Source organism: Tenrec ecaudatus, chromosome 15 (genome assembly GCF_050624435.1).
Source record: "Tenrec ecaudatus isolate mTenEca1 chromosome 15, mTenEca1.hap1, whole genome shotgun sequence".
Classification (NCBI taxonomy): Eukaryota; Metazoa; Chordata; class Mammalia; order Afrosoricida; family Tenrecidae; genus Tenrec; species Tenrec ecaudatus.
Window position 1 is genome coordinate 11,402,562 of NC_134544.1, and position 288,358 is coordinate 11,690,919.

Here is a 288,358-nt window from a genome sequence, read left to right on the forward strand (position 1 = left end):
CATACTTGCTCTTTACGTCTTAATACTAATTTTTGCTTTAATGTTTTTTCCCAGGTTAATCTTGGTAGAATTTTTATTAGTTATTGATTAATTTTTCATTTTTAATATTGCTTTTATTAATATTTTAATGCAATTGCTCTCTTATTATTTCTTCCTTTTGTTTGCTTGGACTTGAATATATCTGCTTTTTGTCTTTGAAGATAAAAAAATTTAATTGATTTTGAACTTTTCTTCTTGATATCACTGTTTAGTATAAATGTCATTTGAGCAGTGCTTAGCCCATTCCAAAAATCTTAATGTGCTGTATTTAATTTTTCCCTTCTGATCATTAACCTGGGGTGTGAACAGTTTTCCCATCAGGTAGAGTGCATTAGAAAGTGGATTATCTCTGAACCTTGCCCTAACCAGCCAGGGAGGGGCAGTCCCCTGTAGAGTCTTCATGGGGACTGCCCTACTGGGTTTGCATTGTCATGTGCTATGCCCTGATGGTCTTGGACAGAATGCCTTTGACCAATCTTGTAAAATCTTCTGTCTAGCATAATGAACATGACTCAGTCACAGTCCCCCTCCCACTTCTACAGTTGCACTGTAGCTGTGATAAAATGATCTGCCACAATCATGCTTTTGGAAGAGTTTTCTTGGCCCTCATGTGTCCTTTATCTTTAATCTTATAGAAACCATTATTGTCATGTTCTCATCGTCTTGCCCTAATCCACATGATGTATCTTTGTCCTGTTTAAGACTTAATACATTTTAAATTTTATTTGAGAATTGGCTATCCATGTTTGCCTTACCATAATCATAAGCTGCCTGTCCGTATTTTATTATAAACAAAGTTGCTGTAGTTGATTCTGACTCCCAGTAACTAGTTATGAACAACACATGCCAGGGTTGAACTCTATGCTCCACCCACTTAATTTTCAACTGTTTTGTCTTCAGAAGTAGATAACAAGGCTTTTCTAAAACCTCCAAGAGGTTTAAAGGCTTCTTAATGACAAGTGCTTTTGTAGAATAGCATTGGAGCCTGTGGGACCTTTGCAAACCCAGATATTTACATTTGAGAAAGACAGCACAAACACAATTCTATTTCCACATACCTGTCTGTCAGAATTAAAGCTCAAAGGGAAATTATAGTTCTCCAAGAAGAAGAGAGGCATAGCCGCCTTGAAGCCCTCCCACCAGAAAGCAATGTCTGGATTGCTCATCACTTCTTCACCCGTGAGGAATACAATATGGAGAATCTTCATCTTGTCTTTACTCTATTTCTGAACACCTTATGAAAGGAGGTAAAATAAAATGGAAATAACAGGGAAAAGGAGGAAATTATTGAAAAATATGCTGTGGTGCACAGATATCTGTGCCCCATTAGTGTAGAAGTACAGAATGTGTTCATACACATGTAAGCACCATCACAAAGAAGACACACACTAGCACACTGATTGCAAAGCTTATAAATTTAGACACAGTATGATAACTGGGTACAAAAGCAATCATAAGCACCATCTTTAAGTCATGTGATTATTTTTGGAAAATACAGAAGAACTTAGAAAAATAAAAAATCACCTATACACCAAAAAATTAAATATGTTATTTCATACATGTTTGTGAAAACTGAATTGAAAAAGATAATGTCACTTTCCTACTCACTCGTGAAGAGCCCTTGTATTTCTCTTTTACATGCTCTGCTCTTGTTTCTGTTTCCTGAGTCATGTTCTGGTCCCTCTTTCTTTGCTTATTTATCTCTCCTTTTATCTCTTCTAAAATAAAAGGAAACTCCCTTCCTGAGATCAGGCCTATAATCTGATTGGACTGATCATAACAGATTCTACCAGGAGGAAATGACAACATTGCTTAGCTGCCATATGACACCATCGCATAAATGGCAAACCACTGAGAATCATAACCCCCCAAGTTTTACTGATGTTAGAGGGCACAATTCAATGCAGGACGATGTGTATCCAATAAATATTCATTTACTTTTCATTGACATCTTATGGAATCTATCATTTTGAATATACTGAAGATAGTATGGTAAAATATTTTTGAAGACTTCATATAAATTCAGAAAAAGACACTACTTTATGGCATGGGTTTTTAAATTTTATATAATCATTTCCATATTGGTGGATATTTATTTAATTTCTAAGTTTTATAATATCTAAGTTATGATAATAAAACTGTGTGTATTTCTTAGTGGTTGAGAATTATGAAATTAAATGACTAAGTAACAAAGATATATAAAACTCTTGGAATTTTCTTCCAGGAACACAACAATTCACATTTAATGTATATGAAACTCAGCTTGTGTATTATATTTTAGTAAAATCTTGCCAGTTTCATGAAAAAGCAAGAAAATGTATGCTATGTATTTAAATTATCTTCTCTAAATTATCTGCCTCTGTCTTCTCAGATAGTGTCCACAAAAAACATGAAGAAATTTGGTAAGAAAATAAATTTTAATGATATTTACGCAGGCATTAATACCATCAATACTAAACACTCCCACCTGAGCCAACCCAGAGACATACATTGAGATAATGAGCATAAATCTACTTGTTACATTTATGGCACATAGAAAACCTTATGATAAACTAGTAAACTCCTGTTTTATAGTGCCTCTTCCTGGTCCTTTTTACTATTTTGAATTGGTTAAAAACAGAACGCCAAAAAAACCTTTTTTTAATTTAAATCTCAAGGAACCCCAAAGAAAGATGATAGTTAAAATATTAGAAATCACATTCAGACACAATCTTAACTATTAAATAAAAGAAAAATGTTAAGTGAACACAGCCAAACATTCTTTAAATATATTGGATCAGATCAGGGATTGTGTTAGGCATGGGGATTTGTGAACACTCTGATATATGACCTGTTCTAAGAGCATTATCTGATAGATGAGGCATAGTAACAAGTAAAATACATTTTAAAAATGCACAGAACACATTTGGTCATGAGAGTGAAGCATATTGTCAACAAATAAAACATGTAGTGTGTGTTATAAAAAGCTAACCCAAAAATGTTAGATCCTTGAGTGGAAAGGGTAGGACATTGTACTTATATTGATGCATACAGTTGGATATGTATAGATGCTGGCAAAGCCTGCAAGGACTTTACACAGCTTGTATAAAGGCTTTAAGGAAGAAAATAGTTCTCTGTGTTTGGGAAACTAAAATAAGGTCGGTGTGAACAGCATGCAGTGAGATAGAAGCATATGTGTTTATACTGTGGCTAGACTTAAGTGTCTAAAAATGAAGGGTTTCTTCATGCACATTGAGGTGTTAAGAGTGGATGCTTAAAAAATAAAATAAAGCCAAGTACCCCTATGTGGCAAAAAATATGTTTGAAAATGGAAGGCAAGCAAAAAGACTGATCAGAATGAGAGAAAACAATGAGAATTCATCACTAGATGACCTGCTTAGAAAGACATGTAAGGGACTTATTCATCATGAAGGGAAATTATTCAAGAAGGAGTCTTTGAATGTCAGGAGTAATGGAGGAACAAAAGTAATAATAAATGTCTAGCTAAATGTTGACTTTTTGTGTTAGGCAGGGTTCTCTAGAGAAACAAAACCAGGATTTATATATATATATATATATATATATATTCAAGAAACAATAAAAGAGGAAATTAGTTCAGGCAGCTGTATAGAGGGCTAAGTTTAACTCATTTTCATGAAACAGTTCATATACTGGAAGCCTTTCAATGCTCATGGTCTGCTGGCCCAAGGTCAGAGAAGCAGACAGAGAAGTCTTCCTTCGGGCGAGATAGGAAGAGTCTGCCCTCAGAGAGCAAACAGCAGGGTGGATCAGCAACATTATGTTGTTCAGGAGCTTAGCAAAGCAGGCCCTGATGGGATCTTGAACACAAGAGATACAAGACGACCTGATCCTCCAACCTCAAGTCTCAGTGATGTATGCTCCTGCAGGGTGGTGAAGCCTGCCTTGAAGGAGCTTTAAGCTCTAGTGACACAATCCACATTTGCTTGGCCCAGAAGTAATTCAACACTGTAGCTCAAGCATCAGCACATTGGTCTCATCACCAGTGATGCTGGCTGCCTTTCTAAACCTGTTGTTGTCTGCCAGTCACTCTGTGACCTGATTTAACTCCAACCACGTGTTCCTATTAGCCTACTTGGCAAAAAAAACCCTAACTATCACACTTTAGAAATGAAAAAAAAATCTATGACATGAAAAAATAATGAAGCAAACTGATTGAAGACCCAGAGAGATTCAGAACTGTGAAAAATGCTTTTAAAAAGTCTAAAATATGCAAAATATAAAACTACTGCAAAACACTGAATATTCAAAAATTAATTTGACAATTATCCTTGTTAGTATTATCGCCAGGAGCTTTCAAGTTGGTTCCAACTCACTGGGCCAATGTGAGCAACAGATGCAAGTGCTGCCTGATCAGAGGATCCGGAGAACCCTGGCTGGGTTTGAGGCCCTTGATGAAGTCAGTGTGTCAACATAGCTCACTTAGTGTCTTTCTCTTCTTCCTGACCCTCAACTTGACCAAGCCAGATTTCACTCCCGAAACTGCATTTTCTCGATAAGTCTGAAGTATGAGACACACAGTCTGGCCATCTTATTTTCTAAGAACCGTTCTAACTGTATTCCTTCCAAGGCATACCTGTTCATTCCTCTGGAAGTCTGGGGTATTTTGAGCACCCATCTAGCTCAAAAGCAACAATGCACACATTGAAGAAGCACACCAGCACACCAGCCTGGGTGATTATGAGGTGTTGAAGGGATAAGGTAACAGGCATCAAAGAACAAAAAAAATCACATCATTATGAATGAGGGGGGGGTGCAGATTGGGTACCCAAGACCCATCTGTAGGCAACTAGACATCCCCTTACAGAAGAGCTGTGGTGAGGAGATGAGCCAGTCAGTGTGCAGTGTAGCAATGATGAAACATGCAACTTTCCTCTAGTTCCTAAATACTTCCTTCCCACCCACTATCATGATCTCAATTGTACCTTACAAATCTGGCTAGACCAGAGGTTGTACACTGGTACAGATAGGAACAGGAAACACTGGGAATCCAGGATGGATGATCTCTTCAGGTCCATTGATGAAAGTGGCAATACGGGGAGGGTTGAGGGAGGGTGGGGTGGAAAGGGGGAACCAATTACAAGGAGCTACATATAACCTCCTCCCTGGGGGGATATACAACAAAAAAGTAGATAAAGGAAGACATCAGACAGCTTAATATATGACAAAATAATAATAATTCATAAATTATCAAGGGTTCATGATGGAGGGGGAACACGGAGGAGGGGGAAAATGAGGAGCTGATACCAAGGGCTCAAGCAGAAAGCAAATGTTTTGAGAATGATGATGGCAACAAATGTACAAATGTGCTTGACACAATGGATATATGTATGGACTGTGATAAGAGTTGTATGAGCCCCCAATAAAATGATTAAATTTTAAAATATATATATAAACAGTATAATGAAATGTGAAAAGACCTATACTTAGAAATCTTGAAAGGAAGGATACACTCAACACATCTTATCTGAAGACAATGAGGGAAAAGGCGTTGAGCAAATACTGAAGGAGCAAATACTGAAGTCTATAGGGAAACGCTGAGCACTGCAAGAAGGGGCAAATGAAGAGAGGAACACACAGAGGGATTGTATCAAAAAGATCTAGTTGATTTCAAGTAGTTGTATATTATCAATAATAATATTGAAAGTAGAAGTCTAAGCTACAGTGAAGTTATTACCAAAGCATAAGGGTCTAGGAATTGGTGGAATACCAATCACAATGTTTCAATAAGCTTCTCGTTCCCACTTACTAGTCTATGCCAAGAAATTTGGAAGACAGCTCCCTAAGTAACTAATTGCAACTAAATGGAACCATATATCTATTTATTCCCCATTGCCAAAAAAAAGGCGATTCTACAGAATGTGGAAATTGTTGGACAATATAATTAACATCAGATGAATGTAAAATGTTTCTGATAATTCAAAATGATTACAGAAATACATTGACAGGGAACTGCCAGAAACTTAAAATTGGATAATAATATTGAATTCAGCTTAGACTTTCAGAAGAATGAGCAAATCAGTCTTGGAAGAATTACATGCAGATGCTCCTGAGAATGGAGGATGACAAGCCTGAATCTTATGTCATTCTCACATATAATCTGGAGGGGCCAGTCCCTTGGGGACAGCATGCTTGGTAAAGGTGAGAGTTAGTGATGAAGAGAAGGCCCTCCAGGCGGTGACGTGATACAGTGTCTGAAACAACTGGTCCAGGTCTGACAATGATGGTTAGGAGCGTGCCCAATGGGAGCCGTTCCTTCTGTTGTACACAGGTTGGCTGTGAGTTGAACTGACTCACAGGGCACTTATCAACAACGGGAATAACTAATTCGCTATACTAAGTCATATTGCACTGAATTTTCCGATTACTAGATTTCAATAATTTAAAATAAATAGCAAGTATTTATTAATCCTTTCTGTTGATTCCTTTGGTAAATTAGCATATTTACACGCTGATTCTTCTACTTCACACTTACTAATCTATGCCAAGAAATTTGGAAGACAACTACTTAAGCAACTATTTCGAAGGAAACTGTATTACTATGTATGTCCCATTACAAAAAATAAGGTGATGCTACAGAATGTGGAAATTATTGGACAATAACATTAACATATGAAAGTAATTTTTTTCTGATAATATAAAATGAATTTATATACATATATGTGTATATATATATATAAATAAAATCCGAGAACCAGGTATATAAAATTAAACTTCTTAAATTTTGTAACTCTTTGACCAAGTCAAACTAAATTTACTGTATCTCAGTTTTCTCATTACAAAATGGAACACATGTTCCACTTGTTCATCTGTGAGTCAATTATATTCTTTTATATAAAGTATCTAGCAGCAAGTCCAGCACATGCTGATCATTGGCAGAAATATTTTGAATTTACTCATTAAATATTTTGTTATGGCTCAAAAAGTTACACAAATATTAAAGACAAACAGCATTTTCCAAAGTTTTGAACAAAAATGGATTGACACTTATGTCAGCTGGCTAAGCCTTTAGCTGCAAACACAGGTGGCAAAGGAGTAATTAACATCAACAACTTGTGTCGCTACAGATTGTAAAACTGAAAGATTACTTACATGTATATTGGGAATGTAATAACTTGGATTACAACGGTAAAATACAAGAGAGGAAAATATGGCTCAGAAGATAATTCATCTTCTACCCAGTACTAACATCAAAGGTGGCACCTCCACAAGAAAACAAGGCTCGCTACCTCCCTAAATGCTTTTGTCAGCCTCATTTGTAGGTAACCAGCCAGTGTTCATTTGCCCAGACTTTCCTTTCTAGCTCAATCTCATTCCCAGCAAGATCCTCACGCAGAACAGGAGTCAACCTGTGGAATACCGCATGGTCCCTTGTTTCTCAGTCTCCTGCGATTCATGGAGCACATGCATGCAGCCTCCTGAGTCTGCTTTCTGCTCAAACTCACAGATTTCTACCCCAAATTGGGATCTCACTAATGACTTTTACATAATTTTATCCATTTCCACTTTCAACATGTGCAATAAAATTCTTCCCTATTGGGTAATCTGATCCACTATAGTTTCTTTAGTTTAAAGTTTGAAGCATACATGTTTAACCTTCTTGTCTGTATTTTAAAGCTTAAAAACTAGGTAAACCCTATAGCAGAAATCAATTATTTTGGATACTCTAATGATTATAAAAAGTCACAAATTAAAGGGATATTTTACAGAAGCTCTTTATAAAATGCATAATGATGTAACTGATTAAGTTAATGATCAATGCTTTTCCACTGATACTATGTATCATCAGGCATACCAAAGTAACACATTTATGGTAACATATGTTTTAGGGCTGAGTCCACCTGCTCCTCACGGGTTCTGCCACGCCCCTTTCTCTCACAGGGACAGCTTGAGCTATGAACACTTTGGTTAGAAGACCAGAACTTAAGCCCTGCATCGCCAGAGGTCCTTCATAGAGAGGAAGCTCTATAGAAGCAAAATGCTTAGAGCACCCTGCATACTAGATTGGCCCAGCTCTGTTTTGCTTCCAAGATCAGACATTCAGAACAACAGGGTGGTCTGGCCACTGTCAAAGTAACAGAAAGATAGCTACCGATGTGCTAAACTCAATAATATGTTGGTGCTACCGAAATATGAGGAGGAAGAGAAACCATTTCCATTTCCAAGTGTCATTCATTGGATTCCTCAGACATTGATGCTGAACCTGGATCCAGGGAAAGGTGACCCCGTGAAGTTTGGCAAACTGATTTCCAAGATGCTCACAGGAACCTGCCCAGCCATATTTGTTCTTTCAGAACCTTAATGCACTCCTCAAGCAATCAAGCCAAACTTCACTCCCTTTGACTGCTCTCGTGACTACTCCAACCAGGGCCTGGTGGCGTGTCTTTTACTTGCTTCCCTTGCCTGGGTCATAAAGAGGGACACCTCTGGAGGCCTGGTGTAATGGTGACAAGCTGGGCTGTGATTTGCCTGGTCAGTAGTTCAGAAACTACCAGCAGCTCCAATAAGCAGTTACCGTCTCAGAATCCCAAGGAAGGGTGTGTGTGTGTGTGGGGGGGGGGGGTAGAGGTCACTTTGAGTTAGCCTTGACTCAATGGCAGTGAGTTTGCATATTTTTGGTTGAAGAAGGACATTATTTGGTAAATTGAAGACAAAGAAAAACCAGGGAAGGCCTTGGTGAAATGGTCTGACACGGCATTGCAACAATAGATCCAAACACTAGCAATCATGGAGATGGGAAAAGTCTGGATATATCTGCTGTTCTGTTCATATATGGGTTGCTCTGAGTCGGAGCCAAATTGAATGGCATCTACAACAACATTGCCATGTGAGTTCTGAGGCCAAATCACAAGGTGGTTGATGCTATGCATGGACCTTTCTCTTGGGACAGGTGCCTTCCGCTCTCAGGTCCCATGGAAACAGCCTGGCTACACTGATGGCAATGTGATCCAGGGACCATGTGGAGAGACTGCACAGAGATAGGGAGCTGTGTCTGAGCAGCTCCAGCTGTTAACACCTGCCTCAGTTTGAGACAGGCCATCACCATCCAGCCGGCCTTCAGATGATTTCAGCTACCTGAGTTTCAAATGAGCAGAACAGAAACTAGCCCTGTCACCTTTCCAAGCTGTGTGTAAAGTAGACGCTGAGCTTGTTTCAATGCTCTAGATTTCGGAGTGGTTTCATCACATCGTACGATGCAACAAAAAAATGATTACAATAAAGAAGCTGGAAGGATTGAGAAACAGAAAAGGCTGAACATGGCTTCTCAGATTTCGTCTAACTTGAACTGGATGCCAATGCAGTGAGAGAGCACTAACTGCACTGCAAATTCCAGGCATAGAAGCTAGGCTCCTGTGCCTCCCTCCTCCTGAGGCATGAGAGGAGTCCAAAGCACTCCTTTGAGGGCACCGTCAGCTCAAAGACTCTGTCATTGCTTAAAAACCAGGTGGGTGGGTATCAGTTAAGCCAAAATATGTAAGCCAAACGATTCACTGAAAGGAAAGGTGCACCGTGCCAACTTCAGAAATGTGTCTGTGTCAGTTCTTCTTTGTTAAGCACGTGAACTTTACTTCCAGGGAAAAACATCGCGTTTTCTTTGGCGGATCCTGTTACACACATTCTTTTCTCGTGTTCAAAAGGTGGAAACACAACGCGTGTGCTCCACAAGGTAGGTATCCTTCTCTCCACAGAGTGTGCAATTGCGCTAATATCATGGATTCTCAGAAAACTTACACATTCACATTTGAACGTACTGAGTCGTGACAGTGATCTGTACAAGCATGTCATTACTTTGTGTTGACAAGGCACTTGTCATGTAATGGCTTTTGGGGGATGAATACTGGAGTGCGCGCACACACACACACACACACACACACACACACACACACACACAGGACATGACCGAATGCTGGATTGGGAAAAAGAAAGACTTGAAGGTTTTTTCTATGACAAATTAATCACGTTAAAAGGAGGAGGAAATAATAATATGGCAACAAGAACATGTTGAGGGGATGAAAAATGTAAAATCTTCAAGATGACAGAATATCAATGTCAAACCTTTGTGCTCTGATATTTTACTTTTATATTTTATTTTCCAACCAGTAGATCCCTCCTGGGACCGTAAGTGTGTCTGAGCAGACCCGTCTTACACAGGATTGCCAGTGGCCAAATTTTCAGAAGCCTAGTGCCAGGCCTTTCTTTGAAGACACCTGTGGGTGAACTCACACTTTCAACCTTGCCGTTACCAGGTAAGCATATGGAATAACGAAGATGAACAGACAATATCCCTGGTTCCCCTTTGAAGATTTAGCTGAAGGGGCTTCAAAAGTTTGTAGAAAACTCCCATTCCTTCTAGTTTTCTATGAACCTTTGAAGCCCATGTGTATGTACACAATGCTACTTTTGTGTGTATTGTTTTAAAGAAACGATATATAATGAAAATAACAAACATAAAAGTAGACATTGTCCTGTCCCACCTCCCAAAATTTCCAAATGGACTAATCTGAGACCACTCTCCTAATGATAGCAGCTTTTTATTCCTTGAATCCTGGCTGTAAGAATGTCATTTCTTCATACTAGATGTCTGTGGTACTTTTAAATATTAGGAATTATGATGTATTCTCAGCAGATGAAAACTGAGGGCAAGCTTCACTCACCTTCACAGAGCTGCCATCTGTCTCTGAGTAATCCTACAGGACAGAGTATAACTGGACCTTAGGGTTTCTCAGGCTATAAATCCTTATGCAAACAGAAAGCTTCATCTTTCTCTCATTGTGAAGCTGGTAAATTTGAACTGTTGACCTTGATGTGAGCAGCCCAATGTGTACAAAACACGAGAGTAAAATGCATTTGGGATATAAGCTTATACATTAATACAGGTGACTCTATTGATTATTATATTTGAGATACTCAAAATCAATTTTAATTATAAGTTCAATACTATAAAAATACACAAATCATTCTACCATATAGCATCTCACATGTTTGTTTGTGTGAAATAAGAATTCTAAGAATGAAGAAGTAGACAAAGACAAGCTTTCGAGTTGATTCCCACTCAATAGTGAGCAGGTAGGGCAGAGTTGAGCTGCACCATTGGGTTCTGGAGGCTGCAGATCTTTCTTGAAGCGCACACCTAACTTCCCGAGAGCAGCTGGTCCATTTCAAGCAGCAACTTTTCTATTAGCAGCCAAACTCTTAACCGTTGTGTCACCAAGTAGGTGCGACCATTGTGTTGAATCTCCACATTCAGGATGCCTCTGTTGCTGACAATGAATCAGAAAAGAGATAAAATGTTAAAAGATAATGGCAGGCTGGAGTTGCCTTTAAGATGGTACAGAATCTTATTGATGAGTTTAACATTTCAAGGACATTTGGTCCTAATTATGATAGACATCCATCAGAAAGTTTTGAACAAACAAGCGGAAGAATATGATTTAGGCTGACATGAAAGTAACCAGCTGGATAAACCTAAATGGGGATCAAATATTGCAAAAATGTAGCAAACATATAATTGTTCACAGCATGGTTTGAAGTAATTAGCATTAAAGAGAGCCTCATCTGATGCCCAAAGCCACCATTTTCATGAAGGTGAAAGAAAAGAACTAGATAATAAACATGATCTGATGACAGGAAGATGCTGGAAAGAAAGGGCTATGTGCCCACCATTAAATACCTAAGAGCAGACAGAAGTTTCCAGCGGTTGGTGTGTTGGGGACTGAAAGAACCAGATGGGCTTGAGTCAGAGTGAGGTGAAGGATAGCAGGGAGAAATGTAAGGGGAGGTAAAAGATCTCAGCGTGACAGGATGGGTGTCTTAAACTGGGAATCTTTGGAGAAGAAAACCCAGCGAATCACAGAAACACATGCATACATGCACACAGAGAGTGGGAGGGTCTTTAACAAAGAAATGGCTCACACAAATAGATAAATGGCAAGTTCCAAGTTAGCAAGTCATATGTTAGGCTGAGACTTCTCCTCATGCATGTCAGGTGCAGGGGTGGATAAACCCAAGATCAGCAGCAAGATGACTAGTTTCTGAATTCTGGATGGAAGAAAAGGCTTCAGATGCAAATGAGCCCAAAATCTTCAGGTACGATGGCAGGTCTCTAAGGATTTCCAGAATCAACAAGCACTGTAACAGACTGTTTGAGTAAGTGCAAAGAACCAGAAGTCAAGGAGCTAGATTCAGGACCCTGACCTAACAAAAAATACACAGCATCGACATATTGGAAGCAGGCCACACCGTTGAAATCATCTCATGATTGTAAGGTGGCTAGGTCTTAACTGCCACACCCCTGTGACTCCTGGCCCAGACTAGTAGACACAAAACCTCAACTACCACAGAGAGTGAACAGCAAGTTTTGCTCAGACTTGACTCTGACAATGATAATCTTATTTTGATGTGAGCGCAGCAGCTTACAACCATTCCAGCACTTTCCGTAACACTCACTTGACCTTAGGTGCTACCCGAGACACTGCTGCTTTGCTGCTTAGTTTCAAAGTCCTTCAGTTGCTGCCTTGCCTAACATATCATTTTTATTATTGCCTCCCCAAGATCTTCACACAAATGCTTATTTCAGATACAGTGAAATGTGACCTCATTTCCCACTAACAGTTTCTCCTGTGTGTCATAGCCCACGCTGTTTAGTAATTCAAAGATGATCTATTTTATTCTCGCTGAATATAACTTTAATTTTCTAAGGTGATCAATAAAAACATTATCAATTCCTAGAGGAAATGTGTCCCATGGAGAGGACGGATACATAAGTGAAACATGAACCTTTGGGGAAATGAGAATCCAATAAACATTTGTGCGTTCATGGAGAACACTTTGCCACTTGTAGCTGCACTGCTCTGCCGTTGGATTTGATGCCGCGAGGTTTCATGTGAGCTTTGCTCCCATTAAGAGTGTTGTTGAAGTTACTCCTGCCACATCCAAAGGCTTAGATTACTGAGAATCATCACCTCGCTGTCAAAGCCTGTATTAACTAATTGGTAACAGGGGAATAGAAAGTGCAGAAAAATACACAGGAATTAGAGGTAATTTATTTTCTGAAAGCCATTGTTGACAGTTTGACATTATATTCAGTTAACATTTCTAGGAACTTAAAAATGATTCTCTCTGCCAGCAGGACTCAGCCCTCCACTCTCACAAGACTATGAGTTCCCATTCCTTTCTGATTTCCCTCCCATGCATTTGAATTAAAAATGCTAACCACTTGGAGCTGTCTTCGCCAGATGTGATCTCCACATTTTTTAACAGCTGCAATGCCCTCTAGATACAAATTTACCATTTTCACCTTTCAAAATGACAATTATTTCCAATATTTCACTTTCTCCTTTGGATAGAAGAGGTCCCAGAGTAGCACTGAAAATCTGTCCTAAATACCGTCCGGAGAAGAGGGATGCGAAGCTGCCCACAGTGAGGCAGCAGCTAGGGAGGCGGAGGGTCTGGAGACAGAGTCTAGTCTCCTGATTGGCACAGTTTCAAGAGCTGCTTGGCAGGATGTTGATGGCTGCTACTGATAACAATTTTGTAATTGAGTTATGATTTTTAGGCTGTACAATCAACTGAAACTAGAATTCAGTGGGATGTTTTCCACTCCCACTGCCTGTCTACTCCAGCTCAATTTATAACCCTATATAATGTTTCCAAGACTATGTATAGATCTTTGTGGAAATATATGGCTTCACCTTTCTCCTACACAGTGGCAGGTGGATTTGAACAGCCGGCCTTTTGGACAGCAGCCTAACACTAACCACACAGCACCAGCATGGTTACTCGGGCTACATAGGTGGTTCAATTCTCTTATCTCCCTGCTCCCAGACCCCCAACCTCCCTACCAACTTGACCTCTTTTTTATCATTTAGTAGAGCTTATGAATGGCAAATCCTTTTTTTTTTTTGCAAAATAAGAAATAAAATTAGAATTATGCACTCTCCACTTGTCTGGTCTCATCTTAAATGTGATCCTTACTTATTCCCTTTACACAAGGAATTATCAGGGCATGGAGGGAAGACCCAGGACTAAGAGACATGTACAATGAGAAAACGAGAAGCTGAAGCAAAATATAAGGTCACTAAGACTCACATAAACGTCAAAGGCAAAGCAGCTATATTATAAAAGTATATTGCCAAAAAACTTGGTGTTGATCTCATATGGATGAGCAGTGTACCATATTGCATTGCAAGTGTCAGTTTAGATCCACCTGGTCACATGTACATGCATATGTGGAAAAGGTTATTCGCTTAGAATGTGTCCTTTCATATTGAGCTAGAAAGAGTAGTCAACACTGACACATTCACTTTGGTAAATATTATTCAAATGCAGATAAAAATGTTCATTAAGATGAAGATATAGAGTATAGTGTAGGTATAGTATTCAATCCAATTTATCATCACTCAGTGATTGTGGGAAATAATCAGAAACGAAACAAAGTATGTGAATCACTCCTTGCCATAGTACCTACTCTGGCTGGCTGTACAACATGGTTAGTATTGCATCTCATATCTATACAGCAAAACAATTTCTTACATCAGAACTTAAAAATCACGTAGCCTTTAAGTTCAAGGAGCCCAGTGATGTTGCTGCCCCTGAGGGTGGAACGTCTGAAAGGCTGTGCCCTATTAGCAAAAACATGTGAGAATGAAGTCAATCTGGAAAGCATCAGCAGGTAAAAAATAAAGTTAAAATTAATGTATCTGAATGGAAGAAGAAAATCATGTAATTAAAACTCCAGGAATGGGTCTGTGTGATACACTTAGAACTCAATGGATTTGTTTAATAGAAAATTAAATAGAGCCAAAGTGACAATAAACTGGAAGACAAAGCAGAAGATATTATATAAAGCGATGGGTAGATAAACAAACATGGAGGAAAAAGAGAGGACAAGGAATAATTAACAGATAATATTTAACTGAATTTCCAGGAAAAAAAGAGCAAAAAAGAGATGCAAAGAATATCTGAAGTTATACAATTTTGCAAATTAAAGATGGTAGCTCTCAGATGCAAGAAACCAAAGGAGAATAAAAATAAATTCAACTTGTGAAATTTAGGAAAACCAAAGCACAGCAAAGATTTTTAAATTATGCCTACAGATAATCCTTGGAGAGTTTGAAGGAGTAACAAGGGTGGTCAAAGATAATTCAGCATATTTGTTATATAACAAATTTTACTCAAAACCTTAAAAGAATCTTATAAAAGTGCTTATTCAATAAAATGACTTAAAAAATGGAAGGGAGATCAAAAAGAAGAAGGCTCATAAGGGAGGAAGGGGGAGGGAGGGAGGAGGGAAAATGAGGAGTTGATACCAAGAGCTCAAGTAGAAAGAAACTGTTTTGAGAGTGATGATGACAACAAATATACAAATATACTTGACACAATGAATGGCTGTATGGATTGTGATAAGAGTTGCACAAGCCCCCAATAAAATAATTTCTTAAAGTGCTTGTTCAACAACAACAACAACAAAACATTACATAATAATCCTCTATTCAACAAGGACTGGATGGTTCTCCTGTATCTGTATGCATGTCTTCCAGCATATGTGGCCAGAGAACGGAGGACAGAAGGCTTGTGCATGATGATTGTATGAATTATGTCAGGATGTACCTACTCAATGCTATTTATGTCATATGGGTCAGAACCTAGGAGTGTGGTCCATAGATGTTTACAGGGTAGTATGTGATACATGTGTAAGACGCATGGATATTTGGGGGTCTCTAGTCAAGTTGCAAAGATGTATTTGTAGTATAACGAGTTATATAGTAAGCTTCTAACTGATAAATCAGCATTTCCCCTACCCCCGCCAGTTTTCTATGGGAGAAAGTTGAGGTTGTCTGCTCTCAAAGATTTTTAGTCTCAGAAATGCTAGGTAGCATTTCTAGTCTGTCCTACAAGGTTGCAATGAGTGTAAAGCAATTGGATGTCCGTGGGGCTGAGGGTTAGTCATCTTTATCCTGTACAGAAAATAGACCTTTGCTAACTTTACAAACAAAATTGTCTCCCAAGGGCCAAATCCCGCTCACAGTCCAGGATCCGTGGGGAATGTCCAATTCTAGCTCCAAAACGGAATGAACTGACACAAACGGAAGTCCCCTCTTTCTTAGCCTTGTTGCAATCTTCCCCAAATGCCATCAGAAAGACTTGTTATCATGTAGACAGTGCCTGTATGTGATCAGTTTTGCCCTCATCTGCCCTGGGTTTCTTCATAGATTCTGACTCCGCCTGCTGTCTATCACATCTCATGGCGGGTCTGTATTAACCTGGTGGAGGGGACATTTTGAACATGTGCCCTTTTGCCAATTTGGGAAGTGGGGCATGGAGGGGAATTTTGATTTTCCTACCATTATTCAGTTCCATATTCCAGTACAGATATCCAGAGACTCCCTCAATGACATCTACAAAACATCCAATATCCTTTTCCCTTCTTTCCTTAGTGGAGGTGAGGCCAATGCGTCTAGATGTGTATGCTTACTAGTGTCATGTGTCATTTCATTCAAGTAGGAACTACATCATGCTTATAGCCTTACTTTCTCCCTGCATCAATTGAGTTCAATGGCTGAGTCTCAGTCATTCAATGTTGTGTTAAATATTATCTGAAAGATTTTAGATTTCCAGCAAACCAAGATCTATATTATCTGAAGCTTCTCTGTCCACATTTATTTCTGGTTTATAATCTAGTTATGTGTTTCCAAACACAAATCTTTTATTTAAGACGTTAATAAGGACAACCCAAGGAACCAGAGTTGACATGCAATGCTGACTAACCTTCAGTTGAATGGCTTCTTTCCCTGGAATTTCATAGGTTGAGGAGGTACATGGCCTGCCATCAACATTAGTATTGCAAGGTGTGGCAGTTTAACTGAAACATTTTTAGAGAGGCATGCTGTACACCTGGGGTCTCAGTACAAAAACACTCAAAATAGTAAGGAGCTACTAAAAGCCATTCAAAATATTGCCCAAGTACATTCCCCAGGCTCTCCATTTTCCAAAGAAGTCATATAATTCTAATTCTTTACCAAGAAAGACGCAAGTCTTTTGAGCCAATCTGCATTTTAAGCAGTTTACCAGAAGACTTTGATAGACTTTGAGAAACTGAGCTCACTTTTTCCTGCCGCCAATGTCCAAAGTAAAAAAAATTGAATCTGACCCCTAGGCACATAGTGAGCAATCAATAAATTCTAGGCAATTTTTAGAAAATAAAAGACACATGGCTTATCTAAAGCCCATGTATAAAGCCATCTGTACAGTTTTATTATTCCCTGTCGTTAGAAACTATCTGGGATTGCTAAAGGAGGGTTGTTTAAATGTAAACAATGAAGGCCACTGCAGCTAAACATTTGAATATGTTCACATGTAAACTGGTTAAAACACATTTAATTCATGTTCAATAGTAAATGTAAACTCTCACCCAGACATTTAACTGGACAGAAAATCAAGAGAAAGCCAGTAACATTCCTCATCAGGGACTATCTATTTCAGCCATTCTTAATTGGATAGAATTTTTGTATTTAAAATACGACCTTAATGAGAAACCCCCTCAAAATGGAATTTTTTTCAAAGTAATGTATTTTAATTTTTAAAAATAAAACAGCCTACCGCCTTCAAAGTCCTCTCTATTACACTTAATACATTTGTCAAATATGTGATTTCATTCTTGGAAACAATCTTAAAACTCATCTGTTTGAATGGCTGACAGCATCCCCCTCACTTTTTTCACCACTTCTATGTCATCAAATCACTGCCCTTTCATGTCCCTCTTTGTTTGTGGAAACAAAAAGAAGTCTTACCGAGCAAGCTCAGGTGAGTAAGGTGCAGTGCCTGAGGTAAGAGAGGCATGCTGTTTGTGCCCCCACCCTGGTGCACTTAGATTTTTGTGTGAACAGCCGCATTGTTCTGGTGGCAAAAGTTGTCACTCTTCTTGCCACAAATCAAGCCGTTTTTGGTTGCACACTGTTATGTAATCTTTTCAGGCCCTCTAAAAAGAAAGCTTGATTAACAGTCTGACTTGGTAGAATGAACTCTAAATGCACAATGAGTCAACATTTTCATCTGTTCAGGAAGTTGACATACATTCAGAATGAGTTTTGTCAGCAACTGACATCTCACCTATTTTGACATGAGAAAGCCACGCGTACACTTGAGTTCTTCCCATAGGGCTGTCCTTGTACACTGCGTTCAACATCAACAGTTACTGCGGCATTTTTCCTGAGAAGGAAACACAATTTGACAGCTGCAGTCTGTTCTCTTAAATTGAGCACCACACAAACAAACATGAGGTTTTGTGTGTAGCTGCTTCTAAAACATATCCACTGTGACAGAGCTAACCCTCCCAGGCACCACCACCAGGGGCACTAACCCAGAGGGACCTGCTGCATGCTCACCTAAGGGGGAAAATGTATCCTATGAAAGCAGCACTCCACCCAGCATAATTCTGGGTGGCTGTTTGAGGTTTAGTGTTTGGTACACCTTCATATTTAATGTGAGACCCAATATCAACTTTATGGGGACCCACTAAAGTACTACTCTTCATGGTTCCGGATACCTCTTCATGGTTCCGGATACACTGGATGACATGCTGGATGGCATACAGCATACATCAACATCCAAAATCACATTTCCACTCCGTTATTAATGGGCGTGCGCTCCTCCCCTAAACTCTAAAAGAGAGGCAAATGCACCCATCGAAGTCCTTTGATAGTTAAGATGTTTCATGTTCATGGATGATTCTCCTACTTAACATTGACAAGTCCTTTCAGAATTATCTCTGAGAATAGTAGTTGTACGGTTTTCATTCATGACAGAACAGATTATGTATCTGAGGGGACAAAAAACTAAACACTTATCAATGAAAAAATGTTTGCTCACTTAAAAAAAGAGAGATAAACTTGAATAACTAAATTTCCAATCTATCTTACACATGAAAACCAAAACTCACTGCCAGTGAGCTGAGTTTGACTCCTAGGGGGCCCTAAGGCAGGGGCAAACTGTCCCTGTGGGTTTCAGTGACTGCCTCTTTTACAGGAGTACAAAGCCTCATGAAAAGCCTTCAAACAGTTGATGAATAATGACTAGAATCATTCAATACACTTTCCACAACTTTTTGAAGACCCTTCATTTATCCAAAAAGAAAATTCCCTCGCCTTTGTGTGTAATGAGACCATTCTTGATGTCTGACTTGAATAAACTGTGGTACAAACTTCCCAAGGGAGTGCTGAGAGTGCCTCTCTCCTGACAGTGTTACTCCACCAGCAGTGCTACCCCTACCTGCATAGTTTGCATTGAATCCATCTACCGCATTGTACCAGGGGTTCCCTACTATGTAGCTGGCCCTGGCTCATGACAACAGTATGGGCAAAGGAATGAAGCAACGCTCAGTGATAAGCCATTCCTATGTTTTGATGAAGATCTGACCCTTATGCTTTTCAGTGCTGTCCTAGCCATCTTTTGAAAGTAGACCACCAGGTCTTTCTGCCTAATCTTAGTCTGAAAGCTCCATTGAAACCTGATCGGCATTGTAATAGCATCCAAGCTTTCACTGACAGATGAGTAGAGGCTGTGCATGAGACCCGAGGGGCAGGAAACTTACTACATATCTTCCATGACTGGTGAGGATATTACCACTAACCCACCAATGCCCTCACAACCTATCACCCAGAGGCTAGTATTCCCAGTACCTTGTAGATGGTTTTCCCTGTACCCAGTGGCTAGGCCTTGGTGGCATATGTAAGTAGTGAAAGCGCAGTGGGGGTGTACTGTTGGTAAGCATGCGACTGTAAATGTCAGGCCAAAGGCTGGCAGTTTGAATCTCTCAACCATGTGGTGGGAGAAAGACAAGGTTGTCTGCTTCTGGACAGACTCACAGCTCGGACACTTGATGGTACAGTTCTACGCTCCCCTGTTGGGTCCCAATGAGCACACATTGATTTAATAGCAGTGGGTTCCTGACAAGGCACCAAAATATCACAGATCCGGAAAAGCAGTGGAGTGGAAATACTTTCATCCCAACTCTTTCCAGTGAGAAACATAATGCCCACTTGTTTCAAATAGCATTTTCAAAGCCTCATGCTTCATGAAAGGGCAGAGACAGGCTGGATCCTCAGCAGCATGCCATCTTCTCCCACTGCCATCAAGTCAATTTTGACTCCTAGAAGCATGACCCAGGGTTTTCAAGGCAGTGGCAGTAGCTAGCCTCATCTTTCTACTCCGGCATTGTGGGTAGCAAGCCAATGCTTACCCAAGAGGGTCACCACAGAGAGTTCACCCTCACTCTCTCACTGCCATCAAGTTGATTCAGACTCATGTGACCTTTCTCTTGCGGATTTGCTGCTGGTTTTGAACTGCTGACCTTCATGTTAACACAGTCCTGCGTCACCAGGGCCTCTTTGCTATCAACATAGTAGGGGCTTATGCATGAGATAACTCTAGGAGACCCTCTTTTTCATCAAATTCCTACTCAGAGAATGTAGGGTGTAAGGCTATATGTGATTTGAAAATATCGTTAAGAGTTCTGCAGTAAGAGAAGCTAGTAATAATTACCATCCATCACCATAGCTGTTAGGTACCAGCAAGTATGTTTGAACTTCTAGCAACTTCTGCTGCCACAGGAAAGCTTACTTAGTCCTCTTCCATCCTCACACTTGTTGCTATATCTGTGCCCATTGTAGTCACTGGGCCAATCAATCTTTTAAAGAGTATCCATCTCTTTCTATGGACTTTATATTGTACAGCATGATGTTCTTCTCCACAGATAGGTCCCCTCCTGACACCATGTCCATCTCAGTTCTAACGAGGTGTTCTGGCGGTACTTCCTCCAAGATAAATCTCTTCATTTTTGCAGTAGTCCACAGTATAGTCAATCTTGTATTTCAACACCATATTTCAAAGTTTCTTAATCACTCTTCAATGGTCCAGAGAGAAGAACTTCTTGCTTATAAAGTAGAGAAGCAGCAAAACAGAGAAAGGCCCCGAGTGATAAGAAGTGACGTGGTGGCTGTGACAATGGGCTCAAGGAGAGGAACAACTGTGAGGAGGGTGGAGGACCAAGTGCTGCTTTACTCTGTTGTCATAGGAACAGAACTGATTTGACGTCACCTAGCGACAACAGCCCATATTTTTCTCTCCCCAAACAGTATGAACGACATATAACTAAAAATACAACTTAAAAATAGAGGTACGTAACAGAGTACAGACAACTGAAACTGAATGATGACGTATTAAAGAAAGATATGATGGTAGTACTTTAGTACACAGTTATAACAAACAGGTTTTTATTATAAAATGACACTTAACAACAGATTGTTATTGAATTTTTTAAGCAATGGACTAAGTCATTTGATTCAAGTAGAGAAGACCTAAGAGAACCCATAAAATCATAATAATCTTTATTAAGCTCTTAGAATGTTTGCAGGTTTAGGTTTCTTACTTTAAGAAGGTCTCTACATTTAATTCTTAGCGCAGATACTTGAGCTTGTTATGGTTTCACTGTGACCACTGAATCTACAATGACTTTCCAGAAGAACCAGCAAATCTGTCCTGAAAGACCTATAGTCAGCATGCTCCTTAAAACTGACGATGGGGAGGGTTCACCTCACATTCTTTGGACATGTTCTCAAGAAAGTCCAAGGTCAATCTTTGTGGGAAAAAGACATGCTGGGGAAAATGAGATACATAGACTATGTCTCTGATCATAAATGTTAGAATGCAGAGCTAAAATTTCCTCCCAGGACTCCAAGACTCCATTAGCCTACCATGCAGCCTTTGCCAGTGGAACATGGGCTGCTATGCTTTAGTAACCAATGTGCCACTGGCAATGCCCGTCACCCCGAAAGCTTCAGGGAAGAATGACTGAAGTTGATATAGTGAGAACCTGCTCCTGCCTGGGTATAAGTGACATCTGGCTGGTCTGGAACTGCATAATTATGTTGCAGTACATTCCAGATGATTCATTTCTATTTAGATTTCTATTCTGTTTCCTTGCTAATACTGTTGACTAATTTGCCACCTTCTTGAGTTCTGTTCCCCAATTGTGACAGAAAATAAATGGCTCTGAGCTTTCAGTTGGTCAATATTATACTTCATAGTAAAGCAAAGTATAAACTGGAAAGAATGCATTTAGTAAAAGATAAGAGAAGGGCTACAATTAGCAAGAGCTTTATACTAGTGCCAAATACTGTGTATGATGAGTTTTATAGAAAATCTAACTAATTCACATAACCTTCATGCAGCTAAAAAAGAGTATTGTTTAAAATTGGAGAGACTACCCTCCAAAATTATCCAAAATGCACAATGAAAAATTTAAATGTTGAAATTAAAATGTAACTCTATACACTAAATGAATGAGTGCTAGATAAATATTGATCAAATTTCTAGATTAAAAACAGAAAATTGAAATAAATTGTTTTACACTTTAGTTGAAGATATGATTAAGAATAGTAAATAATTAATGCTATTGCTTATGACCCTTTGAAAATTAGTGATTTCAGCTCATAGCACATAGCACACACAGTAAAATTAGCGGACTCACTGGAAGTTAAGAATGGAGAAAGGCTGAGGAAATAAGCACTCATAGAACACACAGCAAGAGGTGAGTTTAGAGACGTGAGTGACTACTCACAGCATGCGATAACAGCTACAGTTTATGGATCTTGCCAGGTTCGTGTACCACAGTAAAATATCTAAGGATCTCTCAGAAGAAGAAACTATGAAATGGTTTTACTTCAATATTTGGAATCACAATTTATTATTGATTTTATCCCTAGTCTATGAAAATTCAAATGCCAGTGTATTTTTAGGGGAATGTTTTTTACTCAATAACAAAGTCTATTCCATTATCAATTGGGGTGTGGAGGGGATTTCTTTTTTTATGCAGGTTTTGGATTGTTTCCTGTGTAATTAACAAATAAACTTTATTTAGATGTCCTCTTGGGAAGAGATAAGCTAAGCAATGGATCCTAGGTATTGTTCTTGGTACAGGGTGTCCCAGTGAACCCATTCATTTTATAGTCTATAACTTAGCAAGCAAAGTTGTTTTCTCAGACAGACAATCCTATGATTTTTGTATCTTCAAGGTCATTGTTCAAGAAACATGGTAATCTTTCAATGATGATACAAAAGGAAAAGTGTATGTGCTCTGTGTTTTGTGCATATGTGTGTGAGCACACACACATACACATAGGCACTCCAAATCAAAAAAAGAAAGAATGCCAGCCCATCTATCTATTTTCCGATGATTGAGCAGTGTGGCCATAATGTGGCCTACACATGGGCACAAAAATGAAAACATGAAGTTATTTGTACCTTGATTATTTTCACTGCTACTCTTTCAATGCTAAACAAATAGAAAAAACTACTTGGGAAGCATGGGGTTGCCTTGTTCACATGCCCCGAAGACGCCTGGAAACAGAGGAAAGGGCTATGGATATTCCTATTACAACTACTATATTCCTAGTAGCACTGTAGACATTGCTGCTTTAAATCAGCCTACCATTTGCTGCGACTTTCTACCCCTGTGAAGATATGCGGTCCTGGAAACTCCCACGGGCAGTTCTCCTCCGTACTCCATGGCCACTAAGAACAGGAATCAACTCAGTGGTGGTGAGTCTTTGGACCCTGATGATATTGTGCAAACAATGAATTCAGTCAAGGAAATTCTCTGGGGTCAGTGATGTGTTCACCACGCAAGGATGTCCCATCTGCTGAAAGTTGGAGCAATAGGCTGGAATGGCCCACCTCCACGAGAAGTATTTTGCAGCTCCATTTTTAAATAAGAATCATCATTAGTGCCCATGGTAAATGGTGTTCCGGCAAGATCAACTTTTAAAAATTTGAACTGCTCTCTTCTTTCCAACAAGAAGTTGCTATTTTAAATCTGCTTTCAGGTAATTGAGGCTTCTGGCCCTGCAATTCAATAATGGCCAGATAACGCCGCTAAAGTATTTAAATGTATAAAAATGTATCTCGTGGCTTTCCACAGACCATCTTTTTATTTCATGAATGTAAATGGCCTCATTAGCCAAGATTGCCACTGGCCTAAAGCATCAACCAGGTCTAAAAGTGCATTTTAAATGCTTTCATAATTCTGGGCACCTTTTGAGAATTTTAATGTTTTCGTTTTAACTGTCATTCATGAAATTAACAAAAGAAAAGAAAATCACAGCAGAGGAGGAACAAGGAAAAACTCAGAAATTCAAGCCGGAATGTAAATGAAGCTCTCTCCCTCTCCACCAGAGAAAACTGGAAAGTGTTCTGAACAGAGTAAGAGACTGGCGTTTTGAAGTAACATCTCTTAAGGAACTCTTGAATATAAAAGAAAACTCAAAAAAGCCTAAGGGAAATAGGAAAGTTAAAATGACAGAATTTTACTTCCCACCTCCCATCTGCCGTCATCTTTTGTCAAAACTTGTAATAAATAGCTAGACTCTGAGATGCTAATGAATACCAAGAAGTCGGGAATGTGGGATTGGAATTTAAAGGAAAAGAGCATCAAATGATACGGGGGGGGGGGGCAGAATCCATTAACTGTGGTATTGGTCAGGGACTCATTTCTAAATTGGATGATTCTTTTCAAATGGGGAAAGCACTGATCTTAGCAAGGTAGCCTGTAACTAGTCAGCTGGTAAATCTAGGGTTAAAGATACTTTATGTGTTCTACTTCAGAAATTCATTTTGACTGATAGGGGTCGTCAGGGAGCGCAGCACAGACAGGACCATGGGCTGGCTCACCACCTTATCACTGGGCTCTGCCACCTTCTGTGCACTGCCCACGGCTAGAATCCATGATCAAATTAAAGGCTGGAAAGTAAGTTCTCATCTTTTAATCATAGACTATAAAATTCTCAAGCCAATTATATTCTTTATATTCATAAGAGGCCTTTCTCCTGGCCCTAGAAAGTCATGCACTCCCTGGGCTCTGAGACCCAGAAATAACTGGGAGTGGTGATGGGGATTCTGAATAACCTGAAGCAACCCAGCTTCCTGGTAATGAAAGAATGACTTTACACAGCTCTGCTCTGCCAACGTGACCAGTATCCAAAATATGGGTCCCTCAAAAACCTACTGACTCCATGAGGCAGAGTTTGAGGCTAGAGATGTCTACCTGCCCGGCACAGTGTGGCAGGCGCTCCACACTCACTCTGACACATGGCCAGCTGGTGGCCGAATGAGGCATGTGTTGAGAGTTTTCTTTTTCCTTGCCAATTCCAAAGCTGAAAATGATTTTCTTTAGCTTAGTTGTTACCCCTATTTTTTCCTAGTAGTAGGAATGCATATAGTTTCATTTTGATAAAATAGTGAATTCCACATAAAATATATCAATAGGTGATGTTAGTATCTGGTTAGCTGTGAGCATAAAACAGACCAGAGAAAAGTTAAACATCATCAATGTTGTTGCACTTAAGAAAGATCAAGTTGTGGCAAAGCAACCAACCAAGAAACATACAAAAAAAGGGTATTGTAACAGAGATCCCAAACCCATCTGTAGACAATGGGACATCCCCTCATATAAGGGTCACAAGGAAAGGATGAGTCAACCAGGAAGCTACATAGCACCGATGAAACACACAATATTCCTCTGGTTCTTTTAGGCTTCCTTACCACCACCTCCCCATTATTAGGACCCCAGTGCTGCCTTTCAGTTCTAGCTAGACAGGAGTATGTACACTGGTACAGACAAGAGCTCAGGACACACGGAATCCAGGACAGATAACCCTGGATTCCTTGGGATTCCAGTTCTTGTCTGTACCAGTGTACATCCTCTGGTCCAGCCGGATTTATAAAATAGAATTGCGATTATGATAGTGGGGGGGGGGAGAAGCATTTAAGACCTAGAGGAAAGTTGTATGTTTCATCATTGCTACACTGCACCCTGAATGGCTCATCTCCTCCCTGCGATCCTTCTTTAAGGGGATGTCCAATTGCCTACACATGGGTTTTGGGTCTCCCCTCCGCATTCCCTCTCATTCACAATGATATGATTTTTTATTCGTGGATGCCTGATTCCTGATCACATCAACACCTCGTGCTCACATAGGCAGTGTAAGACATGACAAAATAACAATAATTTATAAATTATCAAGGGTTTGTGAGGGAGGGAAAAATGAGGAACTGATCCCAAGGGATCAAGCAGAAAGAAAACATTTTGAGAGTGATAATGGCAGCAAATGTACAAATGTGCTTGACACAATGAATGTCTGTATGCATTGTGATAAGAGCTGTAAGAGTCCCCCAAAAATGATACAGAAAAAGGAAGAGATAAGTAAGTCTTTAACTCTTGGCCCAAATGTGGGTGGTCCTGAGATGAACCTGGATACCCTCTGGAAGACAGAGCTGGTGATCTGCTTCCTTGAAATCCTATAAAGCAGGGATCACCTGCACACAGGGCGTCCCTGAGTCAGAACCTGCTCAGCAGCGGCCACTCATCAGAAGACCACCCTTGACTCACTCTGCTGACAAACCTGGCCTGTCATTCCTGCCTCAGATGCATGGCCTCTGCAGTTCCCTCCCCAGTCTGCAAGGCTCATCCCTAGATCTCCAGGCTTCTAATTAACCCTTCACACCCTTCCAATTCCTAGCCATGGAACAAGCTTTCTTGGCCTCCCTCTCCACTCACCTTCAGTTTCTATCACACTCATTCATTAAGCACTGTCCACAAAGCCCAGGTTTTCTCATCAGAGCACTGACCTCAGCTGGTGGTGGAAGCATTCATCAGAGGGCTGAGCCCACATGTGCCCCAGCCACTGGACCGGGCACAGGGAGGGCTGGTGGTGGATTGGCCGTGTTCACCTCTCCGCACAGTAATCCCAGAACTCAAGTAGGAGCTGCATTACAGATAAGGTCAGTGGATGGCTGCAGAACTCAATCAAGTAGTGGGAGGTAACTACGAGTACAGAGAAGGGTTTCTTAAATCACCTAAAAGTGTGAATATTCACAGCTGGTATTTTTTCAAACTTTTCTCAAAATATATCAAGTATTGTTTGTCCAAAAAATTTTTAGTACAACTTTGGGTGGTAGACATCATAAGTTTGACCAGAAACTGAGTTTAAGTGACTTAGTCAAGGAAAACACTAGTTTTCTGGGTAGAATCCCAGTTTTTGAATGAAAATGCTGGTATCTTTCAACTAACCTCTGAGGTGTCTCTAAAAGCACCCAATTCTATTATTAACATGGGTGCTCCTCTGTCGTGGTGGGCTTTATTTCCCTGTTAGGATGTCCAAAATCTCTGAGCCCAAAGAACATATAAAAATGTATGGGCTCACATGGACCTTCCTGGTTGTGGTCTGCCTTTCCCCTGACTTCCTATGCTTCCACCTGTTTATTGCAAAATAAGTATCTATTCTTCTATTCCTGCCATGCTGATTGTACTTACCTCAGGGGAATCATGTTATACCTGTCCTTTTGAGGTTGATTTACCTCGCTTAACATGATTCCTTTCAACTCTTCCCATGAAACGACATGGTTCATGTGATCGACGTCCATGCTTTTCAGTGCTGCATAGCACTGCATTGTGTGAACGTGCCAGAGTTTACTATTCCACTCATCTATCGATGGAAACATAGGCTGTTTCCAAGTCTTTGTGATTGTGAATTGTGCCGCAATAAACATAGGAGAGCAGATGACTGGTCACATTTTACTGTTACCTCCTCTGGGTGTATGCCCAGTAGAGGGATGACTAGGTCATAAGTAGATCAATTTCCATTTTCTTTAAGTAATTCCAGATTGCTTTCCACAGTGGCTGTACAAATATACATGACCACCAGCAGTGGAGGAGGGTTCCTGTTTCACCCCAGCCCCTCCAACACTTGTTGCTCTCTGATTTACTGATTTGGGCTAACCTCAAGCGTGTTACATGGTATGTCATGGTTGTTTTAATTTGTATTTCTCTTATGACTAATGAATGGGAACACTTTCTCATATGTTTGTTGGCCATATGGGTCTCCTCCCTAGTGAACTTTCTTTTCAGTTCTTTTGCCCACTTCCTTAGGGGGCTGTTTTCCTTTTTTTTACAGGTCATAAGGTGTTGTAGACTTTAGTAATGAGCTCTTTGTCTTATGTGTCATTACTAAAAATCCTCTCCCAGTCTCTAGGTTGTCTTGTCACCCTCTTGGTGAAAGTCTTTCTAGGTACACAGGTGTTTTAATATTGTTAAATCCTATTCATCAATTTCCAATTGACCTGTGTGTGTACCCCAAGGAGTTGAAGGGACCAGGTATCAAGCACCAAAGAACAAAAAAATCATATCATCGTGAATGAAGGGAAATGTGAGATGGGGACCCAATGCTCATCTGTAGACAACTGGACATCTCTTGCAGAGAGGTAGTGGGGAGGAGACAAGTCACTGTAGTTATTAAATACCCCCCCCCCACTATCATGATCTCTATTCAACCTTACAAACCTGGTTAGACCAGAGGATGTACAGTGGTGCAGATAGGAACTGGAAACACAGGAAATCCAGGACAGATGAACCCCTCAGGATCAGTGGTGACAGTGGTGATATGGGGAGGGTGGAGGGAAGGGGTGGTAGAAAGGGGGAACTGATTACAAGGATCTACATATAACCTCCTCCCTGGGAGATGGACAGCAGAAGAGTGGGTGAAGGGAGACATTTGGCAGTGTAAGATATGATAAAATAATAATAATTTATAAATTATCAAGGGTTCATGAGGGATGAGGAGCAGGGAGGGAGGGAAAATATGAAAAATGAGGAGTTGATTCCAAGAGTCCAAGCGGAAAGCAAATGTTTTAAGCATGATGAGGGCAAGAATGTACAAGTGTGCTTTACACAATTGATGTATGTATGGATTGTGATAGGAGTTGTATGGACCCCAATAAAGTGATTAAAAATTCGTAGGGTTTGTTAAGGTGACATACTCCAAGTGCATTAGAAAACTCTTAACTCAAAGGCTATTAACATGTGATACAGAACCCGGAGTTGTTCGTGTAAGGGAAACTATGAACATGTGTCGAGTTCCTCGAAATTATTCCAAAGCCATAGCTTCAACTTCAGTCCGTGGGTAAGTGTTATTAATAGATGACAGATAATCGCCCAGAGGACAGTTTTGATAACACAATACAAAAATCACTGAGCAATTTTGCTATGAATTCTTATTTTATTAAAATTCTTAAAAAACATATTCCATTATTTGTGCATAGCTGTGAAAACTGTGCTCTAAAAATCAACTTTTGATGTACTATTTTTGTTGGTACAGTTGGGTAGACTTTGGACTCCTAAACACAAGGTCAAGGGTTCAAATCCACCAGCGGCACTCTAGGAGAAAGGTGAAACTGTCTGCTCCCTTTGGATTTACAGCAGGGGTGTGGAAAACGTTTCTGCCAAGGGCCATTTGGATGTGCCATCATTGGCATGCCCTGCTGGTCATTTCACTCACCCTAATGTAATGACTGGCAGTGCTTTCCTTTGGTGAGGTGGGTGATGGTAGCTGGTATTGATGATCTTGCACACCTTCTATTGACATTCTGGCTAGACATTCCCATACATGGGAGCCCCATGGGTTGGAATATATGTCACGGCAGTGGGTTTATCTGGGACATTGCTTTTGTGCTTAGTTGCTGTTGAGTTGATTCTTACTTCTGGCCACTCCACAGGTGCAGACTGTCACTGACTCCAAGTGGACCCTTGAAGGCCAGTCATCAGGCCTGCCTTCCGGTGCACTTTTTGGGGGAGGGAGGTGCTAACCTCTCATACTTTCAATAATCAGTCCAGTGGCCTGTACCCAGGGTCTCTAATGAGGTATCACTGAAATAAGATCCACAAAATTCCCCGGAATAATTTGAAAATTTAAACACATATATATGGTAATGTAACTACCAAAATCAAGATCATCACCAAGAACCTTTCTATCACTTCAAAGGGTTTGCTAGGACTCTATGTGCCTCCACAGTAAATTACACTGAGTTTGGTTTCTTTCATCACATATAGTGTTTCAGGTTACATCTGTGAAATTGTGTATATCAGTTGCTTCTTCTTTATTGTCCAGTGTTCTGTGGACTCTTATTTTCTACCAAAAAAACACCCATGTTTCCAACAAGTGTTTGTATATAAAATGTTCTCTAGTAAATAGTATTTGGTTCATTTGAAATAAATTTTGATTTCAACTGAATAGAAATTATTCTTGATTTTTCTGCCCTAAAACCTATTTCCTACTACTGAGTTTTGTGGGTTCTTTGGGGACATTTTGGTTTGTTTTGTTTTTCACCTTCCACAATTGAATTGTGGGGAAAGGGAAAGGGCCAGTACCCAAAAAGGACAGTTCAGATTTGTTCCCACTGGTGGGTGATCCACTCTTAACCCCATTCTACAGCTCCTCTCAGGAATTTTCTGTGAACAGGGTTTTATACAATGAAGCTGACATTCCTCTTGGGCATCAGACTTTATTCATGTCCCTCTTGCTCACATCCACTAGGATGCTCCACACATACATGTCTGCCAAGAACTGTGAGGTATCTAAAGTTGCATCCTACTTACAAGCTGACCATTCACTGTCACCTTGTGAATTCTAACAAGAGACAGGAGACCCCAAGTTCATAGACATTATCATGTGTGCAGTTGGAAGCATGAGTTTCATGTTCATTTCCCGCTCCTACCCACCTTCCAAGTCTCAACCCTGGTGCGTCCAGAGTAGCCCAGGCAGTAGAAATAGTCACAGCATGTTTGGGTAACAGCAAAGGAACCCAATCTTAGGAAAGCCTAGTCCTCAAATGGGACTGCAGAAAAAGCTGCCTGCCCGATGCCTCAGAAGGAATCAGTGTCGATATTATCCTAGCCTCTCATAATCACCTCTTCCCCATGGGGACAAACTATCCTTTATCAATGCTTAATGTGCCACCATTCTGGACGAGTCACCCAGATCAAATGCTGACACAAACAAGAAAAATCTGAGGCATGAATATCCTTCAAAAATCACACCTTCTTTACTCTCAGAAGTTTCTGCTTTTCTCTATTTAGCTCAGTTGATGTGAGTACGCAGATTATTTGAAATGCAAGCTGTAGAGCCCAGTCTCGGTATACCACATTAGAACTTGGAGTCGGACAGGTCGCACCAGGTGAGGCCCGGAACTCATTTAGTTAGTGCTCCTGTCGTGATTCTGCTGCACACTACAAACGGAGAGTCTCAAGACCCACAATTACACTGTCTCCCCTCTTACTTCAAAGAAGCACGGAGGGAGCTGTTGGGGTAAGTGTCAGGCTATTAATTTCAGAGTCGGAGGTTCAAACCCACCAGTTACTTCTTGGGAGAAAGACGAGGCCATCCACTTCTGTAAAGATTTACGAAGCCTCAGAAACTCTATGTGGATGCACTATGAGTAGTAATCAATTCGATCGCATGGGTGATAGGTGGGAGTGTCACTTCCAGCATCTTTGGTAGTTCAGAGCATTAAAGTGTGTGACTGCTAAGGAAAAGGTTGGGAGTTTACGGGGAACGTTAGGGCCATCTGTTTCCATCAAGATGTACGGCCTTGGAAACTTATGGGAACAATTCCCTTCAGTCTTCTCGAGCTTCTATGAGTCAGAAATGACTTCATGGCAGGGGGGTTGATGTTTTGTTATGGTTTGGTCTTACTTCTCTGCCCTCTATTTACTAACAAAAAGAAAGACAAAACATGTGATTATGTGTTAAGCATGAAAAGGAATTCTATAAAGTCTAAAACTCAGAGAAAGTATGCTACCCCAAACTCTCTTCTATCAGCCTCAGTCAGAAGGAAGCCACCTTTGTCCCCCAGGGTCAGTTTGTTGAAGATCACATTCGGGGAAGGTGAGGGGGTGGAAGTCGCACACACCTCTCTGTTCCACCACTTCCTGTGTAGCTTTTATCAGGTGCCACATCCCCTCACGTGCCAGCTGTCAAGTTGGGACCCACATCAGAGTAAATGTAAGTCCCTCTTTCAAGAAAACATCTAAATCACCAAGCACAGTGTAGTCTATTAGTTCAAACTAGCTTTTATTAATACTCATGAAGCATAAAACAATCTCACTGTTGAATCCATTCTAACTCACAGTGACCCCATCGGGTAGAGAAGACCCGCTCCCTCGCGTTACCGAGGCTGTCAATCGTAAAAGAAGCAGATACCCTCATCTTTCTCCCAACAAGCTGCTGCTGAATTTTCAACACCTGCCTCTTAGCTTAGCCCATGTGAAAAATGGAATGAAAGATAATGGATTATTTCCGTGAACTTTTGACACCCTCCTTTTGATATTACTAGTGTGGTGGTTGTTCTGATGAGTTTTGGAAGAATAGACACAGGCTTGCAGCACCCATCTTTTCTATGCTGAATGGTCATGGCAAGCCTCACAGTGCATGGCTTTTCAATAAAGCTCTGTGAATTTAATTCAATTAATTTATCCTCACTCGCACAAATACAGGGATCTGTGGAGGAACAGGAGCAAGTGAGGTATAAGAGCTACATAAACGGAAGCTCATTCAGGTGGAAGTCAATTGATACATTTAAGTCAATGTAGGCAACAAGCAACGTTATTTCAAGTCCCATCGATTGGGCACTTGGTGAGCACTTCCCTTGAGAATACAAAGATGGATAAGGCATCAATCTTGTCCTCGAGCAGCTCAAGGGCCTGTGAAGACAGGCATGTGACTGGATTACAATGATATATTGTACAAGGCTTTGTGCTACGGAAGTTCTACCTCTTCCCACCCACTAATTCAATAGGAGCCTCATCTGGGCAGGAAGGAATTGGGCAAGTGCTGCATCCAAACTCATAAAACCAGGTACTACATAATGCTATCAAGAGTACCCATTGGCAGCAGCATGTACAATTCAGTCTCTCTGAAGGCATTTCTTTACTGCCCAATAAAGCTGGTGACAACAGCTTCCTGTTGAGAGGAGGAGGCCATCACTCAGGTCGGGACATATTTCTGACCCGAGGATGCATGAGATCTTGACAAATGTTCTGTTGGGAAGTTTGCCAACAGAGATTTCTAAGTGAACAGCACCTTCCAGAAGTAGGACATGCATACACATCAAAATCAGGGCCAGAATACTCACTTGCTGTCCTTCCAAAAGTAGAACTCATTAACCGCGAGGATGGTGCGCTTCCCAAACTGGACCCAGATGAATTGCCACTAACCACTTCTGATAGCACTGTGCCTATCAGACACCAGGCATAAAAATGACTAGTAACACGAAGCAAATTCAATTACCCTCAAGATGAATAAAACCAACAGTCCCGATATGAAGTTGCCTAAGTATCCTTGTCTCAGGGGGAAACTCTCCCATTGAACTGAATGGTTGGGGTCCCTGGAAGCTTCAAACTTTACTAAATAGCTCAGTTCACATCAGACTCCCTCTAAGAACGGAAAGTTTGATTCAACTGTCCCGCTGCAGAAGGCAGTCTTGCTCTCATTGTCAATGAGTTTAAAAAAGGGAATCATTTCCTGAACATTTTGAGATATATATATATATATATATATATATACTAAGAAGTAGTTTTTAAGGTATAATACTTGACTCACACATGAATTAGGCCATTTGATATACTTAAAGGACAAATATTTTGCGGAGTGGGGAATCTGTTAAAGCTACACATAGAAAATTAGAACAGGGGAGGGGGTGTGTGAAAACCTCTAGAGTCAGAAAGAGTTTCCTACCGCTCTCCAACCCACAGCTTTCCTGCCCGCTGGGACACACTGGGACCCTATTGGAGAGAGCAGGCCTACCCTAGAGGGTTTTCAAAAGTGTAACTGGCCAGAATCAGCCAGTCATGTCTTTCTCTATGGGGCTGCTGGTGGTTTTCAAGCTCAAACATTTTGATCAACAGTCAAGAATCTGGTCACTGCACCAACACAGCTTCTCAGCTTGAACGGATACACCTTTTCGTGTATAAACAGTCTCGACTGTGGTGCACATAGTTTGTAAACACATATTGGACCGGTTTGGGTGGCAACTTGAGAGTCATGTGCCACTTCCACCTGGAGTGATGGAGCCACTACCACCAATAGCCCCCGATGTGGACGAAGACAGACCCCCACCCCAAGCGCGTGTCCTGGCTTCTCTGCGCTGGTGCTCCTGGAAAGCGGCTCTTGCATCCTGCTCGTGGATGCTTCTGGCCATATATTATCCTGTCGCCTCCCTGCGATGATGTGTTACTATGATAAATCATCACAGTGCACCGCTGCTCTGATGAGCTGTTGCTTCAGCACCCCATTGAAACTGTCACAGGGATGATAGATGAGGAGGGCACACTGATGATATTTTACGCCAAAGATGGTGCTGCACCCAGGGAACAAAAGGTTTAGGAGAAGATTCAACATAATTACCCGATAAAAGGCAGCCCGCACACAGCAGGCTAGGAAATGCATTCATGGGTGTGGTAAATCACGTCCCTTTACTAGGTGCTATTCTGGGACTGCCATCAAAGGTTCCTTCCCGGAGGGACACATGAATCTACTCTAAACAAGTGCCTCTGGAAACAAACCCTGACAGGGGGAAGTTGCAATTTATCCTAAACTCAAAGGTAGTATGTAACCGTTGTCACTCATTGGGTGTCCAATATTTCTTGTGGTTGAGGAAAGGGACATAATCTTTGTCTTTTCCCAGGGGACTATCAGTGTCTTGGCAAAATTCAGGGAGCCAGTCCGATCAACACTAAATTCTAATGTAGCAGCATTCAGGGATCTGACCAGTTGCTTCTGAGGTGACTGCCAGCACCTAGCCAAATTCTTCATTTTTTCCATTTAAAAATAGCCCTCTGGTCCTCATTCATCTTGAATAACTATTTATGGGGTAAACTGAGGAGGAACACAGTCCCTCCAGGTTCTCCTTAAAGGAAAAGATTGTTTCTCTCTGTACCTACTTCACACAGCCTCATCGTTAAATAAATATTCATTTATTTGAAGTACACTCCATAATTACTTGTGCCTCTGTGGTCTCTGCTCTCTCCCATGGTGGAAAATGTCAATCAACGCAACCAAGTGAAAATACTGACCAGAAAGTATGCTAGAAGAGGACTCAGTGACAGTGCTCCAAGATGTCACTAAGGGCAGGCTCAGGAAGAGAAGGGGAAACACAAATAATCTGGTGGTTTTATTGAAATAAAATTCAGTTGACAAGTAGTGCAGTATTTGAATTCATCTGTTCTTTGAAAATTCTTCAAGGCTGATAGGAGGTAAGTTTCAAGGTTTGTCAAGAGAGTCCCTTCACAATCAGCATTTGCTGGAAACGTTAGAAGATGCAGGCTAATAAAAGCTACACAATGTGTTCCTAGGTTGCTTTATGTTTTTTTCCCTTCTATTTCTAGTGCTCTTAAGTGAACTTTTCTTTGGAAACTTGACAACCTTTTAATCTTAATTAGCTTTGGGTAGCCTCATAATTCTTAATTAAAATCTTACCACTGCTACGTTTCTGTTGTATAAAGCTTATCTCAACCATCCTGAGATACAGCCAGAGACCCTGGTCTCTTGTTGGAGAAAGCCCCTCTTGTAACCATCTGTTTTATACCAGATGCCAAGAGATGCTCGGATATATCTATCCATCACCGAGCACCAGCTCCCAGCTTGCGAACCAAGGACCGCTGGAGGTGACAGAATCCCAATACCATCTGACCTCATGCAATGCTGATCCTGTTGGATTTGATTACTCAACACAGTTCATACTTGAACCACAGTGTGGGGGAGGGGTGGGGAAGACAGTCAGGGTCCTGACCTCCTGCACAGTTGAAAATCCTGGTGTAATTACAGTTGACCCTTAAACCACACAGGTTTAACTGCAGTTCCACTTATGCACAGATTTCCCCCCACCCCTGCTGCTACGGTGGTGAGCACAATTGATGAGTTCCTCCACTTAGAAAGCTTGTAAGGCTAATCACTTCTGTGTGAGCAGTTGGCCACCCCAGTAACTGGAAAGTAATTAGTGTCACACAGGGTGTTTTTAGCAGATTCCCACAATATTCCCACAATGGCAACGGGGCTGGGGGTGGGTGGGTGAGGGTGGATCATGAAACAACCAGCTGGATAAGCATTTTCTGAAGTCTAGTCTTCATATATTATAGGCTATTTGAGAAAGTTCAAGAAATAATGGAATTTGAGGCTTAAGTACAATACACCTACAATACAATTCGCTCAACTTTGGCCCTTTAATTCACAATTTCCATAAATAGTATGGGAGACTACCTACAGATCAGCCCCTCTACAATCCCAGGAGTTCTGATTTTAACAAGAGATCACACCAACCTGTGCACAAAAATGAACTGGAATTGGGCTATCAGAGACCCTTCTAGGTAAATATTCTGATCAACATCCCAAAAGACTCACTTGACACTAGTAACATTTTAGGAAAGTCATATTTAAGGTTATATGCATGTAAATAAGGGTAAGGGCACTTTGCCCAGTGCTTTTTTTTTTTTTTTTTTAAAGATCAACTGAACTGCTCAGACTGCATGAGAAAGTTGGGAATAATTTCTTCCCTTAAAATCCTCTCAAGTCATAGTTAACACCTGTCTGCCTGACTACATAGTAGGTGCTGTTTCCTTACACCACACCAACCAATCAACATTATGAGGAACATCATACGTTAGGGGGAAAAGGGAGAAAGAAAAGCTGAAAACATACATAGAGAAGAGGAACCACATCCTATAGTAATCATTTGTTTATCAATGTATTTTTCCATGAAACTTGGGGCAAATGCTTATAATCAAGGAAACTTTCAGTTTTCTTCTTTTCTTTTCACCGAGGCACCAAGAAGGATCAAGTAAAAGTTGAATAAGAAATAATAAAAATATGATATATGAACATCTGTACACATAAGATTTACTTTTAATACCTGCAATATAGACAAACACCAGTTGCCAAATTCAATTCATTCCAAATTCGTATTAAAACACTAAGTTTGAGGACTGAACATATTTTCTCATAAAAAAAATCATGGAAAACCAAATCATTGGTTCTGCGGGCCCAAATTACACTTATAAATTCATCATGGAAGCTTTTCACTCTCTCAGATACACTAGTATCATTGCATCATTGTTCTAATTCATTAAAATTAACAGTATCTTTGCAACCTCTTTGTTGTATCATGACAGAGTTGTATCATGACTAACAATTTCAATTTCAATCATATTCTGTGTTGCTTTTTTTTAACCAACATTGCTGATAATGCCGACTTAGCCATGTAGTACTCAACCACCAAATCAGACAAGCGCGACCTGATTTTAAGCCAGCGGTGGTTGTTTTCTTTAATTCTACTGTGGCTCTCACCGTTTCCCTCTGAGCCTCCCTGCTGATATCACTGCTTTCTCTGGAGCCATTCTGGTGATGTTTTATGCAAAATTCAAGAACACTGGCAAATGTTTTATTGGAAAAACACAAGCACGATATGTTGTCAGACCAACATCTTGCACTTAGACTAAAGTGATATCCCTTTGAGTCTGCACCAAGATGTGACATGTGACTCACTCTTGGCCCATACAGGTTTTGGGGGGGTTGGAGTTTTTAGCTTGGAGGCATTTGACAACCGGGGCATGACTACTCATTCTGGGCACATCAGTTTATACAGTGCTTGTAACTATCCATCACACTATCACCTGGTTTTTACAGAACACAAAGCATTTATGGCATTTGATTATAGTTTAGATATATGATGTGCATCTTGAAACTTCTGTATAGAGATATTTGATGCATGCAATTCAAATATTCATGACTCCTGGCAGCACAGTGGTGGACACTGGACTGCTAATCTCAGTGTGACAGTTCGAACCCACCAGCCATCTGCAGCTGTCTACTTCTATAAATATGGACGTCTTTGGGAACCCTACAAAGCAGTCCTACTTTTCCTACAAGAGCTCAATGGGTCCTGATCCGCTCCACAGGTGTGTACTTGATCTGGGGGGCTGGTGCAATCTACACTAGCAGAGTGTGAAGAACAGAACATGTGATCTGGCTTCAGACAGACCAGGTGTCGATTACTGCTCTAATCCATTTCTGAATGTGTGAACGCTGGAAAATGTCTTAAGTTTTTTGAGTCTCATTAGCTTGCTCTCTAAAGTAGAAATAACAACACTTATTTCAGAGGGTTTCTGTAAGGTGACTTTGGAAAGTTTGACACGTGTTGGGAGGATTCAGCTGGTCGCACCCTTAATTCAGTCAAAGCAGTGCTATCAGAGCTAAGGTTTCTATGCTTAGATCCATGCCATCAAAGCTTGTTAGGAGAATTTAGGTGAGATTTTCAACATCCTTGGCACTTTAATTTTCTCTCAAAATACATATATAATCACTTTATGTTTCCATAGCATTAGGGCTCACTTACAAGGAACTCGATGATGTTTAAGGAACAAAATGCCAAATATAGTAGGAGAAAACAGTTATAATTTGAGTTTAGCTATACCATGAAATAGAATGGAAATGGGAAGTAGTTCACACAGTTAACAACTGTGCTGTCAGAATCTAAGGCCTATATTCTCTGCAATGCCTTGGGGATCTGGATGTGGGTAGGTACATTCATTCCAACACAGGCAAAGATGTAATTTTGCCTCATTCAATCACAATTTCAACCCACCAGAATTAAGGTCAGAATACAACTAGCTAAATCCATCTACCAATCAGGTCCTGGAGATCTGAGTGCTACCACCATATTTGCTGAGCTTGGAAACAAATAATTTAGCTAAAGAGTCTCTTGGTGAATACTACTGACAAATACTTTTTAAAAAACATACTTTATGGTTATTTCAAATCTGAATAGCTTGTTTGCCAAATCAAGAAATTTAGGAAATGTCATTTTGTTTCAGCACAATATGGTGTGTTTATAAGAGATATGTGAGTTTGAAATTTACACTTGGCCTTTTACATATGTGGGCAAGCAATTAGGCAAAAACAGTTACAAAGATAATCCCAAACAGAGTGCACCAAAGTAGGACCCATGAAGTTTGATCAGTATTACAGGGATTCTATTTATGCAGGAGATGATGAATGTATTTTTGAACTACAAGCAAAAACAGACACACAGAAAACACTTTATTATAATAATTCCACCTTTTTCATTTAGCTGCATTTAAAAATACTAATAAAATACCTCATTTGATATTTATGAATGCCCAGTACTATGTTTTATTACACACACACACACACAGAGACCTCAAAATGCTAGAGGAAAAAATTATATTTTAACTTAATTTTTTCCACAAACTTTAGAAGCCATATCATAAAATATTTGAGAAAACATTTCTCATTCTCAACTCATTCTTAGCCTGTAACAAAGTCCTTGTCACTCACTATAGATTAGGTAGTTGAGTGTGAACCAGCACAGAACTATGCAAACTGGAGAAGCACTGAAACAGATAGTTGCTCTACCTACTGACTTTAAGCCAGCTTAACTTTATCCTAGCAGTGTGGGCCAGGACTCGGTCCCTATCACTTTATTCCATCTGACTCTGTCTTCTTTCCCTCTAATCAGTCTTATTATGAATAACATGAGCCAATAAAGTGAGGCCAGAGGTAGTGAAATACCATTTTTGGAATAAAAATACTTGGTTCTAACCCAAAACATATTAGAACTGACTTACACGAGTGCGGCAACGTGTAACTCCGAGAAAGGGTGTCTGGCACATGTAGGAGATGAACTAGTGCACTACAGAATTAAAGCTTGGAGAAGGAAAGTCCCTAAGGGAAGCCAAGACCTAATCTACAACCTAGAATCATCTCAGAGCAGCGTGGGCAAACAGAACCGTGATATAATAATGTTGGTGTGTTTTTCACCCCAGTTACACACCTAAAGATCCTTTGTGGGCTGTGGGTTAATCAAGGGACTGTTTCATCTTTCTCATGCAGAGTGGTGGCTGGTCTTGAATTACAGACCTTTGGGTTAGCAGCTGAATGCTTCCCTCCCTGTATCCATGGAGTTCCTTTCTTGAACTAACGTATGACTGAAAAAGCAAACGCTTAAGGTCTGAGAAACCTTGTAACCTGGAGGCTGCCTCTGTGTGGTGTGATGAGACCAGAGAGCTGGCACCCGGGTGCCTTGTGCTTATTGGCCAATGAGAGGAAGCCTTGTGCTTACTGACCAATGAGACAGGAGAGGAAGCCTTGTGCTTACTGACCAATGAGACAGCTTCAGCCACCAAATCATTGCCATTGACTTGGCTCTGACTCAGTGACCCTACATAAATAGGGCTTGAAAGGCTGTAAAATTTGCGGGGAACAAATGGCGTCCTCTTTCTCTTGAGGATGGTTTTGGTGGGTTTGAACCACTGAACTCGAAGCTAGCAGTCTAACACTTACTTCACAGCCTTACCAGGGCTCCTGTACTAAAAGGATAGCCACAAACTGACCACAGTGGCCCTAAGGAGCAGAGGACTGTCCCCAGTGGCTTGCAGGCCTGTAAATCTTTATGAAAGAACACCATCACACACCTTTCTCCCCAACGGTGACCAATGGGTTCAAATCACTGACCTTTTAAGTAACTGTCAAATCTTTTATGTAAGCCCCAGATTGAGTGGACATATTTAACAATGACTTAAATGAAGATTATACAAATATAGTACCTCCTAAAAGTCAGTCAGAAAGAGAGGGAGGGAGGAAGGGAGAGAGAGAGAGAGAGAGAGAGAGAGAGAGAGAGAGAGAGAGAGAGAGAGAGAGAGAGAGAGAACATAGATTTTTTTTAAAGGAAAAATAAAACATTTAAAATAAGTAGATCTCAAAAGAAGATATTCACTGGTCTATTGATAAGTTAAAAGGGGATCAACTTGATGGCTGGTGGTGAGCTGGAAATCAAAATCCCCTTCAATACTATGACCCCTGAAAGACGCTAAGGAAAAAAGCAGACTCCACAAATGGCTGGCATGTACACCTGGCATTTCATCCACTGCTAGTGGACTTCTCCTTCAAGCTACCCACTGTGGAAAGCTGGAACTACTCACTGATGCTGAGAGTGGGAATATTGCATGGTCCACCTATTCTCTTGGGACACAATATTCAAAGCCTAGTCAGGGCCATCTGATCAAACCCACCAGTCACTAGGAGAAAGCCCTGCTCCCATAAAGATGTTCAGTCCCAGGAGTCTCATAGAGGGTCAATATGAAAAGAAATGCACACCTTTGCTCACCAAATGACATTTAAAGTTATACCTCTGGAACCGCAGCTCATAGTGGCCAACATGGGCAGAAAGCATACACGCATAAGTAGACTAACCAAGTCACAATAGAACTCTGAGCTGTGAAGGAAAGGGTTAATCCACATAAGGCACAACATGACTGAAACTCACAACCCAACTGGAGACATCAGAATCCCTGGTATTACACAGAGGGTATGAGTCGATTGCTCTCAAGTTCAAAATCGGACAAAACAGCCTGTCATATTAGAATGCAGAAGGAGCACTACCTTTTGAGATGCAAAAGGTCCAGAATGAGGTCCCGGGAAAATGCCCAAGCTCTGCTTCCTCTCCTGGGGACTTCGGTCCTCTTGTATTGGCTACGGAAAAAGTCCTTCAGCTGTAGTAGTTATAGTTCCTTCACTTTTATAGATGTACTGCTTAAAATGTTTTCAAATATAAGCATCAGATCTCTCTAAGGGGCTGTAGCAGCTGGACTTCTTAGACAATTGCTGGGGAAAGGGAGGCTAGCCTGCAGTGTGTGGCTGGAAACACACAGGGAGGAACTTGCCTAGGAGGGCATACGTAGGCATCACTGGAAGATGAGCTGTGCTGCAGTCATGAGGAGGGACTTACCTGACCCACAGGGCTCTCCAAGGAGGGTCACCCCTGAAGACCCCTTCCAGCACCCTCAGTGGGGGCAATTCATCTCCTTCCTCACCAACGACCTTGGGATGGTCTTGGAAGAAGGTGTGGTCTGGATGAGGTACTGCCTCAGCTGAGAGGTGACCCCACTGAGGGTCACAGCTGAGGGGAATCATCCAGAAGCAAACTCAGCAGCTGGCTAGATAGTCTCCAGGTCTTTGGCATGGTCTCCTCACATCCCAGTGCCCACCACAGGGAGGAACCCATATCAGGGTGCGCACTGGGTCACAGAAATGAAACATGTTAAGACACGGAGACACCACTGAACCAGCCGAAATTCTGAGAGAGCTTGTTTGTAGGGATTATCCCTTGATAACTAGTCTTTAGCAATCCTGGTTCTTATTCAGATCTGCTTCTAGTGGGTTAATTCTGGCTCAACCCCTTGCTGAACTTGCCTTTCTGCCTCAGATACATGGAAAAAGAATCACCATTACGGATCTCCAAGTGATTCTTCTGTGGCAACTGGGAATCCCTAAGAATCACCTGAGGATCATCTTTATAAAGCAAATGAGAAAAGAAAATTCTCAGCAGCAGGGTTGAAGTAGCATGAGTATCTTCCAAGGTCTGGTTTAAGCAAATTGAAAGCCACCCCATGGGCGATTAAGATTTGTTTCCATGGAATCTCCCTTTAGAGATTGGATAATTCAATGGTTTATCCTTGTTTTAAACGATGTTAAGATATAGAATACTTTCCAAATTAAAGAAAATCTTACTTCTACCTTTTCCAAATTAATCACTGAGCTCTAACTAGTGGAAGCCACAGGCATTTGCTTTCTCTTGGTTTGAAAAACCTTCGCACGAATTCAGCAGCCGTCTTTCATATGTTCTCTCTCAGAACAAGACATGTTAGGAAATCGAAAAATCACCTTCTGCAACAATTAACCAGCATTCCCGGTTCAACAGATGTAGATTTAAAACTACTTTTTCATAACCATGTGGCTCCTTGGCTGTTTGGATTGCAATAATGGATCATGTGGTGGGAATCAGAGTCATGGGCGAGGCTCGCTCAATGACTATTAGGGTTTGTTTCCTTAGCGTTGATTGAGATACTAAGAATGCCTCAAATATTTACTTTGCACTCTGTATGCATATTAATTACGCTTCCTATTCTCATCATAAATCATCCTTCCCACTAATGACACCCTCTTCACTCTAATAAGTGAAAATTAAATGAGCAAACAAATTCATCTTTAGCAGGAAGGTGGGTGATGACTTAGTAAATTTTCTAAAAAGCTGAGATCTCTCTGTTTAACAACTCATGGTGTTTCCTAAGCATATTCCATTCATCTTCAATAGTTTAGAGCAGGGGGCCTAAACTACAGCCCACAGATCACATGCGGCCTGCTACCAAGGACATGTATCTGGCCCACTGGGTGTTATGCCCCATTCTTTTTACTTCAGAATAAGATATGTCCAGTGCATAGGAATTTGTTCATAGTTTTTTTTAAAAAAAACAACTATAGTCTGGCCCTCCAACGGTCTGAGGGACAGTGAACTGCACCCCCGTTTTAAAAAGTTTGAGGACACCTGAAAGCTATCACACAAAAGAAGGAGAGAGACCAGCACCCTGGAAGGTGAGGATTTGATGTCAGCCAGATTACCCAAACCTAAGTAAAATGAGAAACCTGAAAAATGAAATCATCCCTACCCCTTTGGTCAGAAAGCTGGGCACAACCAACTAAGCGCTCGGCTGTTAACTGAAAGGCTGGCAGATAGAACTCTGGAGGTAGAAAGTCTAGCGATCTTTTTACATCAAGACAATGGCATAGGAATTCCTATGGGACAGTTTCTACTGTCACATGGGGTCACCGTAAGCTGAAATCTATTTAAAGACAACCATCTGGAACCTAGTAAAGCCATAGTAGTTAATGCAGTCCCTTTTCTTTGAATGTATACGTAATCCAGCAATGGGGTTGTTGTTAGCAGCCCTCAGAGGGATTCTGAGCCATAGAGATGCTCTGTACAACAGACCAAAACACTGGGCCTCCCTCACAAGGTTTCCTATGCCTGAGTCCACTGACACAATCCATCCCTATGTCAGTCTGTTTCCTAGAGGTCCCTCCTCTTTTTCCCTGCCTTTAACTTTACCAAACATGCTTTCCTTCTCCAGAAACTGATCCCTCCTAACAATATGTCCAAAGGGTGCAAAACAAAGTCTTGGCATCGTTGCCTTGAAGGAGTGGCTCACCACATTTGTGTGCCTTATCCATGGTATGTATACTACTGAAAAGAGCAGCTCTTATACAATGCCAGATTACCCCGAGTCTTAACATTGGTTGATTCATTCAAACCTTACAAAACTATTTTCAAATAGGTTTTTATTTTTCTCTCTGATTTAAAGATGAAGTGAACCGACATCAAACCAAACCCACAGACATCTTGTCAATTCTGACTCACAGCAACCCTCAATGACAGAATGTCTCCTTAGGGTGTCTGAGACTGTAAATCTCTATAGCACCAGACAGACTCGTCCTTTTCTGAAGGAGTAGCTGGCAGCTGGGATATCACACCGCGTGGTAAGGAGTAGAATGCCTAGCCCACAGCACCACTGGGGATCCTCCCCCGAAGTGAAGTCCTGTGCCCAAGGGAACCAGTAAACTGTGCTAGAACCAACCGGGTGCCATTTAGCCAATGCTGTCTCCCAGCAAACTCCCATGTCTGAATAAAATTGTACTGCAGTGATTGTGAGATTTAACCCCAGGTGGCTATGCATCAGGCTGGACTGAGGGGTCAGCAATTCAAAACCACCAACCAGGCCTCTGCAGGAAGACAGAACTTTCAACTCTCATAAAGAGTTACAGTCTAAGAACCTCTGTGGTGCTGTGGACTCAACACTGGACTGCCAATCTCAAAGGGTTACAGTCTGGGAAACTCAGAGAGGCCGTTATTAGCCTATCTGATAGAGCTGCTGTGAACTGGCACAGCTCACTGGCGCTGATTTTGTTTTGGTGTTCATTCAGGGCCAGAGAGTGCATGCTTACTGCTGAACTAAAACTCTTCCTCCAGTGTCTTGGTAAAGAGCCTTCAAATAGCCACATGCATGATTGATGGAATTCTTGTCTCTTGCATGCTACCTTTAAGTGCTGCATAGTAAAGAATCTGGCCGGTGGTCGTGGAAGTGTATGGGCCAGGAGCGTGGTGGCAGAGGTCTGTCAACTGGGAAACCCTGAATGGTGTTGGAAGCATTGCTCTGAATGCCTCCTGTATCATCCATCATGGCCATTATCAAACAGCACTCTGCTGTCCCTCTTCAAGAGCACGCTATCTCTTGGCAGGTGAAAGCATCATGATTTTTAATCACCTAGTGATTAGTATGCTACTCAGCGTTCCTGTCCTCGAGGACAGAACTTGATAAGCACAGGGTGTACTCTCTCTGCAGTACCCGCTGCCAGCCTTGTTCCCCAGAGGAGGAGAGGGCTGGATAGGAGCCGGGGACCTTGGCTGTCTTTCAAAAAAGAAGTTTAGAACCTTTTCTGTTGTTGACTCTTCCAAAGTAGGCTGTGTCATCATCCATACTATCTTAGTGGGCTCAGTTTTAAAAAGTGAACAATATGATCCTTAGAATCTAAGTTAAGATGTGACAAATGTATGCAATTTTGGGGGGAGGGGTAGTGAAATATTAGACACTACTATTTATTTTTCTCTTCTTCATCACCATCATCACCACTTTCCTGGTTTGAACATATGAAGAAATAACAAGCTTGCTCACAGTATTAATATGCATTTGCCTCACAACTCCACAGGGTCCATGGCATTACTCTTAGACAAACTTGGTTTTCTAAAAGGCTGAGTTTTTATATTTAGGGAAGAAGGGGAAGTATAAAATTCATTTATTCTTCCTTGTTTTCCAAATGCAATATAAAAAGGGAAACCCCATGATACACATCTTCTCAAAGACTGTTATAGACACCATATATGTCGTTCAGATTTTATAAGGCGAGAAACGCTTCCACCCTTCTAGTAAGGGGGTTCGTCATTGGTCAGATGGACTCATTGTGCACTGATGGGAGGCCTTCCCTGTGGGTTTCTGAGTCTGTAGACAGCCTCATCGCAGATTCAATCAATGGAAATTTCAAATCAAACTAGGATTGGATTCCGCTGTTTTGTTTTCTAGCTCATCTGCATCGCAGCATTTCTGTTTCTACTAACCCAGTTATTTATGTAGGTGCACAAAAAAGTGTTGGTGAAGGGCAAGTGCCTTCTTGTTCAGTGAACCTGGAATTCAGGACTATTGTCTAGTTAGTACAACTTCAGCCAAATTCTGATTGTTATTCTTGTTTTCACAGCAGAGTACTGCAGTTGCTGGTGTTTGTAGTATTCTAACTAAAGGAATTGTTTGTATTTTAAAAGCGACTAATTGACTGAAAACACTGACAATCTGTTGCTTTCTAGAAGATTCCCATTGTGTTTTAGTGTTTTTACATTTGCTGTGAAACAAGTGAGGGCCAAGCAGATTGATCCACTAAGTGCTTCTTTGAACAGTGTCTAGATATAGTTGTGTTCTTGTAGTTACAGAGTATAACTGTATTGGAGTTATAGAGTAGAATAGTTACTGTAGTCATAGAGTAGTGAGGAGTATAAAGCAGTGGGGCTAGCGGAAATAGTATAAATTAGTTGAGATAGCTGCAATTGCTATAATGCACTATAAAATTATGATGAACTTGATAATAGATCACGTGTTCTTCAAATACTGCTGTGTTTTGCTAAACTGCATTTGGAGGGTAGTGGAAATTAAAAACAACAACAAAAAACCCAGAGTCCTCTAGAATCAGTCTGCCAGTCCCATGTAATAGGGGACTCCAAAAAGTTTGTGAGGGAGAAAATGGTATTAAAAGATAGTGGACTTTTGGTCTCCATGAATTTTTTTAAAAATCACTTCATATTTAAAGGGCAACAGAGCTTGATATGGTTATCTTGCTATCACACTGAAGGAAGCAGCTGACCAAATCACCTGTCCTTTTTCACCCCCTGGTACAATGGCGGTGCATACTTCTGAGTGCCCCGTAATCCGCTGGAGCTAAATAAACATCGGAATGAGCCTCTGCTGCCTGTGCCCTCTCGAGCATTTCCACACAGACAACCACAACCGCTGTGATCCCTGCTCACCTTTACTGTTTTGTTGTTTTTTAAAACCCACCTCACTCCTAGAAGAGCAGCCAGTGTGATAGTTGTATATTAGATATCACATCATCTTCATTATGTCACGCCTTTCCTTAACGACACTCGAAGGCTTCCTTGACCAGCAACCCTCTGTCTCTCGGTAAGCTTCTCTCTATTCACCAAGTTCAGTCTGGCTGCAGACCCGTGGCAGGTGTTATTTTGTCTGTATCTGCTGCACTGTAGTTTGCAATCTAAATATTCACATCCCTTAGCATGTGAGCCACGTCGGTGCTGCCCAGGTTTCCATGATAATAAAATGGACCAGACACCTTGCTGTGCAGTGAGGTTCCAATGGAGAATGCCCAAGTGGATTAATAATGAAAAAAATAAAGTTAAAACCAAGCCTTGGAACCACTTTATTCCAGTTCAAAATCTTGATGTTCATTTGCATTTTTACCTTAGATATGCTATGTCTGAAATCAGAAGCTACAGTTTAACAAGATCCCCAGGTGATTCTTATATATCCCCAAGTGATGTTTCTATATGCGTGAGCATCACCTGGGGACCTTGTTAAAATGTAGGTTTTGATGCAATATGCCAGGGTTCTTCCAAAAGTTCATGGAAACCTTCCACTAGATTTTAATTCTATTTCATCCTGGTACTTTATGAAACTTGCTTTTATCAGTGGAGCAAATGTAAATTCTCCACTTTGGGTTCATACCTGAAAGAATGCTTCCAAAGCCTGGCTCACACTTCAGGGTTTCCTCACTTGCACAAACCTGTCTGAGACTCCTGGGAAAGTCCTAAATGCATCTGTATGGCTCTACGTTCTCACAAAATTGTAACTGCCATCAGTTCATATCAGTCTTTCTCTACAGTGAAAACTACACTGATCCCTACACCATAGTCATATTGTGGCATTTCATATTGTTGTACTGTTCATTCACCAATTTACTCATTCATACGTTTTTGTTCTTAAAGAGAACCAGTAAAGCCTGATGAATATCACATGCAATTAAAATTATAATGAAGATAATTTTAAAATAGTTGTAGCAGTATATAAACAGAGAATTGCGAGAAATTACAACTAGATCCAAAGAGGACACAGAGTAAGAGAAATTACTGTTGAAAACAGTTGTATTTTGGCTGGGAGCATGGGATACCAGAAAGATGCTTACTTGTGTTTTATTGACTACATAGAGATATTTGACTGTGTGGATCATAACGCATTGTGGACAATATTATAAAGAATGAGAACTTCTACTCAAGCAGGCTTCTAAAGAGAGAGAAAGGCATTAGTTCACACGGAAGAAAGGGAGGCTGCGTGGGTAAAACCAGGACAGGTGTGTGGCAGGGCGGGAGCCTTTACACTATAAACTTGCTCGTCTGTATAGCAATGGGTCAGAACTGACTCAAGGCCCACGGGTTTGGTTTCAATTTTTTTTATTAAGAACATTGATAAAGGTTTGTAGATGCTTGCTTAATAATAACATTTCTAGGATTGGTCCTGTCAAGGGCAGGAGAGAGATTATGTGCACAATGTATGCACTCTGATGCTATCTAAAACAGCTAACTTTGTTATTTCTGAGCTGTAATAGAGAAATGTTCAAACTAATGACATTGAATCAGTTGCTATAAATTGCAATAGATGACAAGATAAAAATCCACATTGTGCAGTTATGCACACGAAGAGAAGCTTGAAATAAACATAACTAAACAGTATGATCTCTTCAGTAGAAACTACTAGAAACAAATATTCCAAACTGTCCATAGCCAATTCTCTCTGGGTAAGAAGACCATGATTGTGCTTTGTTTTGCTTTCATTTTTCATTTCCTGTGATTCAAATGTTATGTAACCAGCCTGCAGTTTTTACAGAATGTGATGAAATATATAGAGATGATGTTATTTAAGTAATTCAGACCCTTTTAATAAATGGGAACATGGTTGGTGTACAGGCTTCGTGGGTCTTCATGGAGAGTGCATCTGCTCATGAAGTCTTATTGAGAAAGAGACGGTTCATCTTGACAGAGAAGCCCTGCCTCCCTCTGAGGTCCTGCTCTTAGATATGCGAGTGATGATAGCGGGCATCAAGATGCAGACAGATGCTGACAAGAGATGTCTGAAACAAAGTTTTTAAATCATTGAAGAAACTGCAAGGGCAAAACCCAATGATTCCATGGGACTCGTGCTCTAAGTACAGACAATAAGGAACACTAAATTTTAATGAAGTCCATAGTCAGGTTGAAATGCGCCATTTCATTTGCCGTTAACCTTTCCGATACCCGACTCGTAGGTCTTTATATCATTAGGACAGGGCGTCATTTAACGACAAGGACAGGTGACGGTCTCATTGAAATGAACACACTCAACTAAAACATCGCAAAGTAAGAACAGCAGGGGGGGTGGTCTGTGAAGAGATACAGACGTTGCAGAGAAAATGATTAAAGACAGAAAGGAGTTGTGTTCAGAGCGGAGTGCAGTGGTGATTCCCCAGACGTGTTTCAGACACAGCACATCTCCTTAAAGGCAGCGCTACACATATCTCTGGAACAGCAGCGTTTTCCAGATGTCTGCCAAGAAACATTACAATATAGTTGTATCAGGAGGGCTTCATGGATTTATTCAAATGAAAACCGAATCACTCAGACTCCAGCGCAGCCCTGCGAAGGGAGCAATTCAGCAGTGAGATCCGAGTTGGAACGCAGATTGTCAGAAGCTGGCAGCCTTCAAAGAAAAAAGTTATTTTTGCAACATCTCTTCCAGCATATTTCTTGGAAGCGGAATCCCGTGAAGGTGAAAGCTACCCTTCATGTCCAGGCTCAGGATGAGCCAGGGGACATGGCAGCGTGAGAGCTGGTCAAAAACACAGAGCACTCTTCCCCGTAGCTAAAGCTTTTGAGAAGCTTGTATCTTTAGCTGGCTAGATCTTGCGAAGTAACCAAGGATTCAGACACCCCTTCCAGCTGAGCCAGGAAAAATACCTGCCACAGCCCCTGAGCCACACGGCTGCTCCGTGTTTGACTCAATTCCATGACTCTGACAGTGTCTACTCCGTGAAACAGGCTTACTGGTGTTCTTCTGTGTCCATGACAACCTCCCACACATTTGGCAGCTCTCATCTCAGATGCACTACCTCACAGCCTCTGCAGGCCGTCCATCCAGTGGGCTTGAGTGGGTTGCTGGCTTATGGTTTCACAAGCCTGAAATTAACCTCTTGGTAGGGATGACTTCCTTACGAGTGGCTCTGGGAAAGAATCCGCTTCCAAGATTATTCAGTGTGTTGACCAAAGATGGTTCTTTGCGGTAGTGCAACTGAGTCCATGTTTTCTGACTTTTTGCTCCCAGAGCCTGCCTTCCTGCTCATCTTTCCACACGGTCCCCTGCTGCCAGGAGGGGTGACTCCTTCTCAGGCTTCTCTTTCACTTCTCTTGCGGCATGTCTCTCACTCCAACATGAGAAAGCTGTTAGCTTTGAAGGACCTTCTTGTCATCAGGAGCTACCAATCTCTGGAGAAGGACATCGTGCTTAAGAAAGTAGCAGGCAGCAAAAAAAGGGAGACTATTAGGAAAGGTGGATGGGGACAGTGCCTTCCTTGAGGGACTCAAACATAAGAACAATAGTGAGACTGGCACGGAAGTACACACTGGTTTGCTCTGCTGTACATGGGTTTGCCCTTGGTTAGAACCAACTCATTGTCACCTAACGTAAACATGGTCACTGGGCCACCCAGTAATTCAGGATTATATTCCCATAAACATCAGTAAACGTAATCACATCTACAGGGCCCTTGCAAGTCAACATAGAAGATGTTGCAGGTTCAGGAATAAAAGCATTTTTAATTATAATTCTGCCTACACAACTCACTACTGCTAAGTTCCTTTTGACTCACTGTGGTCCTCTGTGGGATTGCTGAGGCATCACATCTTTACAGGAGCAGAAATCCTCGTCTTTCTTTTTGGATGTGACCAGTGTGTTCGAACTTCTGACTTCTCATTAGCTCAACCCAAGCTGGATGTGTACACAATAGCTTATTGGCAATGCGCTCTTTGGAGAGTGTGTATTTTTACATTTCCTTGCACTAAATTTAAACATATTTTGCGTGAATTGGGTTGAAATTCAGTCTGTTCTATAATGTTTTAGATCATCTCCAAATGGGCTTAATTGCCTTGCCACTTAGGGTTTCTTGCTGCGCAAAAACATAAATTTGGCGTCAGAGCCACAAGACTTTAGAGAGAATACTGTGTCCGCCTCATTCATTTATTTAACAATGTTCTGATAAAACCAACAAGTAAATTAGCTTCACCTACTGTTAACCTCTTAGAAGCTCTGCTTCTGTCATCAATTTAAGAAACCAAGCATATCTTGATAACCAAAATATTAAATAATAAGTGATTGCACACATGCATTCTCTTCTGGTTTGGAGACCAGACACTCTAAATAAGGCTCACGAGCAAGGGGCCTCCAGGCATATGTGTCTTTCTGGAGATCATTTGTTTCCTCATTTTCCCAAGCATCTAAAGGCTGAGTGCTCTCACACTACTGTTTTTCTGCATTTCCTTTCCCTGGGATTGTGGCTACAAAGTGATGTGAGAAGGTAAATTGAATCACATCTAATTTTGACTCCCCTCCACACACACACACACACACACACACACACACACACACAGAAAAACTATCCTTCTATCCATACTGGCCATATTATTCCAGGATTCAAGGCTAACAAATATACACAAGTGTTTGATGCCATATTTTCCAATCTGTTGAAGTTTACATGAAGCAGAAGTGAGGGCATGGTTTGGCATTGCTATGGCAGGGGACGGTCAGTCGAAAAGAGGAAGACCCTCAAACAAATAACCTGACACAGTGGCCGCAACGATGGGATCGAACATAATGATGGGGGAGATAGGGCAGGACCGCTCTCCCTGGACATGGGGTGACTAGGAGCGCAAGCCGACTGCACAGCAGCAGCTGACAAGGGGAGTCTGTGGAGTCAGCACACACAGCTTGCTGTTGAACCCTATATCACGGCATTGGTCTGGTGCTTTTAGTGGAAGACAACGTAGAAAGGTGACAGATAGGATTTCATGGGAACATACAATTAAAAGCAATCATGGGCATCTAAAATTTTGAAAAAAAAGAATTTATGTATTTTAGAGCACAACATTGAGTGTTTGGCAACATTTAGTCAAATATTAACTTTGAAGGCCAGAGCCTATGGAGAGAATCCATTCTGTGGACCTTATTTAGCCATCACACTTAACGGGAGAGAGTGGCTTCATGGCAGTTTTAGGAATAGTTGAGCAGCAGTGAAATAGCAGTACCAGAGGGCATGGAAGAGAAGGGACGTGTGCTCCAGTAATGTGAGAATTCCTCTTTCACAATGGAAGCAGTCACCCCACAAAGTAAATGACAGAATGGAGCAATTAGCATAAAGAGTTCTCAAACGTTGTTAAATGATCATACTACTTGAAAGAGTCATAAAGGTTCCTTCATTAGAAGGACTATATACAGCACTTACGTATTTTCAGTGCACTTTATGATCATTAACTAGTAATTAGCAGAAAAACTTTCGCACTCCGGGGAAATAAATGAAAATACATTCTTTGCCATCCTTACCATATAAAATTTCCTCTGTAACTTCACTTAGCCTGTAGTGAATTTAATTCCTTGTTTTTCCCAGTACCTAGCAAGGTCTAAACTTTTATGATTTGTGTAAGTGTATTTACGGAATGATTTAAAACATCCTTAAGAAGTTAGTATTCAAACACCATTAAATATTTAATACTGAAGGGATGTTAAAAGTTAGCTTCTGTTCCATGAGAATAGCATTAAAGACGACAGCAAAAACAAAAACTGAAAAAAAGAACTTATATAAAAACTAGGGAAACAAAAAGAGAACTAAAGCAAGAGATGCAGAAGTTAAGAAAAAGTGAAGATCATGGTCTCAATGAAACAATAACTAATGAAACCTAGTTAAATCACTGCCTACTAAAGACACTGCTTCATTGATAAACACAGAACCTCGACACAAGAAGTATTGAGAGTTAGAGGGCAGAGAGATGCCAACATCATAGTCATTAAAGTGAATAGTAACTGCGTTAGGCCAGACTGTCTAGAGAAACAAAACCAGTGACCGTCGTGCATGTATAAGGAAAGACGTGACCTCAAGAAGGCATCCCTGCCCAGTCCAACTCTAGTTCATGGATCCAACATGAGCTGGAACCCTCTTCAGATGCTCATAGCTGCAGGCCAAGGAAAGAGAAAAGTAAAGCAGGAAATAAGGAGATCACAGGTTGTTGGGTGCAGAGTGACAGGGATCCAAGGTCCATCCTAGTATGGATGAGGGCAGACAGTACCCGGGTTGTACTCCCGTATCACTGGGCCACATGGGACAGCCACTGGAGGGAGACACAGAATTTCACCAAGTGTGCATGGTTAAGGACTAGAGCAGAGGCACCCAGTGGCTTTCTTATTAAAAAAAAAAAAGTCACAACCCTCCAAGAGGCATCACCAGGCTACCCTTCCTGAGTGATAGGTGGGGCTCCACCCCTCCCTCATCACAGATACCATCAAGTTGGCATATAATCTAACAACCACAGAAATGGATTAAGGGAAGGATTAGTATGTGAATTTACAGATGAAGAAGCTGAGACTAAATTAGATTAATTGTCAAGTCCAGAGAAAGAAGTGAAGGGACCACACCATGAATCTCCATTTCTCTGCTGTGAGGCTGTGTTTTCTTCTTTTTCTAGTTCTTCAATGTCAGTTTTCTTGTACGCAACAGCAGGATATAAAGCTGGTTCTACTCATGTAGGTGACATCATAGACACCATGGCCTCTCCCCAAGTGCCTGGCAAAGACGCTTCCACAGAATATTTTCCAAAATGGGTGAGGGAAGAAGTTGAAACCAGAGTCTGAGACCTGTTGGAAATTCTGGTGTGATAGAGGGTAGCAGTCATTCTACGCTGTGACCTGATGCCTGGACCAAAAAGGTTAGAGAGGCATGGAGGAGTAGAACATTGGGAGAATACAAGAGTCTTTGGAAATGGTTTAGAAACTTCCATCAGTAATTCACTCTCATTAATTGCTGACGTTCCTCAAGTACAGCTTCATTCCTCTGATTGTCTTGGTAAACTCTACTCTCCATCATCTTTCTGGGGGGGGGTACTCTCATGGGTGGTTTAAATTATACAAGGACGTCAACACAGAGAGTTGCTTGGTGTTAGATCAGCTATCCTGACTTCACCATTTCATTATAATACATTGACTTGGATTCTCTCAGACAATTTTTTCTTCTTTTCTGGATCATGAAGGGAATAAATATAAACTATGTCTGACAGGGAGAAAATGGACTAAAGAGATCTATCTGTTGTTAAACAGAACTTGCTGCTGGTTCTTATCTTACATAGAACTTTTATGGAATAATTTACCTCTGTAACATAAATGGACAGCTTTCTTTTACGGCATTCCTTCATTTATGGGCCAGATATCACTTGTGTTGTTCTAAATTGAACTGTTTCCCCTCTTAGCTCCCTTTAGCTCGATATTGAAATGCACTCTGCTCATGATAAGTGAGTTGAGGAAAAGAGTTATCTTCAGGTGGGAAAAACCGTGGTTACCAGCCCATTCGATTCACTTAAAAACCTCAGAAATGAATATTTCAATGTACTTTGTAAAACATGACTGCCTGCACTCTTCCTGAAGTGTCTGTGCTAAATTTTATATCATTTAATATTTACAAATAGCTTTCAAGTATATCCTCAAATTAGTTACACACAAGCTCTTTTGTATCAAACAGGTCTAAAGGACTAATATTTGCACAAAGGTATTGGTGACATTGTAGAATTTCTAAGTACTTAATTTTTAAAGCAGAAAGTGAGATGACTTAGAGAAGTGGTCCTCGAACTTGAGCAAATTCAGAATCCCCTGGAGTCTTGCTGAAACACTGCTGTTTCCTCCCCCAGGAATTCTCACAGAATCTTGGAGAGGCCTGATGCAGGGTGAGTAGCTGGAACCAGGATGTGGGTTTCCAATAAGTTGTCTGGTACGTCAGGTTCCCAGTGCTGCTGTCGCAAAACATCCCAAGAGGGACCCTAAGGACAGTAATTTATTTTCTCACAGAATTCGAGGATCTCACTCTCACTGTCCATGGAGTCCACCTGTCTCAGCGTGACCCGACATGATCCGGGTCTAACTTCCCCTTTAGGTGCTGTGACTTTAACTTGTTAAGGGAGTAGAAAACCTATCTTTCTCCAGAGAAGTGCCTGGTGGTTAGCAGCTCCGTGTGTAGCCACTGAGCCACCAGGAAGCTTTATCAGAGGCTACATATTCTTCTCTAGCAAGCAACCTTCAGTAAGGATCATTTTAATAGAAATCCCTGTGAGCCCCTTGGAGTTCCTTGGTATGCCCTGATATTTCCCAGCATCCCCCCTCCTGTATGTCTCTTCTTGCCATTCAAAAATGATTACCTTTAGAACCCACCCTACCTCTGTATGACTCCATCAGCCTAACATGACAAAAATCCTGTTTCTCCATAGGCACATCCACATGTGCAGGGCCCAGGAGAGGAGCCAGCCCCGTCCATAATGTCAGGTCATGCTGAAATGTGTCTCCATAACCACACTTGGAGAACCATAGCTAGAGATAAAGCTACTAAAGGGATTTAGCAACCAGATTATGAATCCTTTCAGAGTATCCCATAAAAAATTCCTTGACTTAATTTTCCAGACTGATCACAGGAAGGTGGCTCTCTGCTAAAACCTTTAATAGTAACTGAAATGTCAACATTTGAACCCACCAACTGCTATGAATGAGAAGTTATCTGTCAATCTGCTTCCAGAAAGATTACAGCCAAGAATTATGCTCTGTCCAAAATGTTCACAATGAAAAGCATCTACATGATTGACTAAGGGAGAATATTAATTAGAAATGCTTATTATTTCAAGATTAATTATAAATTATTTGCTCAATAAATTCTGAGGTAACCAGTAGTGGGAAAATATTAAACTGATAAAACTCTGATTCAACAACCTGATGAAGGGGAAAATGTACTTTTTTTTTTACCAAATGAAAGCTCTGAAGTTGTATGTTCATCTCTTTCACATCATCATTTCTTCAATTCACTTTAGTTATTCTATGTTCCAGAGCAAGTTTCAGAGTTTCTATGAACATCCATTTTGGTCTTTTCTTTCAAATGATATTTTGTTCCCCCCATGGATACCTTTCTTGATGTCATCTCACAGCTTGTCAGGTCTTCTGTCATTAGAAGTAAGTGTATCATGTTCTCTCAATTCAGATGAAATAAATCCAAGGTCATATTTTGGTTCTGTCAACATATTTTAATTTTTTCAACTTCAACATGAATTTACAAATGAATAGATTACAGTATACTGCAAGTGAGCCCTTGCCCACTTTTTTGGATGTTGTTGACCCTCTCCCTCATGCCTTTCCCCATAGGTAGTCAATTTGATTCCTGTGTATTTCATCTCTCAGGATCCGTGTGTCAAGTTGCTATTTCTATTGTCGTAAAAGGTATTTGCGGTGCAGAAGTCATTGGTCTTGCAAAATTCTATTAAGTGATTTCAAACTTTGTTTCTATTATCAAGGCCGTATTCTCCAACTACTGCTCCTTAATCTCTGCTTCCAACTTTTGTATTCCTTTTGCCAATATTTATCAATGCTTTATTCAATTTCTTCATCACTAGCTTTAGCAGTTGGTTAGCAAATATAAGAAATGATTTTATAAACTGTGCTTTCTACTAAGCATGTAAATATTTCATGTCACAGACAGCACTGTAACTCAAAATAGACCTTTAATTTTTTTATGGAATGGCATTACAATGAATCTAATTTCTTGTGAACTTGTCATTCTTGGCATAGTAAAGCATATGAGTGAGTATTAGTTCCAAAATGGCTCAAACCAGTCTATTTCAGTCTCGGCATTGATTATTTTTTTCAGTTTTATTGGCACATAAGTCTCATCGTACATTTCAATCATTCAGTCATGTGAAGAAAAATTGTACAATGATTACCACAATCAATTTCAGAATGCCCCTCCCCTTCCCCCACAACTAAATCACCTTTATAATGAGCTGTGCAATCACATTTAGTTTTAGTGCTCCCTCCCCCTCATGCCTTCATGTTCTGCTCCTGAAATCCCCTAATCCTCCCTATTTGCATCCCCCTGGCCACCCTGCATCCCCTACACATCCTTGCATCAGTTATTATCTCTGTGCATCCACTCCTTCTGGGCTTCATGGACAGGTGAACCCAACAGAAACAATAAAGAATAAAAATGAAATGAAGTGGTAAGGATAAAACAATATTAATATAAAGATAAAAATACCATGATGAGCAGAAGAGATCTCTATCAATATTTTAAAAGCTAGGAACAAGCACAAGATCTTTGTCCCTAGAACAAATTCACTTTGGGTCTAGAGAGAGGTCAACTGGCCAAGTATCAAGTTTGATCCAGCCTAACTAGGATTACAATGGTCTATGTTTGATAGGCTGTCCAGACCTGTGCCTGCGGCTAGAGGGGATATGCCAGCAGCTTAATTTGACTAGATAGTCTACAGATGGATTTTGGGTCCCCACTGTCCTCCACAGCCTTTAACAAATTGGGTGTTCACAATTTAAGCTTTGATACTTTTCCCTCCATTGTATTTGAATTTTATACTTATCATCTTTGTATCACACAACCTGGGATGCTTCTCCCATGTGGACTTAGGTGACTTCTTTCTTAGATGGTTGCTTTGTTTGAGTATAAACCTTTAAGACCCCAGATGCTATTCTGATTGCTATCTGGGCACCATTTGCTCTCTTCACCACATTTTGTAGTAGCACCCCTACCTTCAGTGATCATTTCATAAAGGCAAGTACCGAGCTGGAACATGCTATCAGAACTAATTGTTCTTGCTTTGGGACTAGAGTTTAGTAGGTGCCTAGAATCCATCTGCTTGCCCATGGAAGATGCATGACTGATGTTGACTTGATGGTCACCCTATGACAAAATCAAACCCCATATGACCCACTACATTAGCCCCAGTAGCAAACCAACCAGTAAATAATGAAACAATCAAAGAGAAAAAGAAACTAATGGCAAACCAGCACACCCCCCCCAAAACAAACAAACAAAGATACCAAAAACTAAAGATAGGAAAACAAGGCCATAAAAACAAAACAGTAAAACTTTGTCAATCATCCCCCTGGTGTATAAGGCGATTTAAATGATGACATCCCTTTCCCCAAGGACACAGCATTCCAGACACTGTTGGTATCAGGAGTCTCTGTGCATCCAGATCCCCTTTGGGCTGCAGCCCATGAGTTGTCGCCCTGCACAGTATGAGTGTCCATTCTACTGAGCCATGGTTACCCTCAGTGTGATGCTTCCTGCCAGGGGAAAACTTCTTGAATCCGTTCTTCCATGAGCAGTTCCCTACCCAACAGATCAAAATCTGTCATGTCACTGCAAGGCGGGTATAGAGGTTCTCAATATACAGTGATTCTGAGTCCCTTTCTATTGGACAGCCTCCAAGTCAGAGATTTGCCCTAAGGTCCAGGGAATTCCCTTCCATAGTCCCAGGATGGCCCCTCTCTGCTTCCTTTCCCTTCTGCTTACCTCAGTCCATAGTCTTAGGGTGCAGGCAACTCATGCATCCAAAGGGACCTCTATGTTGCGTCCTCCTGGTGTAGCTCCTGCTTTATGCCATTGTTACCTGCAGGGTCAGCATCCAAGGTCAGCTGTCTAGTCGATGCCGTGGTTCACTGAGGGTTGGGTAGAAACGTGTTCATAGAGCTCATCTAGGACATAAAAGTTCAATCATTGTCCCCCTAGGTTCTCTACAGTCATTGATTAGCACTCCTTCCCGATGTGAGATGACTTCTCCCCTGTCATCCACCATGCTCACCAGCGGAACTATCAGCATCTCCTCCAAAATGTGGATGTTCCCCTTCCCAGCTCTTAGCTTGGTGTTCAGGCATGGATTTCCTTTCAATTATGTGGGGTAGGGGTGGGGGTGGGCATTGCTGTTCCCAACCTTGTCTCGCTGTTGTATACCCCCAAGGGGATGGTCATCTCCTACTTCCCCCATCTTGAGGGAGTGACCCGCTGGCTATGTGAGGTCTCCTCCTTCAAGTTGGATCATGTGGAGTGCGCAAAATGGAGGTGATGGATGGTTCATGGCCAGTAGGGAGCCTTCTCCCCTTGTGTTCAGCCATTGGTTCCTAAGATTTATTTAATTGGTGTTTCTTCTTTTAGCAGTGGGCTCATACAATATTTGTTTATTTTGATTGATTTACTTCACTCAGTAAAGGTTCAGGCCCTTCCATATGGTGCAGTGTCTCATGCTTTCATTACTGTTTTATAGGGGTGCATAATATCCCACTGTGTGCCTGTACCATGCTTTCTTAATCCATTCTTCTACTGTTGGGCATTTGGGTTGTTTCCAGTTTCTTGCTATTTTGAACTGTGCTATGAAAAACGTAGAAAAGCCTACCTCCACTCAAGTTTTAACTCTTATTTCTTTAGGGCATATGCCTAGTAGTGGTATTGCTGGATCACATGGGATTTCAATTCCCAGTTGCTGTAAGTATTATCATATAATATTCCACAGTGGCTGTATGTATTTTCAAGTCCACCAACAGTGTATATGAGTTCCAATCTCTCCACATTCTCTCCAGCACTTGGTGCTTTCTGTTTTGTTTTTTCAATTTGGGCTAGTATTGTGGGTACTAAGTGTTATCTCATTATGGTTTTAATTGGCATCTCCCTGATTGCTAGTGATCATGAGCATTATTTGCATTTAATTTTTGGTGAAATGTCTGTCATGTCTTTTTCCCATTTCTTAATTGGGTCACTTGTTATTTTCTTAACGAACTTTCATAGAGTTCTGTATAATTTTATAATTAGCCCTTTGATGTGTCATTTGGTTAAAAAACCCCAATATGTGGGCTTTCATTTCATTCTCCTAAGAAAATCTTTTAATGTGCATAAGTGATGTAATTTCAGCATGTCCCTGTCATCTATTTTGTCTTCTGCTGTGCTCCTCCTTATGAGATATCCCTGTAGAGTAGATAAGACACATGGAGAGATACTGATAAAGCCAGATCTCTAGAGCTGGAAAAGCCACATGCCAGCACTGAGATGCTTACAAAGCCACTGGATCCACAAGACTTTCAACCCACTGGCCTGTGATCTTCCCGCACTCAGTGTCATTGCTTGGGTTTCGTGAGCCTGAAGAGGACTTTATAGATTGGTATATGATATATGGGCTAATATCAGACTTATGGACTTGATCTGATTGGGCTGGGATGTTTTCTCAATATTCAGTTGCTCTTGTATATAAAGCTCTTGTTAATCCTTTCAAAGAGCCAGCTTCTTGACTTGTTGATTTTTTTTCCATTTGCTTGTTTGTTTTCCATCTCATTTATTGCTTTGATCTTATGATTCCTTTCCTTCCTATGTTTTAAGGATTGTGTTGTTGTCCTTGTTCTATTTTTGAAAGTATTGTGTCAAGGTGTTGATAATTGTATTTCTCCTCTATTTTTCATGTGTGTGTTGATAACTGTTTTCTCTGTGCCCCATAGGTTTTGATATGTTGTGTTATCATTCTCATTTGTCTCAAGGAATTTTGAAATTCTTTCCTTTATTTATTTTATTACCCAGTCATTTTTGAACATTATGTTATTCGATCTCCATGTGTTTATCTTTATGTTACTACTTGTTTTATTGTTGATTTCTAGTTTTATAACTTTGTGGTTTGAGAAGTTTGAGTATAAGATCTCAATTAAAAAAAATTTGACACATGCTTTGTGGCTTAGTATGTTGTTTATTCTCGAGAATGTTCCATGTGCGTTATTGGAGAAGAATGTGTACTGTTGTTTTGTTGGATAGAACATTCTGTATATGTCTACATGGTTGTGTTTTTGTTGACTGTGTTATTTAGCCTTTTTTAGTGTGTTTTTTTTAACTTTCTGTCTTTCCTTGAGAGTGGTGTATTGAAGTCTCCTGTTATTTTTACCACTGTGTCTATATCCTCTGAATTTTGTGAGGATTTGATTGATGTACTTTGAGGGCCTTTCACTGGTGCACCATGTTTATTACAGTTACGGCTTCCTGAGCTATCGTTCCTGTTATCATTATGTCATGTCATTCTTATCGCGTATTATGCTTTTTGCCTTGAAGTCTATCTTCTCAGAGATTAATACTGCTACCCTGGCTTTCTTTTGATGGCTGTTTGCTTAGTGTGTTTTTGTTAAGCTTCTGGTTTTCAGCCTGCTCATGTCTTTGTTTGGAAATTGTTTATTGTTGGCAGCATATCGATGGGTTTTGCTTTCTTTTCCATTCTGCTACTCTATGTCCTTCACTGGGTGCATTTAGTCCATTAGCATTCATGCCTGAATAGTTATCTCTTCCTCCTTTAGACTTGGAGGAAAGTTTTTTGCAGGAGCTCTTGAACTATTTTCTGTGTGGAATTTTTGCTTTTTCATCTTCTGCAATCCCTATAATACTCAGGATGTTCCTCTTGAGTGTGTCCTATGTTGTCCTCAAGCTTTTCTCAGTCTCTTTTGCATTCTTCGTTATTTATTCTTCTTTTTGGTTGGAATTTATAGATTTGTCTTCTAGCTTGCTAATTCAGATTTCCACCCCCTCAATTCTGTTTCTCGTTCTTTTATTGGTCTTTTGTATTCTTCAGAGCTTTCATTAATTTCTCAGTTCATACTTCACACATTCCATCTTCCTTCTATTACTTGGTGCTTGCAGATGCTTCTTTTTATTTTGATCTGGGCCCCATCAGCAAATGAAGTTCTCAAAGGATGTATTCCATCTAGGTCACTTTGCATGGCCAACTCTAATTTGAGGAGACAGTTCTCCCTCAGCTGTCTTTTGAGTTCCTTCCAATCTGAGGGGTTCATCTTTTGACAATATGCATGATAATATTCTGCTGCTATTCATAAGATATTCAGTGGATAATCTTGCTCTAGTGGAGATCTTATTTATTCTTCATCATCTGACTGTAGTTCAAAAGCTCCACTGACCCCATTCACCATTGGTGCCCTGCCACTACTTAAAATCCTGGTTAATAATAATAATATAAATAAATACATAAATAAATAAAATCCTGGTAACATATCTTCCCTCATCACAGCCATACACATGTCACCACAGTCTAATACCCGACAGATAAGTGATGGCTGCAGTCCTACTTAAGTCTAAGTGACTGTTATGTAGGTAAAATATGCACAATTCATTTTAGAAAGCCCTACAAATATAACGGAGGATAATATGTGGTAACAGGAATTATATTTACTCTCCCACCTGAAGTAATTTAAAAAAAATAGACAAAATAGGTAAAATACATGTTCAACATAATTAGACATTATACAAGTGAAAGTCAACCATCACTGTGATGTACTACTACATAACGCCTGAAATAATGAAAACCTGAAAAGATGGGTCATATAAAGTATTCACAAGGATATTGGAACATGACATTTTCTCCTACAATGCCTGTTGCATGTTTGTTTATGTTATCTTCAAAGAACTATGCCACATAGATGGAATTAGACATTTCTTTGGTACAAACAGCTAATAACATAACCGATCAGATTATATTTTTGAGATATTAGAACATAGTGACATCTGATGGAAAACAGAGATAGCATGATTCCCAAGTGAGATCAAAGGATAAAAAAATCAAATATTACAACAAAATATCTAATTAGATTATAAAAAACAGAAGAAAAATATCCTGAATGAAAAGTCTGGACAAATGGAAGAAAATAAAAGCAGATAAAAATCCACAATCATGAAAAGGAGTATTTGTCTGATACAGAGCAGTGGACCTCTGGAAACTGAGGCCCTTAGATAGCCTGTAAGTCAGAGACTGAACATACCTCGGGGGATGAACCTTTATGGAAACCATAAATCAGGCCAATAAACTCTCACCCATAGCACAATAGTTACAGCTTAATGTTTTTTAATCGGGTAGAATAAGATACTCACATTTTTCTTTAAAAGACAAAAGGAAAGATGAGGGAAATATTGCATACACAATGAATGCCACACACACCCACCCCACCCAGCTCCCTGCTCTACTTTGCCCAGGTGCTCCACCTCTCAGTGTAGTAGGAGCAGGAAGTGTGCATACAGGAAGTGATCTGGCAGGAGCTGGCCCAACTTCACTCTCACAGATTACCTGGCGCAGGGAAATAGGCATGAGGGACACTGAGAGATGAGATGTATAGGCCGTGGTTTTTAAATAACTAGGTGAAACAAATGACCATTTTCCAACTGATTGTGCAAGATGATAATACTTGTGTCCAAATTACCTAAAGACTCATTGGGAGTTTATAGGTAGAATTATATCATGGCTTTTAATTAATTTTAATCATCTACTTTTTAATGTCAGATGGATCTTGGCTGAAAGCAGAGACTATCTGAAAGATGTTTCCTGGTGTTTTATTGGCAATAAAAAGACCTTTGACTGTGGATCATAATAAACTATGGATAGCATTATAAAGGTTGGAATTTCCAGGATACTTAATTGTGTTCAATCCCTGGATAAGATGGATTGACACAGTAGCTATATATCAATGGAGTCTAAAATAACAATCATCCCAAGGATGTTGACAGAGAGGGCAGTGTTTTGTTCTGTGGTACACAGGATCACTGTGAGTCAGCATTCACTAGGCAGTACCTAAAAACAACCCTTTGAATGATAGTTCAATTTCCACACTTTGCTGTCTCAAGATGGTGTTGAAGTCCATACCAGCATACTTAAACATGAATTTATGTTTTCAACTGTTGACTGATCATGTTAACATTGCTGGTTCAAATCCAGCAGGCAGTTCTTAACAGACACATCTAGTGATTCATTCTCATAAAGATTAGAGTCAGGAAAACCAGTTGTGGGGGTTCTACTCTGTTAAAGGGGTCAACCTGAGTTGATATCGACTTCAGGGTACCTACCAACAACTGAAAATGCTGAATAAAGTTTCAAGGCAAAATATTTGGGCTTGTAGAGACAAATAAAGAAGAAATAATGATAAAAAGTCATAGCCCATTTCTCCTGGGTTCCAGAGTCTCAAAAAACTTCCCTATTCAGGACTTATAGTGCTAATAACAATTTGGGGGACCTGGGATTTCATAATTTCAAGGATTTCAGAATAATTAGTATTGTTGAAGGCATAAATGATATTTGATTTGTTTAAGAAATCCATTTAACCCCTAATAATACAAAGAGGACCTTGTGTGATAAGCACATGACCTGTTCCCGAGTATATCTCTTAAACTGTGTAAGTAAATAGCTGTGCATAGTTCATACTGAGTCTTACTTTAATGTCAGAACAGGCTCCAGTATCTGTGAAGATTTAAAAGCTACAACTACATCCAGTTAAAGTGATTGTGCTGACAGATTTGTTGGCAATAGGTGTTGGCTTAAGTTTCAGAGTGAAAGCAAATTGATGTCATCTGAAAGGGCCAGGAGGAGTTAGCTGCAGGAAGCACTGGTGGTGTAGTGAGGTTAGCATGGACTGCTCACCCTACGAAAGTCAGCAGTTCAAAACCACCATCCTTTCCTTGGGAGAAAGACAAGGCTTTCACTCCCATAAAGTTTTACTGGAAACCTGCAGGAGCAGGTTTACTCTGTCCTATTTTGTAACTGTGAATCAGAACCGACAGGATGACCAATAGCTGTTGTTTTTTGAGGAATTGTCTGTAAATTTGATGCAAGTAGTTTAGGAACTGAGTGTCCTTAGGCTCAATCAACCTCCATAAAGTAAATGCTAACTTGTAGGAAGTTATGCAGCAGTGCAGAACCACACACTCCAGGGTTTCTGAGGCTGTTAGTTATTTTGGAAGTGGTTTTTGGAGGTTTTGAACAATGGACAATACTGAGGTTAGCCCAAGGGCTGAAGCCCTCACACCCCAGGATTTTAAATGAACCCCCCAACAGAGAGATGGATAGCAATAAAATGCCAGGGAGCTGTTTAAGTAATGACAATTTATACATGCATCACTATGATTTGCAGCACTCCCAGAATCAAATTCTAGCTCCATCTTCAAATAGCAGTCTCTGCTCAAAATCCACACACTGCCCCTCTTGACAAGATGATCCAAAGGTGCATTGAGTGACCAGCAAAACGAAAAGTAAAGTCCCACTTGATCTTAACACTCCAAGCATTGTTTGAAGTTATAGTAAACCTCTTTTTATGTTATATGATAAATTCATAGCTGCATAGCACTGTTTCAAAGACTATTATTTCATAACAAATATTTACATGATTGATGGGTTGTGTTCTACCACGATACACATCAGTGTCTGATAATAAAAATGCTTTCTTGCTAGGGCACTTCTTAGCTGGAGTAAATATACATAAACTATGACCATGTGTTAGACAGGGTTCTCTATAGAAACAAAACTAGGACACTTATGAATATATATATACATACACACACAGAGAGAGAGAGAGACACTTTTATACAGCACAAAGGAATATAACAGTCCACACAATGGTACAGTCGGCTGAATTCAACACATTTCCTTTAAACAGTTACTACACTGGAAATCCTTCAACTCAAGAGGGCTGCTGGGTCCAAGGTCAAGGAAGCAGACAGCTGAGTCTTCTATACAGCAATGCAGGCAATCTTTCCAGAGGCAGCCAACAGCAGGGCGAGTCATTAACAGTCAGTCAGATAGGAGGATCCAACAGTTCCAAACTCAAGCTATGCATACACCAGCAGAGTGGCGAAGTAGATCTCAAAGGAACCTCAAGCTCTATTGACATGATCCATGATTGGGTGTCCCATAGGTAGTATAGCTCACAAGTTGAGGCGGAGAACTAGCTAAAGCAGATGCACACTGGTCCATCACCAAAGAGCCAGTGAGAGAGAGAAGCAGGGCTTGCCAAGCCATTTATCAATGTGCCCTTCAATCAAAGTGAAACCTTATTAATCCCACATGATCTTATTGTTCATGTTGCCACAATAAACCTACCTATCACAATCATTAAAAAATACATGTTATGAAGATATCAAGGCCCAAATCACATACTAGAATCATCTGTAGAAATGGTGACACTATGTCCCACTGTGCTCTTCTTAGCTGTCTAGCATGAAGATAGAGTATCCCTCAAGGCACAAACAGGAAGTCTGCATGCTTGTCTACATGACTTTTAGCAAATGTTTTACCTTTGCAATCCACTGTTTTTGAAAGCAGGGACCTTACAGTGCTGCTGACACAAAGGCAGGCTGTAGAAGGAACAAGTTATGTGGAAGAAATAAATAATTGCTTGGTGTGCTGTTTATGTGCCAAGCATTTGTTATAAATACTTTACAAGTATTAATGAACACACTGATTCTAATAATAGTACAATATCCTCAAATAATAACATTTGATCATTCAAAGCACAGGCAGCCAAGTCTCTCAAGTATAACAGGGGCCAGCAGTTCAACGTCTAATCTCTACTTGTGAGATGTCTTTGCTGCTTGCCTTTTGCCATTAAAAATATATTGTATTTTTCTTAGTTGTTACCTCCTCAGTGTCTTTGATTCTGTACGTAAACAACTCTGTTACTAAAGTCCCATTGGCTTAGGGCCAATTTAGGGGATAACCTGTTTGATTTTGAAAGCACTTCTGTGTGTGCGTTGTAGAGTGCATATCCTCCTCACACCTGGAGTTAGGTAGGACATGTTCTTTGAAAGGGTTACCTTGGATGTGTTGATGGTATCAGGGCAAAAGTGAACACTGATTAAGAGAAAGGGACTTAAAAATGTCTTAGGAAATTTTGAGTGAAAAGAACATGCGATTTCCCTCTGAAGCCCCCTTGTATGATTTGGTGTCTTATGTGCATTGGGAGGTGTTAAACAACCTGCATGTATTGAATGATTCTATCTTTCTCTTACTGCTCATGACCTTGAACATAGTCTTCACAATTGTTGGCTGCCTGGATCTCACCTTTAGAAAATGGTCTTTTGATGGCTTGTGCCCATTTTTGATTGGGCTATTTTTATTAATCTTAGTAAAGTGTAGTTTTCTAAAGATCTTGGAATTAGCCCTTTATCTGACAGATCATCGCTAAAAACTCTTCCCCCCAATCTGTGGGTTCTCCTTTTACTCTATTTGCCTAGTCTTTGGATGTGCGTACTTTCAGAAGGCACTATTTCTCTCTTTTGTCTGATAAAGAGCAAGTCTTTTTCATGATGGTGTGGCGCGTTTTCCCATAACAGAACATGCACTGAGAGCTCAGCTGGTGAGCAAAGGAGATCTTTGGCCCAGAAGTAATATTGAGGCTAGAACTCTTGAGGAGTATTCAGTCTGAATTTTGAACATTTACAACCTAGGCCAACATGGTATCTTATTTTAACGTGGATTTATTCATGTTGCCTTTGCCAGCCTAAAATATTCCTAGTAAATTACCTCATTTTATCCCTTTGTGTATTTCATGCTAAGTGTAGACCAGGGGTGGGAACCTTCCCCTCCCCCACCCCGCCAACAGCTATTTGCATATTATAACACCATTCACAGGTCATATGGTCAAATGTTTAATTAATAGCGCCCCAAACCCTAGTGGTATAGTGGTAACAAATTGGTCTGCGAACCTCATGATTTGCACTTTGAAACCACCAGCTAGCTGCTTCTTGGGAGAAAACCTGGGCTTTCTATTCCCACCAAAGTTACAGCATCAGAAATCCACAGGGCATTGACCCAAGGACAGCGTGTTTGGTTGGAGTTTAAGATTCTGGCTCAGACTGCCTCTTTCGGGCGAGGAGTGTGATGTCAGCGGGTGTTCATGATTTCTGGGGCCCTCCACCTGTGATAGAGGCTCAAAAGAGCTGAGTTTATTCACTTGTAGAATAAAATTTATAATTTGGTCTCCCGTGTTCAATTTTACATTTTCTGACGTGCACGAATTTTCCTAAATCTAAGTTAATGTGTTTCTCTGGAAGCAGCTCTACTTTAATACCATAGAAATTCCTCTCAAGCAAACGCAGGCAATGTCGGCACGGTGGCCCATTTCTGAGCTGTTCTGAGATTTCAGTGCAAACTCCAGAACCATGACACCAGGGCTTTACAAACATTCGTCCACGCGCCTCTCTGCTGCTTGTCAATGTCATGTAATTAAATAAAAAGTCCAGTCACTTAATGCCGTTAAGTCATTTAATGTCATTTTTGATTTCAGCATAAAACTTGGAAAATGCACTCGTTATTTTCAGATGGAAGGTTCTGGGCTAGGGGTGCTTGGAGAAATATTCAAAGGAATATATTAATGAAGGAAACCCTCTGATAGCGCAGGTCTATAAGAACCCCTGAACTATAGCCCGTGCCCAGCCCCTCACCTCCCCGCACACAAAGAAAACAGCAACTGCAGCCAGTGCGTGAAACATGTAACAAACCTAAAAAATAAAAGCAGAGGAATTTCTGTTGTATGACAGTGGGGCTGCTGTCAGAGAAGCCAGGGTGGGTGCCACATCATCTTTTCAGCTCGTGCAGTACTTGAGCTCTCCTCTAAAGACTGCAGATGATATCATAAGATACAGTGATTCAGCAAAAAATGAGGAAGGGTCTCAGTGGGATGGATTGACACAATGGCTGCGACATCACCCCAAATGTGAGGATGGCTTAAGAACAGAGCAGTGTTTTTTTTTCTGTTGTCTACAGAGCCCCTGGGGTCCGAGCCAGCTGAATTGGACCTAACAACATGAATTCTTTTTGGGAGCAGGGAATAAATGGGAGACTCTCTTTGGAGGCCTCTAACAATGTCGTTTTCACAAGACCCTTTCCAGTCATCTTGCCAGTATCAGTAAGGAGGGCTTATGAGGTGGCTCCTTTTTACTTGGAAGATAATGAATTTCATCATTCTAGCAATCTGCGAAGGGCTAATAATCTTCCACGTTGCTAAGGAATCCATATTCCACCATTGGAGTTTTCTAACATCCTAGAGAAATCAAGTCGGCAAGTTATCAATACCTATATTTTATCACTGAGCTACAGTAATGGGAAGTGAAATTGTAAGATTTTTCACATTTAACTTTTTTTATTTTACTTGAAATTCTGATAGCATTTAAAACATACCCAAACTTTCCTAACCCCAGAGGTTGGCATTACATGAATAAGCAAAATAACACATTGACTTTTGCAATATCTGCAGGCTAGAAAGGCGAAACGCCTTCTCAATATTAAACATTTGCAGTAAGTTTGTAAAAGTTGCCTTTTACTTCTCTGTTCAGGTGACATTTCATATTTTTATTCTGAACTCTTTTCAGAAAGGTAATTTTCTAAAATCAAAAAAGAAACCCCACTCTCCCATCCCCGGAAGACAAGATCCTAAACTTACAGACTTTCAAAAGGTTGGAAATTATTGAATATTTTCATGAATTCCCATATTTTAACAGAGTAGTATAATTAATCTCTCTATATATTCCACATGTATCCATGTGAGAAATAAATGAAATACCCTGAAGGGGGAAACAATGCATTATTATGAAAACTTTTCCCATCCTCTCTGGCCTTGACAGTGCAACCGGCACACACGAGCAGAAGCAGAAAGATGGGGCTCTGCCTTTTATTTGTTCTCAAAAGAAAGGGTGGTTTTAATTTTCCTACAATCCACAAATCCTTACAGTGTCCTTGAATGTAAAATGCAATGCAACATCACACAAAGTAACTTTTATTTCTCTGTGGGTATTGCCCATAAAGCAAGGCGTGTTTCTTAGAGAAGCAAAGGAAAGCTTTAAACTGCACTTTCTAAAGTAAAAAGAGCCCCATCACTGAGACTTCCAGTCCAACACATCTCCAAAGCAGGCAGGGGAGCAGAGCCTCCTGCAGTATTTTAATGGAAATGCATTTCTCCTGGGCGGGTCTCAGTTCTGTGAAGCTCCTGGGAAATTCCTGGGCTCTGTTCTTTGTCTTAGGGTATTTCTTCCGAGTGAGAGGTCCCAGAGTTCCTTTCTATGATCATTCTTCCCAAATTATTGCCAGAAACAAGGCAAAGTATTTTACTTCTTTCAAGAAGTTGTATGTATCTGGTATAGCTGAGTCAGCAAAGACCCTTACAGTTTTGCTTCCTGTATGTTATTAGAATTTTCGCGGATTTGAGACAGAAGTTGTGTTCACTAAGACTTGTCTTCCCAGCATTGCCTAGAATCTTTAGACAGATGATTTGTAAATCTGAAGTTAGACAAAACGGGAACATCCTGACCACCTAGCTTCATCCACTGACTGTTCAGTGACATTTTAATTTTCTTCGCAAAGGTAACAGAGTGTGTTACCCACATTGATACTGGAAACAAGGGTTTACAAACCAAAGCCACAGACCTAGAGTTGATTCCAACTCACAGTGGACCCATATACCAGCCAACTTCTTGCCATTATGTCGAATCTGATCCATATTGACTCTATAAGACAGTAGGATTGTCCCTGTTGGTCTCTGAGGTTGTAAAGCTTTATGGAAGCAGAAACCTCATCTTATTCCTGAGTTTTGGCTGGTGGTTTTGCTTTGCTGGTCTTGCAGTTAGCAGCCTAACTTACAGCTCATTACACTATCAGAGTTGCTCTATATAGGTTTTCCAAAAATGCAAATCTTTATGGGCGCCGACAGCCACATCTTTCTCCTACAGTGCAGCTGGTAGGTTGGAACTACTGACCTTGTGGTTAGCAATCCAACACCTAACCCACAGCACCACCAGGGCTCCCTACTTAAATGCAAAGTACTACCGAAAAGTTCACAGAAACGTGCATTACCATTCATTCTATTTTCTCATGAACTTTACAAAGACTCTTTAGTATGTTCATGGTGTTAATTGCATATTAAATTGTAATTACCTCTTACCTATTGTCCATTATTAAATACAAGAAATCAGCTAGGCCTGGGGATAGAACTTATTCATTATATTTTGGTTACACTTGGTTTTCATTTTCATACTTCGCTTAGAGATGATCATTTCAATTTCTTAAGACAATTTATTATACAAAATGCTTTACTAATAATACATGGGTTTATGAGCTAGGACATTTTTTTGTCAGCAAATACCTGGACACTTAGTAAGTCATGTCTCTGATCATTAGAACATGTATTCTTCTTTTTAACAGGAACAGTGCTCAAGAAATAATGCAGTGTCATTAGGCCAATGCTGACTTCCCCAGGAACTCTTTAGGATAGGGTAGAACTGACCCCAAGCATGTCCCAAGCTGTACATCTTGACAGAATCAGATTGTCACATCTTTCTCCTGCAGATTAGGGGCTGGGCTTGCCCTAGCAACCTTTCAGCTAGCAGCCTATTGCTTATCCCTGTGCCACAGGGTTCCGGAATGAGGGAACGACTGCTTATCTATCAGGTTATAGCAGAAATAGATCCACAGTGAGAATTTTATCAAGGAAATTTCCCATGTTAAATTAATACAGAGTGGATCACACAGCAAATCTATGTCAACCCAGCGTCAATATAATCATATTTTAAGATAGTAAAAGGTCTCCCTAGTTACAGTCTTTATAGACATTTATTAGAAAAACTCATGAGATTGGAGGGGAAATCTCTGTTTTCCTTCTCAGTGTTCTTTGGTGAACATGAGCACTTCAGAAATGATCTCGCAAACCAGTGTAACAACAGCGCTACCGTCACATGGAAAAGGGAATCCATGAGCAGACGCTCTTTGGCACTCACTTGACAGATGTCTTCAAATCTGCAAGATCGACATCAGTCTCGCCTCATGCAAATCTCATCCTATGCTTTATCTAATTAGTATCTTGATTTATCTTTGTTTCCCTGATGATGCTATTTAGGAATCTATTCTATTATATACAAAGATTCCATTTGCTATTCATGAAAATCTATATATTTCTCTTTGTGGTTTGGCAGAGGTTAAGTGGGCCTTTAAGTTCTAATTTCATAAAAGCATTTAAGGAAAAGAACAGAACGTACCTTCTGACTGCAGTTATTTGTCATATCACTTTAGCCTTCTCTCATCTGAAGATCCCTAGATTTTCTTTGTATTTTTGCTGCTGCTGCTTTGGAACAGTGCAGCCTCATCATTTTGTGTGGCATGTGGAGTCTAGTCTGTCAATCTGGTCACAGCTTGGCCTCATTTGGAGGCGCAAAGCTCAATGGAGGTGGGACACAGACACTCTCTGCTTCATCTTCCTGATGGCAAGATACATGGAACTACACTAGAGCCTTGGAGCTGGAGGTTCCAGGTGGAGACCCACGCCAGCGCTGAGATGCTTACAACACCACTGGATCCACAAGACTTTCCGCCCACTGGCCTGTGATCTTCCTGCATTTGGTGTAGTTGCATGTGTTTTGTGAGTCTGAAGAGGACTTTATAGATTGTTATTGGACATGTGGGCTAATATCAGACTTATGGACTTTATCTGGAATGGGCTGGGATGTTCTCTCAATATTTAATTGCTCTTGTACATATAAAGCTCTTTCTTATACACCTATGAATGTCTATGTATGTGTTTCTCTAGTCAATCCTGACGCACACAGCATCCATCATTGCTTTAGGGTGGATCTTATTTCCCCCAAATTAGAAAGGGGTCTCCATCATTGTGGGGAGAAGCACAGAAGTGACGTTGCATCTTCTCAGAGTGCTTGCTTGTTTGTCCTCATCTTTGTGGTTGTTGCTAGATGCCAGCATGGTAGTTCCATCTCATATCAGGCCCACCTACAACAATACTGCTCTAGCCACAGTGTCACCCTTCATTGACACAGGTGATCAATAAGTCAGTGTGCCAAAGGTGGTGTCTGCCAGATTTTGCCACTGTGAAGTTCTTATTATTTCTCCTTTGGTACAGTCGGTTACACATTATAACTGATAACTGGGAGGTTGGTGGTCCATGTATAGTAGTGAGACCAAATGAGGCTCTTTGTTCTTATAAAGACTGACAGGCTAGGAAACCATTGGGAGGAGTTCTACTCTATGCTGTACGGTTACTATCATTCAGAATGGACTTGAAGACAGTGGTATTTTCATGAGATTTCCACTCAATAGCCAGTGTGAACACACTTTTGGACCATGTAAGTCATATATTCATCATCAAATTCTTCACACTAAACTCAGCATCTACAGATGGTTCCCGGATGTCCTAATCCCCTCAATACAAATCAGTTGCTATTGCTTTCAAATGTATTCCTTCCTTTTGTATTAGCATGGATGTGTGGATTTTTATTGCATTCACTATTTTATTATTCTACTTGTATTATCTTTATGTTCAAATAGCAAAGGATAATTTCAATTGCTTCAAAAAACATGGATAATAATAAAAAAATATTTCTGACTCTTCATGCTGGGAAGAGCCAGGCTGCTAGGCGATCATTTCCATGGCCAGAAGTACTTCTCCACCATCTCCACAATGGAGACGCCCACAGGGGATATGCTGTTACTCCCCTGTGGTCATTCTGGGTCTTTCAGGAAAAAATAGTCCTCGGAAGTCTACAGCTGGCATGTCCAGAGAATCAAATGCTATGCCTATGAGACGTCTGTGAGTGTATGGGTTTTCAGTAGCAAAGCCTTACTGTGATTTAAGTAATGTGGGGTCACTCTTGGAGGAGCTGGTCAAATTAATGTGGATTCAGAATCCTACCTAATTGACTACTTTGAATATTTTCTAGTCCAGACATGTTGGTTCCTGACCACAGATCAATCTAAAGGAATAAGTTCTAATTATTTATATGCAAGCTCTAATTATAATCACCTGGGCCCGAGTCATCCTCACCATTGTCTTATGTCATATACTAGGAGACTACATTATCATTCCCTTTTAGAAAAGACAAAAGTGCTTTCAACCTAAAGGGTTAAAGAATCTCTAGTCAGCAAAGAACTCAACCACCTTTTCAACATCCATGGCTTGTGGTACCATGCTCAGCTCTTTCCTTGTTTGATGCTCAAAGAGAATGGCACCGCCATCTTCATGGTGACTAGTGCTAGCCGAATCCCTTTCACTGCTAACCTGTGAAATGTCAAGGCACAGCTATGCTACCTTTCTGAAACATATAACTAGAGACGTACGCAGAGCATCAGGAAGAGGTGTAAGTCAGAATTAGAGACAGACATCTCACCTGAAACCAGAAGAATTGGCTCAATGCTCACCTGGCTTATTTCTGGTTATAAAACATCCCAAGAAAAAGGGCTGTCAGGATGTGGAGGGAAAGGATTGGGGAAACCACACTATCTGGATGTGTCTTACTTATTGCCTTATTATATTACATCTTTTATTCAGAGGTCTGGTGGTGCAGTTAGTTAAGCATTGGACTCCTAACCTTAACGTCAGCATTTCAAAGCCAGCAGTTGACCCAAGGGAGACTGATGAGGCTTCTGCTCTGTGAAGCTTTATAAGCTGGATACTATATTTCTTGCTGCTCGGGCATCATCCAATTCCTTCACCACACTTTGCTGTGGGACCACATCTTCAGTGGTTTCATGAACATAAGTATTGGTCATGGCCATGTCACAAGAACTAACTGTTCTCATATTAGATCTACAATCCAGAGACAGCTTAAGATCCCTTCATGTAAGTATGGTTTCTATATGTCCTTAGGTCACTCACTTTAGAGACATCTTTATTGTTCTATTGGGGTATCATAAATCATCCTCTTGGGGCTTAATATTACTATTGATAGTAATATTATTTTAGACCATTATAAAACACTGTGGGGTAAAATAAGTTATATACTTATAGAATATCTACAGATATATATTTGACTAATACATGAATTATTAACTTGTGCAGCTTCAAAATATAGGTAATTAGACACTAGTTACTCAATTACAGAGGACACGATATATGAACAGAGTTTCAGTACCACTCATTGACCAAGGCAAAACCAAGCCTGCTGAGTAACACATGTCACAGACAGGCAAAGAAAGAGTGAATACAGCAAATACAGGTGGATCTCTGGTCACTATGTATTGGGCACCCTGAAAACAATAGCGTCTGGGTTTTTAATGTCTTATCAAAACAACCATCTGAGTGAGGAGTCATTTAAGTTCACATGGGATAAGCACAGGAGGCAGTGAGGTCCCATGATTGCAAATGGTAAGATCCAAACCCATAGGAAAGAATGGTTCAGAGTTTTCATTCTAAACTTCATCCCCAGTTTGGGGGACACTGCGGATAATAGTGGAAGCCGAAAATTCATTTGCAGAGTTCTCATGTAAATTGGGTCCCCACCGAACATAGTCCAAGAATGTGAACAGTTTTAATAGCAGAGTAAAAGCATTATGAAGGGGATTTTAGTAGATGTACTTCGTCTGGAATACAAAACCTTGTCATTAGATTTCTCTTTGGACCTATTTTGAATTTATTCTCAGTTTTTGACATTCTTTGCTTTCTTTTACATGGAAGTTTTTATCTGTTTAATATGGTCATTGTTGTTAGAGCCATTTTGGGTTTTTGTGGGTATTTTTGGTATTGTTTTCGTCTTTGTATCGTATGTTTTTCTGCATAGGAAAGCCATGTTCAGAGGATCTACAAAGAAAGTAACTGTATTAATAATTATCTGAGGGCATTAAGGGGAGGGTGGGTGGAATTAGGGAGTCAACACCAATGGCTATACGAGGGAAGAAAATGTTTCCAAGTTGGTAGTGATTGCCAACCTTTCTTAACATCATCGACCCACTGAATTGTGTGATATGTCAGCTATAACTCAACAGTAATATTAAAATAAAAGACTGAGAGCCTTGGGGACAGTTCTACTTAGCTCCACCTGTGGGGCTGCTGGGGGTCAGAATCAACCCAAGGACAATGGTTTGGGATTGGATTTCACTTTGTCCCCCATAAACAAACCCTCTTTTTCTGAAGAAATTTTTTAGGGTTTCACTTAGTTCTTCAGTGACCAAAAAGCCGCAATCCCTTGTAGAAGATAGACAAGTTAAAATCCTGAGCTTATATTTAAGTATCTGGTTGTCATTCAAATCACCTGCTCCTTTCCCCAGAAATTTTGGGAGACATACACATTTATTTTTCCTAGAATGGAGGATTCACACCTCTATAAGAGTTGTAGTACTGAATGGATCCTCAAACTAAATAATTCAAGTAGTGGAGTACAGAGAGCACACAGCTTAAGGTAGAGACTAGGTTTAAGAACTGTTTGGCAAGGTTAAAACACTTCACAAAGATGAAAGTCCAGTAAGGCAATGAGATATTCTACCAAGTGCCTGGTTTACTGGGTCATGCTGGTTAACAACTCAGGCTGCCCACCTTTTATCCTTTGCCTTGCTTTCTGGTAGATCTATCATTTTTAGCTCTGTGTTCTAGGGTGTGGTAGTTACATAATCTGGTGTCAGCTTGTGGAGGGTGTAGTCTAGCCTGTCAATCAAGGCCCAGGTTGATGACCTCATTGGGATGCATAGAGTCTCTGCTCCTTCCTCCGGACAAGCCACATGGAGCTAGGCTGTTGGCAGCCAGAGCCTTGGAGCTGGAGGAGCCACGTGGAGACCCCTGGCAGCACTGAGATGCTTCCACCACCACTGGATCCACAAGACTTTCCACTCACTGCCTGTGGTCTTCCTGCTTTCGGCATCATTGCAAATGTTTCGTGAGTCTGAAGAGGACTTTATAGATTGGTATCGGACATATGGGCTAGTATCAGATTTATGGACTTGATTTGGACTGGACTAAGATATTTTTTCAATATTCAATTGCTCTTGTATATAAAGCTCTTTCTTATACCCATATGAATTTGTTTCTCTTGTCCACCAGTACTGACACACAGGGTTTTCTATTTCTTCTAAATTTCCTTTTAGTTTACCAGGTCTTTCTTGTGCCACACTGATTTTAGTGTATATCTTTCCCTGTGTTCATAGCTTAAAAGATGATTGAACTATTGAATTGTATGATATATGGATTATGTGCCCATAAAACAGTTTAAGAAATAAAAAATAAAAGCTCTTGCTTATGTTAAAAATGATATCTTTCATTTATAACTGTAAGATTTTGTCCTTTTAAAATATACATGACCATCGGTAATATCATTGCTATTCCTTATTTTATTCTATCTTTAATTAAAAATATTTAATACATAGCTTTTTTGTTTCTGATGATTACAGTATCACAAGTTCTAAATATTTCTGCAAACTCATTTATAGTGGTCTGCAGCCTCTTGATTGTAAATAATCTGTGGGAAGTAGGAAGAATAATTGGCCTCAAATTCAGTGGGTCTTAACTGAATGCTGATGACTTTCAACCTTCTGTGGGTTGAACGCTAGGTTGACAGTAACCTTCAAGGACACTTCAGTGGTTCTGTTTGCAGATATTCTTCTGGGGCTCAGGAGTTACTTGGGTTAGCTGTTGGCTGCTATCTGCAAGATCAATAGTTCAAACCTATGAGGTCGAGGGCATGTGGATGTTTTATTACCAATGCAGTAAGAAGTACATGGAACTGGAAAGGCAGGTACCCTCAGGATAGAAAGCCTGCCATGGTGCTGAGAGAAAAGGTGAAGCTTGCCCTTCTTAGGACATGCAGTTCCTTAGAGGAGAGTAGAACATGGGTTGGGCATAGTGATGAAGTGCCTGCTTGCTGACCATGTGAATGTTTCTGTCTTCTTTTCACTCTGAACGACCATATTTTATGACATTTTTCCAATTTAGAAAATAATATATAAAGATACCTTCCACTTTTTAAGGAAACTCACAGCTATTGAGGTTTAGAGAATCAGGTTCTGAAATGCGTCAGATCTCTGAGTTACAGTTATACATCTGGGTTTTAATTTTTTACTTTTCAGAAAAGTGCAACAATCACAAATGTGGGCAATGCATAGATTTGTAAAAACAATGCAGTCACATATTTTATTAGACAATTCTGAAACCTAAAGTGACATAACTATGAAAAATTTTATTGATATATGTTTATATTAAAAAAATCAAGTCACTTAAAAGGAAACATCAAACATCGTCGATTACAACAGTACTCCTTCCCTTTGTCAAGTTGACAGGAGGTATAAATTGGAAGTCAAGTTAGAATCAAAGTCACAGCTGCACAGAATGACAAAGAAACAGCTTCTGCAAGGTCAAGTCTCTTGCATTGCCAGGCATTGGAAACACCACTTTTCCCTTTAAGGTCGTTGTTGGTGACATCCCCCCACCCGCCCCCGTCCCCAACATTTTTTAATACAGCAAATCACACATCAAGAAAATGTAGCTATAAACTCATATCTTCTGCTGGTCTGTTTTCCCACATTTGATTCATATTCTGCACATACTTCATCTACAGGTACACACATATATAGTTTTGAATCAGTACTTCATTCCATACATATGCTTTAAGGAACTAAAACCAAAACCTAAACTCAAACACTTGACACTCCCACAGACTATCTGTGTGGATACCTGCTTGAGCCAAAGCTAGCCAGCCTCTTTAGGTCCTATCTCGAGCCAAAGCTAGCCAGCCTCTTTAGGTCCTATCTCGAGCCAAAGCTAGCCAGCCTCTTTAGGTCCTATCTCGAGCCAAAGCTAGCCAGCCTCTTTAGGTCCTGTCTCGAGCCAAAGCTAGCCAGCCTCTTTAGGTCCTGTCTCGAGCCAAAGCTAGCCAGCCTCTTTAGGTCCTGTCTCGAGCCAAAGCTAGCCAGCCTCTTTAGGTCCTGTCTCGAGCCAAAGCTAGCCAGCCTCTTTAGGTCCTATCTCGAGCCAAAGCTAGCCAGCCTCTTTAGGTCCTATCTCGAGCCAAAGCTAGCCAGCCTCTTTAGGTCCTATCTATCTCGAGCCAAAGCTAGCCAGCCTCTTTAGGTCCTGTCTCGAGCCAAAGCTAGCCAGCCTCTTTAGGTCCTGTCTCGAGCCAAAGCTAGCCAGCCTCTTTAGGTCCTGTCTCGAGCCAAAGCTAGCCAGCCTCTTTAGGTCCTATCTCGAGCCAAAGCTAGCCAGCCTCTTTAGGTCCTATCTCGAGCCAAAGCTAGCCAGCCTCTTTAGGTCCTATCTCGAGCCAAAGCTAGCCAGCCTCTTTAGGTCCTGTCTCGAGCCAAAGCTAGCCAGCCTCTTTAGGTCCTGTCTCGAGCCAAAGCTAGCCAGCCTCTTTAGGTCCTATCTCGAGCCAAAGCTAGCCAGCCTCTTTAGGTCCTATCTCGAGCCAAAGCTAGCCAGCCTCTTTAGGTCCTGTCTCGAGCCAAAGCTAGCCAGCCTCTTTAGGTCCTATCTCGAGCCAAAGCTAGCCAGCCTCTTTAGGTCCTGTCTCGAGCCAAAGCTAGCCAGCCTCTTTAGGTCCTGTCTCGAGCCAAAGCTAGCCAGCCTCTTTAGGTCCTGTCTCGAGCCAAAGCTAGCCAGCCTCTTTAGGTCCTATCTCGAGCCAAAGCTAGCCAGCCTCTTTAGGTCCTATCTCGAGCCAAAGCTAGCCAGCCTCTTTAGGTCCTATCTCGAGCCAAAGCTAGCCAGCCTCTTTAGGTCCTGTCTCGAGCCAAAGCTAGCCAGCCTCTTTAGGTCCTGTCTCGAGCCAAAGCTAGCCAGCCTCTTTAGGTCCTATCTCGAGCCAAAGCTAGCCAGCCTCTTTAGGTCCTGTCTCGAGCCAAAGCTAGCCAGCCTCTTTAGGTCCTGTCTCGAGCCAAAGCTAGCCAGCCTCTTTAGGTCCTATCTCGAGCCAAAGCTAGCCAGCCTCTTTAGGTCCTGTCTCGAGCCAAAGCTAGCCAGCCTCTTTAGGTCCTATCTCGAGCCAAAGCTAGCCAGCCTCTTTAGGTCCTGTCTCGAGCCAAAGCTAGCCAGCCTCTTTAGGTCCTGTCTCGAGCCAAAGCTAGCCAGCCTCTTTAGGTCCTATCTCGAGAAGGAGCTGCAGAAAGTTCATGGAAATAACAGGTGGATTTTTCCATGCATTTTTCTGAAGCAGCCTCCTATATTCAGACCACAGGTTCATAGTTTCATTTCTACTTGGGACTGGATTTTCAGGGTGACTTTGAGGGTTCTGTGAATTGGCAGCCTTCTGATTTAAGGAAAAAAGCAGACAAAAACAAAACTTGTTTGTTGAAATGACACCTGTGGATGCAAAAACATGTCCGAAAATGATGGCTTCACTCCTGTGGTGGGTTGACTTAAATGAATTGCTGATTTCTCTAAATTTAGGGAAAGGAATGGTGAGATCAGAAGAGGAGCTTTAAAATGGGTGGCATACTTTTCAGCTTTCTCACATAATTTAATTGGAGAGTTTGAGTCAGTTAGGCAGCATTGTCTTTAAAATGTAAAACACAATTTCCAAAAAACCTTCTGCTTCAATTTAATGCTGCACTTCAAAGTAGGACTCTGTGTGTCTCTGTTCTCTGGATCTGAAACAAAACAAAATCTACACTGCCTCAGAGTCAAGTTCATCTCCTAATGACCCTATAGGAATGACTACATTTACAGAAGCTGGTTGTTTCTGCACAGTTGTATTAATTAATGGAATGCAAATATGACAACATTGTTTCTAAATGAAGTGTTCTTGTACGTCTCAATTTTCTCTCAATTTATATATTCATGAATTTATTTATATCACCTATTCACATTGGCTGCCAATAGCTCATAACTAAAGTTGAGTCAAGGGCTCATTAACCCTCATGAGTAAAATATCACTGACAAAGCAGTAATATTCAGCGTATATTATTTCCTAATCCCCCGGAGCTGCTTCATTTATTAAAGGTTCTGATGAGCTACTTACTGCAAGATATTGGAAGTGCTTTCTAAGTCATCGAAACAAGAAGCTTTTTCTTCCGAATAACTTCATTGTTAATATTATATTGTAGTTTTATGAAGTGTATAAATTATTAATTACACATATGCCATTCATGACCTGGAGAAATTATTGAGTTCTGTAGACCCTACCTATTCTTTCTTGTCTACTCTCAATGTCTTAGGAAAGCTAAATTGTTGCAAAGTCGTTTCATCTGATGCAATGTAGCTGTGTTCAGTAATGAGGCTGAGCTCATCTGAAGACCTCCTTCTAACCAGCATCACAATTGGAAGACTGTTCTTTATGTGCGATCCTCTGTGGAGCTGAGATCCTCCATTCTTATAAATGATGAAATCAACTTGTGTGATGCTCCAGCCTTGACAGATTTTTACCAGCCCTCCCTAAGACGGTACTTGAGGGCTAGCTTCAGTTAGATTTTGTCAATTGTCAATTTAAGCATTCTTTTGACTATGTGTGGTCCTAATTACATGTTTCCTACCCTAATCCATATTTTCATGGCAGACATTATCTATGCTTACCACATAGCAATAAATATAATCAACCTTATTACACTGTTTCCATCATTTTCCATAATAAAACCTTACAGTTTTACTGTGTGGTACAGTTTACAAGTACTTAATCATCGCACAAGCCTCTGGAGCCGACAGGGTAGCAATTAACTCAATTTTAATCACGGAGATATAAAGATGAAGGGGATGAGAAAAGGCATTTGGGTTGCATGTGCTGGAATGGAGCTGTGAACCCTGATTTTACATCCACAGACCCACACCACACTCTCAGGCTGCAGCACTGAAGAAGCCACAACCCAGTAGTGGCATTTCTGAGTAAAGAATTCACACTCCCGAGTGAGAGTGTGCATTAACACGGAAACAGCATTTGCACAATAAAAATGAAGCATGGCAGGTATCCAGAGGGTTCCTTCAAATGCTTTCCTTTCCAACAACCAAATTCTCCTCCGAATAGAAATCAAATTAGATTGCTAGAGCAAATATTTCTCCCGCATGTAGGACAGAACGAGATTCTTAAATCTCACTGCCTCAGGGGCGCTGGCCAAATGAGGATTACATGCAATCCTTAACTAAGTGACAGGAGGCTATTTTAAAGGACCTTTTAAGACATACTTCTCAATGCTCACTAATCTCTCTCACTCTTTCTTGACCTCTCTCCCTCTAATCCTGCCCCCCCCCTTTCTCCTTCTCTTCAGTTTCACCCCTAGCCAGTAGAAGTTAGCATCGCACTGAGGAACAGAGTGTCACATGAACAAGGGGGCGAGGGGGCCGTGATTTTGCTTGAAAATTTAACAACAGGATTTTGCTTTCCAATGTTGATTGATCACACACTCATCCGCCTCCTGTTTTACTTTAGGATAATGCCCCACTTCCTGAAACAATTTCAATCCAATTCCACATGCAGAAGCTTCAATCCTGTCTTCTTCTCCTAATTACCATCATCATCTGGGCAGCTAATGTTACCTTACTAGCTTTCCGTGCCAAACCTTTAAATAGCATCACACGCACAATATACGTTACCAATAGTTATAAAATTAACTGCATACTATCAAATATAGAGCATGGGCAAGTAGAGAATAAATTGACTTATTTGTTGTCATCTACAAGGGTGCTTCAAACATTCATGAAAAAGGGAATTGAAAGGTAGTGGAATTTTCCCACCAACTTTTCGAAGCCCTCTTTGTCTATCTTCACCCAGCCAGCCATGACTAAGAAGATTTAAGTAAGCGGAAGCTTTGATCTAATCATGTTTACTTACATCAACTGTAAATAAACCTGTAAATAATGAGTTAAAAACAATTAGGATAATTGAAACCTCTTGTAAGCCCATAGATGTCAAATTTAAATGGAAATATTAAAATATTAATATTTATATCCAGTGCTTAAACTTTAGAATATTTAAACTAAATTGTTTTTGCCTTTTGCCATGTATTTAACTTTATTTATTTTAAGCACTTTTTAGGTTCTATTTTTGGACGTAATTGGTAGGCGCCCTCGATCTGCATTTCCATTTCCTTGGGCATGTGGGTCATAATATGCACAACCACTCAGCCCTTGTGAATCTGCACAGTTTACATGAGAATAATGGTTTCAGACCACTCCTTTTCCAAAGTCATAAGTGTAATTGTGCATGAAGTTAAAATAATTTAGAACGCTCTCAGAGGGCAGAGTGAAAGAGGCAGCTGTCATTAAGCACGATTACTCCCTGCTAGTATCTGGTGGGCCCCTCATTCAACAACCTTCAGCCACAGCTGAACATCCTGCTACAGGGAGGGGCCACTAGCCTCACCAGCTCACCTCCTGCAGAAAGGTCTACATGCCGCCTCCACCAGGGTAACAAGTGACATGCAAATCGCGTTTTAGAAGTTAGTTTTAAAAGGTTCACAATGATTCAGTACTTCAGCACTTGGTGGTGCTGAAGGATAGTTGTGGAGCTGCTAACTGAAAGGTTGGTGGTTCAAATTCACTAGTCTGCCCAAGGGAGAAAGAAGAGTCTGTTTGTGCTCAGAAAGGTTTGGCCTTGGAAACCCTAGAAGGGTGACTGAGTCTGAGTTGACTGGTGGGAGCGGATCTTCTGAGTACCTGAGATTTTTTTTTTTTAAACTGTTGTTAAGTTTATTGAGAATTTGATGGATGTCCTTATAAAGATCAACTGGGAATATTTAAAATTGTCTTCCTGAACTAGCGCCTGCATGTCCCCTAAGGAAGTGCATTGTCTCTTTCTTTATGTTGCTCTAAAGGCGGCATGCTACATAAACTGTGGCCACACTCACGCATATTTAGGAGCCAGATGTAGCATACTTTCCTTTCATTATCGTTTTTTGAAATGGAGTTGCAAAGACTCTCTCACCCCCAAAAAACAATTACACATAAACACTGCCACTGAGTTGACTCCCACTCACAGTGACACAATACAGGGTTTCTGAGGCTGTAAATCTTTGTGAGATCAGACAGACTCAACTTTTCCCAACAGAATAGCTGCTGCGTCTGAACTGCTGACCTTGTGGTTAGCAGTCCAACCCTTACTTGATAGAGCCACCACGGTTCCTTGACACAGGATGTGCATAATCTAGATTTAGGTGTTGGCGCCAACTCCCTCAAGTACACTATTAAGTTTTAGGGACTTCAAAAACCCAATTCCCATCCGGTTGACTCCTCTGCATCCGAGTAGAACTGTTCTCCCCAGGATTTACTTTTGGGGTAGATCTCCAGGCATCTCCCAAGGCACCTCTGAGGAAATGGCGGTCTTCACTAACCAGGGATTCCATTCACGGGAGATGGTCTGTAGTGAATGTCCCTAGAGGAGTCTCCGGCAGTGATACATAGAAGGAATTAAAATAACTAAGCAATAGAATGCAAGAATGAATCCTCAAGTTCACCATCATTATAATTAAACTCAGAGAATTGCCCACACAGCAGATCTGTTTCTATTAAAGACATTTGCCCCAGAAATTTCAGACATTTTCCAACATGTTTGTTGGATGCATGAGGGGAGCTTCAATAAGTTCATGGAAAAACCAAATGATAAGTGAATATACTTTTTCCATGAACTTTTCAGTCTCCTCAATATTGTCCACTGACTTTTCAGCCTCTGGAGGTTACTGGGAAGCTGGTATGCCTCTCTTAGTATGTGATACCATCTGGTGAGGGCAGGTGTAACTGTGTGAATCTGAAGAAACAGGTGTCACTCCATCAACCTCAATATCTTGGACCCATTGGGACAAATTTTTCCCACTAATTGTATAAAACCATACCCGCTCCACCCCATTTCATCCCAAATGTCTTTCCTTATTCAAAACACATGGCTGAAAAACAACATAAACAGAAACACTCAAAGCAGCAAATAATTTTCTTTGGAAGAGATGAAAATTACCACAAAATTCAGTTAATTACTATACTGAATAATCTGCTATACATAAGAAAGCAAGGGAGGTAGATGCAAAGAATTAGAGCCATTGATCCAGTCTTTTCTCAAAAGATTTCTGGCAAATATGAAATAAAAAACAAAAATGGGAAAACATAGGTAACTGTAGGAGGGGAAACAGTGAGGCGAATGATGTTCCTTTTCAAAAGCATATTCACACCTTTTTAAAGTGATATGTGCAACAACCAGTAGCTTTGACACCATAATCAAAATGTACTAAATTATTTTATCTTCTTGCAGACAAGGGGATTATTACTAAACTGTTTTCTCGGCACCCTGCTGATGTAACATCTATAAAATTCTGCTTTCATTTCAAACTCTGACTTCATTGAACTGGGTAAACATAATATATATATGATATATACACATATGCATATATGTAAATATCATATATAGTTGAAAATGTACATGTGTTTACTGTGTTACAGAATTGTATTTTCATGTGCTATGTGTATGAATATTAATAGAGCAAGAAGCAGATCATCTAGTCAGGAAAAAATGTGTATAAAACTTTATTCAAATGAAAGGACTTTGCAGATAATCAAATTTATTGAATAATGTATTTCGATGGGCTAAAGGCCACTTTCACAGAATTCATTTCTAAGGGTGGACTGTGAGTTGACAGACTCCTATGGAGTATCTTCCACACACTGATGCTCTGTCCCAAGGCTGCCTTTCAGAAGAAGCACTTGCCAGACACAGTTCCCAACACAGACTCCTCTCTCTGATGACTTAGTAGGATCACAATTACACATCCTTTGTAAAAGGAGAAAATAATGGGGAAAAAGTAAATTCCTTCTTTGAACATATGCATATGAAGCTAATATTAGTCTAGGGGAAAATGCTAGGCAGAAATATTATTTTTAACTTTTTAATCATAAAAGCCTTATTCTAAGAATCCCACATCAAATATACACGCTTGTGATCATGTGAACTTACTCTCCTTGCTTTGGCACATCTAAACTCGCGTTAGAAATGACATATGGCTCGGTTCATTGCTGATGGGCGCTTTTGCATAAGACTGGAGACACGGGGTTTGAGAGGTCTAACATTACTCTGCTGAAGTTGTAAAGGAAACGTCAGTCCTAGACTGGACATGTGTACAGCAAAAGAGTTTGGAATGGGGTCGGGTAGCAGGTAGACAAGTTCTCGAACATCTTTGGAGCTTACACATATGACCTTGAAAATTCAATCTGGCATCAAAGAGAATCTCTGTTCTCCCTGAAGTTTCTTTTCTCAAATACCAAATATGGATATTTGACGCCAATGATCTGCACATTCTAATGGCTCCAAAGAACCACTCCCATTTCCCTGCAGCTGTGTTCCTTGCTGAGATCTGGACTGTGACAGGGGCTCCAGTGCTTTACTGTTATTTCTCCATTTCCTCGCTCCATTTCCTTCATGTAACTCAGTCTGGAGAGAACTCAATGTGTTCAGACGAGTTTGATCCTATGTGAGGACCATGAGCCTGAATTGAGCAGAGATTGGAGCGCCAACATAAATATCACACCATGTGTCAAAAAGAAAACAAATAAAATTCTCCTGGACAAATCAGAAGAGATAATAAAAAATCAACGAATAGATAGCAACTTTTTTCATACCTACATGAGCATCTCAAAATGACTGCGAATTTTGGGAATCATTCAGAATTTTCTTATTTGGAACACTTCCTCATGTACTTGCTAAATAATAGTTGAAGATGTCAGAAGTCCAATTGCATTGGCTTTGTCTTAAAGGTGGGGTTTACGTTCGGGTGGAGAAAATTTCCTAAGCACTGATCTATTATTCCTAAAGAAAAGAGACTTGCAAACCAACAGCCTGAAATGCTGCTGTTCTGTATAAGCCAGCAAGCTAGGACCATTCCTCTAAATGAACTTGGTCCCAGGTTTTGATATGCAAGGACTGCCAGGACTTCAAGGGCAGGACACGGTCTCCTCCCTCTCGCTGGCAGTACCATGAAGGTGTATATATACAGGGCTTGGCTCCCAGGCCAGGCGGATACTGCTTACTCATAGAGGTTAAGTGCCTTTCCAGGTAGAGGAGAGTTGCTATCTATTCATACACACACACACATACCCGAGCATTCCTTTATATCAAAAAGCCCCAAAATGCTCCAAGACTGGGTCAGTATCACCCCTTGGAGAAGTCTGAGAAGGAACACTTCACCGAGGCAGAAACCGAATCGGTTAAAAAGGGAGACACGTGGACAGCTGTGGTTTCCTCCAGCCAGCCATGTTCCCATTGTGGTGGGGGAGTGGCTGTGTGTTTGTTTTTTTGCTTTTCCATCAGTACATTTCCACGGAAGGCTCAGGGCTAGGAGTACACACCCTCCTGGCCAGTCCCGTACATGTCTGCAAGCCGTTTAAAGCGAGGGCCCCAGTCACTGAGGTAATCGTAATTCTGATCAGAGTTTGAGCTGATGGAATCTAAGGAGCTGAGAGACTCGGCCACAGAGCCATTTCCTTCGAAGGCATAGGTCTGCAAAGAATCATAAGGGGGGGCACAGGGATCCACATCAGCCTCCTTCAGTCTTTCCCAAATAAATTCCCTAAAAATGACATTATCCGGGATGCTTTTAAATGCAGGTCGACTCAAGAACTGGATCTCTGGAGTCACATCCCTGCGGGTCTTGGTGTCTCTGATGACATTGAGGTTCCTCAGGGCAGCCATGTCGAACGCCTCCGTGTCTTCCTCTCCTCCACCTTCATCGTCATACCGGACGATGTTTTCTCGGATGTCCCTCTCCTCATCAAAGATCAGGGGCTCTTTTTTCCGTCTCCTCATCGTGACGATAAGCAGAATTAACACTGAAAGGATGAGAAGGGGGGAGAGTTTCAGTCAATCATCCACTGGTCCTCCTCACACAGGCGTGAGGCCTAAGGTCTCGACCCACCGAGGCGCTTCCTGTCCCAGGGGATGGAGTCGCTCACGTACTTGTGTGGAAACTCACAGCAGTGGGTGACTAAAAGGATTCTGAAGGCTTCAAAACAGAATGTTTCATACATCAAGAAACTCCTGTCCACACCTATTCAGAATTCAAATCTTCCTTTTCAATGTAACACCCAAGGCATTTGCTAGCCCAGTCCATGCTAAGTATAATTTCAGTGTCATGACAGAAAAAGGATGTGTGTGTGTGTGTGTGCTCCTTAATTGCCAGAGAGGCAAAATGGCATTCCTCAATGTTGTGTGTCTAATTTCACAACTTCAATTTCAGAAGGAAATGGATGACAGTGTTTCATCCAGTTCTTTGAAGAAATACCTAGTCCTTGTCTGTGAACGCAGCTGTTCAATAAAGTCCTGCGTGCCAGGCAGGATATACACAGATTAAAAGCTTCTCTCTAAGAAATTGAGCCCTGCTTTTCATGGATGAAATGCTGAACCTAAGTGTTATGCATTACACCCTCTGAGAGGGCACACACAGGTTGTGAGGGCTTTTCAGCATCGGCCAAAGGTAGATTAAAGAAATCCATCATCCCATTAACATTAGGAATCTTTTTCCCCCTGTATCAAATGTAATAATCAAATTGAGAAGCACGTGGTTGTGCAGGGAAGCACCGAGCAACTGCCAGGGTTGCTCTTCGCGTTTGAACAATATGATGATCCTGTTTTTCTAAGAGTTGGCCGGAGAAGGGTCCTGCGCTGGCTTGGAGTCAATGCTGCTGGACTCAGGAACACACATGATGGCCCAGGGACTTCATGGTCCACCAGGTTGACGTGGGAGAGTTGTTTTTAGAACGTAGTTTCCAAACATACATGAAAATCTACCTTTAGTTCCCTGACTCCAAACGCAATCAATGTTAAGGACATTTCCTGCTCCCCTCCTCTCCCCTGCCCTGGGCTGTCAGAAAGGCTCACATTTTACACCAAAGTGATAATTTTTTGAGGTACATTAGGCCCATCTTTATTTAAAGAGAGGGTTGAAAAATAGCATATTTCTAATATTTAAAGTGCCTTTGTAAAGGTCTTATTTGACATTAATAATACATTATAAAAAGCATACCCCCCCACAAAAGGACATTGGTTTACGCCCCCAAAATGTAAAAACCAGAATGGTAAGTATGTATTTAATTTCCAATGGAGCGAACTCATGCTCTTCCATGGAACTTCCATAGGTTCTTAGGCAGTTGCCGTCAGCTTCTCCACACTCTGAACACAAAAGTGACAGAGGAAGAACTTTTTACTGGAAACCTTGGAAAGGGTTTGGAAACAAAGTTTTCATTGTGGCCCTCCTTTTCTTAGCCCATTGGGTGCTGACCAGTACCCACCACATAAACGACCCTGGCAGCCTCCTCTAGAGAAATGGCGATACGGTTCTGGTCCTTATAGGCTACCCTCCTATCCTGGTGGGCCACATCTATGACTAGGTTCCTGGTCATGACTATTTACTACATTTTAAGTGCTTCCCAATGGGTAGCTATGTAGTTCAGAAACTACTGCTCACAGGGTATCATGAAAAATTAGGAACAGAGCTCTCAGAAGGCCCAGCGATTCCATTCCTAGGTGTATACACAGGAGCCTTTAAAGCAGCAACGCAAACAAACACACATACACGAGTGTGCATTCCAGCATTATTCCTGATAGCCCAAAGGTCTAAACAACCTCCATGTCCAACAATGGACAAGCAGATACACAAACAAGTGGTGCAGACATATAATGGCAGGTGTCCATCAGGGGAAGAAAAGGAGACCTAACACACACCCCACAGCACGAAGGGTCCTGGGTAATCTGAGGCTGGAGGATGTCAGTCAAATGCAAAGGGGAACATATTGTGTGATCTCTCTTATAGGAAACAATGAAAACATGCCAATGCAAAGAGACCAACGTTTATCAACGGTTACGTGGCATGCGAGACAGGCGGGGAATCAATGTGTAGGAAGGAGCGAGTTTCTGGTTTTGGTGATGGGGAATGTGACAAGAATTATGGGTGCTGGGGGTATGCATGATTAAAGTCATTACTATCACTAAACCGTCTACCTAAAAAATGCTAAGCTGCCACACTTATTATATATCAGGATTCTGCCAGAGTTCATGGAAAATGCACATTCTGCACAAAAACTACGCATGGATTTCAAAGACTCTGGGCACCGAAGTGACCTGGAACTAATGTGCTGCAATAAGTCTGAACAGGATTCAGTTGGAGGCAGTAAGAGGGACAAGGCATCAGGTTGCAAAGAGCCCCTCTCAGGGAAACATGAGCTGTGCTAAAATTGAGGGAAGGAAAACTTTGCATTTATGGGGAAACTGGCTCGGGTGGGAGAATGGTAAAATCACTGATGCCTGACAGACAGGTTAGGGGAACAACAACCCACAGAAATCAGCAGTGTGCACATGGTTAGCTACTTTTGAAGAAGGGAAGAGGCAATGTTGAAAATGGGGTCCACAGTGGCCATTCACCCACACTAATTTGTGAGCAAAACCACAATCTTGTCTGTGCTCTATTTGACGATGATCCACAGACCCTATAGATAACATGAGAGACTATCAATTGCAATGATTTACACAGTTCAAATGGAAAATTCAAACTTTTTTCTCAATGGTGGCCAAAATTGCTTCACCAAGGTCAGCTGAGGACAAGATTAGAGTTTCAATGGAAATTTTCAAGCTGTGAGATCAAGATTCTGTAACATTTCTTCAAAGGTTTGTCACAGAAGATGGATCATGGCTTTGGCAAAGCAATGTGAGTCAACGGCCAAGCAAAGGAATGGCTCCTAGTGTGGAAGTGGTCTAGTCAAGCAAGAGCAGAGGAGCAGGGCTGCTGCTTTTTGGATGCTTGAGGAATTTTGCTTGTTGACTTCCTGGAGAGCCAAAGGATGATGGTGACATCTATTTATTCTGAGGATGTTTTGAAAAAATTCAGAAAGCTTTAGCAGAGAAATGCCCAGCAAAGTTTCACCAGAGTCATCCTTCTCCAGCACAGCGATGCTCCTGCCCATTCCTGTCACCATGGGGGCAATGTGGAAAAATATTTTGATGGGGAATCATGAGGCATCCACCTTGCAGTGCTGATTTGTCTCCTTGGGACATATTTCCTAATCTTAAATTATTTTTCTTTATAAGGCACCTGTTTTCTTCAGTTCATAATGCATGAAAGATTCATTATTGATATGACCAAATTCCCAGGACCCCAGTCCTTTAGGGAGGGATGGACTAAATGGCTGGCGTCGGTCATCACTTACAAAAGTGTCTCGAACATGAAAGAAGCTTATGTTGAGAAATAAAATTTGTTTTCTTTTCATTACCTTTACAAAACCTTTGGAAGCTCCTTCATGCTTATGCTTAAATTCTTAAAATATAAAAGGCTTTAAAAAATCTCTAGCTCATTCTATTTCCATAGGCAGACTGCTCCTCTACTTCCTTCGACATAAAGTTGATCCGTATCTCCTCTTTTTACTGTACTACTTGCCTTCAAATTATTAGTATATCCATCATTCCAGGGCCTTGTAATTCCTGAGGTTACAACAAGAAGGCTTTGGCTGTGCCATTGATACACTTGGATAAAAAAAAAAGTTTAGAATTTCTACATACTGGCTGTTTGAGTGGAGGCAAGTAACTTAAAGTGAGCCTAACTCTATGTGACAAAGTAAGACAATTTCCATGTTCACAGTGAGGGTGAAAGAAATGGAGGTTTGGGGATGATGCAAGAACAGTTAGTAAGGTACCAGGCACTGATTCCTGGGAATCCCTCATGTGTCAGAGTAGAATGTGGATTTATGGGCCTTTCCAAGCAGTGCCCTTTCAAACACAAGTCACCAGTCCATGATTCTGAGGCATTTGTGGGTGGGTGTTATTCATGGACCATTCCATCTCAGTGATGGAAACTTTTCACTTACTTCTCCACAAACAAAAGTGACTGCAACGGAATACAATGCAATCAAAAAAAGTGTCTTCTTGAGGAATCAAATGGAGTAGGGCATAGAGAGGAGGGTTGGGTATCAGAGTACAGAGACAGGGTGGCTTGATAAGGCAGGTGAAAATAATAAACCTGTTACACTGATTGAAGAGCAAGGTTGAGGGGAAGCCATGTACCTTGGATGTGTGTAAGAATAAGGGGGATATGAAGTGAGTAACAATTACATAATAATTGCTTGCTCCTTTGATTTATGTCAGTGTCTAAGTAGGCAATATATTTCTAATGTATTCTTTCTTTTCATTCATTTACAATAAAACTTCTCACATATATATAGTACTATATTACACACACATACACAAATGAGGGTAACACATCTTACTGAAAAATAATACATGATTTATTAAACAATGGTATAAAACTCTTCTTTATCAACAGAGCCCATCCATTTCTGAGACTATAACTCTTTATGGGAGTAGAAAGCCCAGTCTTTCTCCCTTAAGACACATCCCAACTTGTAAACACTACCCCACCAGGACTCTATGTTTCTGAAATCAGTGTTTCTATCTTTCTGGCTCTTTTTCAAGGAACTCGGTGTCCTTCAGCAGAGAGCACATCAACATGTTAACTTGGGCAGCCCATGAGACTGAAGGTGTGCTCCTTCAAAATGTTTTGGAAAATACAAGAGGTCTGAAGAAGCAAAGTCGGGACTGTAGGATGATGGAGTCAGGTTCCCCAATAAGACTGTCATGCAGTAGATATTCCACCCCTTCCAGCATGAGCAGCTTCACTGACTCCATGGCGGGGTGAGGGTGGGGGAATCCCATGGCTTGACATCCTTGGCCTTTTCTCGCGCCAATACAGTTTTCAATTTTCTTAAAACTTCTTCATAATCAGCCGTGTGATCTGTCATCTTTGATAGGTGAAGACTACCTATCAAGATTATCTCTTTGGAATCGCCCAAATATGTTCCACAGCTTCTAATCTGACCTCTGTGCCTTGGATTTAACTGGCCCAGGGAATCTCCCCAGAAGCCACAGTTGGAGTGAACCTTTTTAACAATATCCTCTAAGGAGACTAAGACAAGAAGACAAGTGCTTCATTGAGGGAACTTGTCTGCCACCATCTGCTGACCACAGAGCCATTTAAACGTGAATAAACCATGCACGTATGAACCGAAACCTTAGTAGCAATGCGTTCTGATGTAACCTCATGGATACACAACAATTATTGCCTATGTTGCACATGCACTTTCCTACTACTAATCCAACTGCCTGCTGATGTTGAAGTACATTCCCCAGAACGTGGAGGGCATAAGTATGCCTGTGGGCGTATCACATCACCAGTACAGTAACAGAGATGTGCCTAATTTCCAAATCCTGCTCCAAGCAAGAAAAAACTGCAGTGTGTTTTAGAAGGTTAGACAACTTAACATTTCAATGACTTGGGAGAATATTAATTTCTAGCTACTTGAACGCATAAAAAATAAAGCTTAACCTTTACGTAGAACAAGTGTTAACTGCTCTTTAGGGACTATGGAGATAATCCTTCTATTAAGAAGAATATTTTCTGCCTAAGTAAGCACAAGATTATGTTTTGGGGTTTGATTATTTTTTATCGTGTGTCTCTATATATCATATGGGTGTTCCAGTTCTGAGTAGAGACAGACAATGTAGGGTGAGTTGAAGTCAGGACAGGGCACACCTAGATGAGCCTTGTTCATGGATTTTGCATCTCAATGGCAAGTATATGTGGACCATTTAGTATTTATGTCAGTGGTAATCATACCATGTTGCACAGAGAAGCAAGAATGATGCCTTTCCTCAGAGGACTTACAATTAAATGTGGCGAGCAAACCTTAACCAACTGATAAAAAAAATTTAAAAGTGGAAATGTGGAAAATATTCCAAAAGCAACAAGTATGGCTTCGTGAGTAGCACTACATTAGGGGATGTAGACAGCGATGAAGAGGCCAGGGCAGTCTTCAGTGAGGACAGCCACAGGCTGGTGAGCAGGAGATGCGGATGAACTTTTTTAGCAAAGTAAAGAGCGTGGGCAAAAGTGTTGAGGTCAATGTTACAGGCCAATAAAGCATGATGAGTGATAGAGCTAAAGATGTAGGAAGGCTGGCAGACCCTCCAGGCCCAAATATAGACATGTTCTAAAACAATGCACATCACAATCAGACTTGTCTTTCATAAAAAATAAAATCCCTCCGACTGAGCTAAAGATAGGTAAGGGTAGATACTGGAGTTTGGAATTCTACCGCAACAGGGAAACATACAATGCTGACCTACATTCTGGTTTTTGTACCGCTTCAATGTCTACTGAGCATCCCTGTGTGTAGACAATAGCACAGCATCCTGAAATAACAGCAAGCAAGACAGGACTCCAATCTGTCTTAACAAGTTCTTTAACAAATCATTCGTTACAAAACAAAATAAATTCCTTTTATCATCCAGTTGATTGTGACTCTTAGAGCCGATAGAACTGCCTTATGGGTATCTATGGCTGTAAATCCTTATGGAAGCCAGCTTCCTTCTCTTCTCTGACAGAGAGATCGGTGGGCTTCGAACTTCCCATTTTTCTCTGGTAGCTGATCCAGGTAAATATAGTACAAATCACAGTGCAAGTAGCTATAAGAAGGTACAGACATGCATGTGGGCAGAGAACCAGGAGGACCAGGACAACATTTTTGTCCTCACAGCAAGAGGAATTAAAAAGAATATATATCAAATTTCAATATTTTATATGTATCTCTTTTGATTCCAACCCAAACCAAACTCACTACCATCAGTCCATGACGACTCATAGGGACCCTGTAGGACAGGGAAGAACTGCTTTGGTGGATTTCTGAGACTGTAACTCTTTATGGGAGTAGAACGCCTCATCTTTCTTCCTCAGGGCAACTGGTGGTTTCAAACTGCAGATTTTGCAGTTAGAGGTCAACGCATCCCACTCAGACTCCCTGTTGACTAGCACACTTAAATTTAGCTCACAGTTTAGAAACTACCACCAAAAGTTTAAAATCTGAATTTCATTTAAAATCAATTTTATTTTGTATTTTTTCTGAGCATGTATGTGCTAAAAATGCATGAGCCCATTGAGAGGCATGCACTTCTTCCCATTCAGGGGCCTCAAAGGAGGCCTTGTCACGCTTGGCTAATTGGTGATTAAATGACTGAAAGGCTGGTGTTTTTAAATCCCCAGGTTTTCTGCAGGAGAAAAATGTGACGGTCTATTTCTATAGAGAGTGTCAGCCTTAGAAACCCCATGTCGCAGCTCTATGCTGCCCTATAGGGTTGCTATGGGTTGGAATTGGCTTGATAGCGATGGCTTGGTTCCTACTGATGACTGTATCTCAAGCACAATGGGAAATGGTCGGTGTGAGCATGCATTCAATAACTATTTGACAAACAGATTAGTAAATGATGAATAAGGCACCGAGGCTGGAGATACTCAGAACTTGTCATGAAGATACAATACCTTGTATTAAAAATACTGAGGGATTATATGCAGTCTAAAATATGCCAGGGGAGTAGCATATCTTTGCTGCCATGACAATCCATCGAGACCCTGCAGGACACAGCAGAATTGCCTCATAAGGTTTCCAAAGCTGTAACCCTTACAGAAAGATTCCTGGAGAAGCTTTGGGACAAGAATTGGGCTGCTAACTGCAAAGTCCGAAGTTCAAACTCATCAGCTACTCCTCCGGAGAAAGATGAGTGTTTGCTCTGGAACCTAGTTCAAGTCTTCAAAAGCCCTGGGGAGCAGTCTGACTCCATCCTATGGGGTCACTATGGACAACTTGATGGCAGTAAGTTTGAAGTTTGGGAGCAATTTGTATATAAACCATCACATCTTTGTGACAGTGGCTGGTGGGCTCAAACCACTAACCTTTGGGTAAGTTTAACCACTGTGCCACTAGGGGAAGGCAGGTGAGTGATTATTTCTGGCCTGGATGGGTGGAGAAAGAGGTACAGGACAGAGTACATGAGCTAGAACCTGCATCAGCCTTCCCCAAGGCACCGTCTTACAACAGGTTCGCTTACTATGTTCTCTACAAGCAATCAGGATCTCCTATAAATTCTACACAGGTTGAAGTGAGAACCATCCCATACAATGACCGCTAGCTCCACGGAGCACTTGAAACGTGGCTCTTCTGAACCGAGATGTGAGGTACACAGGTGATTTCAAATAACTAATATTAAAAAGAGGAATAAAAATACACTGTTCATAGATTTCCTGGGTATATATTCAAATGAGAATTCTTTGGATATTATGAATGGAAATATACTCATTCACACTCTTTGCTGCCTGCTTTTGCCAAAAGTTTCCTCGAGAATTTCGGATGACATAAGCAGTCCATACTTGTGTCTCACTGTGTATTTCTTTTGGACTGATGAGCTAAACAACATATTCAGAAATATTAGAGATAGCTGCGCGGCATGGAGTATACTACTCTCAAACTTTTAATTGTTAAATGACACACTGCAGAGTTGAACAACTATTGAAATAGCAACAATTGCTTGATATGTAAGGTATGACTGAAAAAAGGACTTAGAAGAGTTCTTAGCATGATTTATATTCAAGCCCAATAATTTATGTATATCTATTGCCGAAATCAATGTGTGAATAGAACTTAGCCATTCAGTCCCTTTTGATTTGTTTACACATCACTGTTCTTTGAACCTGTTGACTTGTAGAAAATTTATATGCACAAGAAATTGGTTTACCATTTGTCTATTCGGCACTTATCGAATGTTACAATTTTTGTTTTAGCTTTGAAATGAATTTTCCTCCAGCCTTTAGACAAGGGACAAACCTCACAAGGAAACTTCTGGGCAATTTCAATGGCCATGCCAAGGACTTCTTGTTTTCATGGGGTCATCAAAAGGGAACCATTTCCTGTCATCTTCAGACAAAAATTTATCTGCATTTCTACTCAGTGTTACTAACTTTTCACTTTATAACAGTCCCACTGGCATCCAGCGACTGTAATTCGCTGTGACACTGGAGGATGGAGTAGAACTGCCCTGTTGGTTTCTGAGACTGCACATCTTTACAGAGTGGAAAGCTCTTTTTTCTTCCAAGGAGCAGCTGGTGGTTTACAACTACTGACCTTGTGGTGGGCAACTCAATGCCTAACCACTATGCTGCCAAGGGTACAATTTTGTAAACTTGGCCTTCTCTGAACTTCCACTTTCTTATGTCCTGTTAACTCCTAAACAAGAGCAATGTGTCTTTTCCCATAGAATTCCCCAGAGACTAAGGTGACTACTAACCTCGACATTTGTCTAAAACAATAGGCACTTCTCCACCCTTCCTTTCTCTCATGTCTATCATAAGTGACACAGAGAAATGGATCTGTTTAAGCCGAGCTGAACTAATTCAACAGACTATTATGGGACTTCTTGTAGTGCATTGAAAGTATTATTCTCTCCCCTATTAAAGTATCTCAACCATGACTGGCTTAGGGTGGTTCCGTCTAAAAAGCAGCACTTTCACAGTGAGTGTATATCAAGTTCTGTCCTCAGTTTCTTCCATTTTCATCCAACACTCTTCCCAGGCGAACTTACTAGGTGAGAAAGTCAAGCATTCAACTACTTACTCTACATATGTTCTAAACTGATGACTCATATATGCCTTTCTGGATAATCAGATCATATTTCCAAATGATAATTTACTACTGAGAAAAAATATATAAACTTCTAGAATAGTGCCCATCCTAAAGAAAGGATATCCAACAGAATGCAGAAATTATCAAACAGGATTATTAATATCACACGTAGGTAAACTTTTGTTGAAAATAATTCAAAAACAGTTGCAGCAGTGTCCCAAAAGGGCACTGCTAAGAATTTCGGCTCGATTCAAAAGAGGAGATGAAATAAGATATATCATTGCTAATATCATATGGATCTTGACTATGAAAGGAAAATACTAGAAAGTTGGTTACCTTTGTTTCATTTTCTATGCAATGGCGTTCAACTACAGAGCTCTTAAGAAATGATGTATCACATTTGGGGGAATGAAAATTCCAGAACACTTAATTGTGCTCCTATGGAGTCTGTATAGAACAAGATGTAGTCTGTCATTCAGAACAAGGAGATGCCACATGGCTGAAAACAAAAAAGGTTTGTGTCACGTTGAATCAGTTCACCATACGTATTCAGTGTGCATGCTGGGCAAACAGACTGAGAGGTCGGGCTACATGTAGAAGTACTGGCATAAGAATGGGAGGAACACTCATGAACTACCTGAGCTATGGAGATGACAAAACCTTGCCTGCTGAGGGCAAAGAAGACTGGAAACTGATGAAGATTGAAGACTATATAGATTCCAATATAGTTTGTAATTCAACAGTAAAAATCATAAAATCCCTCACAATGGGATCAATATTGAGGTCACAATTACAAATGGAGGAAAGATTGAAATTGTCTAGGAGCTACTTGAATCCACAATTCATGTCTACAGTAACAGCAGTCAGGAAATAAAATTTGCATTGGACAAATTTGCTGCAAAAGACCTTTTTAATGTCAAAACACACAGCTGTCACTCTGAAGACTAAGGTACACTTAAGCTATGCCTCATATATTTAAAAACTGAGTATTGAATAATGGAGACTAAAGAATTTACACATTTAAATTATGGTATTGACAAAGAATATTGAGTACACCATAGACTGGGAGAAGAACCAACAACTTTGTGATAGGAGAAGTACGGCCTGAATTATTTGTAGAAGAGGGGATGGAAGGCTTTGTCTTATGTAGTTTGGACATGTTACCAGGAGGGACCAATCAATGGAGAAGGGCAGTATACTTGGTAAAGTAGAGGACCTTTTTTATGTGGACTTTAAAAAGGAGGGAGCCTCTTAGGAAGATAGATTGACACTGTGGATGTAAAATCATCTCAACTGTAAATCCCACTGTGAAGATCAGGCAGTATTTCATTCTGTTGGACACAGACAGGGTTGCTCTGATATGGAACCAGTCCAATTGCACCTAACAACAATAACACCATGTGATTCCACGTTGCCTAGAGATAAGAAGAGGATTTGAAGTGCTTCCGGTGCAATGTGGAGTTCATCTCTACAGATCTGAGACACATCTGAATTTGATGTGCTGGTTTGCAAATCATTTACACATAAGACAGCGGTTCTCAACCTGTGGAGGGCAGTTCTCAACCCCGCACAGGGGTCGCCCAATTCATAACAGTAGCAAAATTACAGTAATCAGGTAGCAACAAAAATCATTTTATGTTTGGGGGGGGTCATCACAACATGAGGAACTGTATTAAGGGTTGTGGCATGAGGAAGGTTGAGAACCACTGACATAAGAGACCCACTTCTCCAAGACAGAGAAAGAATATTTACTGTCACCAAGTACTTCTCTTTCAAACACAGGGCTTAAAATGGTTTCCTCTGAGCTTTAAGATACACCCAGAGAGAAACTGAACTGAATAAAGTAATGGTGCTACCTGTGAAGGAAATTGGTATGTTGTATTTCGCTGTACTGTAATGGAAATTCAAATTTAGCATACACAGTTTTAACTGCTGCCACACGGTTGAAGGTAATTGAAGAATAATTTAAATTGGACACTTAGCTTTAACAAGGGATGTGATAAGGCTGTTGTATAAAGCAACTGAAAGATCCTCCTGCCTCCTCCTGCTGGAGGCCCATGGACACTGCTCAGAGACGCATGGGTCTTTCCTAGGAAACAGAGTAAAAAACAACTGATGCAGAAGAGTCTGGGGACAAGCTTCTCAGTGGTTGGCTTTTGGCTCAGAATTTCCTTTGCTCTAGAACTTTGTGCACGCTTCCCATTCTGTATGCTACACGTTTTCTCTAATGTTACAATAGTCTTATCTGCCTCAGAAATTTCTTGTGAATTTAAAATAAGTAATACTTGCAATCCACTTAGCCTAGCACCTCTTAAGAGCTTATTGAAGCCCAAACACCAAATAGCACAAGGATGGGAGGGTCTGGTGGGAAGAAGAAGAACCAGGGGGCAGCTGAAGAGATTGCAACCAAAGTGTGTGAGCTACATGTGGGTATGGACTATTGAATGCAAACTACTTTCCTCTGCCAACTTCCACTCGAGAGACAATCTAAATAAAAAGGACCACCAGCACCCAAAACACAATCCATCAGGGATAAAGGAAAATGTCCTTTGGGAGGGAGTCAATCACAGGTAATATATTTGTGTGTGTGTGTGTGTGTGTGTGCCCGCTTGTCTGAAAGGGACCCATTAGCAATGGCAGTCTGCTCATTATTTCCACTAAGGCTGCTATTTCAAACGTGTTCTATTGTTAAACAATATGATGAAGATCGATTGCTTTTTACTGTGCCACATTTTCCCCCAAGCCGACAGGCATTTTCTGCTTGAATACACTCATGCGCAGCCACAGGCGAAGGAAACTCAATCCAGCTCATCGCTTGGTAGACCAGGAAGCAAAGTAAAAGAGATGGTGACTCCAAGATGCACAGGATGGGCTCCAGTACCACTCGGGGAACCATGAGTTTCCTCCAGTACCTTATTGAACTACAGTTTGGGAAGTCCCCCCAGACTAACTAATCCCCATTTTATCTGACGAGCAGAAAGCGAGAGGGTATGCTACAGGACCTCATTTGCTTGAACCTCAAGGTGCAAGCTTAAATAAAAACCTAAACTTAATACAAGTGCATCCAGTTTAGAGTGCAGAGAAAAATCACCAACACACTGTTAACAACAACAAAAATAGTCTCTCTTTTTGTACAGAGTGAGAGAAGGTATCTAGGTACATATTCTCTGGCTTGACGTTTAATATTGGATATTGAAGGCATATTTTAAGATAAACAGCTGAAATTGCTTTGATCAATTCCTTTAAAAAATAACTGAAACATATTGAGGTAATAATTGAATGTCAGTCATCATATAAGTTTTTTAAATTGCTTTCAACCTGGTGGAAAAATAGCAGCATATGCCAACAGCAAGGATCTAACTATGATAAAAATGCGTAATCAAATTAGCTGTGGTGATGGGGCATAATGTTTATTCAAGCAGAGCTGTCTATTGCTGTATATTGATGAAATGTTTCTGCTTGAACATAATGCAGGCACATGATTAGTACGTTTGCCATGAAATTTGAATGTGACGATGGTATCTACCTGTCAAGATGTGCTCAACTTAGATAAAGAGCACTTATGAGAGATGGGAAATTCACATCTATGATCATGTCAAGCACATTCTTTTTGTGTATGTGTGTGAATTCAGGTGCAAATAACTTAAGAGAAAGGCTGAGAAGAGATATGAGAATGAGAGAAAAATCAGAAGCAAGCATTTACTCAGCCAGAAATATAGGTAGACAGAGGTTGAAATAGATACATTCTACTTGGATTAGCACAAATTTCAAACCTTTAGGAAGACAGAGCTTCCTCGTGGTGTGGTGGGGTACCTATTGAGCTGCTAGCGACACAGGTCAGCAGTTCTAAACCTCAAGCCACACCAGGGGAGAAAGAGGAGGGTGTCTGCCCCCATAAAGAGTTGTAGCTTTGGAAACCGAAAGGGGCAGCTCTACCCTGACCTATAGGGTCACTATGAGTCGGAATTGACTCCATGACAGTGAGTTTGAGTAGTAAGAATGGAATACATTTGAGTAGCAGAGTCCACTGGGTGTTAGCCACTTTAGAGGTTTACTAGTTAGGAGGGATCAAATTCTTTTATTTTAAATCATTTTAAAAGGGGCTTATACAACTCTTATCACAGTCCATACATACATCAATTGTGTAAAGCACATCTGTGCATTGCTTGCCCTCATCATTCTCAAAATATTTGCTCTCTACTTAAGCCCTAGGCATCAGGTCTTCATTTTTCCCATCCTTCCCCACTCCCCTCTCGCCCTCCATCAAATTCTTTAAGTGAATTTACGGATTCAATTCTCTCTACAACCCTATGAAGCTAATTTTATTAAGTCCTACTTTATAGATTAGGAAACCAATATCTGATGGATTAACTTTCCCCCAATGAAGAACGAGGGTAAGCTGTAGACAGTGATCACATATAGGTTCACCAAACTTCACGGTTCTAGTTTTTAAACATTGACTGATGCTATACTGTACCGATGCCCTATTGTTAAGTGCTGTTTTCTGTTAACAACGAATGATGAATGGGTTTCCTAATTTTATTAAACCTTTAAAAAACACACAGTACCTTGTCAGGTACAATACTAAATGTTTAGTTCTCTTTGCTATAGGATACCACACTCCACAGGAGAATATAGATAACATATCTCTTATAAACCTGAAGTTTGAATACATACTCTCTATCTAAATTTACCAAATAGAAAATAATCAGAGAAGGGAATAATTAAATATGTTCATACTCCTCAGGATGTTATAACAGTTGCATTGGTGAAATCCCAATCTTTCAAAAGCTGCAACTGATTTAAGAAAACCATGTGAACTCTTTTTAACATAAGGAAGGGAGAGTGTAAGGCCACTGTTTCTAAAACAAGTGTATGATAAAAACAGTATTAAAAAATCTTCTCTCTAGTCCAATTCCCTGTGGAGAATGTTCTAAAATAAACAGGATATGGTAAGCTAAGATGTAAGTAAATAAAAAAAAATAAGTTCAAGATACACCCTGCACCGTCACTGATGTTGTAAAGATGAAATTAATACTACTTGTTTCCGAGTTATATTTTAGAGCTCACCGCTAGAAACAGTGGACAAACACTTGGCCATCTATTGCTCAGTGAGGTAAAACAGCACCAGGTACAATCTTGATTGTGCTACCAAAGAGCAAGAAAAGAAAATATGAAAGTTTTCCAACAGCAGGGGGCCTGTATAAGGCCAGCTAACGTCACAGCCTTCACCCAAGAGAAGAATTTCCAGCCATCACCTTGGGGATGTGTTCATGGAAGGGAAGACCAAATAGAGCAAGCTAAGTTTTAAGTACATTATTTTGTGTAGTCTGCACACATTGTAAATCTCCAAATGACCATTGGCAGAAAAAATAAAAGTCCCCACCTCTGTGCTGAAGGCTATATGGTCGACTGTATAGGGATTTGGCTGCTCTTCAGCTCAAGGACTGGAAGGGTACCTACCCAGTAATGTCAGGACACAGGCCAGGATGGCGAGCAGGGCTCCAGTACTGAGGCCTGCGGGCAGCACATAGGCCTCTGCGTTACAGGTCTGGGCGATGCCATCCGCGTCACAGTCACACACCCGGATGGTGAGCGTGTTGGTGCTGCTGAGTGACGGGGAGCCACTGTCCACTATGAAGATGGGCAGATAGTACACAGATTGCTCCTGCCTGCGGAAGCCGTTTCTCCGGGTCAGGACCAAGGCTGTGTTGTCTGGGGTAAAGGAAGAGACAGGTGTGAACCCCTGTTTTCTGATGCAATCAGAGTTTCCAAGCTTTATTTACTTTACTGTTTAATTTCGAAATGAAGGGAAGCTCAAGCAATAATGCTGCTTTTCACTCAGCTATTGTGAGTATCACTAGACACAGAGACCGATTTCCAAATGTGGGTTAAATTTCCTAGCATTTATATATTTATGTCATTGTGCACACAGAGTTCTTGCCAAAACTCACTGTGATTGATTCCAAATGATAGAGTCACACTTAGTTGACCCTCTCAAATTGTGGTAAGTAAAACTGAACATGGAACTGTTTATGTTTATCCATGTTAAGGGACATTTCTTAAAATTTACCTATATGCTACATGCTTTTACTCACCAAAAACTTCAAGCCTTATAGAAAGGATAGTTGAAATGAGTAGGATAAATATTTTGCAGTTGCATTAGATAGCCCAAGTACACTCTATCAATGCACCCTGTCTTTGATAAATTCCAAGCCAAACATAGAAATAAGTACAATAAGTCACCCTAGGCTTATTTAATAGAGATGAACTTGAAGAGAGAAGTCATGTCATTATTTTAAAAGTTTATATCAGTTTATAGTGTTACCAAAGTCCTGTGTATATAAAAATGTTGTTATTGGAAAGATAATTAATTTTTGTTTAATTTATAGCCCAAATTCTATTTCATCCAAACAAGGTAATTATGAGAACTCCAGTAGTGATCAATAATAAATCTATATGTCAACCCTGTGATCTCCACGTCCCCAAAGTTAACTCTACTATTTCTATATTAACAATTTATCTAGGTGATTTATTGTAATGAACTAATTTGATCATTTACACCAGCTTTTGTCAACTTATCAGTCGCAACCCCTTTGGGGGTCGAATGACCCTTTCACATGGGTTGCCCGATTCATAACATTAACTAAATTACAGTCATGAAGTAGCAACAACAATAATTTTATGGTTTGGGGGCTCACCACAATTTGAGGAAATGGATTAAAGGGCCAGGCTTTAGAAAGGTTGAGAACCACAAATTTAGGTTCTATCCAGGGGACTGACTCCGATCTTTGGTGAAGTGCCGTACAACAGAATAAGCCGTTGCCAAGTCTTGTGCTCACAGGTTGGTTGGAATCCATCTCTGGGCCCACTCTGTCAGTCCTGCTCACCCAGGGTGTCCTGGGCGAGGAGAGGCCCCCTGCTTCCCATCATGTAATCTCCATCTCTAGGAATGACCCTTCTTAATGATGTTATCAAAGTCAGTGAGTCAAACCATGTTCTAATGTGATGCTTAGGACTCTCAATGGCTAGTTTTCAGATGGAGTTTCACCAAGTTCATAGAAGAAAATGGAATTAAAAGATCATGGAATTTCCCCACAAACTTCATGAAGCCCTCTTGTAGCTGTAGGGGCCTTTCTTCCTAGTATGTCATAGTGTTCAAGATCTCCTGAAATCTGTCACCCGGGGTTACTCTGCTGTTTTTTGAAGTACCATTGGCTTTGTTGCCAGAATCACAAAAATACATAAGCTACCGCAGTATTATAAACTGACAGACATGTGGTAGGGATAATTTATAGGCTGCTCTAAATTAACTTGACTTAATAAAAATATTAAAGATAAATAGGAAGGTCATGCAGTGTATTTTAATATATGCCGCCTTACCACACTGTCAAAAAAGATACCTATCCAATGCTAGCAGAAAGAATTAATGATGCTTTAATGAAAAAAACAAGCTAGAATCTGTTGTGTCTTCAGTGACAGCATAAGCAGGGACTTTATTTGAAAGTGGTCAATCTACTGCCTGTGATTAAAAATGGAATAAGGATACATATGTTTGATTTTGATATTACATTTTGCAGGGCTTTTAGGGAGCAAAACTATTCTCAGAATAGCATGAGTCAGATATGTTTATTCTCACAAAACAAAATGAACAAACAAAATGCCCTTTATTTAAGGATAAGGCACATATATGCCTCCCATTAGCTCAGATGGTGTATGTATTTAGTATTTTATACAGAAAGTGTTAGGAAGTTGTTGGTTTCTAAAATATCATAACAACAACAACAACAAATGGGGACGTGCATGCTGAAATGCATAGCATGCAAGGAAAGAGATGAAACAACTCAATGCTGTTTCCATGTTGTCTGCTTACTAAGAAGTCAACATAAGAATGGATTCCCTCGTTTTATCTGCACACGTTTTCCTTCAGAGTAAACCTGTGGGAGATTTGGGTTTGTTTACACTGGGGGAAATCTTCCAGTTGTGTGGCAGTACTGGCTATGCTCTTGCCAAGGGCCACCAGCAGTCATGGTGGCATGTGAAGACTCTTTCAGAGGGGTCAGATATGGCCCTCTCTACATTTGAGTTGGCTGAAGCCCAGGGTTAAGGTTAGGTCCTTCCCACTGCCATCAAGTCCCAGAGTTGGTATTATCCACAAAGCAGACATGCTTCCTTTCATATTGCGAAAGGAATTAAGCAGTGTCCCAATGCACAGAGAAAACATAGGAGCGATAATTATTTTCAAAGTGAAATTGTGAGCCAAAGTTGGGTGAAAGAAGGTGTAGGCCTCAGTCAAACGCATTTGTAGACTGACATCAATCTGATGCACAGACTGTCTAAATGAACGGAATATTTGGATTTTTCTTATCAGTAAGGGACATTCTCACGTTATATCAGTTGTCATTTTTTACAGAGTTAATATAAATACTTAAAAATTAAAATTAAAATGAATGTATCATTGAAATTAGAGAGTAGATCGTAGGTTCTCATGTTTCTTTTACAAGTTCCTATAAGCGTCAGTATCCATTATCAATCAAGAGAATCCCATCAGAGGTAGTTGTGAACATATTTCGTAGATGACCGTTAGGAAATTGGTATCAATCCTGTTCACCTTCCAGAGACCTGTTCCTTGGGATGAGTTGGAGTGATTTTGTTAGGCTTCCTTTTCTATTTCTTTGCTTTCTGAATACATTTGGTTTTTTGCATAGATTGCTTTTATTTTTGTGACAGAGATAAGACAGTAGGTCATGTTTTCATTGAAAATATTTAAAAATAAAGTTTTTCTAGGTGGAGATGGAGATAGTTGAATTATTTTCTTAATGTCTCAAACCATATCTATGTAACATGATCCTAAGTAAGGCCTTCCCCTCAACCAGTTAGCTAATCTGGTAATGAGCTTATGTTTGCCTAAGAAATCAAGTGCCTAGAACAAAAGAGAGGGGGGAATGGATCTGGCTTTTTCCTCAATTGGGATTTAGGCATAAGATGATTTAAATCACAACTTCTTCTTAATGACAGAAAATCCATAGATGAAAATTACTTCAGGGACTCATTGTCCCTTAATTAATTTTCCTGCTAATAAAAATAATCCATAATCAGCATTTTGAGAGTGGAAAGTACTTTCTTAAAATCTGTACCTACTGCCTGCACAAGTGACTGGAACAACCTCTTACCTTTATTATCTTTCAGCGAGAAGTTGTGATTGTTTGCTGCATCAGTGGTTAAGCTGAAGTAGAACTGATGTCCATTGGATGGCTCATCTTTGTCCACTGCACTGATTTTCTGGATGACCTTGGAACAGAGAATGTAAGGTGTGAATGCATGATGGTGTAGTCAACTACATCTTCTGAGGTGGCAGGAAGTGAATTTAGTGATTAGACACTTTTCAATAACTGCTACCTTCCAGAGTAAGATGGTGGAAGACAGAAGGCCCAGACACAGTCATGTGGACAAAATAAAAAGAGGGTTCTGGAAAATGAACTGTGTCTTATGGAAATTCTTGTTTGAATTTACTTAGGATCTTTGGGAATCAGAGGCAGATATGGATGAAACCATCCCAGGACCCAGCACAGGGCAAAGATCAAGCTGGTTGAGTGGAACCCATCCATAGACACTGCACTCCCCGAAGTGTGAGAATGTCACAGTATGACAGTCCTGCTGTGGAGAAATGGAACTGCCCAATCAAGCTTGACCTTTTACTTCTTCTTAAAGGAATCTAAACCTTTAACCACTGAATGGGGTTTTGATAACGCAGAGCTTTCCATGCTGTGGAATTTCCATCATTCCTATTAAGCCACATTTTAAAAGCATCCTTAATGTTAGTTTCTGAGCTTCCTCGAAAGTGTTGGGTTTGCTGAATCAGGCTGATTACCCTTCAGCTTCAAGCTCGCAGTTCCTTCAAGGCAACCTCTGCTGAGAAACTGTAAAGCAACTGCCAAGGAAGCGTGAGTCATTTGGAGGACCCTCACCTGCCCTGGCTGGGCATTCTCGCACACGGTGGTCTCGTAGTCCGTGGCGAATTCGGGGGCGTTGTCATTGATGTCCAGGATTGTGATGGCCACGTAGCCTCTCCCGATTTGAGATGGATTCTCTAATAAAGAAGAACGTATCTTATCATTGACTCTCACAGAAAAGTCATGATTCTACTCCTCCTTTACAAAAATAAATTAAAAACAATTGTAAGCCAACAAAATATTTGTCTCTTCAAAGCACAATTTTAATAATTAAATAATAAGCTTCAAATAAAGTATGGAACCATCACATTGCAGAAGCTATAAAGTCTCATGCAAATATTTACTATTTTACATAAATATGCAGATTAGGAGTGCCTAATTTCATATATGCAAATGTATGTAGAAGTGTGCTTATGTCTAAAAGTATTAAAAATAAAAATAACTAGTCAATAGCTGTTTTCCCATATTTCTTACTGGAATTCATATTTGTATTAATATACACTTATATTCACTGACTGTCATTGAGTCCATTCCAACTCCTAGCAACCCTATACAATGGGGTAGGACTGTCCCTGTGGGTTTCTGAAACTGTGTCTTTATGAGAGTAGCCTCATCTTCCTCCCTCCATATGTAGAAATATATAATATATATCCCACTGTCATGTAAATTATTATAATTCATAGTGGCCCTAAATAGGTTTCTGAGTCTATATAAACCTTTATGGGAGCCTAGAGTCACAATTTTCTCCTGAGAAGTGGCTGGTAGGTATGAACCAACAACCGTACAGTTAGTAATTCAATGCTTCCTTGACACCACGACTAGGTTGCAATAGAAAATACATTCATGTATTTTCTTTCAATGACTTTCTTAGCAGAAACTAAAATTACACCAATTTCAGAATTTACAAGACTGAGTGTTTTTGTTAGATATCAATGCAATGCTTTCTGTCAACAATGCAATCTCAGCTGCTCTGCATCAGTACAAACAGAACACGGGAAGGAGGACTGTGAAGAGACAAGAAGCTCTCTGAAGGTCACTCAAGGCCACTTTGTGGTAGGCATCTCATTTAACAAACTTTGTAAATAGTAGCCAACACGGCTAGTGGATATAATTACATATCGCAGCTTAAAAATGAGTAATTCTCAAGTTTTCTTCAGTTCAGAGAAGCTGGACTGAATGATGATGGTTCAAGTGGCATTTAGAAACTCATAACTTGATCTCTACTCCCAGTGTCTCTGCCCTAGCTTCATTTTCAACCTTTAACTTACGGCTCTCCATTGCGAGGACTGTGATGTTATGAACAGCATTCGTCTCTCGGTCCAGAGACTTGGCGGTTGTAATGACTCCGCTGTTGGCATCGATATTGAAGTATCTCTCCAAGTCTGTGTTCCTGTCAATTGAATACCTAATTGAATATTGGGGGGAAAAAAAGCTTCAATGTTGATGTTTGTTAAAATCATACCTTGTCAAAACTATTTAATTAATTCCAAAGAGAAATCAGTAAATCTTGCCGATCCCGTGATCTGTCACTTCAGTAATATAAATATATGCATATTCTATGTCCCTATTATGCAGAGTTTATAAGCTAGTAGTCCGTATTCTAATCCTAACATCTTTACTGCTTGCCTGTGGCTATGGACACACCCTTATAAACTTCAAAGTCCTTTATTAGTATGATGGCTCTGAAAGCAACTGACAATGTATTTCATTGTCCTGGCCCTGGGCGTATAGGTCCTTCTAAGACGAAACACAGGAAGGCACGCTAACCACTGATATACGTTATATCATCTCTTTGCTTGATGACACCGGTTAGATGCTAGTCATCTCCAAATGATCATGAAATATGTGTATTTGGAAAGAACTTTGCATGGGTTTTTAGTAAGCTTTTGAACCAAAATAAACTTGTACTAACTTGTCTGAACAGTATATAATCTGAGGCACTCTGAAGAATAAGACATCAGCTTAAGAAGAACTGTGAAGGGAGCTACCTAAATTCTGCTGAAAGGAAACTAAGAGTAAACAGCAGGTTCATGGGATAGCTTGAGTGGAGGAGCATGGGTGCTTTGTAGTACATTTATGGGGATAATTCTGTAGAGAAATCTGGTAGAAGGATATTGAGAAGACTGTAGGTCTTGCTGAGGGTACAGCACAGCTCTGTTGGTAGGCGCAGAGAGACGATGAGATGCTTTAAGTAGTTTCGGACAGTAGCCTCCCTGTGGGAATCAACAAGAACCAGATATGATCTTGGAAATCTATAGCTAGATTGAGATAGATCAGAATTTGAGAAGAAGTCAAGGTGTCTGACAGTTCAGGGAGGCATTTGAAGCAGTCACGACCCATCACGCCAGGAGTGTTGCAGACAGGGATGCAATGGCACAAGGGCAGAGTCGTTACTGGATGAGTGTGGTTACAAGCTCATGGACGAAGCAGTTAAGAAATCAAAGGATGTATTGCACTGGGGAAATCTGCTACCACAGGTCTCTTTAACGTGTTAGAAAGCAGAGGTATCGCTTTGAGGACTAAAGTGTGTTTGACTCAAACTACCAGGTTATTTTCAATCACCTCATCTACACGCGAAAGCTGGAGAGTGCATAAGGAAAACAAACGAAGTGATGCGCTTAACTTACGGTTTTGGTGAAGAATAATGAGGAAAAAAAGTCATGTATGGTTTTTCTCTCTCACTTTATCTTTCTTTCATTTTTCTTTTTAGGTGGTTTTGTTTTTCTAGTCCTGTCTGTGCTGTTTCTGCTTTCTTTCAAGATAAAATAGGCATGAGAAGCAAACCCAAGGAGAAAGCAACAGGGTCAACAGTACCAATGGGCCTTGGGGGCAGAGGAGGCAGGGAAAAGGGAGTGGTGAGCAAGTAAGGTCATGGAGAAGGGGACCCCTAGGGTGCTAACATCAAGGGTGAGGGGGAGTGTAGCGTTCTTGGAGGGGTTGGAGTAATTGAAATCTAGTGGAAAGAACTACAGAGACGCAAACAAGGGGTGAGCGTGATAGTATGCCAGGAGGAAGTTAAAAGGAAATAGAGGAGAGAACTAGGAAGCAAAACTATTTATAGAGGTATAAACATAGATGTGTATATTAGTAAATATATTAATACATAAAGACTGGAGTGTTGTCCTATGCAGATATATTTATTAGGCAATACATTGAGGCAATGGGTGGTCGGGTCTCTACTCAAGTTTTCCCTCAACACAAGAACACTTGATTCTAACAGATTCTAACAATCTGGCACCTTCCCAATATGATTCCTGAAGGCAAAGTGGGTGCATAAGCAAGTGTGGTGGCCGGCAATTAAAAGGTAAAGCATCTGGGTCTTAAAAACTTGAAGCCAAACAAGCAGCCATCTAGCAGGGAATCAAAAAAGCCCAGGTGGAAGTTGCACACCAGCCTTTTGGACCATGAAGTGTCCATGAGAACAGGCAACAGGAGTTCAAAATAAACAACCTCATCGAGGTGAAGGAGAGGGGTTGAGGTAGAGAGCCCATCCGGAGATAATTGGACATTCTGGCTGACAGGGGCCACAAAGAAGAGAAGATACATCGGGGGTGGGGGTGGGGCAGTATATCACCAAACACACACACACACACACACACACACACTCTTCTTTGGGTCCTTAATCCTTCTGCCCCCTCCACTATTATGATTTCAGTCCTACCTTGCAAGTCCAGGTAGACCAGCATACATATAGACGAGAGATTTCAATTTGCAGAATTCATGGTAGACCACCCCCTCAAAAGCGGGAGTAACAGCTTCAGGTGGGTAGGGGAAGGGACATAGGGGTCTGGGGGAACTGATAGCAACAATTGTGATATAAGCCTCCTCGAGGGGGTCGCATGCCAGGACGGTAGGTGAAGGGAGAGAAGGGGCAGTGTAAGATAGGATAAATAACAAGACATTATATATTAAGGGTTTATGAGGCATGCAGGACAGGGGAGGGAGGGAAAAAACAGGTACTGATATCAAGTTGCTCAAAAATAAAGATAATGTTCTGAAGTTGTGGATGGTAATATTTGTACATAGCCCCTTAATATAATGGATATGTGGACTGTTTTCTATGTAAGAGCCCCCAATAAAATGATTTAGTAAAAAAAAAAAAGAATGTTGGCATAATGTGAAAAATGTAGCCAATATAATTGAACAGTATGTATAGAGATTGTTTAATGGAAACTTAATTGGCTATGTAAACACTCACCCAAACACAATAAAATATGTTTTTTTAAATAGAATATTGAAGGATCCTGGACTGCCAAAAAAACCTAAATAAATCCATCTTGTGAGGGGTAGAGTTGGGGTGTTCTTGAGTAGCAAGTGTGGCAGTTCATTTCATAAATGATAACAGAAGAGTCATGTCCCTGATAAACCATTACGCTTTGCAAAGTGGTAGGTCAGAGAAACAGAGGAAGACCCTCAATAAGGGGGACTGACACCAGGGCTCACACCTAGCAACAGTGGTGAGGACAGCGAGGGTCAGGGCAGGGTTGCATTCTGAGATACACAGGGCCTCCGTGTGTTGGACCCAGAGTTGTTCAATGTCCCTCATTGGGTTTGCAGAGTCTGTGGTAAGAGCCCTTTGCTCTTGCTTCTGAGAGTGATTTGTTTCTTTTTTCTTGTTTTCCTAGGTCACTCTGAAATGGGACTTATAACTGTTGTTAGGTTAGTCAAAGAACACGATGTAATTCCATTGATGAAATACTTTCCTCTTGTGGTTGATGTCAAATGCAGTGAATTCTGCTCTTAATTCTATGACTTCTTTCCTTTGGCTTGCCTTCTATTTAGTCACTGGTGAAGTTTTTTGTTTGTTTGTTTTTATCCAGGGCCAGAATCATACCAGGAGACAAAAATTCACTGCCATGGAGTCGATGCTGACTCCTAGGGACCTTACATGGAAGAACCATTCGTGTGGATTGCCCAGGCTGCAACTCTCTCCCTCAGAGCACCCGATGGCTTCTGTTGACCTTGTGGTTAGCATCCAAGTGAGCAACCTGCTGTGCGACCAGGACTATTGGAGCAAAAAATAATGGCGAACAGATCATAAATCCAAAGCTACTTTAAATATGGTCTTCTTTCTACCCCAAACTGCTTATTATTTGATTTTCAAACCAAAAAGCAAAACCCACTCTGAGTGAGGCTAGACAGGGTTTCTGAGGCTTGGTAAGTCTGCCCACAACCCGTAAGGCCTCTGAGCAAATTTTCTTTTCTGTGATGTTCCACTTGTCATGCCATTATATAGCTGTTTTCCTAATTTTTACTATTCTAGATATGTGTATATCTAGTTTGCATGTGTACACTATTAGACATATCCCAAAGAACTTCAAAAGTTCATGGAAAATTATATTACCTTTTAGTTCCATTTTTAAGGAACATTTTGAAGTTAGTTCATATAGATAAAGTAACTATATATATTTAAATATATACACATTTAAATATATGGTTAATTGTAACAAAGTAATGATTGATGAGGCTTATACATGAATGCCCATGCACTGAGTGAGTGAATACTGAAAGCCTGCTATTTTCAGATCACTAAGTTAATCACTAAGAATGTTTACATTTTCATGAAGAAGACACATATTTCTGGCTCCAGAAGAAGTAAAAGGGCCTGAACTTGAGATAGATCTGTTTAAATTACTTCATGGAATTCACTGCAGGCTAAAATTAGTGAGTAAAACACTTGTGTCTCTCATTCAGAGTTTCAAAGTTCATAACATTGAAATCAAACACATTAAATGGGATTTCATTGAATATGTAAAATGGCTCCAATCATAGTCTCTCTCACATCAAAATACCGAATCTATTTATCACAGAGTTTCCTATAACTTTGGAAGAAGATGCCCCATGGACAACCAAATTCTCTATCATTGAATATGAGTGCAAGGGAGCTTCAAGTGTGTGGGACAATTGCATAATATTTTTAATTCTAAAATTTTTCCCTTAACTTTTTGATGCTTCCTCGTGTTATTTCTTAGTGATAGGCTGTAGTTTCCATTTATAAATTCTATATGTTTTCTGAAGCAATGGCTCTAACTTTGCTTGACTAAAGAATGTGGTCTCATCGGGTCACACGTGGTAACCTGAAAATTAAAAAAAATATTTTATATCTTTCCTTTATTCATTCATTTCTACATTCTGAAATTAGTCTTGTTGATCTGCATATTCATACACCGTACAATCTCTGCTTACACAGTATACAAATACTTTCCATAAACCATAGGGCCGAGAGAGTTTAAGAGAAATGTAGTATCTTGCTTCACTGAAGACAGGGAGGAAGCTGAGGCAGGCCTGAGGGCAGGAGGAGGTACTGGCTTAGGAAGAGATGGGAGATCTCAGTAAGGTCACCACCGAATCAGTTCCCGACTCAAAGCAACCCTTGGTAACCCACTGGGTTTCCAAGGCTACAATTCTTAAAAGAAGGACACTGTCACATCCTTCTTCCACATAGTGCCTGATGGATTCAAAATGCCAACCTTTTGTTTAGGAGTGACGTGTTTGACCACTGCAATGCATGGCCAAAAGCCACCCCTAGACCAGGCCAGTGTAGGGCAGCTCTGGTGACCATTCTATTTCTAGGTCACAAGGACTCAGGATGTCTTAGTATCAAGGGGTGAGCTTCTTTTCTACTAGCCCCTCTGAAATGCAGAAGACTTAGTGTGCAGAGGGTCAGCTAATGGAAAAACTGGCTGGGAAATTATGTGAGAGAAACAATCCTGACCCAGAAGAAAAGAAATGGTCTCATTACTTCTGAGGAACCAACTCTGTGCCATTCTGGACCCACTGGCCTGGGGCTGAGAAGCGCAGGTGCCTGAGTCAATTATGGTCACCTGGAAAGAGGAGGGTGAGCGTGCCTGTTTCTCTCATTGAGACCAACATTAGCTTCTGGCAACTTCTGATGTTGCTAGTGGGGTATGGAGGCATAGGAGTCCTCTATCTCCTGCAGATTGCAGCTAAAGATATTTGGCTTCCTTCAGTGCACGTGCAAGTGTCCAATCAGAGAGGTCACGTTCATATTTTCATAATAACAGCAGTTAGTGTTGCTTCTCTGGCCATTAAAAAATGGGAACAGCTTTACATCTCAATAAACCAGGAAAACAATGAGCCAGATGAAAAACAACGAGCCAAACGGAAAACAGGCAAACATACAAGCAGGCCAGTTGCCACTGACAAACCTCTACATCAGTGATTCTCAACCTTTCTAATGCCGCAACCCTTCAATACAGTTCCTCATTTTGTGGTGACTCCCAATCATAAAATTATTTTCATTGCAACTTCATCACTGTAATTTTGCTAATGTTATGGGGTCGCAATCCACAGGTTGAGAACTACTGTAGAAGCTGCATTGTATGATGGTGTATGTAGGTAAGGTAGATGGTAAACTATTTTGAAAGCTTCTACACAGAGTCACCAGAAGAGGAAGAGAGAAGATACAGAATGGGTGCTGGGCCACGCTTCACTGAAAGTCTTCTGAATGCACAGTATTACAGATTGAATTTTGTCTCCTCTCAAACATGTATCATCTGTCTGGACAGTGATTCTCGGGGTGAGGCAATTATCCTCCACTTTGTGATCAGATGTAATTACCCTGTGTGTTGTAAATCCTATCCTCAATGATATTGATAAGGCAGGATAACAGGCAGTAATGCTAAGGCGACAAGATAAAATCGACAAGATTTGGTTGTAATTGGAGTCCATTTCTTCCGAGCTATCAAATGGATTAAATAAGTAAAAGAAGGTCCTCAGTTCAGAGCCAGGAGTGTGGGTAGTAATTTGAATGCAGGATCCCTACACTCAGAATTTCCTAGACCCAGGGGAAGAGTGATATCAAGACATGTGGAGATTTCCAAGAAATGCTGAGCCCACAAATATTGAAATGAGACAGCAAATGCTCCCATAGCCAATAGAAAAAAATAAAAGTGCCTCCTTAGAACCGGTTCCCTGAATTAGGCTTTCTTGTCTCTCCAATTGTGAGAGAACAAACTTCTGTTGTTAAAGCCAGCCTCTCAGGTGGCATTGGTCCTCGCAGAGCTAGGCATCTTTAGGAGAGATGGGAGTTGCTCAGTTAGCTGGCCTTTGATGTTTTCTCCTCTACCTTCTTCTCATTTAGGGTATGAACATAATAAAACAAGATCCAGGAGGCTCTCCTGTAAATAAGAAGGAGCTTCAACAAGTCTCAGGGTAAAGTGAAATTGAGTACTGCCTATGCTCGGATATAAGCTGACCCATGTATAAGCCGAGGTACCTAATTATTACCTGGGAAACCAGAAAAACGGATTGATTCAAGTATAAGCCTAGGGTGGGAAATGCAGGATGTGAATTAACACAGAGACCAGAGGGGAGAGACAGAGCACAGCCACAGACAGATCCTTACCAGTTCAGCTGCTGGTGTAAGTGAATCACTACGGGTGCTTCTGCGAATTGGAGTCGTCCATGTCATAGGATGGCTCTGATTGGTTAGATGTGAGTAAACAAACATTCAAAGCCCTGCCGTGTCACCTGGGCTTTGGATGAACAGCGGAGGGATGGCAATCACCCGCGAGATGCTACACCTTGCTGGGGAACCACTGACCCATGTATAAGCCGAACCCGTTTTTCAGCACATTTTTTGTGCTGAAAAACTTGTCTTATACACGAGTATATATGGTAATAACAAAGTTGGTCTATGGAATAGGAAGTGACAAGTACTTGACAAAAAGTGCAAAGGCCCTTGATGACATTATGATAACATCATGCTGCCAAGTGACCAGTCCTTCAATGCAGAGGCTCAGACTTCTCATTAGGAATTCATAAGCCTTAAGATTTTTTTGCTACCATCCAAGTAAACCTTCTGCCTAATGCAGGTGGGTATTTTCATTCCTGTAGCAGTATTGGAAACTAAGGCTTCACACTAGTTAGTCTGTGAAGCCAGAATGCAGAACCCTCCTGTTTGAGCCATCTTTCTAGGATCTGAAATTGCTGCTAAATGAGCTTGAAGTCTCTACCCTCTACAACCCTATGATTCAGTCATTTTCCACGTCCCCTCCCCCCACTACTCTCTACCCCAATCCTCTAAATACTAATAAATGGCTGCATTGACTGAGGACTTGATGTGTCATGTGCATCCTCATTTCTGTGCCTCCCCTCAGGTTGGCCCTCTATTATTCCCTTATTTTGTCTTCCTGCACAATTATCTTCATCCTGTGCCCACTTGAGACAGACTTATGACATCACATTAAGCAGCAAGCCTTTTCCAATTATATCTGAAGTGATAGCTGTGGGAGAATTGTTGCCGAGTTTAGGCTCCATGGCACTCGCACATGCTTCTTGTGTTGCTCCACTATGAACCATACACTGAGAATTAGGAGATCCTATTTCTGGCCATGACCTCAGCTCTAACTTACTGTACAATTTGGATTTTTCCATATGATTACTTACAGTCTTCTGTACTCTCATTGGCAAGATGAGAAAACTGTACATGAAGATTTCCGGATTGAACTCTAGTTTGTTCTTGCTCTTTTGTGTCAGATCTTCTAAACTGGACAGCAGCAGAACTGACATCACACCTTCAATGGCTGTCAATCTTCAGTGTGTTGCAAATCTGATACAAAAGGAAGTCTGCTGTGCTTAATGCGGCTGTGGACTCACAGGGAGCAACTAAATCTGCCCTTCTTTGTAGCTCCCAATGGCATTCCCATTACGGAGCTTCCAATTGGTGTATCCACACACAGAATATATCCGTGCTTCCCCAAAAGTAGCAATAAATAAATAAAATCATGCAATCGGTGTATTGGACAATGTTGAAATCTGACGGTGCTGTTGTCGGTGCCTCAGGTTGGTTCTGACTGGCAATGATCCTGTGGACAGCGCGCGAGGATCTGCTGCCGCGCCCTGAGCGACCCGCCCAACTGTTATGTTTGAGCCCTTTGTTGCAGTCCTGGTGCCAACCCGCCTTGCCGAGGATCACCCCCCTTTTCACTGCCCCTCTGCTTTACCAAGCATCATAATGTCTTTTCCAGGGACTGCTCAGTCCTCACATCATGACATGATCCAAAGTCTTAAACTCCTTATGTCTAACAAGCATGCTGGCTGAAAGTCATCATGCTTGTTTGTTTGTGTTTCCACTCCATAGCAATGAAAATATCTTTTGACAATACCACAATTCAAAAGTATAAACTTTTCTTTGGTTTTCCTCATTCACTGTCCAACTTTCACATTCTTCGAGAGCCAACTTACAGTACCATGGCTTACGTCAAGCACACCTTAGTATTCAAAGTGACCTCCTTGAACTTTAATGCTTTAAAGCGGTCTTGTGGAGCAAATTTTCACAATGTAATATGTCATTTGATTACTTGACTCTTGTTTCCAAGAGCATTTATTATGTATTCCAAAAAAGGTAATTAGTGACAACATCAATCCTTTGTCCATTTATCATGTTGTCTATTGGCCCGGTTCTGAGAATTTTTGCTTTCTTTAAATCAGGTCCAATCCATACTGAAAGCTATGATGTTGAACAGCAGGGGCTTCAAGTTCTCTTCACTTTAAGCCCGCAAATTTTCATCATCTGCATATCACAGATAGTTAATAAGCCTCCCTCTAGTCCTGAAGCTATCTTCCTTTTCACTAGACCAGCTTCTCTCATTATATGCTCAGCATACAGACTGAATACATATTATGAAAGGATACAACCCTGGTGGACATCTTTTCTGATTCTAAACCACACAGTAATCTCTTGTTTGAACAACTCCCTGTGGTCAATGTACAGCTTCTGCATGAGCACAATGATGTGTTTTGGATTCCATTTCTTCTCAGCCATACCCAAAATTTGCTAAGACTAACACAGTCTCATGTCTTGGGTCAATAAAACACAGGTAAACATCCTTCTTGTTTGTTCTCTTAGCCATCTGACATCAGCAATGATACTCCAACAGCCACATCCTCTTGTGAATGTGGCTTGAATTTCTGGACACACCCTGTTGGTGTGCAGCTGCAACCACTGCTGCATTTGCATCCAAAAACAGGTACTTGCGTGTGGTAGTTGGGATATAATTTTGCATTCTATTTTGTCACCTTTCTTTAGAATGGGCACAGTCATTAGCTTTCTTCCAAGTTTCTTAGAAAGACAAGTAAGTTCTCCCAAGGAGAATTTTTGAGCTTTCAAAGCATTTTTATTGATATCCTATTAATTCCATGCACTTTGTTTTTCACAAATGCCTTTAGTGCAGCTTAGGTTTCTTCTGCCCACGACACTGGTTCTTGACCAGATGCTACCTCTTAAAACGGCCACACTCTGTGTATTCCTTCCATGTTCTTTTGATGCTTCCCAGAATCCTTCACCATAACAACTTGGGGGGGGTGTGCTAAATTTCTTCTTTAATTCTTTGTATGACACACTGACTGAGGAGGTTTGGAAAATGAAGGCTAGAATTAGCTAAAAATTTTGAACTGCAACCTCAATCTCTGAGGGAGTGTGTGTGTGTGTGTGTGTGTGTGTGCGTGTGTAAATAAGTGCATCCCCATGCATTCATGTCTTCATTTGTTACACTGCACCATATCCAGGTGTCGATAAAATAAACCAAAAAAAAATTCCCATTGCCATCTAGTTTTCTCGAACTTGTGGGCCCTAGGTGGGGTTTCTGAGACTGTCAATCTTTGTTGGAGCAGACAGTCTTCTCTTTATCCCTCAGAACAGCTGAGGAAACCAGCAATTTTAGGTGGCTGAACACATCCCACAGAGCCACGTCCTGGTAGTGTAGCATGCTAAACACCTGGAATGAGTTTCAGATCCACCAGCCACATCATGGGAGAAAGTTGAAGCTGTTTGTTCCTATAAAGATTCACAGTTTCAGAAACCCTCTAGCAGTCCTAGTCTGTGCTACGGGGTCCCTTTGATTCAGAACGGGTTCACGTTTAGTTATTGTTTTGTTTTAAAAACTCAAGAAGCACATTTTAAAAACTGCTTTCAGTTGGTTAAGATCGCATGGGAATAGTAGTGTTTGCCTTATAGAAGCTCCAGGAGAAACACATTTCTGTAAAGTAATAATTTAGCTTAGCACTGAGTGATGGCAGATAGGCTGTTTGGATCTTCATTCTCTCTTCTGATACCATAATGTGATTTTTGGGGGGTGGGGTGGGTGGCATTTTAATATCCTTGGTCGCATGCAATGCTGACAGGACAAGCAAACAAAGAGAAGGTGGGTAAAAGCTGACCCAGCTAAAGAGCCTCCCTGTGCTCACAGTCTGGCTACTTGTATCTGTAGAGAGCTTGACTTCTCCCATTCAATGCAGCCTTGGCTTCTGTGAACAACCATACATGATTGCGGTTTTGAAAAATTCCAAGTCTCTGTGGTGAGTTTGGAGGGATTGCAATTAAATAGCACTGCTGTGCAGGAAAAGAAGCCATGACAGTGTCGTACCCCAAGTGTTGGGCTGTGAACAGAGAGGCTGGTGTTTGAAATCCACCTGCTCTGAGGGAGAGAGATCAGGCTGTCTGCTTCCAAAAGATTTACACTCTCAGAAACCTTATATTGGGACATTATGGTTTGGAACAGAATAGATGACAGTGGGTCTTTTGGTTCGGACTGTGTAGGATAAATATGTATGAACTTTGTAAGCTTTTTCTCTGAAAGGTGCTTCTTCATGATTTATAATAAAGGAGATTATGGATTTTGCATTATTATATTAATCAAACTTTCCCTAGGCATTTTCATTGGGGGAAAATATTGCAGGGACAAATCAAGAGAAATATACTTTTCAATAATTCATTTTACCTGGAGTCTTCCAAAAAGCTAAATTTGAGGAAGCAGAATTATATTTTGTGGGCAATAAAATGAGAGATAAAACAGGTCAAATAAATTAGCAATATCCTACAGAAATTTTTTGAAAATTATTTCAAAATTCATTGTACAACTTTTTTTGATATCACTGAACCACTGAGTTGTATGATATGTGGAGGAAGTGCCAATGGAACAGTTAAATAACAAAATTATTTATAGATACTGAGTAAACTAGTTTACACACACACACACACACCATTTTATAATATTAATGTTACCTATGCATATACTTTTTCTCCCATTTTTCGCAATAATTAGGTTAAACCAATAAGCCTTTGGGAAGATACTACAGCTCACATTCTCCGCCCCAAATTGATTTTTGCTACTTCCCCACCAAATCTATTGTCAACACTCTTTTCTCTGCTTGTTACTAGCTCATTAAGCAAGCTTCTGGGAGGAAACAGACACTCACAAATAATTTAGATTAAAAAGATGTACAAAGATAAGCATGTATACAAGCAACTTGGAAAATTCACACTGAATTATTCAAACACCGCAAATGTGCTCAGTCTTGTCACACTACATAATGTAATGCTTGATACGACTACATCACTTTTTATCTGAGGACATACAATCCCCAGGGATGCCAGAGGAGCCCAATGGTAAATATTAGGATCTGAGTATCCAGGAACATAAATAAATAGTTTTCTGCTTAAATTGTTATGAATGTTGAAAAATGACCTCTTTTATTTTTTATTTGACTGTCTTCAAATCTGATCTTATTTGTAATGATACCAGACATCCATTCACTGACTATTTTGAGAGTTGGGACTTGGGGAAGACTGTTCTGCTACAGAAATGAATGTGTAGCTTCCGTAAAAGAGCACGACTCCCTGGGAATAATGAAATAAAACAATAATGGCCTTTAGCTCACTGTTTGCTTGGCTTGTCCAAGGCCTGCGCTCCCTCCAAGCTCTGTCAAGTCTTCCCAGCGAACCTGGAGTGATTGCTATTTATCTCCCAATTTGCCGTGCTACACGGATGGTACTTTCTTTTTCCTATTTAACTTTTTATGGGATCTTACTTCTTCTAGCCAATTGTAAGTTCCTGGAAGACAGACAACATGCTTAATTCATCTGTTTCCCTGTCAATATTTCCCCCTGTGCTTTAATAAATGCACATTGACTCACAGATCAGTGGAGCAATGCTGAAATGAGAAGGAGATGATCCTTTTGACTTCATGCTGCTCTTAGTATGCTGATTCTTCTGTTGACAAAAACTCAGAGAGTCAATTTTCTAACATTCTGAAAGGTGGTCAGAATCTGCAGACTCCTGTCTTCCATTCACTTGAACAGATAAACCCTGGTGGCCAAATTTTACCACTCCAAGAAATGAAAGAGCTAGATAGGTCCTTATCCACAACTACATGTTTTTGCGAAGAAGAAGAAGAAGACGAAGACGAAGAAGAAGAAGAAGAAGAAGAAGAAGAAGAAGAAGAAGAAGAAGGAGAAATAATTCTTTAATTTTGGCTAAGGGATTTCAAGTTCCATCTAATTGTCACCTAAGTTTTGTAGATTCTAGCTTCCAGCGGGGAAAGAGGAAAGTTTATCTTGATCATGAATTTGGTAGTTTTCTGAATGACTGGATGTGACTCATGAGACTGTTGATGTTTGGTGCTACTGCATTGTGACTGTATAACAGGGCAGAACCACCCCCCATAGGGTGTTCTAGGTTGTAATCTTTATGGGAGCAGAGAGTCAAATCTTTCTCTGGTAGAGCTACTGGGTGGTTTGAACTACCAACCTTTTGGTTGGATGATGGGGAAATATTAAAACATATTAACATTTCACAAAAGTGTCATACCCTGGCCAAATTTTAAGGTTTAGCATTGTTGACTCTTTCCACCTGTTGCTTCTAAACAGGCTCCTACAGTCACATAGATCCTCAAATATAGCACATATCATAAAACTATAACTAGAAACAGAAATACACATATATTTACATATATCTTAGAATTTACATCAAGAACTGAACTAGGACCAATGATATGAAAAACATTGTAATTCAATGGTAAGATCTCTAAATAACCAACATTTGAAAAATTCACCCCCTGATTAAAAAGGTTAACTGTCCTTTCACTCATTGACCTACCCCTCCCATATAACATTTTAGGAACAAAACACATAATTCATAGCCACAGGTCAAGGCTTTCATTGCCTAGACAGAGATTTTAAAAGTGCTGCACAAGTCAAGGGTCTAATTGAAAGAAGACCCCAGTTTTGCCTCGCTAGGGGGCAATTAAGTATAGTTCCTTCTAGATTTCTAATCCCTTGCCCCATATATCCATGAATACCCCAAATATAGATGGCACCTGCTGTAATACAATACAAAGAATGTATTATAATCCAAATCCAAATATTGATTATCCAATGTTCCACATTGTTTTAGAATTCAAGTACCTTAATTTTAAACAATTACCATGAAGCACATATTGATCTCTCCATGCATCCAAGAACCACTTTGTTTCTAAAGGTGACAAAAGTCACAACTGTGAAACTGGCTAGTATCCATCCTAATTTGCATGTTGACACTTATCAATTTGCATGTTGACTCTTATGAGTCCCACAGAAGACTGTGCAACCTGCTCATCCAACAGCTGGAGCACAAGAAGCGTCAACACTTTGGTCACTACTTGAGTGTCCAATGCAAATACATGGTTATAGCCATCTTTGAGCTACATATATTTTCTACTTCTTGGAAGATGTGTGATGATAAAAATACGTCAAGACTGCCACTATAGTTGCATTTAGGGACATCCACATAAAACTGGCAGGACGATAATCAAACAACAGGCCTTGACCACAGCAACATTTCTTAATATGAAAGCCACAGTATAGAGTTTAAAAACGTCATTTACTTTCCCTTTATTATTTAATCATTAAACAGACCTGGGGTAAAGCAAGTTTGACTTTTTACTGACTTTTTTGGGAAGAGCGTGTGGCTGTACTTCCTCCAAGACAAATGTGTTTGTCTCCTGTCAGTCTTCTTCACAGACATCATAACTGAAATGCATGACTTCTCCTCTGGTCTTCTTATTCATTGTGTAACTTTCACATGTCCCTGAGGTGACTAAAGGTATCATATCATACTTGGATCAGGTTTTCCTTAATCCCTAATGTGACATTCTTACTCATCTATATTTTGTCATTGTTATGTGTCAGATTTGACCACCACAACAGAGTGCACGGTTTATTGACTGCTGTTTCCATGAGCTTTGATTTTGGATCCAAGTAAATTAAAATCCATGACTCAATCAAAGTGTACACATAATAAACATAAGGGAAAACATGAACTCTAAACAACAAAACTAACATTTTACTTCACTCTGAACAAAGTCTTTCTCTCTTTAATCTGTGGGGGGTAGGTGATAGAAAATTTGCAAGGTGGTCCTACTCTGAGCTTCCAGGCCACCTTGGTTACTTATAAGTAACCAAAAAAAAAGAATAATAAAGCAAAGATTTGGTGACGGAGGCTGCACACTCCCTCTATTGCTACCAAGATCCTGACCTGCAGAATCAAGAGTTGAGCTCTTGGTCATTCATCCCTTTTGTGGCAGGTCAGAGCCTGCTTCCATCTCAGTCTCTTCCCAGTGGTTGCTGCCCCTCCGGTGAACTCTTCTTTTATCTTTCAAAAAGCAGTTCCACCAGTCTCATATACTGAAAGTCATTTTAAAAAAACAAACAGAATAGTTTGTCCAGCCTATCTTATCTAGGTGGACTTGCAGACATAGTAATATGTGCATAAAATTTCAGATGGCTTTGACAGCACCAAAGTGGCACATAAGAAAATGGCAATGAGGCTGCAACACTGACAAGCTAACGATGTGAGGAGAAAATAACGGGACCAACGGTCCTGGAGGGACATGAGAGTGTGAGAGGTAGGGGAAGGGACGAGGCGTTTGCCAGCCCAGGGAGAAAGGAACAATGAGTGGTTCAAAACCAGTGGCAGGGAGCAAGGTAACTGAGAGGAATTACTGAAACCAGAATGAAGGCTAAACATGGTAGTGGGACAGGAGGAAAGCATAAGGAAATAGAGGAAAGGAGTAGGAGGCAAAGGGCATACATAGAAGCCTATATACAGACATGTACATATATAAATATATTTATGACTATGGGGGAAATAGACCCATGTGCATACATTTATAGGTTTAGTAATAGGGTAGCAGGTGGACATTGGGCCTCCTTGCGCACATTCCCTTAATACAAGAGCACCTTGCTTAGCTAAATGGTCATTTCATGATACCCACCTTACTGACATGATCAGTGAAGACAGTCGTGTGCATAAGCAAACTTGGTGAAGAAAGATGATGGTGCCCAGCTATCAAAAGTTATAGTGTCTGGGGTCTTAAAGGCTTGATGGCAAACAAGTGGTCATCTAATTGGAAGCAACAAGGCCCACAGAGAAGAAGCACACAAGCCTGTGTGAACACGAGGTGTTGAAGGGATCATGTAGCAGACACCAAAGAACAAAAACCATAACTGTGTGAGCACCTTCCCCACATAAATGCTGAAGACGAATGTGTGCATAAGTAATTTTGGTGAAGAAGATTGATGGTGTCCTGCTATCGAGAGATACAGCGTCTGGGGTCTTAAAGGCTTGAAAGTAAAAAAGCGGTCATCTAGCCCAGAAGCAACAATCTCACATGGATTGAGCAGCACACCAACATGTGTGATCATGAAGGGCGGAGGGGACCAGGTTTCAAGCACCAAAGGCAATGGGCGGGGAAAATCATATCATCGTGAGTAGGGGGTGGTGCGTGATGAGGACCCAATGCCCATTTGTAGACAACTGGACATCTCTTGCAGCGGGGTAGTGGGGAGGAGATGAGTCACTCAGGGTTCAGTGTAGCAATAATGAAACTCACAACCTTCCTCTAGTTCTTAAACACTTCCTCCCCCCAACTATCAATATCCCAATTCTACATTGCAAACCTGGTTAGACCAGAGGATGCAAAGTGGTACAGATGGGAACTGGAAACACAGGGTCTCCAGGACAGATGAACCCCTCAGGACCAGAGGTGCGAGTGGCGATACAGGGAGGGAAGAGGGGGTAGAAAGGAGGAACCGATCACAAGGATCTACATATAACCTTCTCCCTGGGGGACGGGCAACAGAGAAGTGGGTGAAGGGAGATGCCAGGCAGTGTAAGATAAAATAATAATTTATAAATTATTAAGGGTTCTTGAGGGATGGGGGAGTGGGAAGGGAAGGGGAGGGGAAAAGGAAAATGAAGAGTTGATTCCAGGAACTCAAGCAGAAAGCAAATTTTGAGAATGATGAGAGCAACGAATGTATAAGTGTGCTTTACACAATTGGTGTATGTATGGGTTGTGATAAGAGTTGTATGAGCCCCAATAAATTTATTTAAAATAAATAAAGTAGAATAGTATAAAAATAAAATATTCTACCTGAAAAGTCTTCAGCAAGATGATTTTTTAAATTATAGGAAAAATAAAAAAAAACAATATATAATGTTAAGGTCATAAGCTCAAATCATATCAGATCCTCCCATACATTTCTGTGCTAAATTAAGTTAGCCACTGGTATGTCTACTCTCTCTACATCCCAAGCTCCTTGAAGCTATCTTCCTCTTTCTGTCCATTAATCCATAAAATCAAACAGAAGACAGGTTAGTCTAATGAGCTGTTCTATGTTGGTAAAGAGAGGCCTGTGGGAGCTGATAGGTAAGCATTGAATTGCTAAATGCAAGGTCTGCAGTTTGAACCCACCAGTTGCTCCACGGGAGAAAGGAGAGGTTCTCTGATCCGGTAAATGTTTATAGCCTTGTATTTCCTATTTAGAGTTTCTATGTGTCGGAATCAATTGAATACGCTGGACTGGGTTTTACCCCTGCAACTGTGTTCTAGATGGCTGTTTGTGAGCCAGAATGCTTAAACGAGTCATTAAGAATTGGAATATTGTAACTAAATCAAAATAAAACTGTTCTAGCTCACTTATGTTTTTGTTGTTGTTTGTTGCTGTCAAGTTGGTTCCAACTCATAGCAGCTCTATAAACAAAAAAAGACAGACAACATTGGGTCCTGCAGTCTCATCACAATTGCTATGTTTGAGTTCACTGTTGCAGCCTCTGAGCAAATCCATCTTGTTGAAGGTTTTCCTCTTTTTCGCTCCCCCTCTACCTTACCAAGGATGATGTTCTTCTCCAGGTATTAGTCTATCCTGGCATCATGTCATGTCCAAAGCCAGTTAAAACCAGTGTATAATTTCATGGGTGAAGCTGACCTTGATGCTACTTACCAAACTAGAATATAGAACAGTATCTTTATGAATTCTGTTATGCCAATTGACCAAGTTGTACCACGAGATGTTTATTAATTTTTGTACCCTGTAGGCTGGTCCTAAAAGATCCAACTTTCACACAAAACAAGAAGGCCCTAGTACTGTAATAGTTACATGTTGGACTGGCAACCATAAGGTTGGCAGTTCAAAACCACCAGCCACTCTGCAGGGGAAAGATGAGGCGTTCTGCTCCTGTAAAGAGTTACAATCTAGGAAACCCACAGGAGAACTTCTACCCTTTCATATAGGGTCACTATGAGTGGAATTGATTCGATGGCAGTGAGTTTGGTTTAGTTCGATCACACTGAAAAGTCTTATGTATAAACCCATACTAAGAAATCTTACACATTGTGCATTTGATTTTATTACATTTATGTTATCTACTCAAAAAGACATTTTTATCATACCTTCACACACAAGCATACAAATATACTTGTAAATCTCAGTTTGTGGGTTATAGCTAACAAGTGAAAAGTGGCATGCTGGGATATTCTGAAATGCTAATGGGCCATTCTTATGTTTATCTTGCTACAAAAGCTGATCCAGGCCAGGTCCAGCTCTGAAAAAGGATGAATCTGTTACAGATTACAGTTCTGGAAGCCACGAGCTATTCTAGTCTGTCATATAGGATCACCATGAGTTAGGATCTATTTCATGGCATTGGTCTATATGTGGATAAAAGCTCACTGTCAGGGAGTTGATGCCAACCCATAGCGACCCTATAGGACAAGGTAAAATGCCTCTGGGAATTTCAGAGACTGTTTTTAGGGTCAAAAAACTATCTTTCTCCCACATGGAGATAAGGTATTACTACACCAACATGTCAAAATGCAGTATACAAATGGCTCAATATATAAGTTTCCAATTCCTAATAGCAGTTGTTTATACATTTTTACTAATATACACTTTCATCCTATAGTTAGGATATCCAGCCCCTCATTTTCTAACTCTGTTTATTAGAACACAAAGTTGGATTACAGCTATGATGTGTGGCTAACCCATCACCAACCTCATTCAGAACCACCTGGAGAGGACAGAGTAGAACTGTTCCGTGTGGTTCCTGAGGCTGAAACATGTAGTGGAAGGGATAGCCTCATCTTTCTCCCTCAGAGTGGTTGGTGAGTTTGAACTGAGGACCTTGCAGCTCAATGTGTAACTCAGTATGCCACTAGGGATGCTCTGGTAGATCCTAAAGTAAATAAATTAACTCACTGCCATTGTATCGACCTAGAGGTTAGAGTAAAGCTGCCCTTGTGCATTTCTAAAATGGTAACGCTTTATGGGAGTAGAAAGCTTCATCTTTCCCCCATGGAGCAGCTGGTGGTTTTGAACTGCTGACTTGGCAGCTAGGAGCACAATGTGTAATGCACTATCTCACCAGGTCTCCTTCTGTGGATAATAGGATCTCTAAAAATATTGCTCCACAATCATGGTCTTAGGTCATCAGGCAACATATTTTGAAAACATTTCCTCTGGTCTCATTTCACCTCCAGACTAGTTTTATTGCTCTATGGCAGTGGTTCTCAATCTTCCTAATGCGGGGACCCTTTGAAACAGTTCCTTGTGTTGTGGTGACCCCCAACCGTAAAATTGTTTTCCTTGCTGCTTCCTAACTGCAATTTTGCTACTGTTAATGAATTGTCATGCAAATACCTGATATGCAGGATGCATTTTCCTTGTTACAAATTGAACATCATTAAAGCACAGTGTTTCATCACAAAACAATATGTTATAATCTATTGTGAAATATTTCTAATGACAAATAAATGAAGTGTTGTCTTGAAGCATGGTATTGCATGGGTAACAGTCTTCACACCGGGCACTCATATTTGGGCGTGTCTGCATGTGGGGGACCCCTCCTGAAGACAGAGAGGAGCAGTGTCTTGGTTCCTAAGACCATTGGAAATAAGTGTTTTCCTATGGTCTTAGGTGACCACTGTGAAAGGGATGCTCAGCCACAAAGGGGTTGTGATCCACAGGATGAGAACCGCTGCTTTATGGTCATGTAGGAGGGTGCGCTGTGAAGAGGGGCACAGTGATGTCAGAAGGCAGAAAAGGCGATGGAGGAGCGGTTACCTCACTGGGCTATTGGAGGAGTCTGGGTCATGAGCTGCCACGGTGCCGATAATATTCCCAATTTGGGTGGCTTCTGACACCTCCATGGGGTACAGAGGGGAGGAGAACACAGGGGGCTCATCCACATCCTCCACAATGATCTTCACAGTCGTCATGTCACTGAAGGGTCCGAGGCTCAGGAAGCGAGGGTCGACATCTTTATTAGCTGCTTCAATCCTGAGGGTATAACTGGTTTTCGTTTCAAAGTCCAGTTCCTGTAAAGTGAATGATTAGGAAAATTAAATTCACCTAGGACATCGCAGCCGAGATTCATGGGAAGCATTCAGAAATAATCAGTGGTTATGCCCATCAGAATCTTGGCTGTACCTCTGGCTCCTGGACAACACACTGGCCCAAGGCCTTCACCCTTCCTTATAAGCAGGAGGTAGGTCTTCCGCATGGGAGCGGAATGGCAGCAACTCTTTCCCAACAGGTAGAGCATTCTCCAACCATGGACGTCAACTGCACTGCCCAGGGGTTCACATTAAAAAGAAAAAAAATCTCCTCTGTGACTAACTTCTCATAAGGGTTAGAATGCTTCTGAAAGAGGCCTTAGAGCTTGCTGGTGGTGAAAAAGGTTTGCAGTCACCTAGTAGCCCAGAGGATGGCGGTTTGATTCTACCCAGAAGCTTCATGGAGGGATGGCCTGTTGACCTGCTGTCCTAAAACAAAGAGGGCAGCCCCCATGGAACAGGATTTTTTTACACACGCGGTCTCCTAAATTACAAATCCAGCCACTGAATGCCTCTTAAAAATCATTGAGCCAATTTTGGCAGTTAAAAAAAATGGTAAGGCATCATTCAAATATGACAAGGGAAGAGTCATTGGGGAAGAAAAGAATCACACACACACACACACACACACACACACCCTCTGCAGGTAGCAAACGCACATCATGCTATTTTTTCATTATAAAATGTTCAGTTTTAAAAAATACTGTCAGCCTTAGTCTCACCTCAGGTAACCTATCCTAGAATATTCCTCTATGTGGATATATATATATATGTATATATATATATATATGAAATCAGAATTAATTATAAACTTAAGATACATAGCATCAGATATAAAGCCAACTACATGGACTTATAAGTACTTAATGAAAAGGCATTAGGGAAAATGAGCTAAAATGTAATGCTAAGAATTATAATAATCCAACTGTATGCATTATACATATGGACACGCTTGTGTGGACTTACATAGCTATGCACATATTTCAGTTCATTCCACTGACAATTTGAGGCAGATTTAGAAAAAAAGTCAAAGTGGTTATATAAGCTTAAAACAGGATTCTTTTACTATCTATACAATATGCAATATATGTATATGTGTGTATTCATATATTATATAAGATATTATCATATACATTCTCATAATACATGAAGTATTAGAGACTCCACTGTTCATCTCCAGTTAATAACTGAGGAAATATATTTAAATCAATACTCTGAATAGGCTTACAATACAGGCAGTTTTTGGGTTAGAACTTCTGACTTATCAACTTCTCTCAAACAAAATCACTGCTATTCAGTCAATTCTGACTCATATTGATCCTAAAAAATAGAGTCGAACTGCACTTTTGAATTTCCCATGCTGCAAATCTTTACTGGACCAGAAAGTTTCAGTTTTCTGACCCCCCCCCCCAAAAAAAAAAAAGTGGTTGGTGGTTTCAAACTGCTGGCCTTGTGACTGGAAGCCCTAGGTATAAACCACTACATCACCAGGGTGCCTTCAACAGAGCCTGCATACTCCTTAATGTTATGTAACTTCTCCCTAACGTTCAAACTACTGGACCAAGTCCCAGCCAATTCGTCTTCACAATCATCTTCCCTGGCTGCACATGTAGCTTTTAAATCACTGAAAAGATGTCCAGCCTTTTCTTGCACTAAAGTCAAGATAATAAGAGTCATGTGCAGCTGGTCTGACTCACCTACACTTTTCATGTAAAGACTTAAAATCCAGGAACAGATCTTATTTGTAGCCCAAAGCACTTAGTGAAACATCCATTTGTGTAATGCATCTTATCTGCTTTCCTGTGAGCTCTAGAATGCATTTTGTCAAATAGTAGAATCCCCAGAGACTAGGGTGATGTTGGTATGTGGAAAAAGTTCAAAACATTCTTATCTGTTGGACAAATCTTGAGCAATCTAGGCAAATCTACAGCCTGATACATTAATTATAATTCTGTCACAATGAATCTCAAAAGTGATGCACAAAAGGATAGTAACAGAAAAACAATTTGATACATTGATTCGGTTGGCTGTATATATATATATATATACCCCCATGCACGCATAGCCTGGGAAAGCATGGGTTTCATTCCTACCTGAGGTTGAAAGTACTCATTCCAGTGACATCTCTTCAGTTTACTTTTTTGGTCTGTTTTCTAGGAACATGTTTAGGACACACTCATATTTCGTAGAAAATGTGAGAAATCCAAATCAGCTAATTTCTCTAATATTTTGAATTGGCAGGTCCAAGAAGAACGGACACCCAGGGGACTTCAGGAAACTTGGGAAATTCCATAGTCTTTAGGTTCCCGTTGCCCCCAAACTATTTGAAGCATCCTCATGCTTACATTTCAAAGTCTTCTAGGGTAGCTCTGTGCAAGTTCTCTTAGAAAAAAAATATGACTAAAGTCATTAAAATTCTTTTTATCCTATTTGTAAAATCCACATTCATTTTGGAAGTTTCGGGTGGCATCATGGTTAAAATGCTTGGCTGAAAACCGAAAAGTTAATAGTTTGAACCCACTGGCTGTGTCATGGGAGGAAGATGTGGCAGTTTACTTCGGTAAAAACTGGCAGCCTTGGAAACCTCATGAGACCGACCTATGCTGTGCTATAGGGTCCCTTTGAATCAGAATTAATGCAAAGACAGTGCCTGTGTAGGAAGAAACAAAACAGACTTGTTTATTTAGAAATCCTAAAGAGACATATAAATCACTGGAGTAAAAACCTTCTTAGACTATTGTTCTACTATGTATAAAACTTTCTAATTACACAAGAAACTTCATTACTACTGATTAAATGTCTCTATATACCCAAACCAAAACCTACTGCTGTCAAGATGAGTTCAATTTCTGATGAGCCTACAGGATCGGGCAGAGCTACCCCAAAGGTTTAAACCTTTATGAAGATAACTGACTCCTCTTTCTCCCTCTCATTGAGCAGGTGGTGGATTAGAACCGCTGACCTTCTAGCTCATAAGTGAGCACTTTTTTCACAATGCTTTATTCCCGTATGATTAAAGAACTGGCCAACGAAGTGGAGTACTGTTGAGTTGATTCTAACTTATAGTGACCTTGTAACGATATTTCAACAGTAAATATTTATGGGCGCACAGAGCGTCGTCCTTGTCCTTTCCCCTCAAGAGTGGCTGCTGAGCTTGAATCCACAACCACACATTTAGCAGTGCGACACCTAACGCAGGGCACCATTCGGCTCTTTCTGGATGATGTTGTTGTTAGGTGTGGTTGAGCCAGTCTGGTGCATAGTGACCGATCCTGCACCATCTTCACAATCGTTCTTTTGCTTCCACCCAACAATGCAGCCACTGGGTCTATCTATCTTGTCAGAGGTCTTCCTCATTTTCAATGTTCCTGTACGTTACCAAGCATGGCATCCTTTCTACGGACCGACCCTCCTGAGAACATGTCCAACATACATGGGGAGAAATCTCACCACCTTCCCTCTGTGAGGCATTCTGGCTTTCTTTCAAAAACACATCTGTTTTGTCTCTCTTGGAAGTTCATGGTACTTTCAATAGAATTTGTCATTGGTCTTCCTTCTTCAGTGTCCAACTTTCACAATAATATTAGGTGATTGAAAATACTGTAACTTAAGTGAGGTGCACCTTAGTCCTGCACGCTAGAATGTGTTTAAAATCCATTTTATCACCTCATTTCCATTCGATGCAAACCCACAGTAGCCTTTCTGATATATGTCCAGTTTTCCAACTTCACTGGAAGGAATACCAAATGTTCAGTTTCGAAATAAAAGTTTGAGTGACCTGTGAGAAAGTAATTTAAAATGTACTAGAGAAATGAATGCAATTATTTTGTAGCAACTTTCACAAAATGTGTCTTAAAGGCAACATGAGGTTGGACATCTGGTTGCCACCAAGTTGTGAAGAAACGCAGCATTAGGCATGATTATTTCTTGCTTAAAAATGACGATGAAAATAGAGCAATGAGAAAATTCATAGGAGATGCTTGGAATCAAGATTAGAGACAAAAACAATCGAGACACAAAATTACTTTCAGAGAAAAAGCTGCATGAGAGAGAAGTCTAGATTCCCCAGAGAGGTACAAGGTAAGGGGCTGGATTGTTAAAACAAACGGAATGAAAAGCATTTGCTATAAAATTTTGATTCCTCCTTTTCTTCCTCATTATTGATTTCTACATTAAGCAGGGAATTCTATGAAAATTAAGTTGAATTAGAAAAGCTATGCTTGTCAAAAAATAAAAACAAAGAAGCTAAAATAACAATTGAGGTAAAGATTTTCAGTCTGAAAAATCCTATGTCTGGTATTAAATAGAACCAACTTGATGGCACTAGGATTACAAATGATGAAGCTTTTACAATGGACCTGAAACACCGGTTACATCAACCAACAGAAACAAAAGTACTGCCATCAAGTCAATGCTGACACATATGACCCTACAGGACAGGGCAGACCTGTCCCTGGGAGTTTCGAAGACTGTGACTCTTTACTGGAGTGGAAGGCTCCATCTTTCTCCTGGGGAGCAGCTGATGTTCTTGGAAGCAGATCTGCAGCCCTGTCTTCCCAGACTCTCTGCCTGGGCTTGGACCGCCAGCCTTTCACAACAGTCAAGCACAGTTGGCTCTAGAAACTGCCTTCTCACAATGAGGTTGGGCACTGAAAGTAAAACATGGTTAACTTTGTATATGCTTTCCCCAAACATAAAATAAAGTCTTTCACATATGTGTTCTTTTGGAAGTAACACATATTTCCTCAAACATGAAATAAGGTCTTTCACATATTTGTTCTTTAGGAATTAATACATTTTTAAGAGAGAATTAAGTGTACATAGAGCTAAGTAGTTTCTCTGTGAAGTTCCAGATAGCAAATATTTTCCAGGGGACCGACCACCTGTTTTCTGGAATAAGCAAATAAATAGCACTACCCCGTACCAGAAATATTTTAGATTTACTGCTAAAATTTGAAATCCATCAAAATTTCATAAAGCCTAACAGGTTGATGCAGAATCAGCTGGAGCTCACGTTGCGGCTGCAGTTCGGGGCTGGCTCACCTCAAGCCTGCACACAGCACAGCAGAGCACAGCCTCTTCCTGCTCCATCTGCACACCGTTGTTGTTTGTTTGAGCCCATCTGTTTCAGTCACTCATTTTCAGTCCCGCCCCGTCAGCAATGGGAGGTGGCAGAAGCTTTGTTTCACAGGTGCCATTAGACTAAGTCAACACTTGGAGGAGGCAGCTCATCCTCAGCTTCACTGTGAGTGCCTTTCGAGCTCAGGAGCTCATCTATGAGCACTCTATTAGAAAATGTTTGCATGTAGTTTTCAATGGTGAATTTCTTTGGAGTGGACCTTCTGTTCCTTCTTCCTAATCTGTTGCTAGTTTGGAAATTCCATTGAATCCTGTTCACCATGAGGACCCTGATAGAATTGAAACACCACAGGCATAGTTACAACATCACGCAAGGCATAACAATAAGAGAAGCTAATCAATTGGTGGGAGGGCCTTCGCTATGGTCCACACACAAACAGGGAGAGTAGTGTTCACCAATTCTTAGTCTAACTGGTATGAGGCTGGGTTATCTAGAGAAACAAAATCAGAGAAGCTCATATATGGATGAGAAATAACTTTGCATGAAGAAGTCATTTTATATTAACAAGGCATCCCAGCCAGTCTAACTGAAGTCTGTGGGTCCCATGCCTGCCCCACCCCTCTTCAGACTCAAGCAGCTGCAGGCTGACAGCACAGAAAAGTGGAACTCGCAGCATGGATCCCGCAGGTCACGAGTGCGTGGGACACGGCCGACAGCTTGGAGGCTGGCTCCCAGGGTCCGTGGCCCATGTGGGACTGCCACCCCGACAAGCAGGAGGGAGAAGGAGCAGAAAGAGAAAGAGAAGTTCCTCAGGCTCTTTCTTGTAGCAAAGGCCACACCCCAAGCAGGCATCAAGGACTGAGACCAGACTGATAGGTTGGATTCCATCCCGACACTGCACACAGTTTCAAGATGACATGGAATCAAACTGGCACACTAAAGAATCTGAAATGGTCAACTTCTTACTCAGTGCCGGTAACCTCGCTCTAGACCTGTACCATCGCTCTAGACTTAACTGTCATGGCTCTTCCTCCAGCCTCTTTTGCTACCATGCAAGCAACCCCTTTTCTCTAAACAGTGCCCTTCTTATCTTCCAGGCACGCTCCCTTCTACTTTTCATTGCCTCCCCATTTTCTCTGTCCTTGCCCTTGTGAATGCTTTACAGTGGATACAATCAGCTCCTATCGATGTTTCCATGGGCCTATGAGCGAAGTCATAAGAAAACTCCCTTATATTGAGAGCTCACGATGGGCTAGGAGTGAACACACATCTTTGGCTTTCATTAATACATACGCATATATAAAATGAAATTCTTAATTTTAATACAGAAACCATACAGAGAACTCAGGGCTATGTTATCGCACCAGCCTCACAGAGTTGTCAATTATTCAGAAATGAAGAGTGGCAGACACAGTCGTCGCTGCCTGAGGATGAGCTATATTATTATTATCCTGTTCTCCATAGTGCCAGTGTGCCCGGCTATATTGTGAGCACCCAGGAAATGAAGGCTGCGCCTTTCTCATCTGAGTTTCTTCCAGAAGTCTCCGGTGTAGCCCACGGATTATGTTCATCTGGTGGATTCAAGGCTAGCTATCACAAATGGTGGAGTCTCAATAGTTTCCCCTGACATGTTGGGCTTTATTCCCCCATACTAAATGCTAAGTTAAAATATATTCTAGAATTCATTTAATAAAATCACTGCTCTGCATTTTTCCTTCCCCTGAGAGCGTTGCTCTTGGTCTCCAGTCAAATTCAGTCTCCTGAGGCTGCATGCCCTCCTTTTAGACCTTATACTTTTGACTGATACTGTTATTGATGTATCAGGAGTTGACCCAAGTTAAATCCTCCTGGAAATTCTTCATTCTATTCTCTCCATCCATGGCATGGTACAATCTGAGCTGGTGTGTATGAGCGTGCAAGGGTTTGTGTGTATTTGAATTTAACATCTTATGTTTAAGTGATAATTTTGTACAAAAGTGCTCTGATTATGTGTCAGCTTTAAAAATATTTCTTTCTCTGGAGCTTTCCAGCTCTGTATTTTAGATCAAGGCAGATCCTGTATGTTTCAATATCTTCTCTACTGTATGATCACATTAAGATAATTGTTTTTTTTCTTAAGTCAACAGACTTCAATGAGACCATATTATTGGGAAGAAAATTCCCTAATTATAACTTTTCTTATATGATTATCTTACTCTAAACAAATCAGCAATCCAGAAATTAAAAAGTGATTTACCGCCTTGAGTAAGAGATCTCTGCCGGTATTTTGTTAGACATTCAGAACACCAGTTGAGCACTCCTCCTAGCGATATTCTCCCAGGGCCTCCCATAAGAAAGCCCATCATCTCCAGAGAGCACAATGGCACTCCTCTCCCTCCTCCTCCCTCTCTTCCTGGGGCTGGTACAGAGATTGTAGTAGGAAGGTGAGGCCTCCTTTGTCTCAATTTTTTTTGTGAATCACAAAACTATATTGAAATGCAGGCAAAGTGTCTTTGTCCAATGTGCGATAGAGAAGGATTTCCTCCAAGCCGTCTCCCCCAAATATATGCTAGACAGCTGCTTGGGAATGATTATACTTGGAGGTCATCAGAAGTAGGTCAGGGGTTATTCTCCCTGAGAGCTATCAGCCATCTAGAGCAAGCAGGCACCACTGTTTGTCCCACAACAAATAGGGTCCACTCTCTTCTGATAAGGATAGTAGTTGTCTGTTTCCTTGTAGGAGGAGACCCCAGAGAGGTCAAACCGGCTCAAGGATGACCAAGGTTAGGCCGCCATCTTGAATCTGGGGTTCACCCATCTTGTCACATGTATACCCCCAATCCCTCCTCTTCTTATTGCGTGTATGTCCCTAGACCACCCCCTCTATTACTGTATTGCCTATGGCACAGCCCCTTCCTGTGACATATGTCCTCACCTGTAATTGGGGGGCTTGTATGTCCCAGAGAATATAAAAAGCCTGGGCTAGCATTAAACTCTCTCTCTCCCTCCATGTGGACCATTGAGTGGGCCTGAGGTGAGCATGCTACTATGAATCATGTATGACTGCATTTATTTCAATACTTTCCTTCTATCTCTCATGCTCTCTATAACTTTACTATGATCTTTACTTATTATTGCTGTACAATTGTGCCTACCAGATCCGTAATATGTGTTAGGGGCTGGCTTCCCCTGACAGTCCAAAGAGAAGAACCATACCCAAGTTGAATGGGGAGGGGTGGGGCATGGAGTGGAGACCCAGTGCCCATCTGTAGACAATTGGACATCCCCTCACAGAGGGGTCACAGGCAAGAAATGAGCCAGTCAGCATACAGTATAGCACTGATGAAATACACAACTTTCCTCTAGTTCTTTGGTGCTTCCTTCACCCCACTATCATGATCTCAATTCTACCTTACAAACCAGGTTAGACCAAAACATGCACACTGCTACAGATAAGAGCCTGCAACACAGGGAATCCAGGATAGATAAAGCCCCTCAGGACCAACAAGGAGAGCAGAGATACCAGGAGGATTAAGGGAGGGTGGGGGGAGAAAGGGGAACTCCAGCACAAGATCAACATATAACCCCCTCCCAGGGGGACAAACAAGGGATAAGTGGTGAGGAGTGACTCAGGACGATGTAAAATAATAATCTATAACTTATCAATGGTTTGTGAGGGAGGGCAGGTAGAGGAGGAAGAGGGAAGAAATAAGGAGCTGATATCAGTGGGAAGAGAATGCTTTGAAAACAATGATGGCAGCATATGTGCAATTGTGCTTGACACACTGGATGAATGTATGGATTGTGATAAGGGATGTAAGCACCCCCAATAAAAGTATTTTAAAAAAAGATGATGTCCAAAAAAATCAAAACTCCTCCCATTCTGTATTTCCAGCCCATTGGTCCATCAGTCTGGTTTCCAGTTTTTGTCATCTGGATGTATTTATCAGACTCTGTCCCAGGACGAAATGCAAAGTGCAAAAATTTATTAAAGATTTCTCAAATTCTATATTTGCCATGTATGTATGATTTTGTCTTAAAGTTTAATATAATTACTAAAATTATATAATGCCCCATTTTTCGGAACTTTTCAGGGGAAAATTATATTTAATCAGTCTGAATTTCACAATGTTGTCTCTCAAATAATTTCTAATATTTGATGTCCAATCTTAAGAAAAGCACATTTAACTAATTTATATTCTATGCATACAAAAATTCCATGCTTGCTTTAGGAGTATACTACAGTAATTCTTCAGAATTTTGAATTCTTAAAATAAGAAAACATTCTATAGAAATTAATATTGAGACTGAATTTTTAAAATAGTTCCCCCCCAAAATTTCCCCATCCTCTGAGTAATCAACAAAGGTAAATCACTAACAAACATATTCATGTACAGACACAAAATTGTGGAAAAATTATAGTTCAGTAGGAGGTATCAAATGCGTACCCCCTCTGGGTATGCCAATATAAAATATACTGAGAAATACAAAATCCTATCTCTGCCCTCATAATGTGCACACTTTTCTTTGGCATGAGTTGGAGAAAGGAGACATACACATGCCACATAATACATTTGATTTCTTTTCAAAAATTTCTTTTCAGAACTGTAAAATGAAAATATAATGAGTATGGCTTTTGACTTTGGTGAGGCATGAATTGAAAATCAGAGAATTCACTGGGATCAGACTGGACCAGGTGGCACCAATTAGAAGTGCTCCAGGAACAAGGAAGATGAAGAAGGCAGCAGGAGGACAATGGAGGAACAATGTCGACAATTGTTTCTCCTGTTTCCAGATTAAAAGGGCTCTCTGACAATGCAATGGACTAAAGAGAAACTCACAACATGGAGCTGTCCCCAATTATTGCTTCAATTTTGACTGTCACTCATGTCTGCCGGACTCTTGCAGATGCAGGTCCCGATGTTAGGGGACTCCCTTGAGTGACAAACCCTTATTCACAACCGCTTGGCATAGCCACTGGGGGTGGGGTGGAGGGAGCAGACAACACAACCCAAGCAGGCTAGCCATGGCTGCACACCCACTCTCAAGGAAAAGTACATTATCTGGTTTCACCTTTAATTTGTTCTTCTACACCTGGCATCCCTCATGCAAAAACCAAATCCTCTCATATCTACTCCCCACATATCCCTTTCTTGGCATCTCAGCTATGATTGCTGATCAAGGAATTAATGCATCCTGGGAAAAGAGTGAGTTAAGGAAAATTGTGCATTACCTGGGGCTTGTACAGAGCCAAACACATTTTACAATGGGCTCCTGGAAAATACCTGACATACATAGACTGAAAACTCTGCTCTGAGAATCTGTCCAACCAAAGAAAGCACATAATACTCTGAAGTGAACACGCTTTTTCTCTTTCAGATTAATTCTGTCACGCACTGACATTTACATGACAACCAGCTTTCTTCCAAGGGTTGTGGTTCTTTATTTTCTTTGCTAAGATTCTAATTTTATCTCTGATATGAGTAGTATTCAAGCACTGGTAAATTTATGTCTTAAACAAATAAATGTCTACACACATGCACACACATAATGATTTTTAAAAGTTAGTATGTGCACATAATAAGAAGGGTGTGAATAGAGTAGAAAATACAATTTGGAAGTCAGAAGATTTCCTCATTCGATTTCCTGGATGAACTTTCCCAGAACTGATCCTTAAAACGACTACACTCCCAAATGTTTTCTTTCCTTCGGTTAAGTGAGAGCAACGGCTTTGCTGCATTTTGATAATTAGGTCTCCCCAGCAGCAGGATTAATTGAATACAATCTTGAAAGGAAAATTTAATGAGAGGATGAAAAATAAATTGGAACTGTCTGTAGTTTGATGTTCCTCCACCACACATCAGCAGCATGTTATGAAATACTGCAATGCTCAGTAGGCTCAGGGAATGAACCCTTCATTCTTACTGGTAGCAGGAAAAGGATGCATTCCGAAAACTGAGAGTAAAGACCCTCTGTCCAGTGGAAGGCTGAGTGGACACTGTAGCCACCCACTTCTTCTCGCCCATCATCAATGGTGGCTAGCAGCTGTATCAGGACTTGGATGCCACTGCTTTACAATTAGACACGTTCTGGTTTCTTGGGCTTTGTTTTAAGTTACAGATATGGGGGAATCATAAAGATATAAGAGCAAAATGAGCCTGAAAAAGCTTAAATAATTTATCTTGATATGCGACAATGGGAGCTACATTACAAGCCAACCGCCTTCCAGAGAGGGCCTGGGTAGTTATCCTTCATAGGATATGCAGTTTGAAAATGATCATTTTTTACTGCACTGTAACTCTATGGTAATGTATTTTATACAGCAAAATTCCAAATTTAATCTCAACTGAGGGTTTATATTGAAAAACTGAAGTACATTAGAGAAAAGATTGCCATATCTCAAAGGAAAAATAAAAGACTCAAGCTCCTAAAGTGTAAATTATGGTACTGGAATGGTAAAGGAAAGAATTCCAGGTGGACCCCAAAATAGAGTTTTCTCTCACCTGGGATAATGTTTATGTGTACAATATGTGAATTATGAAGCCCTAGGTAACAGGTTATAAAGGTTATCATCATATCATTCATAAACAGCAATATTCTTACCACATGCATTGCTTTAACTTTTTAACACTCTGCAGGGTTATCATTATTTTTTAAAATATTTTTGATGTATAATCATCTTTCTCCTTGATAGATGGAGTGATTAAATCAAACAAAAAAAATAACTGTGCTCATATCTACATCAATCTTCGACAAGGTGTACTCTGTGCATCTGGTCATATAAATCCATGTGTTCTTTATAAAGCATTGGAGCAATAAAAATATATTCAAAGGGAATCACCCACAAATCTGTTCTTATTTTTCTAATGTACCTTTTTTCAGAAATGTATTTTTCAGTTCTACTCTCTCTGTCTCCAAACTCGCCCCATGGCAGGACTAGCATATGTACAAGATGCAAAATATGATAATAATTCTCTCAAACAGAAATAAATCCCATTAGATCTATGATGCTACATTGTTTGTGAAAGAAGCAGTGGACTAGGTTCTATTAGACTACAGATCAGAATAAAGTAAGTCCAACCAATTAAAACTCATAGTCCACAGGTAGAAAATAACCTAATTCAACAGAAATCACTTTATCTACATGAACACTGAAACACTGTCACGTGTGAAGCAATACTTACAGCTAACATCAGGAGAGTGAATATACGGTCATTAAGGCAAACCTGTCAACATTACAGCAGTGCCGTAATTGAGATGGCTCATTTTCATGGATTTCTGAGAGTCATCCATTTGCTTCAGTGAAACTATCTATTCTTTGAATAATGGAAAGAGCCTCTGTGTCTTCTTTCAAAATTCTCAATATTAGTAAGAGTGTCCATATGAATTAGTATCCAATGTTCATTCCTCTTTTGCACAAATAATTCCCTCACTCTCTGGAATGTGTAAGACAGAATTTCTGGGATGAGTGTGTTTCCAGCAGACCCTGGCAGCTGTGAAGGGGTTGTGAAATATGTTACCTTGGGTAGAACTTGGGCCTTAAGTCACTGAAATCTTGGTTGGTTGCGGTAAACAACAGAATCGTGCCTTCTAGGATCACAAGTGATTGTTAGGGGAGAATGAAAAACTGTTATAGACACAATTCCCATATTCTGAGAAACCCACTCCAAAGGAATCGTGCTGTTAGGTGCCACTGAGTGGATTATCGCCTTATGGAGAGCTTGGGTTGCAGAAATTTCCACAGCGTTTCCTCGATGGTCAGCAGTCCTCGATCAGGCAGCCATGCCTTTCTGCCTCACACTAACTGCTGGGTCTGAATCACAGACCTGTGAGCGAGCAGCTGGGTGTTTAACCAACGTGTCAAGGGTGAAGGGAGACATTGGACCATGTAAGATATGAAAAACTAATGATAATTTATAAATTATCAAGGGTTCATGAGGGAGGTGGAAATGTGCAGGGGGAGGAAAAATGAGAAGTTGATACCAACGGCTCAAGTAGAATGAACATGTTTTGAGAATGATGATGGCAACAAATGAACAAATGTGCTTGAAACATTGGATGTAGGTATGGATTGTGATGTGATGTAGGAGCCCCCAATAAAATGATTTAAAATTAAATTAAATTAAAAATCCTAATACTGTCTCATGAGTCAATGCCCACTTATCATTAACTGTCTCAAAGGGTTTCTGGGATAGGTATGTATCAACTTGGCTGGGCCAGGCTTCTCCAATGATGGGGACAGGAGATCCATACTGGGCTCTTCTGGGGCAGCCAAGCAGTGCCGGGAGGAATAGGGTAGAGGGGCACCCTCTTAATCAGATCACAGGCTTGATACAATGGAAAGGAAGTTCCCTCAGGGGTGACGCCAGTTGTTCTGTCAGTTGACACTGTCGGGGAGCTGACTCACTTCTTGCTGGTCTGTATCCTGCATCTGGGAGCTATCATTGACCCGCCACCTGGCCTGCCAAGTTTGGATTCACCTGCCACTGTCTCCAGTAGCCCGTGGGCCTCCTGCTTCCTGGTTTCTTTCTGCTGCATTAACTCTGGCAGCTACAGGAGTCAGGAAAAATCTTAATAGCTGACCCTGGGTCTTGATCCAAAGTGAATTTAATGTGTCTAGAACTCTGAGATCAAGTTTCTTGATATAAAATTCATATGATAGATTTTACTTCTCTAGAGAACATAGTTTCCAAGAGAGTGAATCTTTAGGGAAACCAATTGTCATATTTTATTCCCTTGGAGTAGTTGGTGGTTTTGAACTATTCATCTTCTGGTTAACAGTCACCAGGGGTCCTTAGAGAAGCACTGCAGTGATAAACACTTGGGCAAAGGGAAAGGAGACAGACACCGTGGCTTCATGACCTGAAACCACTTGGAGTTGGGGGTCCAGACGCTGCCGCTGTGTGCAGATTATGCTGCTTTAGAAGGGAGGGTCTCAGGCATGGACTTGAAGAGCAGTTGGCGGTTGGGTAATCATAACACAGCTTCTCCTGGGTGAAAGCTCCTGTGACTGGACAGAAGTCTGCCAGCCCACACGCCTGTTCTCAGAAGCCGTCATGAAGCTAGGAATTTAAACTTAGTTTTGTAGCTCTCAGTATTCCAAGGTGTCATTAATTCCAAGAACTGAAAAAGAGATCTTTTAGAATTTCACAGTATATAACTGTAAAATATTAATCTTGCTGCTTCCTGTCAAGGTGTTGTATCACTCTGCTTTATTCTCATAGATCGAACATAGATTTCTTCCAAATAGTTGCAACAGAAAAAATATTAAAAGGCTTTTGAAAATCAGTTTATGGGAAGGATGGATTTGAGGATTGAGGATGCAGAAGCAGATCATGGACCACGCTCAGGGAATGAAGCAATGATAACCAGCTGTAGTATCAAGTCAGAAGGGAGACCCAAATAAATTAGAGCTAAGCGCTACTAAGGATCTAGAATGCACAAGAAACAAAACATAAAGCCAAGATTTTAAACCAAAAACTAAAAATGAAAAGTACACTTTTTGTTGATGAACACAGAGCAGGAAGATGACCAAAATTATCATTAATATCAATACTGATCATACCACTCCAAAAACCAAAATCACTGCCATCAAATTGATGTTGACCCATAGGGGCCTGCAGGATAGGATAGAAATGCCCCTCTGAGTTTCTATGACTATAACTCTTTATGGGAATAGAAAGCCTCAAATTTTGTCTGAAGACCTGGCTGGTGGTTTCGAACTGCTCACCTTTTGCTTAGCAGCCCAATGGGGTCAGCAGCAGAACGCATAACCACTAGACCATCGGGGCTCCTGAGCACAAGACAGTCCTCTGAAAAGACACGAAGTGCTTGAGGTGAGTCAAAATCATCCAACCATCGTAAGAATGAGGCTCCAAGAGACACGAGCTGGTATTTTACTTTCAAGTTTTGACCACTCAGTTGTTCAAATCCCTAAAATATTGTAGAGTGATTATTTGTAATCCATTTTGATTGGCCAAGAACTTTACATGTATGTTTGTATTTCAACACTGGCCTTGTGAAGCAGCCAGGAATAAATACCCTTTGGTAGCCCCTTTCTCTTTCACATCATCATTAGTCTTTTTTTTAAATAAGGTCCTTTTTATTCCATGGTATTCATTTTGAAGGCTCAGAAGATTCCACTTTAAGCTTCCTGAGATATAATGTGAGATCTGAATAGGAACAAGTATCTTCATTAGATTCTCCTTGACAAAATAAAACCTAGAAAACCCTTCTTTAACATGCCTTGTTTGTTGAACTGAAGAAGACCACGTCAGCATACAGAGTTAAAGGAAGCAGCAGATCTCAAGGTAGATAAACACCCAATTATGCTGTGTCCTCGTTCTCTGTGCATAGCTAGATGGAACAAGAGGGGCAAGTCTGACTAGGCATCAAATCGGATGAAGATGTTTTCCGTTTCCTATTTGAAAAGAACGCAAAGAAAATGTAGGGATCAGTTCTGTGCTTCTTGCTGTGTTACTTTAGGTCCCGAGTGCCAATGAGACTTGTTTAAAAATAGCCTGCAACAAGAACTTTTTAATCACCAGCCCCCTTTGCCCCCTTTCTTCTTTTTCTGTTGCTGTTTCTTTTTGGATGCCGGAGCCCCTGCAGGCTTCTGATGTCTCGGGGTATGATGTTGCTTGTAGAGGCAGATGCCGTGGCCGCACTGCCAGGCCATGGGGAGGTGGGGGGCTGTTCACGGTTTTGCTGGCGTCCAGTTCCGACGAAGATCCAGCAGTTGCTCCCTGAGTCCCTTTCCCAGCCTGATCCTTTTTTTTACCCTTCTTCCTTCCTCTGTAGTAGGAACGTTCTCGCATTGGTAGCCATCTTTCTGGATCTGGGGTAACTTTGGGGTCATAATTCTTAGGTAGCTTTCACTTCTTTTTCTTCTTCTTTTCCAAATCTCCTTGGCCTTGCTCCTTTGGTTGATTATCGCCAGCAACTTTTCTTATGTGCCATCAAGCCATCTTTGCCTTACGGCCAACCCAGGGAGACCTGCACAAAAGGCTGCCCAGCCTGTGCCCTCTCTGCAGTTGCTGGCGTGCTGAGTCCCAGATAGCCGCCGTGATTACTGCGTGCCTTCCCACCTTGGAGATGCATTTGCAAGCACTAGAGCAGACAGCCTTCTTTTCTGATTCATAGTGTTTCACTCCATCATTTTCAGAAGTAGCTCACCAGTCCGCTCTTAACCATTCTTAGCCCAGAAGCTCTGCTGAAACCTATACAACATGAGTGACCCTGCTGGCATTTGAAATGCTGGTGACACGGATTCCCAGATCAGAGCAGACACCAGCAAACACAGTAGGACAAATTGACACACAGTGATCAGTTCAACTTTATACTTCAATACAATTAGTCTTGTAGGTCTGTAAATTCAACATGCTCTCTCACAGGTTGATGTTTGTGCATAGGTCATTGGTTATCTTTTTGTTGCTGTTGTTGAGAAAATCCTTCTCTTTGATCACATGTATATAACTGCAGTGCTTCTTTAATGACTCCTGGTTTGTATTACTATTTTCTAGGGCTGGCGGACCAAAGCACCCCAAGGTAGGTGGCATAAATAACAGATTCATTCTCTCCCAGTCCCGGTGGTCAGAAGTCTGTTATCAGTACTGTTGGTCCTTCAGGTGGTTTTGAGAGAGAAATAATCCCTATGCCTATCTCCCAGCTTCTGTTGTTCCTGTCAGGTGCCTTTGAGTGGGTTCTGATTCAGAGCCACCCCTGGACAACAGAACATAGCACCACTCCATCCTGGACCTGCTCACAATTGTTGTGTGTCAGCTCACTGATAACGCTGTCCATTGCTGCTAAGCCGTCCCCTGGGACAACAAAGCTGCATTAGTGCATGGCCTCTCCAGGCCTCTATGTGTCCAAATTTCTCTTCATAAAAAGGGATCAGTCACTGAATTAGAGCCCACCATAGTCCACTATGACTTCTTCTTACCAATTAAATCTGCTAATACTACTTTCAAATAAAGTCACCTTCTCTGTTTACGTTGGGCAAGGAGGATGGGATATAGGCGGGAGGGGCACTATCCAGCCCTGTGGGAGTCTTTGCACAGTGCTAAGGGCCATGCTGGATGTACTCAGGCCCTAACTGCAAAGTTGGAGGTTTGAGTTTACCCCCTAAATTCCCACAAAAGAAATTCCTGGTCATCTACTTCAGAAAAAAAATGAGCCATCAAAAATCCTGCGGGGCCCCATTCTCCTCTGAAACATATGGTGTCACCATGGATTGGAACTGACTTGATGGCAGCTGGTTTGGTTTCAACCCAGTACACTAGCCTACCAGGGAAAGGGGGCTATTCAGCTGTTATTCAACTCCGTTCCTGGACCATGTTTATGTTCTTGAGAGCCTGGATAGAGCTGAACAGTTGGATGGCAGATGGAGCATGAATTCTCTTCAAAACTTCTGCAAACTTGGGTCTTTATCCAAATCCCTGTGGCCAAAGATAACTATGAAAAATCATAGTATTTGTGGAACTGGGACCTTCTCATTATGTTTCACTAAACAGCTTTCATCACTACACTACACACATGCTCTCTCTCCCCTCCATACCAAATTACAGAGAAAAATCTTGTTTGAATAGACAAGTTTAGCTCCCTATCTTGGAGCTAAAGAAGGAAGAACAGAAACTTTATCCTAAATGGAAAGATAATTAAGGGTAAAGAGGGTTGGGAGTCACACCTGAAAGGATGGTGTAGGAGAGGCAAATGGATGAAGAGGGTAAAGACAATTGATGTGTTCAGAAATTAAAATTACTTCCAATTCTGTTCTATTTGAATGGAACTGGAGAATTGTGGCATACATACATATGTTTGTATATAACATATGTATATATTCCAAATAATTCTGTGGTTCTAGTAATTCTCTGAAAGCTGTGTAAGGGGTTGGAATATGAGACTTATATGGGATTTTTAGTAGGACAAGCTAAAGATTTTAATACAGTGCTGGGCCCAGTAGCTACTCCCTAAATGTGAATTAAATTTTGGACTAGAGTATTAAAATAATTACTTGCGTATGAGCACACTACTACTAATAATAATCTAATTTTAAAACAAAGTTAATATATAATACCATATATAATTGTGAAAGAATAAAGACATTTCTGTAACCATTAAGTTCTAGTGCAGAGAAAAAGAAATATATCACTTGACTGTATTTGCAATCATTTTTTTACAGAGGCCTCATATTATGCTCGTTCATTTTAATATGGCTGTGACACTAGAATCAGATTAGTTAAACATTAGAAATGATTAGTGGACAGTGCAGCATTATAATTATTAAAAAGGAGCCAGATGATGGAGGAAGCTCTTGAAATAAAATTTATCTATCACTTACACCTGCTCCTCACTTGCAGACTCTCATTATCTGGCTGTTCACATGAGTGACAATAGCAACAAAATTGCCATCTGACTACTTTGTGCACAGATGCCATATGCCTGGGAGTAGTGATGTTAAGTTGCATTGACCCCAATGGTTACAAGTATGTGTCACCATGGTTGGGCCCTGATACTCAGACGTTTGGCAGTGACCTAATGGTGTTTTGGCAGCCATGAAATGATGTAGTCTTTCTCCAGTTTGTGATCCGATGTAGTCATCCTCTATTTCTGAAAAATGCTCGTTCACTTATAATGACAGTGTCTTTGGAACCTAACCATGTTCATAAATGAGGAGTGGGTGTACTGAGATCTATATAGAACAGGGAAAATAGTAGAAGGAACATATGATACAACATGTACTAACAAAGGATTCTTAGCACTAAGAACCCTATGACATTTATTATTACTCATCTCCATGTAGACTATTTTATTAACAACACAGGATTTACTATTACCTATTCCAAAACTAAAATTTCAGATAGCCTCTTTCAATATACATGTACATGCAAGGTATTGCCATAGAAATCTAATCAACCTTTATTAAATAAGAAGGAACAAATTGTGAAGCGATTGGTTCATGATAGATCCTGTGTCTAAGTCACTTAGATATGCTTTTGAGGGCAATGCTTCTAGCTCACTCTTTCTTCCCGGAAAGAGTTTGTGACCTGCAATTGACAGCACAGCAAAATGGTATCCTCCAGGCTCACAAATCATGCTCCTTTTCAGTGTTCTTTGAGTTTATGAAACAAAAAGAAGCCTAAGGAGTCAAGATCAGTTCCATAGGGCAAGTGGAGTAAAATTTCCGCCAAATTATCCTAGGAAAGACCTTCTACACACAAAGAGTGAGTGGAAACACTGTCATGATGTAAAACAATTTTAGCACAACTCTCCTGGCCTCTTTTCCAGTAAAACAGCATTCAAATTTATTAAAACTTTTTTTTTTTTTCCAAATAAGCTCCCGTGGCTTCTGGTGTCCTTTAAGAAAAGTTCCCATGATTACCCCTTTGGAGTCCTTAAAAAGAGCCATCAGAACCCGCAGGGATTTCTCTGCCTTGAATTTACCTGGCCTTGCAGATCGCCTCCGAAATCACTGTTTTGATGGCATTTTTTTTAAGGGACGATAATGAGTCAAAGGCAAGTGCACACAATGTGTCTGTAGCTATGCCCTTTTCACAGATACCGTGCTTAACCACTTGGTGTTTGGGACAAACCAACAGCAACAACAAAATGCACATGTGCACTGGAATCCTGGCGGCAATGCTTTTGAACACTTGCTTTAATACCCACAATATATATATTTTCAATGGAATATGTTATTTTCATCTTAATATATAAACATACATTTTATTCAATAAGGATAGTTTCAATACATATTATTTACACTGGAACATGAACCAATTGATTTCAGATCCATCTAAAATCATTGCTATCTTTTAGTAAATTCTTTTTACTTTAGAAAACAAAATATTTTTACCAACAGTTGGCCTATTCTAGTTACTGAAACTTTTTTTACACAGATTGTCACCAACTGAACCGAAACAGCAGCTGTGGACTGGAAATAATTGCAAACTTGTTTGCCCACTGGCCTGAAGTCTAACATATGTTTTCCTCTAACAGCTCAAATACAACTTTCTTTATTGATAAGTGTTAGTTATTGAGAAGTGTTAATGATAGAGTTCTACACCTGGATGGTCAGACTGCGTGGGAAACACCCACATATTAAACAAGAAGAAGAATTGACACCCAGTGAATTCTGATTCAGTCACCTTCTGGGCAGAGGAGACCTTCCTTGGTGGGTTTCTGAGATTTCCAAGCTTTATAGCAGCACACCGTCCCTTCTTTCTTTGGCACAGCAGCTGGTGGGTTCCAGCCACTGACCCTGTGGTCAGTAGCTCAGTGTGCAGCCCGCTCTGCACCCACGCTCCTTATAGCTAATGGAGCCTTACCCATGAGCACAGAGATGTAGTAAGTACACAAAGTTCATCTTTTCAATGTTTGAGAGAATAACACTATGTTCCAAAATAACTGCTTTTGATTTTTTTAAAATCTTTACCAGAGGGCAGGTCCATACGACACAGAGAGAGAGTTAAAGCTCATCTTTCCCCATTGCCGCTAGTGTTTGTAATGAATTTAAATGTGTCGTGGCAAGCAGTTTTTAGTGTGGAATACACAAGGTGCTTCAAAAGTTAATGGGGAAAAAAACAGAATTAAAAGATACTGGGATGTCCCCCGTGGATGTCTGACAGTCCCCCTTGTTGCCTATCACCTCTGCTTTTCCTTGTGGGATATTGATAGGTTCCCAGACACCCTGTGTTAATTTTACAGGAATGCTCCAACTATTTAATTTGTTCTCAGTTTAGAAAGGTGTAGTAAGTAGTGGAGAAATTCTTCAATGCCCTGTTTCCAATGCCTAGTCTGTTGACATTGCTTTCCTGAATGCAGAGCATCCGTCTGATCTGCTTACAAAGGTGCCTGGTTGATGTTAAGGCTTCCTTGGTGGAAAGATCAATAATGAAGCATGTTCACCTCCCTACATCAGCCACTTCAACAGCCTGTATGCCCATACGGCGCCCTGATGATGGAGCAGGTTGTGTATTGGGCTGAGATCCACATGACCGGCAGTTCTAATTCACAAGCTGATCCACAGGAGAAAGACTGGGCTTCCCTACTCTCATACGTAGTTACAGTTGCTATGTGTCAGCATTGACTGGATGGCAGCAAGTTCAGATGCCAGTACACCCAACGGGCAATACTAATAGCTGGTGTTGTTTCTGTCTGTGGGCTTCATTCTTATATTAAAGCTGACATGGTTTCCGCTCAATTCATCTCTGAGTTGCTACCCTCATAGAAAATGTTTAGAAAAGAAAGAGAAGCAAGCTTTACCTTCTGTATAGTAATGATTCCTTCTTGGGTATCTTTGTCAACAGAGATTTTGAAAATCCCTAATCCATCACCATCCACAATTTTGTACTCCATTTCAGCATTCACGCCAATATCCGCATCAGCAGCTTTGATTCTGGCTACCACGGAAGCCACTGGCAAGGACTCTGGGACATTATATTGGTAAGACCCTGTGAAATTCAAAACAAGAAATGAAAAATAAACATGGACAACTACTGACAGCCCACCAATCTGACTATTCTGCATCGCTGTACTTAATTATTTTCAATGAAAAAGATGCTTAAGCAGTGTGAGATAGAGGCACATTTCGTAACAGCCACATGAAATCCATGGAACAAAGGCATCAGATAATAATGATAAGGTAACAGCAGAAAGAGAATGGACTGAAGAAATGTCCATTCCTGTATTTCAGGTAGTGAGAAAAATGGTACCTTTCATAACTCAGTTACATTAAATAAGTTATTCTGATAACATTTCAAGTGGACCAATACAAGCCTAATAGGTTCTAAAACATATCATTCATGGGGTTTACTTCCTGATGTCATTTACTAGGAGAGTTCCATAAAACCCTACAAGAAAGTTGAGGAAAGGCATCATGCATATCTTTTAGCTCAGAAGTTTTCCAAGGGATCAAGGTGGTGTGTCCATCCGATGAAGTGCACAGTGTTACCTCTTTACCATTTGCATATATATAACTACACACACACATTATTTAGTAAAATACAAACATTTCAAGATACAAACAATAATTCGCTGGCAGGATTAATGCCAGAAATAAATGAAACCCAAAATGAGTATCCTTGGCTTTCCTCCCATAATAAAAATAAGAGAGCATCTACTTAACATGCCAGAAAGTATTTTCTCTGTCCCATCAAACATTAGAACAAGAACTACTTAGAAGGCAGGCTTATTACTGTAGGCTTCGAGAAGAGAGAGAGAGAAAATATATGTGTGTGTATATATATTTTCTTTTTACTATGAACCCAAGAGAAGGAGAATATTGCTTTCTTTATTCATTTTTCAATCCTCTTTTCTCTATAATATGCCACAAAGAACACAATAAGGCTAGGTCCTGGATGGGTAGTGAAAAAACATTAGGTAGATAGGTAGTTATATAAATAGGTATAAATAGGTAGGTAGATAGAAGTTAGGCTTGTGGTAACTTTTTCTTATGTATTAAAAATGTTTAATATACAATTAATGAAATAATTTCAAAACATAAAATCAAAATTAAAACAGCTGAAAAGCAGTACTTGAAAATATATACCTATTTGCTTGATTTGCCTAGTGTCATAATGTGACATTGATTTCAAAGTTGTTTGTTTGTGAGAGACTTCAGCTCTCCATTTCCACTGAGTAAGTATTTCTGAGACAGTGAGCTCTGTACAATTTCCTAGTTTCCTCAAGCATTCAAAAAACATACCATGTTCACCTACCGAACCCTCCTGGGGGAACGGGGAGGCAACTAAAGAGCCTGAGATGAAATGCTTTTTACCAAAAGGGCACTTCTATCTAGAGATTCCGTTTCCCTTCTCTCATGACTAAATCAAAAGCCATTTTGCTCAAAGAAGGTAAATCGAGGGCATGCATTCCTGCACATTGATTCCTTTAGAAACACAGGCTGTTTGCACAAGAACGATGAGATAGAAATGCTAAGTACAACTGTGCATGAGTTAGTAAAAAAGCACAGAAATAAAAAATTAAAATGCTGAGTATTGTCTATTTTTAACTTAAAAAATAAAACATGTTAAGGGGGTAGATTCTGAAAGCATATTTTAAAAGTACTAACTAGCAACAACTTCATAATTTGCAGAATATGCGAAATGAGTGAGACTTAGAATAATAATTTTTAAAAAGCTAGCACATAAAATATGGATTGCCTAGCATTCAAGATATGAATGACAGGAAAACATCTTTAAGATGAAATTAAGATAAATATATGATTGCTCCCATTTGTTTTCAATACCCTTATAATTGCACATTACTGGAAATAAAATCATGTCTCTGAGCTAACACAGTTTTAGGGACATGGATCAGAGACTTACTTGTTTAAGAAGTATTTAGAAAGAAAAAAAAAGACTTCCAAAGAAATAACAATTTGAACATTTATAAGAATTCTTACTTCGTGGAAAGCGAGGTGGGTTATCATTGACATCAGTGAGGGTCACCGTGACGGATGTAGTGCCTGACAGGCCGCCGTTTTGACCAACCATATCCTTGGCCTGAATCACAAGCAGATACTGGTCTTTTGCCTCTCTGTCCATGTTAGGAAGGGCAGTCTTGATGACTCCTGCAAAATTTCAAATCCCAGCAAAACGCACCATCAATCACTGCATTTCCGCGAGCAGAGAACAAACAGGTAGCAAGGCATGCTGGAGTCCTTGCGTTTTGCTTACCTTAAAAATTTATGGGAATTTCATCGAATCATGAAATTTAATACACAAAACAAAAATTACAAACTGGAAAAAGCAGGGTTCCTCAGTATAGGAGGGCGTTATCACTGGGCTTCATGGACACATGATTAGGAGTAGAACTATCTAACCAAATAACCAACTATCTGTGTCTTTAACGCCTCCCATCGATAAGAATGAGCAATCACAAGCACAAGTACAAGACAAACCGCCTCCTTTGCTTCTCTTTCATTCTCTCCAAAAACATATCCCCCAGGTGACTTGATATTAACCATACACCTTTCAGCTCTGGTTCCCTACTACCTGTCTTCCTTCTGTCTACTTTAACTCGTGTGCTTTACAAAGTTTGAGGGCAGTGTGTGTTTAATAACGAAAACGCCATATCAAGGTATGGTTGTGCTGTCTGATGATCTGATGTTGCTTCTACCGGCCAGAGAAACAGCACAGAAGATGAGATGACTGAGTTAAGGGATCCACAAGGCTGACTACATTAGCGAGCTTCTATGTTTTTGCTCCTGTCAACTGCAGCTAATGTTGGTATACCATATTAGGTAGGACTACAGAGGAGTGTGAAGTTATCTGAATTTCATGTTGCTTGACTTGGGAACTTGACTCAATAGTCATTGTTGCAGTGGACTCCTGTTTTATTGTTGTTAATATATAAGATGCTGATTTCATAATTATGAAAGCATATCAGCCAATGGCAACATGTAATGGTGAAATGGAATTAGACTGAATTTATGTTAATGATGTGCCTGGTGGATATCTCAAATGACATATATTCCTAATAATAATGTGTGAATAATTAGTGTAAAAATGTTTGATATTGATCTTTAGAGACTCTGATACAATACCAGAGAACATTTTTACTAATGAAGGATAAATAGTTTCTAATAGTATCCTATCTAATCATTTCTCAGATTTTCATCTTTTCCAATAAAGCAATTTCTTCCCTTTGCACCTTAGATCATTGTTTTGGCTTCACGCAATGTCGAATGCATCTTGCCTACTGATTTTACCATATAGAACAGTGGTTCTCAAACCTGTGAGTCACAACCCCAGTGGAGGTTGAACGACCCTTTCACAGAGGTCGCCCAATTCATAACAGTAGCAAAATTACAGTTATGAAGTAGCAACAAAATAATTCTATGGTTGTGGGGTCACCACAAAATGAGGAACTGCATTCAAGGGTTGCGGCATTAGGAAGGTTGAAAACCACTTCTCTAGAAGAATGTTAAAATGCAAACTTTACTGCATTCATATCCCAGGGAGATGAATTCTGATGTCATGGACTTCTCAGGAACAAAACTGTGATGTTATAGGGAGGTTTGGGGAATGGATGTTACTGCACAGAAATTGAGATACAAATTAGTATCCTGATTAGCAGGAGAAAAAATGCTATCATATCATATCATATCATATCATATCATATCATATCATATTATATCATATCATATCATCCCATAGTTCAATGACATCATTCAGTATTGCGCAATTGTACCATAATCCATATGAAAACATTCCTCTCCTTCCTGAACTCCTTGACATCAGCTCCCTTTACTCCCCTCCCCACGACCACTGTACCCACGGAAACCCTTATTCAATTGGCTGTTCCTATAGGTTCATCATTCCTGTGTCATATACTGAAAAACAGAAAAAACATGTAACAAAATTTCAAAAGGTTGACCCCCAAATAGATGAACCCCAATATGAACAAACATAAAAACATATCTGAGGTAAACCCCAATATGAATGAGCAAAAAATATTATAGAAAATGTTGAAAACCAGGTCAGGCCTAAAGTGCCTCAGAGGGGGGACAAACTGACAAGGTTTTGACCATTCAAGTCAGATTTATCATGTTAATCGTCTATAGTCATCTCCCCAATGCACTCTGTTTAGTAACCACTTTCCCCCATCCCTCTATGAGGATGGAGGGAAATCACCAGAGGCTATTTCCTGGGCAGATCCTCCGAATGTGTCTTGGGCTCCCACGGCCGTCCATCGCCTTCTGCAAACCAGATTCTCACAGTTTAGGCTCTGATCCTATTCTCTCTTTCAACTTTGAATATGATATTTTAAAAGATGTATTATAGGTCCCCAAGTTTTCAAGTTCAATAACACTACTCTTACTGTTTTACACAACCATATTTTTATTGTCTGTCTCACATAAGAGACCAGTGACATACAAAAGCAAGAAGCATTTAAATTATATTTCCTTGAGTAGGTTATGCCTTTTTTGTGTGTGTCTCCATTTTACATAGAAGACTTATTCTAATGCACTAATGTCAGATGGCACTTTAGCTATAACCACAGTAATAAATATTGGAAGAACACACTTCAGCTACTTGCACACTGCTATCAATAAATACTCTCTCAAATAACACAATGAAAATGAAAAGAAACAGTCATATGTACCCATTAGATTCAGTTGGTTAATGAGTGAAAGTCATGATTCTCTGAGTCCTTCAAGGTGACTATTCCTCATTCCTGCTGGTTCTAATCAAAACCACCCAACCTTCACCAACATTCACCAATAGCAAATCTCGTAATCTCTGTCTGACAGTCCTTAGAATTTCTGTTAATTTTCCTTTGCCTTACTCTTAAATTGAAGATGATCTAAATGGAAGGTTTGCGGCCAAAGCAGTTTTTATCTAGATGACAAAACATTAATAGGTCAATGAGCTAAATTCAAAACTGCTGACTCATCAACATTGATATTTTAATTCCCATATACATCCCATCTTTCTTTCCAATATCAGTAGGTGTGGGTTTTCATCTTTGCGTGTTTCTTATGAAGGAGAAAGACCCATGTGATTTCCAACGAATCTGAAAAGTCAATATTGCAGCCACGGCCTCTCGTGGTTTTATTCCCTGCCGTTATTCTCTAAAGGAAATACAGAACTATTAGAAGTTGGGTAGTCAAAGTTACTTATTTTTCACACCTCTAATTGTCTCTTTACAAGTGACCCTATAAGTAACACTTTCCAAAGCAGCTAGCATCGCAGTTGGCAAAGCAGTACAGGTGGCAAAGGTAATTTCCAAATACCTCAACTAGTAAACAGGTTTTTGACAAGAATGGAGCTACTGGTGAAAATTGAATTTAAATAAGCATATTCAGTAGTAATAGATTTCTAGCTATTTGGTGGTTACTTGAATTTACTTTTATGCATAAAACATCTACTTGTAGAAACATATTCCCACGCCTTGAATTGTGGTTTGTTTACATGCATACGATTGCGAACAGTAAGATCTGCAAAAATATAAACTACATACGTCAGAAACTCATCAGAGAAGAAAGAGCCAAATGTTTTTCACTAACACAGAGTGGGTTACAAGTGTCAGATCACCTCTTTTCATAAGCAAAAAGGGAAAAATAGTGTGACCCAGAAATGCAAGGCCATCTGGTGCATTCTGGCTTCTGTAGGTTTCACTCTCCCAAGTGCTCATGGTTTCCCCACACCTATGTATGCAGACGCCTACATGCACCAGTCTCTGACACTATCCTTCTGAACTTGTCCTGGCCAATTCTGTCTAATTTCATCTTTAGACTTCTGTGAGATATTCATAGGAGATCACAAAACTACTTATTGCCAATGACCAATAATTTCAAGTCATTTGGAAGGAAAATTTATCCTGACATCCTTTAAAGAAAAGATTGTATTTGATTTTAGGCTAATATAGATAATAATTTTTCTATTGATGTATAACTGACCGAGCAGGCCAGATTTTTTTATGTATTGATAACACAATCATAGCACTAATTACAGTAACAGAAGTATAAATTTTATTATTATTTTTCAATAACTGTCAGGCTTTTAGTCCTTGTTAAATTGTTTCATTTTGCTCCTTATATACAGATATGCAGAGCTATAGATCTGTGTGTGTTTGTGTATGTACATATATATATACATACATATATGTATATATTTATACACATACACACATATATCCTATTATATTGAAATACCATAGGAACTTCGAGTGTATACTCTATGTTAAAGAAGACTCTAGAATTTGTCTTTTAGATTAGTTTCTAGAATTTATCACAATTTAAGCAACCAGATAACCCTTGGAATCTGGATTGTGGACATGCCGAATTTGTATTGATCTGGCAAAGCCAGTCAACCATGTGTCCCAAAGTAGCACAAGTAGAATCTTTATTCTGCCATAGCTCCTATCATTTGGATTTTCCTGACGAAAATCAAATCACATTTGAATACCTCTTGGAGGAGACTAATATTACACAGAGATGGTCAAAAACAAATACCCACATTCTCTGAGATCTAATTACTTGAGACAAGGCTCTCCTGTGACAACGTAGGTCACCATTGTCGGCATCAGTCAAGTAGCAAACCCATTTTCCCCTCATTCCTTATTAAGGCAGCTATTCCTATAGGATTGCTCAAAGTCAGAATCCACTCGTCGGTAGTGAGTGGTGACTGTGGTGTGTGTGTGTGTGTGTGTGTGTGTGTGTGTGTGTGTGTGTTATAGCTCTAAGATGACAGAATTATTTACTAGAGAAGTCAGTTCACGCAGGACTTGCCTGTAGCTAGCAGGTGAAGTGTCTCTCTGAGCTAATGCTATTTTTGGTCTAGTCATGGCCACAAGGAATGAGTCAACCCTCCAGGAAGTACCATTGATTATTTGAGCAGGAGAATTTCCGCATGGGTACAAATTATTTAAAAACCCATGTCATTTATTCCATTGCTTTCTGTTTGTTTTAAAAGAAGTAATCAGTTATTCTGTTAGTTTCTTGGAAGCTACTTTAGAAATAGCTTTGTGTGAATATGCTGTGTACAAGGAAATATGCTTGTATGGCGAAAGCAAATAATCGAGAAGGCAAGAAGGAGAGAACAAAGTGGATATGAGAACAGACTGAAACATATCCCTGAAGAAAAGGTGACAGACGACGAAGCAGCAGAGCAGAACATGTGACTTCCAGGGCAGCGCAATAAACCAAAACAAAGCATTGTAATAACATTTGCAATGGTCTGGAATTAGTAAAGCTAAAGGAGGAACACTCTTGCCATTTCTCAAGCTGAAAGAACTGAAGAAAAAGTTCAAGCTTTGAGTTCTAATGTTGGAAAACCCTATGAGGAAAATATTACATCCAAAGAAGTAGGACTGAATATGCTGAGTCGCTGTATCAAAAAGAACTGGTCAATTTTCAACTCTTCAGAAGGTGGCATATGAGCTTAGACCAATGGTACTAAAGGATGAAGTGCAAGCTTCACTGAAGGGATTGACAAATCAAAGCACCAGGAAATGATGACATATCCATCTATGCCAAGAGAGCTGCAATACACGTATGAGGCAGTTGATGGGAAATATCCACATGTATGTCCATGTTGACAGAATGCAGGAGTTATTGAATAATTTCACCAATATCACAGACAAGTGATATGTTGCTAACAATAATTTTAAAAAGAGTTGCAACAGTACATTGAGAGAGAATGGTCAGAAAGTAAAGATGGATTCATAAGAGGATACTGAATCTTAACTGAAAGCAGAGAAAACTAGAAATACATGTTCCCATTTGATTGACTATTGTGGGCCATAACAAATTATGACTAACTCTGTGCAGAATGGGAATTCCGGAACATTTCATTGTGTTCCTATGGACTTAGCTATAGCAAAATAAAGGGTGGGGGGGGGCAGCCATTTAAAAGAACAAGAGGATACTGCATATTTTGCAATCAGGAAAATAATGTGCTGTTAGCATATGCATTAAGCCTGTATGCTGAGAAAATGAGAAAATAATCAGAGAAGCTGAACTACATGAAGATGAACACCCCATCAGTATCATAGGAAAAGTAACTGCCAACCCACAATACATACAGGACACAACCTTGTGCACCAAACAGAGGCCTTGAATGACTCATTAACGCAGACACAAGACTACTGCCTTCAGTATGGATTACACCTCAACATGAAGAAAGCAACATTCTTCTAATTGGAGCAAAAACCAGCATTATGGTAAATAGACAACTTTAATAAAGTTGTCAAGGATTTCATCTTACATTTATCCACGATCAACAGCCGCAAGAGCAGCAGTCAAGAAATGAAATGACATTTTGCCATACTAGAGGTAGGGAGACAATTTTCTGCCAACAGCCATTTAGATATTTATAGCATCATTCCTAATCCACATAAGTTAATAAACATTTAATTAACTCAATCCTTAATGTGATGGCTGAACTAGTTTCTCGTTGGTGAGGCAGGTGATGTGAGCTGGCATTGAGGATTCTGCGTGTCTCATATGGCCAGGGCAGCAATCTTTTCCCATCCCTGGGAAAATATAGTGCAAAAGACTGCTTTAAAGTATTCAAGCCAATTGCACCCAAATCATGTTATTTTCAACGGACATCTCAAAGTTGGACGAAGAATAAGAAAGACTGATTAATGCCTCTGAATTGATGTTGGTAGGAATGACAGCTTCCACAATTCTGGCACCAGATGGATTGGATGGTGGACACTACTACCAACCCCTTTGGGAAGAATTACAATGGAAGGTCAGAGGTAGAACGGAAAAAATGTAAAATCCTGAGACTGACCAGGCTTATTACTGGTCTGGATTGAGAAAATGGTGGTGGCCCCTGGCCACCTTCCAGCCTGGAACTGAACTCACCTCAAAGTCCTACATTGAGGCAGCAACAGATACGCCTCTAAGGTCAACAATAACAACAGGAAGGTAGGGACTGCTTAGAACAATAAACCATATAAGAACAATGTTTGCCCAAGGATAAAGCTCGGATGTCAGGAAGAGATATAAAAAGACAAGTGGAAATAGCAAAGATAGGGAGGAAATAAGAAGTGAAGTGTTGTGTTATATTTTGGGATTGTAAGAAACAGCATGAAACAAAATATATAAGACATGTTGAAAATTTTACATGAAATTCAAAATGTATTAGAAATTTGAATATGTATGGATTGTTGAATGGAACACCAAATTGTTCTGTAAACTCTCACTGAAAGCACAGTAAAAGGTACGATTTCTTGTTTTTTTAATCATGATTTCACAAAGAAGATTGAATATATCATGCTGCTAGTAAAATATACAAATCTATCTTGGAAAAGGTACAGCCAGAATGTTCTTTAGAAGTAAGAATGGTGAAATTTCATTTCACTTCATTTGGACACATTAACGGAAGGAACCTAGGAGAAGGGTTTAATGCTTGGTAAAGAGCAGGGTCAGAGGTAAAAAAGCAAGACCCTGAAAGAGATGTCCTGCTGTAGAGACAGCAGCAATGGGCTCAAAGGTAGCAATGGTGGTGAACACTCAGGAACAGACATGCTTTTGTTCCGTTGTGCATGCTAACTGATGGTGAGCTGAAGACACGTGTGTAAATTGTTGTCATCAAGCAGTATAAATACCATTAAACATCTCAACGCTGGTTATAACCAAAATGAACATACTCTGGTTTACCTGACAGCAGTGAATTGTATAATCTATAATGTTTCTAAATACACTGTGTATTTATGTAAAGAATCCCAATGAAGTATTTTACTTGGGAAGACACATGTATATAGCGATTATAATAATGAGACTAGGTGGGTTTTTTTTTGAGTACTTGTCTATTCATATTCTGATTGGAAGGCAATGATCACTGTCTACATTTATCTAGACTCTAGATTCTAGGGTCTACATTACAGCTTCTTTGCCTGGGGATAGTTATTGATTATTTTACTAAACAGAATATACACAGCATCTTACCCTGTAATATAACATACTGATGTATGTCCTAATTCTTTCATATTAAACTTTGAAATACAAAGAAATATTTAAAACCTTATCAGATTAAAAAATTAAGTGAAGATCGTGTTAGATAAATGTTCAGACATGTGAACATGTTTGTAATTTGACTTGAACTGGGAAGTTAAGATTGTGTTCAAGGAGTATTCATAGATGTGAACATGTTTAAATTTGAGTTGTGTAGGAAAGTAAATAAACCAATCTACATAAAAAGTAAAACTAGTATGAGTCCAAAATATTGTGAAGTACTGTGTTAAATATTTGTGACATACTGAACAGAATACTAACTAGATTAAAGACTCTCTCTTATTTTACGAATACAGAAAAAAAGAAACTTAGGAAAAACAAGTATCTGCTGGACAAAAAAATTTGCAATATTTAAGGAAAATAAATATCCCTGGTACTTGAACATTAAGGTCCAAACAGACTTGGAAACCGGAATAAGCATCAATGCTTAAAACCTGTGTCCTGATATTAAAAATTTATGCTAAGGGTTTAAACACAGGGGTATTACTGATAAATGGGTTTAATGAAATAGTCAATAAAATCACATCTAGTGCTTTTATTATTTGACATTTGTGAGGAGGACATTAAACAGAAAGCACTTCAACATCTCTGGCTCTAACACAGACTATGGTGCTGATTAATGATGAAAACAAAACTCTGGTGAAAAAGAAAAAGAAAAAATAACCAATTTTCAATACCAAGATCACATTTATTTTTCATCCACATTTAATTTTAAATGTAACATTAAAAAGGTGAAGCCCTTCTGAATATATGTGTCTTTATTTTATAATGTTGCCGCTAGGCATTGTATACTTTAATGTGTCAATCTGTAAGTGAAGCATATAATAGAGTCATAAAGAGACACACAATATTCGGTGATGATATACACAGAAACTTCTCAAACACTGAGAGTTTCTAGGGCTGGCAGTAAGTGGAGGTCACTGGAGAAAGATGATATGGTCCATCTTGTACCAGGGCCTCTTCAGTCTTGAGGACAGCTAAGATCCCCACAACATCAGCTATGCCACAGAATGGAATGAGTGGCAGATTAATAGGTTAAGGGTGCTGTGATGAAGTTACATTTCTTAAGATAGCTGCTCTATCCATGTCCCTGTAATTAGCAACACATGATTGGGGGAGACTATGCAAATAGGGCGTATGAAACACGAAGAGAGATGATTGGTCAGCTTAGATGCAATTTCTCTGGTTGTGAGAGAACTTCCCCAGAAGCAGGAACAGATAATTTCATGACCATCAAGGGTTAAGAGCCCTCCCAGGCTGTAGTGGAGGAAGCAGTAGATGTCATGCCACACTTTGACCAGAGGCAGAAACAAGGAGACCAGGAGACAGAGCAGAGGGGCAACACTGAGACTAAGAGATGGTGAGGCAAAGCAGTAGGTGTACTCCACGGCCCAAAGCGGCAGAAGCCCACAAACCTCATGGTTAAGAAATTGGAGAGCAGAAGAGAGGTTTCATTATTACTGCTTCCTGCTCATAACTTGTGATAACATGTAACTTCCATCATAAACTCCCTTAATTATGAATGTTGAGTGGTCACTGCGATGAATTATGGAACCCAGCAGAAAAGTAGAAGGTTGGGGGAGTAATGGTTGATGTCTGAGTTGGGGAACAGTAGGGTGGAGGGATGTCTGTCCTCTGCCTTGTGGCAATGCCCTTAGTCTCCTGTGGAGATGGATTTTCCTACTCCTTCTGGAAGCTACAGGAGGTCAGATATGGTGGGTATTGCTGGTGCTTTCTTTTGAGACTACATTGATGTCAGGTGTTGATGAGGCGATTCTGAAAGTGACCCCATGTGGAAGAGCCCTCCGACTCCATAAGGTTTTCTAGGCTGTAATCTTGACACATGCATGTGATCGTTTGAAAATGAATAAGGAAGACCAACTCAATGATGATTCATTTGTATTATGGTGCTGATAAAGATTATTGAGAAGCACTGGGGACTTCTGAACAAACACACACAAATATCTGCTTTGGTAAAATCCAGCCAAGGATGATGAAGCCATCTTCTGAAGCCTCATCCCTGGAGTCCCTGGAGAAGGATTGTGTGCCTGACAAAGGAGAAGTGCAATGGCAAAGACAAAGGCCCTCAAAGTGATGGGTTGACACCATGGCTGCAATAAAGGGCAATGGCTGAAGCATTGTAACCACTGTGAGTCTGATGCGGGACCAGGTAGCCATTCATCCTGGTGTGCACAGGGTGGCTATGAATCAGAAGGCTAGGTGACTTGAAGGCACCTAGAAATCATACTCAATACATTTGAGGACAAAAGTAAGGACTGGTGAGAAGGCTCACGGTTCTTCAAACCCTACCATTCCATTTGTCTGTCAAAATGAATTCTCAACACTGGATCTGGCACTGACCCAGAGGAAATCAGGTACAGATGGCACATAATCTCTGAAGTTTCAACCCTGCCACTTAGGAAGCAGAGCGAGCTCTGGAAATGGACCTAGCAGAGACTGCTGCACCCTCGTTTTACATCATCTTTACAGTTGCTGCAACATTTTGCCCATTGGATGTTTAAGTTTCTTCCAGAAAATCCTTAGATTTGGAGATGGGGAGAATAATGTTATTTCTTACAAGGATGAGAATTAGACTGACATCATGTTGGAAGACTAAATGGAGCTTGATTCCCAGCACTCAATGCCCTTAGGGAGTGAAACATTTCAGTTATGTCAGAGGAATACTTTTCTTTCCTTACAAGAAATGCATTTTCTATAGAATGAATTACCAAAATAGCAGAGAGCACAAGAGTGCCCAGTTGCACGCATCCCTGCAGGAAAGGGAGTCCCGAAGACAGCAGATGACCAGCATGCAAGATAACCTCACAAAATGGAACCAAACGCTGTCCTTCTCTTACATGGAAAATCTCCTTTATACTCTGCCATGAAAACAGATTGGTAACTATCGAGGACGTAAAGGCATGACATGAGATAAAGTACCAGTTGCTACCAATGAAGGGTAGCTTCCCTTCACAGGTTATATGAAAACCAGGTTACTCAAAAGTAAATATAAAATCATAAGGCAATCGTCATTCGCAGCAAAATATTTAACCCACGAGGCCAGTCAGTGCATGCTATTTTAGGGAAGATTATATAATTCAGGAGCGTGTACTTTGTGAGCAACCTGTCAGAAACTTGTCACTGTCTTCTGGGCTTCCAAGAGCAGATATATAAGGGAAAAGGTGGGTGTTTAAATTTAAGTTTCTTAGATTTATCATTAAATCAGTCACCAGCACACTCTCTACATTCACAAGATTTATATCATGAGTCAAATCCTTTCATAGCCTTCTCACTCAATACTTGTTTCATCAGAACATTTCATCTCTGTTAGATTTTCCAGATGGTTTCTCATCTCCACCAAGTAGCTGTCCATGGCAGCCTCTCCGGCAGCGGTTCTCAACCTGTAGGTCACGACCCCTATGGTGGCCAAATGACCATTTCCCAGGGGTCGCCTGATTCATAACAGTAGCAAAATTATAATTAAGAAGTAGCAACAAAAATAGTGTTATGTTTGGGGGGAGTCAACACATGAGGAACTGTATTAAAGGGTCACAGCATTGGGAAGTTTGAGAACCACTGCTTTATGGAACCAGCATGTATGGCATGGGAGGGTGGCACTCAGCTGCCCAACAAAGGGCTGAGATGCAAACCCAACCAGCCCAGCTGTTCATGTTTGGTAAATCCGAGAGTCCTGGACATCCTAGGCAGTACTGCTACTGTTTGACAGGGGTTAGAAGAGTCAGAACTGATTAGACATCAGTAGGTTTTATTTTGTAGGGTATAATGTACTCTTCTGTACATTCAGTACATCACAACTCCCAATTGTCAGCATGCATTTAAAATCTTTATGTCCCCCAGGGAGTTGAGAATGAATTGACACCGCTGCTTTATCATTATGGAAAGTAAGAATCAAGGGCATTAAAACAGACCCTTAGGACCATAGAGACCTAGCAAATACTTATAAACTCGGACTCTGAAGAAGACTAGTACTCCAAAATAAAAGACAAAGTTTTGAAAATGCAGCGCAATTTTGAATGTCTAAGATGATGAACAATCAATGGTGCATGCCTACCTGCCCATCTTTCCCCTTCCCTCCTGCTTCCACCACACAGAGGCAGGAAAGCCCAAAGATGGAAACAAATTCCATCATTAGCTACTTTGTAACTGAGAAAATGAAGTTCCTGTTTATATCCTTACTAACTGTAAACCATTTTTCAACTTAAAACAAAACAGAGAAACAACCAAGCACAAATATTCTTCCTATGAAGCCTTACAATGCAGTAAATATTGTTCCCTTAAAAAAAGTAAAATTATTTTATTTAGCAGTTCATCATCATGATTACTATGTTTAAACTAATTTTCCTGAGAAACCAACCCATGGGAGAATAAGCTGAGCTCACTGCCTATTCTGCTGCATGAAGAGTGGTCTCCACTTGCGTTTTACATTTTCCAGGTGAGAATCCTAAGGTGAATCCAGTGCAGCCACAGGAAAATTTAACAGTAAACAATCAATATGTTTTTATATAATCAGCCATAGCAGCTGGAATACTCTTGAACACTTAATGCCCATTGCTGGAGACCCAAGTGTTAACTGCTCCAGAGGGTTACATGGCTGTAATTTTTCCGGTAGTTTTTAAAGTTTTCATTATTGTTTTCTTTTATGATCAATATCTTTCTAAATCTAATATTTTTATTGATCCTTAGGGACTGAAAAAATTACTGAAAAAATATATTTCAATATACACATGTGTTTGTGTACATACACACAAATCGTTAAACATTTACTTTGACATTGAAGAAGAGTTAGACGACATTGTCATTTTTGGGGGAGATGCATTAGTCACTCCACTTATGGAAAGTTCTAAGTTCACCTGGAGTTCTCACAGGGAGTTATCTGGTACGTCTTTTCCTTTTCTTGCTTTCCATCTCTCACAGTAACGTCACTGCTTCCCAAACTGCCCACTGATTTTACCAAAGTCTCAATATTTGAGTTTCTATTTTCAAGTAAGAGAAATCTTTGACCCCGCTGAGGAAAACCTTCTTGGCTGATATCTTTATTGAAGAAGTCCTTTCTTCTAGGGGCCTCTGAGTGGATTTGAACCATCTGACTTTTGGTGAGCAGCTAGGCTCTAAGTATCTGAAACACATAGGGACTTCCATCATCTGATTAATCTTGACAGGAATCATGATTAAAGGTAATACAAGATTCCGAAAAGAGGTGATAGCTTTAGGAATACAAAAGCCAAACTCCCTGCCTGCAGCGGATGCCTACTTATAAGGATCCTGTAGGACAAGGCAGAAATGCCCTGTGAGCTCCCAAGGGAAACTTCCTTTATGGGAATAGGACATGCTGTCTTTCCCCCAGGTTTAAGTATACAATCATATCAACAACATGGTCTTTCTCACCATCATGTAGTTAATGGAACAAATAAAATAAATGTAGTGTTTGTTATCAGTGCCCACCAGCCTTAATATTGAAACAAAAAGCAATACTAATTCCCAAGTCAGCTGAGTCATGCCTTTACAAGCAGTGAGTTGTACCTGTCTTGGGTTCCACGGAGAAGTACGGCTGTCCTTGCAGAATGCTGTAGACCACTCGGGCGCTGTTACCATAGGTAGGATCATCGGCATCCGTTGCTGTTACTTGTACCACGGAGGTCCCTGTGTACCAATCCACAAGCCAATAAATTTACCACTTCCAGATGTTGCACAGTGCAAGAACTTAAAAGAGCTGCAAATTCTATATTCAAATTATATGCTACTTTGATTGATCATGTTTCAAAGAGCAAAAAGGTGTGCGTCACACCCACTGACCACCGTCGGTTGATTCTGACACATAGAGAGCCTACAGAGAGAGTAGAGCTGAGGTTGGATTTCCATAGCTGCCCATGTTTAAGGGAGAAGATAACCTTACTGGCCTTCCCTAGAACAGCTGGTGGGTTGGAACTGCAGAAATGTGCATCTTTCTAAGATTTCAATAAGCATACAACGTCTATTTCAAAAAGTTCATGGAAAACAAACAAACCAGTATCTCTTAATTCCACTTTTCTTCAAACTTCTTAAAGTCCTTTTATATATTTGAGTAAAAATTTAAACCCAGACAGGTGATGCACTTCCAACATGGATAAACTTGGAGTGGAATGGGACTGGGATAGTAGGTGCCAGGGTGGAGTGGCCTATGCGCACTGGTGTCAGGACTGCAAAATCCCCAACTCCTCCAGGAGGCAGCAGGACAAGTCAGGGCGGCCTGGGACTAACACCACAGAGAGAAGCTTCTCGGTGAGTAGTGCGAAGGGCCTGCACCCTGCATGGGTGTTCGACTGATCCATTTAACGTGATATTATTCGAGGGTGACTCCTTATTAATCGAGTTACAAAACCCCCCACAAAATGGAAACTGAAATGAAATTCCGCATAGTAGGGGAAGAAGGGAGGTGTTTTTCTACCCTTTGTGTTATAAGATAATGGTGTGGATGCATCTTCACTCCTTGTAATGTATCTTCACTCCTTACTCCTGGAAAGCATACATCTGATTTATTAGGGTGTCTCTATTAGGGGTGTAATCATCAACATTTTAGAAAAACTGATGTCTGCGTGTGTTCACCATTTTAAGCACTTTCTATGGAATCATTGATATTCAGTAGAATACAGATGACATAAGTAAGCTAGCTCACCAGACACTCTTACTCCAGATTTTCCTTTGAGGGCCTGGTTATTTCTTCTCTAACAGTTTTCTGAAAATAGGGCACTTTGGATGTAGCATCTCTTTGGGATATATTTTCACAGGGATGTGCCATTCTAAGACCCCACTTCATAAGTCACAGGGACTCACATTTGCTACCAATCTATTCTTTTCCATACACGGACTTCCCTTACCACTTTCTTTAAAATTGCTTGCAAATGAGGATATTATTGGTATAGCAGCACTATTTTTTATATTATTATTTTAATTGCACTTAAATGATTTTAATTTATTACTTTATTTTAAATTAATTTAATTTATTATTTTAATTGCACTTAAATGATTAAACCCCTTGTAAGTCTGCTGGGACCTTGGTGTCGAGTGACTTCCTATTTAAAGTGATTTTAAAATTATATTTTGATTATTTAAAAAGCAGAGCAAATGTGACATGGATATTCTGTATGCTCTCTATAACACAACATCCATGCAACAATCCTTATGCTGGTGATATGCTTAAGGAACGATTTACAACTGGAATATAAACATATATATAAATAGATGTATATGTGTATAAGAGTGCACTTGTGTTTATATACATTATATATATAATAAAATCATCAAAACTGATTATGCTGGATAGAACTCGATACTTGGCCAGTAGTCTTCCCCAAAGGCACATCCTGAATTTGTTTGGGGGACAAGTATCTCTTAGATTTTCCATGACAAAAATGTATTCCCTGACTTCGGGAATGTGGCTGGGTGTCTTCTCCCTCTCATGGGTTATTTGTATTGTTGCCTTTATACTAATGTATCTTCTCCTGTCCACCTTAGACTGATTTGTTTCAGTGTGTTTTGTGGGATCTTCACATTGTGAAAGCACAGGAGGAATACGTGTACCATGATAATAACTGATATGAGGCATTACAGGGAATGGAAGGACGGGGCAGGTGAGTTTGGGAGTCAATGATGAAGGCGGGAGGCAGGAGGGAGCACTGGGCTGATTGTGATAGCACAGCTCACTCTGGGGGCTAATCAGCCGTGGGGGGGGGGGGGAAATGCCCCAGGATGGATGTGGTAGTGATTGTACAATTCCCCCTACATATTTTTGGATGCTAGGAGTATTCAAATCAATGAAATGTAAATTTTGTGCCAATAAAATTGTTGTTAAAAAAAACCCCTGAACTTCAGTCATCTTGGTTTCTGTACATAGGTAAACTAGAATTTTTCCTGAAAGGTTAATTAATCTTAAATAGAAAAAGAGGTTCAAGAAGATAGTGGGGGTGGATGGGTAGGAAGGATTTAAAGACAATGGCATTTTTCTTTGAACTTTTGGATGCTATTTGTCTATATTTTAAGTAAGTTTAAAGTCTCCATGTTACCAATGTTTAATTTTTTTGCTAAAGAGTAAATTGTCCTGATACAAATGTGTATATATTTTATAGTTATGAGTCTTTTACATTTTATAAGTATTTTACATTTTATAAGTATTTTATATTTTATAATTATATACCAATACAAGTGTGTATTTTAAATTTTATAATTATGAGTCTTGAGTCTGGAATATCAGAAGTGTGTATCGAATGTACCATATTATTAGTACTGTCAAGTAAGTGTTGGATTACTAGCCAAGAAATCAGAGGTTCAAGTGCACCAGCCAGTCCTTGGGAGAAAGACCGGGCTATCTGCTATGGTTAAAATTACAGCCTCAGAAATCCCCTATAGGGATTCTATGATTCAGAATTGACTGGTTGATAGTGGATTTGGTTTTAGGCTTATGATAATTACTTGGTTAGAATTGAACATTTTGATAAACCAGAGCTAAATATAACTCCATACAGCATATTTTATATAGCGCTCATTTTTCTAACTTATACCTTGGCTATTAACCTGATGTTCTGAATTATGTCAAGGTAACCCTGAAGACTTTGCAAATGTTGTGAACACATTTGAAAACCAATTAAACTAAAATAATACACATGGGAACATCACAATCATCATACTGCTTAATATCCGAGTGATACCATTAAAATAAAAACTACAGAGCATTATTCAGTCTCTCCTAGTGCTCACCTTAATTTTGTGCATAGCTACCTTCTACTCCTGTTCAAACTCCAGGAAAATTTGCTCACGACAAGGAAAATTGCCCAAATTATTAAAGATTTCGTGAATTTGTATTCGTATGAATTGCTCCACTAAAGCTCAGCAATGTCTATGATTTTCTGTACGTATATGTTGAAGTAGACTGTGCTTGCTCCTCTCAATTCTCAAAAACCTTATGTTGCAGCTCCTGCTATTCTTGTTAAGCCACAAGAGCGGGCAGGTTCTGTAGGCATGGCTGGTGCTGCTTTAAGTTCAACAGTGTCCTTGGTAAAAGTAGCAATGTGAACATATGTTCTAATGGCAGTGAGATACTGCCATCTTGGTACAGAAAGTCTCCTGCCCCTAGGCATGGATTCTTCTGGTTAATTTTCAGCTTGTGGTTATTCAGTAGACACAGCCCAGAAACCATTCTCTTTTATTTGATGGAAACGGTTCCATTAAATCTCAACACCCTACTGGGCACTCAAGGAGGCTTAGTGGTACAGTGTCGGCTCAGCTGCTAATTGGAAGGTCATTGGCTCAAACCCTTCCAGGTTTCCACAGGCAAAAAGATGTGCTAATCTGCTTGCTGATTTATTAAACCACCAGAAACCCTCTGGCAAAGTTCTACTCAATACAATGGAGTCTTTGTAAGCTGACTCAATGGCAGAGAGGTCGACGGTGTTTGTTTTTTAAAGGATACACACAACACCCATTTTTGCACCAACTGCCCCCACTTCAGTAGTTGTGTTGCATTAATGTCCTACTGAATGAAATGCTTGCTATTGAAGCAAAATAAATCAAACTGAAACCTCAATTATTATTTTAAGTAAGCTATCTTGAACACTAAAACCAACAGGCAACAGATACAAAATTCAACTGGTCTGGATTAAAATTCCCAGTTGTTCTACATGTCTTTTTTTCAAACCATTCATGTTTATAGTACATGTTACCTGACCACTACTCCAAAGTTTTCAGCGTAAATAGAGTTTAAGGCAGAATTTTTATTTATTTTAAATAAAGTACTTACTAAAAATACTTTAAGTGGCAGTTTTTTCCTTTTTCCAATCATGGAACAATGTCAAAGACTGCTGAGTAAAATAGTCATTTTTATTTTATATACCTTAAATTGGTTGTCAGTGTAGCATGATTATGAATTCACCAAAATTTTTCATGTACTAGGTGTCCAAGGGAATTATAATGAGATTAATGGTGGCATGTAAATGGATATTTGCTGGCACATTTTTACAACAACTTCAGAGACCTGCCTATTCCCAAGTTCACCTGGCCAGTCAGTATCTGTCTATAGAATATCTTGTCTGTAGAGTGAACAGTTACCTTGATTTCAGCTGAATAAAAAAGCCTATGTTGATCACAGGTCAGTATCTGGAGGATTTGGGGTTTTGGCTTCATGGGCTTAAATAAATTCATTATTTTCCATATTAAGTACACCCCAAAGCTACTGTCATGGAGTGGATCCTGATTCGCAACAACTCTATACAGAAAGTTTCTGAGACTATAAATCTTCACAGGAACAAATACACTTTCATCTTTTCTCCAAAGAGTGGCTGATGTGTGTGAGCCACTCACTTTGCATGTAGGAAGTCAATGCCTAACTTCCAGTGGGCTTCCAAATATTCGGGGAACAACAGAATTAAGAGACAATTATAACAGTTCAAGCCCCTCCCTATAATCTGGAAAGGAACCAGAAGATCATAGAATGGTTTTGAAGACCGTGAGCGACTGCTCTCCTAGGAAAATCCCAAATTCTCTGTGTCAAGAAGACAAGATGCTGCAGTCACAGGCTTTAGGAACAGGGGACAAAGACCAGGCAAAGATCCCCCTTGGTGAGAACTTGTGGCACCTGATGTTTCTCTCAGAGTCCAGAAGAATTTCACTTTCAGAACCGCCTGGGATCAGACCCCACCCTGCCGGAAGAACCAGCATGCTCCACACTTACCCACAGGGGACATCTCAGGCACCCCTGCCGTGTACGGCCCATCCAGGAATTTGGGTTCGTTGTCATTGATGTCCTGGATTTTGATGACAAACTCCGACTCAGGCTCCACAGGCTTGCTGGTGAGCCGGTCCAGCGCTTGCGCTCGCAGCGTATAGTAGGCCTGCTCCTCGCGGTCCAGCCTCTTGGTGGCATGGATATCCCCAGTGTTCTCATCAATAATGAAAATGGAACTGGCCCCTTCACCCGACAAGATGTATTTGATGGACCCGTCTCCTTTATCAACATCTGAGTGCAGCTGGTGAAAAATTCACAGGAGCTGAGATTAATTTACAAGAGAAATGACATTATGGAGATAGGCAAAAATAATTGCTGTGTCAGGCAGCAGGACACGAAATGTGATTGTTCTTGGGGCAAAAAGCTGAGTGCTTATTACACAGAGAGGGAAGGACATTAGAACGTGTCAGTTTTTCCGGCGAGAGAGACAATCCCACTGCTTCTAAGCAATTCCACCTTTCTAAGGGTCTTTGTTTATCTCAATATCCTCAAAAGTTAGCCTCTTATGGCATTTTTATTGTTGACGTAGACTTTCCTTGGGGAAACTCTAGCCATCGTCTCTTGTGCAGAACACCTTGAATAAGCACGCATCATTGGTGGGCTGTCTCTGAGGCCAAGCCAGGGGACTGGCTATGGAACATCTGTAAGTACAGATCTCATGTATCATTGGGTATGCTCAGCAGGCTGCACGTTCTGGAAGGGCACCCTGGCCTTCCACCTCACCCCACTCCCACTCGTGGGCCAGTTCCTTGATTAGCAAGTACGGAGGGATGTCTGAGCACTAAATCAGCCTCCCAAGGCTGCTCAGTATTTTAAAAATTTTGGCTGTAAAAATTACTTGGTTGTCTGAAGAAGGATTTTTAAATCACTTTGTGGCTGAGACTTCAATGAAAACCTTTCCTGAAATACCAAGAACTGCATTTGATTTGCATGATCAAGCTGGGTCTGCTGCAGCGGGGGGGTGGGGGGAGCAGCACCTACTGATTTGCATTTTCTATCTGGACCTGTCCCTGTTGGTGTCAGAAACACCTTGTTGAACAGAAGAACCTGAGGAAACTTAGAAATAATTACACATTTTCCTGAACTCCGTGACCTGAGAAGTACACTACTCACTCTGTCATTTCCAGGGTACTTCACTCCTTACAACCCACACCGGGCAGGATTTGATGAACACAGCATGGAGGTTGAAACCCAATGTACCAAACAGCAGAGCTTTCCACTGAATACCCTCTACTGCCCTGTGCCTCCTTTAAACGACAAAGGGCTAAAAAATACAGAAATCAAACAAAAGCTGTTTTGGAAATGGTGAGCCTTCAGTAGATGACTGTTTTTTCACCTTTTGTTTCTGCCAGGGACCTTTCCACGGCACACTGACAGGTGAGTTTATGCTCTGCGAACTGGAAGATAAAACAACCCACTCACTATAATGCTTTGGTTTCATAGTTTATGAATCAGGCACAAATCGAACCACACCTGCATTTGTGGGATGAGTGACTGCTGACATGGGCTCAGTGTGGGGGACCCATTGTGGAGTCACTGGGGCGCTGGACTACCTGGCACCTGGGGGAAATATCTGCTTGCAATATTGTGAATTACCTGATTTTCTTAACTCATCTCTGGGTTATGATGACATATCTGCTTTTGCTGTCTCATGTCATAGGGTCTGTTTTTGACTCAGTGGCCTTGTGAGGACACACTTCAATGGCCCCCAAGAGAGAGCTAGGCTATATTTATTTCAGGAACAGGTGGTCAGGCCTGTCCTGGGCAGAGCAGCTGGCGGATGTGCACTGCTAATATTAACTACTGGTTACCTCCAGAAGTCCTTAGACATAGATCTCTGTTTCTCATTCAAGAAGGGAAGAAACTAATAATCATCATAAAAAATCTAAAGTCAATTGCACAGCTGCCAAGTTATCTTGGACTTTCAGTAGAACAGAGAAGAATTTCATCATAAGGTTTCTAAGGCTGTAAATCTTTACACAAGTCAACTGCCAGTCATTCTCTCTCAGAATGGTTAATGGGTTCAAACCACTAACCAAAGTGCTTAGCCCTCTGTGTCACCAGGGTTCCTTGATAATTCTGAGAGTGTCCATCCTTGAGAGCATCCTATGGGCCATGCTACTGCATACTGTCTCCTTCCACATCCGCAAGCTCCTGTAGGGCCCTTATGCACACAAGAGGCAGAGGATGCCTGGGCCCCATGTCTGAGAGCCTGCTAGCTTGCTGGCAGCTCTCCAGGCAGGGCTGGGACAGAGGAGAGCAGGTTGTGTGGAGACCCTTCTCTACTTCCTGTGCATGGTCCTGTGATTGGAGGGGGCCTGTTATCCTGTGAGGCAGCAACCAAAATGTCTTGAATCCTATGTGGCACCTGCACTTGAATCTTATGGGGACTGGGAGTAGGGACATTGGTCTGCATCACCCTGTTGCGAGGACCTGCTCTTAAGCATGTGCCCAAACCACCACCCCCCCCCACACACACACACAAAAAACAACCCTGAACAACACCTTAGCGTGGACCCTATGGGAAACTACTAATGTTTCTTAATGATCGGCAATGACTCGGCAATCACATCAAATGCCCCACCCGAATGCCAGTCATTAGAGACAGAAATGGTGTACAGGGCGGGGGAGCTACCTAAGAACTCTCAGCACTTTGGGTTCCATTGTCCTCTTCACCTAAAAGTGTTGCTTTCAAACATAGAGTGTATGAATTAAAAAATAATAACAATAAAGTACTAGACATTTGAATCGCCGCATGCGTATATAAAGTGCAACTGAAGCACACACATACATTAAGACCTCAGAGGGGGGAGAGTACATGAAACCAGCCCCCACCTGAATAAACCCCAAATGACAGGAAGCTCCGTGCTTCCTGGGAGGTATCCTCCTGTCACGTGATGATTTCCCTGCTTAGACTGGCACACTCAATGCTGCAGAGCAAGCACTGAGAGCAGGGACAAGTGCAGATTATAGATAGACCGAAGCTGTCTTTTAGTGGCCACTCCTCCCATTCTCTTCCACGCCCACTTCTCCCCCACATTCTCCTCCCCACTCCCCACCATTCTGGTGCTCAAAGAGCTGGCCCTTCCTTATGGACTAATGTCTAGGTGTCTCTGTTATCAGAGTGACAACAAACTCACAGTCATCAGGTTGAGTCTGACTCACAGTGACCCTGTAGAACAGGGAGCACGTCCCTTACAGGTTTCCAGGACTGTTTAACCCTTTACCAGATGAAAAAGCCTCCTCTAACTTCTCAACTTTGATGCCATCAGCTGAACACACCAGACCATCACAGCTCCTCAACTGGGTCAAGGGAGGGTCAAGAAAGATTCTGATGACCAGGCAATTAATACAGGTAGCCTTAAGTCATGTCTTTAATGAAGGGGTTTCTACTTCTCACAACCACAATCAGGACTCCTCCTTACAGAGGCAGTGCTCATGATTCCTTGCATTAAGTCCCATCCCCAGAATCTTATCTTCATAAAATAGTGATTTCATGTCTCTGAGAAGTTCCAGGTATTTGACAGGGGATCAATGTTTTTTTCAGTTTATTTACCCCACCCCCATCAGTCTCCCCAGAACTCTTTCATTGAGTCAAAATCTGATTCAAAATAAAACTTACATTAAATCTAAATGTGCACTTCCACTTGAGCTATTTTACATTATAGCGCTGCTCATTGTTTCCCATCACTGAGGTCAGTGGTGAAGAGTTCATATTGCTGATTTCTTCGGCAAACAGGCAGGGATCAAGTTCCTGCCGTTCTTACACACACACACACACACACACACACACACACTCAGGCATACTGAACCCTAACATCTTCCTCCTCAATAACAATTTCCTCCCAGCTGGGATCATCACTAAGCTTGTAATCACTGCCAAAATTCACAAGCAGAAAATTGCTTTGGGTCTAAGCTCGGTGTCCTTGCAAGGTTAGTGTAAGCATCTGCAGTTAAAAGTGGATGACCAGCTTTGCACTGCTAAGATGGATTCATATTATCAGACGAAGGCAGACATTTAATCTGTGAGACTACGCTCACGACACTCCTCTGAGGAAGTGGAGTGAAACCCACACTCCTAGTGCCACTCGGCTCACCCCTGGGCTCAGCTGGGGGGAGAAAGGTTACAAGTGTGGATCTACCAAATAAAAGTACTGATATATACGGGCACACACACACACACACACACACACACACACATACACACACACACACCCCACATGCATTTCTGAATAACAAGAGTAAGATACTAAATATGGGGCAACATTCTACTCTCCATAGAAAACAACTATGACCGTATGAAACAACATCATTTTGTGGCCTTGCAATATGATAAATAAACGGTACCTGATGAAAAAGCATCCAGACCAAGTACTTATACTCTATTTGGCGCAGAGCAGAACCCCTAGAGTTAGGCTGATTTCACGTGCAAATAGTCAACAAGAAGCAGAAACAAAACAACAATAACAACAAAATTGGATTCATTAATCACCAGACAGCCCTGTTTTGCCGCCTAGGTTCCTAAATAGTTTCCAAAGTATTTGTCATGATCACGGTCCCAGAGGAAGTCTGGGTCAATTGGAAAAACACTTCATAAAGATAATGTTCTACATCCTAATTCAGTAAGGTGTGTCTGGGCTATGTCAAGTTTGCAAGTGACCATCTAAGAAGCAACTACTATTGGGCTCTCCCTGCGTGGTGTATAGGGGACTGCAGAAGGCTGAAGACTTGAGAAAGCAATTAGACTAATTGCTGACTAATAACTATTTGCAAGTGCAATAAGCATAATGTTTGGAGTTCTGCTCTGCACCAAATAAAATACAAATACTAAAATGAGACCTGAAGAGCTAGATGGTGCCCAGTCACCATTCCGACTAAAACCCTAAGAGACGCTGCCCTGTTAGAACAGGTAAAAAATGCGGCACAATGATGTATTTTTTTTTTAAGACCAGATCTGAATGAGAATCGAGGGACTCTGAAATTGTCATCACTTATGTAAGCCTACTAACTTGACATGAAGGCACATCTAGAGTCAGTCTTTTAGATGAGTAACAGAAGCGCCTATAAAATGAACACTGGCTCCTGTGAAGAAGATGCTCCTTAGAACACTGGACTCGCCACCATCGAAAGGGCAGGATTGTCCCAGACCAAAAAGAAAAGATGAGCAGGGACAGGGAAACCAGAGGATGGAGAGTGGGCACCCTGGGGAGGAAGTAGGGTCAGTGGCTACTCCTTGTAAGAGCAGCAGACAGCATAAGGGAACAATATGTGTAAGAGATTGACTGGAAAACTAAGACATGTACATTTTTCCCCAAAACACAACTTTACAAAAGTATTAGTCGTGATTGCAATGTAAATATTTATTCTAGCTTTTTTCTTTAATAAACGAGAGCCCCAGAGCCCTTGTTATTCTAGCTGAGGACAAGGCAAAGATGAGCAGGCTTCAAGGCCCAGCCCGTCTGTGAGTCCTGTGGGTCGCTGCATCCGCAGCACTGGATAGAGTGACAACTCAGAAAACACCAGCCCGAGTCCGATTCAGCCCCCATCTGCCCAGATCAGGGATGCAAAGCCCGCTTTATCTGCACCCCAAAGTATCACATGGTCCTCAGCAAACCCGCAGGGCTCCTTCCTCTTCAGGATGGACAGCCCTCTGAATTGTCTCTCCTCTATCCAAGTCTAGCTCCTCATCACTCCACCTTTCCTGTGGGCTATTGCAAAGCTCCCTGATCACGCTCCACTTTCAGTAACTCCCAGTGGTCACACTACCACAATGCTGCTGTTGTGAGGGGACACCCGCTCCTGCACAGATCTTTAGGGTTTTGACTTTTGCAAGGCAGATTGAGAGGTCTTATTTTCAGGGCACCTCTGGGCAGGTTTGAAACATTAACCTTTTGGGCCAGCCTTCCCACAGCTGCCATACAACTTGTCAGAAACCATTTCCCTGAAATGCACCTGCTGTCACACCCTGTGCACGAGGGTCCTGCAAAACATGTGTGAGCCAATGGCATCAAAAAGATCATGGACTTTTTCCCCACACATGTTGGAAGCCCCAGCATACCTACTCCCCAGGGTCCATGAGTTTAACCCAGGCTGTAGGTGTGGGGCCGAGCCTGGCTGTGAGAGGCCTCCTCGGGGTTCTTTCAGCTCACCTAAGGGCGCCCTCTGCTCGCCACCACCATTGTGAGGCTGCCAACACCTGCCCCGCCTCCCTGAAGCCTGACCGGTCCTTGTTATGTTGCCCCACAACAGGCTGTTTAAGTTCTACAATAGAATCCGCTTAACCTTGCACCATATAAACTTTCCTTTAACAGAATCCGCTTAACTTTGCTCAGTATAAACACTACTTTGTGGTTTTCATACCTGACTCCTCTTTGGATTTAGACACTGATTAGGCTCAGCCTGCCAGAACCTTGTCATTTATCTTCATATTCTTCAGCAATAACTCCCTGTATCAGAGACAGTACATTTATAACCCACTTGGTACATTTCTCCCCACTGCTATTGAGTCAATTTTGACTCAGAGGGAACCTATAAGACAGAAGCAAACTGCCCACATGAGTTCCCGAGCCTGTGAACTTTGATGGGAGCAGAAAGCGTCAGCATTCTCCCTAGGAGAGGCTTGTGTTTTTGAACTGCTGACCTCACGGTTAGCAGCTCAATAGCTAAGCCATTAAGCCACCAGGGCTAGTGAAACTAAAAAATGAACAAACTCGATATCACTGGCCTGGAGTTGACTCTGATCCCTAGTGACCTTATGGGACAGAGTAGAAGTGTGCTTTCTGAGACCTTCGATCTTTACAGGAGTGGAAAGACTCCTTCTTCTCCCTTGGAGGGATTGGTGGGTTCAAAAGGCTCACCCTGAAGGTGGCAGCCTGATCTGTAGCCCCTCAGCACAGGGAGTTCTGCATGTGGTAAAAAGGTGTTCCTTATGCTATCCCAGATTGGGTCCTTTTGGTAGCTAAAACCCAAACTCAGCAAACCAACAAAGGCTCCTGCAACTTTGTTCTGTTTCCACAACATCGATGGAGCACAGATTCAAGGCGGCCTCCTTTTGTTGTGCCTGGCTTACTGCACTTCACGGAAGCTGAGCTTTTGTGTTCACGTGCACTGAAGGCTTGAGGCAAATTTGCCTGCATCCAGCAAATCTTCCTGGCGCAGTTATTTTCCTAGAGCCTGTGCTCACTTCATGCCTCTGTGTCACACTTTGATCTTTCTCTCAACATTTTTAACTTTCCCCTGACACGTTGAATAGCTGGCTCCACAGACATAGCTTGTATAATAAGCACTGGGAAACCTAAGGAGGTGTGTGGCTCACTTTGTTGGCACATGTGCTGTGTAGCTGTGGTCTGGAACCAATCCCCAAATCTCTCCCAGGTGAGGGCTGAGCCTCCCCTGCTCTGTGCTCCAGGTAAGACCTGCACCTTTGCCGTGAGCAGGCCATTGGCTTAGTGGTGCTCTCCAAGAGCCAAGTATTCTGAGCAGCAGAAGCGCTCTCACACTTGTTTCCCCAGCTCTTCCTCTGCAGCTGCTTGCATATATGTGCATACATTCTCTCTCTCTCTCTCACTCACACACACACACACACACAAACACACACATGTGCAAACACGCAAAGGTTCTCAAGTGAGTTCAAGAAACAAATTTCCCTTGAGATGGTAGTATCTCTAGGTCTTTGCTTAATTCAGTTTTTATTCATCACTCTCTTGTTATTAAGAAAGACCGTAGAGACCCAAGTGAAACAAAGATTCATGGAGCCCAGTTCTTCAGGTGTCGTTCTGTCTGATTTACTAGTCGGGCTGATAAGATATATGCTCGGTCTGGCCCTTTCCCTACAAGTGCTTTGTGGTAGTTACATAACTTGGTGTCAATCTGAGGATTAAGAGTGACAGAGTAGAGTTTATCCTGTCAGTCAGTCAATGAGGTCTCCATATGGGCATGGCCTTCTCCTGAGGATTCTGGGAACTCCAGTAATTCCTTTTTGGAAGAGGAATTCCTCTTGTGAAGAATACACATGGAGAGAGGCTGATGGAGCCACAGCTGAGCCACGTGGAGACCCCTGCCGTCCCTGAAATGTTCACACCGCCACTGGATCCACAAGACCTTCCAACCACTGGCCTGTGATCTTCCTGCACTGGGCATCATTGCATGTGCTCCGTGAAGCTGAAGCGTATTTTATAGATTGGTATCAGACATATAGGCTAATATCAGATTTATGGACTTGATCTGGACTGGGCTGGTATGTTTATTCAATATTTATGTACCTTTGTATATAAAACTCTTTCTTTTATTTTTTTAATTTCTTAAAATCATTTTATTGGGAGCTCATACAACTCTTACCATAATCCATACATCTATCCATTGTGTCAAGCACATTTGTACATTTGTTGCCATCATCATTCTCAAAACATGTGCTTTCTACTTGAGCCCTTGGTATCAGCGCCCCTTCCCCCCCCCCACTTTCTAACGAGCTAAACCTCTTTCTTATATACATATGAGTGTCTGTGAATTTGTTTCTCTTGTCTACCCAGACTAACACATGCTTAAAGGACAGTCTGAGCAGGCACACAGCTTGGTGGAAGGTCAATACAATGCATAGCGATCCACTTCTCTTAACTCCTTGGGCTTCAACACTCTCGTTGCCAGCTGAGGTTCATGATCCTACCTGCACCCGCATCACCTCCTTCTCTGCTAAACTGGGATGGTCATGCCCCTGGTGGTTGTCACAGAATTGGTGAAGAACATTCAAGGTGCAGCAGCAGGTTGTGACTTGTGCAGAAACCAAACCTAACTGGGCTCCCTGCCATTATGTCAAGTCAAAGAGTAAAGTATGAGAGGCTGGATTTCAAAAACGTTTTTTTCCTTTCAAAACATGCTGAATTTCAGTAATGCACAGATGAACAAAAAAATAAATAAATAAATATCCAAATAGAGACATTAGATGAACTATTGGAGAAAAGAACAATGTTTACTATTAAAACTAGGATATTAACATGGGTTAAAATTGTTTTAAAACTAGGTATTTGATGAGACTAGAGAGAATTAAAGTTTCTACAGTTGAGTATCCTTTGTAATTAAAAATTAACAATGGGAAATGCATTATTATATGAATAAATGTTTATTCTGCTAATACATGTATATCTTATACACTGGAATAATAATGTCAGAGTAAAATAGGCATGTGATTATATAAGTGGCAAGTGAAGCAACTGAAGATGGGTTTATAGTGATTATTATCAAAGTAACAATAAGTATCTAAGGTGAATTTTCCACCATCAGTTTACTTGTCTTGATTCCTGATTTCCCAATGTTTCCTATGCCAGGGTGTTCAGGCTCCTGCACTTGACTTTTGCTCAGCTTTCAAGAGTTGAAAAGCAAAGGCTAAGAGGATGGCCTTAGACAAGAATTGAAGAAGGCACAAGTGTTTGAATGTCCACAGTACATACAAATTTTCTTTGCTCATTATGTCTTTAATAGATATTTTCCACATGTCACTATATACCTTGTAATTATCCAGCTTTTGAAGAAATATTACACATGAAAACAAGTGCATGAGTCATTTCTTTCTGGTTGAAGTGTTCCTAATTTGTAATTACCATTGTGGTCCTGGGTAATGGAACACAATTTGCTCTGAAGCACTGCTGATGAAGATGCATGGTTTGGGGCGTATGGATATTAATTATTATACATAGACGGGTAAGGGAAAGACATGCAATAGAGGAAGTAGTAAGGGAAGATTAAAATTGCTCCCCCAAAATCTCTCCCCCAGCCCCTCTCTCTTTAGTCACCAGAAGTCCAAAGGTAGGAGAGTCTTCCTAGATGGTTCTCATTCTCAGGTCATGCAAAATGCAGTGATAAAGAGCACTCTTTGGGGTCTGATTAAATTCACTTACTTAGTGGTAAAAAGAAAGGGCTGTGACGTCACTGTCAAGGGAACCACAAGGTCAGGCTTTGGATCCCCACTGGACACCTGCTTATGCAGCCTTCAGTACACCATATCCATTCAACGGTGGATGTCCTGGGCACCTGACCTGCAGTGTGGACTGTTGACCAGAGGATCTAATGAAGTGCATTTGGAAGCACCTTTGCAAAATGAGACAGTCTATCCATGTAAGCATAAGCTTAGAGGAGGCCTGGTAGAGCTGTGTGTTAGGCATTAGGTTGCTAAACACAAGGTCAAGCTCACCGGTGGCTCCAGGAGAGAGAAAGCAGGTTATCTCCTCAATGAAGATCTAAGGTCCCAGAGTCCCTGGTTAGAGCCACCATGAGTTGGGATCAACGGAATGAGAGAAAAACCCTGCTGTCTGCTCCATAAAGCTTCGCCATCTTGGAAAACAGGGTCACTGGGAGTTGGAATTGACTCAGTGGCAGTAGGTATGGTTTGGGATTTTATTCAGGTTTATATATGGTGGCCAGTGGGATCATCTGCATTTCTTAGTGGGAAAGTAAACCTTGCTCTCCTCTGAAAAGGTTGCATGTTCGTGCTTGTGACATAGTTCTACCTTCACACCAAGAGCCACAGCCATTCACCAAGGAACACGGGACTGCAACTCAGAAAGCATCAGCAGGCTTCCTGCCACAGAGCCACGGGCACTTGCAGATAATGCCACAGCACCTACACCATCCTCTCCTCCATTGATTCCCTCGCCAGATCAAAAAGATCCTAATCCTCATTCACAGTAGTCTGGGCTGACAAGAGGGCTCACTGTGCCTGGGTGTCTGTGGATGTTATGTCCCCAGGGATCCCCACTTCAGGGCTCTCCGGGAAGTGGCTTGCTCACACCCAGATGCTGAGAAAAAAACACATCGCTGACGAGGTCAAGGGTCGGGCCCCGGCCTGGAAGCCTAACTATTCACCTCAGCTCTTTAAAAATCAGGGTTTGGCAGAGGAGGGATCTCTGGTGGTCTAATGGTTACACACTAGACAACTAACCACAAGGTTGGTAATTCAAAACCACCAGTCCCTCTGCAGGAGAAAAATGCAGCTTTCTACTCTAGTAAAGAGTTTCACTCTCAGAAACCCACTGGGGCTGTTCTGCCCTGTCCTGTAGGGTTGCTATGAGTCGGAATCAAGTCCATGGTATGGCAGTGAATTTTTATGATTTTTCAGTATGGTGGAGCAGAAAGTGTGTTTTAACAGGAAGGGAGAGTAGCATGAGCCAGAACACAGCCCCATGGGGTCTGCACACGGTGTGTCTGGCCAGGAACAATTTGAGGCCATGGGCTTAGCTATTTATATCGGGGTTTTATAGTCATTGTTATAGTCACTGAAGATTCTTGGTGGTATCCAAGGGCAGATGTTGGGCTGTGAACTGAAAGGTCAGTAGTTCAAAACCACCAGCCACTGCAATGGATAAGGATGAAGTTGTCCACTCTCACAATTATTCAGAACCTCAAAAACCCTACATAGGGTCACTATGACTTGGAACCTACTTGGCAGCAGTGGGTGGGACATAGCAATTATTAAGTAATTAAGACAACTTTTATAGGAATTTCCCAGAGGAGTTTGCTATCTGTTGAACCTAATCATCGCAATTAAAAATAATGAATTTTGGAGATGGAAAAGAATATTGCAAGTACCATGGCCTACTATGCGAACACACACATATGTCCTGGAAAAGCACAACCAGAATGCTTCTTAGAGGAAAGGCTGGCTAGATTCCATCTCATGTACTTTGGACATGGTATCAGGTGAGACCAGTCCCTGGACAATGATATCATTCTTGGTAAAGTGGGGGGGGGTGTGCAGAAGAAAGGAGAAGAAAGGCTGAGATGAATAGGCACAGTGCCTGCATCAGTTGTCTTAAACATAAGAATAATTGCGAGGATCGCACAAGACTGGACAGTGTTTCACTCTGTTGTACACAGGGTCGCCTTGACGCAAAAGGGACGGGCTGACACCTGACAACAACAACAAAATCCCTCTAAATCTATCTTACAAAAGTTTCAAGAAATTTCCATCAGATTGAACGTGTTTGGAAGAAAAGTATACACAGGCAAACCACCACCCACCTCTCCCCCTCTCCTTTCCCACAGGCTGCAAAGCACTGGGCCAAGGGCTCTCCCCCTGGATGATGGCCTTTGCAGATGCCTCGAGGAAACCAGGAGTCCAACACTACTTCCCTGTCCTGACATTAGGGAAGACAAAGACACTCACTACCACTGAGGCTAAAAGCATTACGTCCATGTTGCCTGGGGTGTAAGGATGCTGTGTTCACAGCACTGGGTGAAGGCATTCCCATATACGTCAAAGAGGGAACCAAGCAGAAAATGTCTGCAATATACTTTCTGAGGTTTTTCTAAGTTGCCTTGTTTTCTGTATTTGACATCAGCAGCAAGAGCCAAGTTGAGGGAAATATAAATTTTGGGAGAAACATCAACACGTTTGAGATTATGTAAGACACTGTCATATCAACACAAGGCCATTTCCCCTCATTCTGTTACAGGCCTGCTTTGTGTCCACTGCGACTGGATGTAGGCCAGTGTCTGGACAGGAGCTATGGATAAACTTAGCCTGACTGAAACAGCCCAGAAGTGGGAGCATGGAACAGAGACCAGAAGCTGGCCCAAGAGGTGGTAAGACAGGGCTACTCAGCCCTTTGTCTTATGAATAAGATCCTAGTCATTAGGGCCTGGTGGTTAACTTAAATCATAGTTAAATATGAATTTGCAATTTGGGAATATCTGCTTTAATAAACTTGGTACAGTCTCCTCTATAGACCATGTGGTGTTTATCTAATTAATCCTTTCTGGAATCCTTATAAAGTTACCAGTTATAAGTACTCCTTTAGGTGTTATTGAATGTATTACATTAGAGGACCACTTGAGCCATTACCTGGACTCAATCAGACACAATGAATACTCTCCCGGTTCCTGATTTATTCTGGTAAAGTATACAGAGCTCAAATCTATCCTATCCCTGTGCCTTGTTGAGGTCCTGGTCCCGTGTTTCCCAACTATTGGGAGTCTGTCTGGTGTGGCTGCTGTGCACCTGCTGTATGAGTGTCTGCAGATGAAGATGAGAAGCCATATTACAGCTAAGGCGAGCCTTAGGGGTGTAAGCCAGACCCCCGCGTCTTCTCTAGCATCTGGCGCAGTGCATGGATGGTGTGCATGCTGAGCCAGACAGAGGAACTAGATGAACATAAGAACACCCCCTGAGGGCAAGGAGAAATCTTTCAGCAGGAAGTTCAAGTGCTGGGGACTCCCAGCAAGTGCTTCTTAAGAAATTTAACTTAAAAGAAGGACATCATGAAGAGTTAGTTAACCAAGGACGGGCAGACTTTCTGTTCCAGAAGGAAATACTGAAATAAATTTCTTTCTAAGGAAAGTCTGGTGAATAACTGAGCAACACACCAAATGCCAGCGCCTCAGAGTAAATCTGACCCTACAGGAGAGGGGAGAGCGGCCCCACAGGGTTTCCATTGCTGTCCATCTCAGAGGCCAACGGTCTCATCTCTCTGCTCAGGAGCAATGGATGGCTTCAAACACTAAATTCACAAGCAGAAGTCGAGCACTGTCATCCCTGTGCTACCAGGATGCCTTTTGAGGAATGCACAGAATCTGTGAATTTATAATGAGGATGATTGCTCATGCAGAGCGTTTGTGTTCGAGCGGTTAGGAGTAGGGCTGCTCACAGCAAAGTCAGCTGTTCGAAAACACCAGCCACTCTGGAGAAAGACAGGACTTGTACTCCTGTAGAAATTTACAGTTCTGGAAACACACGGTGAAAGGTCTGTCTGGTCCTACAGGCTCGTTGTGAGTCAGCACTGCAGTGGATCTGGGGTGTCACCCAAACTCTCCCTCACTGCTACTGCAATAGCTGAAGCTCTGGAACATGTTGGGAACCTTAGGAGGTCTGGGCTCTCAATTACTACGCAGTGTATCACAACTTTCCCTCTTCTGAAGAGAGCGATCTTATCCAAAGGCACATGGCTTCTTGGGGTCGTTGAGTACACTGACCTGGGACCACATGGATAACCAAAGGAACTGTGACACATGCTGATGCCCATGGGGAATGTGAATGTCCCCATCCTAGTACAGGGATTCTGTTGTGGATGATACAGGATTATACTTCAGTCTGCACTCAACACCAAAGCCAGAAGATGGATACTGGAAGGTATCATTGACATTACGGATCACAAAGAGATAGAATGTTATATTGTACAATGGTGGCGCCTATCTGGGAATGTGGGTGTCACTTGGAGCCCCATATCCCATTTTGATGGTAGACAGACGAGTCAAGAACCTCAGCCAGAAGAGCACTTGGTGATGAGAGGAGGATGAATGTCGATTGTTACCCTGAGTGGTCCTGCAGCTAACCTTCAGGTATATATATATATATACGTTTATGACATGAAGGAAGTGGCTTCTCACACTTAAGACCTTCTGGCCCACCCATGAAACCATTCCTGGGAGAGCTGATGGTAGATACCTCCCAGGTAAGCCTTTCCTTAAAATTGTCATTACTTAAGGCGAGTAACCATGCCCAAGGTTAAATACCTTTTGTGGGGGCAGCCCATATCCAAAGAAAGGTCTAGGTGAGGCACTGGAGACTTAGGCCCTCCCACCATATCAGACTACCCTTCAGAGGGCTAAAGTCAGGCCATCTCATCTCCAGAAAATCCAAAAGATTTCATCAACACATAGCTGTTCAACTCCCTGCTCTCTCCCAGGATACTTCCAGGAACATATTCCCATAAACCACCTACAGGCAAGTGAATCCCTATATCCACATCGCCTGCTGCTGCTGTCAGGTGCCCGCAGGTCAGTGCTGGACTACAGTGACCTCATGTACAACAAAGTGGAACACTGTCCAGTCCTGCACCATCCTCACAAGAGTCCCTCTGATTGAGTCCATTGCTGCAGCCACAGCATCCAGCTGTTGTTTGCAGGTCTGCCTCTCTTTGATGTCCCAACACGATATACTTCTCCAAGAACTGGCATCTCCTGACAACACGTCCAAATATGACATCCTTGCCTCGAAGGACCACTTTGGCCGTATTCTCCCTAGAGAGACCAAGACCACTCTGTTAACAGTCCACGGTACGTTCCACATTCTTCTCCAGCATCACAATGCACGTGCCTCGATCTGTCCCCGGTCTTCTGGATTCAGTTTCCAACTTACATATACACATGAGGCAATGGAAAATACCATGCTTGGGTCTGGCACACCCTAGTCCTCCAAGTAACACCCTTGTTTTTTAATACTCTCAAGAGGTCTTGTGTAGCAGATGTACGTAATGCAACGTGTCATTTGAGCTCTTGACTGCTGCTTCCATGAGCATTGACTGTGGATCCAAGTAGCAAAACATGTTTGACAATATCAACATTGTCTCCATTTATCATCATGTTATCTATTGGTCCAAGACTGACGGCTGCAATCCTTGATCGTTAGCAAGGCCTCTTCTTCAAGGCTTCTTCACTTGCAGCAAGTAAGAATGTGTCATCTGTATATTGCAGGTTGTTAATAAACTTTCCTCCAATCCTAATGCCCTGTTTTCCTTCACGTAATCCAGCTTCTCTGATTATTTGATCAGCACACAGATTGAACAAGTATGGTGAGAGCTTACACCCCTGACCCGTCTTTCCTGATTTTAAACCGTGCAGTATTCCCTTGTTCTGTTCACACAACTGCCTCTTGACCTCTGTGTAAGTTCGCAATGAGAACAAGGAAGTCTTCTGCAATTCCTTGTCTTCTTAAGGCTATCCACAGTTTGATACAATCCACACAGTTGAATACCTTGGCAAGGTCAATAAAACACAAATAAACATCTTTCTGGTATTCTCGGCTTTTAGCCAAGATCCTTCTGACATCAGCAATGATATCCCTTGACCAACATCCTCTTCTGAATCTGGCCTGAGCCTCTGACAGCTCCCAGTGCTGTTGCAATTGTTGTTGGGTGATCTTTGGGAACCTCTGACTGGCATGTGCTCTCAATGGTATTGTTTCACAGTCTGAGCATTCTGTTGGGTCACCTTTCTTTGGAATTGGTACAAATATTTATTTTCTGTGGGGCTGGGCAGTACCCACAGGTTAGTGTCTTACCACTGGGTGTGGCAGTACGTGACTGTCTGAGGCTGTCTGTCACCACTCTACATGCACACCAGGTATGTCCATCAGAGGCCAAGGACAGGAAGATGGTCACTAGTACCACCTGCTGTGCATGGGGAGGAGAAGCTGCAAGTGGTAAACTTCCGACAAGACCTAAGCCTGGGTGCAGTGCTGCCCATTGCCCAATGTGATGAATATCCTCCAGACTCCTCAACCACTGTCCTAAACGCTGGCTTTGCTGGGCATGAACCAGTCCCAAGAACCTGGAGAGAATTCAGTGTGGTGTTTTCTCTGAGAAAATAGACAGGGCAAAATGGCCTGCGCCCAGTGAGCCCAGGTCACGTGGCCAAGAGCTCTTCCTCACACAGCACCTGGCTCTCCTCTGCAGGATCCCAGGTTGCTGTTTGCAACGTGCTGTGGTGCCCAGACCATGCTGCAGAGTAACTCAATGGCACAACTGGTCTCAGGCGCAGACACTTTGTTTGTATCAACTCCTCCTAGAACCGTGCAAGCATTGACCTAAAAAGAAGAAAGGAATGCGGAGCACGAGAGAGGGAAATGCAATTTCATCTTATCGATCACCTAATTTCTGAAAGAAGAGAACTAGGTTCATTAACAGGACACCAAAGAGAGAAAATGTGCGAGGCTGCCGAGCTTATGTCGTCATTTGCTGGGAGGCTGCGCATTTTCAAAAGGATACATCAAGAAATATTGAGCATAATTCCCAAGGAACACTGAAGACTCCTAAATAAGAACAATAATAAAATGACCTGGATGGAGCGCCCGGCCTCTGAGGAATGTGCCATCCTCTGTCATGGAGTACATGCACTGAGGTCATCCTCTAACCCAGGTGACCTGAGAGGAGCTCAGATACATTTCCTTCCAGAAAGAAAAACATCATTAAGGAGCAAATGAGGTCAATAAAACTTCTCTCAAGTCTTGTAACACCCCATCCCCGTGACCACGATGACTGCAATCTCCTGTCTCAGTCATCCACATGAATAACCTCGAGCACGATGTGTAATGCCAGAGGATTAAACTAATTCCCTGAACAAATGTGATACAAGTGATACATTTATAAGAAGGAAAAAGGACAGAGAGTTTGAAACAAGGGACCGGTAGTCATCACCACAGGGGTAAAAAAGTAACTTGAGAGTCAGGTGGACCCTTGGGAGGGATATGAACATTAGAAAGATGCTGAGTGAATGGGCTATCACCTGGCTGAACCTGCGAGGACACCAGGGATTTCCCTTTGCCCACGGATGTCTGTCTTGGCCTCGGGGTTGCTGTGGTGTGAAAAAGAGGACAGGACGACTCGCTGGGCCAGCCAAAGGGAAAAGGGCAGCTGGCAGGCGGTAAACGGGTCAGAAAGGATGGTTAAAACCATAGCTTGCTGACGACTCAATTGTGAAAGCTCTGCTTAGTTTTTTACCTGACAGATTCAAAGCAAAACAAAAAAACCCAACAATTTAGTTTATCCTCAGATTATTTTCTTAAGAGCTATATTTATTTAACAGTGATGCTTTCCCCCATCTTCCCACCGTGTACCAAATATGGTACTACCTATTCCATTACTCATTCGAAATAAAACTGGGATTTGAGATGAGTAAGCCAAGCTCTTTAGAAACATAGCTTCAATCTCAAATGCAGGAAAAGAATCAACACCAGACTGTGTCTGTAATAAGCAATGTGACAGAAGGTGATACCGAGTGACCTAGGTTCTAGAGCCAGTGGTGCCACTGCAGAACACATAGTGTACTGCAGAACCAGCACATAGACTGAACAAGAGTTGATCAAATAAAACAAGGGAACACTCTAGGGGGTTACAAATGAGGAAAATTGAACATCAGGAGAGTATTGTTCACCACACTCTGTCAACTTCTATGATGAGGAAATAGCCCAAGAAGCTAGTCTACCTGAAGAAACACACTCTATGCGGACTGGAGGAAGATTTATCACCAATCTCTGATATGCAGGTGACACAGCCTTGCTTGCTGGAAGTGAAGAGGACCTGAACTACTTGCTGATGAAGATGGAGACTACATCCATCATTACAGATTCCTCCTTAACACAGATGCATACATACATGCATATATAATCCTCACACTGTGCCAATAAGCAACGTTGTAGCAAACAGAAAATACTGATGCTGTCAGTTCACTTGGACCCACAATCAATATGCAGAGGCTAACACTCAAGAAATCGAAGGGCACATTGAAAATACTGATGTAACAGACGGCTTAGCGTTTAGAAGCACGTAGATGTCACTCTGAAGACTGGTGAGTCTCATCCATGCCATTTTTTTGCTTATTTGTTTGTAACCACATAAGAAATATGGGAAAGCAAGCTAATAAATATGGAAGCCAGGGGTATTAGATTGATGGTGAGGTGTTTGATTGATGGTGCTTGTGAAGACTATTGGGTATTCCATGAACTTTCCCAAGAAACAAATCCATCTTAGAAGATGTCCAGCAACAGAACTCCCTAGAAGTGAATGCTTGGTCTCCATATTTTGGCATCAGTCTCTGGAGAAAGACATCCAGCATGAATAAGCAGAAATCCAGTGTTGAAGAGGAAGATCCTCCACCCGATGGGTTGATGGAGGACTTGCAAAAGTTGGCTGACATGCATTAACCATTGTGAGGAAGGAGCAGGATGGGGTGGTGCATTATCTGTTGTACACAGAGCTCTGAGGAGAAGAGAGCCACTCAACCGAACCTAACAACCACAACAAGAAGAACATGCAGCCTCTTATGTGCTATAATACCCCAATGGGAAATTCAGGGGTGTTTTAGAACATGATGAGAAAACTCCAGAGCTTTATCCTGTGAGAATCTATTCTGCAATTTCAAACTGTCTTTTTAGCAAATGCCTGTGAAAGGAAAGCATTAAGACGTATCTTTCTTGGTACTAAGGAGTGGGGATCTTTTTGTTTGTTTGTTTGTTTGTTTATATACACCAGCTTGCAATTTGGTTAAGATCATTCACCAGGGATAATTAGCTTTCGACTTGAAAATCTTCATCAATAGCACACACAAAGTATCTTTACAGGGTGCATCAAAATACTTTGCTGCCTAAACATACAACTGTCAGTGTGAATACACTTACTTTAAAGGGCATATTATTAATGGCACTGAATTATAATTTATCTGTGATCTTAAGCACAGATTCAATTAGTATCGCTTACAAATACATGCACTAGAAAAACCCATTTGCTCATTCTCTGAGATTTACAATGTTGTACATTTCCTATGCACTCCTCCCTGTCACATTATAGATACATGGTTTAGATGTATTATCCTATTTCAGTGTGAACTACCCCAAACTCCTTTGAGCAGTACTAGGGTGGTAATGATTCCCTGGGAGAAGCCCAGGACTGAGGAACATTAGTGGAGAGAAGCATGTGCCTGGAGGGCATCATTTTAGAAGACAGCCCCCACCCCCACCCCTTCTCTGCTACATCCATTAACTAAAACTTCCTTGGCCGTAGCACAAAATAAATAAATACATAAATCAGTGTCAATGGAATCTCCTTTTTATATTGTATGAATATGAGATGAAAAGAAAGAAAGAAGGAGGAAGAGTAGGGCAGGGAGAAAGGAAGGGAGCGGTGAGGGAGAAATGGGGGGGGGTGGAAATGAGGAAGGAAGAGTCGCATCACTAAATGAACCTAAGAGTTGTACCACATGCAGCAGAAAGCTAGTGGTAACCACTGTGACCAATTGAAGCTGGACCATGATACTTGGGAAGTAGGGCCCTTTTAATCATATGGAAGGATGGCAGAACCCTCCCCTCTGGCTTGATCCAGTCAAACTCCAAATACCACCCTTCCCATTAAAGAGTGTGCTTTCTTTCCCACTGGTCATCTTGACCTGCTTTACTGTAATCTACAATGCCATCTGTTGTTTTTTTTCCTCTTCTTCCCACCTTGCCTATGGGCCAGACGTGTGGAACAGCATTATCTTCCAGAGATTGTAGTGAAGGAGCCTTGAAATTGTTCTCACATATTTCTGATAGGCATTTAAGCCTTCATTCTGTATGAAGGGTGGGGGGGCATGAGGAGGATAGGGGGGGTTGTGATGTACAGAATTATATATTTTGATCATGACCACGTAATAAGGTGATAGATGTGAAAGCTGCTTTTGCACACTTCTGGGCACTTCGATGTCCCACCTTCAAAGGGATGACTTGGAGGCCCCTAAGTCCTTGAGTGCTTCCATGTGCAAGATCCCCAAATCCCTACAGCAAAGCATGAAGGTATAGTCCTCAATATTCAAGTTTTTGTTTCTGAGCCTGCCTACCATTTACCGCTCACCCACCCACCCCCAGCAGTTATCAATTCCCAGTAGTCCATCAGTCCATTCCCTCCCCTCTCTTTGTGTTCAAGTCACCCATTACTTTCCTAAGTCTTTTATGTCTCACAGATGAACAGCAGAACAATGCACACTTTACAAAGAATGTACAAGTTTTTTAACTCGTGTCCCCTCCTTTCATATTTCCAACACATGGTGTAACATGAACGCCAAATCCAGTTTTATAAGACACAATGCGTTTATCATTCATCAGCTCAAAATCAGGATGGTTCCTTCTGCCCTCTCCTATTAAAGACCAGCTTCACATCTTCAGTGGTCGATTTCACTCTTGAATCAAAAGTTCCATGGATTGTGATGTGTATCCTAACATATGTCTACATTAACACACAATTTTAAGGTACCTGAAATTGTTCACATCCACCCCAGTTTCTCAAATAAACATGTGGAAAACTGCACCTCATAGTTGACAGAAGATAGTGGTTATTGATTCTTATCTTCTGTTTACTAATTATAATTCTCTCATTCTTCTATGGTCCCCTTTCTATCCTGGTTTACAAACAAGAACATACTGGTTCTCTACCATCAAGTCCACTGGGTCCTTGTAGGACCCATTTCAAAATTGTCCATGTTTTCTGTTTATTCACTAGAAATATCAACTAAAATAATTTTAAAAGAGCAAATATTGGTGAGCACATTTAGCTCCAGAAAAACATCAAGGATGCCAGCTTTGGAAGATGAAACCACTTTGTTTACTTCTGCCTGTAAACTTCACCTCCTCCAAAGCGCATTCAGGATCATTGCCATGTGCCAGTAAGTCAGTTCCAGCTCACAACATTCCTGAATGCAACAGATAAGCCACACGACCGTTGTCTTGTGGCTGAGGCCGTTGTTGCATATGTCAATCCATCTCTGAGGGTCTTCCTTTTCTTGCTAACCCTTTTCCTTATCAAATACTATGCCTTTTACAGGGTCTGAACTCTCCTCGTAAGATCCAGAGTACGTAAGAAGTCTCATGGTCCTCTCTTCTAAGGAGCATTCTACATGCTCCTTTCCACAGTCTTCCCCAGAACCACAATTCAACTGCATCAAGTCTTCTCTAGCCTTCCTTATTTGTTGTCCAACTTTCACATGCATATGATGAGATGGAAAACACCATGGCTTGGGGGTCAGGGGCATCTTAGTCCTCAGAGTGACACCTTTGTTCTCTTACACCGTAAAGAGAATTCGTGCAGTGCATTTTCCCAATGTAATATGACCTTTGATCTCTTGACTCCTGCTTCTATAAGCCTTGTTTGTAGAACCAAGTAAAAAGAAATCCTTGTCAATTTAAATCTTTTCTCTCATTATCGTGATGTAATCTATTGGACTGGTTGTAAGGATTAATGGTTTTATATTGAGTTATAATCCATAATGAATGCTTCAGCTTTTTATCTTCATCGGTAGGTGCTTCAAGTACTCAAGCTTCAGCAAGCAGGGTTGTGTCATCTGCATATCACAGGTTATTAATTAGGCTTCCTCCAAATCTGATTCTATGGTCTTCCTCACACAGTTCATGTAAACTGGTCATGTTATTTACTCAATATGCAGGTTGACTAAATATAATAAAAAGAAAAATTTCAGTCACACTCTTTTCCTGATTTTAAACCATTCCGTATTCTCATGTTTGCTTAAATGATTGAGTCTCGGTCTATGTGCAGGTTCCATGGAAGTACAATGAAAAGCTCTTGAATTCCCATTCTTCCCAACGTTATCCAGAGTTTATTATGATCCACATCGTCAAATACCTTTGCCTAGTCAGTCACATACAAGTAAACATCCTTCCAATACTCTTTGCTTTCAGTCAAGTTCCAGCTAATGTCAGTAATTATATCCCTTGCTCGAAATCCTCTTCTGAATCCAACTCAAAATTTTGGTAGCCCTTTGGCCATGCACTTCCACAATTGTTTTTGAATTGTCTTCAGCAACATTTCAGTTGCAATGGTATTCAAGCTTCCGTTTGATGAGCTCCACACGCTGCTGCTTCACTGTGCCTTGGGGAGCTGTCTTCCACATTTCTTCGCATTCAAATTTGCAACTTGCTTCCAGCCCTGCATCTATCCTCCCACCTCACCCCCAGATTATCTTACACTATTAATTTTTTCAGAAAATCAAATGTCCACTGCAATCCCACAGTGTGATAAGATGTTTTGGTGATAAATACACCAGTGATGTGATGGGGTCTTAAAAGAACTTTGTAGTCCCCAGGATCTTGCTATCAGTTTTCTGTACTGGGGGGTGGTTTGCCAGTTACTATGAAGTGAAGGACAAGCAGGAGCATCCAGGGTGGGCGGGTTACAGTGGAGCTTCCAGATGAGGGCAGGGCAGGAAGATCATCAGACTGTCAGCCAATGAAAACCATATGTGGGGAAAGAAGAGGATCCTGTCTAGTGCGGTCCTAGTTCACTAGGCTGGAAGGCACTGAAGGTCCACAGCGGGTGCTACAATGGCCGCCAGCAGATCGATGGCGATGAAGACAGCAGGTGCTGGGCTGCGTTCCGATCATCAGAGCATGGTTGGCGCTGGTGCCATGACCACTAACAAGAGCCATGAACAAAAGACCAAGCCCTTATCTCCTTCTTGGACTTTGGCACTACCGCCTGGTTATGGATATGTCCTTTAAGGGAACGAGATAAATTATTTTTACAGTGATATGGAAACAAGTGTCTTCACTGGAAGGGCTCATCTGTAACTTTATTTAGAAAACAGAATATTTGGTCACATTATGGGGCAGAGGGTGAGCTGTGCTCGCCCCCACCTTCAGTATTGTAGTTTGGATGGATAACTTACTAACACCCTCAGTAAAAGCAGTGGAAAGAGACACAGAGAAGCCAGAAGCTGATGCTCCACCGAGGAAGGCGGTGCCACCATTTTGGATGGGCCTGGTCAGCACTGACCAAAGAGGGATGCTGGACTCCACTCCTCAGGGCCATACTCATCTTTAAAAAGGATGTGTGATGGGTTTCAAAATGCATGGTGATTGGATTTCTTATGAAAATGACAAAAGTGCTGAGTTCTGATCCGCTGGGATCAGAATGAACCAGTGTTGATAAGGTACTTGTGAAGAGTGATGACAATAGACTTAGTGGAGCATGGTTTTCTCTTGTCCACTGCTCAGGAGGGCACAGTGCTACACCAGGAGTATGCTCCTCTTAGTCTCTAAGGAGGGGGAAAGCTGTAACAATTGGCTATTGTAGAGCACACTATTATGTAAATGCTTATTTCCCCAGAAAGAGGAAACACATAATCTTCCAACTGCACCTGCTTTTAAAAAAAAGGTGAGAAAACTATCACATGAAATGGCTAAGATGCAGGGCTTGGATGGAGTACCAAACAGCTGCATCAACTACAAGCTTTTTGGAGGGAATGACAAAGGAGCCTTCTCGGGCTGGTGCTTTTGCTTCTGGTCCACAACTGAAACTGACCTCCCTTCCAATGCCCTCAAGGGCAGATCCTTTCACTCCCGGTAGTCTGTGCGCGAAACCTTCTCCCTCCCTCTAGTCTGTCTTCTTCTCTCTTCTATGTTCTCTAAGGTGTCAGACTCTCCAACTCTCTCTCCCACTCCCCAGAATGGGGCTGCAGCACCCATTCTGGGAACTCCATGTACCCTGGCTAAGAGCTATTTTGAAATGCATAGAATGTCAGCCTCAGGGCACTTAGGACAAAGACTTATCCTACCATCATAAAATAAATGGTTCGTACCATTTTCAAAAACTCAATATCCATGTAGCTAGTGTCTAAACAAATTAGCATACTAAGCAAAGAAAGGTGACTTTGCAAGATGCCATTTAATTAAAATCCATAGAGATCCATTGGAAATAAAAGCCAATAAGAAATACGGAAAGAGTCAGGAGGAATGGAAGAGCATATGCAACTGCTAGGGCAGAAGGAACCTGCAGCAGGTAAGGTGTACTATATTCATTGTTTGGGCAACTCTGTTACAATTTAAACAAATTAAACTGCTGACAGACTTTGTTGGCCAGAATCCCAGAGCAAAGATGAGCGTATTATATATATCACGTAACATGGCCCGTAAGACTTCTATAGAGTATTTTATGTATCTGAAAAGAATAGAAAATAAGACTTGACATATGCTTGCTGCACTGTAACATTATTGCATCTCTTCAAGCATGGAGACTGCTCTGAATGTCTGGCATCTGTTAGACTAGGCAATGACCACAGGTGGAAGGAGGCCTCTTAATCCAAAGGATAGAGGCCAAGGCTTGGCTCCAACTAACATGTCTTAGCTATACTGGTAGACAATTTCATTACCTCTTAATTCCCTTGTTCCATGAATGTTCTGAAGGCCCCTTGTATGCAAGCATAAGTCAGAGAGTATTATTACAAAATCATAGAAACCTCTATTAAACAACACTATCAAATTACAAAGCCACTCTTTCTTGGTGAATCTTCCACCTAGGTCTATATATTTCTGCAGGCAGCATTTGCATCTCGCAAACCTGCCTCCTAACCCCCAATCCCAACTTCTCTGTCAGTCTGTTGTCCTCTTGTGGCTATGTGTTGGTATGATGTTGAATATTATGTCACATTATATTTTCAAACACCAACAGGGTCACTCAAAATGAACAGTATTCAGTGGAGCTTCCAGACTAAGAAAAGACAAAGAAGAGCACTAGCCTGTCCACATCAAAGGAATTAGCAAGTGGATACCTTATGAGTAGCCTAAACACACTGTCAGATACTGAAAACCACGTGGATCTCAGCAGAACCTTGTCAGAGACAGTGCCTGATGAACGCCTCAGCTCAGAAGGCACTCAAAATATGCTGTCTTCTCACAGAGTTGAAAAGAATGGCACAGCTGGAGTAAACCGTGTGGAAGTAAAGCCTTCAGTCCTTCATGGCTCCAAAGGAGGAGACAAACATATATCAATGACTAGAATGTGGAGGTTACAAAACTGGAAAGCTGAAAATGGTCAAAAGATCAATCTCCTAGGTATTAGTGAGCTGAGATGGGCTTGTCTTGGCCATTTTGAATCATAAAACCGGATGGTTTACTCTCCCAAGAATGACAGATTCAGGAGGAGTGGTGAAAATCCGCTATCACATAGGACATTTCAAGATTGACTGTGACGTACCATCCTATCTGTGGTAGAATAGAATCTCTGTGCATATGAAGATAACCAGTCAGGACAATTAGTATTCAAGTTATATTATAAACCAACCATTAAAGATAGTGATGCAGCCATTGAAGAATTCCACCAATATCTTCAGTCTGAAATAGATCAAATATGCAATCAAAAGGCATTGATAATTATTGGCTATTTAATTGTAAAAGTTGGAAACAAAGAGGAAGACCTGTTTGGAATAATATAGACTTGGTGATAAAAAATGAAGCAGGGGCATTGTTTGTGAAGAGATACATTGTGTTGTATAAGAGTTGTCGATAAAACTATCATAAAATTAAAAATGAAGCTAGAAATCACATGCTACAATTTTAAAAGACAACGTATTTTATGTCTAATATCTTTTGTAACAACACTAAAGGTGATTATACACCTGGATTTCTCCAGATATAATACAGAGAAGTAAAATTTACTACATCTGTTAGAAGCACAGTATCAGCATCTAAAACTAGGCCAGGAGCTCATTGTGGAGCAGACCATCAATTGGTCATATGCTAGTTCAGGTTGAAGCTGATGAAAATCAAAACAAGTTCAAGAGACCCAAAAGATGACCTTAAGCTTCTCCCAGTTGAGTTCTGAGAACATCTCTGGGACAGATTTACCACATTGAACACTAATAACAGAAGACCCGATGAACTATCAGATGCCATCCAGAACATCATATAAAAAAGAAAGCAAAGAGTCAATACAAAGACAGAATGCAAACAAATAATAAAAGATCAAAGTAGAGATCAGAAGAGATGCTGAAACTTGCTCTTAATTGATAGTTCCTAAGGCAGATTGTAGAAATAAGGTAAAGAGGTGAATACAAGATTTCAAAGGGCAGCTCAAAAAGACCAAGTTAATTATAATGAAATGTGCAGACCTAGAGTTAGAATACCAGAAAGGAAGAACTGCTCAGCATATCTGAAGCGGAAAGAACTCAAGAAAAAAGTCAAGCTTCGTTAGTAATGTTGAAAGATTCTATGGCAAGATATTGAATGATGCAGAAAGATCAAAAGAAAATGGAAAGATACAATCACAGTAGTGAAAAGATCCGATTGACATTCAGTCATTACAACAGGTAGCACCTGAGCAACGAACAATGGAACTCAGAGAGGTAGTCCGAGCTGCACTGAAAGCAATCGCTAAAAAGAAGTCTCCAATTGAAATATTTCACCTGAAATGTTTGAGCAAGATGATGAAATACCGGAAGCACTCACTTATCTTTGCAACGAAGTGGAATACATACACCTAGCTAAGTTAAGGGAAGAGTTCCATATTTATACTGGTTGCATAAAAAAGGCGACACGACAGAATATCTAGATAATAGTAGAACAATATCATTCATGCCCCATGCAAGTAAACTTTATCTGAAGCTCAACAAGGGTTGCTACAGTATATTGATAAGGGATGGGCAGAGATTCCAGCCAGGTTCCGAAGTGAACGTGGAACAGGGGATATCATTGCTAATGTTCCATGGAGTTTGCCTAGAAACAGAGAATACCAGATAGATTTTTACTTGTGGTTTCTTGACTGTTCACAGATTCAATTGTGTAGATTATAATCAACTATGGATAGCCTTAAAAAAGGGAATTCCAGAACACTTAATTGTGCTCATTACACCCCATACGCAGATCAAGAGGCACTTGCCCAAACAGAACTAGGGTATACTGCTCGGTTTAAAATCAGGAATGGTGTTTGATAGGCTAGTATCCTCTCATCATTCTTATTCGATCTGTATGCCGAGCAATAATCAGAGAAGGTGAGCTATAGAAATAAACATTAGGCATCGGGTTTAGAAGAAGGCTTATGTAACAACATGCAATATGTAGATGCACACCACCTTGCTTGCTCAAAGTGAGGAGAATTTGAAGAATTTGCTGAAGAAGATAAAGAAACGCAGCCTACCCTGTGGATTACAATTCAATGTCCAGGAGAACAAAAATCTTCACAACTGGACCAGTAGGTAACATGAGAAATGGGCGACAATTGAAATTTTCAAGGATTTCACCTTGCTTGGCTGCACCATGAAAGTTCACAGAAGTCTCGGTGAAGAAATCAAAAGACGAGTTGCATTAGGTAAATCTGCTGCACAAGACCTCTTTATGGTTGAAAAGCAAGGATGTTACTTTGAGGACTCAGGTGTGCCTGATCCAAGCCATGATATTTCCATATGCATGTGAAAAGTTGTGAACATTGGTCACTGAATAACAAAACCATAGGAGAATCAATGCATCTGAATTTTGGTTCTGGGAAGCATACAGAAATCCAATGGACTTCCAAGCAAACAAACAAGCCGTTCTGTCTTGGAAGAAGTAAAGGTGGAATGCTAAAGAATAGTGATACTTCATTTCATATATTTGGACATATTCTTAGGATATACCAGTCCCTGGAGAAGGACATCATGCTTGGTAAAACGGAGAGGCAGCAAAAAAGAATACGGCCTTCGACAAGGTGGACTGGCTTAGTGGTGGCGACTATGGCCTCAAATCTAGGGACAATTGTTAGAATAGCAAAGGACGAGGTAGCATTTTGTTCTGTTGTACAGAAAACCATTTTCTTGATGTAAAATGATACAGATATATACATTTAAATACATATTCATTGGTTCTACTTCTCTAGAAAATGCCGGCTACTCTTTAGGTAAACCACAACTTAATCTGATAAGCTCTGGCTTGAGCCAGAAACAGAAGGAGACAATCTCTCCTCCTCTTCCAACATTCTCAACAGCACATGCAATTGTTTAACACTGCACTGCAATTTCACGTTTCAAGCAACCACCACGCTGTCCTGCTGATCCCCACTGCCACCACTCACTTCCGTCCCTACTGTCCCTCTCTCAGCAGTGCTAAAATGGTGTTCTGCCTCTGGGGTTACTCTGTTCATTGTCAAGTCTGTGGGCTTGCAGGAGTTGACCTTTTTGAAATGAAAATGACTAAGAGAATCATTGCTCATCAATTACCCAAAAAAAAAAAAAAAAAGATCAACAAAACAGAACCGATTTCTTGAAAATAAGGTTAGCTTCTTGATCTGGCTCTATTGCTGCCTCCAACTCGCTTGTCTGAGCACGCTCTTATATGAACACTTCCAAAAGAATCCTTTTCCATACACACATCCTTGGGGGCAGAATACCGTCTCACCTTTTTGAATTTACAGAACAATTTGTCATCCATCAAGGCCCAGCTAAAGTCCCAGGTGACTTCCTCAGGCTCATTTTGGTGGTCTTTCCTCAATCTTCCACGGCACATTCATGAAAACTACTCACAGTCCACACTGAGATGGAATATTTGTGTTTCCTCATCAAATGGTGACCCACAGGAAGGAGAACATTTCTTTGTATATGGATATTCCCAGTTCATAGCAATCTGGACACACAGCCTAAAGTATGTCTTCTAAGAGTAAATACACAGATACTCTGATGAACAATTATGAAACCATGTGGGACCAATGGAGGTCTTCAAATTGCTCTTGTCTGTGCTTCCCTAAGTGTGACTTTCTGTATCTGTCTTAAAGACAGGTAAACTCATCACCTTAGGAAGGTATAAAGGTCCTGAAGAGTCTTCTTTGACACTTTGACTTCTCACAGACTGCCTAACAATCTAGGGCAGTGGTTCTAACCTCCCTAATGCTGTGACCCTTTAATACATTTCCTCATGTTGTGGTGATCCCCAACCATAAATTATTTTCATTGCTATTTCATAACTGTAATTTTGCTACTGTTATGAATTGGGTGACCACTGTGAAAGGGTCATTCAACCCCCAAAGGGGTCACACGATCCACAGGTTGAGAATCGCTGATCTAGGGAATTTGATCTTCATGAAAAGTACTTTTACTTACCTTCTCTTCCTCTCCCAGATAGGACACATATAAATGGGATCACCATCCTGCTCTCTGGATTGCACAGGTATCTGTGCATCATCAGAGAAGTCCACCTGGTCAGTGAGGTTATCAGGAGACAGTGAGCAGCTGCAGACTACAACACCTGTGTTATTTGAACACACAGGCAGATGGCCCAGTGACCACTGAACTCGAAGTGGTTCTCTATAAACTCACTTGTTCACAGGAAAAAGCAAAGCCTCTCTCTAGAATGACTCTAAACCCCAAATCTAATAAATAGTAAAAAGTAAAACACACTGCCATCAACTCAATTCCCACTCGTAACCGCCTATGATAACTGCTCCTGTGGGTTTCTGAGACTTTCAATCCTTACCGGAGTCGCCACCGCCATTATGTCCATGCTGACTCATAGGCAACCCCTGCAGATTTCTGAGACTGCAACTGTTTAGGGGAGCAGACAACCCAGTAGCCAGGAGATTTCTCCCTGGGAGCTTCTGGTCTCAAACTGCTGACCAGCAGGATCACAGCCTACAGCCTCATATTTCTTGCCTGGAGCAGTGATCTTGGGGTTATCATCTCACTGTGTAGCTACTATGACACAGTATTTTGTTTGTCAAGTAATTAATTTAATTCTATTTTCTGATTGTGTGTTTTTATTTAGGATAAAGACATAAAAGTCCTCTAAAATAATCAATTTTATTGACTGTGATCCAAGGGCTTGACCATTTTTAAGCTTTTGACGTTTAAATTTACATATTTTATTGAGCCAATAATGTAGTATTTCCTATGAGATCTAGTAGTAGAAATAGATCTAAATAAGAAATGGGTCCACCACATTTAGAGAACGACACAGAAAACTCTACACTTAAAATAAACCTTTACTAGTGCTTAATAACTATCTACTGACTTGAGCACCACTCAGGAGGCCCAGTGTAGCCTCTGTCCAGCAGGCCACGACCCCTCTGGCCATAGGCCCATCACTTACATGCTAATAACCTGTTCATTCTTTGATCCTGGATCAATTGCTGAGTGTGCAGACTTATTTTGAAAGTGTCTTCAAACGAAGGACAAAGTTCATTCCCATCTTGAGGGAGAGAGAAGAAAAATCCTTGCAGTTAATCTCTCTCTTTCTCCCACACTAACATGTTAAGAGTTCAGTGCTTTTATTTCACTAAGACTTCTCCAGCTAAAAAGTGATTTACTCTTCTCCGTCTTTCACAGTATGCAGTTATTACCTTCGCCTTCAATCTCAGCAACTTATTCCGAAAATACATCACCCATATATCTACACATTGCGCAGCACTCTTTGTCTCCGTCTACTTAGAACCCATAGTTTCCTGGCTATATTCATCTGAGCTGCATACACCGTGAGATTCTAGATCAGACTTCCTGCTAGGTGTGGGGAAAGCAAAAATGAAAGACCCAGGTGCCCCCTTCAGAGAGCCTGCGTCCAAGAGCAGAGCAGACAGGTGGACAGAGCAGGCACCGCTCACTTGTCACATTGCCCTTTCTTTCCCTCGGCGCTCCACTCAATCCGTCATGGCAGAGGATCCAGACCCACAGCAGCTCTAACTGATAGCCCAGCCTCAAGTTTCTGAAACAGCCCCCCAGAATGCCGGAGAATATGTTGCTTATATTGGGAAACTGCTCTCCATGCTCAAGCTGGCAAGAAAACTCCGGCTGGATCTTACAGTGTGAATGGCAAGCCCTCAATGCATTCTTGTGAAAATTGAATTGAACTCTTGCCAAAATCACTTTTACCAGCAGCAGGGGTTGCAGCAGCGGTAGCAACAGCATTTATGGTTCCGAACAGCTGATACCTCACCTCCCAAAACGAATGCTTCCAGAGTCCTCTCAGACCTGGGAGATCCCCGATGCCTGCAGCCCAACTCAGCTCATCTAAAACAGTGAAATGGAGTGTGTTTGTTTCATATGCACATACACATATAAAAATTCTATTTAAATTGAAAAACTGCACACAGTGTGATTTTAAAAAAACCCCAACTTAAGAGCAACGTCTTCAATCTGCATGTGCCAGTACATGCTACTTATGACAATATTCCTTAATTTGTTTTAATAACAAACACATGCAAATGTGGCAGTCTTGAGTCAGCTGTAATGAGTTTACACCGACGGGTCTGAAACCAAGGAAAAGAATCTGCCCTTAGTTAGCAACCTCGCAAGCCAGGCTTTTACCAGATTGCACATATGGAGCCATCTCAGCACAGACATTATTTTATTAGGTTTGATTAAATACTTGCAGAGCAGATTTATGGGGCACTAGGCAACAAAGGGCTTCCTCTGAAGTTAATGCCAGTTGAGATCTAGGCCCCTCCCCTGTACAGGCCATTACCTGCTGCCACCCAGGGCTGCCAGTGGGAAGAGCCTGCTGTGCTCAACGATGGGGTGATCATCTCGTAAGATGCGCAAAAGGTACAGTTATTCAATGCAGTTTAAACCAAAAAAAAAGTCAAAAAGCCAAACCAGTTGCCATCAAGTAAATTACAATTTATGGCAACACTGTGTTTCAAAGTGGACTTGCACACGAAGGGATTTTCAATGGATGCCACATGGGTGCAATAAAAATGCTCAACTTTTTGGTTACTAGCTAAGCACAAACCATTTGTGCCACCTGGGTACCTATATGTACCTTTGGACCCTACACTTTGGTTTAATAAGCTTTCTAGCCTCACTACCATTTCGTCCATTCTGTCTCATGAACAACCCTGTAGGACAGGGTAGAACTATCCCTCTGTGTGTCTGAAACTAAGCCTTTGTGGGAGTAGAGAGCCTCATCTTTCTCCCACACAGCTGCTGCTGGTTTCGAACTCCTGACCTAGCAGTTAGGCCCAACAAGTAACCCACTGTACTACCTATGTTTCTTTATAAGCTTTAGACCTTACAAATTCAGCTCTGTCTCTAGATGTCATTTTAAATGCTAGGTATGCTAATGAAATGTTAAAGGCGTATCAAAATGCTTAGTTATAAAATACATGCTCTGTTATTCCCATTATATAACCAGAAACATTTACAGAGAAAACACAAGCCTGAGCAAGTGTTAACTGCTTCCAGTAACAATGTTATCGCTGCACGTGAGTGTTAGACCCATATCGATGGGAAGCTTGAGTCCAGTGCACCCACCACCATTTATGACACATCATGTACCAGGGCTTAAGGGAAAAAGATTGAGTGTGACAGGGCAGGATCATACATTTCAAAACGCAAGTCCAATATCTTATATGGCCTCAGAAAACAATAATGCTCTACTTATGATTCCATATGTGTATTTCCTGTATTATCATTTTATTATATATTTTAATGTGCAGAAAGAAGTCCTTCCCCACATGAAACCGGTTTACAAAATTATTCCCTCCATGATGTGGACAATAAAGTAAAAAAAATAATGGCGCTAGGAAAATGGTATATATTAAGTTCCATAAATGACACTACATATAGTTTCATTGTCTTATAATTTAGGATTCTTTGAAAATAATTTTAGATTTTCTCCTATGTGGATGTATAATGTATACTACATAGGACATCAAAGGAACTTAAAAAAATCAATACAAGTTGTTATGTTGAATGATTCTGTGGGTAAAATACTGAGCAATGCATGAAGCATCAGAAGATGGAAGGGATATTATATCAAAAAGAATTGGCTGCATCCAAACATTCCAAGATGTAACATATGATCCAGAACTGATTAAGGGATGGAACAAACACGCCTCAGCTGCATCGAAAGCATGGAGTGGAAAACAAGGCTCCGTGAATTCTCTAAATGTTGCGATGCTCTCACAAACGGATGCAGCCCTGGAAACTATGTCCCCTACATCAAGAAATCTGGAAGACTGGAAGACACCTTTTATCCCATTCTGATGAATGTGGATCCAATAGAATGCGCACATTTCCAACAGATCTTGAGTATCAGATGTAAGTAATTTTTTTTCTGAATACAATGTACAATGGTTTGAGGCAGTACCCCAGCCATGATTAACAAGAAATTTGAGCCAGATTCGAAAGGAATGTGAAACGAGGTATAGCATCGCTTATGGAAGCAGCAAATACCAGAATGTACACCTATGTTCCATTGACTGTGTCATCGGCACTCAATTGTGTGGATCATAACAGAGTATGAATAAATAACATTGGGAAGAATGAGAATTCAGACATTTCATTGCTTGGTGGAACCTGTATCTATACCAAGAGGTAGCTATTTCAACAGAACAAGAAGACATTTTGTGCTTTAAAAATCAGAAAAATCAGGATAGTGTTTATTTTCACCATAGTCAATCTCTGTGCTAAACAAATAATCTCACCAGCCGGAATATCTGAAAAGCACAGCACAGGATCAGGGGGAGGCTGGTTAACAACCTGAGATAGGACCCAACCTGGCTTGATGAAGGTGCATGGAACTTGAAGGACATTTGTGGAGATAAAATAATATACCCTTCAGTATAGACGACACCACAAAAGAAAGAAAATTAAAATCTCCAAACTGGACCAATGATCACTATGAGAATAAACAGAGATTGTAAATGAAAAGAATTTCATTTTACTTTGATACATAATTAAAGCTCATGGAAGCAGCAACAGTCATAAATCAAATAACATATTGTCCTGGGCAAATGTGCTACATAAGACCTTTGGAACATGTTACAAAGCTCTGGTGTCATTTTGAGCACTGAGAATTGCCTGACATTATCCATGGTCATTTCACTTGTGCATACGTATGTGAAAGCTCGACCATAACTAAGGAAAACAGAAGAACTGTCACTTTTGAATTATGTTGTCTGTGAACAATACTGAATATACTGTGGATTTTCAGAAGTTCAAACACATGTTTGGAAGCTGAACGGTCAGCATGCTCCTAAGTAATTAAGGATGTCGAGACTTCATCCCCCATAATTTAGACTTGTTCTCAGTAAAGACCAGTCCTGGAGGACAGTGTGGCTGGTTAGAGCATTAGTGAAAAAGGAAACAGACCCTTCACAAGAGGAGCTGAAAATATTGTTGCAACAATCGGATCAGTCAAATGTATGGCGGTGAGGAGAGTGCCGCCACAGGCAAGGCCTGGTCTGTAGTGCAGGGATCTTTGTCTTGCAACCAACTCAACGGTCCCTAACACGGCAGCAACAACACTACAGGCAGTGGAAGGCGCTTTAGGATGTTGGCTGAAAATGCATTGCGTATGTAGCTTTAGCCAGTTAGTATTTGGTAGAGACTGTGGATGATAAATTAAGAGCGTTTGCCTTATTGACAAACAAGTGAATGTGCAGCTACCATTTTAAGGAGACCCATTTTTATTCAACTGTCCTGAAGACTGCACACAGTCTTTGCGACCAGACTGTCAGCATAGTCTAAGGCAGTGATTCCCAAGAGGGTGATGCCACCGTCCTTCCCTGGTGGGCGCTGCAATGATCCAGGGGAGTGACAACCCAACATTCCTGGAGTCTGCTCTCCAGTGCCAATGTTTTTAATTTCCAGGATGACACTGGATGTTTTTCTTTTCCTGAAAAAGGAGCAGTATGCTAAATAAAATTGGGAGCCTGTGTTCTAAGGCACTGATATGGCATCCACACTCTCTCGTTCCCTTAGTTTTAGAATTCTCACCTGCAAATATTAATATCCATAGCCATTACGCTGTCAAGACCCATAGACCATGCAGCACACACGCTTGTTTGACAGGTGCGTGGTAGATTTTACCTGCTGTTCTGTCAGTTCCAACTCACGGGGAACCGATGTGCAACAGGAAGAAACACTATCCAATCCTGTGTGTCAGCCTCCCAATCACGGGCCGCTGCTCTGTCTGAGCCCCTTGTTGCAGCTCTTAGGCCACTCCATCTCCTTGATGTTTTTCCTCTTTTCACTGACCTTCACCTGAAGAAGCACGATGGCCTTTTCCAGGGACTGCTCTCTCATAATAGCGTGTCCGAAGTACCTGAGACTAAATCTCACCATCGAGCTTCTCAGGAGCTCCAGTCCTTCAAATACATCTGTGTCTTCTTATTGCAGACCACGGTTCTTTCCACATCCCTCACCATCACCATAAATCAGATGCATCAGTTCTTCTTTAATCTTCCTGACTCGCTGTCCAACTTTCACCTGACTGTGAGGCATTGAAAATACCACGGCTTGGGTCAGGAGAACCTTAGTCTTCTTGCTCTTCAGTTTGCAATTCTTGTTCTTCAACACTTTAAAGAAGTTTCATGTAGCTCATTTGCCCAGTGAAATACATTGTTTGGTTTCTTCATTTCTGCTTCTATGAGTATTGACTTTGTGTTAATAAAATCTGAAATGAAATCCGTGACAACATGGAACTTTTTTTCTGTTTATCATGGTGTTGTCCTTTGTAAGAATTTGTGTTCTCTTGACATTGAATTGTAATCCATATTGAAGGCCTTTGATCTTCATCAATAAGAGATTTACATCCTCTTCACTTTCCTTAAGCAAAGTTGTTTAGTTACATATGAAAGGTTGTTAATAAGCCTTTCTCTAATCTTAATGTCAAATTTTTCTTCATATAACCCAGTTTCTTGTATTCTTTTCTCAGGATACAGATTGAATAAATATGGTGAAAGAGTACAACCTTAGCGTACACCTTGATAGGCATAGTTCTTTAATTATTGTCATAAAAATTATATTAGCTACTTATATTGGACTCAGTAAAATTAGTTGACATTGTTTTATTTGAAAATTAATGGTTGCGATACATTTCCAAATTAACAATGATAACAATAATCTAGAGGCCATTCACTGGACTATAGTTTCTATAAAGAGCATAAAGAAGCACTAAGTTCAATTTCCTGATTATCCATCTACTCCTCCATCTGTCTATGTAACAAATACCTTGCTCCAGAAGGTAGTAGTGATAGTGTATAAAGATAGTGAAATGCAATGAGAAAGTACAAATAAGTCACTAGGGTGGCTTAAGAAAAGGAAAGCGTGGAAACTCAGAACAGACTTGGGCAGGAAGACAGCATCAATGATTCTACCTGAACATGCTATTTAATGTTGTCAATCACATCAATTAAGTTCTGATCATTACAGCCAAATTAGAAAATGAAAGATTTAAAAATTCAGCACAAAATTATAATTATTTCTAATATTAAGACCACCTAGCCCTGGTGGCATAGGGGATTAGGTTTTGGACTGCTAACCACAGGTAAGCAGTTCAAGCCTACCATCTGCTCTGTGAGAGAATTTGAAGCCCTCTTACTCGATGGCAGTGAGATTTGTTGGTGGTGTTTTTTCTTTGTTTGTTTGGGGGGTGGGGTGGCGTGGTGGTGGAGTAAATTCACCTAAGAAATTTCATAAATACAACAATTTGGAATGTAATGAATAAGATCATGAGGAAAATGTCTAGTGCAAATGTAACACATCTGAGCACAGCAAGAAATGATTTACTATTGTGAATTCTATAGTGTGCCATCTTGTTGACCAATTTAATCATCATTTGGCTCTACTGGCCTCCCTCTCCCACCTGCTACAGACTGACTCCAAACCAACTCTGATGGCTGTTCCTCCCTGCTTCTGCCATTTCCTCTGCCTGGACTCAACTTTCCCCACATGCCCACTGTGTTCATTTCTGTAACTCCTTTTAGTCTTCCTGGAAAACATACATCTACTAACAAAATGCAAACCACCTTTTTGAAGTTACACCCTCTTCTGAGATGCTTTGTCCCTGGTTAAGGCCCTATTAAGGTCTAACACAATCTTGTTTTCATTTGTGTATTTGATTTTGTGTCCACCACTGGATTGAAAGTGCCATTGTGTTCTTGCTGTCTTCCTCCATCTGTAGCAGCTGCCACCACGCCTCATCCTGCTTTTCTCAGGCCTTCCATCAAAAAGGCATGATAATAAGTCATGGCACCACCCACTTGTGAACACTGTCTGCAAATAACGAGCACCCTTCAAGGTGCTTCTCCTTTAGTTGACCTGGGCAGAGGGGTCTCTGCGCCCAGACTTTTCTATTGCCCTGGAAACACTAAGGGTTACTACTATACCTGACTGGAATTTTGTCTTCATAAAGTAGGGTACAATTGTAATTTATTCTGCACTCTTACTCAATATTCTGTAAGAAATATTGTCTCCAATCTCCATGAAATCATACAGCACTTTTGCCAGATCCCTACATCACACACACAGGGATTGAAAAGAAAAAAATGGAAAGAAAATCTCTTCTACAATTTTTCAAAAGGATGATGTGTCACCAAACTTGTCACGAGCTGTTCAAAATCTTCAACAATGGTAATTCTTGCTTTGTAATGATGTCCCTGTTAATTAAGCTTAAGAATTATTAATGGGAGTAGAGCAGCCAGTCCACAGAGAGAACAACATGGCTGGCCCTACTATGAGACATGATGCCCCTCAGTGACTAAGGGCGATACAGGGGACAGCACCGGAGACACAGTGTGGGAATTGCACCTGACCTGATCCCACCACACCGAGGCAAATCACTGGGGGAGTGCAGCGGAACAGCAAGGGAATGGAGTGGCAAGGTCCCCAGGGAATGCTGAAAGTGGACTTTGGGGCCAGGGCGTGGTGCCCCAACAGACTGGACTGGAAAACGCTCCTAAGGGCCAGCAAACGATCCCTGAACTAACTACAAGCTTTTCTCTTGTGAACTGTTTTGTTCTGTTCTTTGTCAGTGGTTTGTTTTTGTTGTTTTGTTGTCTGGTTGTATACTGTTGCTTTGTTTTCCTCTGTCTTGTTTTCGTGCATGTTAGTGACTCCACAGGTCTGTCTGAATAGGACAGGCTGGATGAACTATCTGGAGGATAAACAACGGGACCGACAGTTCCGGGGGGACTTGGGGTGGGGGGTAGGGGGGATAAGGAAGTGGTGTTAACAAACCCAGGGACAAGGGAAAACCATGGGACCCCAAATGGTAGAGAAGGGGTAGTGGCAGGCCTGGTGGGAAATGATCAAGGGTAAGGTTGCTTAGAGAAGAGGTATACTCTAGCCCAGGTGGCGATGAAGCATGGTAGTAGGGCAGGAGGAAAGTCAAGGGAGATGGAGGAAAGAGCTAGGAGTCAAAGGGCATTCATGGAGGTCTAGACAAAGACATGTACATGCAAATATATATAGGAGGATGGGGAAATAGATCTATGTGTCTATATTTATAGGTCAAGTATTAAGGTGGCGGAAGGACCTTGGGCCTCTACTCAAACACTCCCTCAATGCATGAATACCTTCTATTAATAAATTGGAACTCTATGATGCTCACTCTCCCGACACAACGGCTGGAGCCAAAGTGGGTGAACAAGTAAATGTGGTGAAGAAAGTTGATGGTGACCGGCTATCAAAAGAGATAGTGACTGGGGTCTTAAAGGCTTGAAGATAAACAAGCGGCCATCTAGCTCAGAAGCAACAAAGTCCACATGGAAGAACACACCAGCCTGTGTGATCAAGTGGTCCCAAAGGGATCAGTTACCAGGCATCAAAGAACAAAAAATCATATCATTGACTGCACACCTCCATGATAGGATCGCTGAAGACAAATGGGTGCACAAGCAAATGTGGTGAAGAAAGCTGATGGTGCCCGGCTATCAAAAGAGATAGTGTCTGGGGTCTTAAAGGCTTGAAGGTGAACATGCGGCCATCTCGCTCAGAAGCAAATAAGCCCACATGGAAGAAGCACACCGGCCAGTGCGATCACGAGGTGCCCAAGGGACCAGGTATAAGGCATCATGCAAAAAAAACGATATAAGTGTGTGTATATATGTGTATATATGTGTATATGTATATGTATATATATACCATATTAAATGAAGGGGGAAGTGCAGAGTGGAGACCCAAGGCCCAAGTGTCGGCCAATGGAGATCCCCTCATAGAGGGGTTTGGGAGAGGAGATGGGTTAATTAGGGTGCGAGGTAGTACCGATGAAGAACACAGCTTTCCCCCAGATCCTGGATGCTTCCTCCCCCCAACTACCATGGTCCGAATTCTACCTTGCAGGACTGGATAGGGCAGAGGCTGTACACTGGTGCATATGGGGGCTGGAGGTACAGGGAATCCAGGGTGGATGATACCTTCAGGACCAAGGGTGTGAGGGGCGATGCTGGGAGAGTGAAGGGTGAGTGGGTTGGAAGGGGGGAACTGATTACAAGGATCCACATGTGACCTCTTCCCTGGGAGAGGGACAGCAGAGAAGGGGGGAAGGGAGACTGGAGCAAGATATGACAAAATAACGAGGTATAGATTACCAGGGGCACATGAGGGAGGGGGGAGGGAGGGGAAAAAAAAGGAGGACCTGATGCAAGGGGCTTAAGTGGAGAGCAGGTGCTTTGAGAGTGAGTGGGGCAGGGAATGTATGGATGTGCTTTATACAATTGATGTATGTATATGTATGGATGGTGATAAGAGTTGTATGGGTCCCTAATAAAATGTAAAAAAAGAAAAGAGGAGAAAAAATGATTAGGGCAGGGACTGTACAGATGTGCTTTATACAATTGATGTATGTATATGTATGAACTGTGTTAAGAATTGTATGAGCCCCTAATAAATTGTTAAAATTAAAAAAAAAGAATTATTAATGAACCGATCTCTGGTTGGTTTATTTATTCTTTCATGGGTTAGTTGACTAGCACCTGGATGATAAATTATTCCTGCTTTATAATCCAAATTTGACTCACGAATGTTCCTTTTGCTCTTAAAGTTTTATTTCTAAGGCAGAACATTTTGATACATTAGGTAGAACAATTTTATGTACTCAACGATTTTTCAATTATCCTAAAATTCAATTTTTACCTTTAAGGAGAAATCAATCAATATATAGGTTGAATAGGGGGTTCTTACACCCATACATGTTTTTGGTGTATATTTATGCCAAAATGGGGAGAATGCATAAAGAACCATGAGTATGGGGGGAAAGACAATGTTCTAAACTTGATTGTGCTAAAGATTATACAATCCTTCTTGATATGGTTGAACTCTTGAATTGTATTATATATGGATGAAGTGCCAATACAATGGTTTGGGGGAAAAACCCAAAGTAGCTATGTCCTTTTAGTGTCAAACAAATACTAAAATATGAAGGAGGAAGTTTATGAAAAGAGAAACAGAAGAGAAGGAAAAAATAATAGTAGTTAAGAGCAGGCTTAACTTCAACCTACTTTCTAGGAATCGTGGTAGTTCAGGGAGCTATGCATGGAGCTGTTAACCACAAGCTGTTTGAACTTGCCAGCAACTCCAGAAGAAAAACACCAAGGCTTTTTGCTATAAAGATGTACAGCTTCAAAACCCTAAAGGAGCTGTTCTGCTCTGCACAATTGTGTTTTATCATCTACTGACTGAGGTTGGCATAAAATCTAATCACTTGAAATATGGAACAGCTGGAAAGAAAGGCAAAGCCAACCTCAGTTAAGGGTCCTAAACATAACATTTACCCATTCTGAACAATTGGTGTCAATGCACTGATAAAGAGGCAGCGGTGTGGCCAAGGAAGAGTTAAATTCAATTTTGAACAGATGTGTCTTCTAAAACATTGGAAGACATGCAATTCTTCCCATCACAGCACCATTTTGGGCATTTACTTATTTGTATTTTATAACCCCACTGACTTCCAAAGAGCACTGACGAAGGCCATCTATGATTCCTATAGCGAACGAACTATACCCCGTGCACATGAATCAGTGTTACAGACACAAGAGAAATCATTGTCTTCATTCAGTTTTCTATTAAAAGACCAGTGGGTTGAGAAAAGCAAGGCATCTCACTAACCAAAGCCAACCTAACTGCCACCACGTAGATTCCAACCCTATAGGGCAGCGAACTGCCTCTATGGGTTAGCAAGAATGGAAACTGCTCACCGTGCAGTTAGCAGTCAGCTCACAACCACTGGGTCACCCAGGCGCCAGCAAGGCCCCTCGAGGGATTTCCGTTTCGGCAGGAGCTCATTCTTAGTTCGGGTTGCCAATCTGCCCAGGGACTTTCCTGAAAGGGCCTTCTTAAGAGAGAAGTACCCAGGACACAAAATATAGAGACGTCCCCTGTCAGATGTCCTGCAAATTGTAATATTAGACAAAAATGGAAAATAGCATGCAACTCTGAGAAAGAAAATCAACTGGTTTTCTCTGTACAACTAATTCTGTTTAGTTTTGTATCTCAGCACACCGTGTACATTCACTATGTTTTCAGAGTCACCTGCTTTTGAATCAGCTCAGCACCAATTCTTGTTTATCAAACTACAGTAAATCCATAGGCCAACTGACTAATTCACGAAAAAATAAAAATCACAAAATGGCTAACGACACTTCTCAAAATTGAGATAGGCTAGTCAGAAATTTAAGTCCTCTAAGCAGTCATTGTTACAAAATCAACAAAAGGGGCATTTTAATCACACTATTTTGATTTAATATTTAATTAAATTATTTAATTATCATTCTATGCCATATTTTATAAAGCTGAACAGCATTCCTATTCAATATTCTGTTTGAAGTCTTAGCCGTACGAATAAAAAAGACAGGAAAATTAAAGACATACAAATTGGCAAAGAAGTCGTAAAACTATTTGCATATGATATAATCCTATACATAAAAATCTCAAAGACATAGCAAGAAGATTATTAGAACAAATTGAAAGATTCAATAAAGTGGCAGAGTAAAAGATCCACATTCAAAATGTAGACAGATACTCTTTCATTAACAAAGAGAACTCTGAAACAATGCCATTTGCAAAATCTTCTCCAAAAAGAAAATACATAAGAATAAATCTAACCAAAGAAACAAAACTATGTAAACCTAAAAACTACAAGGCACTACTATAAGAGTACAAAAGAGCTATACATAAGTGGAAGAATACACATTGTTCATGCATAGGCAGATTTAACATTGTGAACATGTCAATACTACCCAAAACGATGTATAAACATGACACAATCTTGATCCTGATTGCAGTTTCATTCTTTGAAGAGATGGAATAATGAATCGGTAACTTCATATCTTAAAAAAAGAGATAAGAGGAAAATTAGGGAAGTACTCCTAAAAAAAGAAGACAGTAGAGAGCCTCTCCTTGCTCAATCTCAACCTCTCCTAAACAGCCATAAGAGTCAAAACCCTGGGTCAACAGGAGGTACACACACCAATGGAACAGAACTGAGAACTCAGAAGAAAATCCATCCAGTTATGGACAGTGGACCTTTGACAAAGCGAAGAAATACATTAAATAGGGAAGAGCAAAGCTTCTTAACAAATGGCCCTGGTCCTGACAAAACCAAATACCCCTCTTGCAGAAAAATGAAATAGAACCTATATCTCAAACTATATGCAAAAAATTAACTTAAGGTCAAAAAGCTTAATGTAGAACCTAAAACTATGAAGACCATCAATGAAAAGAAGAATGGATGAATTAGGGGTCCCAGCGCATGGCATACATGCACCATCAAACCTAAAGAAGAACACAAGGGATCCAATTTCAACATATCAATCACAAATGGAGCCCCAATTTTAAAATTGATGGGAATGAATAGACTCGAGCCTGCGGAGGGAATGAATAGGCCAAAGAAGAGAGTCAAGCAGATGACAAACATGTGAAGAAGTGTTCAAAGTCAATAGCCATTGAGAGATGGAATTCAAAACAATGATATATTGCCACACCCCAGCATTTATAGCAATTTTAAAATAAATGGAAGCAACAAATGCTCATTCAAGTATGGACAATATGAGACCTTCTTACCTTACTGGTGGGATTATAACATGGTGTAACTACAGTGAAAAGTAGAGAGAGACAGGTCTGTGGTAGTTCCATAATCTGTAGTCAATTTGAGACTTAAGAGTGAAGGGGTGGAGTCTAGCCTGTCAGTCAGGTCACAGGTTGATGTCCTCATTTGGAGGCACTAAGGAGATAAATAGCTCACTTGAGGAAGGATGCAAGCTCACTCCCTTCTAGACATTCCTGTTGACAAGCCAGATGGAGCTGCATTGAGGCAGCCAGAGCCCTCTAGCTGGAGGAGCCACGTGGAGACCTACACCAGCACTGAGAGGCTTTTACCGCCACTGGATCCACAAGACTTTCCACACACTAGCCTGTGATTTTCCTGCATTCAGTGTCATTGCATGTGTCTTGTGAGTTTGAAGAGGACTTTATAGTTTGTTATTGGACATATGGGTTAATATCAGACTTATGGACTTGGCTGGGACATTTTCTCAATATTCAATTGCTCTTGTATATAAAGCTCTTTCTTATACACATATGAGTGTCTATGAATTTGTTACTCTAGTCAACCCAGACTAACACAATGGCCTAAAGAAGAGGCACAACCTGCATAACTATATGCATACCCATGTTTATCACTCACAGAGCTATTTGCAATAGCAAGAAAGCTAACCATCTAAATGTCCATTGACCGATGAATGGATATACAAAATTGTATTGTGTGGTACATATGAACAAAGGAATACTAGGCACCATTTAAGAATGATGATGACTCTGAAAACACCAGGTTCCACAGACAAAGTTGGAGGATGTAAAATGCAACTATTGCATGCGAATGTAAACTGTCAAGAAAAGGCTTTCATACTAAGAGAAGTATTCTTTATGGTAATGGGAGGAGGCGAGGGAAGGCAGGGTAAGTCACCGGGTAGTGGGTAGACAGACATACTTTAACTGGAGTGAAGGGAAAAGCAATTTACAATAAAAGGGAGCTGGGCTAAAACAAAAAATAAGAAGATGGAGGCAGGGAAGAAACTAGGAGGAGTGCAGGAATTAAAGGCAATGAGTCAAATACTGCTGTCATACAAACCTGCAAAAACTGGTGACCTATGCATTGATGCAAGGATAAGCACACAGGCTAAATGGATGTGGGGACGAGAGGAGTGGCATTATTCAGCAAAGTACTTGTTTACAGGGGATGTTTGTCCATTGGAAGTTACTCCGGCTGCTCAGAGAGCCATGAATGGATACACATCCCGGGGACAAAGTTATAAAACTCTCGTAAGACATATCCAAACCCTTTAAGAGAATGAGTCCCAGTCCCGGGGAGCTCAAGATCACAGTCTCGGGAGCACCAACGTCCCCTGACATAGCATGGTCCACGGAGATAATGTTCTCCATCCTCTGTGGTGAGTGTGGATTGGGGTTTTAAAAAATGATGGGTGGTCATCTACAGTGAAACCATTGTTCTGACGACCATGTCCAGAAGAAAAAGGAGTGATGGGAATAGAAGACATGTTGGAAACAGGCCAGTAGACAGACAGATCATGGCAACATCAGTCTCCACAACCTTGAGACTAGAGGAGCAAGATAGTTCCCTGCTACCAGTACCAACTTCTCTGAACACTACCACCTTGGAAGGCCCAGGGTAGGGAAGGCTTAAAAAAAAAAAAGGAACAAAAGCAAACTAAAAATCATTAAAAAAAAAAAACAGGCTTTCTGATGAAATAGATAATACTGATAATACTGGAACCCTTAAGGCGATGGCGCTGTGTCATCCTTCAACACTGGAACTGAATCACCTCGGTGGTGCAAGTGAGAGTTCAACATGAGGCCGGGTCTATGAGGGACGGTAATGATAGGGACATGCCCATGGGTTCTACTGATGAGCCATCTGAGAGCAAACGGTAACCTTCACAGAAGGACACAGCTCTGAAGGGTTAAGAAGAAAAGGATTGGAAACAGAAAACACGTGGAAGAAAAAGTCATGTCTCATTCTGGGGATTGCTATCAATGAAATGAAACAAACTGTGTATGAATGACAATAAAAGAATGATCCGCTCATTAAACTTTCACTCAATTTATAATGAAGAGACTAAAAAAAAAGCTAAAAACTACTTTGGGTGGTGTAGGAGAGGAAGTCATATCTTCTTGGAAGAATCCTCCTTTCATTTTAGGGCCCGGGGGAAGGGAGAAAGCAGATTAGCCCGGATATGGCTTCCGTGCATAAGGAAGGCCGGTGATGCCAGCATGTGTGTTCTTTCTCCTCCGTCAGATGGGTCCACTTGGAGGAATCAAGGACACAAGGAAATCCACCCATTTGAGAGGATGCATTCCCTCCAGAGTTTCAGCTCCAGAGTTTCCTTCCCTAGCCCTGCAGTAAAAGAGGAGGGTTTGCAGTGGCATTTGCATTCATTTTACAAAGCAATCCTGAGCATTTTCATGCTCAAATGTACTGAATTGGTCCTGAAACTCCCAGGATTTTAATCTGGATATAACCACATGAGGTGATTATTTCTACGCATGAAGAAAGACTTATCCTAGTTACGGGGAGTTTTCTTTGGCTTTGTGTTGTAGAATTACATTCAAGAACAGTTCCCTGTGTGTATCACACATCTTCTGGGGGATTTATTTCAGCATCCTGCATTTCATGTTATTTAATTCTGAAGAAAAAGAGAGGGAAAAAATTGCCCTTGGCCTTCATTTTCCCTGTGGTTTTCTTTGATTATTCTTTAGAAGCCCTGCCTACTCACATGACTCTTTTCCGATGTCAATTTGCAGAATCTTGGGATTTATCCTTCTCTTATGAACTATCTAATACTCCCTCCTCTATTTATTAGTAATACTAGCAGAACTGAAAAATGATGAGCTTCTACTCATTTATCTTTTGTAATGACACAATACAAAGCCTGTCTATTTAAGTCTTCAACTTATACCAAAATAATGATGTTTTTGTTCGGTGAAATCGAGTCAGTGCTGGCTCCACGTGATCCTCACTGTACAACAGAATGAGGCATGGCTCAGGTCGGCCGGGTGGAGCTTTGGGTGAGCCATGGCTATGGTTGAGCCCATTGTTGCTGCCACGTGTCAGTCCATCTCATTGAAGGTCTGCCTCTTTCTGTGCGGACCCTTGCTTTCCCAAGCATTCTGTCCTTCTCTGGAAATGAGACCCTCTGGACAAGCTGGTCAAAGCAAGTGACATGAAGTCTCCTCATCCTCACATCTAAGAAACATTCTATTTGTATCAAGGTAATAAACAAAAACAAAAAACAAAACAAACCCATTTTCCCCTGGCAATGTTACTCTTTACACTTCCTTATTTTACTCTTCCAAAATGTTATGTAATCGCGATTAATTTCCAAACCTTAGACTAGAGATGTTACCATTTGAGCTGAACTGAATTAGAAATTTAATGGAGTAGAGGATGGGTAAACCTTAGCAATAGGTTTGAGCCAAACTGCAGACTAAATGAAGTTGTGACCTAAGGCATGCTCTTAAAAAAGAGAGAAAAAATTAACTGAGAGATTAACAAGCAATCCCATTTATCTAGTTCCATTAAGCATCACTTTTCATCAGTGGAATCCTAATGGCACTCGGATCTTTTGCCTCTTGGGAAACACTCAAAGATTTCATTAGCCTTTGAGATTTGGAGAGTATCTCAGGAGAAAACAACCTGTGTGTGTGTGTGTGTGTGTGTGTGTGTGTGTGTGACCTTTTTTTCTTTGAATGTGGAGGTTGAAAAGCTGCCCTATATAGTTGTCAGTCTAATTTGACTTGGCAAATGTAAAGGATTGCAATTGACCTGAATCTGGGAAGTGCTTTTAGGATGTCTGTCTACCTAAGTCTTACTCATCAATAATTAGCAAAATAGACTGTGTTTCAAATACCACTTGTGGAAGTTACATAATCTCCTGTCAATATGAGTGAAGAGGTGGAGTCCAGGCTGCCAATCAGGTCAGAGTCAATGAGGCCTCTGTATTGGCATGACCTACTCCTGAGGATTCTGGGAACTACTGTCTTCCTCCCTGGAAATGGGGCACACACTGTCTCTGCTTCATCCTCTGGGTTGACAAGCTACATGTAAACACACAGATAGAGCTACACTGCTGATGGAGCCAGAGCCCTGGAGCTGAAGGAGCCATGTGGAGACTCACGCCAGCGCTGGGAGGCTTATACCTACACTGGATCCACAAGACTTTCCACCCACTGGCCTGTGATCTACCTGCATTCGGCATCATTGCATGTGCTGCATGAGTCTGAAGAGGAATTTATAGACTGGTATCAAACATGGGGTCTAATATTGGACTTCAGGACTTGATCTGGACTGGGCTAGGATGTTTTCTTAAAGTAAATTACTCTTGGACACAAACTTCTTTCTTATACACACACACGTGTCTATCAGTTTGGTTCTCTAGGCAACTCTGACCCACACACTGCTCATATCCTAATTTTTACACATAAAACAAGCAACTGCTCTTCCTCTTTAAAACAGTTCCCATTTAAAGTTTCATACTTGGTAAGTATCAAAACCTTTTAATAGATACTCGCTGATTCATGGCGGACTTCACCAGTGTGGTTTAAGGTGTGGTGTGACTGACCCTTGGTGACAGATAAGAGATTCAGGAAGGGCATGAAGGTCTTGCCTGTGCATGCAGCATTCGCCATGGGATAAATTGCCTTAACTTCATCCCATTGTCTTTCTGCGCTATGCTGTTCTCATTTGATGCTGTCAGTGACCCCATGAGGTATCCCAATCTTTATAGAAGATCACTGGATCTTCCTCCCATTTGGCCCTTGGGTGGGGTTGAACTGCCTAACTTTTTTTCTTTAAGAGCCAAATGCTTAACAATTGCCCCTTCAGGACCTCTTCCCTGGATTATACTCATGGGCTTGTTTTAAAGAACACATCAAAATCCAGGCCGGAACTCAGCCCACTGCCCTGGGGTCCTTGCTGATTCAGAGCACCCCTCCACAAGACTTCTGTGACTGTAACTGTTTACAGGAACAGACTTCCTCCGCTTCCTTCAGTAGAGCAGTTGATAGCTGTGAATTGTTGACCCCAAAGCCTAAGCCACAGCGCCATCAGAGCTCCTTAGGTCAGTTATAGGAAGTGACAATCAAATACAGATCAAAACTTTTAAAAATCATTATTCACATACAGTCCATCCCTCCATGAATGCTTTCTATGTACCAAGCATGATGTGCTTTGCATACTCGTATATTGTCTAATTTAATCCTAACAGCTGTATTGCATAAAACCTGTTATTAAAACCTTTTTATAGAGATGAAACTGAGAAGAGCTGAATAATTTCAAATAGGTGGTGATGCTGAGGTTCACACTCACGTTTCTCCCCCTAACTAATGAAGCTGCCTAAAGACCTGACAATGAGGCTAACTTCTTCCTGCAGTCAGCAACCATTCACCAAGGCGCTCGGCCTGAACCACAACCAGGATACAAATTCGAGGGCTGAGTACCTACCATGCAGATTACATACAATCCTAATTCCTCAGAGCAAAATAACAACACCCCCTACCCCAACACCCATACTTTCTAAATTCCTTACACTTGGGGTTTGTTATCTGCCCCCTCCTTCATCAGGAACCCAAATGAGATCTTTTGTGTTCTGGGAGAACAAATAGTTGTCCAAAGAATATTCCAGAGAGAAACAAAACTACAATGCTCCACCCCACCCCACACTCACCTCTTTCCCTTCATTTATTTCCTTCTGTAGAGCCCAAGGAAGATGCTAAAACAGAGTGGTGCCTGTGTCAGATTACATGGCTCTTGATCTCCCTCATTCCAAGTGATTTGGGTGGTCTGGCCATCTTTCAAATCCAGAACTCTGGCTCCTAGAACCCAAGCCTACCTCTTTGTTAGACTTTGTGGCATCCTGGAAGGCGGCGGTTAAAATGTGGCCAACACTGTGCCTGCAACACCCTGTGTGACACGGAGCATGAGCAAAGTGCAGGACCATGGCCTCTCGCAAATGTGCTGTATCACCCATGCAACAGGCTCAGAGGGCACGGCCAGTCAGACCTAAACCAAGGCTGTTTTAAGGAGTACAACCAAAGGTGATCGCTGGAGGAAAGGAAGGGACATGCAGATGGAAACAAGCACTGACAGCTTATAGAGAAAGTTCATGGAGTTTGCGATCAGAAGAGGTTCTGGCCTTTCACTAAACAACATTCTAAGATATACAATATTTGGGGCAATCAATTTTGATTTTGTTGGATAGTATCTTAGTTTCTTTTGTTTTTACCATATTTATTAGGTATTTGTGGGCATATATATTTAGCACCTAGACTTAATTTTTCTCATATTTCCCTCAAGAGACGATAAGAATATTCTACATGGGAACAATAATAAAAGCCAGTGTCGAGATAGCCTTCATTACCAAAAGATCAAAATTCACCTCCAGAGAAATGAAAGCCTTCATCTTTATTGGGGGTAGGGCAGAGGTTTCACCCTGGTTGTGACCCTTTGGGAGCTGCCATCACAGGCACCACTCATTCTGGAATCAGGTTCCATGCACACACAGTACTTGATAGTGAGCATTGCTCAGTCTTGTCCAGCCCTCGTGTGAAATTATGGAAGGCTACAAAAGGGTTTCCTTTTGCCTTTACCTTGTACAATTGTTGATTTTAACCCAACTAATTAAAAATAAAAGCTGTTCTAAAACTCAGTATCTCATAGCACTTCCAGTGTTCATGCTCCCACCCCAATAGGGCAAGCCACTCATAAATATGAAGAGAAGCCAGGGCCATTACTGTCTAATGGAGACCCACGTACTGTCACCCATCACGTCATTTCTGACTCCTAGCAGCCCCGCCTGGAGTTTCCAAGACTATAGATCTTTAGAGGAGCAGAAAGTCTCATTTTCCTCCTGCAGAGCTGGTAATGGTTTTGAACCACTGACATTGCAGTTAGCAGTCCTCACAACACCACTAGGGATCTTTTTAAGTACATCCCTCCTCGCCCATCACACACACACACCTTATCTAATGAAGACACATTACAAGACCTCTGTGGACATCAAAGATAGTACCAAGACCTATGAATATTAGGTGTTTTTTAAATATATATAGATACACATACTTATGAGAGTTTAATCTATAAATTAACCCACAAAAGTTATTGACAACAATAGTAATACTCTAGACTAGTTACAACAGTGCACTGCCCTGGAGTTAGGTGAATGGGGTTTGATTCAAGTGATCCTGGACCATCAAGCCATGGCTATGGGAGCAGAGCTGGACACAGGTACCTGAAACGGAAAGCAAAACTGAAAAGAAGGCCTCAATTACTGTCAAACAGAAGGAAGCTCTGGCTGGTACTGTGTCATCCTCAAAGTTGTTGGTCTGGCTGAGCCCGCTGTTGACACTAGTATGTCGAACTGTCTCATAGTTTCCTCATTGTCACTCATCCTGTACTTTATCAAACACGATGACCTTTCCAAGTAATTGGCCTTTCTTGAGGTTGTGCCAAAAGTGAGCAAGGCAATGTCTCACCAACCTTGATTCGGAAGGAGCAATTCGGATATACTTCCTCCAAGAACACTGGGTTAGTTACACCAGCAGCCCTGAGTATATTCAATGTGTTCCCCTCCCCCACCACCAATTCAAATGAGCCAATTCTCCTTTAATCTCCAGCCTTCATTGTCCAGCATTCAAATACTAGCCATGCTAGTCTCAGCTGGAAATTTCACGAAAACTTGTTGCCCACCAGCAAACCTTCCGGTATTTAAAATAATGATGGCATCATTCCAGCATCACAGCTGCACACAAGTCACCAGCAGAACGGATCACTCCCTTACATTTAAAATCACCCTGTTCTCCCTTGTATGTAGTCAAAAGTGCTGTTTACATTGCCTTTTGTTTGGAGCAGCTTTCTGGGGGGTCAATATTGCTGTTCCTCTTTTATTCATGGATAATAAAAGGAAAGCATTATTTCCCCAAGTCCACATTGTAAGTATGTGGCAGAGACAGCCCTCAGGTCCAGATCACAGGATGACGGGGAACTATGCGTTTCCAACACAAGCTGTTGCCCTCCTAAGCATTAGACCTACGGCTGCTGATGACCCATTTGGAACTTTGTAAAAGAAATCTCTGAATTCAGAAAGAGACGAAGTGAATGTCAAGGCCCCAAGTAGGTGGGAGGATGGGAGGGAGGTCAAGGGGAACTGATGTCAAGGAGTTCCGGAAAGAAAAGAATGCTTGGAAACTGATTGTGGCGGCAGTTGTGCACGGCTGCTTGATGCGATTGAACGGTGGAACGATATGGTATCTGCATTAACTCCCAATAAAATGGCTTTGAAACAAAAAGAGAACATTTTCTTTTATTCTCTTTGATGTAATATTTGATATTGATGCAGTATGTCCATTTTAATATTAAGGTGCCCTGGTGGTGTAGCGGGTTACGTTTTGGCCTGCTAACGGCAAGGTCAACAGTTTGAAACCATCAGCCTCTATTGGGAGAAAAACAAAGCTTTCTACTCTGGTGAATGGTTAGTCTCAGAAGCACTCAGATCACTTTTACCCTGTCCTATAAGATTGCTAGGAGTCAGAATTGACTTGAGGGTAGTGAGTTTATATACTTTGATTAAATCGTTAATTTTGTGTTGTTTAGTTTGTTTTTCTGGGTCAAATGCTAAAGAACTCACGACTTGGAGACATTGTAACAAAGCTATTCATGACTGTGTAAGCCTTGGTATGTTCCCAAACTGCATCCTCTTGAAATCCTACATTGTATTTTCACATTCCGTTTTTGCCCTGGACAGAGTGACTGAGCAGATTGCTGTGGACCACTGGCCTGCATCAGTGTGCCCAGAGATTGCGAAGACATCAAAGTTGGGCATCAATCAGAAGTCAGGGCTGGTGCAACGAGAGCAGCAGGAGAAAATACTATTGTAAGACATCCCTCAGTGGATGTCTACAGTTCACACTGTTGTACTGAGAGTCACAGCCAATCAAAGCTGACTCTGTGGCACTTACTAATAGCATTTTGTAGTTCTAAATGTTGTTGTTGGTAAGTGCTGTCAGATCAGATTCATGGAAACCGGATGTACAACTAACTGGTCCCTGCACTGCTCAGCCATCACCCTTCACACACTCTTCCCTATGTGTGCACCATGGTATTATGTCGCAAGCGACCTGTTCACTTCTTCACTCACTCACCACTTGAACCAGCATGATGCCTTGCTCGAAAGGCTGGTTCCTTCTGATAGTGTGACCAAAGCCAGGGAGAAGAAATCGCAGCCTTTCTTCTAAAGAATATTCTGGCTATAGTTCTTCCAAGACAGATCTGGCAGTCCATGATACTTTCAAGATCCTCTGGTAACATCATAATTCAAACGTATCCATCTGACTGCAGTCTTCCTTATTCTGTTCCCATGTCATTGGGGCAATTAAAAAGTCAGGCCCCGCACAGTCCTCAAAGTAACATCTTTGAACTTCAACACTTGTAAATATCTTAAGTCAGTGGTTCTCAACCTTCCTAATGCTGCAACCCTTTCATACAGTTCCTCATGTTGTGGTGACCCCAAGCATAAAGTTATTTTTGTTGCTACTTCGTAACTGTCATTTTGCTACTCTTATGAATCTGGCAAGCCCTGTGAAAGGGTTGTTCCACAGCCGAAGGGATCAAAATCCACAGGTTGAGAATGGCTGTCTTAGATGGATCTGAAAACACACACGCACACACACACAGACACACACACACACACACACACCCTCCTCCAACCCTCACCATGGATTTCCATCAACGTGTACATACCCTGTACCTATTTTTCAATCTGAATAGGTATCATATTTCCATCAAATTATCAATGGGAAGGAAGTCTTGTCTCAGATCTATTTCCATGTCAAGGTTTAAACGACGATTCCATCACTCAATACTAATTTTTGTACAGCCCTTTTTTCAAGACTGTGTCTCATCTATAATTAAACTTGCTTTGCTTTCACACATTGCTCTGCATTTCCTTGCAGTGTCCACGTCCAGATTTATTAAAAATTACTCATAAAATTACTCATTAAAAATAACTCATCTCTAGAGACAGTAACTGGACTAATGGTTCCTTGGGGGTCTGGCAGGGAAACTTGCGGGGAAATAGGGAGCTAATAATGATGAGTACAAGAATGAGGAGAATGTTCTGAAATGGGTTGTGGGGGATGATGGTACAACTACTCTTGATGTGACTGAACTGCTGAATTGTATGATACATGAATTACATGTCAATAAAACTGTTTAAAATAACTCATACCTGCTAAAGAAACCCGATAACTGGCCTTTTTTTTCAATGGCTTTAATTTCTTAGGCTATAACTAAATCAAAACTCACTGCCATCAAGTCAATTCTGATTCATAGTGACCCTCTAGGACAGGGCAGAATTACCCTCCTGAGTTTGCCAGACTGTAACTCTTCATGAGGGTAAAAAGTCCCATCTTTCTCCAGAGTGGCCGGTGGTTCTGAACAGCTGACCATGGAGTTAGCAGCTCAGCAGGTAGCTAAAAGGCCACAAGGTTCCTCTAAATTGAAGGCAAATGATCAGAACTCAACCCTGGTTTCTCTGAAACAAGTCTAATACACCTGCTGTACACCTGGATCCCTGCGGAAAGGACTTGCATTGTGTCCTCAACGGCGCGGCCACAGACAGACCTAGAACTCGCTTTCTCAGACGCATCATAAAGAGGAGAGATGCCAGATTTTAGCTTCGTTCTTCTTCATTTCAAAGAACCAAGTGCGGAATGCATAATCACCTTCCACATCTATTCGGTCCCCATGCAGACCCTTAAATGACTCACGAATGAGGACAAAATGCCTCATTTCAGCCTGGTTGGACTAATTTCACTAGTGCTGGTATCAACACTCTTTCAAATGCACATCTGTTGAACCTGACAAATTTGTTGTCCAAATCTTGATTGTATATTTTCAGCTTAAAACATGCGATCATTTTAACTGCGGGTACGAGTGCACATTCTTAAGAGAACCACCCTTATCAGAGAATTGTGCACTGTTTGCACACAAGCATTTGCTGGAATGGGGCTAACCATGCTGGGGCTTTAATCATCATTCTTGTTACAGAACTCCATCTTGAGAAATCACCCTTCTGCATGTGTCTTGCATAAAACAGGGATACCAGTCCAACTACAAATGGAAACGGTTTCACTTGCTGCCTTCCCCACGAATAAAAGACCATTTGGAATCTCTCTCTCTCTCTCTCTCTCTCTCTGGGTCTGGGCAGAAGTGGAGCTGAAGGTTATTTCAAGATTTGGGCTTGAGAAAGGCTCTGGCTAGAGATCTGGATGACCTTGAGCCTGAGAGTGCTTTCCTTGTCATGATTGTGTCTAGAGATCCCTGGGTGGAGGAAGGGGTTAATGAGATTGGCTGCTTTAAGAAAGGTTGGAAGTTCAAATCCACTCAAAGGCACCATATACAAAAGATCAGGTGGTCTTCTGAAAAAACAGGCTTTGGAAAGCCTGAAGAACACTCTGGTCCATGTTATGTACATGGGTCCATCATGAGTCAGAGCTGACTGGATGAAAACTGACTAACTTGTTTAAAAGGACGTGTCCGCAGTCTTCTGAGGGGTGTTGCAATGTGGAACCAACAATTCAGTCCTTCCCTTGAAAAGATAATCCTTAGGAGTGGGGCAGAGGCAGGGTTTTCAAATCTCTGCAAAGGTGAAAACTTCTACAGTGCAATAACATCCACTAAAAATGAGAATTTGTAAAGAATTCTATTTAGCTATTTATTATGAAATAAATAGATAAAAGTCCTAATAACTCCTTTAGATACATGGCAGCTTGTTCTTTTTGGATGTTGTATTATATAAAGTTCTTTTCTAGGGTTTATTCCTAAATTGTGTGTGTCACGACCAACAACATTTAACCCCTTACTACTATTATTTATTCCTCCAATAACTACATTTCAAAAATTTTTAAATGCTACTAGTTGTAATCAACTTGGCATCAATAGGTTAAGTTTTGATTTTAGTATATGCTGCTTATGGCAGAAAATCCTTTCCCACCTGTCATAGTTTCAAAGCCTTGCCCATACGAGGATAAGTCCAAAAGCATCCATACTACAATTTCAGTTCACATGTGCATAGATTTATTTCAAACAAAATGTATTTGTTTCTTCAACGATAACTTTAGTGAGCAGATGGCTGCAGACAGGTTCTCTTAGTCACACGCGCGTGTCAGTCTGTTCTTTACCTCTTTTCATGACCCCATAGACTGGAGGTTCTCAACCTGGGGGCTGAGACCCCTCTGGGGGTCGAATGACTCTTTCACAGGGGTCCCAAAGATGCAATTTCTGATGGTCTTAGGAATGGAGACACGGCTCCTCTGTCTTCAGGCGGGTCTGCCCACACGGAGATAATGACCACATGCAGGGTCACCGCAACAGAGGGACTGCCTTACAGGGTGGCAGCGTTAGGAAGACGGAGGACCACTGCTACAGACAGAACAGGACTGCCCCTGTGGGTTTCCAAGATTGTAAACCTTTATGAGCACAAAGCTTAATTTTTCTCCCATGAAGTGACTATTAGTTTTGAACTGCTGACCTTTGGGTTAGCAGCCTAACATAACCCAGCAAGCACTCTGCTTAGCCTCATTAGCATGCCTCAAAAAAAAATCAACAACAACAACACAAAACAACAAGACAAGGCACAATCAAAGCAGCAATTTTCCTGATGATCTGCTAAGTCAGTTAAATTCAAGGCAGAGAGGGCAGCTCCTGCTATGGGGCTATTTTGTCTTCAAAGGGGTGATCTTGATAGATTTTCTTGAAAGACATAGGTCAATCACGATGACTTATTATGCAGAGCTTTTATGAAAATTAAAACCGTCTAGGTGAGAAAGAGGCCAGAAGAGTTGCCCTGACACTGTTTCCATCATGACCACGAACTTTCTCCATCTTCAAGGGTGGTGAGGGCGGTCCTAGGAGAGTGTCCTTTAAGGACACTTCACCCCGTGCATCCTCTAGCCTTGGTCTTCCCTTTCACACTTCGCTTTGTTCCCCAAGCTCAAAGAACATTTCAAAGGAGCATAATTTGTGTCCCTCGAGGAAGCCAAAACGGTGGTTTAATGTGCTGTAAATCAAAGAGGACAAAATACTTCAGGAAGGAGGAGAGAAATGAAAATAGCAACTTCTGAAGTATAGACACCGAGATAGAGTCCATGTCCGGAACGGACCGTGTCACATTGTGATACACTGGCTTAATAATGTCTCCAATTTCATAGCAATACTTTTTGACTTACTCTTATCCGTTTATTATTTCTTGATTTCACACAGGGGTTTCAAGTGGGTGAAATCATGGTGTAAGCAGGCTGTGTTCCTTTTAGGAGAGTGCAAGGGAGAATCTCTTTCCCTACCTTTTCGGGCTCCTAGTGATTATCTATATTTCCTAGTTTGTGCCCCACCCCGGACACCCTCTTCAAGGTCAGCAATCCTGCATATCTGGCCATTCCTCCTCAGAAACCCTTCTGTCTTCCACATATGAGGATGAATGGGGTTAGACTGCCTAATACCCTTACTCCAGAGTGTTCTCTATTTTAGGATAGGTTCTGTAGAGAAGCAAAACCAGGAAGGTGTATATCTACACAGAGATTATTTCAAGACAATGACATACTGAGGAATAGGGACTGGTCAGCTCAAGGTCTTGGGGTCAGACTGAAGAGGTTAATGTAGCTGCAGAGGCTGACAACCCCAGAATTAGTAGGTCAGGCAGCATGCTGCTGGCTCACAGGCCAGTGGTTGAAGAATCCCATGAATGGGAGGTCAGAAGATAATGTACCAGGTGGAAGATTCAGAAAAAGTGAGCTCTGTTCGAAATAAACACCCAAAGACACTTCCCTTAAAACTGACTGGATGGTTACATCCAATGAAGCACAGGGGATGCTCCGATCATTTCATGATTGTGAAATTATATTACTCCATAACTACAAAACTGTATCAAGAGCCTCCCAGTACTTAACTACCAAGCTACTGAGAATCATGGCCCAGCCAAGGAGGTTCACAACCTTAACCATCAGAAGCTCACAGTTTCAAAGTACTACCCTTCATCACATCTTCAGAGGCTGGTTTTCCATATACAGTAATACCGTGAAGGGTTTGAAGGGATAGGGCTTGGGCATCTCGGGAGAATATCACTCTGCCTATCAGGTGGCACAAAGGATTAAATACTGAATCATCAGCCAAGAGCTTGGTGGTTCAAGTAAATTCAGTGGCACCTTGGTTGGCAGGCCTGGTCATCTGCTTCCAAGAGCTCGTAGCCTTGAAAACCTGTGAAGCAGTTAGATCTATGCTGCACATGGGCGGTCACCGTGAGTCAGAGCTGATCCAAAGGCAACTGACACCTAAACTATGCTTTCCACAGTGATCACAGAGTTATGATTATTTGACTGTTCCCTGAACACACTACTGTATTTCACTTGCTCTTCTCAACAATGGAGAGGGATATTTACTGTCACTGTTTCCATTCTACACACAACCACACAACGGCTCAAGGAGGTTACACAAAAGTCTGAGGTCAGACAGCACAAAGACTGCTTCGTAATCTCATAACAATTGTTTCTAAAGAATGCCTTGGGAAAAATGGTCCCATCTCTCTGCAGAACCCTTGTTTCCAGAAATTTTTAATTGTGACACGCATGTCTATTTACTATGACTAAGCTGCAGAATATATTGGCTATTGTCAAAATTGATTTGCTATTCATTCATCTATTTCAGGTGAACTCAAATGCATTCAGACATAAAATGTCATGTTTCCTCAAATTATGATTGGCGTAACTTTGTGATAGATTAGTATTCATGTTGGGTTAAGTGGTTCTAAAACTTTAGGCTTTGAAAAGAAAGAGAATCTCTTGATCGAAGTACCTATACACGGCTTTCTACCTGCACATAATTGCAGCTGTAATGGTTGTTCCCTTACTCTCCTGATTTAATTTCCAATCTGTATCTATTATCTAATCGCCAATAAAAGAATACTGCTTTCCTACCTCCTAAGATATTTTCGGAAGATTTAATCAGTATTGACAAAGAAACAAAAATATTACATGCTCTGAAAAGAATCACCAGGAAAGGCTGTCATTGATAAATCTTTGTAAACACTAAATATAATTCTATTGTGTTTACATTTCAACTCTCTTGTGAATATAATGGTATGTAAGACATTAGGTTGCATTGTGATAGTTCTTTTACTTCATACCACTCTATGAGTCTATTATTTTCCAAAACAATGCTTTGTTTACAACTATGAACGTTAAGTATTTGCCACACCCACTGATAAATATAAAACAGCTCATTGTATTTTGAATAAGAATTAGAATAAGAAAATGTTCTTCTTTATAAATTCTGTAACAATAGACTGCTTCCTTGGAATCCTTTGCTATAGGGAATAGTATTGTCTAGTTCAGAAGAAAGAAAGCAAAATCAGTTTCCTTGAAACATCTTATACTGATGATGTGCTTTGGAGTGACATGATCAATAACTACATGCCATTATGGACATTGCCTGGAACACTTAAATTACACTTATATTTCTGAAGAACCCACTCCTTACCTTAAAAATGAACAATTAGCCCTCCAGAGTCACTCCCCTGAAGCAACAATAACACTCGGTCTAAGTCACCCAAAAACTAGCTGCAATGTCTATTTGAATTTATTATGGTGGCTTAGATGAGCTTATACCATTACCAAGCCCTTCCAACTTTTAATGCCTACCCAGGGAAGGACCCTAGGAGACACTGCCTGAACCAAGTGACCAAAGAAAGCATCACTATGAAGGAGTCCCATTAACCTCTGCATCTCCTGATAGGGCACTGTGGGAAGGGTACACATCACTTCTGTAGATTTGCCTAAAATGCACAATGTCAAGGGTATGTATGCATTAGGAAGCAGTATCAGCCAAACCCTGAGAGTGAGACATTCTCATGAATCCTTGCCCAAGAATGATGATGAAAGTCTAAAAAGTGAAACTGCCTAGAGAAGGCTAGGAAGACATGAAAAACAAATGGCATGGGCCTGGATTGCCTCTTTGCCAGGAAATAAAATGTTACTTTATTGGAGCAAACAGTGAAAGCTGAGTCACTCTGAAGGTCAGTCAACTTTATTAGTGGGTTCACCTAAAACAGTGAAAGTTAGACAAGCCAAGGGGATCTCCAGTCATTGCCAAACTTTTGGTCTTAATAAGTTTATCTATTCTTCATTTCACAGATGAGGAAACTCATCTTTGAACTTTGCTCAAAGTAATGTGAGACTTGCAAGTGTGATGTACAGCTTCTGCTTACTGATCTTTGTAATATACTACGTTTCTCCCTGAACACAGGGGATACCAAAGAGTTTGTGGGGACAAGGAATGAAAAGAGAATGGCATTTTTCTAAAAGCTTTTTGAATGGCTCTCAGCTTTAGGAGACTGCCCTCTATTCTAAGATTATTATTTCATTCTTTGATTTGAATATTGCACGCAAGCATAAAAAGACCTTGAAATCCTGGAGGTGGTCTGAGTGTCATATGCAGGCTTCGGTTTGCAAGTCCATACTTCAATTCCCTCTTCTCACATCTACCTCCTACCTTCAGTGTGGCATTTACTCTGTTCCAGCATCTTCTTGTTACCTGCTTGATCTATCAAGCACACTGAATTCTGTCTGTATTTCTCTACAGCTCTTCTATCTAGCACCGTACTGATATGAGTTGTCCTTATCTGCCATTGAGATAGTCACTGACTCATGACACCCCATGTACAAGAGAGCAGCACATTGCCCATGCTCTCCCAGCTTCTCATTAGTTGGATGGGACCATTGTGCTCCATGCAGTTTTCACTGGTTGACTTTATGAAGCAAAATAGTAGTCTTTCTTCCCAACCTGTTTGATTTTGGAAGCTCCAATGTACTGGGCTCAACACACAACCTCTTCTGACAGAAAGAAGTGTGGACCTTGCACAGGAGGTGGACTGGCCAGGACTTGAACCTGGGTCTCCTACATACAATGCAAGAGTTCTATCACTTAACCATCTCTGAGCTTGGAAAGCATTTGAAAGAGAAGGAAGAATGAGGAAGGGGGAGGGAAGAAAAGATGCAAGGGCAGGCTGAGAAGTACGTGACAGAGCACTGTGGGGTACAAATTTCTGCAAATCACTTTTTCTCCAGTAATCATCCTGACACATGTAATCAATATAAATACTGCCAAGCCATCAAGAACAAATGTTGTTTATTCAGCAGTTGCCTAACCCAAGAAAGGTTCCGCAAGAGGGCTGTTGCCTGACCCCGTCGCCAACTATCCTGAGGAGGCGCAGCGGCTGGCCTCAACACCCCTTAGTCAGTTCCCACAAGTGTCAAACTGAAAGCTTCTCTAAACAATCTCAGAAAACCCAATATCACAATTCAAATATATAGCGAGTCTTCCACACTAAACATAAACACAGCATAGTCTCCTCCCCACGGGCCCAAGGAAAGGAGATGAGAAAGGGGAGGTGGCCAGGTCAAAATAAGACGTATGGGAACTGATTATGGAAGCAGTGGTGCAACCCTGCTTGACGAGATTGGATGATGCAATGACATGAAATTTGGGTTAATCCCCAAGTAAAAATAAACTGAAAGACTAAATAAACAAACAAATGTATGTTTGGGAGCTCACACTAAATCCCAGCTACAACTTAAGAAAAATTAATTTTTACAATATGCCCAAACTTGATACTCACATCTGTGAAGGGGACACGGAGGTTATAGGTGCTGAGGCCAAATGTGGTGAAGAAATCAGATGGTGCTTGGCTATCAGATAAAATAGCATCTGGAGTCTCAAAGACTTGTCTCCGAACAAGCAGCCATGTCAGTGAGATTTCAATTAAGTCCACATGGAAGAAGCACACCGTCATCAGTTACTGAAGGACTGTCAATCATATAATCTGAAATGGAGGTGAAATACTGGTGCCAGAGCCTAAAGTCTGAGGATCCGGTTTGCAGAGGGAGCCCAAGATTTACTGGTGAAACTATACATGAAATAAACCTCTAGAGAATTCCCTCTATCCACAATTGAGGGATGAGAGGAAAGGGGTCACTAAATGGAGGGCATTGGTGAGTTGGGTATAGAAGGTCAAAGGCCGAAGCCTCACAAAACAGTTAACACTTGTCAACAGAGTCCCCCCAGGATGTATGCTGGTTGCAAAATCAGATAATTTTTTTAGGTTGTATTGTTTCATTTTGGTGGCAGGGTGAATGGAGTGATGATGTCATGTTGTCCATATAAAAAATAATTTTTGGAGACTGTGGTAGCAAATGCTACTAAATGTGATTGAAGTATGGAATAATTTTATATAGGTATTAATCACATTTTAAAAAAGGAACCTACCAAACACACACACAAACAACAGTCTAGAACACAACTAGTATAGACTGAATTGTATTAATTATGGTTGTTGCCTCTGTCTCTGAATGTGGAGTGTATTGAACACACACACACACACACACACACACACCAGAAAGAAGGATTTTTTTTTTAATGAGTTAGATTAGTACAGATAATAATCAGGAAATTCAGAGACTAGTTTCCATTAGCCGGCTTGGTTAAAATTGGGGTATAATCCTATCCCCACTGCACCCTCCAACTTTCTAGTTTATGGCTCCACCTGATAAATAAAGCCTTTGATCATGAAAGCCTTCATCTCCAACCCAAGATAACTGGGAAGAGAAAATTAGCAAAGTCTAACTGAATTAATGGGAGATGTCTGCTTTTGGAGAGGCAAAAGCAGACATAGTATGTGTTCTGCATGGTAAAATGATGGAGGAGAATTTTAGAATTGCAGATTTTATGTGGAGAAAATGCATATATTAATAACTTCATGGTTACATAGAAGTATTACAAGGGCTAAAAATAACCGCTAAAAACATATTTCTGAAAAACCAGAACTTATTTGCATCCCACAGAGCTGATCCAGGGCCCCCTTCCCTTTGATGTCACCAGGAGTTCCACACCTCTCCAGGCAGACAAGATGATAAGAAAGGGGGCCTTTGCAAATTAACTGGGCTTGGAGAGAGATTGTGAAAATGGGTTATCTACACATAGCTAGAGAAACCAAACTGCTTTTGGCTTTTCCTAAGATCTGGTCCGGTTCAGCTGATCAGTATTTATAAGGGTCACGTTTGCTGTTTGCAATGCTTATTTCCCTCCAAAATATCTGTCAAATGTCTAGTTTAGGCTATGGGCTTCGTGATATTGTCCATCCTCCGAGTCACAGATTTCCTGGGCTTGTTTGCCCAGTGAAAGCATTGAGCTGACCCCTTCATCTCTGACGCACCGAGAGGATCTAGTTGAGAGGTGGAGACTTCCTTTCCAGTTCACTGAGTGAGCAAGCAAGCCTGGAAAGGAGACTCCCTTGGTGACAGCTCCTGCGGAGGTGTAATGAAATGCATTGAAAATGCTCAGCAACACTTTCAAGCAAGTTGAGATTTAAAAGCAAAGTGATCCCCGCACCGCATTTCTAAGGATTTGATTTTGTTGGAGGAAATAGGTATAAATCCTCCCTGAGACGAAGGGAAGAAAGGTAAGACTAATGGGCAGAGCCACAGAAGCAGAGGCAGTGTGGCAAGGAGAACACAATTCAGTGAAAGTAATGGCCTTGGGCACAGAGATCACGGGCAACCCATTAGGGGAGGAGAGATGAAAACACTTAATACCTGGAAAGGAGACAAGGTGGTTTGGGAGACAGATGTTTGTGAGTGTGTGTGTGTGTGTGTGTGTGTGTGTGTGTGTGTGTGTGTGTGTTTCAGAGACACTAAGTGAGAAACACCACGGTGAGGGAATGGCTGAGTGCAACATGCCATAAGAAGTCACACAATACCTGGAAATGCCAGGTCCTAGACACTCCAGAAAGCGGGGACACGGAGTCTCCAGGAAAAAATAAAAAGGCAGGCCTCCCACCCAGCTCCTCCTTTTAGAAGGATGAGTGAGTGAGTGAGTCAATAATTCAGGAAGAGGCACTTAAGGCCCATGGCATGATGTGGCTTTACAGCAGGGCTCATTCAGGGTATTGGCAAATGATTCATTCCTTAAGCCCACACATTTAAAGTTGGCCTTGTTTCAACTCAAACCATAAGGAAACAGAGAGATGCTAATGATGATAGCCAGAGAGGGGTTTGGAGAGAGCTGGGCTGAGGGAGAAGTGGGGTGGGGCTCCTTCTTAGGCAGTCCAATAGCATGTCTCACTTTGGTCTCCAATAATCAGAGGTGAAACAAACCCAGTAAACGGGGTTAAAATTATATCAGCAAAAGCCATATTGGATATTGTCCTCACTGACCTAATGACTTCATTACCCAATTTTAGCTCATCTTGGCTGCTGGTCATTCATACTTTCCAAATCCTCAAATTACTAGGTATACTTTAAAACAAAAACAAAAACATACCTTGACATTCGAAGTTCCTGTTTTAAGAACTGAATCATTCACAGCCCAACAATATTTTTGACATACTTCATATACAAACAGAAAAAGACATACTGTATATCTAAACTTTAATAAAATATCACATTACCCCAGCACTAACCCACTGCCATAGAGTCAGTCTGACTAGGATCCACCCTATGGCGAGTTTCTGAAACTATTACTGTAAGACAGCATCATTGCTCTGGGTAGCAGTTGGTAGGTTTGAACCAGCAACCCTATGGTAAACAAGCCTAATCTTAAACCCACAGGCCCATGGGGCAGCGTTAGATTTCCAGAACGTGGTTCATTTGTAATTAGTTAGTGGGGGTAGAATGGCTATACCTAAAGCTGAACCGACTGTATGTTCCAAAGCTGTTGATCTCATTAATTTCCAGGAACAGATTTCAAGTGTCAATTATCAGTATTCCCAATTTTAAGATGAGAAAACTAAAATCTAGTAATATTCGGCAGCTGGTCCAAAAAATATAGCTCAGAGGCCATGGCATAGCTAGTGAAGAGACGGAAGTGAGTCCATCACCCGCTCTAGGCACCCGTCCTGTGGTCACACTTGGCCACACAGCACAGGACAGCACACTGAAGCCATCACTTCCTGTTTCAAATGACCAACATGCAGCCTCTGTCAGGCAGACCCCGAATCAGAGGTTTACACTGCAGGTCAAGGCTCCCAAGGGTGCACATACCTGAATGGGGGTGTGTGGAAAAACCCTGATAACAGTAACTCCCAGTGACCAAAAAGTAATTCAAAATCAAAGGTGTCCTAAATCAAACAGCTAGATGCCATGCTTCAAATTGTCTATCATGAGAGTTAACGTCATTAAAAGCTATGTTTGACTAGTATGTTTTCTGTTACTCTTTGATTCTTCAGCTAAGGCATTGGCAGAGATGATTTACTGTGCATGTTGGATTGAGCCACAGCCGAGAATGGAACTAGTTCAGGTGGTTACAGGTATAGCGCAACGGACGAAAGTGGGACTGGTTTGGCGTGAGCACGGAGGGACTCTCAGGGGCTGTTGGAGATAGAATGACAATGGCAGTTCTATTTATAGGAAGGCTAGACAATAGCAGGCATCAACCATTTGAACCAGTGTCCCACGCCAGTTGACTTGGCCCTTGGCCTCATCTTTCTTCTCTTGCGTTCAGACTGAGAATGTGCTTCTCCCTCCACTTGGCTCTCATGGTTCAGAGGTTTCTAACAAGTTCTGGAATACCCGCTTTATCTACCTATGTCCCAGGGCTATGCACAATTTCTCCTACACAAAAGGGGTCTGATGTGGAAAGGTTTAAGAAGCCCTGTGCATGTGTCAGGATTGACTTGATGGTAAATAAAAATAAATGGGGTCAACATCAAGCTGAGCATGTGGGACACAGGTCCTGAATAGTTGACAACTATGCCTGCAAGGCATTGGAGAGACACAACACATGCGGGGGCAGAAGAAAGCCTAAAGGATTCATGCTTGATTGTGACGTAGTCTCCTATCACTGTGCTCTCAGAAACCTTTACTGTCACCAAATGTTTCAGCACCCTCAGATTTGAGTTACATGATCCCCGAAGAGATCACGAATCAATGTTTAAGATACTGTGGAACCGACAGACGTTAAATCTACCTCGGGAACAGACACTGATTAAGTTCTTTCTCTTCTTCCCAAGATTACCGCTCATCTAGTCTTCCCTGTACTTGTTTAAAATGATGGATTTTCTCCGTCCTATTAATCCTTCGAGTCAGAACCATCACTGCCCTCCACCAGGGAGAAATAGAAAAGGAAAACAATTATTGCACACATTTAAATCCTTCCAAATACATTGAGGTTGGAGTCCTAGTACACCCCTGGCAATTCAGACCAACAACTTAAAAATAAAATTTCATCATCCACGGCACAGAATCTAAACCTGAGGCTCTCTGCCACCTCGTTCCAAGCAAGTAAAGATTGCGTAACGAAGGCCTCTCCTTTGTCTTCCTTGTCTATAAATTCTCTATTCATTTTGAATGCTTTTACTGTCCTCTGCCTGGCTTGGTCAATTAAGTGTTTGTTTGCATTTGCACCAATGTTCATCCTGAGTGTTGTCCTGTGAATGGTGGCATTAAACTTTCAATACACAAAATACACCAGATATTTTCACACTTACTTGCCTGTCGTCTCATCAAGTCTTCTAAAAGAACTTGCCTGACCAATTGCAAGGGAGGCACAGAATACCCCATGGTATCCAGTCAGGAAACCCTCCCATTTCGCTCAGAAAAGCACACACCGCATTGGCCAGTGCCTCCTTCAAAAGCAGAAGGTAATAACACGTGGCACTCATCCATAGCAGCTTAAAGTGAAGTACACAAGTTAGCTGGTGTGTGTTCTGAATTATAATGTGGAGATTAAAAATTTCAAAAGAAGTATTTTTGTTTATTTGCTTGTTTGCTTTAAAGCACTTAAATAGATTGACTTTTGGAAAACCAGCCTTGTCAAAGCCTTATTCAAACCAAATCAATGGGAATTATTTAGTTGTTTTTAGAAAATGTTTTCATCCTCACAAAAACATCGTTTCTACCTAATAACTACTGGCGTTGTGTCTCTTGGTTGACTACTGTGAGCCTGCCCATTGAAGAAAGACTGATGAGTTTTTTCAATGTCTATCAAGAATGAATGAAAGTAAGAGCTGGATTCTTAGTCAAAACACTGCATGATCTCTGCACTCACCACCACCTCCCCCCAACCTTTTCTTTCCCTTTAAACAAAATAACGACCATGTGAAGTGAGAATGAGTGAAATCTAATTTACGTGCAGTGTAGATCATGGTGCCGTTGATGAAAACATGGCAGAAGAAGCAACAATGATTCACGTATACACTTGCACTCTTCTATACTGTTTTTCAGGGCAGTATATAAATATATAATGCTTTCTCCAGACTTAAAAAATGCAATCCACATCCTTGGAAATAGTGAGCCTATTCCTATTCCTCTTCTCACATGATACTATCAGTCAGCACTCATAAGACAGGCACTACAGAATAAATCAATGAACAGAACAAATGTAATCTAGGTTGATACAGATGCCCAGCAACAACAGTACAAGTGCATGTTTTCACCTTTAATAAGCTGTGTTCGAGTAGGGGGTGGGCTGGTAAGTGGCAGGGATCTGTGGAATAGATAGCAAGGCTTCTTCCTGGATTATTCAAAATTGAAGCAATCCTTCACAGACATGCCTGCTGTGCCTCAGTAGATCAGAAAAAGAGCATACAACTGACAAAGCATCAGGAGTGTGCACTCAACTAAAAAAAAAGTCTGCTTATGCTCTAGAATTCCAGGAAATATTTAAAATTAGACGGAAATGAATTGTACCTGGTCATAGACTAGCGGTGGGGAAGGGATACCCTGGAAGTGGGGCAAAAGCCCTGCTCTCCTTCTGTGCCCCTTTCAGTTCACTGGTACTCAAGAAACCGCCTGGCCCAAAATCCAGACAGAAGCAAACTCTGAAAACAGTCTCACATGGGCGATATATCACAGACCTACAAGCAGATGCACGCACTATAGCAGCACCTTCAACTGGAACTGCCCTCCAAGACTCAGGGATCACCTCATACTGACCTCCCTCCCCACTGGGGTCCGCTAACGGGAGGGTGGGAGGAAATAAGCAGAAAAAGATGAAGAAAAGCTAAGCAGATGGCCGCAGAACAGTCCACAAAGATCATCAAAATACTGAAAACACCTTGAATGTCTTAAATTATAGAGCCAAACGGCTCCGTCACTTCACTTGGAAGTCTTGAAAAGCCAAGTTATCAGGAAAAGTCAGCAAAGCATGCAGCATGTACGGGCTTTCCTTACAAGGTTAAAATACCAGCTGGCCTCAGGAACCCACTCCTTAGCGTGTTTCCTTGTCAATGGACACCAGGAGATTTTTCACTGTCCCAAGGAAGGCATTGCTCACTAATTCTGGCTTCCCTGGGCTGGCTGGCTAAGTCAGCCTCCGTACAGTGGCAAGTGTTGCAGATTACACAAAGCACTTCCTAGGAAGGACAGCTTGAAAATCCCCCACCACCCCCAAATCAAGGTGAGCAATTAGCCATCCAAACACACACGAGGGCCCTGAGCATCCGCAAGAAAGGCCGCAAGCCCTACCTTCCCTACATAGAGGGGGTCGGAGCCCATGTACTCCTCCAGCACAAAGAACTGATTCCACACCCAGCTGCGCTTGGTCCGGGGCCTCCCTGCCGGGAAATAGGGCTTGGAGCTGGACCTGGAGAGCTCGGCTTGACTCATCCCAGAAAAGCAGAGGAAAAGAGCGAGGAGCTGCAGAAGATGGCAGAACTCCACTTTGCCCAACTTCATCTTTTGTTTTCTTTCTTTTGTTCTTTGTCCTGTGTAAGAATAACAAAAAACCCTTGACAAGGAAGTGGGGGAAAAGGCACAGTTCCAGTTGGCTTAGCAGCTCTTGCTTCCGGCAGGGTGTCAGCTGGGCGTCCAGAGATAATAATTTGTAGCGTGTTCGAGTGGAACAGGTCGCCACTGCTGAGGAGCCTTCTCCAGAGAATGGTGTCAGAGGTACCTAGGAGGACAAAGAGAGGAGCTCGTGTCACCAACCGAAATGCATGATCACTTGTGGCCTTCACGCACTAATGTCATACCGCTCTGTCGGGCTCTCATAATCGGTATGGTCACTAAAATCTCCAGGATGGGCTGAGATCGTAAATGACAACGCTGCCGTCTATTTGTAAATGACACACTACACGACATGCTGAGGCCAAATGTCCCCCTGTTGCATCTGACAGCCTGAAAGTGTTGCGCTCCTTCTAGGACACTGTACTGGAACATATGGTTGACTCGACAAGCAAACAGCAACAGCATTAAAAAAAATCCTTTTAAGGCTTGCCTTTTTTTTGCCCCCCTTCCCCTCGTAAATTGCCAGCAGTTTGACTTGCTTCTGTGAGGATCTGAAAGACAAGCTGCTCCAGGCAGGGTGTTCAGGGCAGGGGAGGCTCTCTGCAGATTGACATCTCTGTGACACTGAGAAGGGAAACCAAGAAGGCCAGGGAGGTTCCACACCCACTGCAGGTGCCTGGGTCCCAGAACTCAGGATGTTTTCATGGGCTCTGATTTGATTTTGCTAAGCTGAGAAGGTGGGTGTTCCCCCTGTTCCACACTCCAAAGTTCCCATCCTGGATGCTGCCTAACGTTTCAGCTCATGTTTTTTTTTTGCTTTTTAACGGCAGTTATTTGCTATTCCACAAACAAGTCTTAACATCGAGCAGTGTGCTTTGTGCATAGTAGATGCTCAATAAAGATGGATGGTATTGGGCTCTTTTGATCTGCAGAGGACGGGAGAAAAGTCAGTGCCATTTGTGAATCCAAGCCTTGGTCATCATGGAGCCCAGAAGAGCTCAATAGCACTGTTCACCATAATGCTGAATTCTCCCTGTTACAGGGCTGGGATGATGCCTGAGCTTGGCAAGCAGCTACAGAATTAAACTTCCACACACACCCCAAAACACCCAGGGTTGAGAATGCAGGATGAAATGAGCACTATGGTCACCACACTGTCTTTGGGTTTATGGGTTCATTTCACAAGTGTTAAAGACATCAACACTAGAATAAGTGAGGAGAAATATGATCATTTGCTTATCTTGGGTTGTTGGCATCGATTATTGCTGCTTTTGAGTTTTTAGAGTGTTTTTTTAGTATGATAAATAAAAATAGACACTGATTTAAGAAGGTGAAGTCAGAGGGTAAGTCCCTGTGAAAGCAGAATGCACACAATCCTCACCTTGGGACTAACATTTTCCATCTCTCCATCTGTATCTCTCTAACGTGGCTCTGTTCCTTATTAAACTAAGAACCCTGACAGTCAAACTACGTAAGAGAAATACCAAATGTAACAGAAGGAGTATGAAAGGGAAAAGATGGGCTCGGGCATGTGTGTGTGTGTGTTTCATATAATGAGCCAGGTGAGCATTGGACTTCTAATCCAGAAGTCAACAGTTGAAACCCAGCAGCCTGTGCAGGAGGAAGCTAAGGCTGTCAGCTCCCAGAAAGACTCACAGTCTCAGAAACCCTGTCTGTTGTCACTATGAGTTGGAATCCATTGGGTGGGGCATATAACACACAGGCACACACCAGGGAATTTCAAAATGTTCATGGAAAAATTCCCCTTCACTCCCTTCCATATACTCCATTCTGACTCACAGTGGCCCTACAGGGATAGAGTAAAACTCTGTACAAGGGCAGAAAGCCTCACCTTTCCCCTGCAGAGAAGGTGGTGGGTTCAAATTGCAGACTGTGCAGTTCACAGCTCAATCCATAAATGTCACCAAGGCTCCTTATCACAGTGTCAGTATCATTTAGTTCCATTTTCCAGAAACTTTTTGAAACACATATATGGATATATAAACATGGTATAAATAGTACACAAAACTGCAGGGCATGGAGGCACTGACTTGGAAGACAATTTAAATAAACCGATGCATTTAAAAAATATCTCTAGAGTTTGGTACTCCAGAGGGGGAATACAGAGTGATACAAAGTTTCTTCAAGTGGGGGTGGCGGGTCCATAGGAGGACACATGGCTCAATGTGGAGCTGTGTAAAGTGCAATGACAGTGACAGGGTTATGAGCATGTAACAGCCTAAGATGAATTCAGAATGAGGAGCTGATACCAAGGGCTCAAGTAGGAAGCAAATGTTTTGAGAATAATGAGGGAAACAAATGTACAAATGTGCTTGACACAGTGAATGTCTGTGTGGATTATAATAAGGGTTATATGAGCCCCCAATAAAATGACTTAATTATATTTACAAAGATGAATTCAAATCACATGCGTACTGATTCCAGGGTCTTTCTGGTAGTGTTTTCCCCAGTTGCAAATTCCTTGGGTGAAAGCAGTTGCAAAGTTGAAGAATCTCTGATTCAGTGCATAGGTCCCCAAATTTATTTAGCTCACCACACACTTTTCGGAACAAAACAAAACAAACACAGAAACTCAGCAATTTGAAACCTTTGAACTAGAGTCCATAACCAGGTGTTAATTTTGTAGGACCCCTGAATCCTTCCTGATGACCTATTTTGGGACACAGAGATCTAAAATGACCCCATGTGGTGGTCATGAGGAGAGCTGATGCATGCTGAGAACCAACATGTGAACTTTTCCTAGAGCCTAGTAACAGATCAGAGGCACTGAACACATTCTCCCCAAAACCCAAGTCACTCATCCAAGGTTCAAAAATAAATTAACTCCATTTAGAAAACACTAGTTATTCTAGGTATAGAGTTATATCTAGAATTATATGTTGAAAAAACAATGAACTTGGGGTCACATCTTGACATTGCAGAATATGTTCCTCAATTAGGTTGAAAGTTAGTCAACCTACTAGGATGAGGGTTTGAAAGAATTCATCTAATTTCTTGCCATTTGAAAATCATCTGGAATTTAAAAGGCAAGGAGATACCTAAAGCCAGGCATGGTAGCTAGGCACTGGTGGCCAGTGGACATTACTAAGAATGGCTCTTGGGATGTGGAGTATCAAGGTCTCCTGGCCTCCCTCTGACTATGAGCACTCTAGGCCCCTAGGAACTGAGAGGCATGGGGCAAAGTCATGAGGAACTTCAGACTCTATGTGAAATCTATAGCCAAAGATTTCTGATTTTACTCCTCTATCAAGAGAGAATAAATTTTCTCATAAAAATCAAACACCTCCATGGGATGTAGCCCTGAACCTGAGAGAGTGGAGCCATTGTCTCTGAGGACAATAAGGGCAACTGGGACAAGCAAGTTCACAAAGAAAAGGTTCTACATCCTACTTTGGTGAGCATCAACTGAGGTCTCTAAAGCGCTTGCACGGTCCTCTATGACACACCTGTTAGTTTGTCCTTTATTGGAGCAAAGAAGGGAGGCATCAAATGTGTATAGAAACAGTTAGGCCAATGGACTAACAGGCCTTGACCCAAAGTCTCCCCAACCCTGGGAACAGAAGAATGAGATGGTGCCTGGCTACCACTAGCAAGTGCTCTGAAAGCGATTACAAGTTCCTGGATAGAATTAGGGGGGAAATGTGAGACAAAACTCAAAATCATTAAGAAAGAAGAGGTTTGTTTTTTCTGACTGAGACCAGTGGAAGCTCAGAGATCATGGCCTTTGGTGCCCAGTCAGGTCTGGTACTGGAAGAACCTCAGCAGCTCAGTTTTCAGCCAACCGAATGGCAGGAAGGTCTATAAGGGCAACATTCATAGTAGAGAAGCAAATACTCCTTAGAATAACCAACCATTTGAGAGCAAAAGGTCAGTCTTTACCCAAGGACAAAGCTCAGAACAACGGTCAGAAAAGTAAGCGAGAGGAAAGAGGAAACCCTGGGGGGAAGAGGAATGAGCGACATGGCACTGAGAGGATTGCAATCAGTGAGGTGTGACATGATGTGGATGGGAACTTGAATGAAAAACTGATTTGCTGAGTACACCTTCTCCCAACTTCCAATAAAAAAGTTTTGTTCTTTTTTTTTAAAGAAATGAATGTGTCAATTCCTCAGCCATTGAAAAGGAAAATCATATCTAGACTATGATTTTAGTACTTGGCACAAAGCTACTCTATGGAACTAGTGAGTTTGATAAACATCATTTCATTGTGAACACTTATCTGAATGCCAAGAAAACAAAACAACAACAAATACAAGTGAATATCTGGAATTTGAAAGCTGGGAAGTTAATACCTTTATATTCTAATCTAGTGAAAACCAAATCACTTCCCTTTGGACTTGTTGGCAGCGCATGCATGTCAGAGGGGTTTTCTATGGACTTGGCAGTGCATGCGTGTCAGAGGGGTGTTCTATGGACTTGGCAGTGCATGCGTGTCAGAGGGGTGTTCTATGAACTTGTTGGCAGCACATGTGTGTCAGAGGGGTTTTCTACGGATTTGGCAGTGCATGCGTGTCAGAGGGGTGTTCTATGGACTTGTTGGCAGCACATGTGTGTCAGAGGGGTTTTCTATGGCAGTCGACTCAGGAACCTCTGGGTGGACCCAAACCTCCAACATTGTAGACAGCAGCCAACCAACCAAGCTAGTGGTGATCTGCATCCCCTGAGGACTGAATTCACATCTGTTAAAGATTCATATTCTGGGTCTCTCGGGTCTTAATGATGCACTCCTGGAAACATTATTTGAATTCAAAGAAATTGCACGATGAAGCCTCAAGCCCCTCACTTATAAAATAAAGACGATAATAATTGTAGCTTCTTCCTAGGATTAAATGAACGTTTCACAAAAATCAAAAGATGCATATGTAATATAGCCCCAGATGAGAAAAATGGTAGCTGGGTTTCTTAGCAGTATTTTTAGATAACTGAATTTGAAACAGGTTATGGGAAAAGACTAATGTGTTTGGGAAGTGACATCAGTTTTCATTTTAAGATCATTTCTAGTAATATATTTTTGGAAATTCTTCCATCAAAGGAGACTTCTAGATAGTTCTACTTGAATCTAGAGAATATGCATCAGAAATTTAAAAAAATGTTCTAGATGGAAACTCAAAATGGCAACAAAGCATTTTAAGATGCATGTAAGGCTCTTTGCTGAAGGCAGAATTTCTGTGTTTTTCATCAGTCAGAGCAGTATCAGCAAAGAAAAGTCTATCGGTATGCATTCACAGTCTTCTCAGATGAGGGATAATTATGGATATGCGTACTTACAGGTAACCTGTACTGTGAATAAAACCTCAGGGGTCTTTGTCCTTGAACCTGCTGTGTGACCTTGGGATTCCACTTTCCAGGTCCCTGTATGAACTCCATTGACCAGGGTCCTGTATGGTCAAGTATGACATAATTATGTTAGCTTGAACTACATTAGCAAAGATCTAGTGGCAAAGGAACAGAATTAGGGAAGTCTGAAGAAGAACGAGAGCCTGTGACCACTGACCAAAGGTACGTGCCCTGCTGTATCAGATACAATGCTTGTAGGTAGGAGATCTGAAGTTGATTTTGACTCATACTGACCCCTGTGATAGAACAGAACTGCCCCATGGGGCCTTCCAGGCTGAAATCTGTGTAGGTGACCAGTTCCCATGGGCTGTGCTTCTCAACCATCCTAATGCCGCGGCCCTTTCATACAGTTCCTCATGTTGTGGTGGCTCCCCAACCATAGTTATTTTCATTGCTGCTCATAACTGTCAGTTTTCTACTGTTATGAATCAGGCGACCCCTGTGAAAGGGTTGTCTGACCCCCCAAAGGGGCCACGACCCACAGGTTGAGAACCGCTGCTGTAGGGTTCCACTTTTGCGTAATGTGGGAATTGAAGTAAATCTTCTTAAAAAGTGTCTCTCTACCCCAGCCACCTGTCCCTCTCGGCCCCCTACTCCCAGTCCCTCACCCAGGGCTTACTTTGCTGCTTTTAAGGATGATACAAAATTGAACTTGATGGACTTTTGTTTTTTAAGCTGTGATAAAGTGAACATTGTTAATAATGAAAAATAATGAGTAGGGAGCAAATAATCACATTGCAGGGATATAAAATAAATGTCTGGCACATTTCTGAAATGTAACATGGATTTTTACAAGAGATGCTTAATTTACTCTTCTCGCCTCTTGGAGCATGTGTCTCTCCCACACAAGGAGAGAACAATGAATTCACCTGATTAGCTAGGGCCCATAAGCTAGTGTGTGCCCAAGGACATAGTCTGTGTGTAAAAGGGATGATTAGAATTCAGGACTTTGCTCCATTATCTGGGCTTTCTAAAAGCAGCTGTATTCATTTAAACCTTGATGAACAAGGATGCCTATCATATAGGAGTTGGATACCCTCCAAAAACCTGAGGGAAAAAAATAATGCTATGTATTTAATTTTTTTTAACAAAAAAAGTAACACCTTCAAAATACTCTCCAGTACACTTAATACATATGTCAAATCTGTGATTCCATTCTTGGAAACATTTTTCAAACTCATCTGTTTGGTTGGTGGACAGCACCTCCCTCATTGAGGCATGCTGTTTTGTGCCCAAAACTGGTGCACTGAGATGGTTGTGTGAGCAGGTGCATTGTTGTAGTGGCAAAACCAGTCCCCCGTTTGCCACAAATCAGGCCTTTTTTGTCATCACACACTGTTACTCAATCTTTTCAGAACCTCTAAATAGATAGCTTGACTAACAGTCTGACCTGGTGGGACAAACTCAAAATGTACTATGAGTTTACACTTTCATCCATTTTGGAAGTTGACGGATGTTCAGAAATAGGTTTGTCATCAATCAACATTTCACCTTGTTTGAAACAAGAAAACAATTCGTACATTTGAATTGTTCCCATAGCGCTGTCCTTGTAAGCTGTGTTCATCATCACAACAGTTTCTGTGGCATTTTTCCAAGTGGGAAACAAAATTTCAAATGCACATGCTGTTTTCTTAAATTTCGTATCACCAAAAAAACGAGGTTCATGGAAAACTGCTTTTACGAAAATAATTCTCTGTGACCAGAGGGAACTTTCCCAGGTGACGCCACTGGGTGCACTAACTCAGAGCAGGTTGATCAATGCTTGTCCAGCAGGAAAAAATTTTTACTACAAAAGCTCTTCCCAGAGGAGCTTTTTTCTGTTTTATGGGGGGTCCCCCCTCATACTTCTATCTAAAAGGAGTCTTGGTGGTGGGGTGGTTAATCATTTGGCTTCTAACCACAAAGCCAGCATTTTGAAACCACCGGGATGTATGCAGGAGAAAGAGGAGGCTTTTTACTCCAGTGAAGAGTTACAGTCTCAGAAAACCAAGTTCTACCCTGTCCTATGTAGGACACTATACAGAATTGACTATAGGATCACTATATAGAATTGACTCAATGGCAGTGAGGTTTTGATTCATTTATTTATATATAGTAGCTACAACAGAGCAGTGTACCTAACTGACCTCCAGAAACTATTCACTGAGAGATTATCTTCACTATAACTAAATTCACTTTTTATTCTGGAAAATTAACCATAAACAAAGCCAGCATACACAGCCTCTGCTAACAGCCATGTGTAAGCAGCACAAACAAGTTGCCAGCGGATTCTGACTTGTCGTGGTCATTTGTTCCAGAGGTCAACACCTCAGGGTTTATCCTGGCAGATTTTTGGAAGGAAATGAACAAGGCCTTTCTTCCCAGATACTCCTGGGTTGACTTGAGCTTTTAAATGTCTATCAGCATCCAAACACCTTAACTACAGGTACCACCCGTGGTCTCCTGGGGATCATCATGACACTTTGCTCACAATGTCATTGTATTTCTCACAGGACGGGAAGGATTTGTCATACTCCCGTGCTAAATTCCCTTTACCTGGCCTGAGAGCTGACGATACGCAGAAGGATATTTTCACTAGCACTGAGTGCAAGTGTGGGTGATGAAATTCTCTTTTATGAGGCAGATAGAAGTCCTCTGAAGGACCATTTGAGAAGCGAGGACTATAAAGAATAAACAGTAATGTGTTAATCAATATGCTATTTAACAACTTGACCCGAAAGGTGAGTGGTTCATTTAAACCAGCAACTCTCCCGCACAGAGTTCAGCCTGGAATTCTCCATGGGGAAGTTCTATTCCATCACAAAATGAGTCAAAATCAACTGCACATCCCCCACCAACACGGTTTCTGATACCGCAGGGCACATGCATTTGGCCAATGGTCACAGGTTCTCTTCCTTCTTCAGAATCTCCCAATTCCTTTCCGTTGCCATTAGATCTTTGCCACTGTAGTTCAAGCCAACATATTAGTTATTAGATTGACTATACAGGGCCCCAGGGCATTAAGTCCCAGAATGCACAAACAGTTAATTCCCACAGTGTGTATATCTCAGAGAAAGTTCTAGTGTTCTATGTTCACACACCTGTCACCCAAACACCCCAGGGACTGCAGTTTGAATTCGATGCCTGTATGGATGTCATGTCAGAATGAACAGTACTGCAACCATTTTGATGTGCTGGGTTTTGTTCCTGATTTTGTTTATTTTGAAACACTATGAAAGTTGTCGTTCTTTATTTATGATTGTCAAACACTAATAACCAAACCTTGAACTTGAGATTTCCTCATATGTTATACAACACTCCAGACAGGAGGCACCTACCATCTCACAAACCTCCATGAACAAAGGCACCACCCGAACAAGAAGGTTTTGTGCATAAATGAACTTAAGCACATGATCGACCATAACAGAGGACACGTTCCAATGAGTTAAATACAGCCTCTAACATTGGCACGCCAAGGCCAAAAATTGTTCTTTATCCCCGCCTCCTGGATCTTCCAAATGCTTTCTCCTCCCCGCTTTTCTGCCTTCCTCTCCTGTCTGAGCTGTGTGGCAGCCTGTCTGCTGCGGGGAAGCTGTGACACAGGTTCCCAGTTGAGCACTTGCGTTCAGGGTGACAAGTTCAAAAGGGGAAACCCCATGAAAAATAAAGAGCTATTGGCCTTCAGATAAATTCTGTGGATCTGCACCCATTTCAGGACAGTTACCATACGCATCTTCAATTTCAGATGGGTGACACCAAACAAAACAGAAATCAGTTCTAGCTAGGGAGCCCTGGTGGAGTCATGGTTATGCATTGGGCTGCAATACCAAAGGTCACAGTGCAAAGTCACCAGATGGTCCTTGGGAGAAAGATGGGGCTTTCTAATCCCATAAAAAGTTGAAGTCTCCAGCTATCCCTATACTGGGCATATACCCAGAAGAAATAAGAAATAAACCACGTCCAGTCATATGCGTTCCAATGTTTATTGTGGCTCAATTCACAATCGCACAGAGCTGAAAACAACCTAAATTTTCATCAGTAGAGGAGTGGATTAGTAAACTCTGGCACATAAACACAATGGAGTACTAGGCATCACTAAAAAGCACTGATAAGCACATGAAGCACGTCTTTTCAGGGGAAGAATTGGAGGAAATTATGCTAAGTGAGGTCATCCAATCACAAAAGGAGAAGTACAGCACGAGTCCCCTGAGGTAAGTGTAACCAGCACGGTAGGTATAGAAGAGAAGCCCCTATAGCATAACAGTTGGGTTGAGATATAAGGAGTCGGGAGGAGGTGGGACCAAACCCAAGGAGGTACATGTTGGTTCAACACAATAATGGGGAAAGGGAGGATTGGAGAGGGAGAAAAGGGGGGGGGGAGTTAAATGATGACGAAGGGAGCAGGGTACTAACACATCCAGGGGGAGAGAACTGGTCTTCTCTCCACAAATTTGGGAGTGGGCATGCAGACCCTGCCAGGAAGCACCAAACTTCATGGTCACGTGGCCACATGAAAGAATGAAAAGAGAGATGAAAAGAGAGAGTTACAGGGCTGGCCCCAACCAGAGCCAAAAGGTGTGGCCAAGAGCAGTACTGAAGCTACAGGTTGGGGAGAGGGGCCAGCATGCCACACCCACATGGAAGCAGACTGGGAGAAAGGAAGAGGAAGAGAGAGCCGGACTGGACCCCATGTTGTCACACCAGGCCTGGAGGATGACTTCCCTGCCAGGAGCTAAGGGAACACAGAGGTGACTGGGTGGCTGACAACAGCTCGTGTCACGTTGTCCCCTTACTAGGAGCAGACTGTGACAGAGGACATTTCTGGGGTCACATGGTGGGAGGTAGTACGGTCTGAACCCCGCACAGCAGAGTGATACAAGAAGGGAGCATACCAGACCAGTAGCTGGAGCAAGGCAGAGATATGAAACCCGTGAGGAGCCCCCAAAGGGGGCTCCGTGCTGAAAGGGGCAGCTCCTGGACTGTCAGGAAGGTCAGCGAACAGATCTGGGAGTTTTGTGTACTTCTTCTCTCTTTTTTTCCTTTTTCTTCTGGTTTCTTTTCTTTTCTCTTTTCAATCTTTTTTTTTTTTAATCAGTTTGGGCAATGTCATAGTGTGCCTACCTATATAGGATAGGCATGGAAGGGATGCTCGAGGAAAGAGCAGTGGGACCAACAGTCCTGGAGAGACCTGGGGGGGGGGGGTGGGTGAGGGTGGTGGGGGAAGGGGGAGGTGAGCAGGCAGTGCAATGGACAGGGGAACAGTGGGGTTTTGGAGTCAATAACAAGGAGGAGATAAGGATTCCAGTTTTGGGGGGGACTGGTGTTGGAGCAATAGCAAACTAGCTGAGAGGAGGTACCAAGACGCTGAAATAAGGGAAATATAATGGTGGAAGGTAAAAGGAAACAAAAGAAGGACCTAGGAACCAAAGCAACGGATAGGGATATAAACATAGCGGTGCACATTAATCCATAACAATAGAGGTACTGGCCTATGTACATAAATTTATATGGCAATACGTTGAGGTAGGGGATGGACTTTAGGCTTCTGCTCATAACCTCCTTCAATACACGAAAACTTTATTCTAACAAATTGGCAGTCTGAGGTGGTCACCCTCCCAACACAGTCGCTGAAGACACAATGGGTGCATAAGCAAATGTAGTGAAGAAAGCAGATGGTACAAGACTATTAAAAGATATAGCATCTGGGATCTTAAAGGCTTGAAGTTACACAAGCCGCCAAGCAACAAGTCCCCCTGGAAGGAGCACACCACCGGTGTGATCATGGGGAGTCATAGGGAACAGGCAATAGGCATCAGCAGACACATAACAAACAGACAAAAACATATTGTTGAGAATGAGAGGGGCTGGAGTGGAGATCCAAAACCCATCTCTAGATATTAGAACAACCTCCCCACAGAGGGACCACAGGGAAGGAATGAGTCAACCAGGGTACCATAAAGCATCAATGAAACACAAAATATTCCTCTGGTTCTTTGAGGCTTCCTCACCCCCCATTACCAGGCTTCTCAATTCAGACTAGACTGGAACATGTACACAGGTATAGATAGGACATGGGAGCTGACGACACACAGCTTCCGGGAACAGGAGTGGGAATAGTGATACCAGAGGGGTAGGGAGAAGAGGGGAAACAGACGGGATAAAGCGGGAACCGATTGCAATGATCAGCACATAACCATACACCCCTCTACAGGGGGAAGAACAGAAAACATGGGGAAGGGAGAAAGCAGTCAGTGTGAGAGATGAAAATAATAACAATGTACAATCTATCAAGGGGTTATTAATGGGAGGTGCAAGCGGGGAGGGGGAGATGATCTGATACCAAGGGCTCAATCAAAGTAAATATCTGAAAAGGATAAAAGCAGCATATGTACAAATTCGCCTGATGCAAGCGATGTATGGACTGTGAGAGTTGTAAGAGTCAAAAAAATAAAAACAGTAATAAAAAACAAACATAAAAAGATTTGAGGTCTCAGGAACCCATAGGGTCAATTCTATCTATCCAATAGGATTGCCAGGATCTGGTATCAACTAAATGACAGAGAGTTTGGTGTGTTTTGTTTTTGTTTTTTGGGAGAACAATCCCAGGAGGTGTTGTTGTTAAGTTGGTAAAGTCACAAGGATGGCAGTTCAAATCCACCAACCTCTCCTTGGGAGAAAAATATCTGCATCTATACAGATTCATAATCTAGGAAAGTCACTCAGGATGCTCCTTAGAGTCCATGATGGCAAGATTTGTTCTCACATACTTTGAAAAAGCTGTTAGGTGAGAGTAGTCCCGGGAGAAGGACTTGGTATAGTAGAAGGACAGAAAAGATGGACTGACACAGTGCCTGCAACAATGGGCTCAGACATAAGAACAATTGTGAGGATGAGGATGACACAAACCGATGGATGGAAACCCACTCCACAGCACCTAATACCTACAATAACGAACCCTCTGTGGGACCCTGTATCTGAATTGACCCAGTGGTAGTGCATTTTGGTTGTTTTTTACTCTTTTTCAGGGGAGTGGGGGACACAACAGAAGGGGACCCAAACACAGGCAATTATATTAGCAGTAGTGATGGGTGATGGGTACTGGGTTAAAGAGTAGGCTGAGACAAACTCTTTGTGCAAGACTGAAATGTCTATTTTGGCTCCGCTACTTTAAAGCTAAATCTTGCTGGTTTGATTTCAATTTATGTTTTTAAAGGATTTTTTGTCCTCCTTTGGTCAAACTGAAAATCACCACAAGTAGTCCTGTGGCTTATGGGACACACCTCACTGAAAGACAAACCTGAAAATGGATGGAGACAGAGGGAGAGAGGGAAAGCAAAAGCACAGGGGGTGGGGCGGAGTCAGCCAGGCGATGCTTATGGAGCCAGCTTCATTTCTCTGCCCTAGAATCACTTCATCACGCCACCTTTTTGTTCCAATTATCTGTGTTCAACTGAGTAGCAAAGCATAAATTCCAAGTAGAGAGTTTATTATTCATTTAATCTTAATAGCTAATATTATTTTACCCAAATAAAATCCATTATTACAAAATTTCCTTGGATTTTCTGCTCCATTTAGCCTTTGTGAAACCACTTCAAAACATGAGATGAAATGATGATCACACTCCGGAATGCTTTGCTCCTCCGTAAAAACAATGACTAAAAGTATCTTTAAGGAGGGAATAATTCCTTTTCTGCCTCAGCAGACCTGCAAGTCAGCAAAAGCCTAAATTTTCAGACCCAGTTTCACCTGAAGTCAGCATGTAAAAAACATGGCGAGTAGCACAAAATATCAAGCCCCTGCCACCACATAGCCCACTTGAAGAGTTTTGAGATAGGGTTTGTTTCCAATTGAGTTACAGACATGAACAGGCGCACTGTTCTGTGTGTTTTCCAGAAGTAACTGGAGTGCAATGGATGGTAGGCAATAATACAGGGAAAATGATGTAACTCTCTCAGGACTGGTGACGCTCAGAAGTTACAGTGGGCTGTGCTGCTGGTTGTAGTCCAATACTAAAAACCCATGGCTGGTCTCTGGGACAGACCTGATACCATCATTGATTCACTAAAGGCTGGGTCAAGAGCAGAGGTGTATGAGATCTCTGTCACAGGCAGATCTTCTATAGCATTTCCCAAATACAAAGAAGCTTCAAAAAGTTTGTGGGCAAACTGAATTGTGTTTTCATTCCACTTTCCCACAAACTGCCATTGTTGTATAGGAAGCCTGTCTCTCACTAACGCACAGCTTAAGACTGCTCTAACACGGATTTCATGAAGCTGTCTCTCTCTCTGAGGCAAACAAATGTTTCTTAACTGGGGAAAAAGCGGTGTATTCTCTCACTCACTGCTCTGGCGTCAATTCTGTCTCCCAGCTCTTGGCAGCCTGGAGTCAAACTGCCCTCTTTGGGTTTCCCAGGCTGTACATGTTTATAGGAGCAGACGGCCTCACCTTTCTGCCGAGGGGAGGGCAGCATAGTCCAGAGGCACATGGGAGGATTTGCATTTGCTAGCAAATGAATTCAAAGCAAGGCGTGTGAGGCTTGCTATAGCTGTGATGGAATCTTCCAGGAGAACCAGAGAACTCTATGAAGAGCAGCTACTGACCTTCTCCTGGACCTCACACTCCCTGAGCCATTGAAGCTAAATCATACAGGAGACAGAACAACAATGAATTGGGGGTGGGGGTGGGGGGGCTTGCTTTTGGTCTGATGGAAGGAAACTGTCATTTCTAGTGGGGTTTTCAAGTTAAAGTGCATTTTCCAGGTACTGTGTTCATCATAGAGCCCTTGCGTGGGTGAACACTATCCACGTCCAGAGTGAATAGGGGGCTGGTGGCTGAAGGGCCACTGCAAACTAGTATCTATGCATTCAGAACAATCTTCCATGTAAAGGTTTGGGGGCTTTGTGTTTGTTTTAAACATCAGACTTATATTTTGTATGGTTTGGGAAGAGAACCCTTGGCTATTTAATGGTATGAATTGAATTTAGTGATGACAGAATAGGCTGCCTCTTGATTCATCCAGGGTCCCCTTCAAAGCCCTTGGTTTGCCCTTGTTTTCTCATGAGTGTGGTCACCTATTACTGTTCAGGTGCTCACAGTGATGATCTCTGTGCACAGAACTAAAGGAGTCTGGTTCACATCAGAGGAGCATTGTGGTGGTGGCCATGGCACTATGGTATAAGATTGCAATGTCCGACACAAGATCAGCAGTTCAAATCCACCAATTTCCCCAAGAGAGTAAGGTGTAGCTTTCTGCTCCCCTTAAATATTATTGTCTCAGGATCCCTGTGGGGGATTGCTAAGTGTGGAATGGACTCAGTGGGTAGTGTGTGTGCATTGGGGGGGGTGCATCTAGAAGAACACTTCTTCTCTGTCCTTGTGTGGTCTTGTCCACACAGATGCACTGCAGATATTTTAGGGGATGCTAAAGGGGAACCTTATACTTTCCAATCTCCCCCATTCATGAAAGAGCAGAATTCCAGAGAGAATCCTGAAAAGAAAGTAGCCCAGGGCCCCAGGGCATTTCAAAAGCTCTGACCAAACATCCATTCTAAGCACTGCACACAAATCAACCTGTAAATCTCAAATTCCATAAGAGAGAAGATAGAGATAGTCTCGATCACAGTGAAGGCAAGAGTGTGACTCTCCTGTGAGCTCACGTTGCAGAAGGAAAACAACACAAAGAAGAAGATGAAGAAGAAGGACAAGAAGAAGAAACCTAAAATCTATTGTGAAGATTCCAGATGAGGAGCACAGAACTTCACGGTCCAGTAGAAATCCGCAAAGGTTCAGTGAGGTGACCAAGGTCACAGAGCTACCTTGGTGCTGGAGGAATTGGAGATGGCGATTGGATCAGATCTGGTGGGTGTTTTACAGTGCCTGCCAAATATGGCTCCTGCTGAGTAATGAATCTCTTTTTATCATCTTTAGAATTTGTCATCTTCCCCCAAAGCCAAAAGCAAGCAGATTTGATCTTACTCGAAATTGGAGGAGTCTGAGATTTCATTTTCAAAGAAGATCATGGGTACCATCCAGGCTGGAACAGGGATGGGCAGTGATAATGCTCAAGGATACAGGAAGGAAGCTTCAAAATGCTTCTGGAAAAATCCCATTATCTTTATATTCCATTTTTCCATGAACTCCCTCCATTGTTTGAAGCTCCTTCCATGTATAAGTTAAGGAGAATGATCGCAGAGTTTAAAACTGCCTTCTCTCTTACAAACCATCAAAACAAACAAACAAATGAATATCTTCCAACTACATAATGCCACGTAAGTATTTCCACTGGGATTTAAAAGACAGCCATGGACGGCTTAAGAAATCAAGCATATAAGTTCAGAAAATCAGAGAGAAGGATGTAGTAGACATCTGGCCATTTTATTTGGAAATATAACTGTACTTTAAAAAAATGATAGTTGTTCTTCTGACAGTTGCCAAAAATTCTATTTGGGGTAGTTCTCTGCTCCTAAGGCAACCATCAACATCATCCTGACCATCATTCTGTCATCATTGGCATCATTTATAGCAGTATGGTGTCATTTAATTAGTTGTATATGATACCATTTGAAGCTTAGCATTGACTTTGGTATTTTTACTATTGATGAAATAGCCCTCTCTCCTCTGTATTTAAAAGGTTTGATTTTTCACATGATAGCGATTGGCCTTCTGGGGAATGCTTTCTCATGTCAAGAAGCTGTGATCAAAGCCACAAGCTCCCTGGGCCAAATAGTGTTCCAGCTACAGCCCACAACCTCCTACCGTTAACTGGCCTAAATAGTCAGGCAGGGGCCTTGGATATGACTCACTCTGCCTCTAGTGTACATCTGGTTATCAAGCAAGAAGGGGAAAAAAACTTCTTTAAATGGATTACCGATCCATCCATCTATGGCCATGAGTAGAAGCAGGAGCAATTTTCTAATAAGCAAGGATTTACTTGTGCTTAGTCGCGGATCTGTTGTGAATAGTCTCACGTACAGGTGTCACCACGTTTGCAGTAAAAACACAAGAAAGTCCAGGCTTACCTGGCTTCCTGGTACCCTGTCCCAGCCAGGGTTTAGAAAGGTGAAAAGAGGCCTTGCTTCTGTGGGAAGGGGCTGTTTGTTGGGAAAGGGTGGTTGCCAGCCCACCTTAGGAGCAGATCCTTTGATGGGATGAAAAGCAAGTTAAATTGTTCACTATGTAAACTAAATAGAAAACAAGGGTGTCAAACACCTACTTTAAAATTAGTTACAACCACCAAACCCATTGCCAGGGAGTCAATTCCTACAGGACATAAGGAGCTTATAGGCCAATGCAGAACTGGCCCTATGGACATCAAAGACAAGTTTTTCCATAAGCAGACAGCCTCTTCTTTCTTCCAGGGAGCAGCTGGTGAGTTCAAACCTCCTATCTGTGGTTCAGCAGAGGCATGCTTAGACTGGGCCACCAGGTCTCCCAAAAAAACATCACAATGAGACAACTGGCTCTGAAGGGGCTCTGGTCCTCACAGTTTTCCCTTAAAAAGACATTAACTTAGTGGCACCACTTGTTAAACAAATGTGTCCTTGTAATTACATTATGCCAGGTGTGGCTTTTGTGACTTCAATAAAAAGCACCCTGTTTCAAAAAACCTTTTTGCAAAAGAGCAGAGAGGAAACAGACATAGCAGGATGAGCATCTCTAGTGCTCTCTGAGGGAATGGCCAGATGTCTGCATCTGTATTTCCACTAGTGATGCTCCTGGGGAGATTGCCTCAATGTCTGGAAGGGGTCAGTCTCTCTCTCTCTCTCAATCTCTCTCTCTCTCTCTCTCTCTCTCTCTCTCTCTCTCTCTCTCTCCCTGCAGAACCAAAAAATCCCCAGAGGAGGCACTCTTGCATTGCTGGTAAAGGGAGATGTGCTCCACTTGTCAAAGGATGCAGTGGTCACAAGCAGGATCTGATCATATGCCTGCCTTCAGGTCCTGGACTCCCCTGCTCTCCCCACCCCCAACCCAGGCTAAGTAGGAACTGATTTGTTAATGCCAAGGCAAGCACACTTCCATGGAGCCTCTGTGTAATCAACTAATGCACGTTGGTTAATTTAGAAGTTTCTGAAACTCCCAGCACATGCCCCTGCTTTGTAGCTTTGCAAAGAAACACACAGAAGGGTGTTTTGGTTTGTTTTATGTCAGAGAACTGGTACGTGACACAAGCTTCTAAAGCAATAGACATAAAAACCTTCTAAGACCCAGGAAAGTTGAAATCATTCAGCAATAAATATTGACAGAGGAGAACAATTTATAGGTTGAGTCTTTTATAAGAGATGTCTGGGAGATTTGATTAAGAAAGTGGTTGACTCAACACAAAGATAATGTTCCCTTCTTCCTATCAATACACATCCTGGGAAGTTCAGGGCAGCTTTGCCAAGAGCTGAAGAACAACGAACAATGCAACAAAACACGGGCTCCTAAAATGCTGAATAACAAGTAGACCAGCAAAGAAATCACATCTAAAGACAGGCAGTGGGTTGATATTTGACCCGTGGAAACCTGAAGAGGGGCCAGCCAGCTCAATGCACTCACTCTGTCCCCTCCCTCCTTCACTGGGCACTAAGAACTCCAGTCAATTCAAGGGTAAAATGCAGTCACATAGATGCTTTACAACTGCCCTTTTATGAGAAAGGACAGAAACCCTGTGCGATTAAATCAATAAAAGTAGACTTCAGAAGAGTTGGGAGTCTATCAGCGGACTGCGCACACAACTCGAATGCCCTATCACAGCCTTTGATTACAATAAAACGGTGCACGCTGTAAGGGCAGAACTTCCTTATATTACAGCTGCAAACCTCCATAGCTGTTAGCAGGAGGGGGCTGGGGTGTCATGAGGAATGGATGGGTTGCTTTCTGTTTCTTTTCACAGGCAGACTTTCAACTTGCTTTCAAGACTATTATCTCTGGTGCTTCCCCAATGGCTTCAGCTACACCCCTCTCCACTTAAGCTCTAGCATAGAAGCAAGACTTCTAGAGTTGCCCCCTTTTACTTTGAGCTGCAATTCTTGGGCATTTCAATGCATATAGCTTCAAAGAGCCCTAAAAATAAAGAAAAGAGATTCCTAATGCAGCTCCCCTTTACACATAGAAACCAATTTAAAAAAAAAGCTCTGGTAAACAAAGTCTAAAGTAGGTTTTTAGAAAGAAAATTATTGGCGACTTACTGAAAGCTTTCCCTGCATTGACTTTATTCCTTGCCGCCGCCCCACTCAAGAGCAGTATTATAAAAGGCGCATTTCAAACTATTGAGATAAGGCTGGCCCTGAATGAATGCAAACTTTTCTTTTTAAAACATACTGCTACTACTGTTCATACAGACTTTCAAAAAAGACATTTTGTGCTCCCAGTGCGTTTTAAAGAAACACGTACCTGTCCCTTAGCATATTGCCCCTACTCTTCCTTTCACGGGTTATCCACAGCTTTTACCTTTTCTATTTTCTCCTCCACAAAGTTCTCTTTATCTTACTTTCTGTGGGAAGAATGAGCTGAACATATTTCTGGTTCCAGGTATTTGGAAGGCTAAATCTTACTTCGTGAGCTTTTACTCAGTAAACGATCTAATCAAGATTAGCGATTTTATGTCAAATCAAAGGGGTTTCAAGTATCTTCCAGGTTGGTCCAATTCTCAGATCGCCTAAGCGGAGACACCAGACCCAGGCAGCTCCCTTCCTGGTCTGCCCTTTCCCCACCGCTGGCTGCCCAGCCCATCTTTACTCACCTGAACTAGGAAGTGCCAGAGATGCGCTGGATGAAGAATCTAGAACCTGAAGACATGCACACAAGGAGTCCTTGCTCCTTTACCCCCAGTGACCCGAAGGCACCCCCACAGAGGTCTGGGCCAAGCGCCTCTGCCAGGGCTTCCACCTCTGGGCAGCCTGCGGAACAGGAGCGGAGCCCTGCACATGCACCGAATCCACCAACCACGAAGGGAGGGGCGAACACCAGCACCTCCAGGTGAGTGCCACCTCCACGCAAAGTACCAGGCGTCTGGCGTGGCAGGTTCAGGGACCCTGCGCACACAGGCGCACGCCCCCTCGCAGTCTCCGCCCGCCGCAGCCCCGGCGCCCTCCCCGCGCAGAGTCCTCCGCTCCGCGTCGCGTGGGGCAGACCTCCCAGGGGCCGCGCCAGCAGGAGAGCACCTAGGTCGCCCTCATCCTGAACCACTTTGGGCGCTGCACCCTCTCTCGCTCCGCCCGAGTCCCAGGCTGAGCCCCCTGGCTCTGTCCCCTCACCTCTCAGACTCTGGAGCGCCGGCTCCCGCCCAACCAGGGGAACTTGGGGCACAGGGCGCTTACTACCACCCCTGCCGCCGCTGGCTCCCACACTCACCTCCGGCTGGCGAAGGGCGCTGCGAAGGGGCGACTGGTGGGCTGGGGGCATCCGGCCAGGAGCATAGCGGAATGGCAGACACCCCCAAGCCCCTGCCCCCGCGCCTGGCACCGCGTCTCAGCCACTGGGCGCGGGGCCGGCGGAGGAAGGAACGTGGGAGACTGGCGGTCCGCAGCCCCTATGTCCCACTGTCTGAAGGACTAGCGGGAGCGGCCAGCGCCACCCGCCGAGCGCGCCCAGCAATCCCGCGCCTTGCCGCGAGCCCTCCTTCTGGCCCGCAACCCAGGCTGCCAGCGGCTCCGCGGAGAAGCGCGGCCGGGCCTCTCTGGCAGACTGGGCCGGCGAAGAGCGATGGGGGCGGGGGGGACGGTTTTCATGCCACCCCGCCCCCACTCCGCCCCGCAGTCTGTCGTGGGAGCCGTGATCCACGGAGCCCCTAATTCCAGAAGCCAAAGTCAGAAAACTAATCCGAACTTACAGTTTTCAGGCTGGATCTTTTGCCCTTCCAGGCTCCTCGGACGGCCCTCCTAGGACTTTCTGGACGCTCTCAAGATGCCCCCCTGCCCGCCAGGCTCCCTGAAGCCAGTTTCCCAGTCGCGGGAGGGAACAGGGCGCCAAGCGAGTGGAGACCCTAGGAGCCTGAGCCAGGGAGGCGCGTCCTGAAGAAGGCGCAGCTTTTTCACAAATGGGGGTCGGTGGCGCTTCGCTGTCTCTGCCCCTTGGCGGCTTGATGGAACCTGGTGACTCTGTGCTGTATGTGTCTCTCAGGGTTACAGAAAACCTACTGCCACGCGGAGGATTCCTCTCTGGAAGGGACCCTACAGGACACAGTAGAACTGCTCCGTAGGGTTTCCGAAGCCTTAAATCTTGTCTGAAATGGACTACACGTCTTCTCCAGCAGAGAGGCTGGTGGGTTAGCAGCCAGGTGCTTAACCACTGCACTACCAGGGTGTACGATCATAGGGGCTAGGCAGGTGGATGGATTACTTACTTGCAAGTACGTTGGTTTTCATTTTCCTCATTTGTCAATGATGGGACGCGTTTCCCTCCTCTGACCCAGCTGTCCTCACATTAGTTACAGAGGCTGGTGGGTGGCAGCGCTCCAAACCTGTCCTTCTGGCCCACTGAGCTAGCTAGCTGCTGATCGAATCAGCATTTATAATGGAACCCTGTATTCATGGTTCTATAAGCAAACGTGCGTTAACCATCCATCCATTAATTTCTGACGATCAAGGTACTGTGATTTTAAAAGTGGCATTCTCTACCTAAACTATTCCCTATATCCATGGATAACTCATTCCAGGGTCTATTTCCACTCCACTGCCAACCTTTAGGGAACTCTGTTGGCTGGGAGAGGTGGGGAAAGGGGGTGTTAAGCAGGGACTGCTCACCTTAATGTCAGCATTTCAAAGCCACCAACCACTGAGCTGGAGAAAGGTGAAGCTATCAGGGGGAGCAAAGATGTGCACCCTGGGAAATCCTTCATCTGGTGACTAGGAGTGAGAATTGACTCAGTGACACTGGGTTGGGCTTGGCCAGCATTGATGCAGTCCTGGTGTCACAGTGGCTTAAGCACTGGGTTGCTAAAGGAGGGTCAAGACTTTGGCACTCCCCCTGGGCTCTACAGGAGGAAGATGAGGCTGTTGACTTCCATAAAGATGTACAGTCCCACTCAGAAATCTGAAGGGCCTCTGTGGGGTTCTTCTGAGTCCAAAGCAACCACACTAGAGTCAGTCTGTTTGGGCTCTTGTCACACAGTAGCGCCCGATCGGGCTGCTTGAACTGGATCTGCTTATGTCCTCTTTAATCACGTTGGATTTCTTTAATATAAACTCTTCTGCTTGGGGTCTGAAAATTCTCCCAGCATGCGGACTGTCAGCCAGGGCTTCCTCATCATTGGGCTCATCTGCTATGTCTGAAACCTCCTTTTCTCTGTCTCATAACATGCAGGCTAAAATTGTGCACGTGGTCCTTATTACGTAGCCTTTACTGGGTGTGCTGCGTGATTTGGTGGCTGGTTCCTGGCATACCATGCTCTGGACTGAAAGCTTCAGGAAAACAGCATGATATTCAGTGTCAGCAAGACATAACTTATTTGACCCACCCAAGGGGCTCAGAAAACAACGATGGAATGCTCCCCTGAACTTTCTGAGGGCTCCTCATAACGAGTAAGCCCTCCATCTGACATTTGTCTGCCAGCGTGTTGTATTGTGGGGGTCCGAACTGTGCTGTGACGCTGGAGGCTGTGCCACCAGTACTTCAAAGATCATCAGGGTTACCCAAGGTAGACAGATTTCAGGAGAGTTTCCAGAACAGGTAAGACTAGGAAGGAAGCACAGCCCAGGGATCCCCTTCTAAACATTAGCTCAAGAAAACATTAGCTCAAGAAAACCTGGTGGATCCCAGCAGAACAGTGTCCGACACACTTACTTTGGAGTCACCATCAGGAGGTTCCCTTCCTGAGAGAAGAATATCATGTTTGGGAAGTGCAGGGCCAGAGAGGGCAGCGGAGGCTCTTGGAGAGATGGATTGGCACAGGAGTCCAATGACGAAGTGCAAAATGTTGGTGATTGTGTGGGTGACGCAAGACCTGGCGAAGTGCCATTCTGCTTCCTTCAGGGCTCACTCTGTGGCAATTGACAGCAACAATCTCTCCAGGAACCATCCAATCTCTTGGGAACATACACAGGTGGGTGCCTATGAATCCTCTGTGATTACCACAGGGGTGGAGTAGGTCCATGTTATGAAGGGTGGGGCCATGGGGTAGGAACATGAGAACAGGACACCAGAATGCTTGGACTGTGAGGATGGAACAGAAATGGGCAGTATTTCCTTCTGTTGTGCAGAGGGTCGCTATGGGTCAGAACCAACTCAGTGACACCTTACAACAACAAAACACAGCACAATAGGTAGCCCCTTGTTGGACAAAATTTAAGGTTCATCATTTATTGCATTAGAAGAAGGAAGATGTAGGACCAGCTTGGACAGGCTGCTTTGGAATGAATGGAGTGATGGAGAAGGAACTGTGAGGAAACTGGTACAGTAACTCAGAGGCAGCAAATGCTGACCCCGACCAGAGCTGAGACACTGGTAATGGGTCAGAGTCCCTTGGGCCTAGTCAGCAATTAGAAATAAAATTAAAGTTTTCTTGGACCGATTATGAATAATGGGAAATAAATCATCTGCCTACAATATCTCCCTGGGGACTTTGGCCATTAAAAAACACAAGATGAGAAGAATCTGACATTGGAACATCTGCAACAATTTGTGTCTTAGGATATCCCAAAGGCTCCTCTCTCTTTACTCAACAAAAATGTAGTAACTGGTGGGCCTACATCCTCCCCCCACCCTCTGAGTTAAAGGGTCCTAAAGCTGTTCACAGAGGTCGAGTGGTGCTTAGACATTGTAGACTTAGGTAGGCAATATGTGGACCACATTATCTCCTGAAGAGTTTTTCTGGATGTGGAAGAGGGCCACAGGCCCTTGCAGAGATCCCAGCCCACAAGGGTCCAATGGAATACCAAGCAATGAGCAGGTGAGATTAAAAAAAACAAAACAAAACAGTGATGATGAGCTGTTGTCACCTGACTTAGAGCATGGCCGCGTGTGCCACCTTGAGAATTGTGCATCATGGAGGTTTCAAAGGCTGATTCTCCAGGAGGTTGCCATGTCTTTCTTCTGAGATGCCTTTTGCTTAGAAGCCAAGGTCATTAGACTTTTTTTTAACTCGTTTTATTGGGGCTCTTAAAGCTCTTGTCATAATCCATACATCAATTGTATGATGCACATTTGTACATATGATGCCATCATCATGTTCAAAACATTTTCCTTCTACTCGAGCCCTTGGTATCAGCTTCTCTTGTTTTCCTCCATCCCCATCCTTGTGAACCCTTCGTAAATTATAAATTATTATTATTATCATATCGTACACTGTCTGCACACTCCCTTCACCAACATTTCTTTTGTTCATCCCTTTGGCCTTTGTAGGTGGTCATACATCAATTCTTGGTTTCCGTTGGTTCCCTTTATCTCTCCCTTTTCCTCCATGTTTCCTCTACCCTCATGGTATCAATACTCCTATTACTGTTCCCGGGTGCGGGGAGGGGTTCTCTCCTGGATTCCTTGTGTCCAGAGTTCTTATCAGTACCCATTTACATGCTGCAGTCTAGCCAGGTTCGCAAGGTAGAACTGGGGTCGTGATATTGGGAGTGGGGGAGAATCAAAGTACTAGAGAAATGGTTCTTAACCTTCCTAATGCCGTGACTCTTTAATATAGTTCCGCATGTTGTGGTGACACCCCAAACCATAAAAGTATTTTGGTTGCTACTTCATAACTGTAATTTTGCTACTGTTATGAATGGGTAACCCCTGTGAATGGGCCGTTCAACCTCCACAGGAGTCACAACCCACAGGTTGAGAACCGCTGTACTAGAGGTATGTTGTGTATTTTCTTGGTGGTATACTGCACTCTGGTTGACACGTGCCTTCCTTGTGATCCTTCTGTGAGGGGAGATCCAATGGTCTACAGATGGATTTTGGATCTCCACTCTGACCCCATCACTCATTTGAATCAGTATAATTGTTTTGTGTCTTCTGATATCTGATCCTGTCAACACCTCGTGATCACGTGAGTGTATAAGCAAATGTGGTACAGAAAAGTGATGGCGCCTGGCTATCAAAAGATATAGCATCTGGGTTCTTAAAGGCTTGAAGATAAACAAATGGCCATATAGCTGAGATGTAACAAAATCCACATGGAAGAAGCACATCAGCCTGTGTGATCATGAGGTGTCGATGGGATCAGATATCAGGCATCAAAGACCAAGAACAAAATATCATATCAATGTAAATGAGGAGGAACACAGAGTAGACACACAAGACCAATCTGTAGACAATTGAACTTCCCCTCACAGAATGGTCACGAGGAAGAGATGAGCTAGTCAGGGTGCAGTAAAACACCAAGGAAACATACAACTTTTCTCTACTTCTTTAATGTTCCCCCCCGCCCCCTCCACTATCATGACCCGAATTCTTCTACCTTATCAATCTGGCTAGACCACAGCACTGGTACAGAAAACACTGGTGCAGAAAAGAGCTTGCAACACAGGGAATCTCCCTCAGACCAATAAAGAGAGTAGGGATACCAAGAAGGTAGGGTGGGGGGGAGGAAGGAGGAATCAATCACAATGATCTACACATAACCCACTTCCTGGGGGATGGACAACAGAAAAGTGGGTGAAGGGAGACAGCAGTAGGTGTAAGACATAAAAAAAAAAATCAAGGGTTCATGAGGGAAGGAGGGTTGGGGAGTGGAAATGAACTGCTACCAAAGGCTCAAGTAGAAAGAAAATGTTTTGAAAATGATAATGGCAACATATCAACATAGCTACAAATGTGCTTGACACAATGGATATATGCATGGATTGTGATAAAGTTGTACGAACCCCCAATAAAACGAGTTTTAAATAAATAAATAAAAATAAAATGAAAAACCAAACCAAACCAAAAAAAGAAAAACAGTTATAGCATTTGGGAGGTGAAAGGCTTGAAGTTAAAGAAGTTGCTATCTAGCAGGGAAGCAACAAAACCCACATGGAGGAAGCACACCAGTCATTAATATTTGTATACCCTCCCTCCCCCACCCCTACCCTCAACCCTATGTACCACAGCAGGGGATGACAAGCAAACAAATTCAAAATCCTATTACCATCAAGTTGGTTATCCTATTGCCATCAAGTTGGTTATCCTATTGCCATCAGGTTGATACTGGCTCATGGAGGCCCCTCTGGTCACAGATTAGAACTGCCAAAATTATGAGAGCGTATCACCAGGGATTTCTTTCATAGTGTCACTGGGTGAGTTTGAACCACTAACCTTTAGGGTATCAGCTAATCCCAGACTGCTTCCCCCACCAGATACCAAGTCGAGTCTTGGACAAGACAAGCAGCAGCACTAAGTGTAAAAGCCTATCATGGGCCCTTCAAATTAACCTTTGCTTCCAAACATGCTACTCAGGATCTGAAATTGCAGACAGATTACTCCTTCCCTACCAAGTAGGGAGAAACCAGATACAGCAAATGGGAACAAATGATACATAATAAGGATGTATGTCAAAGACACATAATGGGGATGTATGTCAAAGGCAAAGATTCAACTTTACTTTGTCCTAAGCACAGGAGGACACTTATGTGTGTCCTCCAAGGACTCAGCATCCACCCTGCTTCACCCACTGCCCCACCCGACTGAAGAAAAGTCCCGATAGATCAATGGTGAAAACTTTAAAGCAGAAGGGCTGCTTTCGGCTCCATGGGAAACTGCTCAACGTTTTCTTTCTGAGGAAGAAAAGCCCCAGCTAAACATTTGATTTTGATTTGGTATCAAATGCCAAAGCAGGGGAACACTCACTTTTTTGAATAACACACGGTTCTACTGATGTGTAGTGGTATATATCCTGTGGATTCAGAATAGTTAGAACACAAATTACTTTGTGAAAAGGTGCCTGAATAAAAATTGTCAGAAACGATACAGCTAGACTTGCGTTGCTTCTTGAATTATCGTTGCTCCATAAAAACCTTCTGCAGCCTTCAGAGAGAAACGCAATGATGCACATTTCTGCTAAGTGTCGCTGTATCTATCACTCTGTGATAAGCCATTGAAGATTTTTTAAAGGAGATTTTCACAATAAGGCAGCTCATTTCAATAAATATGTATTACATGTGAGTGATGTAGCAGATTGAAGGGGGACTGATGGTACAGTGCTTCAAGGACTTTGATTATAAGCAAAAAGCCATCATTTGCCCCCCCCACCAACAGCTCCATGCTATAAATAAGTGGCTTTTGGCTTCTGTAAAGCCTCATAGCATTGGACACCCCATGAGTCACTTCTTCCTTGCCCTGTCGCTAGGAGTCAGAATCAGCTCCTTGGCAGCGGGTTTGCTTTCTGAGAGGTGTCTGTACCATGATTAAAGGAACCCTGCAGTAGTTAAGCATTAGGCTGCTGCCAATCACAGTCAGCTGTTCTAACCCAACAGCTAGCAGTACCCCTGGAGACAGATGTGCTAGTCAGCTTCCATTGCCAGGGTAAAGGCGAGGCATCTCAGATGCAATAGACCAAAATGAGGCTGAGGAGCAGAGGCAACACACACACATGAAAACCCTAAATACACAAACAAACCTATTGCCATCCAGTTGATTCGGACTCAAACAGACCTCTTTAAATTAGAAATGTCCCATAGGGTTTGCTGAACTCTACACTTGCCAGAAGCATTGCCAAGTTATGTTTTGTGTGTCTGTTTTCACACTTCGCCATAGGCAGATTTGAACCTCGGACTTTCTAGTTAGCTGCTAAGCCATTAACCATTGCACCACATGCCTCACAGTGAACTTATATGGGGGGGAAGACTTACCATTGTTCCCCAGGGATCCTGAAATAAAAGCTTTCAGTCTGTTCCTCAGAAGGACTGGCAAGTTCAACACTTCAGAGTATGAGTTTGGCAGTGCAAGTCATCACCCCTTTTGCCACCTGAGCTCCTTTTTATAGGGTATGAAAATCACTGCCATTGAGTTCATTCTAAGTGGTGAATGGAGCCATGGTGGTGTCGTAGGCATGGTTAAGACTGTGATCCACATGGTCGGCAGTTCGAAACCAGCAGCAGCTCCGTGGGAGAAACACTGGTCTTTGTATTCCCATAAAGAATAACAGTCTCAGAAGCCCACAAGGGGTCACTACAAGTCTGCGTTCACTTGATGGCCGTGAGGAATCGTTATAGGGACAGAAACTTTCCTCTTTGTCCCAAGTGTCGTATGACACTAAATAGGGTTTCTGAAGCTGTAGATCCTTATGGGCACAGGCAGCTTCATCTTTCTCCCTTTATCCTTTGGAGCAGCTGGTGGTTTTGAACCTCTGACTTTCTGTTAGCAGCCCCAGAGCTGACTCAACAGTGCTGCTTTTTGAATAAGATGTATGCAGGGGGACATAGCAATGAATCAGCAATATCCAGGGAATTTGAGCCAATCTTCAGCGTGCAGAGGGACTTAATTCAGGGTTTCCACCCCGCCTCCAGATAAAATTATATTTTTGTGCACAATCCTTGCTGTGATTGTAGTGTCCTTCAAAATATATGTTGAAGCTGTGCCCTCTGGTGTGAACTTGACCTGGTTTGGAAATAGGGTCTTTTAAAATGTTACCAGTTAGTTGAAGGCATGCCAGATGCGACTCGGTGTGATCTGGTCTTACGGATGTCCTTATGGAAGAGGAGTAATGACAGGAAAAGGAACAGGAAGCCATGTCTACACGCTGAGACACTCCTGGTGCTGCCAGACAGTAAAGAGACCTTCCTGAAGAACATGGCTCTGAGTTTGGATGCTTGTCAGAGTGTTTTATACAGAGGTCCTAGGAAATAAACAAAAACAGACTGCCATCGAATTGTTTCTGACTCATAGCGACCCTATAGGACAGAGTAGAATGGCCCCTGTGAGATTCCAAAACTAATACATCTTATGGCAGTAGAAAGCCTCATCTTTCTTCCTTAGTGCGGCTGATGGATTCAAGTGCTGACCTTGAAGTTAGCAGCCCAGCCTGTGACTACTCTGCCATCAGCACTCCTTAGGAAATGGATACAATCCTCTTTTCTCCTAAAACAAACTGAGCGTCCTCTGGGTACACCTGCTGCTCCAGACGGGGTACACTCAATGTTCCACTTCAACAGGGACAGGTTTCCCATTCCTGTCCTCACTGCACTGCACTGAGACCCTCTCAGGACCACTCACCTGATTGTTTCCTGCTTGTAGATCCAGAAAGCCAGCTGCCTTGGGTTCCGGAGGTTTTATAGCTGGTGCCAGTCAGCTATATTTAGTGCTCTCCTATCACACATAAAATGCGCATGGAGGAACGACCCTACTTCAGTAGTTGTACAGAGCCAAGAATACAGTTCTCCAGGGTATATGACATTGGGGCAACACTCATATTCAAAAGGAAAATCCAGAAGGGCTAGGGGACTGAGAGGTAACTATCCACCTAATGAAGAACACTTACATGAAATGAAGCTATTTCTTCAAAGGTGGAGGTTTAGGAAAGTAAGCATGCTTCAGAATATATCAAAGCAACCACCACCCTGGAACATACTTATGATAAAGAAGAGCAGTGGTCCCTTTATGAACTTCAACTACACACTTCAGACACAAAGGTGAATTCTGAATCATCCACTATCTTTCTGAACTGCCAGGGGTTTCCACTTGGCCTTTGTAGGTTTGAATGATTCACAAAGAATAGAATGAGCATCTCTTCTTCACCCCATTCCCATCCAACAGAATGGCCACTCCAAAGTCAAAAGGAATGGAGCCCCCCCCCCGCCCCCGCGCTCTGTAAAAGATTAAATAAAACATGATTTCAGTTCAAGGTGATGCAGTATATTCTCATTAACATACATAAAGACACTACATAAGTAAAAGTAGCCACACTATTCCTTAGTGAAATTGTACCTTTATGAGAGAAAAAAAATTGGGGGAAATGAGTAATCATTATACCAGGATTATTTTGTTAGGGCGTGTTTACATTTCCTGCTACAGGTTCTAGTAGGTAACTCAAAGATTTTCTCCCTCATGTATTTGTGGATGCACATGATTGTCCAAAGGGTTAATGAGCCTCATTAAGCAACCAAATTAGCACAGAAGCCCAGGCACTGAGGATAATTGTTCTACATATCTAATTCACGCTATGACCTACTTGAAGACAGTTGGCATATTCCCTCCTTTTACCATAGGTGAAACTTAAAGTCAAGGCAAGAGAGGGATTGGTTTGTCATCTCTTGATCAAATCCTGGCCTGAAATTAAAAACCAAAGCTCATTAATGAAAGCGTACAGGTTGTTTCATATAGTGATACTCAAAGCAGAACTCTAAAAGAACCTAGTCATCCAGACATAAAGATCTGACTCATTGCACGTCAAATAAGGGAAAGGAACCGCACCTTATACTTGGTAACATGAGTGAGTCGTAGAATAAGAACTGGGTTCTTGGCTTCCTTAGTTTTAATTTCAGGTTTTTAATAGCTTGGAGTATAACAATTTAATAATTTTAGAAGTTGCTTCTTCATAAATAATTTTGCAAACATGACTCAACACACCTTCAAATTGTATTTTAATATTAATATGAATCATAATTCTCATTCTTCAGAGGAAAAAAATGGAATGAGTAGGTAGCTCTAGAGTGAAATACTTATAATTTTGAGAACTATAAAGTCAACTGAAGAGCGTTTCACAGCAAGAGAGTCTGCTGGTGCTAGAATTCTCAGGGATCATAGTTCAGTTCTTTTCTCATATGAAATATCAAGTAGTTTCCACCAAAATGTTAAATAAATGGGAACTAAATATCTGCTATGTAGTTGTTGAAAGGTAGCTTTGAGCAAGCTCCAACTCCTTGGGGCCTTCTGTAGAACAGACCAAAACATTGCTTGATCCTGTGTCTGCCTCACAAGTTGTGCTGTGTTTGAGCCCATTGGGAAAGCCACGGCACCAATCCGTGTCTTTGGGGACCTTGCTCTCTTTCCCTGACCCTCTGCTTGAAGAAGTATGGTGCCATTTTTTCAGGGATTGAACCTCCCTGATAACATTCCCCAAATCAGTGTGATAAGGTTTCATCATTCATGCTTCTCATTTGTGTTAAGAAAGATTGGACTAGAGAAACAAATCCAGAGGCACTCATATGAATATGGAAGAGCTGCCTAGGAAAAAGTAATTGTATATTAAGAAAATGTACCAGCCCAGTCCATAATCTGACATTAACCCGTATGTCCAACACTAATCCAAAAATCCCTCTCAGACTCATGCAGTCACATGCAGGGATGCAAAATGCAGGAAGATCACAGGCTGGTGAGTGCAGAGTCTTGTGGAAGCATCTCAATGCTGACACAGGTCTTCTCATGGCTCCTACAGCTCTGTGAGTGTCTCTACAGCAGGAAAGTGAAGCAGACATAGAGTGTGGCCCACCTCCAGAGAGGAGAGGAAGTTCCCAGAATCCTCATGAGCTCACACTACCCCCCACCCCCAAGGAGTCATCATCAGGCTGTGACCGGATTGACAGGCTAAGCTCCACTCCACTCTATTTATCAACCTGACACAAAATTATGTAATAACTACCACACTCTAGCACTTTTTCCAAGACAGATTTGTTCATTCTTCTGGCAGTGTAGTCAATATTCTTACCCAACACTGTGATACCAATGCATCAGTTCTTCTTCAACTATTTTCACAAACAAGTTTACTAACAACAATGTTTATAAACAAAGATAGGGCTGTGATTTCTTAGACAATTACTACCCCCTAAACATGTAAATATTCACAAAGGAAGGCTTATTAATTTCCAAAAAGGAAGACCAGGCTTGGCATTTCTCAAGCCAAAACAACTTGATAAAAATATTTAAGTCGTAGCTGAAATATGGAAGAACTCAATGGTCGAGATATTGTAGGAAGCATCAAGGGATAATGGAAAAATTAGTCACTATATCAAAAAGAGTTGGTGACATTGAACGATTTCAGGAGGTGCATATGATCAACAGTACATGGCACTGATGGGAGACACCCAAGCTGCACTGAAGGCATTCACAAATACAAGGCTCCGCAAATTGATGAAATCAACATTGAGATGCTGCAATGCTAGAAGCACTCACTCACTGATGCTTCGGAACTGGGAACATCTGGCCCGCCAACTGGAAGGAATCCATATCGTGCCTATTCCGAAGAAAGATGATCCACCAGAATATGGGAATCGCTGTGTAGTATCATTAATATCTAACAAGTAAGACTTTGCTGAAGATCATTTTTAAAATCATTGCAGCTGTACATCAGCAGGGAACTTCCAGAAATGCAAGCCACATTCAGAAGAGGACCTGGGACCAGGGCCATTATGGCGGATGTCAGCAGATCGTGGTGGAGAGCTGAGAGTACCAGGAAAAGGTTTATCTGTGTTATATTGACTATGAAAAGGCACTTATCTGCGTGAACTACAACAAATTATCAATGGGAATTCCAGACCCTGAACTGTGCCCATGTGGAACCAGTTCATAGGCCAAACAGAACAAGGGGATATATTGCATGGTTTAAAATCAGCAGAGGTGTGTGTCAATGTGTATCCTTTCATGACATTTATTCAACCAGAATGAGCAGCAAAAAAATCTTAGAAAAGGGCTTGTTTCCTGAAGAAGACAGCACATTAAAGGAGGGCTCCCTAGAAAATGTAAATGACACAACGCTGGTCAATGGAAGAAAGAGGAATTTAAAACACTTCTATGAAGATCAAAGAACACAGCCTGCAGTTTTGATTATACCTTAACAGAAAGAAAGTGCTTACCTCCCAAGGAGACTGGAGATGCAAGGGATCCACCCAGCTGAAGTATAAAGGCTTCACAGGAGAGAGGGGCTTAACCTTTTGTTTGTTTGTTTTTGTCTCTCCCTTCACTCAAGCTGAAGGAGCTCTGGTGGCATAGAGGATGAAAATTTGGCTGCTAACCTCAAAGTCAGCAGTTCAAAACCACTAGCTGATCCACAGGAGAAAGATGAAGTAGCTACAGTAGAGTTCCGGTCTCACACACCCACAGGGACAGTTCTCCCTCGTCTGTCAGGGTTTCTGTGGATCAGAATCAAATCTGTGGCAGTGAGCTGGGTTTGGACTTACCCAAGCAAATTTGTTTCTATTATCAAGTAAGTTATTTGCCCTCTCCCCTCCATCTGGAAACATCAAAGAATGTTTATTTTTATGTACAAACCTCTTAATGCACTTTTAAAATAATAGTGGTTTCATGATTAACTGATTTTACTCAGCCTACTGTTCTCGAGGTTCATAGTATTTTCGGTAGCCTCATAAGCATATAAAAGCTGGACAATGATCAAGGAAGACTGAATAAGAACCTATGCGTTTCCATTGCGTTTCCATTGCACTGGAGAATGCTAGACGGATGAACCAGCCTGTCTTGGACAAGGTACAGCCAGAGTGCTCCTTAAGAAGTGAGGTTGGTAAACCTTTGTCTCGCATACTTTGGACAAGTGATCAGAAGGAATGAGCTCCTAAGGGAGGACATCATGCGTAGTAAAGTGGAGGGTTAGTGAAAACTAAGAAGGATGGAAACAACGGCTGCAGCAATGGGCTCAGTCATAGGAATGCCTGTGCGGGCGGCACAGGATGGGCAAGGTTTCATTTAGTTGAACATAGGTAGGGTTGCTATACATTTAAATATCTCTAGAAGTATTATGCCATTAAAGCACATGACTCTTAATCTCTGAAAGCTGACTTATAAACTGACCTATTAAATATGCCCAGTTTGAATGCTTGAATGAATGCAGAGAGACAAGGCAATCCATGTTGTAGGCATCTTAGTTTGCTTTATTCAGAGATGGGAGTTGTGCACTGAGCTCATCATCATCAACCTATCCATCTACTTGGCCAAGAGAATCTTTTAATAAGCATTTTCCAGCATCTGTTATTTATAGGTCTCTACCTACAAAAGTCTGTTTTATATTAAAGATAGTGCAAAAGAGACCACACTCTGCGTCCATATTACTAAATAAGATTCTGTCTCATTAAGGTGGAGCAGGAGCATGCTGATGGCTCGCCTAGTGGCCTCAGATCAGTGTTAACTTACTAACACTCCCATGAGGATCCGTGTAGAGCTGTGCTCCACAGGGCCTTCAAGGCCTGATTCTGTAAGTGTACTGCTTGACCTTTCTTCAGAGGTACTTCCAGGACTTGTTTCTCCAAACATGCAGTTAGCAGCCGTGTGTTAGCCTTTGGAAGCCATGAGAGACTCCAGAATGTACACATTTTTCATTCAAGCATTACATATAAAAGAGTAATTATATGTATATGTGTGTATGCATACATATGTAGGTATTTGTATACACACACAGATATATATACACAAACACATAATGAGGACATGTCCTCCCTACCCCCACCCCGAATTGGAAAAAGCTCTGATGGGCGGAGCTTTCATAGTATGCCTTTATCAAGCTAGGCTAACTTCAAGTAACTTCTTCTGACTTATTGCACCCAGTGGTATCACCTGGGAAGGTTCTCTCTGGTCACGGTGAATTTTTTTGTAAAAGCTGTTTTGCTGCAAACTCGTTTTGTTTTTTTTTTGTGATGGCTGATTTGAGAGAACAGCATGCAGCCATGAATTTCTGCTTCCTGCTCTGGAAAAATGCTGCAGAAGCTGTTGTGATGTTAAACAAAACTTACAACGACAGCACTATGTGGTGGTGGGGGTGGGGTGGATTCAATTGAACCAGTGGCTTACTTGTTTCAAAAAAAGGTGAAATGCTGATTGATGACAAAGCATGTTCTGGATGTCTGTCAATTTTCTGAACAGAAGAACACATGGACTCATAGTGCATTGGGGCTTCATTCCACCAGGTCAGACTGTAACTAAAGCTTTCTATTTAGAGGTCCTAAAAAGACAATGTGACAATGTGTGACAACAAAAAAAGGCCTGATTTGTGGCAGCTGGGGAACTGAATTTACCACCAGGACAATCCACCTGATCTACAACCATCGCAGCGAGCCAGTTTTGGCAAAACAACAGTATGTTTCTCATGCCGCATGCATCTGACTCACCTGTCCTTGCTCTGTGAAACCTCTTTTTGTTTCTGTGAATGAAGAGGGACACAAAAGGATGGCAATTTGACAATGTAGAAGGTGAAGAAAAAATGAGGGAGGTGCTTCCAACCATGCAAACAGATGAGTTAGAAAAATATTTCCAAGTATGGAATCACAGATTTGGGAAATGTATTACGTGTAATGGAGAGTATATTGAAGGTGATAAGGTTGTTCTGTAAAAAAAATTCAAAAAGTATTTCGTTTTTTTGTGGGTACCTAACCCCTCATTTGTGTGTGAATATATGTGTGTGTAAATACACACGCACATAGATAGATAGATAGATAGATAGATAGATAGATAGATAGATAGATAGATAGATAGATAGATAGATGCTACTAGGGTTCTGGTTCCTACATGACCATGTTTATTCCAAACAAAACATATTTAAGCATACCTATGGGATACATGGATGACTGCAGAGGGTGTGCTCAGTAAGGGTGCTTTATAAAGGAAGTCCAATCAAACAATGACTCCCAATAGGATCTACTAGGCTAGTTCCACTCATGGCCAAGTGGTCAGCTCAGAAGGCTGTCATGACTTGTCGGGGGATTTTAGTGATATCTTTTCTTGAAGGACACAGCAGAATCCTGAGTATTTATTATGAAGAAGTTTTAAGACATGTGAAGCATTCATGGTGAGCTAAAGGCAATGAATATAGCACCAAAGATGTTTTCCCATCATAACTCATTCTTTGAAGGAAGTCAGGACTGTCCACAGAGAATGACACTGGGAAAGCTCGCCCCTTCCATCCTACATCCTTGATCTTTCCCCGTTCAGATTTTTTTTGGAGGGGGGGTATTCCCCAATTCAAAGAACATTTCAAAGGGACGTGATTTGAGTCCCGAGGATATCAAATCTACCATTTTGATATGGTGCAAATTGAAGAGAGCAGAATTCTTCAGAAAAAGGCTTGACGAGATGAAAACACTGCCTTCTGAATTATATAGAGGTAGCTGGAGGTTATGGAAAGAAAAAATGTAAACTTCATATATTGATATTTTGTGTCTAGTAAAGGTTTCTCTGATTTTATAGCAATATTTTCTAACTTACCCTCATAATTAGACCTATGATTCTTCGGAGATAGCTATCCTGAATGTCTTGAAGTGCATGGACATTCTTGTACTCGTTCATGTGAATTATTACTACACATGGAATGTTCTAGGACCACCCAATGGGAAACCTCTACCTTATAATAAGTGAGTTTTCAAATGGACTTTGTTCTTCTTTTTTCTTGGTTTACTTATGCCATCATAGTTTCTCTTGGATAGCATTCTTATTCATTTCAAAACCAAAAAAAAGGGTATTAGCATTTATGTACATTTATTACAAGGAAAAAATATAACCTACACATCATTTCATGATTAGTTATGAAATATTTTCAAGAATATTTTTACCCATTCAGTGCAAATAGTTTAGCAAAATGTTAATTAATTCTCAGCTTTTAAAGATGATGTTGTCAATATTAGGTGCCATTGGGTGAGTTCTGAGCTAAAGCAACCCTATGCACAGCACAAGGGAACACTGCCTGGTCCTGCACCATGCTCCAATTGTCCCTCTGCTTGAGCCCACTGTTGCAGACACAGTGTCAATCCACCTCTTTGGGGATATTCCTCTGGTTCATTGCCCTCTACTTTACTTTACTTTAAAAAGGTCGCAATTTTATTTATGCTCAACATAGACCTCCATATTTATAACATTCTATTTTATATCCATACAGTTTACTCCTTATGCTTAGTTTGTTTTCACTATTTTTAACTTTGGGTATAAATATCCAAATACTTGATCATTTGTATTGAGAGCCCTAGGCAGCACACATGCATTAGTCTCAAAACATTTGTTCTCCATTTAAGCCCCTGGCATCAACTCCTTCCCTCCCCTCCCCCACCTCCCTCAAAAGCCCTTGATAATTTATAAATTATTATTTTGTCATATCTTACACTGTCCAACGTCTCTTTCCACCCACTTTTCTCTTGTCCATCCCCCAGGGAGGAGGTTATATGTAGATCCTTGTAATCAGTTCCCCCTTTCCAACCCACCCTCCAGCCACCCTCCCAGTATTGCCACTCTCACCACTGGTCCTTAAGGGATCATCAGTCCTGGATTCCCTGTATTTCCAGTTCCTATATTTGCCAGTGAACATCCTTTGGTATTGCCAGATTTGTGAGGTAGAATTGGGATCATTATAGTGGGGGTGAGGGTAGGTGGAGGAAGGATTTAGGAACTAGAGGAAAGTTGTATGTTTCATCATTGCTACACTGCACCCTGACTGGCTTGACTCCTCCCAGAGACCCTTCCATAAGGGGATGTCCAATTGCCTACAGATGGGGTCTCCACTCTGCACTCCCCCTCATTCATAATGATATGATTTTTTGTTTGATGATGCCTCATACCTGATCCCTTCAATACCTCATGATCACACAGGCTGGTGTGCTTCTTCCATGTGGGCTTTGTTGCTTCTGAGCTAGATGGCGGCTTGTTTGCCTTCAAGCCTTTAAGACCCAAGACGCTATATTTTAGGATAGCCAGGCACCATCAGCTTTCTTCATCACATTTGCTTATGTACCCGCTTTGTCTTTAGTAATTGTGTTTGGAAGGTGAGCATCATGGAATGCCAGTTTAAAAGAACAAAGTATTCTTGCATTGAAGAAGTACTTGAGTGGAGGCCTAATGTCCATCTGCTAGTTTAATACTAAACCAATACATATATGCACATGGATCTATTTCCCCATCCTCATATAAATATATTTACATATGAACATGCCTTTATTTAGGCCTCTATAAATGTCCTTTGCCTCCTAGTTATTTTTTCTATTTCCTTTTACTCTCCTCTTGTCCCACTATCATGTTCAGCCTTCATTTGGGTTTCAGTAATTCCTCTAGGTTACATTACCCTTAGTCATGCCATACCAGGCCTCCTACATCCTCCTCTTCACCCATTTGGGTCACTTGTTCTCTTGCTCTGGTTTTGTTGACACCACTTCCTTTCCCCCACCTCCAACCTCTCCCATGTCCGCCGGGACTGTCGGTCCCATTTTTTTCTCCTCCAGTTTGTTCATCCATCCTATCTTACATAGACAGACCTGCAGAGATAATAACACACACACAAACAAGACAGAGAAAAACCAAGCAACAAAAGAAAACAAAACAACAGCAACAAAAACAACAAGCCAGTAACAGAAACAAGAAAAAGAAAAGCTTGTAGTTAGTTCAAGGACTGTTTGTTGGCCTTCAGGAGTATTTTCTGGTAGAGTCTTATGTGGAGCCAAGCCATGACCCCCCAAAAGAAATATTTTTAAAGGTTTTGAGTCAATAATAATTTTAGATTCAAGTGCATTGCGCCCATTTTGAGGCATGCTGGTAGAATCATGCTCAAGCATGTTGCTGCGAAAGGAAAGGTTGGCATTTGGAACCAAAGGAAGAAAGACCTGGCTCTCTGCTCCCTAATGGCCAGAGTCTAGGACACTAGGGGACAGTCCTGCCCTGGGAATCTAGGACACTGGGGGAGAGTCCTGCCCTAGGAGTCTAGGAAAGTAGGGGACTGTCCTACCCTGTGCTAGAGAATGGGGATAAGGCAAAGACCACACCAAAGCACACCACAACAGCAATGGAGATATTATATTGGTAGAATAATTTAAAGATCTAAGGACCCATTGTGCGTATTTTTACTATAAATTTTATTCTTCTTTATTGCCTTCACTGAATTTTTAACCTTTTCCCCTAATTTTAGTGCTTTCCAACCTTCTACATGAAGTGATGATGATGATTTAATTTTAATTTATCATTAATTGAGGGTAAATATATATTTTATCACTCCAAAGTTCAATCACATCAAGCGGTATTGTAGAATTGCTACCACAATCAGTTTCCAAACATTCTTTTTTTCCTGGACTCCTTGACATCATCTCCTTTTTACCCCTTACCCCCACCACTACTGTACTTGGATTTTAAAGAGATGAATGGAAACTTTGAAATGTTTTCTGTGCCATGGGAATAATCCAAGTGTGTAAAGATTTCCATGTGTAGACGATTTCCATCATTTTCTCAATAAACATGAATCTAGACCATTAGGTTTGTGCTTTCTATACTTGTATCTTCAAGCTTGTCCAAAAATTTTTGAAAATATGTTTGAAATATGTAAGGGTATAGATACATGAATCCATTTTGTTTGTTGGTGTGTCTCCTGTAGAAGATATGATGGTGCTTCAAAAGTTAATGGGAAAACCCCCTGGTCATTTAATTCTATTTTACCACAAGCTTTTTGAAGTGCATTGTGTAACATCACCTCTTATTTTTCCAAAAGTGTACCAAAGATGGAGTTCAGAAAATCGCTTAGAAAGGCCCCCTGCAAAACAAAGCAGGTAACTGTCCCTATATGTATTACCTGAGTTGAATTTTTATGGTAGCTCCACATCAGGCAATTTAAGGGAATAAATAATCTGTGTGAAATATTCATCTGGACACCCCCACCCAAAGAGGCAAAACCTCAACTATTACCTCCAAGCTGCTCAGACTTAATATAAAAGTTAATTTAATAAGGAACCTAACTATAAAACCATCTTCAGCAAAAATTCCTTCACAGTTCTGATGAACTGAAGGCAAGCTAGGAAGGGTGGAGATGGCACTTTTAGAGGATGATTCTGTATGTCCATGAAGCCCTAATTGGGAAAACATGTTCCTGCTCATGTTTTCACCAGGAAAGAAGAGGCACAAACCTTCTCTTGGCACATATGCTGACAGTAGGCACAACACAGGAGGGCTGGCAGTGGTTGTGGACACATGACCCCCTTCTCCTCACTTGAGACCTTTCCTTTTGCCCTCTTCCATGGTACGGCAGGACCTTTCTGAAAAGCCATTGTCTTCAGCAAAGACCTTGATGAAAGGCAGCAGATGTTGCTCAGAATACACCAGCCTGTCCACCATCCTCCTTCATTTTGAAAGGGAACGGGGAAAAAAAGAGAGAAAGGGAGGGAGAGAGAGGGAAAAACAAGTCAGCCTGGCTTTCAATCTTGTGCATATGCTCGGCTGGTCTGGCAGAAAGACCGGCGCTTTTACATTCTGCTTGAGGTCAATCCTAATGTGATGTTCAGTGAGCCTTGCGCCTTTCGCACGAAGCAGCTGCCTCTGATTGCCAGAACAACTTGAGGTGATTCAGGCCACCAGCAGGGCCTAAGTATAACTTCCATTCTCTGGGAAGGGAGGAAAAAGCTCAGACTAGACCCACTGGGGTTGCCCACAATACACCGTAGGATTAGATTTGATACACTCTATATTAAGATATGGCTCTATTGAAAAGTCGGCCATAATAACATAAAAAACGACAAGATGGCTGCGTGAATGACAATGAGGAAAAGCAATCCAAGGGTGTTTATTAAGTTACACATGATTATCAAGCACCCTATCATTTCTGTCTTCCTGACACTTGAGGAATTCTCATTGCCACGCAGATATGTAATAATCCCTTGCCAAGGCACATGGCCCACATGTAAGGAGTGACTGAAGACATCTTAAAGGCAAAGAAGCCACTCTTAGGCAGGACGTGATTTTTAAGCAAAGTGTGGCTTAGACAAAGCCTGATGGATTGTCTTCCAATGTGAGCCTAGATTTATAGAAGCAGTTGAGAATGCGTGAAGTAGATTGATCCCAAAATAAAAAGGCAGTTAAAATAAGGTATCAGCAACGGAGAATTGGAATTAACTTAAGACAAAGCAGCATATATTGATTCTGTTTTCAATCCCTTTTCCAGCAGGGGTTTTTGAAATGGTTACACAATGGGATTTTTTTAAAGACACATTTCTAAGGTCTCATATTTTCTGCTCCTAACTTGCTAATTGATGGAAAATAACTGATGCTCTAGCTGTTTTTCTTCTTTGATGGAGTTGCAGTCCTTACATTAATAGCATAGCCCCAGGCTCCTACTTCACAGTCGCCAATATTTATTATGGAAACCTTGGCGATGTCATGGTTACAAGTTGGGCTACTAACTGCAAGGTCAGCCATTTGAAACTACCAGCCACTACACGGGAAAAAGTTGGAGCCTGTTACTGCTGCTAAGAGTTCCAATCTTGGAAACCCACAGGAGTGGTTCTACCCTCACCTATAGGGTCTCTATGAGTGGGCAGGGAGTGAGCGTATTTACTATTGTGACAGAGTTCAAGCAAATCATTCTGTGAGAACTGTTTAGTCTCGATTCTTTATATGCTTGTATTCTTGATTCAGAATAACTTTTGTCCTAATAGAATTGCTTGTTACTGAGGCCAACCACTGTTGTTTGTGCGTATTGCACCTACAATGGAGAATCTGACATAACATGTCTACCCAATGAATAGTGTTGCAATATGAGTTTAAACTTTAAGGGTAGCACAAATGGTAAGGTTCTCAACTAGTTGTAGCTAACCTACAAGTGCCACTGAAGAAAGGTCTGGCATTCCTGAAGGCCACAGTCTGGAAAAACATTGAGACCCAAGTTCTGCCCTTCAGTACAGAGGGTAACCTGCTGCCAGTGAGAATCAAAGATGCAAGCCAAGCTCTTTGCAAAAAATCCAGAAATGCAAACAAATGGAAGACACTGTACATTTTTCCAAACATTAACACCAGAAGGGCTAATATTTTTAAATGTTTTATCAGGGCCTCATACAATTCTTATCACAATCCATACATACATACATTGTGTCAAGAACATATGTACGTTTGTTGCCATCATCATGCTCAAAACATTTGGTTCTACGTGAGCCCTTAATATCTACTGCTCATTTCCCCCCTCCCTCCCCACTCCCTCTACCTCATGAACCCTTCATCATTCATAAATTATTATTATTATTTTGTCATATGTTACACTGTGTGACATCTCCCCCCACCTTCTTCTCTGCTGTCCATCCCCCAGGGAAGAGGCTATATGTAGATTCTTGTAATCAGTTCCCCTTTCTACCCCACATTCTCTCCACCCTCTCGACATCGCCACTCTCACCACTGGTCCTGAAGGAATCAACTGTTCTGGATTCCCTGTGTTTCCAGTTGCTCTCTGTACTAATGTACATCCTCTAGTGTAGCCAGATTTGTAAGGTAGAATTGGTATCATGATAGTGGCAGGGGGGAATCACTCACCCACATTTACAATGATATGACTTCTGGTTCCTTCGACAGCTCGTGGTCACACAGGCTGGTGTGTTTCTTCCATGTGGGCTTTGTTGCTTCTGAACTAGATGGCCCCTTGTTTATCTTCAAGTGTTTTAGACACCAGAAACTATAAATTTTGATAGTCAGGCACCATCAGCTTCCTTCACCACATTTACTTATGCACATTTGTCTTCATTGATCGTATCAAGGAGCTGGGCACTCATTGATATTATTATTATTATTAGTTCTTTGATGTCTGATAACTGGTTCCTTCTATACCTTGTGGTCAGACAGGCTGGTGGGCTTCTTCCATGAGGACTTTGGTGCTTCTCAGCTAGATGGCAATTTGTTTACCTTCAAGCCTTTAATACCCCAGATGCTATTTCTTTTGATAGCTGGGCATCGTCAGCTTTCTTCACCACATTTGCTTATGCACACATTTTTCTTCAGCAATCGTGTCAGGAAGCTGTGCATCCTTGAATGCCAATTTAATAGAACGAATTGTTCTTGCATTGAGTAAGTGCTTGAGTGGAGGCCCAGTGTCCATCGAATGCCTTAATACTAAACCTATTAATATATGCACCTAGATCTGTTTCCCCACACTCTTATATAAATATATTTACATATGTTCATTCCAGTCTTTTGACCTCTGTACATACCCTTTGTCACCTCATTCTTTCCTCTATTTCCTTTTACTTTCCTCTTGTTCCACTATCATGCTCAGCTTTCATTTGGGTTTCAGTAACTTCTCTCGGCTACTTTTCCCTTGCTGAATCCCTACCAGGCCTCTCAAACCCTCCTTGCTACTAATTTTGGATCAATTATTGCTCCCCTGTCCCTGGGTTAGTCAGCACCACCTTGTTACCCCTTCCTCGCCCACTCCTGTGTCCCCTCAGAACCATTGGTCCCGTTGTTTTCTCCTCCAGACTTCATCCGGCCGATCTTATCTAGATAGATCTGTAGAGATAATAATATGCACCAAAAATCAAGTCATTGCCAGATAGGCGATGAGTGAGGACACATCGATGGCAACAAAAAGGAAACCAATTAGCCATAGAAGAATAAATTAATTAAAAGAAAAAACCTTTAAAAGAAAGAAAAACCTGTAAATAGATCAAGGACTAATTTTTGATCTCTAAGCATGTCCTTCAGTCAGGTCCAATGGGGTACCATGCTTTGGCCCCAGAGTCTGTCCTTTTTACTCCCTTGGGGGCTCCCTGTTCTGCCACACACTTTTAGTGGTTTGCTTCAGTGTCACAGGGTCAGTCTGGGCCAGTCCCAATTCTGAATCTCCAGTGTTGTTCCCCTTAGGGCCTTGAGTCATCAAGGGATGGCATGTCTCATAGTGGGATCAGCCATCTTGTCCACTCTGTTCATTGGCTGTTCAGAGCGGGGATATCGTCCTCCAGATCTTATGTGCCAGGATGTGCTCCACTCTCTCTTCCTCCCCCTTCATTTGCTCCCATTTGCTCTGATCAAACATGCCTCTCTCCCCTAGCTGCAGCTTCAGTGCTGTCCTCTCAAGTAAATTCCTCTGGGGGGAGGGGCAGTTGTCCACATAGCTGGTATGGGGGCTGAGCCCTCAGGTCCCTCCACTGGCTCCCCACTCTTTGCGGACACACTGGATTCATCTGGCACTGGCTTTATATCTGGTCCCTCTTTCCCTGTGGAGACACAAACAATACCCTCCCCTTGGGTGGGTCCGTCAGAAGGGCTAATTTTTAAAACGAGTTTTGACCTAAAGTATAAGGGGGGGAAATCAATGGGTCATTAAAACTTATTGGCCTTAGTGATATTAACTTTAGTGGTAACACTGATGGGAATTCTGTGGTCATTTAAACAGGGATTGGCATCACTACTACTGAAAAGAGAATAAAATTTCTTCCCAGGATTTAAAATTGAAATCTTTCTTCCAAGTAGGTTTTGTATATTCTTTGTATGTATGATGCCTTTCATAATTGGCAATTTGTATATTCTTTAACTCTCTCCTTTCCTAATACAGCAACTTTATTCTATCCCAGATAATTGTTTCCAATGGTCTAGATTTCACATGGACTTTGAAATATAACCACAGGTTATTTTTATGTGTGTTAGATACAAATGGAACTATTTGTTAACTATACATATATGTATACATGTATTCATATATATGTATGCATACTTACCTGGCAGTTTGTGTGTTGCTGTGACGCTGAAAGGTATGTCGCCAATACTTCAAATACCAGCAGGGTCACCCAAACGTAACAGATTTCCACAGAGCTCCCAGACTGAAAACAGACCATGAAGAAGGACTGGATGTCTACTGTAGAGGAGTTAACCACTAAAAATGGAAAAGCCATGGATAACATTAAAACATCATCAGTTATTGAAAACTTAAAGAATAGAGGCAGAGTGTTATCAGAGATACTACCTGGAGATGAATGAATCCCTTCGTTCTGAAGGTGCTCAAAATATGACTGAGGAAGAGCTGGATCCCTAAAGGTGAGCATCCTGACATACAGGGAGCACAGCCCGTGGGAGCAAAGTTTTCAAAACCATCATTTGCTGATGGTACATGACTCCAAATGAGAAATAACAGGTTCAATCAGCCATTAGTAATTGGAACTTGAAATGCACGTAGTATGCATTTAGGAAAGTTTTAAGTCCTTAAAAATGAAATTGAATGCATAAAGATCAATATTCTAGGCTTTAATGAGCTGACATTAATTGGTGTTGGCCATTTTGAATCAGTAAATCTCATGTTTTACTATTCTGGGAATGACACAATCAAGAGGAATGGTGTTGTATTCCTGGTCAAAAAGGGTATTTCAAGAACTATCTTTAAGTACAATGCTGGCTGTGATTGGAATGTCTATCTGAACACAAGGAAATACTATAATTAAAATTCATGCATGAACCATAAAAGATAGTGATGCCAAAAGAGAAGAATTCTACCAATATCTTCAATCTGAAATGGATCAAATAAATAGTCAAGATGCATAGATAGTTATTGAAGATTTTAATGCAAAAAATAGAAACAAAGAGGAAGGAACAACAATTTGAAAATATGATCTTGGTGATCCAAGGGAAACCGAATTTCTCATATGACAGAAATTTGAAAGACCAACAGCTTCATCATAGAAAATGTCTTTTTCAACAACACAAGAGGTTTCTCTAGATGGAACACACAGAAGTCAAATAGAGTACATCCATGGTAATATCATGACAGAAGCCAACTGTGGAACAAACAACTAATTACTCATATGTAAGCTCAGGCACAAGTTGAAAATAAAATGTCCACCAGAACCAAAATATGAGTTTGAGTATATCCCACCTGAATTTTCAAGAACAGATTAAATGCATTAAATTCTAATGAAAGAATGCCTGATGAGAGGTGAGATGACATCCAAACGATCATACATGAATAAAGCAAAAGACCAATAAAAGCATAGCGAAGAAGGAAATGCTCCGTGTGTGTAGGAGGGAGGAGACTATGGCACTTGCCTTTAATTGTAGAATAGATAAGACAAATGAATTAAATGATAAAGGCAATGAGCTCAAGACAAAAACTGAAAGAACAGTTTGAGAAGATAAAGTAAGATGTATAATGAAATGTACAAAGCCCTATATTTCTAAAGCCAAAAAGAAAGACTATCCTCAGCATATCTAAAATTGAAAAAAGAATCAAGGGAAAAAACCAAATCTCCACATTTGCTTATGCACCTGCTCTGTCTTCAGCGATTATGTGGGGACAGGGTAGTGTGCTTCTTCCATGTGGGCTTTGCTGTTCTTCAGCTAGATGGCCACTTGTTTATCTTCAAGCCTTTAAGACCCCAGATATTATATCTTTTGAAAGCTGTGCACCATCAGCTCTCTTCACCACATTTGTTTATGCATCTACTTTGTCTTCAGTGATCGTGTCGGGAAGGTGAGCATCTCAGACTACCAAATTATTAGAACAAAGTGTTCTTTTGTTGAAGGAGTACTTGAGTAGGGGCCCACTGTCCATTTCTTTCCTTAATACTAAGCCTATAAATACATGTACATAGATCTATTTCCCTCTCATCATAAGTATATTTACATATGTATATGCCTATATTTAGATCTGTATAAATACTCTTTGCCTCCTAGTTCTTTCCTCTATTTTTAAAATTTCATTTTGTCCCACTATCTTGTTCAATCTTCATTTTGGTTTCAGGAATTCCTCTCAGCTACATTGTCCTTGATCCAGCCCTCCTACACCCTCCTCCTCATCGATTTTCGGTCACTTTTTGTTCCCGTGTCCCTGTGTTTGTTAACACCCAGATCCTTTCCCCTGCTTCCCCCTCTCCCACGTCCCCCCGAACGGTCATCCCATTGTTCTCTTTTCCAGCTTGTTTATCCCTCCTATCCATTCCAGATAGACACGCAGCGACAACATTATGCACTAAAACAAAACTGAGCACAACGAAGCAACAAGAGAAAATTAAAAAATAGCTACAACAACAACAAAAGGACAAAAAAATTTATAGAATCTGGGGTGTTAAGGGCTTGAAGATAAACAAGTGGCCATCTAGTTGAGAAACAGCAAAGCCCATATGGAAGAAGCCATCAGCCTGTGTGATCAAAAGATGTCGAAAGGATCAGGTGTCAGGCAAAGAGCAATAAAAAATGTATCATGGTGAATGAGGGGGAGTACAGATTGGGGACCCAAAACCCATCTGTAGGCAACTGGACATCCCTTTACATAAGGATCTCTGGGAGGAGACAAGCCGGTCAGGGTGCAAGGTAGCAATGATGAAACATACAACTTTCCTCTAGGACTTAAATGCTTCCTCCCCCACCACCCCCCAAGCCCTTATATTATGATCCCAATTCTACCTTAAAAATCTGCCTGGACAGGGGGATGTACACTGGTACAGAGAGGAACTGGAAACACATGGAATCCAGGACAGATGACCCCTTCAGGACCAGTGGTGAGAGTGGCAATACCGGGAGGGTGGAGGGAAGATGAGGGATAAAGAGGGAACAGATTACAAGGATCTACAAATAACCTCCTTCCTGAGGGACGGACAGTGGAGAATTGAGTGAAGGGAGATGTTGAACGGTATAAGATATGACAAAATAACAATAATTTATAAATTATCAGGGGTTCATGGGGGAGGGGAGTAGGGAGGGAAGGGGAAAATGAAGAGTAGATAATAGGGGCTCAAGTAGAAAGCAAATGTTTTAGAATGATGAGGGAAACAAATGTTCTTAAGTGCTTGACACAACAGATGTATGTGTGGATTGTGATAAGAGTTGTATGAGCCCCCCAAAATGATTCAATTTAAAAAATTCCAAGTCTCAATTTCCAATATTGAGATATTCTAAGGGAAAATATTGAAAGATACAAGAAGCATCCTAAGAAGATGGAAAGAATACACAAAGTCAGTGTGCCAAAAATAACTAGTCAAATTTCACCCATTTCAAGAGGTAGCATATGAACTGGAACCAATAGGGTCCAAGGAAGAAGTTCAAGCTGCACTGGAAGCATTAACTGAAATCAAGGCCCCAGGGATTGATGAACTATCACTTGAAATATTTCAATAAGCTGATGGAGCACTATGCTAAAAAATTTGGAAGATAGTTACTTGACCAATGAAATGTGAGAGATTCATATTTGTGCCCATTCCAAACACATTTAACAATGTGTTAAAAAATCCATCTCATGTACTTTGGATGTAGTATCTGGAGAGATCAGTCTCTGGAGCAGGACATCATGCTTAGTAAAGTAGAGGGGCAGCGAAAAAAAAAAAAAGGAAGACTTTCAACATGATGGCTTAGCACAGTGGCTGCAAAAATAGAATCAAATCTAAAAACGATTGTGAGGATGGTGCCGGGCTGTGCAGTGTTTCCCTCTGCTGTCCAGGGTGTTGCACTGGGTTGGAACCAGCTTCAGATACCGAAGAAAAATGCGTGCATTCATGCACCCACATACACATGCAAATTACAAATATAGGTATAGAGAGATGGATGATCTTCAAAATGCACATGAAGAAATATGATGGAATTTAGATGAACTTTTCAAAGCCTATATATATACCTATATGTATGTGTGTATAAACATATACAAATATATGTCCATGCACCTATGCAAATACATATAGATCTCTCACTTCCAATGAGTCACTGATGCCTCATAGTGACCCTCTGAAGGTTTCAGATACTAACTGCTTCCTGGAATAAAAAGCCCAGTGTTTCTCCCATGGAGCTGTTGCTGGTTTCCCATCAACGAGCATGAGTATCAGAGGCCATTGCATAAGAACTACAGTCCCTGGGCTCACATGAATATGCATATACATTTATATTTACATATACACATATGCACATATGCACACACATACACAATGAACAATGAAGATGGAGAATGACACCTCTATTTGGGAAGTTAATTACCCTGTTGATATTGGGCCTAATTGCTTCATACTAAATAAAAATTCAGTGTATTGATCTACTCAAGTGCTGTTCAGAGGGTGTCTGGTAACATCAAGAAAATTTACAGTGAAATTAGTAGCAGATAAGTTCAGGATTATAAATTATGGAAAATAAACAAAGACATTTGGCACAGGGGTAATGGAGCCAATGCTCCAATTTGAGAAAAATGGTTTTACCGAGATAACTCTAAAACAAGTGAGGGTATAAAAGACAAACAAAACAGTTAAAAACAAACAAACAGGTAAACTGTGGCTAGTAGAACATGACAGAACAATGTATTAAAGCCTCATAATTGTGTTTAGAATAACACTCAAGGATCAACAACATTTTAAACCTGTGTAACTCTAGGCAACAGGATGTGAATGGGAGAAAATGATCCTAAAGATAATTAGACATTCATATGAGAAGAGTAGCATCTGCAGTTACAGTACACTAGTTAGAATAGAATTACACCAGCCATCAATCTTCATGCTTCAGGGCGGAAGCTGCTCACCAGATGGGTCAGGAAGATATTTCCCCCTATGGTATAGTATAGTGAAATTAAGTGTATTATGGGAGGTTTATTCCTCTTAGTGCAACATCTGGCATTGGCCACCAGATGAGATGTACTCTCTCTCTTTTCCAAAATAATAACTTTTTTAAAATTCATGAAAGGATGAGTAATTCCAAGTGAAGGCATGTGATCCTTACTTGTAAATCATGACGGACTCTACAGTTCTTAAAGAAATTTGGGAGACTGAGTGAACTTCCAAAAAAAAAAGATGGTTGGTACTCAGAAATAATTTCCAATTGTAACTGAAATTTTCTTGAAAAAATAATAATAGTAGTGGTAAAGAAGGAAAGCTATTTACAGGGCTATGATGGACAGCTTTCCATCAATATTGATTTTTCACTTTTCCCTGGGACCTGGATAGAATGAGGGAACTGCGTGGCGCTCTTGGGTAAATTGCTACCTGGAAGGGAGAGAGTGAAACTGTCTACTCCAGATAAAAAAATGAAGACCTGATCCAAAGGGCTCAAATAGAATGAAACTGTTTTGAGAATGATGATGGCAACAGATGTTCAAATGTACTTGACACAATGGATGGATGGATGGATTATGATGAGTTGTGCGGGCCCCTATTAAAATAATTTTTTTTAATTACAACCTCAGAAACCTTATATGTGATTGTGGTGAGTCAGAATTGACTCACTAGCAGTGAGAATTTTATTTTCCTTTGAAAATACTACATTCTTCAGTCTTCTTTCAGTAAGACCACGAGTCTGAATTGAAGAAATATGTATGTATATGAATTTTAAAGGGAGGCTTAGGGACACGAGTGTAAGTGCTTGCCTAGTAATTGAAAAGTTGGTGTTTCGAACCCACTAGCAACTCCACAGGAGAGAGAACTTCCTCAGTAAATATCACAGACTAGGAAATCCGATGGAGAAGTCCTACTCTGGCACTTGAAATTGTTGTCAAAACAGTTTTGATAGCATCCAACAATAACAAGATAAAGATAAATGATTTTAAGGTCTCTTCGACGTTCCATCTTGTTGCTAGCTGTCATTGTCAAGGAGTTGGCTTCCCCTCCTAAGACCTTCTGTTCCCTGTCATCTCGTCACTCAATTTCTTTTTATCTTTCCCTCATTGTAGATGGAAACCCATCGCTATGCCAACCCATTGTACCAAAGTTTATCACCCACTTATTTTTCCTTTGTTTCATCATTCAGGATGATCTTCTCTTGGAAGTGGTTGATACTTCCTGTCGACGTGTCGAGGAATTCTGGTGGTGTAGTGGTTCCTAATTGGGCTGCAATCCACACGGTTGGCAGTTTGAAATCCCTAGCAGCTCCATGGCAGAAAACTAGGCTTTAGTTACATTGTCAGAAACCCACAGGGGGTCCCTGTGCATCAGCAATGACTCAATGGCAGCGAGTTTGATTCGAATGATGTGTCCAAATAAATAGAGTTTTGCCGTATCTGTTATGACCTATAAATAATGTGTGTGAGTCTGGGTTGACTAGA

The 288,358-nt window shown here is 41.4% G+C and overlaps 2 protein-coding genes across 2 annotated transcripts; both read right to left on the bottom strand.

Moving 5' to 3' along the window:
• Positions 1 to 86,711: 86,711 nt before the first annotated feature.
• On the bottom strand, positions 86,712 to 87,287 carry LOC142427358 (cadherin-7-like). Its single transcript, XM_075532614.1, has one exon. The coding sequence runs from the start codon at positions 87,267 to 87,269 to the stop codon at positions 86,799 to 86,801; it is 471 nt and encodes a 156-aa protein (XP_075388729.1). The 5' UTR covers positions 87,270 to 87,287; the 3' UTR covers positions 86,712 to 86,798.
• A 15,105-nt stretch (positions 87,288 to 102,392) lies between these two features.
• On the bottom strand, positions 102,393 to 238,645 carry CDH7 (cadherin 7). The gene is made up of 10 exons (XM_075533207.1): positions 238,225 to 238,645; positions 170,617 to 170,911; positions 165,438 to 165,557; positions 151,827 to 151,994; positions 149,687 to 149,874; positions 128,090 to 128,343; positions 108,174 to 108,310; positions 106,921 to 107,042; positions 106,126 to 106,243; positions 102,393 to 102,667 (listed from the first exon to the last, which is right to left on the bottom strand). The coding sequence occupies exons 1-10, from the start codon at positions 238,432 to 238,434 to the stop codon at positions 102,393 to 102,395; spliced, it is 1,887 nt and encodes a 628-aa protein (XP_075389322.1). The 5' UTR covers positions 238,435 to 238,645.
• Between the last annotated feature and the right edge of the window lie 49,713 nt (positions 238,646 to 288,358).

Excerpts from the sequence above, each read along its gene's own strand:
- LOC142427358 (XM_075532614.1), bottom strand. The coding sequence starts at position 87,269 with ATGAGGAGACGGAAAAAAGAGCCCCTGATCTTTGATGAGGAGAGGGAC.
- CDH7 (XM_075533207.1), bottom strand. The coding sequence starts at position 238,434 with ATGAAGTTGGGCAAAGTGGAGTTCTGCCATCTTCTGCAGCTCCTCGCT. Across the intron at positions 149,875-151,826 it reads CCCACCTCGCTTTCCACGAA|GGTCTTACCAATATAATGTC; the intron begins GTAAGAATTCTT and ends TGAATTTCACAG. Across the intron at positions 102,668-106,125 it reads CTCGCTGAAAGATAATAAAG|ACAACACAGCCTTGGTCCTG; the intron begins GTAAGAGGTTGT and ends CCTTTACCCCAG.